This window comes from Ciconia boyciana, chromosome 2, assembly GCF_034638445.1.
Source record: "Ciconia boyciana chromosome 2, ASM3463844v1, whole genome shotgun sequence".
NCBI lineage: Eukaryota > Metazoa > Chordata > Aves > Ciconiiformes > Ciconiidae > Ciconia > Ciconia boyciana.
The window spans coordinates 159,433,277-159,707,058 of NC_132935.1; the positions used below are offsets into that span (position 1 = coordinate 159,433,277).

General features: G+C 42.2%; 3 protein-coding genes across 9 annotated transcripts; 2 read left to right on the forward strand and 1 right to left on the reverse strand.

Annotated features, from left to right (window-relative positions):
* The first annotated feature begins 22,398 nt into the window (after positions 1 to 22,398).
* SHH (sonic hedgehog signaling molecule) lies at positions 22,399 to 32,155 on the forward strand. The gene is made up of 3 exons (XM_072851534.1): positions 22,399 to 22,707; positions 27,509 to 27,770; positions 31,374 to 32,155. Exons 1-3 carry the CDS (start codon positions 22,399 to 22,401, stop codon positions 32,078 to 32,080), a joined length of 1,278 nt encoding a protein of 425 aa, XP_072707635.1. The 3' UTR covers positions 32,081 to 32,155.
* A 31,227-nt stretch (positions 32,156 to 63,382) lies between these two features.
* Positions 63,383 to 165,144, reverse strand: RBM33 (RNA binding motif protein 33). 7 transcript variants are annotated; one of them, XM_072854714.1, is made up of 20 exons: positions 164,892 to 165,144; positions 154,474 to 154,552; positions 149,280 to 149,328; positions 147,169 to 147,245; positions 144,765 to 145,065; positions 143,520 to 143,627; positions 139,211 to 139,279; positions 136,911 to 137,082; positions 129,510 to 129,718; positions 127,409 to 127,718; positions 122,846 to 122,904; positions 105,382 to 105,541; positions 104,185 to 104,516; positions 103,071 to 103,319; positions 101,954 to 102,241; positions 93,685 to 94,323; positions 80,080 to 80,289; positions 78,456 to 78,644; positions 64,806 to 64,894; positions 63,383 to 64,609 (listed from the first exon to the last, which is right to left on the reverse strand). In XM_072854714.1, the coding sequence occupies exons 1-20, from the start codon at positions 164,917 to 164,919 to the stop codon at positions 64,561 to 64,563; spliced, it is 3,666 nt and encodes a 1,221-aa protein (XP_072710815.1). In that variant the 5' UTR covers positions 164,920 to 165,144; the 3' UTR covers positions 63,383 to 64,560. The 7 variants fall into 7 exon arrangements, with proteins under 7 accessions (XP_072710815.1, XP_072710817.1, XP_072710814.1 ...); XM_072854716.1 differs by having other exon boundaries at positions 127,409 to 127,565; positions 154,474 to 154,567; XM_072854713.1 differs by having other exon boundaries at positions 80,080 to 80,286; positions 154,474 to 154,567.
* A 2,269-nt stretch (positions 165,145 to 167,413) lies between these two features.
* On the forward strand, positions 167,414 to 238,468 carry CNPY1 (canopy FGF signaling regulator 1). The gene is made up of 5 exons (XM_072851630.1): positions 167,414 to 167,431; positions 202,065 to 202,160; positions 236,129 to 236,205; positions 237,993 to 238,090; positions 238,437 to 238,468. Exons 1-5 carry the CDS (start codon positions 167,414 to 167,416, stop codon positions 238,466 to 238,468), a joined length of 321 nt encoding a protein of 106 aa, XP_072707731.1.
* Positions 238,469 to 273,782: the final 35,314 nt, after the last annotated feature.

Consider the following 273,782-nt stretch of genomic DNA (forward strand, 5'->3'; position numbering starts at 1 on the left):
TTGAACAGTATAGATTCATACAGCCTCATAGAAGCCACAGTGGTATGAAGATGTAACACATACGTATACCTATACGTATGTATGCAAACACACAGGTTTAAATGGCATTCCTGGACTGTCTGCACCTGCTTGCACTGCTTACACCTTGCAAACTCAACCCAAAGTTGTTTATATCTTGGCCAATGTAATCACATAACAACACACTGAGGAGTATTTTGGAGGTAATATTTTTTATGTGTAGACAGTAACATCTCAGACTAATGCCATACTGGGAAATACTATTAACTGATAGAAATGAAAATACAGTATTTGGGGAAACTAGCTTGGAGAACCCCAAAATGGAAGGAGACTTTTTCATTGTGATACCAAAGAAAGTTATTTTCCTCTTCATGAGGACCTAGCAGATTTACGTTACTTAAGCATGGAGCGCTCAAGAGTACCCCAGGTTGTTCTGTTGGTCCACAGTTCTTCTGACAAAACATGAGAAGAAGGTCTCTTTCTCTGGGCTGAGCACACACTGGGCATATAAATAATGAAAATAGAAACGTGCAGCTGTTCTAGAATGGTAGGGTAGCATACCATAAAATGCTCCTCCTGGAAAATCTGCAGAAAATACGGATTTCTAGAAGTTTCCTTTGCCTTGTGTATGAAAAGAGAAAAATAAACCCAACTATTTATTGATTTTTTTTTTCAAAATACCACATTTTAGTCCTTTATATCTTGCTGTGATAAACAGACACTGCCTTCAAGCTGAAAGTTTTCATTTAACTAGATTTTAATTGCAATCAAAAGTTTATAGTCCAACTATATATAACCCTGTAAATTATCATTAAAATGCCTCTAGTCATGAAACAATGACCAGAACAATAATCACTGTGTGTATATCAAAAGTGAGAGATTTACACTCCAACCGAGACAATAGCACAACAAAGCAAATGTTTGCAGTCTTCAAGAATATCAATGTCATTTATAAAGTATGAGTAATAAAATCAATACTGTTGATATTAATCAGTATCTGGGTGGACCTTGTTCTTGGACTTAAGACAGGCTTTCTGATAAGATAGTTAGCTATTCCTATTCCTTTTTAGTAAATAAAAATATATTTCCTTGAAGATATAACTTTCCAGCTATAATAACGTGCCAGCATGCTGATGATTTATAAACACATTATAAAACACAGCAATGCAACAGCTGTGGAAATAAAATAATCAGCCTTCCACCTCTCTGTTATATTAGGTCAAACCTCTTATTTGCTTGTAATGACAAGAAGGAATAAATAAGTATCCCAGTACCTGATGAGGGGGGTGAGGCTGGCTACTCTCAAGTATATGCTTTGCATAGCAATCAATGATGTGTACTGAGGGAGCCGAATGACACATTTAACCACTCACTACTTATAGGACATGTAGAGGATGTCTGCTGCAGAGACTCTTACCTAGGCTGAACTAGAAAGGCACTTATAAAATTGAATCTGCCTCTCAGAGCTCGGACCCTGCTGTAAATTACAATCTATAGTTCTGCCTGACTGCTGAGCCATGATGAGCTCACTGAGCTGCTCGAATCCTCGCTGAGGCCGCAGTTTCAGTTTGCATTTTATGCAACTATCCTTCTATGTCAGACGCACACAAGAAATAATGATCAGGAAGCAGAGAAACATGTCACCAGGAAAAAAACATTTTGCAAGAGCAGCTTCTAAAAGGATGTATTACTTCATCTTTATAACACGGTCCTGGCTCAACAGGCCTGCTGCAATCCCATAGTAACGTTGGTAGAATTAATCCAAACTTGTACCGGCGTTATGAAAAAAAAGAGAGGAACTGGTCCTTTGCAGGTCACAATCTTTCTCTGTTTTCCCTCTCATTTGTACCTCTTTTATGGGGCTCCGTCACACTGTGGTATTTGCAGGTCACAGTAGCATTCATTGGGTGTAACACTTATTTAAGCTTATCTGCAGAAAAGAACCTGGCAATGATCTACCTGGAGCTCTTTTACTGCTGGAGATGATCCAGGTTTTCCTTTCCTTCCTTACCCCTCCTTCTCATCGCACGAAGCAAATACTAAACCTACCTCGCTGAGCCTGTGTTTTGCAGGAAGGGGACTGAAGGTCCAAGGTCAACAGAACGTAACTTCCTTCAAAACAATGGAATTATTTGGGCTTTTACATTGAATTACAGAGAGCAGGCTTCGATCCCTCAACCAGCACTGGAAATAAATCAGAATTATTCAGCTGTACAGTCAGAGACACACAGGTAATTCAGCTGGCTAAGAAGCTGCAGCAAATAATACAAGTTTGCGTCCAAAATTAAATTTGCATTTTTGCTGTTAAAATCGATCAGAGAATGGTTTATTCAATTCAATTCAGTTAAAAGTCTCACAGTAGTGCTTGCATGCTTCCTACCTTTTGATTAAAGTCACTAAGAATTATCCCTGTTGTGCAGAGACTAGCAAAGTAAAACTAAAATATTAAAAACTGGTTTGTCTGCCAAACACAAATAAGCATTAAGCTGGCAGAGCTTGGAGCCTGCCAGAACCTCATGATTTCAGTATTTGCATTTGCCCAATAAAAATAATTCTGAACATTTTAGATCTCAACACAGCAACTCACAGCATAAAAATAGAATGCTTTGGGATATCAATTTTGCAGGCAGACATGCACTTTCAGGGAAACCAGCTAGATCCAGCAGAGCTGGGACTGCTCCTGTAAAAAGTTCATGCTCATCTGAGTTCAGCAGTCCAGAACACAGGCTGCTAAGGCAGTGATCTCAGCAGCAAGATTTTTGTCTTGTCTAACCCCCATTGAAATGGAAAATACTGTAGATCTGGAGAACTGCTGATTCAAAGTGTGAGTTGGCCTGGATGAGTTAGAAAAAAATGAGGCAGGTCAGCCTTTTTTACTGATGGACCCTCAGAAAAATAAATCTTGATATGGGGCATGTGTATCTCTACATACATACGTGCACACACATGTGTAATAGATTTATAACCCTATAGGTACGCTAGTGAGCATGTGTCCAAAGTCTTGCTGAGACAGAAATGTAGTCTTACAGCCAGATAGATTTATTGTTGTCGTTGTTGTTGTAGTTTCTCTGAAGACAAATACATGCTTATCTTATACCGCATTTTCCTCTGTACACAAGTCAAGTCTTATCCAGGAAAGGCACTCAAAAATAGTGCTTAAGATCGAAAGGACAAGAAGTTATAATCCAGCTGGAAAATTAGGTATGACAAATCCAGCACTATGTCCGTGAGCTGACAGAGAAGAGACCTCAGAGGACTCTCCACCACAATTACCTTCTCTTGAATAATTCTGCAGCAGGAACTCCATTATCACGATGAGACTAACAGGTTTCTTCCTAGCTCCCCCTAGTGAACCCATTGACTGGCTCCTGCTTCATCCCACTGAGATACCCTCAGCCTAGGCCAAGATTTACAACCAATTGATATTTTCCTTTAGTGTAGACACTCCTTGCATGAAGACATCGATATTATTGTTTTCCTGATGGAAGAAGCTGAGGCCTTTGGAAATTAAGGGTGGGATCCACTTATCTCTCTCTAACTATAGCCCATGAGAAGTTAGACATTTACGCTAAACCAGTTGTCTGGGCTATACTATAGTCAGTGTAGAGAGACATAAACACCTCCAGAAGGCTATTCATTGCACTCTATCTCTTTTCAGTGACAATAGGGGGACCCTAGACAACCCATTTAGATTAGATAACTAAGTGTCAAGGCAATAAATTTAGGTGAGATTAATCCCTTGTGACTGGATTTCTCAGCCTTGACAGTATCTTCAAGACCTCACCATACCTGCCTCTTTGAAAATTTATATATTTGACTTGGCATGTCAAAACCTGGCCCTTCTGTTACCCTTCTTGTTAAAGCATGATCTTCTTAAAGTTTGTTCCTAGTGTCAGTGCAAAATTGTGAATGATTTGATTGAACAAAGCAGAAGCAGAGAAGCCTTCTAAGAATGATGAGCCCAGCACCATCACAAAGCAGGTGGTAGGGTACCCACATCTCTCTCCCACAGAAAATAACTCTCAGGTGAAAGTATAGAACATTTGAGTCCATTGCAAGTTCAGACAACCTTTGAACCACTGTTGTGGAAGCGTGAATCTCCAAGAACTAAGCAAATAGTTGCTGGGATGAGTTCATCCTTTCTTCTTGTGTGAAGTATCCATAGGAAAACATTTTCTTGAATATCTTCTTACTTTCACAGATTGGGTTTCTACATGTACCTAATAGACTATTCATAAAAATTTCACTATGAGAATTGAAACAAACTGATTATTAAATGCTGCATTGCAGCAGCACCCAAAGGCACTGACCGAAACTGAGGTGCCATTGAGCGAGGGGGTGTGTAAGTACCTCGGGGCCAGACTCACGTACTTTTGCTCCCATTGGATAGTCCCAAATAGTCTCACAGAAGGCAGTGGGATTGCTCAAGGAGTATGTTACTCAATGGGAATAGATGTACCAAGATTTGGTTTACCCTGAGGATCTTGCAAGACTAAAGAATATGGGTGAAATATTTGGTCCCATTAAAGAGAGCGGCAAAGAAAACAAAACAAAACAATTAATTTCAAAGCGAAATATTTCACCCAAAGAATAGGCAAAGAGACAAGGACACATCATCTACACGATGCAGTCAGAATGGTAGCAAGCACTGCTTAGCTACCTGTTTTTCATTCCCAAGGAAAAAAACACGGAAACATATACAAAATTAGTGGAGAAACAAGCAATCAAAATGTCTACAAATGCACATATATATGCACACTTACATCTCCATTGTACACTTCTGCTTTAGTTTGCTTTCTAAGTTGAAAATATGAATTACACTGGTTGGTTAGATCACACAACATGGCATTATTCCTCTTTCCTGATGGCATAAACCCACCCATAGTCAGAAATGGGTTTGATCAAAATATTTTTCTGTTGCAAACCTCCAGTTAGGTGAAAACAGGGCTTGTAAAAAAAAAAAAATCACGCTCATTTAGTGATGGCACAAGCTCAGAGCAGAGGTTCTGATCAAAATCAAATGTGCATGTGTATATGAGAAAGAGAGACTAAAAGTCTTAGTAACCTACTGGCTAGGACATAATGAGGGATTATTAAAAAAAAAAAAAAAAGTGGGATATTGTCCCTATGGTGATGAATTATTTATACAAATGATCAAGTTCTCACAGGAAAGACTGAGAAAATCCACTCCCCAAACAGCTCAGTGGTCAGGACACACACTGGAAATATGGGAAACCCAATCCTCAGTCTCTGCTCTCCAGCAGGCAAAGCAAGGCCTTCCTGCGGTCTTCTGCATCCCAGGTGCAAACAGAGACTGCTGTCAAGCATGCTTTTCTGTCTTTTTTTGTGTGTGTGTGTGAAAAGTCTACTGGCTTTTGCTTTCATCCTGATGTGGAAAGGGGTTGAAGTTCTCATTATACTTTATGGTGGGAAAAATTCAGGCCAAGTTCTTCCACTGAGGATTCACAGCATTCAGACAATTGGGCTCACCTCTATTAGAGGACCCAGAAGAAAAGCAAAGTTAGTGAATTTTGGGAGGAAATTGGACCACTTTTAGTATCATTCGGTTTAGAAAAAACAGCTCTAAACTCAACCACGTAATGGCAATTTCCTCATTTAAACCTTCAGCAGGGCAGGTAGGAGCAGGGCCCAGGAGTGAGCAATACCCACTCTGGGTCATGGGGTGGGGAAAGGACAGAAGTGCACTACTCCAGGAAATACCTGGAAATGCTGGGGCTCCTTTGAATATGAGCACTGTCTGATTGCACCATCGCACCTACCAAAAACCACCCTGACTCTCAAAGAGAATGATGCAATTTTCTGTGCAAGTGCTACAAAGGTACCCTCTAATCCTTGCCTGGGTTAAGTGCCTTCATGTCAGGATTCTTAAAAGAAGTTTGCTGAATATTATCTTTCTAACTGCCTTCTGTCCCATATAAAATACACCACTCACAGTGGAAGTAGCCAGGTGTGGGGAAAACACAGCTTTCCACAAGGATTTCTATATGAAATGCCCTTCCTTGAAAATCAGCCAAATATTTGTGGATGAACATAAAGGGGACACATAGCATATGCTATACATAGCTGTTCTTATATTTTGAATCTTCATGCTTTTTGCAGCATTCACCCAATGTTCTGCAGGTCATGAAGAAGATAAAGGTACATGATCTCTGTTTTCCAAGCAGCTGGGGAGACGCTGGGACTGAGTTGCAAATTTTAACTCTGTGTGTGTGTGTGTGTGTGTATGTGTGCACTCACGCACGTGTTACACAGCAAAATCTTCTAGGGTTTGCAAAGTTCAGCTTTATTACAGAAAAAGATTTTCAGTTAATGGTGGTATAAAAATAATAACAGATTGCAGATATTGATTCATAAACTGGGAAGTTACTGGAAACATTAATCACGAACACAGTAGGGGAACACCTAGAAAGCTATTGTTTAATTAAAGATAGTTGACATAACTACAGAGAACTCATGTGTAAGCAAATCAGAATTCTTGACTTTCGGATATAGCACTGTGCAAAAGCATAACATCATACCTAAGTATTGGCTGAAGGGCAAGCCACTCTGTTGATAAAGAACTGGCCCATAGATTAAGTCCATGTGCAATCAGGTCAGGGTAGGAAGGCAAAACTCAAAAGGGCTAGTATGTGGATGACAGTTGCTCATATAGGTATCCAGTGACCTTAAAGAATCAATGAACTAGATGATTAAATTAGCCAGACTGTACCTGCTTGGAAAGATGGTCATTAAAGAGTGCTCCAGACCTAGGATTAACTTCTTGAATTAAGAACACGAGATGAATGTGACTGAATGCTATAGAGGATATACGCTATATAATAGAAGCTAATACTAAGGACAGGAAAGAAGTATTAAACAGAAGTGGAATTTTTTTGTGTTGGTCTAACTCTTCCTTTTCTATCTGGGTGAATTTTAGCACTGCCCTCAGTAGCAGCACCTGTTGGTGCAATGCCATGTTAGACAAAGAAGGACCAGGTTGCTATAGTGGTTGGTGGCTCCAGAGTGAAGTTTAGAGACTGAATTCTGCAGGAAACTGGACAATACGAAAATGAAAAATAAGAAATTTTAAAAATCCTCATAGCTCCAAGACTGCAAATCAAAGGAGACAGGTTTCAGACAGAACAAATGATCTACAACAGAGGTGGTAGAGATATAGAGATATATACAGCCCATAGAGGTCCATCAACCTGAGACATAGACAGAGCACTGACCACTAGAGTGGATGGTAAAGTCCCAAATCAAAGGGAACATTATCATCTCTACCACTGTGCAAATCACTTCTGAACTTGAGTTACAGTAACACCCTTTCCCTGTTGTATTTGTTTAAATAACAAGGTAGAGAGCTTGTGATTTCACATTTAAAGGTGTCTCAAAAACCTGGGACCATGACTTCATTGATGGTTTGTGGTTGTCATTATAATAGGTACAACAGTAATAATAATAAATGTTCATTTAGTTTTAAAAGAATGCAACAGAAAGAGAAGCAATCGGGGCACTAGGAGCAATACTTAGATTGTGGAAGTTCATCTGCATTAACGTGTTCAGAGAGGATTGTTCACATTCATTAGAAAGGAAAGTACACATATGCCACATGAGGGGCCTGATTCTGTGTCTTTTAAACTGGCAAAGTTCTTCTGATACTTTTATTGTAAGGTGTAGGTGATGAGAGAGAGTGTTAAAAAGGTCTAAGCGTACTAGGGATGACAGATGCCAAGAGATTGTCTCCATTATTGATAGACCTTTCCTGAAGACGAAAAACTTGAGAAGACAAGGCTGAAGATGACTACTGAAGGCATCCTCACCTAGACTTTTTTTTGCAGAGCTGTTGTAAACAGGAGCTATAACTCACAACTCAGACAGGACGGATCCAGATGGGCCCTTTGGCTTCCTTCCATAATAAAATCTTTAGTTTTCCTAAAGAAAATAGCAACTTCATGCACATGCTGCTTACTTCAGAGCAGAACTTGGTTTACAAACTCAAGTAGTTTAAGGATTAAAAAGTTTAGTCTATCTCTGCAAATGAACTTTATCAAAGTGCAGGTAAAATCGAGCCTTCAGGTAAACAGGAGCATTTGCCAAGTGGAAATCCCAGCTCTTTGTATATTTAGTAATGAGTGAAGATAAGATTTCTTTTTTTGACAGCATGATGGATACAATCATAAAAGGAATCATGCTGCTGTAACAGAGTATACTTGAAGAGTGAATTTGATGGCTACGGCTTTATTCCCAAACATGTCTTACCTTTCTTTTATTTAAAGTACATGAAAGCTAGTTTTTCTGGCATGTGAAAATGTTAAATTTTTTTTTGTTTTTTTTTCTTTACTTCCCCCCACCCCAATATGGACATGCTACGTTTAATTGTCTTACTTGGATCTGCTTCCCAGTTCAATAATCACTGACTCATTTAAGCATATTTATTTAATTTTTTTATAGATAGAAAGGTACGGTAAGCAAAGAAACACAAGCTCTTGGGAGAACACGAGCTCATAAATTGTTACATGTGATTCTGCTACTGTGGGTTAAAGGAGGGGGCAGCACCAAGAATGTGGTGAAACCAGCTGGTTTGAACCCTGGTATTTCAGTATAAAAGACATGTTCAAATCTGCCACAGATTAAAAATAAAATTAGTTTATTGGTCTCAGCCTGATACTTTTTGGATGTTTATCCATATCACAAAACCAATAAAATCTGACATGACTGACAGTCTTTGCTTAGAGAAAGACCTTGTAGCTGCTAGCCACTCGTGACTGAAACCTAATGACCCAGCTCTACCGGAAAGCTCATGCAAAGACTGATTCCACTGTACCTCACTCAAAAGATATAGCACCAAGATAACTATCTTCAATTAGTCTTAACATTCACCTGAAACTTGAAGGTGCTTCAAGCACTCACACAGAGGATGTAGCTAAGCATAGGTTCCAAAGACGTGGTGGGCATACATCAGAATGTATGCTTTACTAATTTGTGTGATATTCTCTTTTCCCTCAAAAATCTGCTGAAGAAAGCCCAGGACACCTTACTTTGTAACACTAAGCTCACAAATTGCACAAGTAACAGAAGTATCTTCCAGCACATCTCCTTGGATCCTGGATGCCTCAAGAGATCCCAGCAGAAAGAAGATGAAAGCATGAAAACAGGTTACCCACAAGGCATTCTCAGTGATAGCCTTTTAATCCACGACCAGCCTCAAAATGAGATTGTAAAGATGAAATTAAAATTTTAGCTGATGTCAGCAGGCCAAGAGGCTCCAACTTACCTACCTGGGAAAGATTCCATAGGTCACTGCCACCTGAGCCTTGTTCTCTGTCCACAGAGGGATAGGGGCCGCCTCTGAGCCAAGCCACATCCTTCCACAGCACTTAGATCATGCAACCGACATTTGCAAAGTTGAACTGCTCTGGTTTTAGCCACTGATCAAAAGTAGATACAGGACCCCAATCCAAAATAAGATCTACGCCTTTGTACCAAATGCAGTCCCAACTGAGGTCCTTCATGGTCTGGTAGTTGATGGTTTACAAATGAAGAAAATGTTTGTATATAGCAGGAGAAATGCTACTTTTCACTCTTCAACTGAGAGAGAGTAAGTAAAATTTACCATTCTGAAAGGAAAATCAGACATGCTATTTTTGATCGTATTACTTCTTTAAATGTCTTGAAGTTCAAATTCTGTGCATTTCTCAGCAAGGAAGAACGCAACAGAGTTCTCAGAAAAAATTAAGTTGAAAACATAGATTTCTATTCATGAATACATGACAAATCATCCACAAAGGTGTCTTGCAAAGGTTGTTACCTGCAGGCGTCTGTTGCTCCAGTGATGATCAGAGCTGGGACAACTGGTAGCAGCACCCCAAGCACTGGGTAGAAGTTGACCTCTGATTGGCACCTAATAGGTGCAAATTGTCTTGTCTAAAATGCAATGGGTTGGGAGATTTCAGTCACTCCGATAAAAAATTGAGAGAGGAAGGACTGGGGATTAAGTTATTAATTTTTTTTTCCCCTCAGAGCTATTTTAAACATTGCTTTTAAAAAATGATCAGAGAAAAATTGTTGGGATTTTATCTCAGGAAAAAGATTTGCAGATCTTGAGCAAAAATGTCTATGGCTTTGCTGCTTAGAAACAGATCTTTGGAGTTGAGGTCTACATTTTAGAAAAAGTATATATATGTTCTGGAAGCTCTTTTTCACATGTAAGAATAAATTAAGTTCATTGGAGAGGAAATATTTATGATCTCTCATAAACAATATTAGGCTCCAATAACCCTCACGGGGGCATTCTGTGGGCTGTGCACATATAGAAAATCTGGTCTAACAGACTCCTAATCAAACAGGTCTGTACAGAGAAGTGTCCCTAAGTTCAGCAGACATCCTTCCCACAAAGCGTTCTCCTCACAGTGCGGTGAGCAGCCTGAAGAAAACACTGTGTTTTCTCTCCATTCTGGAGAGAAACAGGTGGCCTGGTAGCTTTTACCTCCCTTGATCTCAGCACCTAACACTTTTTTTGTTTTGCAGGTATTCCATAGAAAATCAAGAGTAGGCATAACTTAACACATCTTAAATACTGCAGCATAGGTCTTTGACACTATGCATTGTTTTAAGAGGGCCTCTCCAAAGTCATTGTGATATGTTATGGAAATACATAGTACAAATGCTTCGTCAAGAAGAGATCTGCCTTCCTAGAACCTGTCAATGCGTTGCACTAACATAATCAGAGGAAAATTTTTGAAATTATATAGTATGTGAATATGCCAGGTTAGGATATTACTCTTATAATTATTGACAGTATATGAACTAAACATGACTTCTATGGAGTCATTCCAATGAATTCTGCCAATGCAGACCAGCGATAGTGTTCACAATACTTTCTTTTGAAAAATATATGAGCATATAATCCTCAACAGGAAGTTACGTATTTTCCTTAGGCGAAAAAAGATTGCATAAAAGGTCAAAGAGTTTGAGGAGGACTTAGAAGAATACTTCAGCCCTCCTCTAAGAAGAGTGCGTGGTCAGCACTTACCTATGAAGTACCTGCTGCTGGGGAACCTGCAAAAGGACTGAAAGGGGATGTTGCAGTTCTCTCTCCATGAAGCACAACAGAAGATGCACAGTGTTGTAGCCAGTGCCTCTAACATGCACTTTTTCCAAAAGCTGCATGTTTAGTAGTGAAGCCATCTATATGTGTAAATAGGTGATCCTGATCCGGCACAAGACATAAAGCTAGATAAACTTCTTGGGATCTTTTCTGATTCTACCCCATAATTGTGCTAACCAGAATCTAGGGGGGGGGTTAAATAGCAAATTTGAGGGTTCTAATATTTTTTAACTTTAGGGAAAAAAAACAGGAAAAAAGAGAGAAAAAAACCCTGTCCTTAAATTCAGGGTGTGAGAGTCATTTAATATATTAAAAGTACTACGATCAGAACTAGCAACACAGGGCTTTCTAGCATCCCAGCCAGCTGGACATGGCCTTGCAGGTCTCAGACTGCATGGATCCCAACAGAAGTACGTAGGTATAAACAAAGGCAGAATTTAATTACAAGTGCACATTTTATTGCACAATAGTCTCTCAAAAATGCCTACATGAAGTAGGAACTTGACGCTTAGTTTGACCATTTGTTCAAAGCTCTTCGTTAAACAAAATGAGTGCAGTGTAATACGCATAATTCGCTGACATCTTCTTATGGATCTGACATTTACTAAGGTAATAAATTCAAGTAATTATGTTAATGTATAATAAATGTATTCAACAGGAAATAAAAAGTGTACAGTGCAAGAACAAAAAAAAAAATCTTGTTTTTAAGTGGCTGTCATGTACAGAAGACTAAGATCTTAGCAGAGATTTTTTAGAGGCTGATAATATCTTATAAGCATAGCTTATAATCTTTATTTCTAGTGAAAATGTGATTTAATGTAATGAACTTCAAGACAACAGATTAGAAAATGGCAGTACAAATTAAAGATATCCATTCTCCATGTGGCGTTCGTGACTTGAAGAAAGAAAGGTGTGGGGTTCTTTTGCTTCTTTCCTCTGTAGAAGACTTGCCACCCACAGTCTGATTCTTGATTGACTGAACAACTTGGACAACATTTTCATACCTAAGTGACATTTTCAGAAGCCACTTATAGATTTGTAGGATTCAAAGGAGTACTGCGGTGACAAGGCTGAATTAGTTACCACGTTGCAGCTCACCTACCATAGCTAGCCACTCATGCTCTCCTAGCTTACTGCACCTGCCAAGCAACATGAGCTTGCTTAGACTGTCCCATAAACCTCTTCTCATCCTCACCACGAGTGAGGATGCCCCTCGGCGAGTCACCGTGAAGTGACTTGTGAAGCTGTTGCAATTCGACCTTGTGCCAGAGCTTGCAGATGCACAAGTGACTCCTTAAGAAGGGCCTCTGTGCTACCAAATCGCCAAAGATCTTTAAAACCTTCCCCCCTTGGCTCCAGCCAGGCCCAGTGACTACTGTTGGCTGACCCTCAAAATGGGTATTTACACGACAAGGTGTTTAAAGGGAGAGTTTCCTCCTGGCTCCAGATAATTAATGAAACTTTCTGTCAAAAATTGCCAAAGCTCACACGTCTTTTAACACTGTCTACTCAGCATAGATACTCCAATTATGTGAGTATCCAGTCCTTTTTGAAACACTCTGAATATAATTGCCTCGGCAATATCTAGAGATGAGGTTGGCCAGAAAGCTTTAAAACATATGGATAAGACCTTCAGCCAAGGTAAGTGAGGTATTTCTCATGCTACGTTCTATTAACAGCAGCTGAGGACCTTTATGAAGTTTCATTTTGCTACCTCAGATTGGAAATCTTAATATGCCTTATTCTGTAAATTGTTCCACTTACTTCAGTGGGTCTTCACACAGATAAGGTGAAGTACAAACAGCACAAATAAAAGGGTAGGTTCTTTGAAGAAGAGACCTTCTTGGATTTGTTTGGGTAGAGCCTGGTAAAATGGTGCTTAATTCTCTCTTGGCTTCTAAGTTTTGCCACAATAAACAGAAATAAATAAAAATAGCAATACCAGGCTGCGCCAATGTCTCCAGCCTACTTGACTTGCCCTGGGATTCAACTGGATACTAATAGCAAAAAAATACTGATTAAGGCTGAGTAATTTTACCCCAAATTGAATTCATTTTAACAGCATAGAGGAAGGGGAAATATCATCCTGCTCTTTGCTCAGCATATTTAGATATAATGACATAATATGAACGCATTCCAAAAATTGCCTGTCTTCAGATAGTGCATTTTGGAGTGATTTCAAAATTCCCTTAGGTTATATCAGCGAAACGCTTTCCCCTGTCTCAAAAATCACTAAGCTCTCAGTGCCCAATTGTCTGTGTCACTTACCTTGTTTACATGGTGGGTTATTTTCTAGCCTACCGTCTGGGCCTTATTTTGTCGGGCTGCCCTTATGCTGCTTTGTGACTATTTTGATTTTCAAGCCTCTATGCATAAATTATGATATATTTTGCTTTCTGAAAGGAAGGCTGAGTGAAGTAAGAGAGTGTGGGGTTTTTGGTTTGTTTTTTATTATGAATATTTCAAGAGTGTATTTTTTTCTTATGAAGAAAACTCTGCACTTCCAGAAAATTTAATTTTTTCTTCTACAGAGAAAAATAAACACTGAGAAGAGCTGAAATAAAAAGAAAAGCAGTATATTTTGTTTGACCCTTAAGAGATGCTAAGTTCTTACAACTCCAGCATTGGAGTGAGAGACACATCATACTCCTCAGAAGTGGCCTTCTTTGGTCATTAACATTATTTTACATATAGCTGGATACACTGTGTGCTACAGTATTGACAATGCATTGTTACTCCATGCCCAGAGGGAAGCCATGTGCAGAAAACATGGTTATGTGAATAAAATAAGCATCAACATCAACACTGTCTCATTTTGAGCATTAAAGTAGTGAGGCATATTACTCTTCAAAACTTACTTAGCTGTTTTTACGATAGCGAGAGCCAAAAGATGAGGGCATAATTGAACTATTGCCCAAAGGCAATTACTGATTGAAATTGATTAATTCTACAAACAAATTTGACCAATAGATTAGTTGTCACATTACAGCAGATTTGGGCAATACTGCCGCAGTTGTGAAGGAGACATAACCGTCTAGCATGAATAGTTAATACAGTTTGTTACCCTGTAGAGTTGCTTGTTGAGTTACCCAAGGAGATCTCACCAGGGAACTGAGCAGGGCATGCTACTTTGATGCTATAAAACCATTGTGTTACCTCTTTGCTTTTATGTATGAATCTGAGGAATTGTTAACAGCACCAAGAGCAGTTTGCTCTGAGCAACACAAATGTAACGGACTTAACATCAAAGTGATGCAAAATCCACTGAAAACAACAGAAAGGCTCTGACTGAATCCAGAGGACTTTGAATCAAGGCCTACCAGGGTCAAGTCTGCCATCCTAATGGGTTTTCTAAGGGGATCCTGTGGGAAATTGGAAAAAGGATTCCAATTTCTCGAATCCAGGGATTACTGAGGTTTCAAGCTACTGCTTTTGCAAAATCATTGGTTCAGCTTCAGCTTCTTTCCCCTTCCAGCCCGTGACACAACAGCACAGGAGCACAGAGCTTTGTGGTTGCAGAAAGGACCCTTTGCACCCAAGAACCCTCCCTCCCTCTGGTCCCCTGGGAAAGATGCTTCAGAAAGCCATTTGAGGTTAAAATGATCAATGCTGCTACTGCATGCCCAGAAAGAAGCTGCACTAAGGAGTTGCTTACATCATCATGCATCAGAGGATGGTGGGGTTTAGAGCCAAATCTTCCTGCAGTTACCCAGTCCTTCCATGCATGGAGATTAAGCTGCTGAAATGGGCATTTTGTTACATTATTTCTGAAAAAAACCCACAGACTGAAGATGGTGCTGAGTGTGGCAGCCTGCTTCTAGTTCTGGGCTTCACACTGATTTCACAACTGTTATTGGTGACTTGGTTTGCATGGGTTTCTACACAAATTTCAAGTCTTTGGTTTTAGCTTAGAAAGCCCCACATGGCTTGAGATGAGTGTCCAGAAGAGTTCCTGAGCTGTCACACAATCCAGCTGCAGATGTGATGGATGAAAGACATCCTTCTGAGGTTTTCTGATGTTAATGTAAGAAATTTCATTAGCTGACTGTGCAGAGGATCGGGCCCTTCGCCGTTCATGAGGATGTATTAGCTGATGGAGCATCCCACACGCAATTTCCTGAGCTCTGATATCTGCTTCTTCGCTTGGAAAGGACAGGGTTTTGTTAAGCTTTCAGGAACATTTCAGAGCCCTTTTTTCTACTATCAAGGTGTTTTAGAGGGAAAGGACATAAATGAGCAATGTGATAGATACGGGGAGCTCTTATTTTGGTTGGACAACAGATGAGGCATATGGGTAATTTATTGCACTATAATTGTGTTATGTGATATCGATGCTGCAGTATTAATGACTGCAAAGTGCCCAGATTGATTCAGATGGCCATTTACTGTCATTATTACAAATCTAAATAAATAAATAAGAGCAATTGAATTGATGTATCTAAGAAGTGTTTCAAAGTCACCCAGTGACATATATGTAGGCGCTTGTGAACAGAGAGGGACTCAAACAATATCAGGGACATTTTTTATTGGGGTCAGAAAGAAATAGAACAATTAAGTCATTTTCAGTCATATACAATATATTAGGAACTGTTTTAACAAGCACATTGCTAAACTGACTGGCATGAACAAAACATTTTAAAAGCTGGGGTGTAAATATGCCAGGAAAAAAGAAAGAAAACATGTAAACTATGCTCAAAAATAGTCTGCAAATGTGAGGAAACAAGAAAAACCAAGACAATCATGCACATACCTCTCCTGCTACCATGGTCCAGTGAATACAGTGGTTACCATGGCTGGATCTGGCTATGAGGTGGACTTTAGAGGGCAAGCTTTGTTTCTGATCTCTGCCCAAACAGAGAGCCTTGATCCAGTCTGTTGGTTTGTGTACTTTGGGCAAGCCAACCTCACACTGCAAGAGCCAGCAAGTTAAGTTTGAATTTATCTCATGCCTTCAGGTTTCTCTTAGCATCCCCTGTCTGGCTGTCATATCATAGGGATCAGGAGATGTATTATCACTCCATATTTGAAAATATGACTCTGCACTTTTCCCCTACAATGCAAGAACAGTGTAAGTCAGACAGCTAGTGTTACTTGCATTTCGAAATGCTATTTATGTATCCGCCTTTTTTTTTTTTTCTGAACAGAAAACAGTACCTTAAAATGTAGCTCTTGCTAAAAGGTAATTCTTCCATCAACCATTTGTGGAGAGTATTGATATATATCAAACATAGGCTCTTTTTTTTTATGTTAAACTTATACTCTTGTATTAGCTTCAATAATCCTTGGCAGTGAAAGCAATGAGAGCAAGCCTGTTAAAAGAAATAGCTTCCTCATACTCAGAGACACATTTGAGAATAGGTGGGACCCCGAGACAGCCAAGTAAGAAACGGCTAGTATTGGTCTGCATGGGAAAAAAATCTATTTATTTTGGTTCTTCATACACCCACAACCTCTAATGATCATTGACTCAGTTGCCCAGATAAACTCCTTAGATAAACAACCAAAACGCAAATTAATACACTAACCATTAATACTCCAGTTAACAATTTTTATAACAACAACAAAAAGAAAAAGATATGATTTCTTTTGAAGGTTTATTCTTAGCAATGTTTATATGATGCAAACATTGGATCTAAGTCACCTGCCAACAACCAGGAAACCAAGTCAACATTACAACTGGGACTAAACATTGGATATTCCCATACTCATGGCTGGTGCTTAAGCAGCTACATTTCAATATCTTTTAATTTTAAGGGTCATCAGAAACTTAAGAAATATGTGCCATGGTTACTTCTTGCCTCCCTGCACTTGGATAAGCTTGCACACATCACAATTCAATGTACAGAGGGACAAGAAAATAACTTTCAAATACTTGATTATAAAATTGCCTGCTATAAAAAAAAAAAAAAAAAGCTTCAAAACTTGTCCATTTGGTTTGTTGCTGTTTTTTTTTTAAACTTCACACCTGCTTTCAAACTTCCACTCTTGGGGACTGCAGAAAGCTGTGTAAGCTGTGAGGAAGATGCTCGGAGGTTACTCCCAACATCGAGCTCCCCTAGTGGCTGCTTCCCTCCCACCTTCCCTGTGTGGATAGAAACACCTCGGCTGGGATTTTACCCACTCATGACCAGAAGAAAGTGTCTGAAAAGAGATGCAGATCACAAACTGGGAAAGAAAGAAAAAAAAAAAAAGTTATAATCATTGCTACCTGCGGCTTCTGGTATGGGGGAATATTGGGTTATTCAAAGAGAAGAGAAAAGACCTAAAAGAGAAAGCTAAGGGTTTCTCTATAAAATCAGACACTATGTATTGCCCTGCTGAGGATACAGGGAATCCTGTGGGAAACTCTGCTTTAAAGTTTGGGTTAACAGCAAATATACACACAAAACATAGGTAACAATGTCTTATGAATCAGGCTGCCTACATTATTTTTTGCGTGTGTGATGGAAGGCTTTATTGACCATATTCAAGCCAATGATTAGCATTAATCCACAAGCAGATAAGATATGAAAACTGCAAAATCAATGCATGTAGATACAGCTATTCTGGAAAGCAACCATCTTCTGCCTCTCCATACGCACAGAATATTTTTTTCCTATAGCAGAAATACTTATAGACTATTGCCAGACTAAGGGCATATCGAAGCAGATACCAGGCTTCAGCTGCATCACTCCCTGAATTTTGCTGACAAACCAAAATGGGTGGAAAATTATGAGCTTCATTTTTCTTGTTGGTGCCAGGGTTTGGGGTTTTTTGGAAGAAAATTCCAAGGAATAAGACCTGTTCTGCTTGTCACTGTAAAGGTATAGTTGCCAGCTAGCCTGTAATTCTGAACTGAAATTTCTAAGTTGATTTTCAAGACAGATATTGCAATACCACCAGGCCAGGCAATGAGGGGTGTGTAACGATTCCTTTAAATAAAATAGTTTAACATCTTCATGAAGGAGGGTGGAGTATATAAAAGAAACAAACAAAGCTTCAGATGAAAAGCCCGTCTGAGTCTCCTTCCATTTACACTGGTTTTACTCTAGCATAACCTCTGGTTTCACTGAAATTAGTCATGATTTACTTCTCTATCAATGATCACTTTGGTCCCAAATTTCTTGGGAAACATCACAGGTGCAAAGAGGTTATGAGAATGAAGCTTTAACACTCTAAAAACAGATTATTTATTAAAAGATCATATATAAACGGTGAGCACAAATGGTGGCTGTTAAGGGTGATAAGTAATTAAGACCCAGTTAAAAGCTACACAAACATTTGCCTCTCTGGTTTTCTGAGGGAAACATCCTGTATTTTGGATTCATCAACCAGAATATATAGGCACAAGAAAACTCAGGGAGCTTAAAACAGCCAATGAGCAACCTCACTTGTGCTTCCCTGGCTTTATGCAGAGCAAACAGCAGGCAGCAAGTCCACATTTTTTTTAAAAAAAGAAGATAAAACATAACTGAGATTCTCAAATAGCTTGGCCTGGGCCTGGGTGCACCCACTGCTGCCCCTCCTCAGCCCGGGCAGCATGGGGATGGCCCAGGCCAGTGTGGCCACACGGCCCCATGCATGGACCCATAGGGCGAGGGAAGCCTTGGAGCTGCCTCTGGGTTTGGAAGAGCTGCTGGAAGAGCCTGTACATCAGTGAGGAAAGCTGGGCCATGGGGCTGTGGTGGATGCTTGCACAAGAGCAAGAAAAATAGGACTTAATGGGGTCAGTAGTAGATGCTCCTGGGACTGCGGTGCTTGCTGCACCCAGGAGGACCAGGGGTCCAGACGATCCAAGGGGCTCCCCACCACCCCACCAGGGCTTTGGGGCCTGACAGGGAGCCCTGTGGCAGCTCCATGAGGAACCCAGCTGGGAGAGCAAGGGTGGTGGAGCAAGTGAGTCTGCACTCAGGGACCTTCCCCAGTACCCTCACCCTGGGCAGCCCTGAAGGGACCCTGGGGGCCACTCCCCATGGCAGGCAGCAGCAGCTTTGGTTGGTGGTGGCATGGGCAGAGGGGTACAGAGCATCTCACTCCCCCCAGAAGACTGGGACAGCCGCAGCCTCCCTCCCCAGGGAGCAAAAGAACAGCCTGCAGGTTTGGGGGACAACTGGATGCAACACTGATTTTTATAATCCACGACTGAGGGATCAGTCCCTCTAAAGAAGGCATCAGCGCCCAACGAGTGGCTGTTGTTGTTGCTTGGTTTGGGGATTTTGCTGTTGTTGTTAAAATGGGAGTGCGGGCAGGGATGGGTGTGGGTCGGGCACTGATGCTCCCTGCGGCAGCACTGGGCTCGGGCTGGTGGGTGCGGGGGGCTGGTGGGTGCGTGGGGCTGGTGGGTGCGGGGGGCTGGCGGTGCCAGGGACAGGACAGGCGTCGGAGGGAAATGTGTTCCAGTGCCTTTACCCGCTGGTGTGAGTTTAGGGGTACTTGGGGGTTATTTTTCCCCAGAAGCTGTGGCATTTCAAGAAAAAAAAAAGCAAAAGAAAAGCTTAAGGTGGGTAGGAGAGGCAGGCGCATCCCGGAGGCCCGGGCAGCGGCGGGGCGGGCGGGCGGGCGGGAGCGGCGGCCCGGTTCCCCCCGGCTTCCCCGGCTCCCCCCGGCTCCCCTGGATCCCCCGGCTCCCCTGGATCCCCCGGCTGCCCCGGCTCCCCCCGCCCGGCTCCCGGCGGGGCCGCGGCCAGCTCCAGCCTGCGCTGAAACTGAGCAGACCCTCCCCGCACCCCCCAGCTCTGCTTTCTTTCACATCTAATTTGATAGGAGGGTGATTTCAAGCTTCCCACAGTTACAACTTTTCTTGATTTCTCCCTTTGCCCCCCCCCTCCCCGCGCATTTATTACTTGCATTTAATTAATTCCTTCTTTGCGTTTCCTTTCCTGTTAATCTTTGGGTGACTGCTTTGTACATATGGCAATCTGATAATGAGGGAGTTTATCCTTATTCTCTATACTTCTTCACTGCGATGTCCACCCGTCTAGTGCCTGGGATATCGATCACCTTTCCTTGGGGAGGGGGACAAGGTAAGAGGGGTGAGAAAAGATTCGCAGTATCCCACACCATTAAGAATAGCTTTTATTCCTTGGCACTGTTTAATCAACTGTTATATCAAGTCATGCTGTTTAAGCAACCACATCAAAAGAACATACCCTCTTTTGTATAAATTATATATTCCTTGTATCTGTCTTCTCCCATGCACGCAGACGGGGAGATAAAACTTAAGTTTGTTTTTTAATAGCATGAAGCAGGTATTTAGCTGTTATACAACTTGTTTCTGCAACTAAGTTGGTTGATAAAAACCTAGAAGCCAAGCTGCTGCCTTTCTAACTTTTTACCCATTCCCAAGTCAAAACTCGGGAATGTAAATGTAAAGCTCAGAAAGAGAAATCAATGATTCACTGAAACTCTACAGAGAAGTAGAAATAGCAGAAGAAAAGTGTAGGCTGAAAAAGAGGGAAGAGCTCCAGTCAGAGTCGGTGTGAGAGCTTCAGGTCACTTATTTCAGCTATTTTCTAAAGTTTACGTGAAAAGACCACTTTGCCCCTTGAAAAGTCCATGCTGTCCTGCTTGTTAGAGTTTACGGATATACAACTTTTTTACCACTTAAAAACTAATTTTAAAGTCCATTTTCACATGTTTTAAGTTGATTACGACTCAGATCGATGCCACAGACCGGAAAGCTCCCATATAATTGCTCACCCCAAAGAGCTTTCTTTAAAAAAAAAAAAAAAAAAACCTTAAATAAAGTTGATTTTTTTCGTTTTTCTGAGAGAGTGGACTTTGAATTACTTCAGCATGTCGTTCTGGCATTTTTAAGAACTCCTAAAAAACTCCTGAAAGTTCCTAGATCCTAGGACAAATTGTATTTTCTTAGGAGCAAAAGCATTTGAGCTCTTTACAGGCAGAGAAGTGTTTGTTCATATGGGACTCTGCTTTTCTGTCTAACCTGCTCTATCAGCCCCATCTCTGCAATTTTGCTCGTCTCTCAACACCTTTGTCTGATTAGTAGCTTTTGGAGATCGGGATAAAGACATCACTTGCCACGCTGCATGAGATAACAATTAATTTAACATTAAACTTATCCCCTTTCCATTCACTTTGCTTGGATCGATCTCTGTTAATTGTGTTTGCGGATGCTTTCAACACTATGCTTTTCTTAAAAACTTAATGATACCCCGCAAGGAGGTGTAAGAGTCTAAAACGCTCCTCTTCGACCAAAGAAACAAAGAATATAGCCCCAGCGTGCGCATGAGACCATCTATTTTTAATCAGTTGACTTTTCAGGCACTTCTGAAGATACAACATTATTTTAAACTGGGTAATAGTCCTAGTTTTATTTAAAAAAAAAAAAAAAGTGCCATTTAGCTCTCTCCACATTGCAGTTGTGGGATACACAAGTCAGACACGCTAACTCCATGTAACTGCCGCCTCGCATCAGACTTGTTTCTGCCTTGAAAGTAGTCATTTATCAGCTAAAAGGCGAGTGTGTTTAAAAATGCATGTCTTCAGGAGGGAGAGCAACCTCCCTTTTCAGGGGGAAGAAACCTGTTACAAAGCCACTGAGGTGGGTGCGCTCTTAAATGGCATTATTCCTTCTTCCCCCCCCCCCCCCCGGCGTTAATATTTCCCCAATACGTTTCTATTTGCACGGCTCCCCGATAATTCGGCATTTTATTTAACCGCAACTGCCCTTAGAAAGTTGACTTGCACTGAGGCAGCCTGCTAATCTTATTTATTATTTTCCCCTCTCTTTCACAGAGGCATCTGTTCCTCTTGCTGACAAACGTACCATTCTGCCAAGAAAAGTTTTTGAAAAAAAAAAAAAAAAAACCCCAACCAGCGTGTAATTGATGTTATCCCAAGAAAGCGCGATCTCCACCCCTCTCAGCTCCAAGCCCTTCAGGTAAAAGGGAAAAAAAAAAAAAAAATCTTTCAAGAATTTGTTGCCTTTTTGAGGGTTAAAACATCAGAAGACAAGCTTGTCTCGCCTTGGCCAATCAGCTCTCGGCCCTGGCAGCTATAATATAGAACTAAAGGCAGACTCCTCTCACAAGCGTCTTGCTTTGCTACCATTAAAATCAGACCCTTTTTTGTCTCTCGATTGCTGTCTCCCGACCAAACTCCGATGTGTTCCGTTATCAGCGACCTAAAGCCTGCCATTCCAGCACCTGTCTTGCTAGGGATCGGTGGATAGTATACGATTCAGAAAGCAGACAAGGACATAGGAGGAGAGAGAGCTCTAGAGAGCCAGCCAGGGATAGGCACAGAGAGCTTTGAAGTAATTGGATTCAATGGACGAAATGCTGCTGTTGACAAGAATTCTCTTGGTGGGCTTCATCTGCGCTCTTTTAGTCTCCTCTGGGCTGACTTGTGGACCAGGCAGGGGCATTGGAAAAAGGAGACACCCCAAAAAGCTGACCCCTTTAGCCTATAAGCAGTTTATTCCCAATGTGGCAGAGAAGACCCTAGGGGCCAGTGGAAGATATGAAGGGAAGATCACAAGAAACTCCGAGAGATTTAAAGAACTAACCCCAAATTACAATCCTGACATTATTTTTAAGGATGAAGAGAACACGGGAGCTGACAGACTGATGACTCAGGTAGAGCCACAGAGATACCTGTATTTGTGTTTGTTAACCTCTCTGAGCAATCCTAAAGGACGCATCTGTCTTAGTATTTTTGAAAGCCCCCCCTTTCCCTTTCCCCCTCCTCCCCCCGCCCCTCCAAACTCGGCTAGTTTCCCCCATTGAATGTAAATACCATCTATACCAGACAAGTTAGCAGGGGCTGGAGCTGGAGCTGTCTAGATATTTGGTGGGGGAATCTGTGTGATACTTACAGTCCTTACCGTGCCATGGCGTTCCCTGTAACTTGGTTAGAGATTGCTGTTTGCATTTGTCCCCAAGGATGCACTTTGATCAAACGAATTGCATACAGCTCAGAGGACCCCAAGTGTATAGTGACCGCCAGGCCACTCACTCATTATTACAAACGCAGTCCTCGGTTGCTACGCCTGCTGACTTGATTTTTTTCCCTATATTTTATTTCATTCCTTTTTTCTTTTTCTTTTTTTTTTTTTTTTTGCTTCATTTCATTTTAGCCTTCATTATTCTTTTTTTTTTTTCCTCGCGAGCATATTCTAAATTTAGTAGGCATGCAGTCGTGCACTCACAAAAGGCAGCTGAAGCCGGATCGACCATTCCTCTCCTGATTCCGTATTATATAGCTCGTATTGCAATACCATCATTTGCAATTGTGCCCATCAGAGCGTAAATATATTGATATTTCTTTAAGGATGCTCGCCACCAATGCTCTGGTACTTCCATAGGGGAGGGACTTGCAACTTATCGGCATTGCATCACCTTCTGTTTTAAAAAATCTGATGGCACAAGGTTTACAACTGGGTAAATATTGGATCTCGGGCGGAATCAGATTGCGGAACCATTTTATGCAAAAAGAGAGAGAGAGAGAACCTCTCCGAGAGTCACCTCATAATTATTATTCATGCTCAACAGAGAGCTCGGTGAAGTCAATTGCTCTGCCAATCCCGGAGTTTCTGAAACTACATGCAATCTAGACACTGGAAATGGGTTTCCTCCAAATATAGGTCAACAGCGCTTTTTTAATATTAATACATTTAAGCCCCACCTTCAGTGCTAGAACAGGACTCGCCTGGAAGGACTAGGCGGGGAGTGGACGCGGGGAAGGGGGGTGGGGGGCGGAATTTCCCAAACTCTCCCCGTTCCTCGGCCTGATTTTCCGCACGTTTGCCGGGTCTCCCGGGGCGAGGGACCGGCGGCCGCCACCATCTCCGCCCGACCACCTTAAATCGCACCGTACCTCGGAGCGCGGCGGCGCCTCTGCCCGGCCGCCGCCGCCCGCTGCCCGCCGCTGCCCCGCGCAGGGGTGCGGAGCGGAGCGGGGCGGAGCGGGGCGGAGCGGCTGTCGGTGCCCGCTCGGGCGCAGCGCGGTCCGCGCCCCTCCGCGCACCCGCGGCCCTCCGCCCCCGCTGCCGCCGGTGCGAGGCGTGCGGCGAGCCAGCCGCATCTCTCGCATTTTCAGCTCCACTTACTCCCCTCGCGTATCGATCGCGGCGGCTCGGGTTTCGCCCTTCCCTCCGCAGCCCGGCGGCGGCGGCGGCGGCTCCGCGGGGGACGGGCTCCCGCCGGGGCACGGCGCGTCCCTCCCTGCGCGGCTGCGCCGGTGCGTGTGCGCGGCGGAGCGGGGCGAGGGGGGAGCCGGGAGCCGGCCGGGAGAGGTGGGCCGCGGGCCGGGGGCGGCGTGCGGGCTGACCCCGGCCCCGCGGCTCTCCCGGGGCACGCCGCGCCGGCTACGCGGCTGGCCGCTCTCGCTGCATTAGCTGGCAGCATCTGAACTCCTGACCTTCTGTCAACTTCCCTCAGACGAACGAAACGAAAACAAATACTTGTGTTTTTTTCTCCTTCAGCGCCTATTCCCGTGCCTTAGACACAAAGGGGGGGAGGTGGGCTGAGGGCGGCGGGGACGGGGAGGCCGCAACGCCGGGTACCCGGCGGCAAGGAGGGGAGCGAGGTGGGGGACCGGGCCGGGCTCCGGCGCCCCTCGGCGAGGCAGGGAGCGGGGAAGCGGAGCGGGGCTGGGGAGGGGCTGCCCTTGCCCACCCTGCCCCGGGCACGGCCGGGTCCGCAGCGCCCCGAGGTGCCGTCCTGCCGCCGGCCTCCCTGCCTCGCTTTTCCCTCCTTCCCTCTCGCCCTCGGCCGGCAGCCTCTCGTTCAATCCCAGCCTGTAACCGCCTGCTTCGCGAGCCCTTCAACCATGGAGAGATCTTCCCTGAATAGACTCCTTAAACTTGCAGAATAGTTGCCGAATGCATTAGCCGCTAGTTAATATTAACTCCAGAAGGGGAGGAAAAAAAAACCGCAAACAGAGGTAGGTAAGCCAGGTTCTCAACTTTGCAGGTGACAACAGCAGTTTGCTGAAGGCTCCCCCTTTCCTCCCCTCCCTCCCCCCCACCCCGGCCATTGGCTGGATCCGGGGGAGAGATAAGGAGGCCAGGTCAGTATGATAAAGCTGGAATTTGTATGAAATAAAATAGCAATCTCGTGTAATGCAGGCACACAACCGGTGCGTGATGTGAGGAATTTAGAGATCAACTTGGCATTTAGGAAGCCCACCAGGTTGTTTACACTGACAGGTACCTGTTAAGTGTTTCCTTCAAGCAATTCATTTGTGAAGAGATTAGGAGCTGGCAGGAGAGGGCTTGTTGAACAACTTTGCCTCCACACAAAGCGTTAGTGGAGGCAGCCCTGCTGAGCTTCACGGTGGCTGAACAGAATTGGGCTTGATTTGTGGCACACGACCCAATGAATTAATAAATAGTCTGGGCTTCACGGCTTTTGACTCTGACAATCCAGCTCAGGCAGTATAAAAGGGAGGAAAGTCCTTTAGGAGGTCGTTTCTTCTTTTTTTCGCCTGAAGCCGGGAGCTGGTGCTGGCAGGGCCGGAGCGGCGAGAGCCCCTCTGCGCTGCCCGCCCGCTGCCCGCCCGCTGCCCGCACCGCTGCCCGCCCCTCCCGTGCGCAGCGGCGGGGCAAGACATCGCGTGTGGCGCAGGGCTGTCGCCTTATCAGTAGCTGAAAGGTTTGATCCTTCGGCCCTTTCCCCCTGTAAATCAGCGGAGGAGCGTATCCATCCTCTCAGGTGTGCGAGGGAGAGAGGAGGGAGAAATAAATCAAACTCAACTTCCTTGTGCTGCTGGGCTTTGCTGCCGGGAACGGTGCCGAAACCCAAACACCCGGCTCTTTCCATAAAACCGTAGGCCAGAAAGTCCAAAGTGAGCTCACGATTGCGTTTGATATCTCTCGGGGACCTGCATATTGCTGGAATTGCTTTTTATGGCTGCTGATAGATACACGGGAACTTTCTTCTTGAGCAATCTTGTCACTTCCCTAAGAGTAGCGTCGTCGGGATAATGGAGGGGCTTTGCCTTTCTGGGAGCTGTGAAGGGGGCCTTTGCGGGCTGGTACTGGGCATGCTGGGAGCACAGGGGGGAGAGTGGTCCTGCAGAAGGCCGAGCATCCCAGTCAGGCCAGCAAAAGTGAGGGAAGAGCAGTTTACTGCATCCCGCCGTGGCTTTAATCCACATCCATATTTGCATCAAACGAGCCACATCGTGTATATCCACGAGTTATTTTCCTCTCAAAAAGGAGGGGAAAAGTTGGCAACGTGTCTGTTTCCAACTCTGTACCTTTAGTCAAGTGCTTTTCACTGCTTTCGGTGCTGATTTTCTATTTCTGCGAGTCCTTTTCCCTACCGCTGGCATGGCTATTGCCCCCCTTGGCTATGATAGGACCCCCCCCCCCCAAACTTTCAGGTTTTCATGTAGAGCTCACCCCCCTCCACCGTTGCAGTCCCCCTTCCCCTCCCTCCCTCCCTCCCCACCATCCCGCCCCCTCCTTTGCTCGGTCCCCGCGGGCCCCCGGTGCTGCAGGGCCCGGCTCAGCCCCGGGGAAGGCCGGTGGCTCCGGAGGGGCGATGGAAAACCCTGTAGTGCTTCTCCACGGAGCTGGAAACGTTTCACTCCACACAAAGGGTCTCCTAGCTTGCATAGCATCCCTGCTTCGCTTAACTTCCCTCCTTGGCCCTCCCTGGCTTTTCATCTTCCCACTAAGAGCTATATTATTGTATGGATTTGCTCGGCTTTGTAGGCGAGCGCCGATGTATGTTTGAAGCGGAGTGAATGCTCCCAGCCCATGCTGCTTTGAGGGCTCTAATGAGTGATGGGCGAAGGGAGAGAAAAAAAACCCCACCCCTCCCTCCAGCACATAAAGGCTGTTAACATGTATTGAGACCCCTTTCAACACAGAATTAAGCTGAAAAGACCCGGAGAGACATTCCGGGGGGGAATCCGTGACTCCGAGTTATATGGCGAGTGTTTGTTCTCGGCAGAAACTTCGCTCTCGGGAAGGGGACAGGGCACTTAGCGGCAGGAATTTGCTCCGTGCAGGTGGCTTTGAACCGACACACTCCCCCTCCAGCGCCGGGGATGGGGCGGGGGGTCCCCCTGCCCCTGCGGCAGGTGCCGCGGGAGGGGGCGGCTCCGGCCCCGTGGGCCTTCGTGGTGTTTCACCCCCTCTTCCTCCCGTCTCCCCAAGTTTCCTCCTCCTCCTCACCTGCCTCCCCGTCCCTCCCTGGCAGCGGGGGAGAAGATGCTCGGCCCTGGCTCGGCCCATCCTGCGGCGCGTTTGGGGGGGGGGGGGAGGTGGGAGGGGGGGGAGGGACACTTGACTGCCGCCGATTTGGCTGGGGAGGGAGGGCAGGATGCGGCCCGGGGGGGGGATGGATGGTGAAGGGGGGTCTGCTCCTGGCTGCAGCAGTGGCCCCCCCTCAATGCGCCCTTCCCCGTGTGCCCGTATCCCCGCAGCGCTGCAAGGACAAGCTGAACGCCCTGGCCATCTCCGTGATGAACCAGTGGCCCGGGGTGAAGCTGCGGGTGACCGAGGGCTGGGACGAGGACGGCCACCACTCCGAGGAGTCCCTGCACTACGAGGGCCGCGCCGTGGACATCACCACCTCGGACCGGGACCGCAGCAAGTACGGCATGCTGGCCCGCCTGGCCGTCGAGGCCGGCTTCGACTGGGTCTACTACGAGTCCAAGGCGCATATCCACTGCTCCGTCAAAGCAGGTAAGGAGGGCAGCCTGCCCAGGGACACGTCGGGGTGGGGGGGACACCCCCGGGCCACGGCTCAGCCCCCCCCAGAACCTTCTCCGCCCTGCCCGGTGCTGCCCGGGCTCCCTCCTCCGTCCCCGCAGGGTCCCCATCAGCCCTGCCCGCCCCGTCGGGGCTGCTCCGGGGCTGGTGAGCGGAGCCCCCGAGGGCGCAGCCTACCTCCCCCCCGCCTCGCAGTGATCCCTCCGGCGCAGGGCTGGGGAAACGAAGGAGAGGGGGGGAAAAAGGGGGGAGGGGGGGGGGGAATAAAAAGAGCAGCCCAGCCAGCTGCAGCACTTTTTGACAGCATTTTTATTTGGGTGATTTGCTTGCCCAGCCTTCCCACGAGCGCTGCGCCGCAGCCACACACCCTTCTCCTCCCCCCGTGGGGTTTGATGCTTTCCCCATCCAAAGAGCTTGTTCAACACAAACACTAGTGGCCGTCTCCCGCCGCCCCGCTGGCTGCACGCCTTACTCGCGATCGCTAATCTCTGAGTGGGAGCCGGCCAGGAAAATAAATAAGTAACGTGGTCCCCTGCCTTCTTCAGCGGTAGCCGCTAGGAAATTCCCAGATAGGGATACGCATACATATAATTTTTTTCCCTCCCCTCCCCTGTGCTTACAACGCCACACGCTGTCTCAACCCGGGAACAGCTCGCAAGAAATCCCCGAGTCGCCGAGTTCATTTTCTTAACACTTGACACTTTTTTAGGGAGCAAAACAGTTGGCAAGTGCCAGGCCCACCCCCGCTGCCTCCCTCCACCCGGCTGCATGGCAGCTAAAGAGCTTTCTAATAGCATCCTCTAGCCCAGCAGCCCGCTAGAAGTGTCAAGAAACACTTGGTTGCAAAAGAAAATAATGGGCTTTCTTTAAATATAGACGTTTGCTTCGAAACCAGCAGCCCCACGGCAGGGAAACCAGCCTGGCCTCGCCATGCCTGTCTGCAAGAGGGGTTCATCCCCCCGCTCCAGCCCCAAGTTCCCCAGGGGCTGAGCTGAGGTAGCACCTCTCCTGACCCACTCGGGCTTTGTCCTGAGAGCCTGCTACCGCTTTTGTTCATCTCCCTGGTCCTTTCTAGCCAAAAAAAGGCCTGGCAAAGCTATCAGCCGTGCAGTGATATGAAACATCCCTTTCAATAGCGAAGATGGGCTTTACAGCACAAGGTGTCCGATTGCGGCGCAATGACCTTAGCCCAAGCGCACCCCTTAATCCACCCCCACGGATATTTCATAGGAGAGGAGTAACCCCAAGCTGCTCATTGAAATTCGGCACACACAGACTTGGGGGCAATATTTAGAGGGTGTCAGGCAGGGTCGTGTGACTGTACCACACGGGCTGCAAGGGAGCAGGCTTGAATTCCACCCGCTCAGCCTGATTTCAAACTGTCCAAACCTCGTTTCATGACAGAGCATCTTATGAGAAGATTAAACCCCATAATGCCAGGCAGGAAGATTCTTTATCTAGATCTCTGTTTGCAAAAAGTATGATCCCGGCGACTGGAATGCAAAGAAGAGTTCCCCCAAGGCCTGAATTATTGTCACCAGGACAGAGGAGGGAAAGGCAGGGGTGGTAAAAGGGACATTGATAATGCGCTACAGCAAGTATTTAGAGCAAGCTTCTGCATTTAAAATTCAAATACAGATCTTGAGTGCCTTGGAAAAGTGGCTCTGCTGTGCAAATAGTGCTTGGAAGGTCCTGGGTTTTTTGGAGAGTATGTGTGTGAATTGGCACATAGGGTTTCTGCACCTGAACAAATAGGGAGGGGGAGAAAAGGGGGAGAAAGAAGCTGGGAAAAAAATGGAAGTGTCCTCTCTTCCAAGAGTGTCTGCATTTATTACATGAATCAGAATGACAATGCTGATCCTTTATTGGATTTTAATTAGAGAACCCAAACAAGCACTGCTCAAAGAAGCAGATTTTCACACCTCTGCCAATTCACTGGCATGTTTGTAGAGCTGCTACACTACTAGATCTATTCATCAAGTCCCTGAATATGCAAACAAAGCTCTAGCCAGACCTTTACTGCCAGCTTGTAGGAAGGTGTAGTTTGCTAGCAGAGGGCTCCACATAAAGCACATAGCTTGTTTGTTGCCATGTCCTCCCTGAAGAGGCCTTGGAGATCTCGCTGCTTCATTTCTGAAGAAGTGATAAAGTCGTTAGCAAATCAATAACGGTCTAATTTTCACCCTTCCTGTCCTTCCTGAGAAAGTCATTAGGAGGAACTCCAAGGATTTATTTAAATCATAAGAGCTTCAGGACCAGCCACAGAGGCAAAATATAAAATCTGACCACCTTTAGGAAATAAATCACCAGGACTCTAAACTGGCATAGGGAGTAACTGGGAGAAACCAGGGGAAAGCAAGGGAGGGATGAGCAACGTCAACAGCTGTAGCAAAGACACTTGCTACCATGACATAGTGTGGGCTATTACCCAATATATATAGAAAATCATAGCTTTTAGGAACACTGCCGAGTCCCTCGGTTAAGTCACAGACCAGCCTGGAACAGGGCAGAGGTTCTCTCCCACTGCCCCACACGTGGCTGGGCTTCCAGAAGGAGATTTGCAAGAAAGACTTAAAGTCTTGTCGCTATTTCTGCTTTTTTAAAACCTGTGATTGTTCCTCTTGCTAACACTGGAAAGCAGCAGCAGTTGGCAACAGCATTTAGTATCTAAAGTCTGAGTAACTCCAAGAGCTGGAAGAGGTGAAGGAGGGATGTGCTTGGGCCTGGCACAGGCATGGGGCTGCCCAGGGACCACACGCCCTGGGACAGGGAACAGTGTCCTCCTTCCAGTGGGGTGGGAGAGGCGAGGGAGATGCTTTTTTTTGGGAAGAGGAGTGAACTAGAGTGCTGGGCATGCCAGGCAGAGGTGTTACGGGGGGTGGCATGTGCCCCAGCAGCTGCTGTGCAGAGCAGGAGGGCAGCGAGGGCTGGGGGCAGCGCAGGGCCATGCACAGGCTGACGGAGAGGGGCTCGGGCAATCCAGGCTGCTGCTTTCCTGTGGGGCGATGGGCAAATTCATGTGCTCCTTGGGGCAAAGCCTCCTCCTGCTCTCTGCTGTTTGTTGCCCTAGATGGGCTCCTTGAGTAAGAGCTGCATGGGGACCCCAAGCATGGCAAGCATGGACACTCGCCTAGAGGAGGAGAAACCTTATGCCAACAAAATTGGTCAGCTTTGAAAGCCTGAGAGTTATCCGACATCAGGTGTCAGGTGCAGGGCAAACAGTATCCAAGTGGGAAGCTCTTCCAGAAGAGATTTGTTCTGGAACAGCTTTTTCAGGGGAAGTATTTTGTCCCATTTCGTTAATGAGACAAACCACCCCTGTAACTCCTAACCCAGAGGGAGATGCGCTGGCTCAAATCTGGCAGGAACGGGACTCTCACTTGACTTTTTGAGTGCAAATGGGGCACGTTCGTAGATGAGGATGGAGGAATTTTGGAGGGGACTGAGGCTGCTCCCTGCGTCTGTGCCTCTCGGGTGGGTCGGGGTGGCTGGGGAAGCGGCGTGTCCCCTCGTGCCCCCATGCCCCGGCCTGGTGGGTGCCCCCTCTAACCCCGTTGTGCCTCTCTCCTTGCACAGAAAACTCGGTGGCGGCTAAATCGGGGGGCTGCTTCCCTGGCTCGGCCACGGTGCACCTGGAGCAAGGCGGCACCAAGCTGGTGAAGGACCTGAGCCCCGGGGACCGGGTGCTGGCGGCCGACGCGGAGGGCCGGCTGCTCTACAGCGACTTCCTTGCCTTCCTCGACCGGGAGGACGGCTCCCACAAGCTCTTCTACGTCATCGAGACACGGCAGCCCCAGGCCCGGCTGTTGCTGACGGCTGCCCACCTCCTCTTCGTGGCCCCCCAACACAACCAGTCGCAGGAGGGGACCCCCAGCAGCCGGGCGCTCTTCGCCAGCCGCGTACGGCCGGGCCAATGGGTCTACGTGTTGGGCGAGGGCGGGCGGCAGCTCCTGCCAGCGGCCGTGCACAGTGTCTCATTGCGGGAGGAGGCTTCGGGGGCGTACGCCCCACTCACTGCCCAGGGCACCATCCTCATCAACCGGGTGCTGGCCTCCTGCTACGCCGTCATCGAGGAGCACAGCTGGGCGCACTGGGCGTTCGCTCCCTTCCGCCTGCTCCAGGGGATGCTGGCCTCTCTCTGCCCCTCTGGCGGGGGGGCCCCAGTGGGTGCCCCTGCCGCCCCCGGCATCCACTGGTACTCTCGCCTCCTCTACCACATCGGCAGCTGGGTGCTGGGTAGTGACTCTCTGCACCCGCTGGGCATGGTGGTACCGTCCAGCTGAGAGCATCCCGCGCCGCCCTGGCCGCCTGCGAGCCTCCGAGGGAGAGACAGAGACGCAGAGGGAGAGAGAGAGAGAAAGGAGGAAAAAAGGAGAAAAAAAAAAACAGGAAAAAAGAAAATAAAAACCTAAAAGAAAAAAAAAGGAAAAAAAATCACATATTTTTAAAAGAGAGCACGGATTAAGACTTAAAAATAATAATAATAAAATAATAATAATTAAGTAGGACAGTCCAAAGTAGACTTTAAGGAAAACAAAGACCCCGGGAAGTTCTGTTCTGTTTAGTTTATAAATATATATATATTTTTATTTGTTCTTTTGTTTTGTTGTTTTGTTTGTCCTTTTTTTTTTTTTTTCCTCCTCTCCTGGATATTTATTTCTTTGGTATTTTGAATAGATGTTTTAAATGATATGAACCGGACCTTCAAGAGCCTTAAATAGTTTCTTTGATAATTTATTATCATGTGAACTGTACTCACAGGGGAAAAAATTATTTTGTGAGGCCAAGCAAAACTGCGCAGAGTCTATTTTTCTACATGTCACGTGTGTCCTGACTTTCAGAAAGCAAAATTCTGTACTTTCCCATCTCTCCATTACATTGCTCCTTCATTTCAGCAAGTCTAAAAAACAAGCAAACAAACACACAAAAAAAGACAAACTTCATGGGGGTCCGTAAATTATATTTTTATACACAGAATTGTAAATTAGATTTTTTTGAGAGATCAATACTTAACTGAATCACATTTCATTTTTTGAAATAGTGTAAAATATGAGAATATATTATTTTAATTTAAATAGTTTCAGATGTAACGTCATTTCCTGTATTGTTTTCCATGTTTTGCTTTGTAAAAACACCATTTGGCCACGTTCATGGAAGTCAAGACTGTTACACAAACTTTTTATTTGCAAAAACCGTAAGAAACTTTGTTATTTTTAACTTCAAAAAAAAATTTATTAGAAAATAATATTTTTTAAAAAGCGCACATGGCGGCAATTCTGTGACGATGGAAACGGTAGTTTGTACAGAGGGGAGAAAAGGATGTTTTGCATTAATAAATTGAGAAATAACTGCTGTAAATTTACTAAAATGTATTTTTGAATATTTTGTAATAGTTTTAATAGTTTTATAGAAATAAAATGTGCCATGCACAGTCTGGTTAGTATATAATAACTAAGAGTTCCTGGTGCATCCCATTTTTTTTTTTCCTTTTTGCTTGTTGGTTTAGGAAACATGATGCCTAAAGGAGTGCCCGTTATTTTATTTAGATGTGTTGCTTATAACTTTTAATTTTGGTACTTTAATTAAGGAAATTAATCCATCACATCTGCGCGTAACCTGGAATCTCTTGTACTAACAGTAGAACCTCACTTATTCGCATGAGCGACCGGGAGACGTGGTTTCCCTTCGCCGGAGCCCCGGCTCCCTGTCCGCACCCAGGCACGCTCCCCTCTTCCAGCTCCAGCCCCGGCTCCGTGTCCACGTCCTGGTCTGGCCCGGAGACCACAGACGGCTCTTAAAATTGATTTCTGAGGGTGTTAAATCAAGTTTGCCCTTTGAAGCATGTTAATCTGAAGGCAGGCAGCTGCCTTCACCTTGTGGCGGCACTAGGATTTTATCGGCTTTAATTTGGGTGCCCAGAAGATGGAAATCTGGGGCGAGACACTGACTTCGGTGAATTAACTGGGGTTCATGTGGCTGATGCTGGAAGAAGGAGATGGCCGCCAGATTTCACTGGCCACCTTGCCTTAGTGACAATGCGGGGCTTGGGGCCACCAAGAGAAGAATAAAACACCCTTTGCAAAACAAAAAAAAGGGATAAAAATTTTTTCATTTATTCGGAGAGATATTCCTTAGCTGTAACGCATCAGAGCCCGTCCTCAGCTATTGATGCGTGAATGTATCCGAGATGTGTTTCAGGAGCCGAGTGGTGGGGCCAGTGCTGCATCCCCTGCCTGGTCCCAGCCCCAAGCCCCGCCAAGGGGCTGGTCCTCAATGGGTGCCGATGAGTGAGGTTCTGCTGCACCACGTGCTCCTCCCCGGAGGGTTTCCAGGATCCCTTTAAAAATTTTGCAAAACATTGTGTGTGCGTGCGTGTGCACGTCTGCGACAGGACCGTGCCGGAAGGGAGCTTTCCTTGAATGTCTTCTCACCTGTTCTTCGGTTTCCATTACTCGCCGGTCTAGGACGTTCATCCATCAGGCAGCCTTTTGCTCCAGAGATGCAGCCACGTCCTCCGCTGGCATGGATGGCAGCTCCACGTGGCCTCCCGGGATGTTCCTGTCTGGGGCCACCTCCAGAGAGTGTAGACCATGCTCTTCCACGCCGAAAGCCTGGGAGCTTCCGGAGTGGTGCCAGGAGCTGGTGGCCAAGCCCCGGGCATGAGCACCCCCATGTCAAGCCCTAACAGATGGATGTGGTCTCTCCTTCCTGGCAGCTTCTAGTCCAGGGCCACTTCCACACTCTGGAGCTCGGACATGGCTGGGGTGGTGAGACTTCGGTGCGACCGCCGGCATGCTGCAGCGCCCGTGTGGACCGCTGGGATAGGAACCAAGCCACCCTAATGCCCACACGGTGTGGGGCATAGCGGGGGACTGTGGACTGCCTGGTGGGTGTCGGGGACCTGCTGCCTGCCCCAGCTCGGACTCAGCCGCCTCCGTGTCTTTGGGGTCTGCTGGTGTGTCAGGGGCTGCAAACACGGCTGGTTTGGGGCACGTAAAAATGTGATCGTGGAACAAATGAGTGTCTGCTGTAAAAGTCTGGCCTTCGTACAGCGGTGTCTGGGCATCTGAGCTCTCTTACCCCTGTCTCTGAATGGCAGCTGCCATTTTGTAAAACCTTCACACTCAAAAAATGACCGTGTTGGAGCGTACCTTCTCCAGAGGTCAGGCAATGGAGGTGTTTAGGGATGTCAGTGATAAAATTTAAAGCCATTGGCGTGGGGGCTTTGGTCTAAATCGTAACTGAGATGAAAAAGACCCATTAGCCCAGAGCCCACACTTGTGTCAGGGTAGGGTACATGCCCTGGTAGGGACCATATCAGACATTGCTGCATTTAATCTGCACCAAAAGGCCAAGACGAGCTAGAGCTTTGTGGTGTGAGAGAAGCTAAGATGCTGTCTTATACTAGGATCAACCTGTTTCGCCAAGCACAGAAATGCTGTGTCGTGTTCTCCATCGCACGTATTTCAAGTGACTGTATGCCTCCCTCTCACCATATATTTATTACATCTCTTCCTTCGGCGCCTCACGTCTGGATCACCCTTCCGTGGTATGCATTAGAAGTGCTTTGTTAGATGGACCGATCCAACCTATAGTTACAGCTCTCGTATGAAGGATGTACTGTCATAACATTGTGCAAAACGTCTAGGAGATGTCACCGTCCATTTTCAGGGTCCGAGTATGGCAATAGTTTGTATAAAATGTACACATAGTGGTGGCTACAGAATAGTTTATGACTAAATACATATCTATTACTGTTAAAATAATGTATAAGAATGTACTTGAAGCTATTATCCTTGTGCTCTGTTGTCTGAATAATTAAAGAAATTACAGAGACTTCCTGAAACGTCTGTTATGTGACGGCATTCCTATCGCACACTCTCAGCTCTGTGGTTTTTGCCCTGGTGAAAATGAAACGGGGCATGGGGACCTCGGCGCTCAGTCCTGTGGGATTTGGCGTGGGACCCTTCAAACACGGCAGGAATTGTGTCCGTCCCGCTTCATGTGATGGTGGCAACCTCCCTCTTCTCCCACCTAGAGCCACGTAGACAGTCTATCATTTACCTGCGAAATACCGCGTGGCTCTGCAAAGCCAACTCATTCGGCAGGGTTTTGTGGGGAGACAGAGTTGTCCCGAAGGTCAGCCCATCAGCAGCTGCCTGTACGCCCCAGCCTGCCCCATCCAAGCCAACATGAGAAGTGACCCTAATGAGACCGGGTCTATTTTGTGTTTATCTAACCGGTCTCTCACACAGTGCCCAGGCACCAGGTAAACCAACCAAAGGGAAGCTTGGATGCGCCAGTAAAAGAGGATCACATCCACAGTGCAATTAAAATCCAAGCCAAGCACTGGAGTAAACCAGGTCTTTCACATCCAGGTAGCCGTGCCGTGCCACAGCCAGCAGCTCCTTGTGCTCTCACATATGAAAATTTGCTTAGCTATATCTTTATATATATATATATGCACATGTATGTATACATATGTAATATTATTATCCCTATATTAAGAGCTCAGCATATCCTACCAGGCTATAAATGTGTTTATGTTGGCCCTCCCGAGCATTTCACATCACGCCGAGGTTGAGCAGGCGACGTAAATCAGCCCGGTTGGGTGATAATTGGGCAGCAGTTTTGCAACTCCAGTACGACATCTATTTCAATTACAGGGGGAAGGAAATCAGAAAGAGCATTTTATTTTACTCATTACTGCAAGCCATAAGGGACCACTAGATTTCCTAAGCTTTTGAAATTCTCTCTTCAGCAGTTTCTGCCTTAAAACTAGTGCAAACTTTACCCAAAAAAAAGGTCAATTTTCCATGTACAGAACATTTCAGAGCTTTCAATGGAGCAGTGTTAATGCGATCCTTGGCCTACGCAGGCTGAAAGGGAAAAAAACATGTTTAAAAGTGCATCTTTACAAGCGACAGGGTTGTCTCAGATTTTGACGGGAGCAGGATGAGGCCCACAGGCACTGTTTATGCCGAGATCATTAAATATAATTTTCAATACTTTGCATTAGGGGTGTTTAGGCTTACCTATTTAAATTATTTGGTTTTCAGGACTGAGAAGAAGTGAGCAGATTGAGGAAATATGAGTTTACTAATCCTGTCCTGGTTCCAGTAAAAACAAGACTGGCATCCAGAGCTGATCTGGGTGCACAGGGAATTGTGCTGTTACCTTAAAACCCAGTGCAGGATCCTATACAACTTTTTTTCCTTCCATTTTTAAGTGACAGCAAGCCAGCTCTTCAGACAAATATTACTGCAAATCAGGAGTGAAACCACAAGGTCAGGAAATCAGTTTGGGGTAAAAATATTTGTTTTGATGTCCTGTGACCTAAATGTGAAATAAAAGTTAGATTTGCTCAGTTTGGTGTAAACAAATGTCCGTTCATATTACCGAGGAGGAGAGGTGACAAGGGATGCTCTGTGTGGCGTGACTGTGGAGGGTCCCTTGGCCACCAAACTCACATCTGGCTGCTGCCCAAGGGAAGGAGGGCTTGGATGTGGGCAGGGGAGCAGGGATGCTGTGAGAGCACCGTGTGTTTTGTGCGGCTCTGCCCAGCTCGCTTGGCTCCGGGGATGGCACGGGGACCCCTTCCTCACCCCATTGCTGGGGCAACACTTGTGTGGACCAGCTCTCTGGGACACCACGATGTCTCCCTTGAAAAGGGGATGTGCTTACAGGAAAAATATACTTGAGAACACTGTAACATTCCAAGTCTTGAGTCTTTTGATGGCATTCGCTGCAAGGGAACGGATGATAAATCTGTATGCAATTACAGCGACATCCTTTTGGTATCATGACACACAGGCACTATGTCACAGACCTGTCATAGGGTTTCACTGGGTGGAGGATGCTTATTTTACAAGCAGGGTACAGCTCAGGATTTGGATAATTTAGAGCATTAAAATATTTAATGAGGTTTTCTCAAACAGTTTAGGCTGGAAGGGGCCTCTGGTGGTCCCGGGTCCAAGCCTGGCCCATACGGGGCCAGCTTACAGCAGGCTGCTGGAGGCCATCTTCTGCCAGGTCCCACGTGTCTCCAAGGATGGAGAGCCACCATCCCTCTCGGTAACTGGTATCGTTAAATAAGCTAACATTTTGCCTAAGTATTGCAGTATCGCATTCCATCTACCAAGAATCTTCCTTTATATTCTCTTTGTATTTCTTCTGGGGGGAAAGAGACTCAAGAGTTAAAATAGGAGTAGTTTTAAGAAATCCCAGGTTCAAAATCTGGGACGTTCAGAGTTCTGCTGAGCTCCACTTCTGCTCCTGTAGCCCGCACCAAGCAGAGACGGATGAAACATTACCCGCCCAGCTAGCCTATTCTCTGTAAGTCAGTCCCGTCCTGTTTTCTACAGCAGTAAGCACTGTTTTTAATTATTAGGCTGTGATGAGTGCAAATATTAGTCTCAGGATTGCTCATGAACAATTCTCTTGGGGTAGTCACCGGTTTGGTGTAAGCTTTGTTGGCTTTGCCAAATGATGCCCTTTCTACTCTGCAAAGTTTCTCTAGAAACAGGAGTGTAATAAATGTACAGTATCAAACAAGTCTGTTCTGGCACAGTATTTGTATGAATAACCATTTTGTGCTAACACTGGTGGAAGCTACAGGGTTCACAGGCATCAGAAAGTCCAACTGCCATTCAAATATTTGCAAATAATGAATCATGTGATCCCACAAATAACAACAAACCAACCTGGTTGCTTTCATTGAGGAAAATGATTATGAATCACTGTGTACTGTGGGCTCAATCCAACAACCACCAGCGTCAAAAGGAGTCTTTCCACAACTTCAAACAGGCAGGCAGCTGAGCTGTGTTTGCTCACCTTTACTCGGTGTATCCTTCGCTTTCATATTGCACGATTAAATAATAGAATTTATCAGGCAAGCAGGAATTTCCTAGAGCAGCCAAGAGTGGGCAAATGTCTTCTCCTGACTGCATATGTACAGCTCCCACTGATGTCAGTAGGGTTATGTATGGGCAAAATGAGGTCAGGCTGTGTTGTCCTACTTTATGTGCCCTGTGGTATTACACTCAATTAAGTTTTGTCTCCCAGGACGCAGCCTCCCTCCCACTTAAGTCACCAGGAACTTTGTCACTACACAACAGTGCAGGAGAAGGCATGAAATACTAGTCTTTGATCTAGAGTGCAATAAGGTTTAACTCATGTATTTAGGAGCATGCAGCTGCACTTTGAAAAAGGGGGGTTAAATTCAGTAAAAAAGAACCAAATCCTTGAAATCCCAATGTGGGGCATCTTCAGGAGAAGGTAACAGCTTTGCAAGCTCATGTACAGCCTTGCAGAGCATGGTGGCCTCCGCAAGACCTTCTTCCCAAGGCAGCGGGGCATCTTCCCTGCCCTCTGCCAACAGCTCCCCACAGTCCCTTGCAGAAAGATCCTGAATATCATGGGAAACACTTTTTAGGCAGCGCAGGAGATTCAGCCACATCTTCTGTGTGGGTGCCACATGCTAGACTACTTTGAAAACATTAACCACCGGTTATGAAGTGAAACTATAAATAGCCGTATGAATGCCAGCTGAAAAAAAATCCCTCATTACAGACAAACGAGTTGCCAGAACGATGCTGTGCTTTGAGTGAACTGGGTTTAGTCCTTGCCCCTTTGATGGGGTTTCTTCTGATTTTGAACAAGTAGCTTGTTGTCTCTCTGCCTTCATCAGAGATGTGCAGAAAAACATCTCTGAGGATAATTTTCTGTGGTCTATGCGGTCTACATGATGAGAAACACAGTGATTCAGATATCATCTACTGCCTGTGTGTCACTCTGAGGGATCTCCTCTGTGTGTACATAGTGAAACCTAAGGATGATCCAGAACCTTTACATGGCACCCTATTTGAAAGCCCTCTTATTTATATGTTGGTTAACAAATTGCATTTAATTTTTAAATCTCTCACAACTGCCAGTATTAGGCAGCTTTATATATAAAATAGTCATGTTTCCTATGGGATTTTTAAGTCCATTCTAAACACGTTTGGAAAAGAGGACAGCTGGTTTTTTACATGATGTTAAACTTTGCGCCACACACGTAAGTCACAAGGAGGACCCACCAGGCAGTAGCCAGCTCAAGGCTAAGACACGATTTGGGCTTCTGATTGTGTCTCCATGTGTCTCTTAGTGCAGTCAGTGGGGCCAGGAGGGCAGTTTGGTTGCCCCTGAAATAGGTACCTGCTGGCTCACTGGAGGGGTCAGGGTGGACAAGATCTCCATGGACTAATTGAGGGAGCTGAGACACCAAGAGCTCACACAGACACCTGCAATTATGTGTCTGAATGTAGGTGTCCTAACTTAGAGCCGAATCCTGCCCAAAATGTCATTTCAGCCCTCCATTTTCTGCAGACGCTCCCCGTGGGGTGCTAGGTTACATTTGGGGTGTCCTTGACTCATCCAGTAGTCCTGGTGTGGGGTGCATATAGACTTTCCATAGCTCTGCAGAGTGACAGAGCTCTGGGCATTGATGTGCCCGCCCCACCTCTTGTGTCCACACTGGGGTAAGTCCAGTGTAGTCCAAAGCCAGAGCTTTCTCTGGGGCTGGTCCTCCGCTGTGGGACAAGCTCAGGACTTCAGAGTGGCCACAAACCTCAGCGCCTCTCTTTCCAAGAGCAAGGCACACTTGTTCAGCCTTGCCTGCGTTGGTATAAACACTGTGCACGTACAGTGTAGTTAATTAAAACTATTCCCACTCAACTTTCCCCTGGGGGAAGGAAGGAAGAAGAGATAGATGCTCATGGGAGAGGTGCTCGTCACATTGCTTAACATGATCTGGAGGGGGACACACAGAGCCATGGGAATAAAAAGCTGTGGAGGGCTGAGGGAGCACCATGGGGCACATGGAGAGCTGTCCCTGGAAAGAAATTTCCCTTAATCTGTGCACTGTCGAAGGGAAAAAGCGGTGTGTTTCTAGGAGACAAAACAAGAGACCAAGACCATCTACTCTCCAAGGCGAGGAGTTGTGGATGGAGGCTTGCCCTGACACCACCCAACGCTGACTTCTTGCTTGAGACTTTTTGGGATCTCAGGAACCTCCTGTCCTCCAAAGCCCAGTTTTTGGGCAACTCATGGAAAGGAGAGGAGAAGTCACAAACGGCTGGGTGTGGGCATGGCACAGCTGGGTCTGCACACCAGCGCTCGGTCTCGGTGACTCAGCCCTGATGCCAGGAGCTGTCCTGGGCGTCAGACACAGGAGAAGAATAGCCTACAGCTCTCCCGCATGCTGCTCCCGACTTACTCATAGAGACACCGGGGAGTCTCTCAGGCCTTTATTTTGTGGTGTGTGGATGCGAAAGGACTCTTTCACGGAAAGTGAGTGCCCTGGTCCGTGCAACCAATGCTGTGATATGCAGGGCTGTTTTCCACCTCTGGGAGAGGCTTGGTTCCCAAGCACAAGGGCAGGTGTCCTCTGCATTGAGCACAGGACATGGGACAAGCACTTCTGAAGCATTTTCATTTCAAATGAGCTCTGGTGTCTTGCTTTTGTCAGTGCTGAGCAGTTTGGCACTGAGCTGGTGGTGCCGCCGTGGGAGGGATGCAGCTGGTGCATGGGGTCGTGCCACTTCATCGGGTGCCCTGGTGCTTTCCAGCAGGTGTTGAACAATACCGGGTGCAGAAGAAAAGGTGAAGCTTTGTGGGACCTCACTGGTGGGCCCTGGCAGACGCTGCAGTGGTTTGCAACAAAAGCGATGTATGCATAGCAAGAAGGACTTAAGCAGCACCAAGGGATTTCCACCTCCCTGGATAAGAACCTGGAGGTGCAAGAGGGCTTTGCTTTTCCCAAAACAGGAATAAACCAACTGCACTTAGTGATGGGCAGGATGCTGCTGCTCATCAGGGCAGGGTGGTTATCTCCACGCAGCCCCTGCCCTGTCAGGGATTGAGCGGGCAGGCGGCTGGGCGGCAGCAATGCCGTTTCGGAGGGAGCTGTGGCACGGGTTCCTCACCTGGGGCTCAGGCCCTTGTGACCCCACAACAAGAGGAGCCAGCAGGGTAGGGCCCAAGTGAGCCCGGATGTCCAGAATGAATGAAAAGTTGGATTTCATGCTATAGGTTCCCAAGGAGGCAAATTGTCACTTTACCAATGTAAAAGAAGTGAAGTTTGGGCTTCCCTTGGAGTTGCTCTTTGCAGCAGGAAAACGTTTTGCCTGATCACGAGGTGGTCAGGTTTAGGGGTTTTTTTCTCTCATCAAGGAAATGTCTGCACTTTGGTTATCGACCAAAGCTGAGAATGAAACACACCTAAATATTATTTCACCTTTGGGTATAACAGAATAAGCAGCAAAGTTAGAATATCTTCTTGCAGATTTATACATCGGAGCTATTCTTTTCCTATTTATAGGGATCCTGACAGGACAGAACTATTTATTGAGAGTTAAATAATGACATCTGTTATCATGAATATCAAATCCAGTGGAAGCTGTTTCATATTAAAAAAGAAACTCAGGGCCAAATTTCCTCTCAATGAATATAGTCACAGCTTCATAAACTTCTTTAAAGTTTCACTCTTTACACCAGAATAAAATTCAGCCCAAGGAGCTTCTATAAACAAGTACTATACACATGTGCAAAAAGAGTTTGCTTTTTAAAAAAAGTCTCACCGAAAAGAAGAAGCAGAAACAAAACCCCAGACCTTTTAGGATTTGTTCCTTTAGGTGGAATCAAAGTGACCTCTAGTGATTCCCCGTTAACCGTGCAGCTCGGCAGCCGCCAGCACAGAGCATGAGTGGTGCAATGGTACGATGCGCTCTCATCTGCTATAAATGCAATCGATACCTGATTAAAGCTAAATTATAGCAATTAATGACTGGTGCAATGACCATTCCTACAATTCAAGTATATAATATTTTCTCAAACTCTACCGTTTCTTTTCATGCAAGTCGCACACTGTTAAAAGAAGAGGATTGTTTTTATTAGCCCATTAAAAATAAGCAACACAATGAATTTATTAGTAACATCACCCATGTGTCTTCTGGCACTGCTGACGTGCTGTTCTTTGGGAATAGGCAGGATAGGAAGTGCAGTGGATTTGTGATTTAACTCGTTTGTTCCTACTTTTTGGAACAGTCACAGGCTGATCACAAAATTATTACCAGTTGTGTAGCGAGCGTGGAGTGCTCCTGTGGGGCTAAGCCATACACATCCCTGGGTTCAACCGCGTTGGACAACAGGAGAGAGATTTTCACCTCTACAAGGTCATCTTTTTCCTCCCAAACTATCAAGTTTTTTTAAAAAAGAGCGTAGAGAGAGGATGTTACAATTCATCAGTGGTGGGGGAAACTAAAAATATTGATATATATTTTTAGCCAAATTATGTCGGTTTACCATGAAAATCAATAGAGAAGGGGGTTAGAAATGGGATGTAATCCTTCAGAGGCAATGCAGGGGAAGCTCAGTCAGCAGCGAGACGGTTGCGTGCTCTGGCCTAATATTCCCCAGGGATATTTCAGGGTTGGGGAAGGCAGCAAAAATCATCAATTCCTTTGTCACGGAAGATAGGGATGGGCACGAAGGAGATGCTGAGCTCTGCTGAGACTCAGAATGTAGATATTTTTTAAAAATATATCTTCTGTAGGTTAGATGTGTCAATCTCTGAACCAGAACCGGATGAAAAACAGGACACTATTCCTGCCAGAAAAATGTCACCCAACTGCTTTAGTTTCATATGTGTTTCTAAGAAGTTCATCTCCAACCTCCTCTTTGATTATTTCCCTCCCCATCTCCATTAAAGACCATGAGGTTTGGCATCTGCAGGAAGAAGGACAAGAACATTGCTTCACTCTTGCTCTCTTTCCCTGTTGCTGGCTCTCCATGACGGTCATGCCGAGAGCAAATTGCTGTTTGAATCCTTTCCAGGACTGCTTTAGCATTCCCTGTAATTTTCACGGAGGCTCTGCCGCAGCCCCTGTAATGAAACGTGCTCCCTTGTTGTGGTCAGTGCTACTTTCATCACCCATTTGCAATAAAGCTCCGTTTTTTTGTCCGGATTTGTCAGCACCTTCCACTCCCACCAGCAGGTATTATTTAGGACATTCCTAAAACACATTTCAGAAAGACTTCTCATGGAAATGAAAAGTTTTGCAACTGGTGTCCTTTGACTTGCCAGCTCAGCCCGACGCTCTGCCCATCCCACCAGCCCTGCGAGGGATGCCAGGGGACCCTCCTGCCTCTCTGGGGGGTGTCCACAGTGTAAAACTGGGCTGTATTCCTGATAACCGCTGCTCTCTACCCCAACATGCCCAGGTCGGACCTGGATGCTGGGCTGTTATTAATTGTCAACCTATGGTTTCACCTGCCACCGCTCAGGAGCATCTTCTGGATTCAGCCTCCTCCATCCTGGGGCATGGAGCAACTTGTATGAGTGAAATTATGCACGCGTTTGTCCAGGGCTTAGACATTAGCCAGGGAAGATAGATTTGCCATCAAATAATGAATCCAGCTGGCAGAGAGACCAAGCCCCGGCTCTCTGCTCTGCCCAGGTAGGCCTTCTTCAGAGCCACAGCTGGGGGGACCAAGTAACAGGGCTTATTCATGTTTCTCTGTTAAGTCAAATATGACTTGACCTGTGTTTGCTTTTAAGGCTTAGAGACTGAAGGAAAACATTTTTATTTGTTGCGAGAAGCAAAGCCAATAAAAACAGGCAGGTAAGAAGAAGCAGGGTGCTCAATGCAGGATGATCTGGTGCTAACTCTGAATTATCTTTCAGACCTCGATATCTTTACTGGTGTTAAACCAAACCAGCATCTTTCTGTACTTTGGTTCATTTCTTTCCCAAAGAAACTTCCACATTTTATTAAGCTCCTTATTAATTTTATTTTCATCTTGGATAAAATGATATAATTTTAATGAAAGGCAGCAGCTAGAAAAATGCATTTTGTCTTGAAAAAGTCACTTTCTGGTAAAGTACCATTTCCTTATTTTTAAAGCCAGGGCTGTGATAATTTGAAATACTTTGCACAGCCTTTGAGTCCCAAACCTGAAAGCTGTAAAAATATAATTTATTTTATTTTATACATGCATGCTGTGGGTTTATTTTTCCAGCTAAGGAATGAGAATACAGAAGCTGGTTTCACTTTTGTGGTCTAATAGGTCAGTGCAGATTTACCATTTTAAACATGTGCAGCCATAAATGCACAACAAAACAAATTGTTGCTGCTGCTGTGATCCAAACCCCAAATTAAAAACAAATACAAATTAGAAATCCCCTTTAGAAGTCTCATCTGTCTAAAGCTGCTGAAATATCATCTTGATGACAGAACTTCTCAGATAACAACAGTGCATAATAGTTGGACTTTTTAGAGTATTTTTACTAAACCTCTTTTTTGTTTGTTTTGAATATCCTAATAGTTAGAGGCATTTTAAAATTTCTGACTCTGTGAGCCATGTGATTGCACGCAAATTTCAGATTACGTGGGTTTTTTCAAGTTAGCTTCCAGCCTTCATCATTTGCAGCAAAGATGTTAAGAAGGTGAACCTGAAATCTTGAAGACCTGGAGGCAAAAAAAAAAAAAAAAGAAGAAATTAAAATAAAACTTGAGTTTAAAATGATCTTGTATTTCTGTCATGGTAAAGTTTGCACAGTTGAAGTTGGCATCAGGAGACGAGTTAAAAGTAGCACAGTGGAACATTTAAATTCTTTGATGCTGGAAGCTATAGAAAAGCATAAACCAGCCAGCTGGAAACCAGCCCACCCAGCTCACCCTGTCTACAAGAGAGCAGGTCACCCTGGTCCTCCATGGGCACTCGTTTGAAGGAGGTGAAACATGATGGTGTTGCATATTTTATAAAAGGTTCGCCACTGCCTGAAGGGAAAGTTTTCCCAAGGAAAGTAGGTTTGACAACCTGTCCTTAGAAAAGGTCTCATTGGATTTGTTGGGAATGAAAGCAATGGTGGAGTGCAGAAACAGAGATTACTCAAACAGGCTGGAGAAATAAGTGGTGCATAATACGCTCCTGCAGACTCTTCACAGCTCTCTGTGGAGTTTTGTTTTTCCTGCCCTGGCACCCAAGAGTGGATTTAGAAACACCAGAGGAGGGAGCAAGTGAGAGGAGGGGCTAACATTGGGGCTGGGGAGGTCCCTTCTGCTCCCACCTCCCCAGCATCTCCTGACACGAGTTTCCAAATGGAGCCAACCTCCCCGACTTCCCTCGTACCAGAGGGGAGCGAGTCACAAAATGATAACAGCACAAGGCTCCCTGGCTCCGGCGGGGCTGCGCAAGCTGCCAAGTACATTTTGGGGCCAAAAGTAAAAAAAAAGTTTGCCAACAAAACCTTGTGTTAACTGACACGACAATGTCCTGATACGCTGCCCAAACACATTGTGAAGCCCTTTGGAGGTACTGAAACTAATGGCTATTCTCCCTGGGCTGTGTCTGTGTTTCAGCCAATTTTGTGATACCAATAAAGTATTGAAAACGCATTTCTAGTCCTTTCTAGGCACTCTTGCACAAAGCAGAACCAGACACTAACATAACTGCAGGCAGATCGCACTCCTGGAGACAAGTTGGCAAGCCACTGAGCAGCAAAGAAACCAATCTTTTTGACGGTTTACAAGGAAAATTGCCAAAAGTCAGGTTTTGTAGCTCAGCTTTGCATAGGAAAGAGCTAAAGGTTCTTGAAACATCCAGATGAAGATGAAGTTGTGCAAGGATAACTTAGTTCACCCTGCAGAGAGGAGGGAGTCAAACATAACTGAGGTATGGCTTAAAAAGTACCTTGCCATGGTTTGCAGGAGGATGCTGATATCGAGCATGGGAGCAACAGAAAAATGGCTCATGGTAACAAGGGCATGTATGGAAAATGACTGCATCCACCATGGAAATTAAACTTCTTTTATGCCTTTACAACAAGAAGCCTTGCTGCTCTCCATCCAAGAGCAGGAGGGAACCAACATGTGAGATGATGTGTCCAGGAAGGATGATGTTCAACACATCCCTCAAATTGGCTGTGATGGCAGGGGACTGGATAACGGTGAAGGTAGAAACTCTAATTTGTGGTAGGGAGGAGGGGGCCTGAGCAATCACAGCACAAATACCTTGACCCCAGCATTGCACAAGAAAGCAGAACAGGTTTTAGATGAAAGAAGGATCGAAGATAGAGAACCAAAGAGAAAATGGGATGTATAGTACCGGATTGATTGGGTCAGTTAATGTAGAACGGTTCTTTGATAAAGTCAGCAATTGTATTTTATTTTTAGGCAGAACAATTGATCTAAGAAGAATTTGCAATGGTCTTACATTAGCATATGCTACCTATGCCTGAGAAGATTGAAACAAGTGCGCAAGCTGAAGGCTTGGCAACGAGGGGCTGTGAAGGGCTCACCGTGAAAATGGAAGGAGGAGACAAATGGATTTCCTCAAGCATTGATCATTTCACTCATCTATTCTAATACCCCTGGCAGAAATTTAGGAGTATGCTATGGTGGGTGACAAGATGAGAGTTGCCATGGTCAATAAAAGTGACCAAAATGCTGGTCAGGAAGCACGAGACAACCTTGACTAGATAATAGAAATGATGTGAAAATGAATAATCAAAAATGCTCCTTGTGCACATAAGGAGTAAGAACAGTTATTCCTAATATGTCAGAACAGATTTTCAGGGATGACAAGCCTAACCTATAGGTGTAGGAGCAGTGGTTAAGGCATGGATCAATGCATCGGTCACACTGAAGATATCCAGCCAGATTCAAGCACTAGTAAATCAGGCACGTCAAATCCAGAGGTTAGCTGTTTGGAAGGCAAGAGCTCCAGACTCAGCTGCGGGGCGGGCATGCAGAGCCGCAGCTTGGATGGGATGCCTGGATGGGATGCCTGGTTGGGATACCTGGTTGGGATGCCTGGTTGGGATACCTGGATGGGATGCCTGGTTGGGATGCCTGGTTGGGATGCCTGGTTGGGATGCCTGGGAGGGCTTGCTTACGGCTGCTGTGAAAGGCCTGGGTGGCTGCAGTGAAAGGCCTGGTGTAACAGGGGTTAGGAAGTGAAGTTATGACCTCTGCGGTGTGGGCACAGGCCAGCTCTGCTCCTGTCCAGGAGCAGCACCCCACCACCGAAGGGTGCACAGGGCAGTGCCCGACGGAGGGTCCAATTTTGGGCTGTTCCTTCATGGAGAAACAGAGTGCGCTGGTCAGAGCAGAGCCCAGTTTCTCTCCAGCATGATGAAAGGACCTTTGCCTGGCCAAACCTTCAAGTGCAAAATACCCACCCCAAATACCTGTCCCCAGCCCTGAGCAGGTCTCAGTGCTCAGCAGCATCCCTGCCTGCCCTGCATCCTGCCCATGCCGCAGCCTGCTGTGGGACCTGCCAAGCCCGGGCAGTGCTCCGAGGCAGCTGATGGAGAGAGCTGAGACCGCAAACCCGTAATTATTTAAGATTAATTTGCATGTCTTGTTGACACTTCATTTTCTGTTAGATTTGCTGGATTAGTGCTTTGATCAGCGGACAGGGTGCTTCCAGGGCGAGCGCGGGCTCTGTATTTGAGCATATAGAGCCGGGCTCTGTGCTTGCTTTTCCCCTGCTCTGCATCCTTCCCAGGACCCATGTGCCTGGCAGCGGGTCCAAGCCCCATGTTAATGGGCTCTCCAACCCCTGCCTGGGAGGAACTGAGAGCTTCCAATCCAGCTACACAACAGGAGTCCATTTAAAGGCAGCCAAAAGGAAACACAGAGGGCAGGGGAGAGTCTGAGGCCCTTCCCTTGTCAGGAACGCGGGCGGCAGAGTCACGGCCCCGCTGCCCACCGGGGATGCCCGCTCCGTCCCCCCCAGCCCCGGAGCCCACGCTGCTGCCCGACTTTGCTCATGTCCGCTCCGCTTCTCAGTCCACCACTTCTCATAGTGAGTTTCCTGCTGTTCAAGAACCTGCTTGTCTTTAATATATAACTCTTATTGAATCAAAACCTTCCCTTTTTCAACTTCACTCCAGGTAAAGAAAATGACAATTAACCTGATTCGGTTGTGAGTTAATTCATTTAATCTCCAGGTGCCCTCAGTCTTGAAATTAATACCCCTAAAACACTGCTAAATAGCGTTCAAATCTGTTCCTTTAATTATGTGTATAATGAAGCTCATTTAGAAAGCAGCCAGCAGGATGGAGATGACACTGCATGTTTTACGCCTTTTTCCCACTATCATCCAAATCACTTTTTCCAGGTTAGGCTGACGCTCAGGACTACGCTCCCCTGCCCTGGATGCGGCCGTGCCAGCGGCCTGGGGATGCTCTGCCACCCAGCCCAGCCTCCCAGCACCACCTGCCGACACCGCTCCTAAAAACAGCCTCGCACAGCAGCAGGCAGGGCCTGGGAATTTTCAGCTCCGTCAAATACGGAGAAGAAACGGTCTCGGACTCAGTTTGTGGTGTGTTATGGTTTTCCCCGCCATCCACCAGCAGGTAAAGAGGTTTCACTGGCAGCAATTGCTTCCCATTCCTCCCACCTCTCCCTGTACTAACCTCCCCCTCTGCTGCGCATCAGCCAGGCTCCTGCATCCCTCAAACACTGTAACAGAGTAACAAAATTGAGTCAAACTATTGCTTTCTACCTGATCTCCTCCATAAATCTGCTATTTTGGCTTCCTACTTGGAGGAGGGCTGTGAGCCGGAGAGTGTTTCCACTGAGTCCTCCAGCAAAGTCCTTCCTTCCATCAGCAAGGATGACACTAGGGCTTGGGAAACCTTCTCCCCTGAGGCCAAAACCCAGTAAAAGGACTGAGGATGTACAAATCTTGCCCTGGCCTCCTGTGGCCACAGCAAGGACGGTGACAGAGAGGGCCAAACGCCTGCAACGGGCTGCAGCCCCGCAGTGGTGGGCAGTGAGGGCAGCATGGGGGACGAGGCTGAGCCTGGATGCCCCTGTGCTGGGGGGTTTGAGCTCCTCTGCCATTGCAGGGTGGCATGCACGGGGTACCTGGGCTTGTGTGCCCTGGTGCAATACTTAGTTTTTTACTTCCACTTAGTTTTTTGGCAAGTTAAATGTTTCCTTCCAGGGTTACTTTGGATGAGCATCTCATGTGGGCCATCTCTTACGCACAGGTCACCAAGGCGCCAGCTCACTGCCACCTCCACCGCTGGCACCAGGAGCTGGGTAACTGGCTTCCCTGGGTGTTTCACTTGGTTTCCACAGGTTGCAACTGCCCAGCTCCTGGAGATGTGTCCTGCAAGGAGCATTCCCCCTGCCACCCCGCGCTGCAGTGGGCTGCGTTTCCAGAGCTTGTTGCTTCCTTGCCTGTTTGTTATGCTTCTGTCTAAAGACTTTGCTGGGGATGCCAGGGTGGGGAAAAAAATACACCCAAACCCCTTGTAATTGGTTCCTGTAAATGGGTTTCAAGCCTGGTTACATCTCTGGCTCAGTTTGACCTAAGGTTTTTCATGCCCTTTCCAAAATCACATGTTAAAACTGGTTCTCTAAGAACATTCTGGGGCATTTGGTATAACCAATGCTGGTCTAAAACTGCGACAAGGGGCTCTTTGGTTGGTTTTTTTTACGTGTTTCCCCGGGGTGTTTCTAATAATGGCACAAGGACCATATTCCTGTGGGAAATGTGGTCTTGCTCTCCCCACTCGCTGCCAGCCCCCAGCTCCCGGGGAGCTTGGCAGCGCTCGTCTGGGCAGCCCGTCCACCCACCGCACACCTCTCGGCACACCAGCCACTGCCCAGACCCCTCTCCCAGCACCTCTGGGCCCGGCAGGAGCAGGCAAAACTCCGGCATGACCAACACTAAGTTCAGCATCACTCCTCCCTGGTGGCCCAGCATCGCTTCTGCCCACCTCATTGCTCCATGTGGGTCTACTTCCCTCCATCATGGAATCTTATTGTAGAGACAGGAGGAGGAAGGGGAAGGTAAGCACTTAAAATACAAAATGGATTAGAGACGGGCTTGGGCTCTTCCTGGGGTGGAGGGACCCCTTTCCAGGTGGGCTGGGGCTCCCCCCATCCCACCGCCTGTGCTGGGAGAAGCAGCACAAACAGGGCAGATGGTTCCAGAGGGGAGCGGGGAGGTGCCGTCCTGGGGGCGGCATTTGTCCCCGTGCCTGTGGGAATTGCATCGTGAATTGTTGGCCTGAGGATGGGCAAAGGTGTGGTTGAAGGACATATACCAGACTTAATTATTTAACTTTATGAGGTTGAGGAAGAAGAAAAGCCCTTGTACCATCATGCCCAGCATGAGTCCTTGAAACCAGGGTTCAAAAATCACTTTTCTTAATACCTTCTAGAGAGCCTGCAGCAGTCCTTCGCTCTGTTTCTCGCACCGGCACATACTCCCTTAAGATACACTCACCAACATAAGGCAACCTAAAAAATCCCCTGAAGACTTTTGTGAAGCTTGGCTTTTGTGTTTCTTGTTACGGGTAACTTCACACCTTCACTCAGGAAGCAAAACCAAATATCTTGTAACTAAATTTTACGGTTGGACTCGATGATCTTGCAGGTCTTTTCCAACCTATACGATTCTGTGATTCTGTGATTCTGTGATTCTGTAAATATCACCTTCATGGAGAAGATTCCCATCCCTTCTGTTGTCTGCTCCACACTTTTAAAACCCAGGGGATTTGAATAGAGTGTGTCGGGATTTTTTAATTTGCTTTCAGGTTTTTGATGTTTGAAAACGCTCGCCTTCAAGACCTTGACCCCATGGACAGGAGCCGGTAAGGAGGTGAGTGCTGATGACGTGGCTCCTGGAGATGGGGATTTAAGGACACTCTGGAGTATGATGAGAATGGGACCCATTTCTCCACCAGCTGAGCCTCCCTAGCGCACCATGGACCAAATCCCAGCCGGGGCTGTGTGCTGGGGGCTCCTGTCACCCCAGCCCTTCTTCTGCTTTGCAAAGAGACTTTTACAAAGGAAAAAGCCTGAAGGGGAATAAGCCCTGAACCACTCACTTTTTCCAGGAAGGAGGAAAACCCATTTTGTTCTGGTTGGCTCTGCACCAGAGCATTTGGTCACCCGGACCATGCTTTGGCATTGACGGTTTCTCCTTACCTTCCCTCAGGTCTCCTCCTGATCCCTGGGGTGAGCATCACCTTCGCCTGACTCCTCGCCCTACCACCAAGCCCCCTTGACTGGTGATCCTGGGTCTGATTCATCTCCTCAATGTTTATTTTTTAGCAGACACTAAAGCTGGGAGAGCCACAGGGCAACCACTGGTGACCAGGACCACATGCTCGCAGGGCACTGGTGGTGGATGGAAGGACAGAAGCCCCTTCCTGGTTGGGTTTTTTCATTTGGAGGATTGGCTGGTTGTGCAGGTGGGATGTTTGGGTTCTTTTGGGGTATTTTTAAGCTTTTTTGGGTATTTAGTTATGCTCTTTGGATAAAACAAGTATTTCTCTGCTCAGTAAATCGTCCTGCTTTGTTTAACCATACCCACAGGAGGAGAGGGAAAAGTGACGATGCGGCAGCTCCCAGATACATTTCTTAACCCTTCCCTTTCCCAGCAAAGAAAACTGAGTGGCTCCTTTCCTACTGAAACAGAGACACCGCCAGCGCAGCAGGGAGAGGGTGCTCAGAGGATGCTGAGGCTGCTCTCCCCCAGCTTGGTGGCGATGCACCCTCTGATGAAGACCACTGGGGTCTTCACTGGGGGGGGGCGTGAGGCTCGGCAGTCTTTAGCATGCTGCCTTGTCACTGGTGCCCACCCCATCTCCTTCCAAGACCAAACCGAGGGGGAAGAAGCTAAGAAGGCAGCAGCTCACATCAATGTGGGCTTGATGTTGGCTAAATGGCCTGTTACAACCCCTGAGACCTCTGCCATTTACTGAGATAGTCATGGGTGAAATTCTCATCTCAAAATGCAGAGTCTCGTCAGAAACAGCCGCTTAGAAGAGGAGTAAGGAAGCAGAGACCGATGCAGAGCCTCACTGAATTGTTCCTTCACTGCTGAGCTTCCACCAAGCCCTGTTTGCACCATGGTGGCTCACGGCAGCCCTCTGGTGACCATGGCCATCATCTTCTAAAGAAACGAGGTGAGTGATGGTGACAGAGCATTGCCAGGCTGTGGCCACAGCATCCTTCCACCCTCCTGAGCCAACCTGCGATGGTACCTGGTTTTGCTTGGGCAGTAAGCAGCACAACCCTGGATGGGCTCTTGAGTAATACTAATTAATTTAATCATCTGTTTCGCTGTATCCAAAGTGTTTGCATTCTCATCAATGCAGTAACTTAACTAATAAAGCCAGAGAAACATAGTGGCATTCAAGCCACCACCATCATGCTTATTTTTGTGTCTCATTTCATATTTCTCGCATGCTCAAAATATTTAGGGTTTGATTTGTGTTTAAAAAGAGAAAGGATCTGGCTTCAGTGTGATCTGCAAGGATGCAGGTTTTGCACTGGAGCACTGCAAGTCCTTTCCTTCCCAGATCTAAGTCAAGGTATTCACCATCTCCCACCTGCAAACAAATGTTCCCTGCAATTGACTGGAAAAGAAGAAAAAAAAAAAAAAAGTGCTTTTAGATCCTAATGCACATCTTTGCAATAAGAAACACCAGGTTCTTGCTTTGAAATAAAAAGGGCTAAGAGACTCTCGCCAGTTTTAATAAATAATGCAAGGAATATTTTGGCTCTGAGCTCATCCCTGCAAGAAGACGTTGTGTCAAGGTTTTGAACCTCCCTGGGACCAGAAAGACAGGAGAGATGTGCTGAGTCACTGAAGGACATCACCCTGTACAAGAAAAACCTTAGCGCAAAGATGCTTGCGAGGGGTTTAAGCAACCAAGACGCAGGCATAGAAACTGCCGGAAAGGATCCTGCCTTCTCCCAGGACGGCCCCTTCATCAGCAGCATTCACTGTGTGAGGACCCATTTCACCTCTCTGAGAGGGGGTAATTATTTCTTGTCAGTTAGACTCAATCACTGAACCCTAAACAGCTGGTGGTAGAGAACCATTTAGCCTCATTTACCACCGTGATAGCCTTTTAGCTCTTCCACATTTCACACGGTCTCTGCCATTTCGCCCATAAATTCTCCTTTAAAAAAAATCATAAAAATTTATGAGGGGAAAAAAAAAGCATAAAATGGAGGCGGCTAAGAGAAAAGGTACTAAAATTTTCAAATGAAGATGAGGTTACGTACCCCCAGCTGTTTGAAGTGCAGTGATTGAAGGTCTCGCTGATGAGGGATGATTACATTCCTCCTGCTCCTCACCCCCATTAAAGGCGACGTGCATCCTCCCTTTGGATATGGCTGATTAACAGTAACGCAGGAAAGACCTGGGAACAACCGCATCTTCCCTGCTTTGATGTGATCCATGAATTTTCCTGACCTTAGTGAATGAAAATAAGCCCTTTCCAATAAGCTAGCACCTTTAAACAGTCTGAAAGGTTTATAGCAATCAGAAGTGTAGGTATCACTTTGTGGAGAGGCCAGTTTGTGGCAGTCTTTAAGATGGAGAATATACAAAGAAATGATCTCCTCATTCAGTTAAACGGTGTTTGGCTTCCAGGACTGGTTTTGTCACGCAAAAATCCAGGCTAGAAATAGAAAAGGACATATTTACAGTGCAGGGCTTCTCAAACAGCACCCTGGGCTCTATCGACCAAATCCCAGTTATTTTCCTGGGACCCAGATTTTGCATCCAGCTACTGTTTACAGAAGTCTCAGTTTCAATAATAAGGTTAATAAAGATAATAATAATAATAAAAAGACAAATGATGGGAAGTGACAAAGGATAGACAGAAATCAGGGCCACTGAATATCTGCAGAGAAATCTTAAATCCATTGTGGAGCAAATTCACAGCAGCCCCTCTGTTTTATTAAAGACCTATCTAAGCACAAAGTAGTAAGGATTCAGATGACGAGTGTTCAAAGTGTTATTTGTGATTTGATTTGCTATCAATTTTTCTTAAAGTGTTAGATTTCAGAAAGGTATGATAATTTTTTAACAATTAGACCACGCTAGTGAACTATATTTTGCCTGCATGCAAAATACTTGATGCCAGCCATACTAACATACTAACATAAGTACTAACATAGTACATAACATACTAACATAACAGTACTAACATAAGTACTACCCAGAGAGCATCCTACGCTCATGAGTACCTGACCCAGGACCATTTTGTTGTGCGCAGTGCTAAACAGACACTTCATACTTGAGAAGGTGCCCAAACTCCCTGTGATCTACCTTGGAAAAAACAGCTTGAAGACCCCAGCCTCCTCTGCGATGAGGGCTGTAAGAGCAGTCAGGCATCCCAACCCCCCAAATACCTTTTGATCGCTATCAAAACAAGTGGAACCATTGCCTTTTACCTTTTTCTTTCAAGCTTTTAGCTATTTCCCCAGCCCTCAAGCCCTGCAGAGTGGGATCCATGTTAACTAAGGCTGTGGAAAGCACAGAGCACGGTGTCACACACCTGACTCACCGCATAGATGCATGAAGGAAAAACTTGCAGAACCGCTCTCCCTCTGTTCTTACTAGCTTTGCTGCAAGGAAAGATTGTGTGATGCTGCACAGGAATATTTAAGTTTTGGAAGACACAGCCTAATTTGTTAGTGACCCAAGAAAACAGGATTGGAAAAGGCTGCTGGGGCTATTTAGTCCATCCTCTCACTGTTGTCTTAAAATCCTTCATATGGAAGTAGAATCCTCTCATCAGTAATTTAATGAAAAGGGGTTGTTAACTAGCTAACAATTAGTGGAACACGGGACTAGAATCAGAAGAAATAGAAATGCTCAGCTCCTAAGTCCTTTCCGAAGCATCCCCAATGCCGACCGCATCTCCACAGAATGATTTTCCTGGGTTAGCATCTTTACTTTTTCACCAGTTGAAGGCGTTCCTTCCCCGGGATCTTTTCAAAACAGCACGGATGGGTGAAATATTTAATGTATATTCAGCAGTTACTAGAATTGACATTTGAAACCAAGGAGCAGTGGCACCGTGTGACCAGTCAATTCTCATTGAACCCATCTAAGGATGTTTTCTGCAGCTTAAGCCCTGATCTTTGAAAGGCTGAACATGTAGAGCAAAAGCAGAGAAAATCTTTGATAGCTGAAGCGTTCAAAAAAACCTCCCTAAAATAAATATTCACAAAGGGGTTTCTACTTAGGGCAGTAGGGAGGTGGTTGATTGGGTTGCTATTTTGAAGTCCGGCACTAAATCTTCATACTACACATACCAATAGTTCAATTCTGGAAGTGCCTGACCCATCCATGCTAAAAAGGCAGTCATCTTTTTTTCTCATAGTTCACCACATCTGTAGATCAGCTATCTGCAATTAATTCACTGCTCTTTCTCTTTTCCCAGTGACGCTTACAGCAAAAATCCTTATTTATTAATACCAGAGTGCATGCTCTTGCACTTTGCAAGATTAAATTTAATCTCACCTCTATTAGAATAATTCTCTAGCTCATCCAGTTCCTCTAAGGTGCTCCGATCCTCCTCCTCATCTGAGCCCTCCCTCGTGCATCTCCCAACACGCTTGGTGAGCACACTCCAACTCTTCCTGCCCAAATCATTACAAATTAATTAAGGTCAATCAAGACCAATTTCTGAAGCACTCCACTAGGCACCTCAAATTTTGATTTTAAAGGTTTATTTGTACCTCCCTTGGTCACTCCCTTTCCATCCCTTCATTAACTAGTTTTTAGCCCCATTGAGTTCCTCCATCACTTTGCAGTTGTCAGCCTTCTAATTCTCAAAAATCTAATTCTCTTAAATATTTTACCAGTTCATCAGCTGGAAATTTTAACTTCTAAAGACCACAGGGACTTTTACACCCGATCCTAACCTGTGCTCTCAAAAAGGGCGATTGTTTTTCCCCTGTGCTTTGCGATGGTTAACCTCTTCAGTTTATTGCAAGAGTGGACGTTGTGCTCAGTGGTGCATCAGCTTCGCTAAAACACAACTCGTGGCCCAGGACTGCAGATCAACAGAGGCAGGGAAAAAAGGTACACAGAAGCAAGGAGATATAACTCATCAGGTTTGGGTTTTGAAGGTTTTTGGTGAGGTTTACTTTTGCTTGGAGCTTTCTGTAGAGAAGACGTGGAAGAGGAGATGTGGAAGAGGTGATGCTGCAGTCAGATGGATTATCTACAGTGTGCTCCTATTGTTAATTCAAAACAAAATCACAAGTTGAAAACTAAGCTGGAACTGTGTAAGCGAAGATGGTTATTCTTACATTGCTCACTATAAAAATCGCTGAGGCGGTTTTTTTATCAGAGGCGGGTTTTTTTACCTCAATGAGCTTTCTAAGGTCACTGTGTTGCTGGTCACTAGTATGTCTTCTATCAGGGTACGAGCAGAAATGAACAACTTGGAGTATCATCAGTCTGCCCCAAGATAACGATGTTCTCTTGAGATCTACCCCAGTAATGATCTGACACGCTACTAATGCTTCACTGAAAATGTACATGCTGGATCACAGGTAGCCACTTCAAGTGATACCAGGGCACTAGTGGGATTTTTTACATTTAACTTTGTGAATAATTTTATCAAACTTTTAAAAAACCCTACGAAGTGCAAGGCAGCCGATTCTGACCTCTTTTCTTGATACATAATATGCCATTAGGAAGGAATTAGACTTCGTTTATGTTGATATAATTGTGTTCAGAATATAATTGATGGTGACCATACTGAGCTTGCCGAGAGCTCCTCTATGTCATAAATTAAGACAGGCAATATTTGAAAGTAGAGATATTTTATTAGATGTATCAGTACAGCTGAAAAGAAGCAGAAAAGCTTTTACATTCAGAAGTTTTCCTCCTATATCTACGTGATGAAATCCTTGTTAGCCTCCAGACCCTTTGAACTAGCCACACAAGCACAAGCCCTGTTTACCATCACCTATCCTCAGTCACTTGTTTTCCCATCTGGGGCACCTTTGCACAGCTCTGAAAGAACCCCACCCTACGATGCTGATGTAAGAGTAGGGGCCTAGAGATGCTACCATAATAAAAATGGTAAAATAATATGGTATGTGAAGCTTTTTCTGAGAAGTTCGATGTTCAGTTGTACATCAAGCGACAACAGAGGAAACGTGATGAAGATCAAGCTTTATTGACATATTTTAGGTACAATAAATATATTTACATGTTGACATTTTAAACATGGAATTACATGTAAAATGAACTTGTACATGAGATCATCTTTGTGTTTCCATTTTTACATTCCCTTAAATAGGTACGACAAAGATCTCTTACGCAAGCCAAGGATTTGGTATAGTTCAGTGTTACATTCAAGAAATTAGCAGTGAACACCTTGTGCAGACGAGGCTGTAGAAAACATGAGGCAGACGAACTCCCAGTGGAGTCAGTATGATATAGTCGGCTGTTGAATTTATATCCTGAACTGCTAATAAACAAACTCTGTAATCCAGATTAGAGCAATACATTTGAAGTGATTCTCAAAACACCCAAATACAGACATTGTTTAAGACTTTACAGGTTAGGAAGGATCACATTCAGTAATAGTAATAGGAGGTAGAATCGTGTCGACAGTGTTCATATTTCTACGTGGCGATAAATAAAAAGTACTATTACTATCACTGAATTCAAGAACAGAACTCCTGAAAAAGTGAAAAGGATAAAAGAGTTGTTAATCCTGTTATGCCTGGCTTGCCACAAATGCTAGAGCATGTAAACAAAACGTTTTAATTCTCCAACACGGGTAAAACTGCAAAGCAAAACTGTTAAGTGATGCTTCTCCAGTGCTTTGGGATGGGCAGCATCTCCTAAGGTGCGATACCTGTAAAAGCAACCTCAACTTTATGTACCAAAGTCTGCAAAGAAAAGTGCAGTATGATGTGCTTTCAGGGTGGGAGATCTAGGCTTCAGGTATCCTCAAAAGAGCTATAAGAACAGAAAACAGAGCAAAAGATTTAATGCAATGAACTCAGATAGGAAAAAGTCGGGAAAGATGAACAGAGAGTGAAAAGAGCAGGAACATAACAAGGATACAAATATCCTTGTGGGAATGGAAAAATGGGGGCAAATGAGATGGAAATGAAGTAAAGCATAAGGTAGAGGCAAAGGGTACCACAGGAAAAAAGAAAGTTGACTTATTTTAAGGCCACTTTGTGTCAATAAAAATTGTATGCAATGGTACGGAAGATCAGCTGTGAATAAATGAGTGTTAGCATCTTGTCTTTTCTGTATCTGTAAGTGAAAATGTGTATTAATTAGAAGTTAAACTGTTGAAAGACATTTCACCATCTGAAAAAGAAATCCTGCAAAAAAATGGTTTTGTTATTACATAAATAGAAATAAAACTGTAAGGTTCCAAAGTCAGCCTGACAGACACTAGGAAAAAATACAATGCATATTAAAAACCATTAGATGCACACAAAGAAAATCCTGAACCACTGAATGAACATAACATTAATAAAGCAGTGTTTTAAATTGTGATCTTCCAAGTGACTAAACACAACACTGCAATACAGCTACATTTAACTGTACACAGGTTCTTTTACAAAAATATTCTTAATCTGAAATACCGTTTAAAATTATTTAGATGGTAAAAAGCGCTTAACCTGAGTGGTGTTACATTAAATAAAAGCAGTGTAACCTGTTGAAAAACAGTGTGTATATATAAAGCCCATTTCCAGTTAGTTAGAATAATCAGTGCATCCAACCAAGAAATGAGAAAGCAACACAGGCACCTAAAAGACCCAGTAAGATTAACTCTCCCCTTGAGGTTTTCTTTAGCGCAATAAAGGACCACACTTTCCACCAAAATAAGCACAGAAGTAGAAAATGGAGGTGTTTTTTTAAATAAAAAAACCCAACCCTGCAAAAAGCAGTGTTATAAAGAACAAAATGATCCTTCCCAACCATATTATACCAGAAGATGGTATACGTAAGGATCCAATATGAATCAGTGTTTTTGTACACAAGACCCTGTGCTCATGTGGATAATAAGTCATCTCCATGATTAAAAATCAGGTTACAAAAAAAACCTTACACAAAATCCTTAGGATTTGATACTAATTGCAGATAAAATACTTTCAAGTATTATGTTTATGAATTAATTAGAGGTTAAGGCATGATTTAAGGTAACATTGAAACAAAAGCCCTATGTTACCCTAAATGACCTTTATAATATAGCTAACTTTCTGCAATCTGTTCAGTATTTGTTTCCTTCACATTTAATTTCTCATCCAACATGCTGCTAAAAAAAAAATAAAAGCACAAAAAATAATTAAAAAAAAGGTTCGTGTCTCTCTGAACAAAAATGCCTTTTTGATAGCGAACAGGTGAAGCCAGATTTCTACCTTCGAGTATCGCGACTCACATAAACACAGTACTACGCAAAGGACAAGAACAACACAATACTACGCCAGAGAACAAATCCAGGATATCTCCCGAGTTAGACAAAAAAACAGGCAAAAAACCCCTCCAAGGAATGAAACCCCACACCCTCCTGCCCACCCTCTCACCCCAGCTATAAGGGCAACGCACCCACACACACATACAGACACACAGTTACTGTGTGTAACTATAGGAAGCGCTTATAGCAGCTTCCGGGAAAATCACACAATTCCAAGCTAAACAGATAAAAGATACTATGTTTAAAAAAAAAAAAATCTAAAAAATTCAGCACCAAGTAAAAGGTTTTTTCTCAGTCCAAGTAGCTAGATAATGTTAAGAAAAAACGATGAAGACCCTCAAGGTTATTCTGAAATAACCCATAGTTTTATAAAAAAAATCTCTCATCTATATCCTTGCAGTGGAAACCTAACATCAAAGAACTAAAATGCTCAGTCTGCTTGGCATTTTAATGGCTAGAAGGACTTTTTTAACAGAAATTTGGAAGTCTGACGGGAATCTTCAGATTTAAACTTGGGAATAAACTAAGGATCTGAAGATACTTTACAGAAGGGGTGCCAGTATTTACTCTTCTTTCCTGAAGTCGTACTGGAGATGTATGTGGGCCAAGAACAATATCCCTGTCTAAATTTATTCTCTACCACTACTATAGAGAAAAACATTTGCATGGCAGCTCCTCCAGCTATGAAGATGCTATGGATCTGTCCTCCTCCTGCCTAGCACCAATTATACCAAGCTTTTCGAACACTGCACATCGTTCCCATCATACAGTATATGTGCCACATCAGTTGCTAACATTGTGATGAACCAACGTGTTACACGACCAACTTGAATTATGTGTAAAGCCAAAATATCCCCAACTTTTGAGAACAATATTACACGACAGACCTAATTTGTACTTGTACAGCACAACGGAACGAACCTAGGAACCCCATGCCTCGGTCTGACAGTGCACTGTATTTCCCCTCAAAAGTTGAAGAACAGAGATTTTTTTTTTTTTTTTTAATAAAAAAAAGTAGAACATTCTACTAAAATACCACAGATCACACGGCCAATCCAATCTTTTAGTCAAGGCAAAATATGATTAGTTATAAAGTGAATTCTCCAGTGCTCAAGATGAAAACAAAGTAATTTTGAAAAAAAAAAAGTTGGCTGCATATAATCACCTACTGAGTTGCCTATTAAAATCATTATAAAATTATGCTAATAAAAACTGAACAAATAATACACAGATCAGGATATATGTATTGACTTACTAGCATCTTTATAAAAATTTGAAGATATACACAAAAACACATCAACATTTATGGAACTGTATCCATTAAACTTAGGTAAGACAACACAAAAAACTAACAAATAGCTAAGATGTGGTTGACTGTAAGCACTTTGAGTAACATTTTAATTTTAAAAGGTCAGTATTTACATACTACATTAAATGCCTTTTTTTGTTTTGCATTTTGCATCATATTTTGAATGCATGATAAAGAAAGAACAAGATAATGGTTGCAACAGATCTTCCAAGAAAGTTAACTTAAGATGCTCAGATTTAACTATGTGCTGAAAGAGAACATGGCAAGAACACGTCTGTCTAGCTTTACCTCTACTTCCTTTGGGGTTTTTTGGGAGGAGACGACAAATGGATCTAAGAGAGCTGTATTGTCCAAACCGATCATTGCCAAGAGATCCACTTTTAAGTTGGGATTTGAGAACTAACAAAACACAAACATTTTAACAAATGACTCACCTAATTGCTACTTTTGCTACTGAGTTTTTTAAGATATTAGAGAGATATGGTGACAACACAGGGTGTGAGTATGTATGTATGTGTATAACAAAATGCATATAGACATACATACATATGGTAAGTTTACATATAGTAAGATACCCAGGTACTGCAATAAGCAGCTAAAATCACCACCAGCGATCTGCCCGTACTCTGTCTATGCACAAACAATAATCTACTGCAACCGCTTTTAAAGAGGATGCATCTAGTCATTAAACAGGCATTGCTTACGTTGCCTCCTACATTTAAATAGATCTGAGGTGATCTCATGTCTTTATTCCAAAGCCACACATTTGTCTCAAAAAAAATTTTTTTAAAAACCCAACTGAATAAAAATTGTTAAAACTTAAGCTGGCTGAACCTCAGCCTCTTTGGGATGGATTCAAAACCCAAAGCAGGAGCGTTTCTACAAACTTCTTTGACTTTTGAATCAAACCCATATTCTTAGGCTCCAAGAAACCCTCTAACCCCAATAACATTTGCTTCTGACAGGACAGCTGATCAACTGCAGATGTTCCTACTGCTGAACTCAGCTGCTGGCCTGTCTGGCATTTGCATCTAACCCAGATTTCCAGGCACGCACTATTATCGCTCTACTCCGAGATGTCTTCCCATCCTTCTCGTTACAGAGAAGCTGCTCCCTAACAGTGGGATGAATAACTGTTTAATGACTTGTTTTAAAGATAAGCATTTATTTCTTAAAAATAAAAATTACATAACCTGCGGAGGCAGCGTAGGGGTCCTAGTGCTCACAATGTGAGGAGTTAACAGCACGTGGCAGAGCCGGTCACCGCGATCAGCTCGCGTGAGTCTTCAGGGTCGGCTCCCACTGGGCGTTTCCTACCTGCGGCTCATTCTCTGTCCTGGGCTTGGGTCTACCCTGAAGCACTAACAGCACTGTATGTATAGTATTTGTGCTGGATGTTACTAAGTATTACGCATAAATGGGGAACTATACAGATGGGTGTAAAACTCACTTCCACGCAAAAATTCTCATGATGTTACTGAGTCTCATCACTAAGTTGTAAATGGGCTTAGAGTAGTCTTTAAATTTTTTTCCCAGTGCAGTATTTCCAGAGTACCACATTATTCTGTATTATTTCAATGAACAAAGAGATGTTTTATCTAGAAGACTTTTGACAGTATTTATTATTCAATCATTACTTTTAGTAACTTCTACTTAATTGAAAATCTGGACCAAAACTGTAAGAAAGCCAATTAGGTCTTTGTGACTTGGTTACCATCAAATCTTAAAAAAAAAAAAAAATCTAAGCTACTATAAACTTGCTTAGTTCATCCTTCCACGCTTGGCATGCCTATTTTGGACCCCATTCACAGCTGTTGCATTACATACCAATAGTGTTCTTCTGCGGTCATTCAGGTAACAAACCTACAAAGTTTCTGTAAGTCCCCCCATTCAAATCATACGTGGAGTGCTTAAGAGTACTCCTAAAATAAAGGATGAAGCAAAAGCTCACAGTCTAAAAACTAAGGAAATGTTCATAAAAACTGGAATCCAATATAAAGATGACATTTTAATAAGTTTATTCAAAAGTAACTGAAAAAAATTGTTCCTTTGGCAACACCATCTAGATGGTTCTAACCAAAAGGAAATATTACGGATTTTACTTTGAATAAAATATAAATTCCTTAATGTTTCCACGTAATTTTTGGGAACTGCAACGTTCACCAGCAGATTCACAATGTCCTTATAGTCCTGTATTTACCGGGAACAACACATCAAACCAAGTCCTTTCAGTTACGGGTTTCTTATGGTTCAGCATTAGTCACAAAATAAATCTCAAAGAAAAAAAACTAATCAAAATAAAGCATAAGGCAATCATGAAACGCTAGCCCAAAAGAACTATCAGGAATTCGCCACTCTTCCTGTGTAACATTTCTGAAGTGAGCCACCAAATATTTCTTTTTCCTTGTGTCTGGCAAGGTCATTTAAAACAACCTAGTTACAACTTGGAGTTCACTACCCCACAATGCTACTGAAGGGCAAAGATCCTTGTTTTTAAAAACCAAGGGAAAATACAGCAATGTTATTCCTAACGCAGGGTTTTATGGAATAAGTGGAGTTGGAAGGAGAAGATGGAAGTCTGTGTTGGAATAGAAAAATGCAAAGACAGACTTAACTTATTTACAGAGATCAAAACTACAATTTTCCAGTGTCACCTCCAAAGCTTCTCAGCATACTGCTATTCAGTGAAGTAGACCACGTTTAAATGTATGCAAGAATACCTTCTGTGCTCTCAGATACACAACGTAACTAGTGTGTTTTGTTTAGAAAAGTGAGTTTTCATTCAAATACCTCGCACTGAAGATAAGAGCAACCATTATCAAATATTCTTTGCTATGAAGAAAGTTTTTAAATCTTTCGATGTAAACGTTCTCTCTCAAGTCACTGTGGTCACACAGTAGGATCTTGAAGAACAGTGTCTACATGCATTGAAAGCATTTTGAAAAAAAATCTGTAGTTCCACGTGGTTACAACAGAATGCGAACAAACCAAACAGAAATTCCACCTTTGCAGATCCTCTCAAGTTCAGCTCTTCTGAAGGACACCTTGCTGCTTTCTGTAGTTCAACACAGCAATTAAAGACTAAGCTGAAAGGTTTCACAACCCGATGGTTTTGCCACTGTGTCTTGTGTAGCTCCACAGTACGCTTCTGTTAGTGTCAGGGTTTCTCACAGCAGACATCACTCAACTATCAGTGCCACGTTTATGTGGGACAGATCTATCATGTGCCTGTTAAAAGTTAAAAGAAATTTAAAGCTGGTACTCAAATTGATTCTAGGGGTGGAGAACAGACAAGGAGGTTCTAAGAAGGTCACTAATAAACAGACGCTTGATTGGCTTAAAAGAAACATTGAGCAGAGGAGACTGATTTAATCTTTTATAGGGAGGGAAGGAACTGAGGCAGCAGCAGCGCTCAATTATTTACCTGTGGAATTTCTGTTGAAATGCTAAAGCATGTGCTGGCTCCTTAAATTTTGCTATGGCTTTCCGTTGTTGAGGAAGCATCTGTAAACTCTGCAGAGACAAAAAAGCCAAAATATATTTTTAGTATTCACTTAAAGTTCCCTTTAAACTAATTTTCCATCAAACCCATTGAAATTTTGTCATTTCTTTTCTCAGAAACACTTATTGGTGTCCAGGGAATGGAAAGAGACCTCTCAAACTGCAGTCAGGGACCCAGCTGAAGAAGTTTGAGCTCATGCATTAAGCAACTGTACTAACCGGAAAATCCAGACCATCACTGGTTAAGCAAAGGCAACAGCTCTTCAGTTCAATCCATACAGGTGAATCAAACCCTGCAGTGAACCTCCCACCAACTGAATGAGAAACATTCAACTGGGCAGAGCTCAGCTTCACACACAAGCACCTCGGAGTCATTCACCTGATGTATATTAAAGGATTGGGGCTTTCCACAGGTTAAACAGGACAGGAATAGGGAAAAAAGTGTTAGGTTTTGACCTCTAGACTGTATATCCTCACACTGTTTTAACAAAAACAAGTGGCTAGCTTTTGACAGACACTAACCACCACATGACCCCAATGAGATGCCTTAGGTCACCACTTCCAAGTCCTCTTAGTAATAGGAAACCACACAACACACATCTACCCAGACAAGTCCATGGGGTATATGCTTCCCATACCATGAGAGCAGCATTTCACAATGCTGTAACTATCAAAAAAACCCTGTGTAGCATTGAGGTCTCCAAAACTATAGCATGCCTCAGCCAGGGCTTTGGAGAACTCATGTCCTTGCTTCCTGTTACAGCAGGAAAAGTCCAGGCAATGCCAAGATCCCGGAGAGTGGTCCTGTGATTCCACTATCTCACAGCAGGTTTTGGATGTTTAACGGCCTATGCTGCAGCACATTCAAGACAGAACTGTTCTGATTCAGCATCCAATTTCCAATTATTCTTATGCAAAATTAAAAAATTCCTAACACCTCTCTTTTCTGTGCGTAAGTTTCTACATAAAGCCAATCCAATTTTGTACTGAGCTTTATACATGTACGTACAGATATATGTACACACACACACGCACATATATAGGAACCTTAAACTTTCCTAGATTTCATTATAAACTCCTGGTGGTTATGTACAAACGTAATTCTCTGCTCCTGCATCTCTCCTGGAACTCAGCAGCTTCCCCCCACATTTGGATGACTCCAGCACTCTGATGGTCAGTCTCCAGGATTTTAAGTTCCACCTGCAAGAACTCTGTATCATCGTCTAGACTATTAAAAAAGGCACCACATATCTTTACACAAACAACTATTCCTTGGCAAACTGCATACAACCCCCCTCGTTGATACATTTTAAGGGTGACATACTTTGAAATCTTAGTGAAAGAATTTTTAATTCAACTAGTGTGTTCCCTGTTCATTCAATCTAATGCAGCATTTTAACCAAGATGTCAAATGCCTAGATGACATTTGCTATTAAAATTGCCTACTTATATCTTTTTTGAATAGGTAAGACTCTCATTGATACGATGCTTATTTAACAAGAGCCATGGCACCTGATAGTCATATTTTCTTGTTTCTAAGCCTGACAATTCAGCTCTAGGGTCTTTCTGTAACTTATCTATCTGTGATTTTGAAGTCATTAATTTTGGCAGTAGCTATGTTGCACCTTCTTGTAATTGACAGTAAACTTCCCTCTTGCCAGGAAAATCACAGAAGTTTAATATTTCCACCACTCCTGTGACTTCAAAGTGAAAGCTCAGGAAAAGTTAAAGGATTCAGCAAACCTGATAAGCTCCAGTGAGTTATTTGCACTGTATAGTTTTTGGAAAGCTGCTGTGAGGGAAAGGTTTAGCTAAGTCACTGCAACTTCTTAGTTTCTGAGCTGGTAGGAATGGGATTTATTTTTAAAAAACCAAAACACTTGGCAGATGATTTTGGGATTTTTTTAATCAGAAAGCTCTTGACAAGGTTAAGCACATTTTACCAACGAGAATACGATCATGCTACACAAAGCATCAATGAAAGACCTTGGACAAAGCTCAGTTCTCTTCTAGGTTAGCTGCTGGAGTGGGTAAAGGAGGTGCTGAAGTTTGTGTTCTCCTTGACTGATGTCTCTTTATTATGATTTATAGAACTGTATCTAATAGACATGCTCTTGACAACACTTTTCTGGCTAGGAAAGGACTAAGGAAGTCATAGTACTACGGACTAAGTAAGTCCTAGTGCTACGGACTAAGTTTTGAAGACTAAGAATTAATCACAGCCATTAAATAATGAGATTTAGAAACAAGAGACTTGTAAGAGTTAAAAAATCTCTGAACCGCAATTAAAAAAAAAAAAGGAAATCAAGAGAAGTAAATCTGGCTCTTTTGTTCCTGTCAAAGAACGTGAAACTTTTAATATGAGAAAAACCTGTTTGAATCACTGAAAGGACGAATATTCCAGGGAACAGTGGGACAAGAGGAGCTGGAAAAGAACCCAGAGACGCATCCCTTCAGCTCTACCCGGCACGTCCTGCTGTCACCTGCTTCTCTCCCCTCACCTGAACCATCTCCAGCCCTCCTGTGGACAACTGATCCTCACAACAACGTCAGGTCTCACTCAACTACCACAGGAGATTCTCCCAATGCTTTATGCTCCAGACCTCTGTTGTGATCAACTGAAGAAGAGAAGCTGCACTTAGTGACTTTTGCTACAATAATTGAGCTATTATTGTATTAATATTCTTGAGATGCACAAAAGCAAAATCTGATTTTGCAGTTTATACACCAATAATGATAAATTATTAAGAAGCTGCTTGGTAATTAAAAATTGACTAAAGGAAGACATTCTGGTATAGCGCAGACTTATTAGGGAAATTAGGCAAAGTATCTAAATCTTATTACAGACAACTTATTTATACTTTCGTATGAATTAAAGTTTATTGACTGACTGGTTTGGATATTATGTCACAGCCTGTTCTTACATTGTATTACTGCCTTATTTTCCAAAGCGCAAAAAAAAAAGGCAATCAAAACACTAAATACATTTTAATTTTAATACTCAATTGCTTTGGCAGCAAGGCATCAATTCTTGGATAAGTCTATGGAAAAGCATCTTTATCAGATTTCATTTCACTTGTCAGTACGAACTGTGGAAACAAAAAGCCAACCCATCTGCTCCTTCGCTGAACTGCCTAAACACCACCCATTACACAGCCCAGGGGTAAGGCAGTAACTTCTAGCATCAGGGTCTTCTCAACTACTGCAGTTACACGTGTCTATGCTTTAACAAGAGAGAGAAAGATTGCAAAACGAAAGAATAAACTAACACTACACAAACGATACTTCTCCAGTTGGAAACTGTCCAAAAATTTTTAATTCAAATGGTTTTAACACAAGTTCTCAGCCACAGCTGCGCTCAAACCATGGTAGTGAAAATGATGCAGAAGCACTTCATGTTTGCTTAGGTATATTAGGTATATGCAGCTTACTTAGGTATAAAAAAAGTTCTGGTTTTGTTTCAGTAAGAAAAAAGACAATTACTAAGCTAAGTTACTTCGACAATAGAACCACCAGGGCCTGAAGTACCACCATAAATATCTTTGCTGACAAAGATTTTTAATATCTCAACATAAATCGTGACCTACATTGTGTTTTCAAACAAATCCTCATCTATCATGACTTGCAAATATGACCGTTATTAATTCTGCTAACAAAGATCTCTTGAAAATTTATGTTCTGATTTTGGGACAATATCTACTTACTTGCATTACTATTTAAACCCCGAGTTTTATGCTTAACGACGTTGATTGTCAGGCACACAACAAGCAGGTATGATTTTGCCAGAGCGTGTAGGTCCTGAGCTGCTGCTATCCCACCCTGAGCAGGTAGGTTATCAGTTGGGCATACAAATTAGTGTTCCACTTCAGTAGAAACCTGAAGTAAAATAACTACATACTCATCCTACTGGACTACTTCTGTCTCCTTGAATTCAGGATGATATGCAGTTTAGAGCTGATCCTGCATTTGGATGATGTTAACAGTGATAGTCTGAAGAAAACACTTTTTTTGTGTAACCTGTGGAATTTCATTAGCTCAAAATGTTGTTCAAGGCATTATCTTAAAGACTTACTTCACCAGCTTCTGCTTTTGTTGATTCCAAATACACATGCTAGGGAAATACATACAAAATTAATTAGTTTTGTGTATCTTAATCATGCTACCTTGCTAGTTTAACACAATTTTTTTCACCTTTTTTGCATTATTTGGCAGCCTTTTTTCTCCAGTGATAACATTCAGTATTTCTAGCATCCATAACATTCTCGGATAGCTTGAGTGCTCACACATTCACTACAACACGATCTTGAAATAACCTCCTAGAAAGCTGTTAGTTTTGCTCTTTCACCAATCAGGCTATCTGTTGTATTAGCCAGCTTACTTGTAAAGAATGCTCTAATAAGTTTCCAAAATTATTGGTACCACTGTCTAATGTATTACATTAATGTAAAAACCCATACACGTGCAAGCATTCATCTTTCATTTTTAAAGTAAAACCTGAAGTACTGCATTAGCCATCATAGAGCTTGCACAAAAATAGATGCTCACCTATAACGTTTTCAGTATTATTTTTGTTTCCCCACAATATATCTAATTTGTATTTCCAAAACAATACTGTACATCCAGATAGATTTAAACTTTTGTGATTTCTTTTCATACTACCTAACTACTTCTGGAGAAGATGTTATAACAAGTTAAACAAAAGTTTCACTGAACAAAAGCTCTTCTTGCATGATTCTCTACGTAACTAAAATAACCAACCTAGTATTTGTACATTTTTATCTATTGACCTTGTTTGTTTACTTCTGAAGTTAATGACTTTGATTTGAAATTACTACATGTTCAGGGACAAGGGGTTTTTTTTAGTTAATATCTAATAACATGAACAGAAACTACATGACTTTAAAGGAAGCAGTTAAGTCTTATTTTTGGACTACCGACCTCGATGGCTGCTAAAACTTCCATGTGAAGCATGAATGGATGTCTCCTACAAATCACCATACGAGAAGCCTTGAAGCAAGAACTAACCATAACAGCAAGAGGCTGGGAAGATCACTGCCAAAATAAGGTGAGAAAAAATACAGATCTGAGAGGAAAATAAAAGAAATCCTCAGTGTGTGACAATTAGTAGGAAGCACTACAATTTTTAATCGTGAAAAAATATTTCTGCTTGACAATGTTTAATATGGGCAAGATTTACAAAATTCTAGTTTGCTCAGAAAAGGTTTTGTCCATCATTTGAACCAACAAAGCCAAATGGACCTACAGCAAGTTTCTGCAAAAATATCAGTCCTTCGTGAGAAGAGCTAGCCCTCCTGCAACACCACATTTCCAATCATACTACAAGGATCACTCCAGGGGACCATGCCAGTGATCTGTTCCAGGTTCAAGTCCTTAACAGCTGGTGCTACAGCTGATACCCAAGTGCCACAACACAAATGTCTTGCATACTATTGGTGGTAAGTTGTTTTTAGAAAATCTAGATGACTTCTGGTTTGTACTCTAAGGCTTGAGTAATGTCCTACTAAATGCATAACTATGTGTTACTTAGAAACAGATGCGTTCAAATCTCTATTAAATACTTCTTTCAAAAATGTTCAGATACAGTGAGCACCACAGATTAATGGCATTTTGTGATGGGTTGACCCTGGCTGGACGCCAGCTGCCCACCAAGCCGCTCTATCGCTCTCCTCTTCAGCTGGACAGGGGAGAGAAAATACAACAAAAGGCTTGTGGGTCAAGATAAGGACAGGGAGAGATCACTGAGCAATTACCATTATGGGCAAAGCAGACTCGACTTGGGGAAATTAACTTCATTTATTGCAAATCAAATCAGAGTAGGATAATGAGAAATAAAACCAAATCTTAAAACACCTTCCCCCCCGCTCCTCCCTTCTTCCTGGGCTCAACTTTACCCCCAAATTCTCTACATCCTCCCCCCGAGCAGCACAGGGGGACAGGGAATGGGGGTTGCGGTCAGTTCATCACATGTTGTCTCTGCCGCTCCTTCCTCCTCACGGGGAGGACTCCTCACACTCTTCCCCTGCTCCAGCGTGGGGTCCCTCCCATGAGAGACGGTCCTCCATGAACTTCTCCAACGTGGGTCCTTCCCACAGGCTACAGTTCTTCACAAACTGCTCCAGCGTGGGTCCCTTCCACAGGGTGCAGTCCTTCAGGAGCAGACTGCTCCAGCGTGGGTCCCCCATGGGGTCACAAGTCCTGCCAGCAAACCTGCTGCAGCGTGGGCTGCTCTCTCCACAGGTTCGCATGTCCTGCTAGGAGCCTGCTCCGGCATGGGCTTCCCACGGGGTCACAGCCTCCTTTGGGCATTCACCTGCTCTGGTGTGGGGTCCTCCACGGGCTGCAGGTGGATATCTGCTCCACCGTTAACCTCCATGGGCTGCAGGGGGACAGCCTGCCTCACCATGGTCTTCACCACGGGCTGCAGGGGAATCTCTGCTCTGGCGCCTGGAGCACCTCCTCCCCCTCCTTCTTCACTGACCTTGGTGTCTGCAGAGTTGTTTCTCTCTCATAGTCTCACTCCTCTCTCCGGCTGCTGTTCCGCAGCAGGTTTCCCGCCCCCTCCCCTTCTTACATATGTTATCCCAGAGGTGCTACCACTGTCACTGATGGGCTCGCCCTTGGCCAGCGGCAGGTCTGTCTTGGAGCCGGCTGGCACTGGCTCTATCGGACACAGGGGAAGCTTCTAGCAGCTTCTCACAGAAGCCACCTCTATAGCCCCCCCACTACCAAAACCTTACCATGCAAACCCAATACACATTTTTAAAAAAGTAATTCAGAGTGTTGGTTTTTAGACCTGAGATATTATCACAAAGAAGCTAAGAGCATCAGAGAGGTCTTCATATGGTACTGATGACAGCTGTTCTCTCATTTTCAAAGAACACATAATACTAAAGCAATCCTTAGTCTTATGATGTCTGTTATAATTATAAAAATATGAGTCTATCTTTCCCAAAGTATCACGTCTCATTAGGAATTTGATCTGAATTTAGTATTATTCCATAACCTACTGATTTTGAAAGGCCAGTTGGGGGAGGCAGGGAACAACCAGCCATGCAGCACTGCCTCTGGAGATGGACTGGTTCTACCAAGCATCACTTGACTTCACATTTAATGGTGGGACATTCATGTTTCCTCCAGAGGAGATTTCCCTGTTGCCACACTGTGCTCCACTGGAATCTACTTCCATCATGAATTCCTAAACTGAAATATCACAATCCTCCCAAACGTCACAGCTCTGAGAAAACAACTTAATTCACATCTTCTCTTTAAGTTGACCTAGTCAGATGCTCACCAGAGGATGAAAGCCCCTTCCCAGATCCACTCAGGTGTAAAGGATTGACAATACATACAATAACTTCCAAGGGATTTCAAATGACTGGTTACTTTACGTATTCGGGTGTACAGATCTACCACACAGCACTTCAAGACCAACCTGAGATCAGAGGTATTCTGGGCATGTTCCCCTTCGACTCTGGAGAACAGAGATTGCATTCTGACATATTCCCAGCATTAAAAATAAAAAACTGGTTTAGGCTAAGGAGGAGTATTTTATATGGAAAGGATTTAGGCAGCATAGAGCTCATACTGATCTTGATTATGTCCTTCTTCTGCTTCCTTAGGCACTGCCATGGGAAGATGCAGATCTTGTGTCGAATGGAAAATGCAACAAAACCAGTATTTCATCATCACTCATGCTTTTGATTGAGAGTTTGCCTACAAAGTGTTTTAAAACATACTATTTAATTCAACAGCTTAAAAAAACCAGCTTTTTCTGCAACTGAACTATTACCAGTGACTAAAGCATGAATATCATAAAAGGACCATTCCCTCTGCAGACCTACACTGCCCTCAAATTTCTCCTTTACACATGCTCTGTAATTAAATCTACACTTTTGCAATATCATCGAAAATAATATTGAAATAGCCTGTATGATAATAGAAGCACAATAATCTCTAGTTAAGCTTCACTGAAAAACAAAGACCTTGAGACAAGCAGCAGGACATCCATGAGTAGAAAGCAAGAGATCTCTTGCAGAAAGCAAACATCTTTGACACCAAAACTCTCAGAGGTTACACAGAGAGGAAGAAGTTAAAAGGGAGATAACAGAGCACTGGGAGATGGAAACCAAGCAGGCAAGAGTGAGACTGGAACAAGCACTCATTTCAATTATAGGAGACACACGGGAAATGAAAGTTTCCTCCTTTACTTAATTTCTTTCACTGAAGTGAATGGATTACCTAATAGACTGTACACTCAATTCATCGGTGAGTTTGGGACTAGGAGTGGCAGTCCATACGAAGCTGCTAAAAAAGCATCTATGCAAAAAGAAAGTGAGTGTAAACTTTCCTAACCAACATCATCTCCAGTGTGTGATCCAACCTGCTCTGCAACAAGTCGAACAGCAGCACGGCAGGCACTTTCTAAAAAGAAAGACTGGATTCTATTTATTCTTCCCTCCCATCAATAAATGCAGACAGATTTTTATTATCGTCACAGTCTCCTGACACCTGAAGCATCTTTCCTGGGAATGACACTTCCTAGCCATTACCAACAGGCACAGAGGCTGGGACAGAATGTATTTATTTCATCCTCAGCTGTTGCAACTGATCTCTTCCACCTTCTGTCCCTCCTTCCTGCTTTTCTGCCACCTTTGACTTCCTACTATCCACCTTTAAAAGTGCTCAGCTTTCCATCTCCCTATGCAAGATGACATGAGAAGAAAGGATCTTCTCCTGTCATTGAGATGAGCGTCTCTAGCTCACATACTGCTCTTACAGCAGGGCTGAACTGGACAGGCTCATTACAGAGCTGGTCTTCTCTTCCCCCAGCCCCAAGGACGGAGCAGGACTGCCCATGTCTTCTCCCACAGTCGATGGAGCTGGCAAAAACTCTTGGCTGTCAATGTTTTTACAGGTAGGAAGACCACACAGGTCACCACGCCAGCCCTGCGCACCTTGTGTGCCACGGCACACTGAGAACCGCCCTGCTGATCCTGGAGGAGCACTCATGTTCTGGGCACGCTCATCATTTCCACTGATGAGCCTTTAAACTAAAAATAAATTAATCGATTTTGAATACAGTGTCAGTGCAGATAGCTGCCTTTACCCTAACTGAGCACTAGGTAGCACTGTCACTCTAAGAAAGCAAAGAGAAGCACATCAACATGGCAATTGTTTCTCCCTTCTGAGACCAGAAAAGGACTGCGTTATCAGAGTAAAACGTGTATTTGTAAAACTACTCAAAATACACCTACAATCGCCGCATTCTCATCACCTCTGATATACAACAGTGGAGTCTGAGATTATTTCTTTTTTTTTTTTTTAACATTCAGAATTTATGATCTTAAGTCTTCACAAAGCAATACTGAGATTTTGCACTCATGTTTTATGTTTGCAACCATTTGATGTAAGAAAATATGATTAAAGATGATGATGGAACACTCCCACAGAACAATTATTCAAATTATCTAGAGAACTAGCAAGTGATCCCCTCTACCTACCACCACCTAAAAAACCCAAAAATAGTTACTGGCAATAACTAGCTGAACACAAGCTTCTTTAGACAATATAAACATTAAACCTGGACTCAAGAGCACCAAAAAAAAGCGCTGGGTTTTTCATAACCTTTGCAACTTGTTAGTAATGTACTTTAGGTTCTGGATGGATGTGTACTGAATGTCACTGCTCCAGCACAGTCCCCAGAAGCCTCTATTTTGGTGGTGTGCTCAGAAATCTTCTGTACTTTCCAGCACTTTGGAATGCATAATTTTATTTATAGTATCTAATTATTTTAGATTCAGCACTCAGGTTTTACTGTGGTACATTATTTGTATCTGAAAGCTTACCCTCTCCAGAAAGAGTCTGACAGCAAACTATGCTGAAAGGAAGTACTTTTCCTGCTAATTTAATCATGTTTGAGTTGTAAAATGCAGCTATGACTAAGGGGCTGTTCTCGGAGCCCCAAAGATTTTCTTCTATTCAGTATCTTGAGAATCTTAATGGTATTTTTTTCTCCTATGTTAATAACAGAGCAGCTTTAATGAAGCAAGGATAAGAATTAAAGAGTCTTCAGTGATTAGGCAATAGAGAGTATTTCAAAGCTCATATATGGGAAAAGATTATTTTCTCCATTTCTATTGTATGGAAGGGAAAAAATGCTGAATTTTCAACTTTAACTGTAAAAGTCTCCTTCATTTTCTCTTACGCATGCCCAGCTATTCCCAAACCCTGACTCACAGAACCATCACCTCAATGCAAGCTGACGGCAAAGCTAGGAGCATTGAACATCATAAACTGAGGGAAGTTTTCAACTTCCCTTCCCAAGGGTTGTGCAAGGTAGTTGTACCTTGATAATGATACTGACGTGAAAAAGCTAAAAATAAAAATCCAACCCTTTTGCACCCAGAAAAACAAAGTAATCTCTTCCTCCCCATTCACCCCATTGATAAATTATAGACCATTTCCATAAATACATTAAAACTTTGTTATGCCAGTGAAGATCCCCTTCCTGAGAAAACACATGCAGGATAAGCACACTGCAACAAAATCAGGAGACAAACTATATATTTGAAAATAGGAGCTGGTGCGGGACCAATTGCTCTACAGATGCACCAGTATGGAAGGTGCAGATTAAGCAGAGTTCCTGTATAAGGTGGGACAAGTACTTATGATCTATTCTTCTTGTCAGAGAGCAGAGAGATCATTGGGAAGTATCTCTTCCCATTCCCTGGGAGCTATGCCTCAGTGTGGCCATTCCCACATTCATGTCTTGACTGCATCAGAAATTGATACACAAGAGGCAATATTCAGATTTATCAGCTGCGTTTGCACATCACTTGGAAGCAAGATGCTTGCTTACCATTAGAGACACATGTCCTACAGTTTGGGAATCTTTAACCAGGAATTCGGGTGTTAGATAATCAGCACGTGTCATTTCAAGACACCATCCAGGCAGGAGAACTCCTTAAGTTTTGATTCAGATTTGAAGTTTCTTTTCCAATTGCAAAAAATAAGCATGAGTGACACACACATCCTCCCCCCACCTCACCAGATAAATAAAATTCAAGAAACTGATGTCTCAGAGTTCAGTTCACTAAGGAAAGTTTTGCTGAACACAGTCAACAGCTAAAGACAGGATATTCCACATCTTAAAGATGGAGTCAGCTACAACTGACTCCCCCTTTCCCTCCTCTCACCGTCTCTTGAGCTCCATCTGAACCAGCTAAAAACCTGGGCACCTTGCTTAATTTCCAAAAAAGCAGCTAGAATTTCTCACCTTGCTGTTTTCTCACAATAGCCGTCTCCCGAATCCCTATTTCAGTTCATCAAGCTGCAACACTTCATCTTAGAAGATGAGAGCTCTGCAGTACCTGAGATAGCTTTGTTCTGGTCATGGCCATGACCTGTCCTTGCCTCTCACATACTGTCCTCATGCATGAAACCTCCAAAACCCACCTGGCAAGGAACCCTTCTATTCACTACTCGGCTGTCTTCAGTGGCTCACTTCTGCACTCCTCATTGAAAATGCATTTCTTAGAAGTGACTTGCAAGGAAGAATGAGGAAATAACCAAGTAGAGTATCCCTTCACTATCAAGCCTATTGACCGTTTCCAGTTGCAGGGGATTTTGTACAGCACTGAGCACAAATATTATTGAAAACACTGATTTACAGCCACAAGAAAATCCGCTCGTGCACGCCGCGATATTGTTCTCTTTCAAAATCTTGCACCATCTGCATAGAAGTGATTACTGTGAACAGGGACAACGCAGATTTTCAAACATTCTGTTTTCAGTTCTTGTCTTACAAGGCACTTAAAACTGCTGCTGCCTCTTCCTCATTTGGGGTGTTAACACTTCTGTGGTACATCATGGTACCATGAAAAAAACCCAACCAAACAAAAAGAGCTAAATACTGCATACGATGGTCCCAATCTCATATTCTTCCTATAAAAGGATCACTTCTCCCCTGTATATCTTACTATCCACACTTGTGAAACATCATTCAGTCTCAAACAAGCCAGGAAATTTCTAGCCTTCTACAAGTCAGACTTGACTTGTACAGAATTAGCACAATAGCCTTCTGCATCGTTAGCTAAATTCAAGCATCTCTTTCAAGTACTACTTCTAGATCTCAGATAAAGTGAAAATAGATGATGATTCAGAAACCATCATTTCCAAAGGTACAGCTGATGCTGCTGCAGGAATGCAAGTTGTGTAGGGCACAGGCATGTATCAAATCCCACTGGGAAATCAGTTATCAATTTTTTCCTCTAAGCACATCCTTCTAAATTGGTCTGTGACACTGAACTGAGAGACCAGACTTTGGAGTCTGCTATGAAACAGCAAGTACTGAATAAATTTTTTAGCACATTCTCAATAACTTCTCTCAATTGTATTTCCTAGCAGGGTTTCTATTAATCTCCTCCTAATATTCTCATGCAAGATTTAGCAAGTAAACACTGAAAAAATGTGCTTTGGAACTGTATGAATAATTTCCTAGAGTACTACAGAACATGAAGGGACAAAGTATTTTGTGAGAGTATTTTTGCTTTCACAAACAAATTAAACCTCCCTGAATTGACGACGTAAATAATTCAGCATTATTCCATTTACTAAATCGGGAAGAAGTGAGGCAGAGTGTACATCTTTAGGAGAGCAGTGTGTTTTGCAACAGAGAGATGATCCCACTCATAAAGAAGACTCGTAGAACAGCTCCAATTCATGCATTGCATTTGTCTGAAAATGTTGATCCTGTCAAAAGGAGCACCCAAAACTGGAAAAAAATCAAGGAAAAAAAATTTTCCTCATCTGTATGTTTCATTATTCATTGACTGATATTTTCAAATGTACTAACAATAAGTCAGACAGGGCCTCCTAAGCCCTTCAGTGCTTTGAAAACCTCCTATCTTCCTGAAGTCAGTTTAACTGATATATCAGCTCCAGGAGGCAGTTTATGCAAAGAAGCTTCACAGTGTCTGTGTGTGTGTTATAAACTTGCTCACAGGCCCCTCCTAAAGAGAACCTTGTAAAAAAAAAAATAAAGCATAAAGAAAATCCTTCAAAGGAGACTGTGTTTTCACCTGAAAAAGTAGATGGTGCTACATGGTACAAAATCTCCACTGTGTAGTGGTCATTAAGTGTTCTTACCCCTGGACTGCAATGACAGGAATTGGTAAACATTCATGCAAGTCAACAATAAAAACAAGGACAGCAGCCAAAAATATATTCACTTTGATATGATCATCTGATCAACAGCCTCACTGAATGGACATGTTGGTATTGTCTAAGAAAAAAACAGATAGTACAAGAACTCCAAAATGAAGGAGACTCTTCTGCAGCAGGAATGTGATGGTTAGCAAAATCCTACCGTACCTCCCGTGTCGCAATATCATCACGTGCTTGTCTTTGCTACCAGGTGTAGCGTGTGTGGGTGGGGGTGCCTTCAAACATAAATTACCAATAAACACACATTGTATTTAGTGTCAGGGAATTAATTGAGCTTTCCGGAATGAAAGCCTTTTGGCACAAAAATGATAAACTGAGGTTGACCTACCTGAATGGGTCCCACTGACATCAGCAGGTTTTTCAGTTGGACATCAGTAGTTGATGAAGAAAGCCCTTCAACTGACACAATACAGGGCTGAGGTTTGCACTCCACCACTCGCAGGTTCTGTTTATTTGGCATCAAGCGTCCTCGGCCCATCTGGCCTGCTACTCCTCTGCCTCTCCCGTGCATAATGACCTGCCAACAACAAAAGTAACAGTATTTTGATTTACTTACCTAGTGCTTCTGCTTGCTGCATCTGACAGACAATACAAAAGTTGGCAATTTACTTAAAGACTTGATTAAAGTATGCATTGATTTAAAACAGCTTGTTGCTGTTTGCTGATTTGAAAGGCCACTTATTAACATATTCATCCACTGCTTATACAAACCTTTTTTAGAAGGACAGTGAGTTATATCTTGGGTTATATATACATACTGCATTGAGGCTAAAAGCCTCAGCATTAGCACAGATCAATCAAGCAATGGAGGGTCTCAGACCAAAATATATAACCTAGTTTTCAACACTGCTCACATTAGCAGGATGTGTTCAGCTCCCATACTTTGAGTCTGGCCAAAAAAACCCCAATCAGTGATCCCTCTCCCTTTTCTCTTCTCAACCCATGGGTAAATTTAATGTACCCACAAGACGAGCAAACTGCTTCAAGTGCCTCCAGTCTCTACTGCTACCAACTCTTGGGCTGTTATCAGGATGGAGTAGTCACATATGACAAATAACTTTAAAACAATTTTTGCCAAAGTTCCTTTCCCCCAAATCCTGTAGGATCTGGCACCACAGTACCCTCTGGAGCAGGAAATGTGTGGATTTAATTCTTGTAAATTAAAGGTCAAACAGCTGGAGAGGGGAAAGATAACAATGAAACAGTGTAACAAACATTAAACAGAGTTAACACTTAACATTGAGTTAACACTCAACATGGTTCTTTGATTTGTACTTGGAAAGCCTATGGAGGATAATGACTTTTCACACCCCTCTGCATCAGCAAGGAAACTTTATCCTTAGGAATAATCCAGGAAGGTTATGGCCAACAGTTCAAAACCAAGATATAATTTAAAAGCCAAAATACCAGCTATTTTCAGGGAGCATGCCAGTTTGCAAATGCAGAGAAGGCACACGCCAGTGCCACCCGAATCCTTTCCCTGCCTCCTCCCAGTGCACAATCAGTGCAAAAATCCAGTTACGAGACCACAAACTATTTCAACCAATACCAACTTTGAGGATCAAAGAGCATCCTGAAACAGTCGCTGTGTGCTCCTACGTATGCAGGAAACAGCCGGAATAAAAGCTTAAGCAGAACTTCAGAACAACTCTTGGTTTTAAAGCCAGAAAGCACGTTGGATACTGTCTCCTACAGTAGCTATCTTGGGACGCACGCATTTCCCCCAGGGAGTACTGTGCTGGCCAGAAAGTCAGCAGATGAAACAACCTGCAGGCATCTCCAGTCTGTGCTAGCTACAAACAGGCCTCTCTAGATTAAAAGTTTTATGTGCAGTTATGCATCTCCTGGGTCATGCAGCCCTGTGCTAGCAATTGACAAACAGAATGCTAGTTATTAAGAGCAACACAGCTAGACAGTAAAACTTCTAGCAGCAATATGCATCTAAAAATCACCTTTTTAGGTTGATGGATTCCCTGGATGTTTTTGACTCCTTGAGGAGCTGGTGAATGGATCTGTGCCTGCTGCTGCTGTTGGTGCTGCTGCTGTTGCATTCCCTTTGTCAATGTGACCTTCCGCACTGGCTGCTGTTTCTGCTCCGGGGGTTGTTGAGGCCGCTGGGGCTGGCCCTCTGGGTGAAAAAAGCCAGCATCCTCTCCCCCCTGCTGAAATCAACAACACAACAGGCGGCTCAATGTCCAGGCACCGCAAACCCTCGCCCTGAGCAGCCTCCTGCCACATCAGCACAGAGAACGCCCATCAGTTTGCCTGCTAAAGCAAACCAGCGGCCACAGCAGGCGTGTGCAAGGGCTCAGCCTGGAAACTGTGCTTCAGCCTAAAATAAATCCACAGTATCTGAAGAACAGTTTACTTTGTTCAGACTTTATTATAATTACAATATTCAATAATGTCTTTTCATATACAAAGCAGCAAGGTGTTTTCACTTCTTTCCAAATCATTCGTCCTTCCAGGGTTGCATGTGAACTATGGTGTGCCAGTTGGGGGTTTTTTTTGTTTGTTTTTGGTTTTGTTTTTGGGGTTTTTTTGTGGTTTTTGTTGTTGTTTTGGGGTTTTTTTGTTTTGGGGTTTTTTTAAAGAGATATACACATTGCAGAAGAAGGAGCAAAGAACTGTGAAGGCTGGAAGAACCAGGCAAGTACTCTGCTCATCTTTAAACATCCAACCTCTCTTTAGATAAAAACTGGTATTTATTTTGAAGTGCATACTTATTCTGCCAACTTCTATGCCAGAAGCCTTTTAATCAGTGTCCTTCCTCAAACACTGTCCATACTTGGAACAGTTCTCCCCCAGTTTTTTTGTTTGTTATAAAGCTCTTATTATGGATATTTATAATCACAAGCACAACAAAACACCACCTCAGTGCCTCTCTCATCCAATGTAGCTCTTTCCACTACATCTCTCAGTGCAATCAAGCACAGTAAAAGCATAAGCTGAAAGCACTAAGAGAGAAAGGATTCCCTTCTACTGTCTCTACCCAACCAGTTCAGGTTTTTTTCTACAGACAGACAGGTTATTCTTGAATTTGTGTCCCACTGTCCAGATCAGATCAATCACTGAAAAAAATCCCATGGAGCAAGAGACAGCAGAGCCCGACAAAAGATCAAGCACTTTTACATCTATAAAGCGCATCATGTTATTGCATGGTTTCAACAGCAGTATCTATACCTTGATTAGACTCCAACTTTAGAACTCAAATACTAGAGAACATTATATCTGCAGGCGGAAGGCTTTGTCTAAGTCCCTAACCAACCTCAGGTAACCCTGCAAAAGCTCTCAAATAGAAGGCATGTCGAAAGGGGGAAAAAAAATTTTTTTGAAAGCATCTTTATTTACATAGGGTTTTTTTTTCCTTTCCTTAAACATTCACAAGTTAAAAATCCTTTTGCATCTGTAACATGTCACAAACCAGAAAGTTTACTACTAACTGGCATGTTTCTTGTGGATAAGGAGACAAAATGCAAGGCTGCAGAAGGAATAGGTTTATGGTCTAAGAGTGAGATTATCTTGAGTGAGAACATATCATTACCTACAAATCATTACCTCTCTACCAGGATTAAACAAAAGCAAAAGAAACACCTACTGAGGACTGGTTACTAAGTCTCTTTGCTATCATTTGAAGAGCAATAGTCCGGTACAGGTGATATGTAGGATAGTCTCACGTTTGCAAGTTCACTAGTTCACAATTCATACCCCTAAATCAAGCCCTCTGTATTATCAAGTGTATGCAGGCAACAACTTCTCAAGAACCGAACTACTTAAATCCCAGACAAATCAGCTTCATCACCCCCTTGCACGGTCTACACTTCAAAAGCACAATCTGTCATAGGGAAAATCCTGGAGCTCTTCCCACTTAAGGGCTTTTGTCCACAGTGTCCAAAGCGAGAAAGCAACAGAAAACTGCATCTAGTTTTTCCCCTTCTAATCACATATCTTTTTTTCTCTGCTAAACTGAATGGCTCCATGGCTTCACAGAAAATTTTGTATACAAACCTTTGAGAGCAGTAACTAGTGAGAAATTATAAAGCTTTCCCTTCAGAGTCTCTCTCTTCAGTTACTGCTCAAAACTATAAAAGCCACAGCTTTCCTCTCCTCAAAACCCCAAATATATGCACACAAACAAAACCTTACCAGGAAAGCAGCATTAAATCCTCCTCATTTCAGTATTAGTTCCAATATCAGCATCACCATAAGCCCTATGCCCTGATCAGATAATTTCTTTTATTCAACCCTACAGCAGCTGGAAGATGATGAAACAAAAAGGAACAAAAAAATTCTAGGAGGAATTTAAACGCAATAATTAGGAGTTAAAATCTAATCTCTGCTAACTGCCTGCTGTGAAAAACAACCATAAATATTTGCAACCATTTCTTTCCAAACCAAAAAGCGATCCCAGGACATAGGAAGAGCATCTGACAGTGAAGCCCTCAGGTACAAAACACATCGAACATGCTCATTACTGAAACTTCAAAAGCAAACAATCGTTTCCCATAAAAGGCTAGGATGGCCAACAACCACCCAATATTTAACTACCAAGCCCAATTATCACCAAATAAAACTGTATAAAGTAAACGCACAACTGTAACAGTCAAAGGCATAAGCGCACACAACATTGGTTCACACTGATGAAAAATTTGACGGGGTTTGTTCCCTGCTGGGGTCTCAAATGCCACCTTTGGGCTTCACTGCTAGCACGATGCTCCTGCAAAAGTCTGAGAAGGCAGAAACATCTCTGGACTTTTTAATGAATTAATATATTTCAAGAATAAGAAAACCTATACAAAACAATAAGAAAAGTCCACAGGGTAAGAAAAGGGGATGGAGTGAGGTCTGCTTGTTCCTGCAACAAGAAGGAAGAAAGGGCAATTGGATCAAACCCTTTCTTTATACTACTGCTCTGAACATTTACTGCTTTTTGAGATGACTCGAAGAGGGGAAGCAGAGATGAACCTGCAGCACCACTTCTCAAGAGAGGTCCGTGAGTGAGCGACTTGTTGCTCAAGGACTAACAGTGCTCCCTGCAAGTCAGCAATACATTGTTTCCCGTTACAGGTAGCCCTGGCTTCAACTGAAGACAAAATCTGGTGGTTTTCTTAAGAAAATGAAAACCAAACGTGACTCCTAGGTCACTATATGCCTAAAAATCAAAATGACACAGCCTCAGATAACAAATTTTAGCAGCGATTCCTTTTTCACTGGTTAAAGACGTGACAGTGCAAGGACAAGCCCTGTCCGAGCCAAAATGAACAACCTGTATAGTAGTATTTAGTGGCAAATTAGACTCACCACCAACATCATCCTTTAAACTTCTTCTATACAGGACAATTAGTGGCTTCTTCAGGCATGTCAATGAAGAACTAAGTCAAGCAAAACACCCACAAAGAGCTTGTAACATCTGGACTTAAAGCTATAAAACCTCAGAACATTACTTACTGGTCACGTGCTCATAAGATAACATTAACATTTTGGAGGAAAAGATGTATGACTGTAAAGATGACTGTACATATGCTGACTCCTGATTTTCACTCATGAGATACGCAATAAGCTGGCAACCAGAAGGTAAATCAAAACACACGGCAAAGCTACACACAAGCAGGTAAGTGACCTGAAGCGATATTGCAGAAGCTGCCCAAAATGATGTCTAAATAGTTGAAGCTAAATTGCTAGCATCTCTTCTACTTAAAATGTCTCAGTTCTAGCTCATTTGAAATCAACTTTTGCTTTTCCTAAAGACAATTTCTGTATTGCTAATTTTTCATTACCTTACCTCACTGCCCTCTCCAAAAACATGTAGCACAGAAGGAGGTATTAAAACTTTTAAGTCTTCTCTTGTCAAAATACATTTTTATCTGATTTTTTTTCTAAAGCATTTTGGGATGTACAGAGCAACACTAAATTTTTCAGAGATGCATCTATTCATCATCACGGCCTGCCTCCTACAATTTGATGCACAAAGTGCTGAAACCAGGTACAATATTTCTTAGTCCACCACAGAGACCTGAAATTGATTGATTGATACAAGCTCTGATTTTATATTGCAAATTTCTTCTAAAGTCCTCTGCAGAAAAGTGAATTTCCATTCTTTGTCTGCAAACTAATAAAGGAAGAATGCTTTTCTGTTATTGTCTACTGCTTAATTTCTATATTACAAATCATTCTGACCTTCAAGCTCTGAATTTCCAAGTTTTATAAAGGTCTACCTTCCTAACATATAGCCAGGAAAGACTTCTCTTGAATGAAACTTTACCATTATTTGGTTAATTCTGGAGTAATGAAAACACCTTTTTTTAAAAGGCAGGAGTTCTGTTCAGGAGAAAGTATAAAAACTACCTTTCAGATTTCAAGTACTGCAAGATTGCTAGCAGTGCCAAAATGACAAGTTAGTTTCAAATACTGTGTGTAATTAAACAAAACTCAAAAGATCGAGGCAAACGGATCTGATCTACATGGTGAATGGTTTCCAAACTTCTACTGTGGAAGAGTCTGCACACTTTGATCTGAAACTGGACTAACAAAAAGAGAAATTACGCCATTTAATGGCCATGAACTTTAGAACAGATTCCCTGATACTTATCAAGGCTGTTTTTCAATAGTGAGACTCTCTCACTATATATATATATAGTCAGTGTTGTGTTTTGAGCATCATAAAGACCATTCTGTCAAATACGAGATCACAAATTCTAAAAGCAGAATTTTATGAGGGACTGCTTGAATTTAGCAAGCTGAAGCTCTCTATCATAATCATTATGACAGTTTTACAATGAAGATGAAGTTTATTTGCCACCAACATTAGCAGGACAAATTTATTTATAACAAATGCTTTAAAATGTACTGATAAAAATGCCTATTGATACTGTCAGAGCTGCTTGCAATTTGACAGATCAAATCTTATTTTCATTCTTAAACCCTATGAAGGAATGGTATCACCAACTTGCATTCTGTAGTGAGCAAATTGATTAATCCCCCTCTATAGAAATCTCAACTCTTGATTACACCTATCAGACGTTAAGCAGCATTATTCTAGAGTGACAACACTTGACAAATTCCCAAACCATTTTTCTCAGCCTTTGTGGCCCTGCTAGCTTGTATTAACCCTGATGAAAAATTAATTTTCCTTATCTTCTGCTAAACCCCAAAATCCAAATCCGCCAAACTGGCAACTCTTTCTGTAAAGGTATTATGAAAACCTCTAAAAGATTAATTGCATGTCTTCAGGTGACATTAAATTAATTTCTGTACTCGTGACAGACATTTGATACTCCATACTGAGAGGACAGATAACATTGTCAGGATACACAGAAGGACAGTGGTGCAGTGTCCCAGGGCAGCCTCTTATGAATTCTCCTTTCGATAAGGCCATACTTCACTGTCATTGGCACTGTTAGTGATCTTGCAGCCCATAGACCTCACTGCACAGGTTTCTATTAACTACGACAATGCTGTGTCTATCCATGTAATCTTTATAAAGCTAATTCAAAATCACCCAATAGTAAAGGGATGCGCATGCCGGATAAAGCACTTAAAGGAAATAAACTCTGGTTGATTTGTGTAATAATAACAGAGAGAAGCAAAATGTTTTCACCTTTTCTCAGATGTGCTATAACTCAAATTCTCTGTAACATGATGGAGGCTTAAATCTTGCAGGGAAATCTCAATCCAAAAATATCTTGTAATTGATTTCCTTTAAGAAACGAGACACCCCTCATCTGTTACCAGTTTAAGTCAATATTTCTAGAAATGAGTACTCTACAGTATCACAGTAGTTAAGGGGGGGGAAAAAACATCCTTTAGGTTACTAAATTCATCTTCGCTTCAAGGACAAGAGAAATTACTATTCGTCAGCTATATAGCTTTTCATATGTAAACTTACATTTTACCAATACTGTGATTATAGGAAAAAAGGCAGACATCTACACAGACAACTGTGATTCCATGTAACAGAGAAAAAAAAAAAAAAACAAAAAACCCCAGTAAAGCAAAAACCATGGAGAGCAAGAAAGACTATCATCTAATCCATACAAGTATTTTCTCACTACAATTATCAGAAACATATATTAAAGGCAAACCCCTAATAATTAGCTATTTCTCTTTGACTGGTGCTCCAAATGCTTTACCACTTTGATACAGCCAGTTGACAGACTGAGGACCTGGGAACAGGAAACCTAATCACTTGCCAAATATCCCACAACCAAGTGACATGACCAGGCACTGTTTCTGAACAGCTGAAGATCTGTTTTCAATCTGTCAGATGCCAATAAGAAACACCTGGAAATCTTTTTTGAAGGCCTTCTAAGACCTTTAAAAGTCTTTTTTTAAGTTCAAGAATAGCAGTACTTAAAAAAACTCCTGCTCTCCAGCCAGGCTAGAATACACTACTCTATCAACAGACAACTCATCATTAACACCTGGTTTAAGACATACTAATGGTCTAGTTTTGACTCGGAGTACACACAGAAATAAGCTACAACAGACCACAGAAGTGGTAGAACCACCAAAGCATTCCCTGTTCACAGGAGAAAAAAAAGACACTTCTGGTGCTGGCCAGTGAATTACGGGTTTCTTTTCCCAGCCTAAAACTTTTGCATGGGGCAAACTTATCTCAAACAAGAGCAACCAGACTAAGCAATAAATAAATAAAATGCAGAAACAGTTCCCCTCCTGTGATAAAAAGACACTGCTAAGCTGCTTCAGCGAGCCATGATGTGATGACTATCTTCTCTTCTGTGCCTAATGGTGTATGAAAAGTCAGAACAGCAAGAAGAAAATGTCTTGTAAAAAAGCAACTAATTCCATTTAATCCCATGTACTAATAGAATTCTTACCTTAAGTACCTCCTCATCTGCCCAAGAGGAGAACTAAGGCATGGAGAAGGACTGGTCAAACAGATGTTAGACAATCCTAGCCATACCCGTGCTACACTGAAGTTTCACCAGGAGTGACAGAAACACAGTTGATCAGATGTCGAATCATGACTACATGTTTTTCTAGTACAACCACCCACCAGTTCATTGTGAAAAAAATATAAATCCTGTGTCAAAGCTACAACAAAATCAAGGTTCTGGGCTGGATATGTGTAATACTCTCAGAAGTACCTTCCATTTTTACATTGCTGTCTGCAAAATACATAACGTAAATGTCAATAAACACATTTTTGAGCAAAGTTTCCTGGTTCCCTTTTCAGTTGCCAGTGTCCAGGATAACTTTTTGTACAGAGAATTTTAGTGAAGACTGGACACGCAGAGAAATCACCATGAGAAAAGGCTCCTGCTGGAAAAAATCAGTGATTCAAAACTTCTGACAGCCCAAAGCTCCTGAAGGAGCACTTCTCAGCCGGACACCAGCCATGGCACAGAAAGCCAGTACTGGATATCAGAAACCAGTACAACTGGAACTTCCCTTCTTGTGTCATATCTAGTTTTTCTAGTTCATGTTCCTTGAAGCTTAAAACTAATGGCAAAGTCAAATCCCTCTGGTGTGTTGCCCTAAGCTCCTTGTACAGTCTTGACATGAACAACACACATTACCTCCCTCCCCAGCCACTTACAGTGTCAGGATTCTCCCGACTCAGAGCCACACCTCTGTCCTAAAGGTCTATTCCAAGCGGTCAAACCTGAAATACCATTTAACAAAGGCATTTGAGACTTCTCGAAATACTAAATTTAAATTGGACAAATCTGCACATTTCCCTCCAAAGTTCAGATTGCCTTCAACTAATTTTCATTTGAAAACTAGCTCTTTCTCTTTGTAATGTACTTTAACAGTGTTACTGTTGCCTTTATTCATTTCCCATTAGGAAACTGGGCTACTAGACGCTGTGTAACACCGACATCGTATCAATATGAATTTTGCACTATAACACTTACAGTGGCAGAACAACTCTCCTTTGAGACTTAACAAGAGTGACAAGCAATACCAAACGCCTTGCTTTCAGGGTGTTCAGGAGGAAGCAGCACTCTTCAACATACAATTTAAAAGTCTCCTGAGGAAAAGGAGAAACCTGTTCTGCCATCTACAATACGAAATACTTTATTGCACTTTAGTTCCAAGTTATCCACAGCAAAGTTAAATTCAATTTAGGCAGATATCTCTTCCCCCTTTTGAGGATTTTATTACCAACCCATAAAAAGTACGGTCTGTGTGTGGTTTGGTTGTCACCTTAAGTCCCTCTAGTTGCTAAGTGTGTCCACACATGCCCATGTATTTCATTTTCCCAGTAATCAAATATGCCCCAAACAGCACAGCATAGCCTGCCTCACTACCCCCAAGCCATGAAATATTCTGTCTCTACAAGGACCATCCTCACTGGAGGTCTGGGAGGACGGGGTTTATTGCTCATTTTCAAATGTTTCATGAAAAGACTATGCCTTTTCATAACCAGAATACCACAGGGCTCCCTGAGTTCCATTTTTTTCTGGTTTTAGTTTTGGGGTGGAAGTGTGAAATTCATGTCCATTTGTGAAATATTTCCAGAGTGAAATCTTGCAGGTTGTGGCAGGCAGAGTGCTTTTTCAACAGCATTTACATTAGTACTGCTTCAAAGGTCTTGCCCATTTTGATACTCTCTAAATGACAAAGACGGTATCTGGGCATTCAGATAGCACGGTTTCTGCAGCTCCTTCAGTCTGCTCCTGACAGAATACAGACATTATTCATAACCTCCTTCAACTACTGGGATACGAATAAACTGCAATGCCATTCTGCCTCTTACAAACTAACAGTATGGCATGCAGCGAGAGCTCCTGTGGTGTTTCTTGCAGCTGGTAGTGCTGCAGAGCTGGGTGAAGGGCTCCCTCAAGAACTTGTCATGCAAATGCCAAAAAATCTCAGTGTTTGTAATTCCTGACATATTTAGATGAAAGGCGCTATAGAGCTTTCAAGTCAAATATTTTAATTAAACTTGAACATACACATGCAAGCAGAAACAAGTACAAACATTAAGCAAAGTTGGTTGATAAGGTTACATTATCAAACAAGAATCATCTCAATCAGTATCTTTTTCCATATTTAGAACTCCATATTCATCTCTTACAATTCTCAGTTACTCTAAATATGAATGAAGTTGTCTATCTTCCATTCCAATTCTCTCTTTCTTTTTACAATCCGAGGACAGTTTTTGTGACAGGCTTTTCAAACAAAAAGAACTTGCCAAATCTTTCTTCAAGCTTTTAGGATAAAGCATCATCTCAGGTTTTCAGGAATTATGATCACTAATAAGATACTGCTTCTAATCCAACAGGGAACACCGAGATTTTTATGTATTTTTATATATACGTATTTATGAAAAAAGCTCATTGTGTAGCTTTCCACAGAGACAAAGACTGGTGTGTTCTTGGTGCAGCATAAGAACCAGCATTTTCAGGCCTTTGGGACAGACACACATCTCTCTGAGCATGGCAGGCCATTTTCTGGCTAGAGAGAAATCACCCAACAACAATATAAGATGACTGAATGATACACAGATTTTAAGATATTACCATTTCCCAGAGAACCTCCAACTAAATGAAAAAACATGTTCACCATATATCTCTCATGAGGTTGTAGCTGGCACAAACCTGTTCTTCCAGGACTAAAGACACTTCTAATATACTGGCTTAAGGAATTCAATTGCACTTGGTACTGGAACTATTTACCAACAAACGGATCACAGAGAGCCCAAATGAGACCACCACAAACAGCCAAGGTGTTAGAAAACATGCCCCATCAAGAGAGAGTGAAGGACACGAGCACTCAGAAACAGTTAAAAGATCTTTAAAGAGAGAGACAGCCACAAAGAGGGATATAAATTCTTTCCCATGTGTCTTGAAGTACAATACAATTAGTCATAGATTCAAAATTGCAGCAAGAAAATGTGGTTTGGTCACTAAGAAAATTCTCCTAAATGTGGAAGGATGGAATAGATGGCCAAAGAAATCTCCAATAATGAGATCTCAGAAAAAGGTTGGTCAAATCTGTCAGGAATGCTGCAGAGTTCATCCCTCCTTCAAGACAGAATAAATTATTTCTACGGTCCTTTCACCCCTATTTTCTATAATTTTACGATCATGTTTTTAAGTGATTTATTAGGGTGTTTCTTCTCAACAAACAACACTCTACAATCTCACTGAGTTTATTCTTACACTTATCTTTAGAAGTGACTTCAGGCTCCTCACCAAGCCAGGCAAATCTCAGAAGTTTTCTTAGTAAAATATGCAAGTATGAATACTCAGCAAATATGCTGAACTCCTATATCTGGAAAGGGCAGTGCTGAAGAAACGCCACACAAACCATAAAGCACACTGGATCCATCAAAAGATATTTGGGCCTCCATGAAAAAAACCCAAAAAATCAAAGTTCATCTGCTAAACACTAAGCACTGCCTCATTTTCCAGGAACATAACATTTAAAAGAATAATTAAAATGGAAAACTATTCACTGTGCTGCCATTCCTGCATAAATTACAGGAGTATTAGAAAGGGATGGGCATACTAGTATTGGGGGGGAGGCGGGGAAGGGATTTGTTTAAAAAAAAAAGCATCAGACAAAATCATTAGTGACAGTACCTAAGGTGTCACCTTGATATGCAGACTTAGTCTGACATACAGAAAATGCTGAATCATTTTCTACTTCCCTTTTCTTTAAGTGTAAGAAGCCACAAATTAAAGCAACTTATGCATCAGATAAAGTGGACAAATTACAATATTTCTTGGAATGTAATTAGTAATTCTTCAATTCCATAAAAATACTTAAAAAGCAAAATCCTCTCAAGAGAGAATATTGTGGAAACACATGAAAGGCCATTTTACCTTCTTAAGTAACAAGGGATATTTCCACCTGGAGGTCAGAGATGCTCAGTAGTACTGCAGTGCCCAGCAACACAAATAAACATAGAAGCTTAGACTGGGAAAGATACTGCCCTCAAGAGAAGAAACCATTCTCTTCTGACAGTATTTGTATACCATAAATCTCACCAATGCACCAAGTACATCTCCTTAACTGTTAAACAAAAAAACATCACCAGCAATGCAACACCGTTTAATCCTGTTCTATGGATGGTCCTACTAAATCTAGAATGGTCCTTGCTACTAGCTCCTGTTTTAGGTCAATTTGCTCTAGATAGAGTTAGTATAGGTCTGGCCTCAATCAGCTTCTTCAACTGACAGCTCTACTATTGTACTGTACCATGGCTGGCAGGCTGAAAGAGAAGGGACTTTCCAAGTCTTTACAACATGCATCAAGAGAGCTTCGAAAAGGAACGTGCATTGTGTCTAATCGCAAGCCATCTCACTTGTACATGGGTATTCAAAACACCTCTGCACAAAAGAGCTCTAGAAAGGAAAAAGGGTACAAGCGATTAGACTGAGGCAGGGCTGCTTAACTGCAGGATCAAGTCAGAGCATATAGATAAGAGACACCAGCCATCCCTTTGGCCAAAGGCAGGGAATTAGAGGAAGCACTATTACATGCTAAGGAGAATGGCTAGGAAAAATGAGATTTGGATTTTGCTTTGTATTTAGGGTTGAGGCAAAAGTTGTGAAAATAAATAAAGCATGTGGCAGGACTAAACACTAGAAATGGAAACTAAATGTGATTTGTGATCTTTATAGTATTCAGAGTCCAAGCAGCTTTTAATTCTTCTTTAAAATCCTGTCAAAATAGACAACATTGGCCCCCCACTGCTCAATTTTTTCTTTTTCCTTGTGTGGTCAAAGAAACAAAGTCATAGATTCAGCTTGTCACTAACTGATTAAAAATTAATCAACTATCTCGATCAGTAGTAAACAGCTAATTGCAATGCTTGCTTTTATTCTTCCACAGTTGGAAGGAAAACTTAAAATGCCCATGGCAATATGGAAAAAGTAATGACGACTACATGTAAAGAACCTGCTTTACCTTGCTAAAACCTCAGTATCTGAAAGTTAAGAAGGACAGAGCAAATTTGCTTCTGCATACAGTGAAAGGGGGGTTACACATGCATTTAATGAAGCTAATTGCTCTTGCTTACCATGAGACTTATCTGAGACAAATCATTTATGGTTTTCTGAAATAGAGCATTATGACAAAAACTATTTCACTGCGATTGCTAGTTTGGGCACTGATAACCATTTGTTATGAAGAGCTGTATACAGTGGTGACTGGCATTGTTTTGTTTCACCACATAATAAAAAGTTGTGCATGACTGCTTTATTCAATTATTCATGAATAACAAACCTGTCATACCTCTTACAGGCCACTGGGATTCCTGCAGACATATTTATAAATAAATATTTTTAGCCCAGCAGAAGCAATTTCTTTCAACTTCTTGTATTTTATTCTTCTGTACTTAAGTTACCATGTCTGAGAAATTAGACATCCTCTAAGTCAGGTTGTTGTCAGCTCTATTTAGTCAATAACATCCTTTATGTTAATAATGTGAAAGACCACATGGTCATTACGCAATTCACAGTTTTAAGTGTATTTAAGTTTTATGAGCTGGAGAAAAGCATTTATAAAAAGTAGTTAAGACTTTGGCATTTCAACTTCCTCTCCATTTCTACAGAGTAAAGCCTAGTCTCCAAGGCCTTGTTCAGTCCCTGTTAACACACTGTTCACTTCATTACAGATTACAGCAGTTCTGCAAGTTTCCCTAATTAACATTCTGAATAATTTAAGAAGCATTCTTCCAAAAAACCACCTCCAATGTATCACAGCATTAAACCACATCACATCCTTCTTTCCTCAGCATAAACCCGAGGACAGATTTCACACTGACAACACCATCTTGCTATGTCCCTCATCTCAGTTTCTTTAGAGCCCTAACAAATTAACTTGTCTTTTCATTAAGACAGAAGAAATTTGGTCGAGATACTTTCTAACCAAAGCCCCAGATCTTAAATATGCACACTGCCATCAAGACCACCATTGTGAGCCCTCCACAACACTGGTGCTCAAGGGACACTCTGCAGATAATAGACCCCTCATCAAAAGATAAGGAAATCTCATTTAGATGCAGAAGTGAAATGGCAACATTTTAAACCCAGCCTCTAACAGAAACAACCCCCTCCAATATACTGCTTAAATTAGTTTCACAACACACTTCCAAGAAAATAAAAACAATCTTCCCTTGTGTATAGAAACCACACTAACACCAGCACCTGCACACAACTAAATTAGGTGGCTTCAACTACCAAATAAGCAGAGCCTAGCTTTTTAACCAAACCTTAAAAACAGCAATCCAAATCCTTTTCTCTGACCAACTATCAGAACTACCAACTGTAAGCAAAAGGAACTCAGTTGAGGAGTCTTTCAGACGCAAGTTACAACAAACTTAAAAGAAAGGAGAATCACTTCAATGTGATTTCAATGATAACTGCCTGGCAGCAAAGCATTACAGCAAACATAGATTTCTGAATAAATGCTAATAACTTACAATTCGGAAAATATAAAACATGGACTATTAGGTCTGCTAAACCTGCTACTTCCCTTGTCAACTTAGGCCCATTTTTTATTTTGGGATTACACAGAATGAAACACACAAAAACAAACCATGACAACACACACACATGAGATGAGCCTTGGAAACTTACCCCTCCTGACAACTTAATCACCCTGACTTTGCTGCCGACATGGGGCCCATCTCCACTACCACTGTTTGTCCGCTGCATGACAGTCCTTTTCACGCCAGGTTTCAGTTCCTGGGGCCTTGCTTGTGCTGAAGCCACTCGAGCAGTCTGTGTCGTGGGCAGCGATGCTGCAGCAGGTTTTGTCTGTAATACTTTCTGCGGTGCCTGAGGCTGACTCGGAGGTACTGTCCTAGTCTGCCTCAGCTGCTTCACTGGCTTCATCTGCTGTCCTTGATACTGCATGTTCGCCCCGACCTGTGGGAAATCTGTGGGTTTGGGTTGGATATTTGGAACTACCATATCTTGCTTTTTAACAAGGAGTCTGTTTTTCACATTTTGCCTGGTCTGTAAGCCAGAGTGGGGTATGTAAGGGTTGCCATTGGTGGGGAACTCAGAGGAGTCGTCCTCCTGCTGCATGTAGGACTGCTGCATAGAAGGTTGCTGCTGCTGCTGCTGCGCAAGTCTTTCAAGCAATTCTCTCTTTCTAGCACCAGCCTGCTGCTGCCGTCTCAGCTCCTTTTGTTTCAGAATTTCTTCTCTTAGACGCTTCTGCTCTTCTATCTTCAAACGATACAATCTAGTTTCTTCATCTTCGTCTGGATACTACAAAGGAAAATACAAATGAATTTATAAAATTCTCAACAAATGCCCAGCTTGGTCAAAACAACATTAAATTGTTGTTTCAGATGTCGTAAAGCTGTAACTCTCTGAAGAGCTGTTTAAGTTATCCCTGATACCAAACTAAGGCTATTAGTGGAGTATATCTGCTGGTAAGGTTTATTTGCTATTCATTACAGACAAACAGCTCATATATGGTTTAGGACTTAGATATACTACTTCCTAGACCGGGGGGGGAGAGGAAGGGGGGTAAAACAAAAAAACAGCTTTAATACCAGTTGAGAAATCTTATCAGAATACTAAAAAAAAAAAGTTTTACAAATTGAAACTAATTTAGAAGTCTCTAAAACCAATTAAACTATTAATATAATTCAAGATATCAAAATATGTTTCAAATGGAAAGTAACAATACGGAGGCAACCCACTGTCACACAGGTTTTATCTTGCTCTTTTCTGACAAAGTAACAAAAGGTAGGGTGGTAAATGACCTGAAAGGCCCTGATTAGAACTATTGATTTTTCTCACAGAATTTTCAGCCTGATCTCAAACTCATTTGTCACACAATAATTGGTTATAATGAACAGCACAAGTCAATCTCTCTGACCTTGAACTCATGCACTCTCTTCAGAATCAAAATGTTGCCAAATGCAGTGTTGGAATATTAATGGTATATAGAGAATGCCTTTAATATTCCAGCCCTGGGCCCTTCTGAAAGTATTACACACCATCAAATAACCTTTCTAAAGATTCTTCAACTTCGGCACAACGGGTTCTTATGAAACCTGTATGAAATGGGCAAAAGTCAAGGAAATGTAGATTGTCATCATCTTAGAAAAGAAACCACATTGCTCTTGTGATACAATCGCACGCATTTTTCAAAATTACAAAGCACACTTTTTCATTATATTATTTTTTCTTTTCAATTGTTTGCAATATTAAGTTAGAGACTTGTAGAGACTGCTTAGAGATGGTAATGAGCATAACATTCTACTTGAGCGATATTAATCACCCCTAAGAAAGACAGCTTCTCAAAGTAACAATACTTTGCATTTTGGTAAATTACAGAATAAAGAATGCTAAAGTGTTTCTCAAATACTGGGAATCCGTGATTAAGTTATTTACCTTGCAGTAACTGGGTGCAAGCTCTTGTCAACACAAATGCCTTTTTTGCACATATAGGACCCAAATGTGTAACAATTTTTATTTATTTTTTTTTTAAATTCAAGTGCTTTTATCCCTGGTACATCCCAGAATCCTCTCCAACCCAAGGAAAAAAAAAAAAGAGCAGAACAGATCCAACCATAAAGTTGGTTCACAGATACAAGTAGAGTAGTATTTGTAAGCATAGAATCCAGATGCACAAATCCTGAAGGCTTGTTTCCTTCAGATATAATTGCTTCTTCCCTGCACACCTACTGATAGGGATTATTCCCACAGTGACTAAGAAATAGCTGCATGTCTCACACTAGAATTCCAGCGTAAGCAATGGCTAAAATAAGACTTCAACAAAACTGGGGTTTTGTTTGTTTGTTTAATATGGACTATAGTTCTGAGATGAGGTCTGTCCTTTTTAGAATGCTTCATATACCAAAGTGTTCTGATCTTCCTCTATACTTTTCAGACTACAATGGTGGTGATTAATGGCTAATCACTGTAACAACTAGATTACAGGTCTTCATTGATAGATGGTAATAGGAATGTACTTCTACAAAGTAAAATGGGCAGTAGTGAGAAACTCATATATTTCATCTTAAATTGAAAACTGGAGATGCTGGATTGTAGTAAAAAAAAAAAGAATAAGGCCCTTACAAAATACAGTAAAAGGGTAAGACCTTAAATCTAGTTTGCATAGGATGACAAAATGGATAAACTCCAGATAGGAAGAGGATGTGCTGTTATGCAGATCCTGATGTAACAAATAAAATTTGCAGTCACTTTCAGAGACAATAAATATCTCAATTACTGAAATTGTCCAAACAGAAAACCTCTTCCACTTAACTTAATGAAGTTGCTTTGCTTTAGATCAGAATATTCTACATTTTATCTAAACAGGTTTGATGGATGCGAGTGAGCCAGCACCAGATTTACCTTTGGAGGTAGCGCTGTATTTTTTTTTTTTCTTTATTCAATTGAGGGTGTCAATACCAGCAATATTCTCCATCCAATATTCACCAGCTCTTCTGTCTTTATCAGCTGTCCTTTATTATCAGGGACCTGTCTGCTCATGGTATCATGTAAGCAGTTCTGAAGGCCTTGGAAGATGTAGATCACGATCTAGTAAGCACAAAACACTAACTCAAAGGCTACATATAGCAGCACAGAGATGTGTACTTTGTGGCACACTTAAATGAGTCTTGCCAGCAGACAAGGAATGAACATCCTGAGGGACTCTGACCAATATGTCTGTGCAGCACGCACAGAGACACCGATTTCAACTACACTGGCATTAAACACAGAAGACAACTGACAAACTAGATTACCAACACATATGAAGTTAGATGAATGCTTAGCAGAATCTTCAGGCAACTTGATCTCAAATATAATCTGAAATTTTCCTTTCAGGAACTCAACTCAATACTTAGGAAATCAGTATGGATCCTATGAAGTCAATTCCTTCTTAAAAGGGTAAGCTCTGAAATCAAAGTCCAAGAGCTCTGAGGTTATATGACAACTGCAGATCAGTCCATTAACAGGCTACAGATGGACCTAAATCCTTCATCTTCATAAGCAAGTTGCTACTACTGTTAAGTTCTCAGTAACATACCCTTGCAGCTAGAGTAAGACCAAACAATAGAATGACCCTGTGATCACTAACAAAATATTTGAATTAGGAGTCAGGTTTAATTGGAATTAGTTGTGCAATGACCCAACAGTACAGATTCAGAATGTACAACAAACTCCTCACTAGGCTGAAAACAAGGGCAGTTAAATCCTCTGCTGCTTAGCTTTAAGAGCACCTTATATATACTACACTATACTATACTGTGTATGTGTGTGTGTATATATATATAAAAAAAACCTATAGTACATATAAGTGACATATACTATGTAATAAGGAGCTTCATCATACAGAACAGGCAAGACAGTACATTGGGTCAAGATGGAAACAGTACGCAATGCCTATTGCTAATGATTTTCATCCCATTAGTTTAATAAGCCCAGTACAGATTTCTCCAACAAGCAGTAGCACTGCCAAAAACAAACAAAAAAAGAAAGCAACTGGGAGAAAGTAGACATCCTTCAAAGATGTCATAAAGTTCACAGCTTGTGTTTGGAAGTTTCCTGCCAAAAGCAACATTATCTGTAGGTGAAGAAGCAGAAGAACTTGAAGCAGCCTTTTTCCTAGATGAAATCTTGACACTTCACCTTTTTCTGTAGAAAACTCCACAACATGAAAAACAACGGTATACTGTATACAGCTCCTCCTTTTACAGGAGGCTACAGAGTACAAGGCTAGAGATGCAAAGCAGTTCCCTTGGTTTTGTGGAGGGTTCGGGTTTTTTTGTTAGGGTTTTATGGGGGTGGGGTGGTTGTTTTTGTTTGTTGTTGTTTAGGTTTGTGGGGGGTTTGTTTGGGTTTTTTTGTTGTTGTAGTTCTTGTTTGTTTGTTTTTAAGTGGAGATTCTCATCTGTCTTTGAACAATTCTTGAACACAACGTATTTAATTGCAGTTTGAAGGGAAGACCAAGCCTTAGCTATAGGTTTTCTTCTGCCTTAAGGTCCAAAGAGGCTTTCATGGAAAGTGCCAAAAGAAAATGTTACAGGCTGCTTTTCCGAGTCTACCTGAAGAGCAGCAGTAAGAGAAGCAGCAGTCCTACAGCATTCTCCAGGACAACTTAGAATGGCACTGTTGATTGAGGAAAAGACAACAAAGACATGCTCTAAAACCAGGATTTAAGTTTTCTACTGTAATTTAAGTCCTAGTATCAGCAGCTTGCTTCTCATATAGTGAATTAAAAAAAAATAAACCCACACCTTTTCAGAGGTCTGCAGGCTTTATTACTAGTTAGTAGAATTAAATGCAGAGTCATAAGAACAAGATATTATAAATGTTCTGGTTTGCTATCAAGGAACAAAAAAGGAATCATGCAACCCGGCTCACTTGTGTCCCTCAGTAGAACAGGTGCAAGGACAGAGCAATCAAAACAGTCTGATCTGTGGCATACACACAAATCTATTCAGCAGGTTTATCTTTATTTTAGCAGCTGTAACATTAGAAGCAAAAGAGGCTAGAATCATTTGTCCAAAAATTCATGACAAGTCTTCATAAAAGGTAAAGGCCAGATCCAAATTACATTGTTTGGCTGCTTGTGTTCAAACCCACGAAGTATCTTAAATAAAGGCACCTACATATACATCACACATTTCATGTTACTGATGATGTCAGGTCCTGAACCCCAGGAAGGTATGAGTCACCCTACAAAACACAGTTGCTGTGCACCTCGAAAAACAGGAAGAGAATTAAGAACAAGGTTACAAGTTACTTTGAGAAGCACACTGCCCTCTTGCGATCTTCCAACTGGAAAAAGACTGTGATAAGAAGAATCTTCTAAGCAGAAGACAGGAGACACCATTATCAAAATTTGGAAATCAAACCTATTTATACTGGAGAAAACGCAAATTTAGACACGTACAATGCTTCAGGTAGTTAATTTCCAAATATATGAAAAGGATTTAGATACATTTGCTCCAGCAGCAATGTAGCAACTATTTTCCATACTGCAAGTCTTTTTTAAAAAAAGACAGCAATGTAAAGCCCAACAGACCAACTTCAAAATTTACTGCATTTGGGAGATGGAATGTGAAGGTTTTCTATCAGTACATCAGGGACATTAACTGCTATATAAGTAGTAATATCAGTACACCTATGATTATGCAGCACTCTGATTTCTCTCCTGTTATGAGCTCCAATACCCATTTCTTCTAAAGATATTCACATCACCCTTCTACGCTCCCCCTCTTCTTCAAACTCAAAAATGCTTAATATTGCCTTAATTCCTCTGATCCTAAACTGACCTCAACATGAGCAGAATTAGGCCCACAGTCATCCCCTATACTTTCCAATTTCATCGACAAAATGATTTTTCAGGCTGAGGATGTGCAAGTTTAAATCTTGGAGAGTAACAGCTACTCTAAACAGACAAAAGCATTTAAAGTCAGTATTTTGCAGCCTCACAGGAACAGGAACACAAGCATACCATTAGTAAGGTAGAAATATGGTTTTTAATCTTCTAGTCACTCAGGTTGCAAACCTTTCAAATATCTATTTTGAAGGTGAGCAAAACCTTTAATAGCCAATACTGCTATTTTTTTGGTGCTTCCTGAATGATAGGACATTCATAAATATGACAACTGACTCTTCGGAAAGAAGGATGCAAAGAAAAGTCTTCATAATTTTCCAGTTGAAGACACTTGCAAAATAACCTGCCCAATTCAGTTATGAGCAATACAGCTAGAAAAGATGACAGAACTTAACTCTTTCTCTTCTTCATAGAAAGCAAAAGAACAGGACGAAGTTAGCTAATTACAAGAAAAACACACAAAAAAGACTGGAAAACATTACAATCTGCCTAAGGAGAGAAATGTAATAACGTACATTACAACAATAGTGAAGAATATGATTAAATGCTTGGAAATTAACATTACTAGTGCAGCAATGCTTTTTGTAGAAGTGACAGTAAGCGGCATCAGCGAACAAGACTACCGCAGCAGCACAGCTGAAAAGGGACAACTGCTACGAGACCGCTGTTTGCAGCACAAGGCTCTATTTCAAGTCCGCTTTGAAAGGAGAGGGGTCCTGTGTGCACACACATTCACACACTTTCCTAGTACTTGCTCAGTGTATCTACAAAGGCTTTACTTCTATGATTAATAATAGGAAACACTAGGAGACATCATTTTTTCCAAGGCAACTTTTTTTATCCTGTTTTGCAAAAACTTACATGAAACAGGTATCAAACTGTTTTCAAAGATAGCTTTGACTTAGAAATAAAAAGAAAGCTTTATTTGTAAAACCAAGAATTCACATGAGTAAGATTAGTTAGTCTTATAACTACAGGTTTGCTAGGATATGTTTAAAACTTAAAATGGAGAGAACAGGATGACTGCTTTGTTTGGGTTTTTTTTCTTTGGTTGGTTTTTTTTAATTCAGTTGATTAACAGGAGTGAAAAATATTCATTCATTTTTCTAAACGCTGCCAGAGATATTTCAGAACGAATGCCTTAATTTTCATATGACTAAACTATGAAAGAACTTTAAGATGTTTTAAATGGGAAGGCCTGTAGCTGATTTGCTTCAAAACTTACCTTACTAACGTCATGAAAGACAGAGGCTTCTCTAAGAGGCACTGCGTTTTCTGTGATTTAGATTATTCCAAGAGACTGAATTGAGGGGAAGAGGATTACTTAAGTCATTTTTTCAAAAAAGATCAAAATTAAAAGCCGAAATGCTGAAATAAGGAGTTTTTTTTTTTATATTACCATTGAAAAGCAAGTGCACAGGAGGTCAAACACTGCTAGCTATGGGTTTCTTTTGTGCCTCATTTGTGAAAATTAGTTATGACCATCCCTAATTCAAGAACAAGATGAAAAGCTAATCATGAGCAGCTTAAAGGGAAGACAGTATTATCACAATTAAAGCTTTCAACAGTTGTTGAAGAAAACCTGGTCCTTGAGACAAGATTCATGGTCAACTGAACTATAAAGATTTACAGTTCTGCTCAGAATAACCTGACACTCAGAAATTATACAGGGTGCATTTAGCCATCATGTTCCTCTGCTACCTCCTGATGTTCAGGATTAACAGCACCATCAGTGCAACCCTACCCACTCTCTCAAACTAACAGTGCTCATGGAGAGTCCTCTCTAGCTTCCAGGAGGATCTGTGCAGGAAAACGGTCATCTGTTCACCCTGCATGATCCAGTGGAGCCCAAAACACTGGCATCTCATTTTTTGATTGTGCAGAGTACTAGCAGAGCAACAGCATCATTTTCTCCAAAATGAAAAACTTGAAAGCATCTCCTATTTTCACTCACATCAAAAGGTTGCATAAAAGAGATTTTCTTCAAGAGCAAGAAGCTCCATGGACGATGCAGCTGCAACCTCCAGCATGAGTGCTCAAGACCCTAGAGGAGATTGGGCAGCCTAAAGAAAAACAGCATGAGGAAGACAGCTCTCAAATAGCCCTTTTTTTTGAGCCACAAAGCATCATAGGAAATAGAAGAGAAGAGGTTTGTTGACTTAGAAGCAAGTGATTACCTGAAAAAAAACCCAGGTCATAATCCTGGAAGACAAAAAATGGGCACAACAGGTATTTCAGAGGCTTGTATCACTGATGGCCTTTATACCATCTGTCTTTTCATAGTAGAAATGACGACTCCTCCCGCAAAACAGACTCACCACAGCCCTTCCAACCTTCCAGACTTCTTTTTTTATCAATGGAGACTGGTTTTGCTATCACATTAAAGAGGAAAGTGCAACTCAGAAGGGAGGCCTCTAGTGGCACCAAAAATATTGGGTGAATAATACATTAAGTGTGCTTACAGTTCACAAGTCAGACTAGAAAAGTTTTAAAAACGTGGCAGTTTTTTGTTTTGTTTTTTAAGAAAAGCCTTACCTCTGGTTCAGATTTCACTTCTGATTTTGCTTGGCCCACTGGTGTGATTGCTTTAGCTTTCATCTCAGGCCTTCCCTGTGAGTTTCCAACACCAGCTACAGACTTGGTGGCAGACATCGTGCTGGTAATGGGTTTGACCTGAGCAGCTGGGGTAGAGGTTCGCCTGTTGTTGCTCATTTCCATAGCATGTGATGGTGCTATCGGCAACTCACGCAAGTTACTATTTCTTGGAGCAGTTGACTGTAGCTGCTGATTTGGACGCTTGACAATATTTTGTGATGGTGTATTCTGAAAAGCAGAAAATTAAAAAACTGCAGACTTTCACTACAAACCAGACTAAAGTGTTTCCTGTTTCACATTTTCATGATTTAGTTAAGTTTGGGGGAAAAAACAAAGCTTTCTGAAGAGGCACAGTATTTTCAATGTGAAAAGAAAAATTATAGAAATGAGAACATTTTAACGATGGTTTTATTTTTATTTAATTAAAAGCAAAACTGAATCTCACTTGTTTAACGTCTTTCTCAGAAATTGGCTTCACTGTATGATTTATTTTCCTAATCAAAGCAATTATTCTGAACTACAGTCACATTGTCTTCAGCACTGTTGTGCTACCCCAACCTACTGAGCAACAGAATATGCTGCACTGGAGCAAACTCTCAAGACATGAGTGGCACTATCTGAACCAGAAAGCTTATTAGCAGTGGTACAGAGAGGCTTTCAAACTGAAAGCCAGAAATGAAATTGAAAGTCAGAGAACTGGGCTCCAACACAATGACAGGCTACCAGCAGTTTTAAAATCTTACTAAGCAAACCTATCCTCCAAAAACCCTTTATTGCCAGTTCTTGGGCAACTGCATCATCTCTTATTGGACCCAGATCAAGAAAAACACAGAAGACTGGAGGAGAAAAGAAAAAGGGAAAGATATATGTGCTGGTTTTGGATGTAGGTTATAAAATGACCAAGGCAGAAAAGGAGCAAGAAATGGTGAAAGAAGGTGACAGCAGGACAGAATAAATGGCACTGAAAAACCATGCTGGTGAGTTTTGAAACCTATGCTTACATGCTTGATACCCATGCAGAACTACGCAAGGCAACACTGATGTACGTGGTACTTACATGTCTTGGCTTCATTGGACCCTGTCGCGGCTGACACTGCATCCTGTTGTTATTTGGCTGCTGCTGCGTGGCCTGCATATGAGGCCTGAACTGTGGCTGGTTCATGGGCATCAAGGGCTGTGGTGGCCCTTGGAGATGATGATGGTGTTGCTGCTGCTGCTGCTGGTGATGGTGTTGCTGCTGCTGCTGGTGATGGTGCTGCTGAGGCTGAGGTTGTGGCTGAGGCTGTAGTGGAGGATGCAAGGGACCCTTCACAGGAAGAGAAAGATTATTTGTTTTTAGTGTCAAGGTAATAAACTCCTGAAAAGTAGCCCAAGCCTCCCAAGTCCTCAAAACATCTGTAAGCAGCTAGCTACAGACCAGGCTAAACCAAAAGTATACTGAGTAAAAAACAGACTAACAGAAACTGTGCAAGGTAGGTCTACACTTTAACCTATGTAAGTCAACAGCTGAAGTGGAAAAAGACAAATGCAAGGGCTCCTGCCCTCTGCCCCCTTTTCTAATGACTTTCCAACTGTTTGGGTTTTGGCAGGTTTTTTTTCCCCCCAACATCACCAGACTTCAGGATTTCCCCATGTTCAAAACACAGACACCACGAAAAGATCCCGCACAAAGCCCACCAAACGTGCAGGGCGGCCCTCCCTGCACATCACCAAAACATTAGCCCACTTCCAGCTGCGATTCAGCTTCCCCCCGGTTTGCGGGAGGCCCCCGCTTCCCGCCGGGCCTCGCAGCTGAGCGGCAGAGGGCGCTCCCACCCCGCCGCTGACCCGCCGGCCGGGGCCGGGGCCGGGGCCGGGGCCGGGGCCGGGGCCGGGGCCGGGGCCGGGGCCGGGGCCGGGGCCGGGGCCGGGGCCGGGGCCGGGGCCGGGCTCCCTCCCCTCCGCGGAGCTGAAGCAACCGAAGGAGCCAGGACCGGGCGGCAGGCTCGCTATCGGAAATACATTAGTGCCGGCAACTGGGGAGAAAATGAATCACTTTTTCAGGCACATCTGCCTCATACCTGTAATCTCAAATAATTCCACTTTAGCTACATTAGTCCTATAAGCCTACAAGGCAGCACTGGGCCACTTCCCACATTGCGTGTAAGCCCCTTCCTGCTGCAGACCCGTACCTGCATGCTGGGCTGCGTGTGCGCGGCGAGGAAGGGCTGTCCCGGAGCCTGCAGGAACTGCTGCCTCGGAGGGATGAACGGCCGCGGATTTGCTGAACCCGGCTGGTTGAAGTGGAGAATCCCCACAGGACCTTGAGGCTGCATGTTTGGCCGCACTGGCCGCTCTCTGGGAAACACCGGTTGTTGTCCCTGCTGATTAAATGCTGGCCCAGGCTGGCTGAACGGCATCGGATTTTGGGTAGGGACAGGATGCGCGCTATTGAGAAGCGGTGGAGGTGGCGGTGGCGGGGGGCTCCGCTGCTCGAACAAGTGATGGCTTGGAAACCTCGGATCTGTGGGAATCAGGTAAGTACTTAAATGACAACCTCCTTGGGACACAAACACACTTTCAAAGCACACAGCTGTATTTTGATTTGGAAAAGTAACCTGAAATTTGTAGAAAGCAAAATCGTATGAGATGTTTTAACTTTAAGAGCTACATTTCTCTTGCTTCTGCCACCAGTGTATAAAAGGAATTGATGCTTGAAAGATCAGCACAACTGGGAATTCGCTGGAATTAGGAATACCTTTTAGAAATTCTACTCTAATGAAATCAATGAAGGATTCCAGGAATTAGAGTTCAAAACATGCAAGAACTCACAAAATTTTGATGCCGTTTGCTGACCAGATATTTAGCAAATTTTTATATATATATAGTGTGTAAAATAGGTATAAAATATACATTTTATATATGCACATTACATATATATGCGTAACTATATATACACACACTACCTATTTTGTTTGCTATGCTGTATCATTTTAGCAAACCTTAACATTTCTTACAGTACACATAGTCCAGACAGTTTGAAGAGTTACTAGTGGAAACCAGAGTGTATGGAGAGTCCTAGTTATCTAAAATGTAACAAATCACAAGAACTTTATTGCAACAATCACTTTAGATACTAATTTTATTTTGTATCTGTATAAATACATAGATTGATGGTAGTTACAGATGGAGACACAAGATTACATCAGGGAAGGAAAAAGATACTAGACCACCGGAATTTTTGGCATGTACTAGTCTGGCTACATCAAACAGGATCTTCTGGCCTTCAGTCTCTTCCAAACACTTCATGTTGTATGATACACACTTACACTGCATAGCGACTTTACGGAAAGTGGATTTTGTAAGTTAATGGAAGTGAAAATGCTTACCTGCTATGAAGAAAGGATCTCTTTCCTGAGGAGGCGGAGGAGGGAGCGGTGGTGGCGGTGGTGGTGGCCCTCTCCACTGGTCCTGGATTGGCAGCCTTGGGGCTTGGGAGAAGTTGGTAGGAACTGGTCCAGGCGTATGCTGCTGAAAGTCTGGAGGGCCCTATTTAATAAGACAGAACTGAGATTAAGACTACCATCCAGGAATTTATCTATTGCCTGCTATAACTTTTTTCTCTTAAAAATACAGTTGCTTTATGAGTTATCTCCTATCATCTGTACAAATTGGCAGCCCTTACCGAGTCTTTCTTTCACAATGGAAGATATATTAAACCCCAGTACGGTATCTTGAAATGAATTCACAATGTTTTAATAATCACTAGCACCACAGGAATGCCATTTCTTCTCAAGCTTATTAAAATCCACGCAATTATTGACCTTCTTTCCCATTAATCCAAAAAAATCTGAATGTCTACTTTAGAAGACATTCCTGACATTTATCTTCTTAAACCGTGCTATTCTTCACCATCAATTTAGTACAATGTAAGCTACAGCAGTGAAGCAGCTTTACTTAAAAAAAAAAAAAGGGGGGGGGGGGGGGAGGACAATTTATGGCATCCAGAAAATTAAAGAAATCATCTTTCAAAAGAAATAACAGGAGAGTTACACTTCTGTCTATTCACAACTTAGCATCTGAAGCATTATGTGAAAGAGTGCAAAATTACCTTCTCTCCAGTTAAGTTTTTTTAAAATGTAAAGTGAGTCTTTACATATTGCAGAAAGCAGGTTGTTAATCCAAAAGCAGAACTTCGCAGAAGCCACACTTGAGTAATTCACACTATTACAATTTTTTATTTTATATCACAAGTTGACAAAATATGTTGGCAACCTCTGATAACTGGAAGAAGCTATGCCTCACATAAATCATATTAACAAACATTTCCTTATTATGTGTGCGTAAATCAAAAAAGTAATGAAAATATTCTAAGAACATGCTTGTTTTCCTCTTTATACAGATCCTGAAATCAGTGGTGACACCTGTTCTGTCTACATTTGATGCTCACCTTAAAGCTTAAAGCTTACAATTGCTGAAGACAAGCTTCCCAAAACAGATTTCAGACCAAACATTCCCTGCTAGACTGAAATATGGTCATCAGCAAAGGACCAAACAAGTAAGTTGCAGTGGCTTATCGTTTATCTATGGAGCTTCCCTCACCAACAGTATGCACAGTCTCACTCTATCCTATTTGTACTGCAAAAATACTAGCCTTTTAGGAAAATAATTTCTCACACAGCAAAAAATGTGTATTTGCCCTGGAAACTGAAGTCCACTCACTGCCAACGTAGCACAAAACAAAGCTGCTTCACATCCTTCTACCAGCACGATACAACTGGGATTGGCAAGGCCCAAACAAGTAGATGAGAAAGGCACTGAGGATCACAGCCATTAGTACATCTGTGGCCTTCTTGAAAACACCTAAATGGGGATATGTAAGACACTAAGATCTCTCATTTGGAAGCGAGACTCTGACTACTTATTTTATGCCATTAACCAGCCATCAACTGTAAATAGTTTATCATTCCTAGAGATTAAAGGGTCTATATCCTGCTGCCAGTGCTCCTAGTCAGCCAGTCTCCTGTGGGTATTTCATTTAGTGGAAAGACATTATATTACACTCAAGCATGACAGTCCTCATAACATACATACTGTTTGTAGGAGGAGCTGCTGCACTTCTGCAAGTGAACAGTTACCAACGCAAAATATTCCTGCCACCTCAGAAGAGACTAACACCTTTGAATTTCACAGGCTATCTGCAAACAACAGCAGCTGGAGAAAGAGGGAGCTACTTGGGATGGAGAAAGTGACATTTATTTGTCCCATCAAAATCCGTTCAGGTTTAGCTGACCAAGGCTGTTCAACTGCACTGCCCTTCCCTCGTGTTGAGCAGGACAGCACTGGCTGCCTGCCAAAAGAGCAACTGAACACAAACCTTGAGGACCCTGACCCTTCACTCCCAAAACGCACCTCTACCATCACCGCACGTAGAAGCTGCCAGAGGTACTTTCAAACTAAGGTTAAATGTATTCCCTCATCTTGGAAGCCTTGGTGATAAAAGCCTATTTCTCAAAGCATTGCTCTTACAGCCATCCTAGGGAATACACAGCATTTCTGCAGGCCACACGGCCTCGAGGGAGGCACCCAGCAAACCAACTGATATTTAGCTATTTAGGTATTAGTTTATCACCCCATAATGTATAAGGTCATTGCAACAGAGGCAGGGGAGAAACCAGTCCATCAGGGCAGTTTTCACACAAGATGGTTTTTATCTTGTATCTTATTTACCGCACGTAGTCACATTAACATATTGCATCTGGGGAGAGAAAGCAGTCTCGACAGACAACCTGCTTTTTCCTATTTTCTGAGAGCTTGACTTGGAAGCTCTGAAATTCTCCCTGTATTTTTCTCTAGACACAATATATGCCTACATATATCTTAGTTGTTTCTAAAATAGCCAGCAAAAGATAAATTATGTGGAAACTTACTGAAACCTGGACTAATAAAGCGTAAGTATCACATATTTGCCACCCAAGCTGAAGAACTGGCAGCAGTAATGATCTGACTGGGCTTGTTTCCAAGCACCAAATGGCATTGCAGTGATCACAGTCTCCTCTACCTGCTTCTTCCAAACTTGACGTATTCTGCCCTGGTCAAGGTAACAGATCCTTATCAGTCTCTTCCCTCACTCCCAAACTTCAGTTTTAGTGCTAGGCTACAAAATACAGGCTGAGGCTACAAAACAAGCAGGCATCTCTGCTTCTGTTACCAAATTTGTAACCCAGTCTCAAGCATCTTCCCCAATATTAATTCTTTGTCCAAATTAGCCTTACTGTTCTCCTGGTCCTGCTTGCCCTTCAGATACATTCTCTCATCCCCATCATGTCTTTCACTCTGCCCGCTGGTTCCACTTAGTCCCACCATGGATCCAGCTTCTCAGCTCCCTGACTCCAAGCTGGTGGTCTTGTCTTGTGCCAGCTGGTCAGGAACTCTTATTTGCCCCACCCAGACCCTGCCTTTCTTGCCTGTACACTTAGTCCAGGCAATTTCCCCTCTTTCCTGCCAGGGAAGAAGTAAATGAGAGCACAGGTTGAAAAAGATCCTTGACTTGTATTTTAAATAAACACTTCTTCGTACCAGAATACGTTCCCTCTCCTGCCAACCCACACCTTTGTTATTATGCCCAGATCTACCTCATCCCAAAGCGGCCCTGAATTGCAAATGCATGGGAAGTCCAGTTGAATTTCACACAGCTCTTACATACCGAAACATCCTCAGTGCAGCCAAACTCAATTTTCTTCCTTGAAAAATTGAGCAATAATAAAACATTTCTAAATAACTCACTTGGGCATAACAATATTTTTCCACCGTTTCAATCTCGGAATGAAAGTATTTGGAAAATTTCAACCAAAACAATTCAAAATGAGGCAGACAACCAGCACATCGTCTTGGTTCAAACCACAGAAGTCTGTTAGTAGTACACACGCTGAGAGCAGCTTTATATTTCCCATCATAAGGAAACTTTAAAGTCTTATGAAATAAGCTTTAGTGAAGTTTTAGAACTGAGTAATACAAGGTTATTTTAGATCTAAGAAAGGTCACACAAAAAAAGATTATAGTTTATTTACAAAAAAATTACAGAAACCAATAACCAGCAAGATATTTTACTGTTAAAAATATAAGCAATACTGATTTCAAGCTCCCTTCAGTACCAAAGGTGTCCATCCAGCTTCATTTAAGAAGCAAATATTTACTGTCCTCTAGATACTTCCACTGATTTTTAAGACAAACTAACAGTTATCCAACTGTTATCCAAAAGCTGGTATCCAAAAATCCCAACAAATGCCCACCAAAATACATTGAGAAAGTATTTTTTTTGCTCTAGTTTTATTAGTGGTGTATTTCATACAAGTGTATCCCACAACACAAGTTTGGGTCAAAATAACTCCAAAACATTCCATCAAAATCAGAGCAAGAAGTATTTGAAGTTTGGAATTCTTCCTATTGGCCTCTCCCTTTTTTTCCATCCCTCACAGTTAAGAATTCTGGGGGTTTTTTTTCACTTCTTAAGTAAGATTCCAGTTAAGCTTTGAGGCTGAGAAATTTTTAAAGATAACAAATATTTTCCAATCCTAAAGCCAACCCTCCTTCTCCATTTTGTGTTTAAAGTAACACAAAGATCCTTTTTATATCATGCAACAAACATGAGTTGTCCCTCAATGTCAGGATTCATGAGTGCTGCAACAATGACCCTTCCCTGCCAGAGCACCTACGCCATGCACAATGGAACAGAGGGTTCAGCTTTTTGAAACCTGAAAGTTTCAAAAATGGCAAAACTACAGAAGTACGTCTGATACAAATCACACCACAGTAAAGCTGCATGCTATACAGATAATTGAGTATCACTAAGAAATACCTACTTATTTGATTACTGAGCAGATTTTAACTTTATGTATATGACATTTTGAAGTACTACTAAAATATGACTGATCACATTTCTTGGCTGATAACCAAAGGCAAATCATGCAAAATTAATTGCAAAGACATTTGTTATTTGAAAAAAAAAAAAAACTAATTACCAATATTTGCTGCTTAAAAAAAAAAGAAATTAGTTTGATTCTCTTCCTTCCAATATCCATGAAAAAGACTGACCTTCACGTTTTTCCTAAACCAGCTTTGCTTCTAGAATCCCTGAAGAGAGAAATAAAATTCTGCCCCCAAATTACAGTAACATGGGTGGGGGGAAGCTTGTATTTTCAGATTTTACATTGCTGAGATTTTTCTTCTGAAAAAGCTTTCAGGACAATTCCAACAGGAATTTGTGTGATGGATTAATTTCACATACTATATGTGAAATTAAAACTCTAAGGTTCAACCAGAGCTACTACTTCCAGAGACAAATGAACTTTTTTTTTTTTAAAGAAAATATGTAAACTATGGTGGATATTATTCTAAGTTATGAGGTGTTTGTCTATTATTCTGAAATACCATTACAGTTTTTTTCTTCCAATTTAGGAATACACTAATACTACATCTTCAACTTTTACTTATGCCAAATTCTAATTGTCCTAAAAATAGTACAAAGTAATATAACAGTTCTCCATTAAAGTTTGAGGGTGGTGGGTTTTTTTTTGGTTGTTTTTTTTTTTTTTGCTTAACAGTAGTTAAACTACAATTCTAGGAGTGGATTATTTTACCATTAGTGTTAAACTCTACATTCAGCAAGTATTTGCTGCTAATAGCCCCCAAGTGCCCTCTGATATTTTGTAGAAAAGACCACGCAGAGCTATTTAACTTCAAAAATTAATGAAGAGCAGGTGCAAAAGCCAGATTTCATAATGGTCTAGTTTTTATAAAATAAGCATACTGTAACATAGATGCATAATAAATCTTTATATGCACAGTAGTTACTCCCATTTTTCATGGTTTTGCTATCCGGACAGTTTCAAATTACAACCAACTATTCAGTACACACATCAACTAAGACTCCCTACAAAAAATAATTTTAACTATTAGTTCACCATTATTATGCCTTTTAGGAAACTTCCCTACTTAAATCTCACAGTCTTCAAAATACCTATTTTCAGGTTAATGGGTTTCAACTGAACAAAAGGGAGAATTGCAAATTCATATGATCAGCCAAGGCTGCAAGGTTCTACATTTCAGTCCAAGACTGGGGCCAACTGTGACACTGGGGGGAAGGACAAAATATTTACATGCCCTTCCAGTGAGACCCCACAAGGCTGGATCACATTCATACAGACAACAGTTCCAAAGACCGAGTTACCAAACGCCCATATGAGAAAGACCCGGCAGAATGCATACGTAACTTTTTGGAAGAGTCTTGTCCCCTTCTCGTTGTTATCAGATTGATTATTTAGTATCATTATTACTGACTTAGTATCATTATCGCTATTTAGTATAATTACCAGACTGATTATTTAGTAGAAGTGCACCAAATGGCAAGGAAAGACTCCTAAAATGAAGCTTTTAGCTAGATTTAAAGCTAGTCGCAAAAAGAGCACAGACTCGGAAACAGCACACGATCTGAAGCAGACATACCCACCACGTCACAGTCTGGCCTAGAAGTCCTTAACCAACCCACACATACCCCTTCACAAAACTGCAACCACTTCAGCACTGTAGTTCCTTCTAAACCAGTACCTGCAGCCCTGGTGTTAACAAGTATTTCAAAGACCTGAGAGAGAAATTGTAATTTTTGAAAGCTGGAGGGCTCTTGAACTGTCTTCTCAGTAAGGCTTTGTGGGCTACGAGCGGTAACAGCTCTGGCCCTTCTTTCTTATCTTCTGGGAAAACTAAAACATACCAATGCCTCAACACTGAAAGCAAGGTACTAAATGTCAAGATTTTTCTTAAACTACCAAAGAAAGTAATTTTTAGTCTGTACTTCTTCCTGTTTTTAAAGAATGTGATAAACTCATTTAATTTATACTCTTATAATTTTAATTTGAAAATTCTTATGCGTAATCTTTTTTAGGGTTTTTGTCTGTTTGTTTTTAATACAAGAACTGAGGTCTAGAAGGAATTTACATAAGAAATCGGGTTCTGTGTGGATTTCTAAAGAGACCGCAATCACAGACATTTTAGAAATACTTAAAAGGAGAAGATAACTGCACAGTGAAGTGCTGCTGACAGGTATTTTACTGTCTTAAATCTTTAATTTTGTGAAGTTCACTCTGACAAAAAAAAATCTACCCACTCTTCCTCCCACACACTATAATTTACAGCACTTCAGACTGACATTTTCATACAATTCTGCATGCCTGCAGGTTGCACAATTTCCTCTTTTACTAACTTCCATTATTCAATACAGCTAAGGCATAATTTACACCTTATCAATCACTTTTGGGAAAAAAAATGCAATGCAAACTTGTGTCTACAATTCATTAGAGTTGTGAATAGCTCATTGAACATGACTTTCACACACTCAGGCAATCCCACCTTCTGAAAGAACACGAGATAAGGTTACTTTAATCCTTTCAAAGAACTGCACTATTTTGCCTTCCTTTTATCCCTCTAAATATCCTTCCTAGTTAAGAAATTAACATTCTCTCTCATACAATTCTTACACAAATTGTACTTTTACTTTTCTGCATCTCTTGTTAATTACATGATGTTATCTCCAATAATCTATTCATGAAGCACAGATAACTTTGGTTACCAATAAAAGGGAAAACTTAGCATAAATTGCTTAGCACAAAGTTAATCTTATAAAGCAAGGAATAAAGAGGATCTAACAGCTATTATATGACTTATCAGCTTCTCTAAAAGGGTCACTCTACTTTTTTTCATGAGACTAATTAAATACCTTAACAATGTCATTGAAACTTCATGAATCTTTCAATAAATTACACCCTGCCTCTACAACATGTTTTCATTTATTAATCTCACTTAAAATGCAAAGAGCTAGGAGAACCCCATTGACAGTTAAGCAGGGCCACTCAGTTAATTCTTCTTATATGGTTTAAATGCAAAGAATAATGACCACTATAACCTATGACAATTAAAACTATAGCCATCTGTCACACGATGTTAATCCTCTTATTTTAGCAGCTACTAGACTTTTTGAAAAGCTTTCCTAAAACGCCTACCTTCCAGTGCAAGGAACTGACTTTCCATCCTCTTGTGTAAGAAGCCCTGCTTCATATGTCTTGGATATGGTTCAAAAATGTTGAAGTAGGAATGTATACATCCCACAAACCATGGCTCTTCACATTCAAGTTTCATAGTATTCTCATTTACTGTGCACAGCATACAGAAAGGGAATGATTCACTGAAATTTTATAATAAAATGTATTTTGATATTTCCTTAAATATAGTTTGAATGACTCATTAGTGTCCCTGTGATGTCTACGACAATCATGTAATTCCATCACGGTGAACTAAAACCTAGCAAGTACCATGATTTTCCAAACGGATTTAGTATTATAAGACAACCTTATATAAAATTTCATGCCTTAAATACATTACAATCAAGAAGGACAAAAATTAAAGTTCAGAGCAATCATAAAACTCAAGACAATGTATGCTACCCATACATGAGTCTTTTCAAAGTTTCTGGAATATTTTTTCTGAGGGGAAAATGCAAGGAGATAGCAAGTGCTGGTTCAAGTACATGGACTGCTCTGATCCTAGTATTACAGGCAGATTGAGACAGAGAGAATGGGTTGGTATTTTCCTCAACTGAGCCGAAAATAATTTTTAATATTAAGAAGTTCCACATAACTTGGACAAGCTTCTCTTTGATACTACACAACTCCAAGAGATAAGAAAGTGTGTTGGGACGTTTAGGTACAAGTCCAGATCATCCGTAAGAGAAATCACCAATGCCTGATTTCACTGTTTAAGGTCCCAGAATGGCATTTAGTCATCATGGAAAACCAGTACAAGCAAGGAGAAAAAGGCATGGAATCCCTTGTTATTTAAGCCAACTCATGATCAAGTAGCTAAAATAAAGACACAGGTGATACAGAAAAAGGATATTCCTAGCACACTAAGACAATCCCAAACAGTTCAGCAGACTAAAGCTAAAATTTAGATCCACTGTATATTAAAAGTATCCCTTTTCAGCAAGTTTCAGGGCATCCCCCCCAATGCATCAAGCAGGGACATATTCATATTGCAAATCGAGACAAAAATACTCACAACTTCAGTGTGTTTTTGTAAGAGAAGCAACAAAGCAGAACAGCCCACAAGCAATCACTGCTACACAGAAGGAATGCTTCAGATAGGTTCCTTGGACCTCCATCTGCTCTACCATCAAGGTACGTACATTAGAAAAGGAAAATCTGCAGGACAAGTGGTCCATTCAAGAACAATTCTCAGAAAATACTCCTAAATGAAATGCAGGCATAGGAAAGATATTGTTAACTAAATCCCAGCTCTAGCTTTAAACTCCTAACAGTGCTGATGTACAGAAAAACCATGCTGCCATCTGTTTTGTATGGATGAAGGAAGAGTGTTGCCAGCAAGGAGAGACAGGCCATAATAAGAAATAGCATGACAGACAAGTAGCAGCCTGCACTGCCTGAAGGAAGAGTAAACCCAAATCTCTTAGATTAGAGCACAAACCAAAGTAATTTCTTAAACGGGTGTTTTAAACTAATTCATTTGGAAGAGTCAGTTTCACTTTAGTTTGTAATCTTCTTCAGGGGTGTGGTGTAGAAGAGTGTGTGATTATTTTTGTTTGGTGCCCTCTAACTTTTTAAGTACAATATAGAAATATCACAAATAGAAGCTGGAGAAGAGACATTAGTGCCATTCAGAATGATGATCTCTCCCTTGAAATAAGAGAATTTCATAATCATTTTATTTAAAGACAATAAAATCCTTCTGCATATTTTTGTACTGGAAGCTAACAGTTTTAAGGATGTGTAAAAAGTTAGGGACCCAAAAGTTTTGGACCTCCTCTGCTTTTAGAACTATTGAGATAAAACATCTAACAAAATTCATACCTTATCCTTAGACTTACCAGAGACTACTCCAAGGAAATATTATTACAGTGTTTATTGACCTAGTGTATCTTGGTGACCTGCAAGTCACCAACAATTAGAAACAACTCTGAGGTCAGAGCTAAACTGGCTCATGAACATAAAATTCAGGATTTCTACATCACACTCCAAGCTTGAAGGTGCAGCTATAGCTCATTTAAAAACCATCTGAGAACCTCAAAGATGAATACATGTGACTTGGGGATGATGCTTCTCCCTTCAATGAAAAAATGCTCAGACTGATACCAAAAAAAAAGTCAAGAACCAGCCAATTTTATAGAAGACAGATATTAGAATTGCTGCTAACCTGGACTTTGATCTTTATTAGAAAACGCCATTTCAGACCTGACTATTTAGCAGTTAAATTACCTGATTCCTGATTTTTAATTCTGTAAGGAAATCTCATTTTGGAGATGTTTTGCACATCTCTGACCTTGCAAACACTTTGATGCGATAACTTTACATATCCAGAGCTCCCAATGTGCCTTCAAGTACTACTCACGTGTTGTGTATGAAGGACTGAACATTTTTTCCTTTGTGGGTATCCTACCATAAACCCATAATATTCCTGTAAATTAACTCATTTTACTGTAAACAGTAGTATGACTTACTTGTTTATAATGAATGAAGCGGTTTTTCATTCACATTCTAAAGAAATGGCAAGAAATGAAGGTGCAGAAAGTTAATAAATACCAGTTTCTAGATTTATTTTTTTTTTATTGGTACGACACAAATATACTGAATTATCTTTTAAAAGGACATTTTCTCAGCTCCATGAAAATACCTTAAGAGAACTATACTATCATCTAAGACTTTATATTGTTATACCAAAAATATATTCTAGTACTTAAACACTGAATAGAGAACTAAATTACCCTTACTACATTGTAGTAAGAAGTCAATTGTATGTTTTAATTGGATTTCATTATGAGTCTTGACTTCTGCAAAAATATCTCTTTAACAGTATCTAATTAATGACTATGTAGCTACATGCATAATACTTTTTCCTCTTTGCCTCAATAAAAATATGTGCTTTGCTCACAAGTCTTTAGAAAATTCAAACTTCGTTCATATGAATGTATCAAAATCACAATATATAGCTATATATATATAAATATATATCTATATCAAAACTTTTTCACTGTGAGGGTGACTGAGTGCTGGCACAGGTTGCCCAGCAAGGTTGTGGAGTCTCCATCCTTGGAGATATTCAAAAGCCATGTGAACACGGTCCTAGGCAACTGGCTCTAGGTGTCCCTGCTTGAGCATGGGGTGGGACAAGATGACCTCCAAAGACCCCTGCCAACCTCAACCATGCTGTGATTCTGCATTTAGCAGGTACTAAATAAAGCTGAGACTGAAGAAAATCTAGCATCATTAACACGGGGGGGGGGGAATATCTACAACTCTGGTTTCCTTGGCAGTGTTAAATAGTGATTACTTAAAAGAAAGGTAAATGACAGTTACTATGAAATATAAATGCACATGTTTTCCATTTGATTTTAATATCTACAGAGCATGTGCACACTGGAGCTAGCATGACAAGTTAAAGGGTTACTGCATTTAGAAACCATCTATTTCTTTCTTATTTAATAGCTGTTACCATCATGTTTAGCTGCTGCTGCTCCTCCTGCAAATGGGAATTCATTGATATGATTAAATTTGATGGTATGATAATGTATGGTAATCGTGATTAATCAGAAGCCCACTAGCAAATGGAGGATGTTGGGTATTATGTCACCTGCATTTTAAACTGCATTCCCTCTATGCCAGCCTGACAATATTTGACAGCTGGAGGGATCTCATGCTGCATCTGCATGCTACTACTTATAGATCTGATAAGAGAAAGTGCCCATCATTCCTTCACTATCTTAAGTGCTGTAATTATAGGGCTTTGCAGTCAAGTTGTGAAAACAGTTAAGTATTAAAAACGAAAGCTTTTTGCTAGCTGCTGAACAAGCTCTGTCTCACATCTGCAAGGGCTATAATCTGAAAGAAATGTAATTTGATGCAGCAGTCTCATTCAAACATGATTTGCATGAAATGCTGTATAAAGCACTATCCAAGAAATGTCAATCAACACCACCTGATACCATGTATCCTGTTAAATGAAAACAAAATGCTTTCTACACTACCTGTGATCTGCCACTGCTGCACAGTAATAGAGTGAAAATTTCATTTACTGTTACTCATTATAGTAAAGCCATAGATGAAGCAGAATAATTGTAAGGAAGTAGGAGAATCATTTTCACAAGTGGCTTATTTCCATTAACAGTTTGTCTACATACTGTTGCAAACATGTACTAGTTACTAAATATCATTACTTACTAAATATCAGTTTAAAACAACTGCCTGTGCTCAGATGCAGGACTGTTTAAGTTGTCCTTACTGTGAGTACTGGAGAATATGAACCACGACCTTAGTAACAGTTGCTAAAACCCTTATTCACTCATAGCAACTCACAATCGAATTTGAAATGATGGAAAATATTTTACTCCCCATTTGCATTTCCCATAACAAACAGCAAACACCATTGCAAGGAGTTTTACTTTCAAAAGCACTGCAAATTTCTGCTTCTACATACTGCAAGAGGTGTTTACATAAAAGCACACCCACAGACCCAGGTACCTTGTAATATCCATTAAAATGACCAAAGTTTGCTAAAATGGCATTGTAGGCTGATCCAAGTTAGTCCAAGGGCCACTTTGGGGAAAAAGCAGTAAACTGTATCCTAATGTACCTTTTATAATTAATTTGTATAACACTAATACATTGTTTGTCTAAAAGAAATGTTTCAAGCAAGTGGCAATGAAGGACAGCAACCTCTGTTCAGAGCAACAACTGGGCACCTGTTTAAAAACCTCTTACAGATTAAAGCCTAAAGAAGTGTTTAAAAGCAGTGTATGAATTTCAAACAACACTTCAAAGCTCAGAATTCATCAAACTAGAGCTTTCAGAAATGGTGAAAAAACTGAATCAAGACTAATCAACTGCCTTTCACAGCATCCGTTTAAGACAACACCTGATGTCCTGGAGATCAAGAGGAAGCATGTTGAATGGGAATATAAAAAAAGTTTACTAAGGTTTTTGCAGTTTAAGGGGGGTGGGGGGGGAAATCAAGTAGTCTTTTGGGATAAAGATGATTTTGAAAGGAAATTGCAAGGTAAGTTCCAAAACCAAATCACATCAAAATCCCCCGGGAACTGAAAAGACATGCGATGTAGAATATTCACAAGGGCCTGAGGACAAGTTTCTCTATTAAAGTCTTATTTTTATACTGAATAAAACATAATTTATGTTATACAATTCAACTTTTTCAGACTTGAATTCAACAGTTACCTGAAAGGTACCCAGTGCACTAAGGTGTCCTATCAGAGGAGAAAAGCTTTGTGCATTAAAAAGTATTAAAGCCTTCCTGGTATAAATTAGGCAGACACTAGTGCCAGTTCATCTTGTGCTTTGTGCCATTTCAGACTATTCCTAACTGCAGCACTGAAACTCAAGTTGACTAAAGTCAATAAAATTTGTCTGTGGCATGGACACCTGCCCAGCTCACACCACACTCAGGGTGTCAGGTTAAGGACAGGAGCTAAAGCAGAATTTATTCCAGTTTCCTGAAAATTCTCCTGGATAAAGATGCACAGCTGCGTTAACAGGCTCTGCTCTCTCTGCAGCAGTTTCACAGGAGGATCCAGGGCAGAGACAGAGGGGGAATGGCCTCAGATCCGAGGAATTCCTCTCTTCTGCCTTGAGCAGTGTGAGGCAGGTTCTTCCCAACTTCCTCTTCACTCCAAATGCCCCACTCTAGCCCCAAATTTGAATGTTAGGGATACCTCACAATTTCTGGCTGAAGAATGTTGACAGCGAAAACACTTTCCCTCTGCCACATTCTATCCCAAAGTGGGCGTGACAACACTCATTCTGCTTTTATATGTCCTTAAAAAATTGCACACATGCCACATATGAGTAACTTCAGTGTTTATTAAGATAAATAAATGACGTCTGAAGCAAAAAGTCTTTATAAATTTTTCTTCAGGCAAACACTGAAATATTTCAGACACAAAATGTGCTGGTGGACTCACATACGGGATGAAAAGATCTGGACCATCAACTTAGCTCCTAGGTTCATATTAAGTAATGATCTGGCCTCTGTAATAGTCAGCAGCAGCCTAGATACAAAGTGTTTAAAAAACACCTCTTCCACTTTCTATTTATTTTCTTCTTCCCTTGTTTTAACCCATCCTTCTTCACAGAAAGCAGGAGTTGAAAGAGAAATTAGCCCAGATAACAAACACCAGAGGACAGGAACCACAACAGTCCCTCTTGTGTAACAAGAAAAACCACAGGCTCCGTACCTGCACTGGGGCATCTGCAAGAATTAATAATTTGGTCAGAAAACATGTGAAAAGTTCAGAAGATCCATACAACTAGTTTCTGAATAAAGTCTTCTGTCATCTTCCTTCAGTCCCCAAAGCAGACTTATTTGTGAAATACCAACTGTGACATTGAGACAGGAACTCAGAAAAAGGCATCTTAACCACTTTAAAACAAAGGCAGATGATAAAGCAAGACCTTCAGAAGGACTCTGCCAAAGAGGTTAGCTTAATCTGCTCTTTAAACAGTTTAAAGAAAACATGCAGTTGGCACTTGCACAGTTCCAGGTTAATTCAAATACCTGGAAAAATATTAGCATCGACTATGCTTGAAGATTGGATTACTGTCAGCTACAGCCACCTGAAGAGTACTGTGCAATTTAGACAAGCATGGAAGACTTTGCAGAACTCGGGTCTTGAACTGCCAGGTATAACAAGTTCACTATGTTTCTCAGCTGTAACATGCCTCAGATCCACCATTTATTCAGTCCTAATCAGTTGAATATAGCTCTCAAACATCACACTAAGTCACACTGAATGCTTACAGAGTAAGAGACAGACAACCTCCTTGATTCAAGATTACTGTAAATGTTAAAATAACTCTAAGTAGGGAATACAGATTCATTCCATTATGTCCTTTCCAGTACTTCCTCTCTAAATATTTCAGGAGTTCAGCTTTAAGTAAGAAATAATTGAACAATGAGCCCTATCCTGAATTATTAAAATTTAGATACAAGGTTAAGTTAATTTAATCAGTCCCAACTCCAAGCAGATTCAATCCTGATCAACATTACCCTGATTTAGTACTACATTATTTCTTATAATTTAGAACTCACACCAATATGCTAACATGCTCATTACAACTTTGTTCAACTCTTCAATTATATCCTTCTGCAAAAGGCTGTAAGAATTAACCATTACATGGTTACAAGTCACTTCATTAGCCCTAAATTAATAACACCTGGTTTCCAATGGATTTCCGACTTGCAATTGATTAGCTCTGATTGAAGCTCTTCCCATGTTCAGAGCACACACAGGCTCTCTGTGCTGAGAGGTTTCTCTCCTAGATAAGACAGGAACTCAGAGGCAATTTTTCCTTCAGTTAGGGCACTAGCCATTTTTAGGTCTCTCCCTTGCAAGAACATCATTACTTTTAATGTTTCTACCTCTGCCACATTCAATCAAAATAAACCATCCAGTTCAAAGTTAAAGTGGAAAGCAGGCTACAAATATTTAATTCTAACCTCACAGTTTTTTAGAAACAAAGCAATCTGAAAAATCAGTTGACTATTATCCTTTGATTAGGCAATCCTAAAAACAAGAGCAAGTTCAAGTTATGACATATCCAGAGATTCTTTCTACAATGAGGAAAAGGATGAATGAACTATAGTCTGGAATATTTCTTTGATCTTTTTCAAATGGCTTGTCAAAGTTGTCTAACCATTGCTATATTGCTATAAGTCAACAGTTATACATAAACAAGTGAATTATAATGGCACAAAAGCATTTGACATGTAACAGAGCAAAAAAGGTAGTTCTGCAAGATGAAACGTTCAAGTCAGAAAGTAAATTTGTCTTCAGCTCAAGAGCTAACACACTACATCTAATAAAACAAACATGAGATATGTACACAGTGACACTTAATTCCTAATCTTAATATGACTGATAACCTATGCAAAATTTATAAAGTACTTCATAAGGGAAGTCCATATTATACCCATTTGATAACTCAGTGAGTCATGGAAAGATTAAGTAACTTTCTCAGGGTCACAGAGCAGGTTACTAGCTGAAGTATGAAAAAAAAAAAAAAAACCAAACCGCAAAACCACCACTCAGGTCAACCAAATCACAATACTGGATTCTCTTAGTTAAGCTAGCCTTCCTCCTCTTTTTAAATAAAGAACTACACTGACTTTTTGCTAGTGCATTTCTTACATAAAAAAGCAGCGAGCAGTCAAGTATTTTCCTTCAGGCAAAAGGAGCAAGAGTCCTACCAAAAATGTTCCATCTATTTTATTCCCTTTTAAAAACAGCTGCATGCAAGATTAGCTAGGTTTGCAGTACTTCTCAACTTGCAAAACCAAAAGTGAACAGAATTAAAATCTAATTTCACAGTTAATTTAAAAAAAATTAATTTCCAATTTTTCTACACTGATGTAAACACACAAATATGTCAATTACAATGCCTTTACAGATATTCTTTGTCCTCCAATTTCTTTTCCATCCCAAATTGTGTTTATTGGCAAAGCAACTTAGTGTCAAAGGAAAACAAATGCAAGATCCTTGTTTTCATAAAAACCAATTAGAATTACTTTTAAAATGTTAATAAGGTCTCCACATAATAATACTAAAGGCTGCTAAAGAAAACTATTTCCTCTGAAAACCGCAGTATTTTTTAATAGAAAAATATCTCCGTTTAAAGTGTTGACAATGAAATTATATAACATGAATTTACTTAATGAAACTGGGGTTTTACTGCTTCACTTTTTTATACTTCGCAGAAGAAACATGGCAATTTAAAAACTCAGTTATTGTAGAAAATACAGATATCAATTCCTCAGATAGATGTCCTGCATGAAAAATATTCTGTGTTAAAAACAAACAAGTATGCACATGGCAATCAAAAGTCACAGCAGGTTTCTGAAACCTGCTTCTTTCAAATACATCTGATCTCTATGCAGGTAATTTACTGTGTGATACTACACAGATGTTCACAAACAGCTACTTTCCTCCTTCAACACTGCACACATTAACAGAGGATAATTTTTGTGTGTTTCACATATTTGGGAAACATAATATATGGGTCTTTATTTGAAAATATTTAAGGCAACATTGCACAAACTATTTATTCTTTTGCTTATTTTGATACACTGCAAACCACTTGAACTAAAAATTCAGGACAACAAAATTGTGAAATTATGAGAAAAGGTCTAGAAGCATGCACTCTCTCCATTCACAGAACTAAAAAAAAAAATTACCAAGTGAAATTAGCCTAGTGAAGCAGCTAGGCGCCTTGTTTGTTTTGGAAGTTAGAAACATATGGGAAAGCAAGGTCATGCAATGCCATTCCCATTTTTTATATAAAAATACGAGGGCGTTTAAATGCCTGAAGTAATGATAAAAAAGAAATTTTGCTGAATTTTACAATAAGATATATATACTGCTTTTTAAACTTAGGGATTATTTCAAATAGCCTTTTATTATATCAAATAAAATAAGGATTCTATTTATACAGAAAGAGTCAGGTAATAAAATGAAGCCCATATTCCTTAAGACAAGATGTATTCATGCCTCTCCCACTGGAGAGACTGGTTCAACAATTTTACAGTTAAACAGAATTAATTCTACTCTCAAAAATCCATTGACCTTAAGCTTTTAACAAACATTTTCAACTGCAGAGTGTATTGTCAATATTTACAAATCCTTAAAATTATATTTCACTAGAACAGCTTTTATTTGCTATATTAATATTTCCTTGCAAATGTATGCTTATCCATATCAGAGAAGAAGAAACAGCTGCTACTCACAGGAAATCTCTGGGGTCCTACAGCAGGTCTTGGCTGGGCTGGAACTGGCAGCAAGGGCACTGAAACAAGAAGCACCTTTTAACACCATTTGTTTTACCTAACAGTTGTTGCTGTTATTTCCAAAAGCAGTTGCAATAAGAAGCCATGATTAAAATCTGCTACATTTACCCTCACATGTCACAGTTCCTACAATTAACTGTAAAGCAACCATTCCCTCCCCCGCAACATGCAACAGGGCAATTAGGATTCTCCTAGTTAATTTACATAATTTAATTCTGCATTTTCCAGAATTAAATTGCTCCTTGTTGCAGGAAGGAAAACTAGAATACTTTTTCAGCCAAAGACGTCTCTTAGACAAAGCTGACAGAGACACTAACAATAATTTCATGTCTCAAATAGAAGGATACATGATTAATTTGCCTTCTCAACTTCATGCCCCTCAAGATTTCCTAGGTATCTCCCAGCCTCACCACCAACCTCCCACAACAAGCATGGGCATGAGGGGCTCTATCTGGTATAAATCACTGTTCATAGGAGGGTAAAATGAAGCAGGAAGTGGCAAATAACAGCAAGCAAAAACTACTTAATCTGGCCTTGCCACGGTAATGGTATATGCAACTATGATCACTGTGCTGATCTCAGATGAAAGACTGCTATTTCATAAAGAGACACCAAGAAGAATTAGAAGACCCTCTTCCTGAAAAATAACCTCCAAAATTGGGATTTCAGGGGCATTAACCTGGATGACTTTTCCATATAACTGCATTTCAAAAGAGGAGTTAAAAAAAAAAAATTCCCAAAACATTCACTTAGTAGTATGGCATAACACACAAAGTGTCTACTGCTGGATCACCTTGGGGACTGAATCTTTACTTGAATCCCCAGTACAAAGTGTAATGACATATTTCCCATTTTCCAGTGCAGTTTTTTCCTCGTTGAGTTGTCTAAGTGTTAAAAGTACAAATGTCCAGTGTTAAACAGAAGACCTAGAGAAGTTAAATAATGCATTTCAATCAAACACTATTGCTCATTTACTAAAAACTTTTAGTAAGTTTATTTTTCTTCAATTTGTTTTTAGCATTTCTGAAAGTGACAGTAAACATCGACTTTGTAGACAACTACTGTATTACACTTCAGAGCAGGAAAGATGTTAAGAAACACGCTCAACTCCTCCTTTAAACTAGCTGCATTTCCCAACATAGAGTTTGATAAGACGCCTCAAAAATCCCTTTTTCCTTGGTAACTGAGGCACAAGAACTAATGCATTAGTGGTTATTTTTAGTTCACATCCATGTCTGGCTTCTATCCACTTTTGTTAAGTACTTGTGGTTTACTAGTTCAGGGACTGACGGGGTAAACTAATTGCAGCAGTCTTTCAGCACCGAAGGACTGTGTGCAAACTTTGTATCAGGTTACACACGAAAATTAGTTGAATAGTCTCATCTTGGCTTTTAATGAACATCTGTCGATATCAAACAGCCATGGACACCTGGAAAAAATTGACAGGGCACTCTTGACAGACCTAGGACTAAAATAGCTCAGGTATTACAGGTCAGAGGCACTGAGAAAAATCACATAAGGTGGGAAATATAGAGAAATGTCAACTGAACGGAGCACTCGTGTCTATTTCAGTATCCTGCCTCTGGCAGTAGCATACAGAGAGAGATATAGATATATTTTTATATTTTAAGCAAATGAATTTAATACTCATGAAAGACAGTAGTTCAAACTCTGTGCCCTTTCAATCCCTGCACACTTGCTGAAGCAGCAAAGAAGTCTCAAATAAGCATTAATTTTCCTGACGTCAAATCTTCCACAGGTTTGAAAAAGTAGGTTTCAAAAATAATACACAGCATGTTGTTAGACACTATTTTAAGCAGATTAAATTGCTTTTGGCCATAAATTCCAATGCTATACCTGAAAAGATGAAGAAGCAATTCCCATATTGATTATTTAGGAGAATTATAATGCAATTTTTCCCAAGACACCAAACAGTTTTTAAAAAGTAAATGGCATACTAATCTACTGAGCTGCCATAAACTGCTCATTAGTTCATGTCAATTTTGGCAGCACCATAGTATCCTTGAAATAGCTATTTGTGGCATAAACATTAAGGGGAAAACACTCAATACCTATTATCACAGGTTGAATTAATATTTCATAGTACATCTATGTACAGTCCTCCAGCATTTGTAAATTGATCATATTCAAATTTGGACATGCATTCAGCCAAAAATTACTACTTACAACTCAAAACTAATTTACAGAATTAATTTACAGAATAGGACACAAAGAAAAAACTATATGACAAGCAAGCAACTAAAAAGACATGGGATTCAAATGCCACAAAAGGCACAGCTGAACACCAGCTGCACAGTACCTGCAGCAGGTATGCGCAGAGGCTCACATAACCGTTTTAGGGGTTTTGATAGACTGAGTCCTTCTTAATCATTTATGAAGCTTCAGGGACTAAAAATAGTAGAAATTTGTTTGAAACAAAACTGACTTGAAAGTAACTATTTTTTTGAACCAAGATTCGAGGCTGGGCAGGGACATGGTGGCCGCTGTAACAGATTTGTCTTTGAGAGATCAAAGGAATAAGCCAATGACAGGATTCTTCAAGAGTGCTTCAACTCACTTTCAGGCTGAAGCAGCGGGCTACTAGAGCTATTTTATTATTTTATAATAGCTATTATACATGCTATTTTATTCACATGAAAATTTCATAACAATTTACAGGAGGTTTGAGTCTATTTTAGAAAATACTGATATACTCGATGCATTTCAAGACTAACTCAAACCAAAAAGATGTTGAGAAACTATATTTAGTATATTAAAGATTGGATTTAATAGTATGCTGCACACCTATTAGCAGAAATATTCAGTAGTCTTGCCGAGGATTCCTTCAGTAAAATGGACAGCCCAAAGGTATTTCATATGAACCAGCTGCTATCAGTACACATAGCAGAGATCTTCCTCACTGAAATAAAAGTCTTACACCATTCAAAAATGGATCACTCGTTTTCCAGGGCTGCTCATTCTGAGAGGACGACTAGACTTTTACCAGTCAAGAAATGAATGTGTACACAAAGTCAGCAGGTATAAAATCTAAAAAAAAAAAAAAAGACTACAAATCCAATACTGAAGATCTCCTAACATGCAGGAGGTACACAACTTTGTTAAAATGAGGATCTGCAAGTAAAGACAGAAAGACTATGCTCAAGATAAAGCAAGGCCCCTGGAATACCCACAGTGCCACAGATGTAGTGGTGAGGCTGAGACAAGCCTGAAGCCACCTGATAATGTGAAAAACACTCAGACAAAAGAAAGAAGATACACTGGTATACTTCTGACATCAGGCAAAAGCAAAAATCCTCAGTAGCCACTGCTGGCATTAGCAGGAAACTTGTTTATCTAGATGCAGAAGATTTGTTGACTGTTTCACAGGGGAGAGAGGAGAGGCATCTAGAATAGTCTAAAAACAATTTTTGCTTTTCCGAGGCAACAGTTCTTGTTTTGTGAAATGTTAGGGAAATGCACAGAAGGCATGAATCCAAGACTAAAGGACCTTCTGGACTGCTTCCAGATAATCTGTCCTGATGCATAATTTGGTGGGAAGCACTGATTTTATTAGACAGGAAAAAGTGAAATAATCTCTACAACACAGCTACTATGAAGCCATCTGTGAGAAGCCTAATAGATCTCTATCAACTGGCAATATCCTACCCTGACAAATTCCTGCCTTTCATTGGTCAAATAAATGATGCAAAGATAGCACTGGCTTGGGAGTTCTGCTGATTTGAAGGGGAAAAAAATACAGAAAACCTAATGGTAAATATGTATTAATATATATGTATTTCTTTACTTTGTCTAGTCCCAACAGAATCACAAATCAGAGCTATGTAAGTGTCTTTTTTTTTTTAATCCTCTTAGGGATTAAACACTTTCCAAATAAGAAGTAATGTTAACAGCTCTGCTGAGAGCTGCCCTAAAAAGTGTAGCCCAAAGAGTGCTTGTGTTAAGTTACAGAAAGTGTACTTGCAGGCTGCGAATCAAACAATACAAATGTGGCACTGAAAGGAGAACTGAGGGCATGTATCTTGTCAGGTAAGAATAGCAGCTGGTACCTTTCACAGAGCAATTACAGTACAAGGAGTGCCTCAGTGTACCCTCACCGAAATAGGTGGGTGGTCATTCTGTGAATGCTTGGCTGAAGCTGGAATTATGTGGGAAATGATAAACTGCAGTACTTACCTAGTTTTGAAAATTGACATTTGCTACTTTTAAAAAGCACATTCTCTTTTCAGTTTCCATTTTTACTGCTCTTTGCAGGCTTTACAGTAGAGTAACAAAGACAATAAAGAAGTTGAAAAGGCTTTACTATTTCAGCTGGCCACAGTCCAACAACATTATGTCTTACTTTAGGCAAAACATTTGTTTCAAGCTTAAGGAAAAAAATATCAGCCTCAAGCACATTTCCATTAAGTGATAAATTGTTGCATCCCTGGCAAAGAAGAAGATGAGTCACGCTCACATGACTGGGAAGGCGTTCAGAAAGCTCACCTTGTACAGGCGTCACTACTGTCCCCTTGAAATGTGGATTTATGTGTATGTTCTTCGGTTGCTGAGGTGTCACTGGAGGTGGAGTCATCATTATTCTAGGTGTTTCTATCTGAGGGGGCATATGTAGCCCTGGAGGAGGAGAAGAATGATGCTGATGCTGTAAAGGAAGCAGAGATTGTAACTGTTGCTGCTGCTGCTGCTGCTGTTGTTGTTGTTGCTGTTGCTGCTGTTGTTGCTGCTGCTGTTGGTGCTGCTGGAACAGACTCCTAACAGGTTGCTGGTGTGTTGGAATTAACCTCTGTGAATGAGTCTAAAGTCAGACAAAAGAATAAAGTCAATAGGCTTTAAAGTTAAAATATCCTGACATAAACCAGCACAAAACCAAGACACCTTTGGAGAACAATTAAGGCCAAATATGAACAGAAAAACTTTTTTCCCATATCATCAACTGGAACTGATAAGAACCATCAGCACAGGAAAGCAAAGGAACAATCAAAGACATTCATGTGAAGGAGAGGACAGCAGAGAGCAAGGAAGCAGGGAATGCAGACATTCATTCACTTATTTTTAACAGTGAAACTGTCTAGTTTCATATGTAGGGTTCTGCACATTTCACTGGAAACTGTCATCAACTGCAATAAGGTGTATGTGATGATTACTAGAAATCCAAGTCCTAGTATCAAAACAAATAAACTAACTTTTGTCTTGTATATCGAAGAGCCTCTCTGAGAAAACAGACCTAACAGTAGCAACAAAAGTCAAAATACTAACTAAGCTAAATTCTTAAGATATCAGTGCAGTCCACCTATCCATACTGCTTAAAGAAAAAACTACTTTAAAGATACCTTTCAAGGGTACCTTTTGTAACATAGAAGAAAGTCTCTTGCTGCTCAACACTCAAACACAAATCGCCAAAATCAGTTATAATTAAAAAAAAAATATTATCATGTTTCTCTTCAGAGACATTCTTCTGCTTCTGAACTCACTGATACTAAATACCAGTCCTAGCCCAGTAACTTCCAAATGACAGTGCAAGACGACTCCCAAACAGGCAACCTTTTAGTAACAAAGATGTGACACATTTTTTTCAGCAGCCATATACATAAAGCAAAGCAGCTACAAAGTATGCACAAGAAGAAGATACTGTGATGAGCACAATATGTTCACAACATTTAAGATCAAAATAACTAGCAAAGACTGCAGCAATACAGAAAAAAAATTATTCCACCTTCACTGTTTTAAAAGCACGAAATACTCTACTGCAGGGCTCTCAACCGCTGAGATATCCACCAACTCCTGCTAGTGATCAGCACCTAGAGTTACTGCTGTTGGAAAAAATCCCCTTTGTTTAATACAGATGACCTTGTCCTGCAAAGACATACACAGGCTTTGTTCTACAATCTCAGCGTCCAGTACATTTTGTGACAGTTAACAAAAAATAAGTGTGGGCTACCTCTTGATCACACATGTGCTGGGGTGGTTTTTTTTGATGGAAAAAGTAACATCTTATAGTTTGAGATAAAAAGCAGGGGGGGAAAGAGTAACAAAGCTAAATTCCATATGAAACCCCAAGACAGTAATTTTTCTAGTGGTGATTACCTTCCTAGGGTTTTATTTGCCTCCATAGTAGCATGGTAGGTATACAAATAGATTTTTTTTTTTTTTTAGAAGTATCAGCAAAAATACTAGTTTGACAAAAAACAAGAAATATTTCACAGAATCATATGTTTTTAAACTAAATTACTATTGATAACGTGGGACTGAACATGTTTCCATGTTGCACGTAGAGGACTTCTCAGAGGAATTAACTTATCCATCCTTATGCAAACCAATAGGTAAGCCTGATTGTATTGTATGAGTCGAAATCCACTTTTCATTTGGAGGCCCTGAGATTCCTCAAATTGAGGCTGGTAACAGGACTAAGCACATACTTTCACAATCACTATTTACACAAAGCCCATCTTGTCTAACAGTGCCCTGAAAGAGCAAAAAGTATACGTTGGAATATATATTCCACCTTCGTAAAGATTCACAATTTATAATACATTTCTCCATAATTTCCTGAAAGTATGTTCAAAGAATACTAAGGATTAAAAGGTACCATTGTCGATGGCTGGTTTGGCAGCAGTGCAGGCCTGTGATCCTTCATTCTTCCCCTATCATTATTGTCTCTCCTTTGTTCTCCCATTCCGTGGCACATAACCGAGCCTCCTCTTCGCCCTCCTCTCCTTGAGCCATACCGTCCCTGTTTAAGCTGCCTTTCCCTCTCTTCAAATTCAAGTAATGCTGCTTTGGCTTCTGCAGAAAGTTCTGTTAAAAGAGAGAGATGAGGAAAAAATATTTTGGCTTCATGCTGAAAAGATGGAAAATATCATGAAAAAAACATTGCTAGAACTATATAGAAGCATCCCTGCAACTGACAAAATTTGCAGGCACTTTGATCTCCTTTAGGTGGCATGTTAACATTTCATTAAAGACATCTTTAAAAGGAAAAAGCACACAGACACTTGTGTCTGTTGCACAGTCAAAAAGCAGCAGGTAAATGAAACAAACATGAACAAAAAGGTTTCAGGTTTTTTTTAAATGCTATTGAAGTTTGCCTTATGCTGCAAGAGAAGGCTGTAGCTCCTCTCACATTTGTGTTATCCTAAACAACATCTCTCTGCAGAAGTGTCAGGCAGCACAATGAAATCCCCAGTAAACTTTACAGTAAAGGATATGTAGAGTCTTCCATATAAACAGATTTTATCCGCCAGACTCTTTTACACATTGGCCTGTTCCAAAGAAGGACTTTCTGGTCGCTGAAGTGTTTTTGCAGTATGTAAGTACTTAATATTTTATCTACTGTATGTGGCTGAAGAGCCAACTGTACTTTACAAGTGATAATTCCACTGAGAGAGAGCACACTTCAAAATCTGTGCTCAGCTCAAATCAAATACATGGCCACTGATAACACCCACTGAACTCACATCACAGGTAAACACCGGAGAACAGACAGTACTCAACGAAGACTGCCAAATTTGCTTGAAACCTGGGACAATGCTGATAACATTAAGAGAAAACCATGCAGTAACAGGCCCAGGTAATCAAATTACTTGGAAATATAGAGAAAGTCTACAACAAACTTCAGGAAACACACCGTGACAGTACGAGCAGTGCCACTCACCAGGTTTCAGTTGCTTAAAGGGGATAAACTTTAACCCAAACATGCAGCTGAGGATTTTGCCATGTGCCAGGCAGATTCCTTGTTACCTCTAAAATTGACTTCTGCCTCTAACAGGGCAGAATGAAACTTACTCTACAAGAAACACATTCCTGACAAATAAAAACATATTTTGAATTCATATAAATGGCAATTAGTGCAAGAATTCCATTTTTCCATTTTAAAGGCTGCTCTTAAAGGAGACTGGGTACAGGGACCACTTATCAGGACAAAGTGGTTTTACTTGCTAATACTACACAAAATGGCTATAATAACTGAAGATCAGAACACAAACAGTTTGTATGTGGCAGCTGATACACTACTACAATGTCTCCACATCACTACATATCCTCCATCAAGAATACATACTCAAGCAATTAGAAAACTATTAAAATTTCTTGCAAGTCTAATAGCCAAAGCTACTTAAACCACCATCTTAAACATCTTCATAAGTAATCTCAATCAGTCTTTGAAGTTGAGGATTGACAGAAGGGCAGAAAAGGGCGAGTGTTGCGCATTCCCACTGCAACAGTTGTTCTTACATGGCTAAAAAAAAACCTACCTGCATGACTGAGCTGCAAAGACTGTAAATTTGCCTGTCCCAATTTTCAGAGGTATTCAGCACCTCCAGAAAGCAGGGACTTTTTGATCTTTTAAAAAAAAGTTTAGAACTTCCTGACTGTCATGTTTGCTGTATTCTTAGACAGATTCCTAAAAGCCCAGGATCTGCCATCATACAGTTTCCTATTTAATTTCTGCATGTTGGTGATGAGACAAGTTTCTCTACCTCCTTTTCTCTCCCCTCTCTGACACCGCAATTAAGTGGCATAAAGCCTTAATTTACAATCACACCAGATATTCTTATGAAATGCTGCCTTTGCCCTAACACCTGCCTCGAGAGATTGGCAGAGCCCAAGACAATCAGGCTTTATCAGGAAAATCTCATAGCATGCTTAGAAAGGGGCAAGGAATCACACTCCCTCAAGTCTTAGTATGGTATTAAATGTGCACACTATGGATTTCTGAGGAAAATTAAGACAAATGTACTTTTGTCCAAAGCAATCAAAAGCATTAGACTAAAACAACCACCTTATCCATCTTTAGCTGTCAGGGACGAAAAAAGCTGGTTTAATGGGAAAAATAGAGCTCTGATTTCAAGCCTCCTTCCTGTCCACACCTGAAGCAAGTTCAGTTTCTTCACAGGCTTGCAAGTGTGAAAGGGCTAACATGGGCTTTTAGTTGGTCTGCAGGAAAGACAGACCACTATCTCCCATATACTTATAGGAAGAAATGGTGGCATTACATTGCAAAGCAACAGCTCTCCTCCCTTTAACCAGAGAGGATCCAAATCCCACAGGGCATCCTGGGCATGCTGCTAGTTGGAAAGTTTTGGTTTTTTTTTTTTCCAAGAATAGGACAGGCAGGGCAATTTTTCTGCCATCTTCCACACTACAACCCTGAACTCAGCAAGGTAGTTTGGAAAGCAAAGTTCAGTCATTGCAACAAGTACCTACCACTGATATTCATTCAAGATGATAAGAAGCTATTTTCTATTAAACAGATTAGAAGTCACATACGAAGAAAGCAATTCTTAATGAACCTGGGAATAGAGCTAGGCTTCCTACAAAGCCAGATCATGTCCGAGTCTCTCAGCCTCCTGAGCACATATCAAAGGACACCGAATAGAAACAACTTCAGAAGAAAGAATGGGCTGTTCCAAACAAAATTACTTCAGAGGGCTGTGCTGATTAAGCTTGGGGAAGGGATGACAGCATCCAGGGCAAAGTCAGTCCTGATATTCTTCGATGTGCAGGTACTTTTCACTCTCTTTAAAAAGAAAACTAAAAAATTGTTTTCCTACTCACTTTACACAAAAGTTCTCAAACTTTAAAGGCTGTGTCTTTAAAGGCACAGTCCATGTATTCAGTTTTTCAGTCAGAAAAGTGAAACTGTGTGTAACACTGACCTTGGAAAAAAATATTCCAACCAAAACAAAAAACCCCATGAATTCACTGCAGCAAGCACCATTACATTCATACCACTTCTATGACCACAGAATTACAATATAACCATTTGATTTAAAGAAAAAAATAAGAAAGTAAGATTACATTAACATCAAGCATACTTCTCTTACAACATACCACTGAAAGCAAGTGCCCTACCTGTGAATAATTTTGCTTACACACAAAACTGCAGGTTCAGAGCCTCGGAGACAGACTGCAAAAGTGAAGACCCATGCAGTGACCATGACTCATGAATACCTCTAGTACTTTATATTGTTATCAGTCACCATGCAGCAAAATATACAGTCAGCTCAATTATTAGGTGGGCTGTTTATAAAATTTGAGCGCATTGTGCCACACATACAGAGATCAAGGAGAGGAGATAGTGTGGAAGATGGTTTTGCAGGGAGGGGAGCAAGGAAAATAGTCCTGGTCTTCCCTGAAAGCAAAATCAGCCTGCTAACTAGAAAAGAGGTGATGAGCAGAGGAGAAAGAGATCCTCTTTCCCTCCCTAGACTCTTCCAAAGCACAGCCAGGTATTCACGTGAAAAGGCCCACTGCTTCTCCCTGGCTAAGAGCTTGTGTGCACTGTGACTAAAACACACTGAGCCAGGCTGGATGCTGCCATGCCCCCTGGACAGTGTGTGCAGGCTGCTGCAGCACACGGCCACTGGCTCCTGCCTACACCAACCCTGAGCACAGGTCTGTGGCTGCATCTGCCTTGGGTGGCTCCCCGAGAGCAATGGCATTTCAAATCCCCAGCTCTGACAATCCCAGAATCCCTATTATCCTGGATAATGCAGAGATTTACAACACAAATCACATTCCAGAACCCCTATTAAAAAAAACAAATCATATGCATTTACATATATATGCAATCTAAATTGAGAGAGATAGCAAATGTTCTCCTTTGTTTTAACTTTTCTTCTCCCCATCACCCAGACTTGAAACCTGATTACACTATGTGCTTCTGCACACAGTGCAACAGGAGAACAGTGAATTTCAATTTTGTAGTCTTGCCCGAAATCTCAACCACTAGTTATCAGCGTGAACATAAGCCAACTAAGCAGGACATAACAAAAAGTACTACCACATCCAATAACCTTTATTATCACTTTGCAAATGGCTCTGCATAAGTGTAGGGTTTTGTTTTGTTTTTTAAATTAGATACAGAGAGAATACTTTAGTTTGGTGATGCCAAACAAAGCCATTTTTCTTCACATTCCTTAACGGGTAACTAAATCCAGAGCATAATGACAATTCCAACTCTGGGAAGACTTCAACTATGTGCACTGAAAGAAGTCAAATATTTCTCACCAAAGATGATAAACTCAGTATCTCCAGAAATCAATTGCATAGTTGTCCTACAACACCTCTCCTTTAAACTCTTCAAAGCCACTACTTACATTATCTTGGATAAAGAAATGTTTAGAAAAGATCTCAGCTAACATTAATGAGAATACTCTGTATTTTTCCATAATTTTTACCAGCACACACTTATTTTCATCTTGACTGTACAGTTCTCACACACACAGTTAATGCAGTGAATCAGCAATTATTTTTCTAGTGTCTCTAAGTGTCAAGATTAATTTCACTATCGCTGGTAATAAAATGGTTTCAAATGACATCTTTAATCAGCAAGTAAAAATGCACTCCTCCAATAGAGACAAGCTGTCACAAAAGGTCACCAAAATGTGACAGGATGGAAATTACGTTTGTAACTTCAACTGAAATGTTAATTCCTCTTTAAGTGTTTTCTCAACTATGTTCAGGTTTTAAAGTAAGGAGATAAAGATCTGCAATGAAGTTTCATTTTTAAACCACTAGCATCTGTAAAAATTTTCTCTATAATCTCAAAAGCAAGCAGATATTTGTATGCAAACAAGAAGTATTTTTTGCTGTTTAACTTTCCACCACATGGTCAATCATTTGGCCTCTTTATCAAGAAACTAACATGAAAACTAGTATGAATAGAAACCATTTCATAACAGCAAGATTGTATTTTTGCCAAAGATTAGTTTCAAAAAAAAGCTCTTTAGTTCATAGATTCATCCACATCTGCATCATCTTTTCCTTATATCTCAGAGCCACATCCCAAATCACTTAAAATTACACTTAAAAATAAGTCTAATTCGAATCACTATTCCTTTAACAGTCAAGCTCCGCTACAGGTTTTCTCCTCATTGGCTGGTCTTATCTTTACATTAAACTACAGAGTAAATCCACAGATATTCGAAAATGTATGCAGTTGTCATTTACCTTGCAATTACGTGCAGAGATTTAGCTATTCCAGTGCACTCTTATTCTGAAAATATTCTGTTTTGTAAAGCCACCAGCACCTTTTGTATAAATAAGATATGGTCTGTATGTGGTATGTAGAAATATGGTCTTATGGATGAAAACACATTTGGAATGCACCTCAGCTAAAATATCCCTTGCCCATATAGACTACTCTGTGCCTCTAGAGGGTTCCCCTTCAGTCTTACTCTGATCAGAATCAATTCCTGATTATTAAAACAATGCTGAACAAAGGCCCTTAATACACACTTTGCCTGAAATTGCAAGTAAGAAGAGCCATTTGCTAAAAACGGACAACAGATGAGAAAGATCTTGATTCAAAATCATGCACTGACATCTCACTCACAGCACATGGCCTACATGAATACCACTGTATTCCACATGAATATTACCACTGAAAGTCTGGCTCAGCCTTTGCAGCTGACTCCTTGCTGCTCACAAACAAGTCCTCTTAGCCACAACACCTTTGTTATAGAACTAAGGCTTCTGGTTTTGCAGACATAGTAAAAGCCCAAATTCCTTGCAACTGAATTAAAGAATTAGGAGGCTATGCAACTCACAAGAAAAATCCTTAGAACTAACATCCTTTGCAAAGCAAGGCTTTTAAGGTAAGAGGAAAATTTCATGAGGATGAGTTCCGGCAATCTAGGTATGTGCTCTGGGAACATAATTCCAAAATGCCCTGTTGTCCCAAACATACTGACTTATCTGGAAAGAAACTAGAAGCACCCAGCTACCAAGCTCACACTGCATGGCACCCATCTTAAAGCAATCCTCTGTAAAGAATTCAACCCTACAGTCTGGCAAAACTTGAAGTATCATCAAAAAAATACATCTTCCCCCAGTGGTATCTGACAATTAACCAATAGTATCTGACAATTTGCCTTCTTTACCCGTTCACCTCTCTTGCATATCTTGATTCTCTTCAAAAGATCAGGGCTTTTTCTCCATAGTTTGAATTGGTATTTTGGTTCAGTAGCAAAACTATGAGAATGGTACACCTTTCTGAAAGCAAAACTTAATTTCTGCCTGTCTCCCGATTATCACCTTTTTAATTTGACTTTTTATTATTTATTGTTATTACCACCACCGTAAGGCCAACATGAAGAGGCAATATAGTTATCCCCAGTGGGGCAGGTACAACATCAGTATTAGATACTTGAGTACCCAAGGCACATGAGGGGTCTTGAAGTTAACTCTCAAAACCATAACCCAATGTGATTTTATTTACAGACTAGAACAGAGTGGCTGCAAGAACGTTGCAAATCTACTGCTGCTTCTGAACTAGCAGTGGCAAATTCATTAGCTACATGGAGCAGTGTTCCTAGAAACAAACACACTTGTGCTATGCTACTCAAATACAAAGAAAATATACCTTTTAGACACTGCCTAAAGAACCAAGGTGGTATAAGAGATCCAGACTGTTCCATGTTAGAAAAGCTGAACCCAGAAAACAGGGGTTTCCATATTTTTCTAACACACTCCCCAGCAAGTTACAATTTCTCCAGGCCAAGCCAACAGTAGGCACACAACAGGTTCACAGCATGCTCATGTTCCCAGGGGCAAACAGCAAACATGCAGGTATTTCACAGCAGAATACAAGTAACAAGATTTGTGTTATCAACTGAAAATCTTCTAAGGATGGAACTCCAAAGGAATTCCTTAAAATGTATTCCACCACAATATGTAGTGAAGCACAGATCAGATAGAAGCTTTCCTGTTTTCAGGCAGCAGCTAAAGACACCACAAAAGTCTCAATGAACAATCATTGCGCTGGTTTTCAAGACATGATATGCTTAAACATTATTTCCAAGGAGACAGACACTACACATACTACAACAGACTACATATACTTTGGACAACTTGGATACAGGCCAGGCTAAGTTAGGAGGCGACTGTTCTATCTTTTGCCATTAAACGCTTTTCTAAAATTTTGGGCAAGCCTGTCTTTTACTTTTATTATAGCTCTTCAAAATAGTCAATTGCCACAAAACCTCACCCAAAGTTTCTGGAATGTTTCTCCTTTCTCTTGTCACATCTGACAGCCTAATTATCGTTCCTTCTTTCCGTTCAGTTTTGAAACGTAATCGTCCAGACTCTTCATCATCATCCTCCTCTTCATCAGATTCTTCTTTTGTTTCTTCTTGAAGTTCCAGAGATTCAATAGCTGCCTGAATCACAAAATACAGAGGACACGCAAACTGAAAAATCTACTTTCTTGTGATTAGTGAGTGTCAAAAGACAAAGCTTCATTTAAAGGTCCCACTGTACAAATTTTGCTTGCATTATACATTATTCTCATACATAACTCGGTGAACATTTAAGAGCTTGGTGAATTTTTTTAAAATATAAATATATTAATTATATAATAAATTATATAGTAAAATCCATTGAGAAAACACATTTTGCTGCAATATTTAAGGGAATATGGAAACTCCAGTTAGAACCACCATCTGATTAGTAGCTACTTTTGCAGACAGAGCAACGTTTTATCACTGAATTGACTAAGATGCAAACCTGGGATACTACCAGACTCAAGTAATACAAACATTAAATCATTAGGGTTTTTTTCCTTTGTTAACAACTGTCAGTAGCATGTGGTTAAAAAACAACAAAAACCAGATAACCTTACATCTCAATTTTATTCCTCTAGGTATGTATAACTGTACTTGTCTTTACTTTTTCTAGTCCTTGAATACTTCCCAGTTTTAATTCAGCAATTGACAAAGAGAATGGAGAACAGGATTGGATAAAATTTGAAAATACTAAATTTGTATATTGGAATGCTACTCCCTTGTCCTCATTTACTTTCCAGTTCTCTCTATAACTGTAGATGAAACAACATCCCAAATGAAAATGGATCAATCTCCTTCAAATTAAAAAAAAAAAAAAAAAATTTCATTTTCCTGTGCTGGCATGATAAAATTAATGTTCAAAATGTTACAAAAGTTATATTTGATGTATAGAGTTGAAAATTAGAAGTGTTCTAATATAGTACGATTTTCCATAAAATATTTGGTTACTGCATATTTGGTTATTTCTTGTACAAGCCTACTTGCTCATTTCTTAGAGCCTGCACATGCATTTTAATTCTTTGCAAAGCCACTAAATACATCATAACTTTTATGTTGCTTGAGGGCAGTTAAAAAATGAGTGAAATATAACATGCAAAAAATGCTTCTAATTAACCAGATTGGTGCAGTAATTTATATGAAAAAGGCACGGCAAGTGTGTCTGTCAGGTGGACAGATACTAAGTCACAAATCAAGAAAAAGAATTAATGGCAGAATGCTGCAAGAAATTGCAAATTTCCTTATCCAGGAGCCCGACTTCATCCAAAACCAAAAAGAAACATGGGAAGCAAGATCAGAGACAGGATCTGGCAAGGCAGTTTCTACTTTAAAAGACAGCATACCCTATGAACTCAAGCTCAAAGCTTCTCCAGCTTTGGTCTGGTGAATAAATGATGTGTATACTTAGTTACTGGGCTTTAATGGGCTACTGGTCCCAAGTTATTTTCATTTTATCATCTCCTTATCTCAGAATGCTTTATCCATTCCAGGCAAACATTCAAGCACTACATTTCCCGACCTCACAAAAATGCTTTAAGATATAGCTAAGACAATAGCCAAAGTTTACAAAAAGCTTTAAGGCTTATATTTTAAAAATATATTTACTTTTATATAACAACTTTATCATAACAAAAAAGGCAGCTAAAAACAACAGACAGGATAGCAGGCAAAAAAAAAATTCCTTCAAGACTGAAAGCAAGCCAAACCTCAAAAGGAAACCCAAATTGAGCACAACTGGTCTGATTAACATAACCATGTATAATCAAAGCACCTCTGAGGACAGGCAGTTGAGACTCATGGAACAGAGGAGGGATGTTAGCAAGGAAAGAGATGCTAACGTGGCTTAATAAAAACAAACAAAAACAAGGGAGAAAGACAGGGTTAGCATTTTACTTTCAAAAGAGGGACTCCCAGAAGAGAAAGGATTAGCAGCATCTCTATCAAATCTATGTTTTTAAATATCACAAACCCCATCATTTTACTGTCCCAATGTTGTCTTTAAAAACTTTCCCTTCAGGATCAGGATGTGGAAGTTGGAACTGGAGTGGCTGTTTTGTGAGACATGCTCTCTCACTACACTGAGCTCCTGCTTTACTTCAGAGCATAAACCCCAGACAACATCCACTCTCTATGTCCATGCCCCTTAAAAGCCACGTTGGAATTCCAGTTTTTATTCATCAAAGACTGGTCTCAGTCATGTCATCTCATCTGTGAGTGCAAAACTTACTAGTGCAAGGCTCTGTGTGGCTCCGACTGCAGAATCAGGACTAGAATGGTTAATGCAGTCTGCATTGTCCTGAAAAATTTTGCAATGCTTTAATGAAATGCTACAGAAAATACCTGTGGAAACTCTGTTGGCTTTTGATAATTATTCATTCTGGAAAAAAAATATATTTTTTTTAAAAAAGGCAAGTTGTAACAGAATACAAGACGACTACTTTCGTATGCAACAATAAAAAAACATTTCTCAAACTTTTCTAGACCAGTACTATTCTATTCTTAGCCACTTAAACCATTCTGTAGTCTTCTGGGTCTAACTCACTTTATTCATCAGTATAATGCTCATGCCACCTATTAAGAAACAACAGCCATACAAGCATTAAATATCAAAGACAATAAAAATCAAAGGAGCTAATGAATAAGCAGGCACCAAGGAAAGGCAGTGCTCAAGAATGCTAACTGACCCATGTCCAAGTCTGATTACACGTATTATTGAGGGATTTATATTAGTTGCAATGGAGACACAAACATGTCTGACAGCCAACCATATGTTCTCTACATATATCTCGAGGAAAGGTTATCTGAGCTGTGTAGGAGCATACACCCTTACCCCGCAATTCGTTCAATAGTTGTAGTATGCAAGACTTCTTTAGATCATCTTTTCCAACTTCCAGCTTAACAGGATGAGTTGTTTTGCCAAGACTACATTATATGAATGGATTCTATGTTTCAAAAGAAACTTATACAGGAAAAGACACAAGTGCAGACATAGAATTAATACATACTAGTACTTACACGATTCTATTTAATAGTTGCTAATCATGTATATCTCTGAATATACATAAACAGTCCTTGAACAGCCATTTGAGGTCACTTGACTGGACTAGCCAGCCAAGGCTTCTCAGCAGCTCTCCTCAAAGGGAGCTTAACATTTCCCATTATGACACCTTGCACAAAGCTATCAAAGAGCTTTGCTGACTCTTCCTTATGAAGAAAAATAATAACCTTTCTTCTATCACAAGGTCAGAGCTTTCTGCCATCCTCATTAAATAATTATGCCATAAATCCCAGTCACTGACCAGAACTCCCCATGGTGGGTTATGATCTGCTATGGAGCAAGAGTGAGTGCTCCTGCTCCAAACAGCTTGCCACACAGTTGCAGGACTGATAACAGAGAGAGTCCAAGGAAAGCAGGAGAAAACACTAGTCAGCATGATAAATGCTGATCTTGGCACAGGATCCTCCTAGACATGGGATTGTCAAGTGTTCTGGAGAGCTTTGTGCCAGAGAGCGCTAAGATGTACAGAACAGGTAAGCATTGTAAAGGCTAAATCAGATCCCTTCCACGTGAAACACTATGAAGGTGAAACAAAGAACTTTTATTAACTAGCTAGAAAATAAGCAGTGGAAGCTTCAACCAGAGGTTAACACTGAAGCAGCACCAATTGCTCAATCCCAAGGGATCAAGGAATAACAGAGAGCAGATAAGAGGATGTTAAACTTATTCCAAGGGCACCTCCACTTCACAGATGAAAAACAGGAATAAAAAACAAACCTAAAAGCTTCTACATATGTTTCAAACTTGGCTGTTTTGATTTGCACTCTTTTCATAATTTTCCTCCAGGCTAACAGGTAGTGTCCTCAAACTTGAGAAGAACTAAAATGCATAAGTTTTGGCTAAACACAGATGGAACAATTCAACAGACACATTGACCTTTTTTTTCCAAGTCTGTATTCTATCAAAAGAAAAGCAGTATGCAGCAGTTCTTCATGAAATGTTTTCTTGATTAAAGTCCTCATCATTTCTTATCAGCATAACCCAAGACGGTTTAAATATATGCAATGAGAAACCCCCTATCATAGACTTCACAGGAGATTAGTTCCAATATAAAACAAAGAAATTATGAATTCTAATTTTAGGAGGTTACATTTTTATGAACATTTTGTAGAAATAATTAGTGATATTATTACTCTAAAAATATTTAGGACATGATAACTCATGTAACTGACAGTTTTACCACACCTATTTGCTGCTGAAGCTTCTGGGTATTGGGTTTTGCTTTGTACCTCAGGAAGGCAAAAATATTTTCTGAAGCATTGCTACATTTTTCAAGGAAGCTCCACAAAGAGTGTTATTTATTCAAAATCCAAGTTCTAAGCACTGTTTCAAATTAAGTATCAAGTGAAAAAAGCATGCCTTGAACCTGATCTGGCCAAGGACACAAACTTTTCCTGCCTCTTCCTCACATCTCCCACCTGAGTGCCACTCTTAACAGGTCTCTCACTTCCCTTATTCACCAGTTTCCCCCTATCATGTTCCAATTCCCCAGCCAGTCAGCTTTTCTCTTGGTTTACAAAATTTCTTCATGCAATATAATAAGAGGCTTTATGTGGTTTTAATGTGGAAACTGCTTAAAATACAACACTACCAAACCCTTTTCTCCATCAGCTTACTCTCAGTTATTCAGATGCCAAGTTTCAATCAAGAAATAATAATGCTATTTATTTGTACCGCATCTATTACAGCTCCATTCTTGTGTTGCATTTTCTACAGAAGAATGCCAACAACTACCCTTGTTTACAAGCAGTGAATGTTATGAGATTTAAATATAACACTCAAATGAAGAACAAAACTATTCAGAGCTGGAGTAATAAACAGATATGCATGTAATAAACAGAAATGCATACTCTAAAGGTTCTCTCTCTTGGTGGTATTCTCATTTGGAGAGTGCAATTGTGAGCCTACAGACAAATGTAAATAACCTACATATGAAATAATAAAGGAATAAAAAGATGGTACTATTTTGGAAACAAGAAACCTGTGGCAATCTGCAAACCATCAGAATAAAGCCAGAATGTAGATTAACTCAAAGATGTGGCCAAAACATTCACATTACATAATGAACAAATTCGTTAAAAGCTCTATTAACAATTATAAATTATTAACAATTATTAATCAATTAAAAACTTGCATTAATGTTATCTTTTGAATGAAAGGAATTAAATTCTGAATTGGACAAATTTAGACAACATGATTATTACAGAATTCTCACTAGTTCATACTCTAAAAATGAAGCTGGGCTTTTTTAAAGCAGCTTGTTGACAGTGAATCCCAGCTATGTACTTAATTTTACATGATGTGCAGTGCTTTCATCATCTCATACAGACTGGCTGCAGATAGCACAAATGCATCAGGTTGCTTTTAAAACACCAGAAGGAAAGTGTATGTAATCCAGTGAATGAACAATAAGTGTTCAAGTGTTTCACAGTTCTTTGGAAGGGTAGATTTAATACTTAGGAAATAGGAAATTAACTACGTTTAAGGTATATTTGGTGTAAGATGTCATGCTTGCAACAGCAAAGACTGAACAATGCAGGTGGCCCCTTTCAATGCCTCTCTCTTCACCTACCAAAGAATGTTGCTTTGTTACAATAAGTTTGATACAACTAGAGAGTATTACAGCACACCCATTTGTTAGAACTTCATAGAAGAACACTGCTGTGTCTTTGAGGAATTAATTTCCTGATGAGTTAAAGCTCCAAAGAGGGAACACACTCTGACTACACTTCTCAGCAGGTAATCCATTCAATCCTATTTAATTAAGAACCGGAATAAAAGTAAAATGAAAGCAGATTCCTGGTGGGGAAATGAAAAAAAATCCCACATCAAAAACTTGCTGCAAATTAATAACAGGTATGCTACCACTGTTCCAGGCTATAACCAGCAAACGTATACTTGACAGTTTTTGGCACAAGCTTTCTTCTTGCAAATGAAGGAACTCATCCTTTTTCCTAATCGAAGAATTCAGATAAAATTCACAGAAATCTCAGTCCCAATACCACTTCTTTCAAAACAACAAGCAATCTGACCTTTGTTTTTTCTAACATACAGAACCTTCCATGCTCGCGCTCCTCCTCAAAGTGGGATACCCCAGAACTGTATCCACACTCCCAAGAGCAGCACATTATCCATCTGGAAAGTGAGGCACCATAGCTGTTGAGATTTAGCAGAAAGCATGCAGTATTGCTATCATTCTCCTACCCGAAATGGTCCCAAAGTTTCTAATGTTGAAGCCAAGATTAAATATGGGCATTTTGAGCTCTCCCTTATGATTTTCATCCCATGGGGCAGAGGGGATCTGATGTATCTGACAATATAGATGCTATCACAATTCATCTTATACACAGAGTAATATCACCAGCAATTCAACACTGGCAAAGTTGCATCAGTGCTTATCCAGCAATATGGACAATTCTACAAATTCAAATTCTGAAACAACTAGTTATTTTAAGTTTCCGTTAAATTCACAACATACCTCTTCTGATTCATTTGTTATTGTCTGGGATTCTTCCAGCTCATCAGCTGTATATTCTTCCTGTTCTTCCATTCCTTGCTCATTATATGATTGCATGTAATCTTCATCCTAGGGCAATAACACAAGAAGGTGCAAAGACATAGGCCAACTTTACAGAATCGCAAACCCGCTAAGAGATGGGGTCTGTGTACATTGTTACTGTTTCCAGAACTGCAAGAGAAGTATTGTATCTATCAGAACTGTCAATTAGAAGTGACATATCATATAAAAGTATAATTAGCAGGGCTTTTAACTAGACAGTAATTTCAATATTACCAAAACCATAACCAAAAGCGTTTTCATTCAGATCCCAGCAATGTCATAATAAAGATCCCATCTACTACTGTTTGCCCCATCTACTTCTGTACTTCTATATCCTTTGACTACAAATTCACGAAGCAAACACTGCAGTACTTTCTTACCAAAGGAAACATACACCTATAGCACATATACACTAACATCAGATTTTACCCCATCAAAAATGTAAACATTCTTAAAACATTCTGCAAGTGCTTACAATTGAACAGGTTTGATTCTGAACAATTATGAACAAAAAATGAGAGCAAAACCTTTCCTAAGTAAGTTTGCTTGTATTTTAAAACATCTCATTGATCACCTACAGTTTTAATTAAGATTAAATCATTTCACTAGCAATTAAAGCCAGTGCATGTTCTCTAATACACTGCTTAGATTATATTGAATTATGCAGGTGACATTTTCTGAACTAACCTCCAATCTCTTTATTCAGGTTTAGACAGTTCTCAGTTACAAAAAGGATGAACGAGCAGGACATCAATCACTTTGGGATATTAGCACCTTAAAGATGTCTTTAGCAGGTCAATAATCTTTTCACCTTCGAAGGACTTTATCAGATCTTGTCTAAAGCCTGGATAAAAGCTTTTGCATTAAGTACTTCTAACAATTGGCAGTGTATCTCCACCACACAAAGCTGTTTTCTTCCTTAAGGATACAATCCTCAAGGTCATGATTCTCAACTGCCTTCCAGCATGACAAAGGAGCATTACCTACCGCCAAACAAGCTGTCAACACAAACTTTGTCACAGCCTAGATAAAGAAACTGGCAGACAGTGATAATAGGTCTAATTTCCCTTCCTCCCCAGGGAGGTAAACAGATTTCAAATCAGTCTAAAACCCTATGCACGTGAAACAATGTTATCTTTGAAGATACAACAGAAAGAAACTCACTGGAAATTCATCTAGGGGTTCATTGATTTCAAGGTCTAGCACTTCATCTTCTTCTCCAGGCTCTTCCCCATATTCTATTTGGTCTTCGGTCAGTTCAGGATCATTGCCTTCGTAATGTCCTTCCTCTGCATACTCTGAGGCATATACTTCAGGTGCTTCAGATCTGTCATAACCAATTTCATCTTCCCCTTGGTCATACTCAGACTCATGTTCTATCGATTGATCGTTGATGGTCTCAGAGAGTTCGTATGACGTAAGTATGCCAGATGTAGCATTGAGGCTAACTGTGACACCTTGAGAGCTATGGTACACAGGGAAAAAAATTCAGACATTGAAGCACAACAGTCAACTACTCACAAAGATTTAGCAAAACAAAGCCAACAAATACAAATTCTCTAAGTTAGTGGACAAAATCATACCTCACATACTATTTGATTCCATGCCATATTCTCATAATGCACACTGTACTGCAGCTTATCACCAGCTGCAGGCTATTTGACCAGGGGAATCAAACCAACCAGATGATTTAGCAAGTCAAACTGGCAAAAGTCCTGCTTGGTAACCAAAGCAGACTGGATTCAATTTTAATTCAAAGACTAACAAAAAATACACAAAATTACTATAACTGCATCTTTCAGAATAAGCTAGTAAATTATATTTTATTAAATGTATTGATATTGTTCTTTCGTGATTATCTTGAATTCAAACTTACATTTTTATGACAGATTTATTGTTCTACTTAAAATAATGTAAAATAGATAGTCAAGAACTGTCATTTAAATGCCTAAGATTTATTCTAACAGCACTGTCACAGACACTGAAAAAAACCCAATCAATACAAAAACTGGCAAGTTTATAATCTGGAGGAAAAGCAAAACTCAGAATTTACTGTTTACAATAGCTAGTGCCATCAACACATAAAAGAGCGACTAACCAACTACAGACTAGTTAGAAAAGCAAGGGGGAAAAAAACTCTTGATTTGAGGGCTCCAGGTACAAGGAAAACAAAGATTTTATTATTATTATTATTATTATTATTACATTCCTATTATTCACTATTTTCATAAGTTTGGGGGAACAAGATCCAGGCAGCTTTGAGCTATTTGCACCTATAAGATGGAGAAGGTTTAACACAAAAATTAAGACATTATGCAGGATTATCATTATCCTCCCAACTACAGAGGTATAAATGAGTTTGAATGGAAATAGGGGAAAGGAAAGAGGGGAAAGGAGTGGAGCAACGCTTTCACTCCCTGGCAATAAAACTGCTTTAAAAATGCAAGACTTGTCTACAGAAACCTGCTGCCACTGAGCAATATTATCACACTTTAAATACTTTCTCATCACTTGTGCAGTCACACAGCCATCCCTGCTGCTCAGGGCTCACAAGGAGGAAATCCAGAGAAGAAACAGCAAGGACTGTAACTGGGATTCCCCATTTTGAAGGGAACAGTCCAGTCCCCACTCCTGCAGGGAGGAAAACAGCAGCCAATGGAGAGACTGATGGTCTGAACTATTTCACCACACCCTCATCAATCCAACACAGGGACAGGACTCCTTATCCTAATTCCAGCCAAGGATAGAATGGAGATCTCCAAGCAACATATGTATGTGTGTATATATATATGTTATACATATATATACATATATTCATACCCCTTCAGACAACATGCCTGCATAGCATGCAACAAGTAAAGGAAAAGCTCACAAAACACACAGGCCATTAAAAGCAGCTGTGGTACTGCATCACTTCTGCATCACAAGCATCCTCCTTCCCACTTCAGTCCAGCATGAAAAGTAAACAGGTCAAGACACTCATTTTGACTCGTAATGCCCGTAATTCAGTTGTGGAGCTGTATCACCACAGGGTATTCACAGGGCAGGACCCTCAGAAAACTCCCATGGAAGTATCTGCTCAACCCTATAAATTCTGTACAAAATTTTCTGCTATGTAATTGTATACAAATACTTAAGCCACAAATCAAGCCTTACAAACTATGAAGCTTCCCTCCCCTCCGGTCTTGGGAGTTAAGATATATTTTTTAAAAGAAAGATGGCAGAAAAGGAAGCCTACAATGATACCAAGAAGGCACACAACAAGAGCTCTGTAAGTATTTATAAATAATTCCAAATGCACAGGAGATGACGCAGTTTCTTCTTTATAAATTCAACTCAAATCTATAAAAAAAGCTTATTAGATTCAAATTAAAAAAATCATTTTACTGAAATGCTAACAATGCTATTGACCACATTATATATACATGATTAAATAGCTGGCTAGGTAAAAAGCAGAACTATTTTAAGTATATACCAATAACCTCAGTTTAGTAGTTACCAGTTATCAGCAGTAGTAGTCATTAAGAGCTTAGAGTTATTCAAAACACAAGACTTAGAAAAAAGATACCGAAATTCTTGTTCCTCTTCATTGTCACTTTGCAGAAGATCATCATTCAGCTCTTCATCTGACAAGTCTGACTGATTCTAGGTTTCAGAAAAAGTCAATCATGAACATAAAAAAGGATATAAACTTTTAACTAACTAGGTACTGAAACTACTGAAACTTCTGAACACTAAGTATTTTTTATGAAGAATGCATCCCAGACTAAGACCATGTCTTCAATGAAATTACCTAATTCAATGAGAAAAAAATACACTACACAAGACAACAAAACTGAAAATAAATGTTTGACAGTCTTATGGAAATTTACAAAACTCAAATTTGCCTAGCTATCAACACTTTTCACTGATCCATTCCCAAATATAGCCAAAGACAACAACCCACTTAAATACAAGGAAGAAAGGTGAACTTTAGTGCTCTTATTTAACTGCCTTGTGACTCTGATGCATTAGGCAAATCAAGAAAAACCACTAAGTTACTGCAGTTTCTAGAAAGCAGAGATACTTAGGAGACTGGAGGAAAGGATATGATGATGTGAAGAAAATTGAAAAACCATAATTAGTTTGTAAGTGAAGAAAAAAAATAGAAGAAAATATCATGCCTTTCTGAACTCTTCCCAATTGGTCTATCATACTTTCAGTTGTTTCATTTTTTATTTTTTTTTTTAAAGAATTACCCACTAGGAAGAGATAACTGCAGTTTTGCTCAGCAGCATTATTTCGATCCTCTAAAGTAATAGGGGCAGAAAGGTTGTACAACAGTAGATTTATCTAAAAGTACGGGGATGAGATTACGTAGAAACAAGTTTAGCCTGAATAGCACAGGGGAAATTTCCTGAAAAATCTATTATTACTCCACCATATGAGTCGATACCCACAGATACTGCTCAGAGCCCTGTAACATGGCAAACTGAAAACAAGAATAGAAAAAGCACAAGAACACATAATACATTGGAGAAATCTTGTATTGGTTAGTATTCATACAGATAATTATTTATTTTTTTTTTAAGATAAGTAAGTAGCTTTATCAACCCACGTTTCAACTACAAAGATGTATGCAACGTTAACTGCTTATGTTTTTGATAACTGCGTAACATCTGCAATCCCTATCCTCCTGGAATTTTATTTTATTTTTTCAACCAGTACATGAGACAAAGGAACTTCCTATCTTTAATAGGGATTGCTTACAGAGTAATTTCAAGAAGCTACCTTCCAACATTTAGAGTGTAATTATAAAAAACATCAATTAAAACAATTTTACCAGATCTAGGTTTAACAAACCTGTTCATCTCCAACTAAAAGTTTAAAAACCATTTTCTAAATTAATTCATTTAGCAGATGAAGTGGAGAAAGAGGTCACTAGCCAGTTTTGATTTCCCAAACAGAAGCCCTGTCTTCTCCTGCAGATATCTGGCAAATCCAAACATACATTTAGTTCTCTTCATAGAGTTCAATTTTGGAAATAGGTATCAGAGTGAGGAGTCCATAGCAGACATGGGGGAACTAATTTATATTCTCCAATGCTAGCTGCTCCCATATTCTTCCTTCACTGTAGAAGGGGAAATCCTCTGCCTATTCAGTAGACAAAGTAGTAGTGGATTGTGTGCAGTGAGTGGATCTTTAATAGATGCCACTGATTGCTTTTTTATTTACTCTCTGGTAAATACTGATGGTATTTTGATGGGTAACTTTTAATAGCCAGGAAACTGGCAGTTGAAGTGAATTCTCCAGAATGCTAATCAGCACTCAGAAGGCATAATTGGGTATTTTTGTTTTGTTTTTTTAAATGTTAAGTCAATATGAGCTACAGAGAAACTGATTTTGAGAACCACCTCCTTTTTGAACTGTGTGTTATGAGAAGAAATACTATCTCAGAAAAAAAATTTTCTTCTAGAAGTTTTATTTTAAAAAGCCACACTTGGAGGTATTTCACAAAAGGAAACAGAGCTCTGGGTGCAGAGCACTCTGGCAACAGGGCAGATCTCAGGTACCTATGGCTGTCAGGCTTTGGGGAAGTGACTGTAAAATACATAAAAGGCCACACCAAGCAACCAAAGTGGGTAAGTTGAACAACATTCACATTCTAGTATCTTTAACAATTCAATGCACATCTCTTACCTTTTTGCCAGTTAGCAAATCCTCTCCAAGCAAGTCATCATCAAGTTCACTGGAAAACATTAACAAATTTAAGAAGTTGAACCTCAGAAGACAGAAACAAACACCATATAGGGTATAAACCTTAAAAAAAATAACGTGAGGAGAATTGTTGCTGAGTCTGCACAAAGCTTTCCTTTTAGCAAAGCATTCAGCAAGTTGAAAAAGGAGATATATATTTTAAATGAAACAATAGACTATACATATTAAATAAGACTACTGTTGCACAGTCATTTCATTTCCATATGCTCTCCTTTCCGTATCCCTCCAACTATAACACAGCACATAAACCTAAACAAAGTGCAGGCATTTAAAACATGAGTCATAGAATGCTTTGGATTGGAAGGTACCTTTAAAGGTCATCTAGTCCAACCCCTCTGCAAGAGCAGGGACATCTTTAACTAGATCAGGTTGCTCAGAGCCCCATCCAGCCTGACCTTGAATGTTTCCAGGGATGGGGCTTCCACTACCTCTCTGGGCAACCTGTTAGCTAGGTCCCCACTCTAGATCCTTCACTTCAAAGCCATTTGGGCATATTGTCCAAAATGCTGTTTCCCACCTCTCAAGGGAAGAAGCAAGCGAGACAGTAGCGTCCTGTGGGCACAACTCAGTCTACAAGCCACCAGATGGCCCAAGCTGCACTTCAGCAAGGAGGCACTGGGAGGCCAGCTGGCTTGGCAGCCACTTAGCCCTAGATCTTTCATAAATACTTTATCCCCTCCTCCTCAGGTTGAGGGTAAGGTCAAACAGACATTTGTAGGATGACAAAATCAAATGCATGTTTCACCATCTTTGTAAGTGTGGCTAAGAATTCAGGAAGCACAGAAATACCTGGCTTACAAAACTTTTCCCATAACATAGCATCTGTCCCATAAATAGGATACAACAAGAAGAACTACAGATTAGTTAAGCTTTAGGACAACTGCTTAATCCCGTTCTTCCTTCAGTCAAAGAATTATCTAGTGACAGGAATAAACAGATTCCCCCTTCTATAATAAACACTTATTACTGACAAATGCCCATATTAGAACATGCATGTCCTAATACTAAAATGAGATGCCAGTGACTTGAAATACAAGCTGTATTTCAAGAATGTGAACCTATTTCTACCTGCATACCTTAAAAAACAAAAAAAAACCCAAACAAACAAACAAAACCTCATGCCTTAGATACTACATAAAAATTAAATACCCTGAAGTGAGAATGGGCTATATGAACAGAATGGAAATATGTGTAAGAGTTCCTTAGGACTATATAGGAAATACTTGAAAATGGGGAAGCCAATCCCAAGACATAAATCAGTGCTAAAAGTTGTTTTTGCAGATGGATACATCTCTTTCAGAGATGGTTACTGTACAGATAACACAGGAGGGGAATAAAAATCTTGTGGGCTAGAATAGAACAGATGATATTCCAAATCAGCACTAAATAGGACATTATCATCAGTACACGGTATTTGTCCATAGTTACTGATCTCAAATAGTTCCAGGAATGACTGAACATCAACAAATAGCAATTGTTTTGTGCTCACTGCAATATTAAACAAAAATTGGGACATAAGACATAACATACATCCCAAAGAGCAAACTGACTAGAATTTAAGCCCTTTATTTCAGAGACAGAAAACTCTATGTAACAGAAATGGTTTCAGAAGAATTTAGAGCCAAAACTGAAGTAGGAAAAAAGTCACTAATCTCTTCAGCTGCCAGTAATCTGACAAATGCATCAAAAGGTTTGAAAATATTTCCCAGCACTACGGTCCACCACTGACAGCTTTTAATAAAGCTGCACTAGAGAAATTCCAAAAGACAGCAAGAGCATGTGTTATAGCAGCATTCAAAGATGAAAAGCAAGTTCACATAGTAAGAAATCCAGACCAAGAAGGAATGGAAAAGAAAGCAAAAGATTAAATTAATTATCTAAACATAGTTAGGGCTATTTAACACATTACTAAAAAACATCCTTGATGTGATTTTTTAAAATAAGACAAAACATTTGGTCAATAGAAGTAATTGCATACATATTCTAGATTTTTAAAAGCTTTGGCTCATTACTTGACAGTCAAAAAAATTCACACTAGCACATAAATGAAGCTCATAACAGAAACAAGCGTTTCGCAGAATGCCCCTCAAAACTTATTAAAATAGTCAATGTCATTCAGTATTTTCATTGATAAATTAAAAAGAAAAATCATCATTGGTAAGTTTTTGAATAAACAAAGTAACAGTGAAAAGCCTGCACAGTAAAGCAGACCTATCTCAAGCTTCTTTTAAAATAGCCAGTTCTTAAGTTATCTATCAGAAAGAAGGACCAGAGTTACCAGATCTGTCTATTAAAACAAGCAAAAAAAAAAACCACCCAAAAAAGAAAAAAACCACAGATACTAAAAGATCTTAGGTTAGATGAGAAAAACAGACAAAAACGAACGGTTGTAATCTGATACCACACAAAGCCACACAAAATAAATTAAACTGGAATAAAAAAGTACACATCTGTGATAGTTCCAAAGGCAACTCACCCTCACTATCATCAAGACACAAAGGTCTTTCCAAAATCACAATTCTAGGAAATTAGCGTTAAAATAATCTAAGAGTTCACTGCTCTCAGAAGAGACAGACCCATTTCCTCCCCTTCCTCAACTCCCAATACTCAACATTCCCCTCACTGAATAAATTCAGCTCACCAAATGAGGAAGAGAAAATAATAATAAAAAAGACAGACAACAAAAAGTGGAAAGTTTTCTGCCAGTGTAGAGAAACAAATAATCTCAGAGAAGGGTCAGAACAAGTGAATTTCAGCAAAAGTCAACTACTAAATCAGCCCTGTCATCTCACAGGGCAGCACCAGAACTGCATGTTTTTCCCAAACCCAAGCTTTGGGCTACTTAGAGGTAAATTTATAAATTAACAGCCCATCATAAATAATTGGCAAGTAAGTATAACTGGCCTCCAATTTCATAAGCATACCTCATTAAACATGAGCAGTAGCAAGGGCACAAGTGTTTCAGGAAAAGAATTTGTAAAAAAAATGTAATGGGAAAAATTCTCCAAGAACAATGTTATATTTGTACTTCCAAATAACAGGGCCTTTCCCACTCTCGGTTATCACCCTCCAGTGTTTCAGAAAGAAAAGTGATCTGGAAATTCAAAATTATTTAAATGACTGGGGACTCAGTTAAGTAGCAACACAGTAAGAGTTGATGGTTCATCAAGATGTATGACTAACAGCATAACTCCTTCACCCTCCCCCACAATAAAGTGATTTAGGTTGCAAAACAAAGCATGAAGGATTAAAAAACCCCAAGTCTAATGTGTTCATTCAGCCTTTTTCCCATCTTCAAGAAACTGTGTCCTACACTGAATTAGGCCAGTAGTTAAAAAAATTCAAGCAATTACATCAGGCAACGACACATCCGTGTACAACATTTGTAATTGCCCAGACAACCACAGAACTTAACACTTCCAAAGATAGCTTGGCAATCTAGAAAGAATTAATAATAATAAAATAATAAAAATTCCAACACATGCAAATAAAATATTCTATTAGATACAGTTGTAAAAAAATTTTCTGAAGTGATCAGCAAGATGAAACACACCAATCTCCAGCACTGCACCTGAAACCACTTCCCTTACAATTTCACTAAAGAATAAACAATATGATTTTTTGATCATCTATCTTAAATTATATGCAGCTAATAATAAACACATAAATGAAAACTTTTTTCTAAAGCTGAATCCTTGTGTGCTTCAAAGTCTCAGCTCAGTGAAAATACTCTATAACATTTCTCAAGTCCTATAAAAATAGCTTTGCCACAGGGAGTTTACCATAGGCAATAAGCTTACAACTTCCGATACAATGGCTGTTTAACTCTTCCAAATTTTCTGAAGTGATAATAGGACAGCCAAAAACAAATGAGACCAGCCAGCATCTAAGAGCCCACCTATTCGTATCATGAAGTCAGCAAAGGCAAAAAAAATCAGAAAATATTCTCATACAAAGCATTTTGCCTGTAATATTGGCTTCAGTATTTCTGAATACCCAGAGCTGGGGCTGGGAGGCAGCACAGTACAGTGACCCAGCCTGAACAAGTTATTTTAATTACACACTCAAACTAGATCAATTCCTTGATGCAGTTCAGCACCCAACCCACAAACAGCTGTGCTGGCATGACAGGGAGCAGACACCCCTCACCAGCATACAGCGGAACACCCTGTATACTGAAGCTATTGCCCAAATTCCTTAGTCACTCCTACCTCCTAGAGCAATAAAAACTACCCACTTAGCCTAGCAGAAAAGCACAGAAGAGGAAACTAATCCCTCTGGAATGAGGATGAACAGAGTAGCTGATTCACTCCAAGGGCTCAGCTCAGTGGAAAACTACTTAGGGTAAAATCTGTTTACGACAATCACCTGAATGATTACTAGAAAAGACAAAAATCTATTTGGAATGTTTTTTTTCTCCTTTTTACAGTGAAAACCACCAGCAAAGTCTGAACAAGTCTCTCTGTTACTAAAAAGGTATAATAAAAAAAAAACAACCCCACAAAAAAAGTGAGAAGTTTTCTCCCAGAAAGAATAGACAAGTCTAGCCAGCAGCTTGATTAAAGTCTTTCGCAGCTAGAGTGCCTTTGCGTAAAAGAACATGCTCTTATTCTCTCCCCAAATAACCAAATTCATACATATTTCTAAATCTTTGTAACAGTCATATTTTTTCAATAGACGCCCATACCTAAGCTCCATTACTCTCCCCTAATATAAAACTGAAGTAGGACTTTGAGGACAAGAATTTAAACATCTAGTTAAAGAAAAAAAACTTGGGCAAATTCAAGTACTAGTAAAATCTAATTATTTAAACCATTGAGATCTACTAAATATTTAAAAGGAAAACCAGGACATTAATTGCAAAGTTAATTACACACCACAAATACTTGTATTTATCCAATTTTAAATAGTATCTCTTCATAGCATGCTCTATATCCTTAAGGCAAGTACATGTTTGGCACAATCTAGCATCAGCTGACACAAGCATAACAACCAACATCTTCATTAGTATCTAAACATGCGCTACTCTAAACGTTAGAACACAAAACGCCAGAATGGGAAAACAGAGCAATGTAATTCAGCACACAGAAACTGAACATGAAGATATGCTACCTACCTGTCCCAGTCGTCATCTCCAGCTCTTCTTCTCCAAGACCTTTCTGCACCAGGCTTATCAAACTGATCAAAGTCATCATCTGTAAAGAAGGTGACTACATTAAATAATTCTTACTGAAATGAAAGGTTTCTGAAGCAATCACTTAGATGGGGTTTGAGGGGGGGGTGGTTTTTTTTAGAATATGCAAAAATAGCTTTTTCTACTTTCCATTTTAACATGAGGAAAATAAATACCAACATGTTTCAATAATAAAAAACCATAATGTATTATATAGCTTTCCCAGGTGAGGATGACCCGAGGAAAACAGATAGAGCATGAGATAAATCACTGGAAAATGTTGCCAATGAAGGTCATTCCAGAGACAGGAGCTCCCCAGAAATGCATGAAACTGAGGTGCAATGGAGTTGAAGGGAACCACGTCTGCCACGTCTCTGCTTGTCTTGGGGGCCACAAGCTCATCTACCCACACTGAGTCTGCAAAGGCACTTTGAAAACAGGAGTAAACCTCAGGTCAGCACAAGGCAAGATGGTACCAGCAACCAGAAACAGAAGAGGGAAGTCAGGTGTAATACACCACCAACTACCTCAACTGGGGCATTAAAAACACTAGAAGTCATTGAAGCAGGGTTACACTGGGTACCTAAGCATGCACATGCCTTCCAAGGTAAAAGTGGTGCTCCATGTATTTTCTCTCAACAAGTACCCTCACTTCAGCCTATCAAATCACAAATTATTCTTGCATAGCTTAGTTTGCAAATGACAATTTTGCTACTTAAAAATATGAAAACTTCCATTTATCTGCAAAAGAAATGCAAAGCTCATCTGCTCTGTTCAGACATCCAGATGTCTTCTCACCTATAAACTGGAAGCATGTATCTTCAGAAACACTCAACCCTCACCCTGTGGCTACAGGCCAACAGAGAATGCACATCTGGAATTAGTGTCTTTTCACACATTTTAATGACTTTTGTAAGGTCAAACAAGTGGGCAAATAAAAGTTATGCTCAACACATGGGGTAACTGGCTGCAGTCTAATGGCCTGGAAAATATAGGAGGTTGAGCAATCCAGTCCTTCCAGCCTTACAGTCTGAATTGGTGAACACTTAAGATGCCATAATACATCCAGTCATTCTCCTGATTCTATTTGCACTCAACTCTTTGACCAAGTACAATGCCAAGGATCAACTGGTTTTTGTGTTTTCTTGGGGTTTTTTTAATGAACCTTCAAAACCAAACCTGTCGTCAGCTCTTTAAACTCAACCCAGTATCCTTTAGTGAATATTCCCCACATGCAATGACACACCTATTCACTTCTTACTTCATATAATCAAAATACAGGTGTTAATGACCAATAGAAGTTTAAAAGGAGGTAAAAAACATTAAACGGAGAAAATTCAGTTCTCGCAACGTCACTAAATTAAGAGCTTTTAAGCCAGAAATTTCAATCATAAATAGCTATGAAAATAAGACTGCTCAGTATGAATTACAATGCAACACAAGTCAAGTGTGGCAACTCTTTTGTTTTGAAACAGTAGGTAAAAACAATTCCCCTTGATCATGTTCACCACTTTACTCCCTACAGATACTTTTATATTTTAATTAATCTTTTATATTTAAACTAATTTACATGGGCCAACACGACTGAAACAAACAGTTGTTTTACATTTCTCTGCTCGAACATCTACATATTGCAACCTCCTTCAATTCCAATTCCTATTTCACCCCCAGGGGAAAGCCAGACAGATATCCAAGTATTTACTATCTTCCTCTTGAACACCAAATTATCCGATTTTGTGGTCTCAGAAAAAAATGCCACCTTGCACTCCTTATGGTCATTTAAAACCATGCTGCAGTGATTATCTTGGTGCACTGCCATTTTAAGGGCACAAATATCCTGCACTGCTATTGTTCTTACAGCTGGATTGCAGTAATGCACTGACTTGATGTAACCACCTCCTAAGATTTTTTTTTTTTTTTAAGGTAATGCGACTGGTTTTGCAGCAACCCAAATTACGAGTGTCCACATATTGACTAACACAGCTCAAGACAATGACCACCACCAGGAAGACAGTAACTTATTTTTAAGCTATGCCTGCTTGCTTGCAAGATATGATATTTTTTCATGCCAGGCACCACTTTTAGAACTAGAGAGCACTGTATTAGACCAACACCAGTTGAAAACAAGATCTTAGCTCTTCAGCACACAATTCTTACACAGATGGACTTTCACATCTGCCAGGTTTAAATCTAGACAACACAAAGTTACATGCCAAACCCTTTTTCTCTGTTGAGATCTCTCTACAGCAAAAAGAAACACTCTTCAGTATAATTCATAGTACTTTTCCAGGCCAGATAGTTAAGTTTCACGGCCATAGAAGTGCTTCAACCTAGTATTGCTGCTAGTGAAGAAACAATACCAACCAAAAGAGGGTCCAAGTTCCTGCCAAGTTTCTAGTGTAGACCTGGCCCCCCACTCAGCCAACATCACAAACCTCCACCCTCCAAATTTCTCACATCCTTCCTCGTTTATGAGCAACTCCTACCAAAATCCAAAGTGGAATTACATCCATGCAAAGCCCTTTTCACAAGTCCCCCTCTAGCAGGATGCATACAAAAGCCTCAAAAACAACTGGTCATTCTGTGTGTGGTGACCGCAGCTTATAAGAACTGTTCCACATATGTCCCCACCACCTCCCTGTTCTCATCTCCTCTCCCCCTGTCTCATCACACATTTATGATGTAAAGATCTTTGGGACAGAGGGAGCCAGCTCTTCTTTTTTATGCTTATTTGTTCTGTGACAGCTGACACCGAGTGTTACAAATTATGCCATTTTGACATTAAGTGTTGTCAGAGCCCAAAGCAGGTTCTAGCTCTCCTTTAGAAAAGGAGGTCACAACAGTCATGCATCTAAAATAGCATTAATTGCCAGCTTCATCATTTGTGAGATAGCAAGCATTGAAATGGACACAGGCCTTACACCTGCAGTGCAATGTGATACCTAGCAAACCTCAGTGAGGCATCATTTTTTTCCCCATTTCTGAAACTACACATACTTTCATTTTTCTTCTACCTGTCTAGGCAATAACACTGGAAAACACCAGTAAACAACAATCAGCATAACTTTTATGGATATTTGTCCTTGAGAAACTCTTATAAGTCAATGTTTGTGTCATGCGTGGTTAAGTGCCTGTAAAACATTAACTTGTACAGAAAGAGGAACACTCGGCATCAGCAGAGCACAAAACCAGAGAGCAACAGCCAAAGATTTTTTTTTTTTTTATAATTGTCAGTACTACTGTGTGGGCGGTGAGGAGAGAAGAAAAAAAAAGGGGGGGGGAATCCATGAACATAAGCTTTTTAAGCAGGAAAATGTCCATTGTAGGAGTTGGAAGAGGTTTTGTATTTCTTCCAGTGCTATCAGTGCAGCCCAGAAAGGTAGTTGTACATAGCAACTGGTGCTAAGACAAGCCATACAATGGCTATGGCTCATTTCAGTTCAAGGCTTTCGTGGCAAAGCTCACCAAGATATGTGTGCATTAGCTGGTATCAACTGGAAGACCCTGACAGGTGATCACTAAACACACTAAGCCCCCTCTCTAACTTGCAGGCAGCACTAGAAGGAAAAAAAAAAAACAAAACCAAAACACAAGACCTATCAAATACCAAAAAAGCACTAACTGAATAAGTAAACAGGACAGACCAGTTATACAGGAAAACAAAAGAAATAATCCACCATTTGGCTCTTCCTACTGCAGCTCTAAGACAACTGCCATTATCAAAGTGACAGAGAAGTTGCAGGATGCTGCAGAGACTGACTAACGTTGGCTGTTTTGTTAGACCAGCCTGCCTCACAAGGCTCTGGCCGGCTGTGAACCAGAATAAGCACAAAGGCAGCCAAGCACACTTGGTTCCCCACACTAAAAGGTTGCTATTTGCTTTATACTTTACCCTGGTGTAGCATCAGCAGTGCTATAAGCTGTTCCATACAGCTTATTTTTCAGTTTTATGATATATGCCCAGAACTGTTATCTTTTTTCCTGCTTAATAAAAACAGATCATCCACACTAGAAATCCACAAAATACAAGCCTCATTTCCTCTTTGGCTATGCTGATGGTAGTTTCTAACTCTGTGGACACCCTTTCAATAAAACCCTCACTAATCATTTTTCTATGTAAAATGGAAGTCCTAAGCTACACAGTCAAGTCTCACAAGTGTAGCAGGTGAATCAGCAGGAACACTGCAGGGCTCTTAACATCTTAAAATGGTACCAACATAGCCTAAAAAGGTAGTCCTACATAGCAACTGTTGCTAAGATGGAGTATTTTACTGCAATGAGATGGCCAAGACTTCTAGATGAGGAAAAACATTTCATGACTGCATCATTTGTTGTCCTAGAAATATACCTGCATGCTTTCTGGAACACTAACCACATGCCGTCTCATGAACCTCCTTAACAGTTCAAAAGTTTGTATTTTGGTTCCCGTCAATATTACACTATCATGAATATCAAACATATGATTAGTTTTAGGCATTGAAAAAGCATCAAAGACTTCTCCTTATCCAAAAGGAGATGGAGATGCCACAATGATCCAATAGTTCAATGGATAAAAAAGTATTATGCACTGTTTACCCAACAGGTCTTTTAATAAAGTAACTAAGCTGCACTGCTTGGGGGGGGGGGGGGGAAGAGACAAGCAGATGAAAAAAGTCATTTACCACATGAAAAAATGCCACTTCTCTATGCTTTGATTTAATGCTGACCATAACAAGCCCATCTTGATCTATCCCATTCCCTGGTATCATATTTAAAACATTCAACACGACAACTTGATAGCAGTTCAAGCACAAGTCTTCAGATTAAAAACATCTTACCAGGTTATCTTTATGTAATAGTTTACATCTACAGAATATTTTTCTTCATATTTCATTGCAAAAGGTTACACAACACACAGGTATTGTAAAGCCTTGATTTTCAGGAACTGAGCATACCATTTAAAAACAGACCTATGTTTCTGCCCAACAGTGAACTGAATTTTGGTATCTCTTGCTATGCAATACAGAATAACAACAGGTTTCATGAGGAACAGCTGTGTCTGAAACACAGACTGGCAATGTAACTGTACTATCAACACCAGCTGAATGAAAACTTCTGGTAACAAATCGTGACAACATCTAGCAGTAAAAGCACAAGGTCAACAGTAACTCCTGAACCTGAGTCCGTGATGTAAACCGAACACGTCATGAAGCACACTACAAATCCAGTCTCATTCATTATAGACAGTCAAGCTCTCTACCCCATCATAAAAGTCACATTCACTCCTGCTACCGCATTAGGCACAAGAACACACATGCACAAATACACCACACTCAAACACAAACAGTTTAGTTTATCTTTTCAGGGATAGACATCATGGAGTCTTTATATTGGTAAACAATTACTCATAGATGCCTTAAGTGTTCACTGACTAAGTATTTATAACAATGTAACAATTGCATAACATGTTCCTCAACTAGTATTTCATGTTTTCTTTCCAAATTACTCCTATAGGATAGAGTTTAGCTTCCTCAAAGAAATAAAGTAGAAAAATTAATTTCTACAGGAGACACGTTCTTTCTACTTTCTGAAAACCAACTTCTTTTAGGGAGTTTGTCATGATGCAAAGCAAGTCACTAGCAATAAGCAAGAATAGAACTAATTATGATACACTGCCTGGAACAGAAGTTCTCTAACTGCTTGAAAGAAATACTTTAAAAAAAAAAAAAAACGAACGACATCTAAACCCAGAACCACCAAGCCAGAAAAAAACATTTCCAAAGTCTGCTTGGATTTTAAAATATATTTGCTTTGGAAAAACATTTTAAAAGTGTCATAGTCCTTGCCTCACAAACACTGAACAGTGAATGAAGGCCAAGAGTTTAAATGAAATCCACATGAACTCGGTTCCCAAATGGCTTTGGACACTGATGAGAAACTGCAATTCTCCAGAAACTCTCCAGCATCTTTCACAGCCACCAAAAGTTATAGTTAAAACTGAAACTGCATTACAGCAGCATATAACACAGGACCAATCACACTACTTACTTGGAGGTTTTTTGGTGAAGTCAGTGACAACCATCATCTTAAATTATTCTGGACAACAAGTTCTACGTGACCTAAAATCTGAGGTTTAGTATTTGATGCAATAAAGCATGGTTTGGCTTTTGTAAAAACAAGTGATACTAAGGCTATGTTTAATTTAGATGACCTGAAATGAGAGAACATTCAGAAGAATGTGACTTTCAGTGAAAGCTTGTCGAAGAAGCATAACGAGATTAAAAACTGCTATGCTTTAAAGCAAATCTGCCTGTCACAAGCTCATTCAAATAGTACCAGTTTTTGGCACTAGTCCTTAGCTGGTACAATAGCCCATGATCACATATTTGTACTTCATGAATTGTAAACTCTATAGGCCTTTGACACCTGGAGGAGTTTTAGTGTGTGAATACTGCAATATAACTCTAAGTTATAGTGACCAGTTGCATCAGCCCACCTAATAAAGTAGGATGCAATACCCACAGAGACCAAAACACGGGCAACACTCCATCCACTTTCTTCTAGGCACAAATGCAGAATCTACTTCCAGTCCCTGTATGCTGCTGCCGAATAGCCTGAAGCACAACAAATTCAATTGAATTCGTCACACTGGAGAATTTTTACTACATCTTTGAATTGGATAGTGACCCACAACACAGAGAAAGGTGCTTGCTGTGCTAGCAGTATAAGCTTTTCTTCCGACTTTTAACAACAGCTTCACAAGAGGTTTCTAAAGCCACTACGTTGCTGAGAGCACAATAGCAGCCCTCAGATTAGTTAAAGTGAAATTAAACTGATGACAGCTTAAGTTCAAGCTGGAGGAATAAAGTAATAGGCTCAGAGGTAGAGAAACACCCATTCAGCTACTCTTGGTACAGGAGTTCCAGCAGGAATATGGGGTAGACACGTAGAGATGGGGCCCTCTTCAGCTCCTCCTCTGCCCCATCCCCTGTCACGATTCACACCCCAAGGATATCTACACTCAAAGTCTTCTAAGACCACTGAAGTTCATCAGAAGTGAATTAATCTGAAAGGAAGAAAACTTACAATAGTTTTCCCTTACTTCAGTATGGCAGACAATGGAGATAAGAAGTGGTCCTTGCTTTGTTTTAGTCATGGTTTGTTGTTTACCCTGTAACCATCACTCCCTAAGTGAGATTAAAATCTAGCTGTAAACTGATTGCAGTAAGTACCAAGAAAAAATTTCAGCTTCAATACAACACAGTTGTTACGTTACACTACAAGGAGATGATCACTAAATCATAGAACAGCCCAGGTTGGAAGGGACTTCGAAAGATCACCTGGTCCAACCTTTCATGGGAAAGGAAGCCTAGATGAGATAAATTATCTAGCACCCTATTCAATCACATCTTGAAAACCTCCAGTGATGGAGACTCTATTATGTCCCTGGGGAGGTTTTTCCAGCGATTGATTGTTCTCACTGTAAAAAAAAGAAAACCCGTCTTTCTTATATCGAGTGAAGCCTCTCCTGGTGCAACTTGTAGCTGTTGCCCTTTGTCTTCTCCATGTGGCTCCTTCTGAAGAGAGGCCTTCATCCTCTTCGTAGCCACTCTTTAAGTAAGATTATGTTACTCAACATTCAACATGTTTGCTCTGGTTCTGTTTTTATATGAAAGTTTGATTCAAAGTTTGGGAACCATTGACTTAACCATATCAATGGACTAATGAGCAGCTATAAGTCCTCAAAGTCCCTCATCATCGCTAGCGCACCCACCTTGAACTTCTATGTTTCAATACAGCCATTCTAGAATTAGAAGCAAGTTGAATCAGGCTGCACAGCAAAGGAATTTGTGAAGTAATATGAAGCTGTGAATCACTCCCAGAGACCTCACAGACCACCACTTGAAAACTTTCAAGTTTATGTTTGTGAAACCTACCACCAAAAGAGCCTTTACCTTCATCCTTAGAAAGCTTAGCAGCACCAACACAAGTATCCAGTCACAAAACTACATATGAATACTTTATTCTTACGAATCAAGCCAGTATTTCCCAAGAGCATAAAAAATTCTAAGTGACCAGTGAGTCCACACATACTGTCCAACAGACAAATCACCTTCCTTCCATCAAATATATTTAAATGTTCAGCCAATATAGCAGTTTCACATTTCATTTTTCAGCCCTGCAACGTATCCTTACAGAAGACTTAAACTTTAATCTGCATCTTCAAAGCCAAAACTATCTCACTTTGTCAGCTGTTATCCTGCAATGTCATCAAATTAACACTCCTTTTATTTTTCCAGGACCTATTTCGTACTACTTTACCAATCATTAGAGACTTTTTTTTTTAATGAAAACAATGGGGTGCTGTTATCTCCATATTTTAAAGTCTTTACCTCCCCCCAAGAAGTCCAAAAACTAAATCCAAAACATTAGTTCCTACAGTTAAAACTTTAACTGACCAAAAACATTTAAGCCAAATAACCACTTAGTCCTGGGTTTCCTTCCCATTTGTTACCATTATTGACTTTGGATAGTAGGCCTTTTCCAAAAAGAGTTGCAGAGATCATTCTTGTAAGTTCTAGGCTTTTCTACTGGGTTTTAAAAGTGTATTTAAGAACATCAACCATGAATTTTCCTTGACAAGTCATACAGACATAAGCATGTGACACCTCTGGGTTTCTTCTTTCAGTCAAGTGCTGCACAGTGATCATCCAGACTAAACAAACACTGTTTATATGGGGTAAGGATGGTATTTAATTGGCCACCATTTATTGATGAGCATAGTGTTAATGCTGAACAAACAACTGCTTGTGCCCATGTAGTACAAAGGGATCCTAATTCATGGTTAGACACAAATGGTACTCCACAACAAAAAAAAACTGGTCTCGAAACTGCAGTTTCACCACTTAGTTGAAGGTTGTCTGCTGCATACAACTTTGTACATGAAAGCATGATCATTCAACTTGCAGCAGAGTTTTAAACAGAAGAACCAAAACGTTTCAAGGGTGACACTTTCTTTAAATTACTCTGTCCTCATAATACTACAAAAAAACTTCCAGAGGTAGAACATGCATGCAAAGTTTACTTCCACATTACATATAACTGATCTGAACCACAGAAACTAGCACAAAGATTTCTGTAAAATAATGTAAACATTGCAATATATTTAACACTATTAAAACAATGCCAAAGATATTCAAATATTTACTGTTTTACCAATCAGTGCTGTCCTTCCTAGCCTTCTTCCCAAACTCAAGTCCTAAATTTAGGAATTTCTTTGTAACATTTACCTTTAGTAGGAAATTTAGTTGTTTTTATGTACTTTGTTACCAGTGAAGCTAACAACAGCAAACCGTCTGACCACTGAGATGAGTGATCACGCCGACAAGCCACACTCTTCTCCGTGACACCTACTTACAGAAAAAAATGACTAGAATCATCACAAACTTTTGTACAGGCAAGGACAAGTGGGTCAACTGACAAGTCTGACCAGTCTTTATCAAAACTGTTATTCCTAGCAAAACCAAGGCCCACAGCACCAGAAACAGACATGTTCTCTTAACTGTATCTCTCTTGAACACCCCAGTGTGACCCCTGCAAGTCTTTCTTTTAATCACTCAAACAAATGTTCTCATTTTAAAATTTTCTTAATATACCAATTGGAACCACAGAAGGTTTTGAATTGTCATTTAAAATGCTGTAAGAAGTGTCCTTAGTCAAGAAAAAGAGCAGTGGCATGCCTGAGAGTCCTGGGGTCAAGCACTGACTTCATTTTACACTTTCCAAGTGCAAAAGAGACCTTCTGCTTCTGGACAGCCTGTAAAATAAATTATAACTACTCCCCAGATGAGAGATAAGTTATTCAAACAGGTCACATATTGTAGCCGTAAAAACTATGAGAATTAATGTCTCTAAATAAACACATCCATCTCATCCGGAGGTCCAGCACCTGCGGTGAGCGATGAAGCTGCTGCCCCTTCCCGGCCCTGCCTCGGCCAAGGGGAGACAACAGTTCCCCTCACCGCACGACGCCGACTCCCATTAGCAAGAGGGGAGCCCCTGGGGCCTTGCGGTGCCAGGGGAGCTCCTGCTCCGCCCCGGGAGCGCGGGGCCCACCCGCTCCGCGCCCCGCCGGCACCCCCGAGCACGCAAAACCTGCCGCCCCCGCCCAGGCAGGAGGCAGAGAGGCGGCGGGGGACGGCGGCGCCACCGCCCCAGGAAGGCCCCGCAGCCCACGGCTCCCCTCAGCCCCGCTGGCCGCTCCGCCCCCAGCCAGGCCCTGCGCTACGGCTGCAGCCGGCCCCGCTCCCCTAAGCGAGGCCCCGGCGCCCCGAGCTCCCCGCCCGCCCCCAGGCGAAGCCCTTCGGGGCCGCGGCACCCACCTGCGCCTCCTCCCAAGGCGGCAGCCATGGCTCTTCGCCTCACCAAGGCGGCGGCGGCTCCCGGCAGCGACCCCGTGCCGCCCCCGGGAGCGGCGGGGAGCGGGGGGACGGGGAAGGGCTCGGATTCAGCGCCCGGCGGTTCGCCCTCCCGCCGCCCCTCCGCACGCACCCACCGCAGGAGAACAACAAACTACCACAACATGGCGGCCGCCGCCGCCACCACCGTCGCTGTCGCCGCCGCCCCCGCGCTGCATCATGGGACGGCGGAGGACCGGTCCCTCCCTCGCAGGGAGGGCGGGCAGCGGGCCCGCTGGTTGGTTAGCCAGGGCCCAGGCGCTCCGCACGCCGGCCATCGTCAGCGCCCTCTGCGCATGCGCTGAACTGCCTCCTCCCGGCGGCGCCGGTCGGCGGGCTGGGCAGGAGTGCGCATGTGCTATGGGGCGTCACGTGCCTCGGCGGAGGGGTGGGGATGCGCATGCGCGCGGGGCATGTGGCGGGGGTGCAGTGCGGGCGTAATGGCGGCCGCAGTCGTACCGCGTTGCGGCGCCTTCGGGCCTTGGGTCTGTGCGGCTCAGGGGAAGGGCCGTGGAGGCGCGCCCGAGCGGTTCCGCACTCTGCCTGGGGTCCTTGCGGGCAGTCCGTGGTGCCTGGGCCTAGCCTGCCCCTCACAAGGGAGCAGGCCCGTCGACATCCGGCCCTGAGGGAGGCTGCTGTCCGCAGCCGGCCGAGCCGGCTGCGGTGCCTTTACCTGACCGGGACAAATAGTGGGGAGTGGGAACGGGACAAGGAAGCGCTGCTTTTCAGCGGCCCCACGCCTCCCTGACGAGGATCTGTAGCTGTCTCTTGCCAAAGTGGGAGGCTACTCGCAACGCCTCCGAAATGCCCAGCTCACATAGGGCTGCACCGAGGTTCCAGTAGGTTGTAGGTCCAGCTGCCCCCCTCCCAAGTTCACCTGCCTCGTGTGGAAAAAAAACCCATGAGTTAATGGGATTAAAATACACCATGAAAGGGACAGTTTGGGCTATGTTAGGTCTATGGTCCTCCATCTTTTAAGGCTTGAGCATGCGTGAGCGTTAATGCTTGCATAAACTAAACTAAAATAGTTCAGGCCATATAGTTCTTGCTTTTCCACTCAAGCCTCACCTGAGTACATACTTTACAGGCTCAGTGTCATAACATGCTAAATCCAGTTTCACTGCAAGCTAAAAGTCCTTTTCTGCTAGCCCTTTGTCTAAGCGCTTCCCCCCTGACTGCTTAGCTACGTGCTCCCCCTGTCCAAACGACCTAGTGATCGTGTGGCTGCAGAGTAGATCAGTTTGGATCACTGATCCCACAGAAGAGTAATTCACCAAAAAGAGTTTTCCTTTTGAGTTTCCTTCCTGCCTTTCCCTAGTTTCCTTTTAACAGGGGAATCAGGATTTGTGGCATTCTGCACAGACCTGGTTAAACACAGTATAAAATTGTTCCTTGATGTAAAACAAACTTTTGGGTTACACTACTTGTGAAGAAGCCCAATCTGATCTAAAACATTTTAATGGAGTGTACTATAACACGACTAGTTCAAGTAAACGGCAAAACTTTCCCAGGTGGACAAGTCCTCATGGAAATAATTAACAGTGTTAGTATTTAAATTATCAGCGTTATCTGATTAAACCCTCGCTATGAGAATAGGGAAGTTCTCATGTCACTTTGTTCTGGGCTCCCTGCGGACTTATCTCTGCATTGCATTTGGTCTCATTTCTTAGGTTTTCTTCACAACTGTACAGCTAGAGATTTATTCTCTACATATTCCTACAAACTCACAGCCAAATTCTGACTTTAATTTAGGAAACAGATCATCAGTAGGCGATGCTTGCTGATAATTTAATACATAGTCCATCAGTCCAGCTCTGATTGCCTGACGTGGAGGCAGTGAAATGTGAACACTACTACTATCAACGGTAAAAAACCATGGTGATTTCAGTGGGGCTAGGATTTCAGCCATTGCTCCTCGGTATCGACCTTTCTTTTAGGTAGCTGGTTTGCAACACAGAAGGATTTCCTGGCAAGGGAGGGAGTTTTCCTGACCCTTTAAAGGCTGGATGGAGGAGAAGTGTGTGGGGCGAGACTCGGCCGGTCTCAGCAGCAGCCTGTTACAATTCCTAGCTCTCTTGTCATAATTCTCTGTATGTCTTCTGTTTGAGGCTGGGAAATGAAGTGTTAAAACATAAGCAATATTCACAACGAGCATCTTTTTGGCATTCAGGTATGTAAAGAGTGTATTTTATAGGTATTTTATGTCCTATATTTTTGTTCATTTTAATAGCTGATTTGTTTTCCACGAGTGACAGTCCAAACACAAATCAAGTTACCATTTGCTTAACACACCAATCCAATATTAAATAGGAATAGCAGGATAGTTCACTATTACTCTGTTTGTTAATATACAGACCCTTCAGCCATTTTGCACAGCTCTGGTACAAAAACGTGGCCATTCCCAGATGTCTGAACTTCCGCAGGTGTGGAACAGGGACCTAACTACGATGACAAATAGAAGTATGGTGAGTCTACTCGCCTTCAGTCAGGACTTTCTGTGAGTTTTCAAATTCCAGGAACTAGAGTTGCTCTGGATTCTGTATAAAAAACTCCAACTTTTTCTCAACACTGCCTAACCTTTGCTATAAAATGCAAGTGTGCTTGTGTCTTTTCTGTAAATGGGGGCTAACATATTTGCTGCTTCTGCAATCTATGAATTAAAATGACTTTATATGAACTAATAATAATCAATTTATTTAAATGCTTTTGGAAGTTCTGCATAAATAATGTATTTGCCTGTGTGTCTTCCAAAGCAAATACAGCTGAAGTTGGGAATGCAACAGATTATCTTGCAAGGAGATTAAGTAAATAACCGAGCCAGAACTCAAGAAACCCGTAATCCTGGTTCTGCACTCGCTTGCTGCATTACTGGGGCAGGTTGCCTTGCATCTGCTGCCTCAGATTTCCCTCTCTTAGCTGGGGAGAATAATGCTAAACTTGGTTTTTTATGATTATTTGAAACCTATTGGTAAAAATTGTTGTGTCCTAACTTCTCCACATTAAGCTGTTTCCACTGCAATAGTCACTATCAGTTCCATTTATGCTGGTTTTTTATTTTAACATTTTTTTCCGAAATACTTAGTAGCTTATTTTTTGAGCACACATATTCATTTTTAATGTTTTTTTAAAAATTTATTTAAATTATTACTTATTTTTGCACGCACACTGAAATGGTTAAAAATCACCAGTCAGAAATCCAGTAAAGCAGACTTCCAAATTTAATTCCATTAAACACTTTAAATTAATACGAGGGTAGTAAGAACAGTGTTATCAACAGCAAATGGCTCCTAATTCCCTAGAGAAAATGTGCTCCTGACTTATTTTTTGACCACAGTTACCTCTTCATGAGCTTTAATTCTAGTCCCACTCAGTCTGGCAAAACCAGCCTGAGTTTTGGTAGCATGGCAGGCTGGCTGAGGTAGGTGGTCCGGTCATGGGCTTGGCTCATAACCTTCTTGTGATGAACCTCTCAAAGTGACATCTAGCTCCAAGGCACCGTCTTCCATTCGAAGTTAAGCCTGTCTTTGGACGAGTTCCTCCAAATCAGACACTAAACAGGTCTTTGGTTATTGCAGCAACATCCTGTGATGCAGCAAATGTTCTGTCACACCTGACAGGAAATTCTGGATTTAAAGTGTACAAATGAGGGGTGTGAAAGCAAATTCACTCTCTTGTAAGTGCCACTGGGCCTGATCTATGACCTACTGACAGTGGCAGCAATCTTAGGAGGCAGCAGTACCTCTGAAAAGATACACACAGGTGAAAGATGCTTTCTCTTTGAGCGTATTCCCCAGAAGGGCAAAGGCAGAGTAGGAAATGGGAAAGACTTTAAAAACTAATAAACATCTTAATTAAGGAAAGAGAACAGTATGAGGACTGAAACAATTAAAGTGTATCAAAAACACTGGTGTGATAAACTTAGAACAGAAAACATTCTGAGTGTGTTACAGCCTTTGGACTAACTGTAGTTTCAGAGCTGCGGGCAGTGTTAATGTCTATCAGCTTTTATTGCTGTAACATTTCTTTCCCTTTCCTCCTCTATTTTTGTTACTTATTTATCCACTTGTTGCAGCTTATCTGCCTTGTTGTCTGCAATACACTTGATGCATCTTATTTCAGCTGTAATTTCTTCAGAGCAATGTGACCTATGGACCCCTGAAACAGCTGCTAGGGTGGAGAATAGGAGAGCTTGTGTGCTGAGAAATGGTCTAAACAAGCAATGTGTCTGTCAAGTGTGTTATTAATGTGTCACGTGTGGAGTCCCTAGAAAGCTGGTCACCCACCAAAGATCAAAATCTCAACAGAATGCATATATTGTTGAAGTATAGTGTGAAATATATAAATTATTACCAGCTTCAACTGGCTGCAGGGAGGTTTGGGCTGTAGCTTTGGCTTCTGAACTGAGAGCAGCATGCAGAAGCCTAGCTGTTGCTCTGGACCCCAGTGTTTGCAATATGTTTTAGGTATCTAGAGAAAAGACATCAAGAAACGCGAGAGGAATCCAAGTGTTAAACATATTACAGCATTTAATTTGTAATTTTTTTTTTTCTGGATGCTGGAAGTCTTACTGACTAAGCTTTGCTTTGTTTCACCAGGAAGCCCATCTGGTGTCAGGGACAGCAGGGGAATCAGAGTGAAGCTGACAAATGTAAGGTAGCCCTTCCTTTCAAGAATGACTGAGAATTAAGTGGAAAATGTCTAAGGTGCCCCATTGTTAGGCAAAGGGAGTGGTACCCCATGATAAACATGTCAGAATAAGTAAAGGTTGAGTGTTTCCCAAGGTTTCCTGACAAGGAGCCAACGTACGGCATCATTTCCCTTGCCCAAATGCTGAGGTTTGGAAAGGGCTTGCTTTCTCTGGACACTGACCAGGCTGGCCCCTTCCACTCTGTAAAGAGCAGAAAGACATGTGGTGGCTCTAGGCAAACCTCAGTTCATCACAGGCAACTTCTGTGGCCCAAATTCTTGTGGGCCATACCTGTGAGCAAAGCCCCGTGCTCTGTGGAGCCCCACTGAACGTAGAGACATTGTGCACAGGTACAGATGTCAGCTATCGTACATGAACTTCCAGATCAGAGCTTACATTCCTAAAAACTCCTCGTACCAGAAGGCTATAATCCTGTTAAAAGCCTCTGGGAACTACTGCAATGCAAATAATAGTAGCAATAATTAGCTCTGCTTTAATTGATACTGTGTATTCCTCAAATGTCAGTGAAAATTTACTTTGCTAAGCCAACAACTTCTCCCCTGGAACTCTGCTGGCTTTACCAGAATTACACAAGGGGTGAATTTGGATCATTGTAGGTTCCTGGCATAAATTATCAGCTGTTGATTCCTTGCCCTTTAAAACTTGGCAAGCGTACAGGAAGAGTTTGCCAGACATGCGAGAACTAGGTCTATGCATTTATGGGGAAATCCTTCGGGACTATGCACAGAAAGGAGTACAATTTGCTAGAAGTACCCAGCTGTGAAATCCAAGAACTCCTGCACACAGCTCTAGCAACTTAGAGCATATTTAGCCTGGCCTCGATACCGTGGTTCCTGGAAGCAGTTTTTGTGCCCTCAGCTTTATGAAAGCGTGAACGTGATTGTAACAAACCCTGGAAATGTGTGGAGATGCTAAGTTTACATAATAGCCCTAACAGGGATGATTTTGGTTGGCATAATCTAGTTTTATGGTTACTCCTGTTTATCACGGTGGCCAGGGGTTGTCTCTGCTTAATATTGACAGTGCAGTTCTGAGCATATCATTGGCATAAATAAGTAAAGATAACACACTTCAAAGCAGTCACCATTTTCAGTATGAACAAGATCCACATCTGGACCTTTTTGTCTTACTGAGCACCCAAGAATTTTGATGCCCCATCCTTCATGGACAGACATCTCTGTCATAGCACTGCTACAGCTGCGTGCTCAGACACTCTCTGGGGATTCTTTCTAAGGGAAGAATAAATGTAAGGGAAGAATAAATGTCTCTAGCTCTAGTTGGCTAAAAGTTAGATGCCTAATCTAAGCTTGTTGTGTGAACCTCCTCCTTTTAGTTACATTAGATGGGCTGAATGGTGGCTCTTAGCTGTGGGAGACCTGTCTTGATAAAAGTGAAGGGAAATAAATCCCAACCATAGAGTCTCTATTTTGATAGTGCTGAGCAAGATTAGAGCCAGTAGCAAATCTCAAGTCTAAAATTTTCCACATTTCACCAGGAAAAGCCTCCTGGATTGTACAGCCATTTCTATGTTTGCTGGGCCTACTGGGTAATAGGTTTAGGCTATAATGGAGTCTTTCAGAGCCTCAGAGATACAGTGCACCTGATTTTATGGATTATCCATATGTACAAAAGTGTTGTTGCCAAACAAACTCAGGAACAGATCACTCTAGCACATTACCAATAAGCCAATTAGTGAAGCATTGCAATTATTAGACTTCTTTATGCAAATATGTTTGTCTGTGTGGAAAAGAGAATCATTTGGACTGGGTTTAGTATTCAGGAAGACCTTGCCAGTACGATATCTGGTGATAGATGCTATAGCTATTATTGACCAGTTTCTTTTTTCGCCCTGATATGTGTGGATGTAAATGCATTGAGTGACATGAACCTTAATGAGTAAAAGGATGATCAGGATTTAGACTTTATCATGTGTTCTTTTCAGTAGCTGTGTTTGTTCCATGTGTTTCACAAAATCTTCTAACGTTAACTTTGGTTATACTATTTTTCCGTTACGGTGATCGACAGCATCAGTATTTTATTTGGGCCAAAATCCACAAATCTTTCACATTCAACTAATTTCCTTACAAGGAAGACTGACAGAATTAGGCCCTACATATCAAATCAGTTTCATCCAGGGACCTTAGTTTATCTAGTCGATCCAACAGATTTATTTATCACAGGCTGTCCACATTAAGCTGGGCACCTTTCCTATAATGAGTTCCTTGCAGCCCAGGAGCAGGTTATGGAACATGACCCATTACAGCGTGCTGTGGTACAGGGAACCAATAGAGATGCATTATCCAATGCAGCCACAGTTCAAAGTGCTATCTTGTATAACAAATTATTGACTTCATTGTACATAGTACTAGGATTTAATTAAGCGATAAGGCCCATCATAGTGGTCCTTTATCTAGCAGATAAGGATTTACCAAGCTTACCCAAGAGGTCTTTATCTGAAAGATAAGAAAAAGGTACATAAGGTGCCTTCCCCTGATTTTAAATCGTTAATTGAAAAGACCTTATTCTTTAAGTTCTAGGTTGTTGTCTTTTCTTCATGGCGTAGTATTAAAGATTCAGATGGACTTTTATAAGGGAGTTTGTAACAGGGAAGAATGTTACCAGTAGCCTTCACTGGGTGAAATTAGTAGAATTTATAGAGTTTTTATTCACAATGCACCAGCTCGCAGCTCAAGCAGAAATTCAGCCTCTGATCTGCAGGAGATTTTCCAGTGACTCCATGATGCCATGGCCATAAAAGAGATTCATTCATTGCTGATTTCAGAGGGCTACAGTTGTGATTATGTTGTAAAGTTTAGAAAAAATTGGGATTACACAATAGAAAAAAATGGGGGATACAGATAATTTAAGACAGTTCTTTTAATGATTGTGTTGTCAGCTAAGCTAAATGATGCCAAAATCTCTAGTCCTTTACCTGTGTGATGGAAAGACATTTAAGCAGAAAACATATAAAGAAATTAAGGCTAATACAAAGCACTGGCACTTAAGATGAGATGAATACACCGGAAAACACAAAATAATACTACTGCTAATGCTCAGTGGAGAAGAACACAGAGGAAATTCCAGAGAAAGGAGAGAAGTTCATATGTTTTTTGTGAGAAAGGCACATAAGAGCTACTGTGTGGTTGAAAACTGGGCAGGATCTTCGGACTTAGCAGATGTAATCCCTAATGTTACAAGCACTTTTTTAATAGAATCCTTTCATAAAGGTTCAAGGTTTTTTTGGAAGTAGCTAGGCTGTTGCCTCCTCCTCCTCCTCCCTTAGAGGAAGGCTGTTGTGCAACATCCTTATACTAATAGTTACCTGAGATCTTCCAGTTTACAGTGTGACTGTATCCCTGGCCAATCCATACTTATTTGTTCTTATGTGCTGACATTATCTTTTAGCATAAGTGGCATTTCCTCCTTGCCAGTGTTTTTCCTTCCCATCCCCATGTAAGCCCAGACAGCAGTCAGCCTTTACTACACTACGTAAACCGAGCCCCCCTTGGACCGTTCTGCCCTTGCAGGTCTGGAAGTGACAACCACGAATTGACTCGGTACCCCTTTGGGGACCACGGACGTATGAGACTCGCTGTTCGTTCCACCTCAAGTTGCTTTGTGTGGGCTCTGTGAAATTCTCCTGAATTTCCAGGCATCCAAGAACCTAAGCTGCCAGATACTGGAAATCCAGTAGGTTACTGCCCAAAGCAGTTGTCTACCACATAAATTGATAGTGTTGGCAGCTCTGCTTGTGAAAGACTCCCTGTTCCCCAGATTGTATTAATCATCCTGCTCTGCACCTGTTCCAGCTTGAATTCTTCAGGGGTCTGAAGGGATCAGATCGTATTAGAAGTGCTTGGAGCAATTCAAGCCAGGACCGAGTAGCAATTATAATGAGAGATACCCTCCAGGTTACACGAGAGGCAAATTGCCTTGGCGGTGAGTGGAAGTTTATAGTGCTGCTCCGAGCCTGTTTTTTCAGTAACCAGGGGATTCCATTTCCAATCTGACACCTTTTATGGGCAATTGATTCACTTTTTAAAAAAGTATCTGGCATGGAAGCAATAAGTGAGTGGAAAGGTGTGAATTAAAATGTGTACACAGCTAAAGACGATTACTCAGATATTTGCTTAGACCTTCACAGCTGGGATTATTCTCTCTTGCTCCAACTACCCTTTGGTAATTGCCTCATGAGCAATTTTTCTGCTGTGTCTTTTTACTTATTTATTTGCAACTTTGAAAACTGATTGAGCTTTCTGCCTCAGAGAAAGCTATAAGCAAGGTCCCTCACCTTAATATACCCCATGTAGAGTTCCCTCACCTTGGTGTAGCCTTTCATGCCTGCAAGCCTTTGAAACAGGTCTCCAATGGCTCTTACTCCAGAGAAGCCAACAGAGCTTCGTCCACTGACTTCAGCAGAATAACTTTCCCACCACATACTTCATGCTTATTTCACTCAGAAAAGGATTTTATCTGAGTGCTGCTAGCAGGCACTCTGCTGTCCTCTTCTTCCCTGACAACCAGGGAACAAAATCAACCCCCTTTGCTTACATGTATTTCAGCATGAAATTACTTTGCTTCATACATCTGAATGGTATCTTATAAAAAGGGATTTTTCTTCCTTCAAATCACACTCCAGTGGGACTGCCCCAGTCAGCAATGTTTGGTGTCTCGCTCTCTCTGTGTAGTTGTAGTTGTTCCATTAAAGTAGTGTGAAAGCTACAGCTGTGTGTCCACTGTCAGTCTGTATTAGAAGTCAGGGGTAAGGTAATGATATGCAAGCTTGATCCTTCTGTAATACTTTCCTTGGAAGTACAGTTCTGCCGTTTCTGCTGTCAGCCTGCATTTAGAGAGTGGAGACTGCTGCATGACTTGAAAGCAGCAGTAGGCAATTCCCAGTCTAAGCCTTAGACATTTACATATTTATGCTCACTTCAGTGGAGTAAATATGCTATGAATAAATCCTATTATGTTTGAGACTGTACTTACAGTATAATAAAAACACAGTACGGTGGTGCAATCTCAGGTTTTCTTTCAGTGTCAATATGGGCATATGTTTACTAAATTATGTATTGTTGACATGGTATTCAGCTTCCAGCAGCTGTTAGAATTACTTTGTATAATATGAGAAAATAATGAGGGAAAAGTCCTCTAGCCTTTAAACAAGAATTTAAGAAAAAACACTGGCTGCAGGTAAAACAGTTCTGCAGGAAATGGCCAGTCTGTAAGGGCTGACTCTACAGCTGTTACTTTTGTTACTATTGCTTTTGAAATTGTGTGCATCTGAATGTGCCATCTAATGCAAGTGAATTTTTCAAAGAACATTGCCAGGTATTGCTGATACAATGCCGCGACGTTGCACATGTCACAACCATATGTTGGTGCTGTGTTCTGGGGAAGAGATTGTTTGACACCATAGTAGGTGCCTGCCAAAATTTCTAGGAGTTTCCTTACTGGATAAGGTGGCTGGCTGATGCTTGTGTTTACACGGTCCCCTCAGCGGTTACTTCAGCGTTATGCTAAGATGACGTATCCCTAGGAGAAGAGTGACAGCATTTTCTTGTTACGAAAGCCCCAGCCAGAACACCTGGTTTCTGTTCTTGAGTCGTGCTTGCACCTTTCTCTGCTTCCATTTCCTTCCCATCCTTCTCCATGTGTGTTGTGAACTCTTCATGATGTTATTATCCAAAGGAATTTTAAACACTTTCATTATGTTGTGGTTTAACCCCAGCTGGCAACTAAGCCCCACCCAGCCACTCGCTCACTCCCCGCTGGTGGGATGGGGGAGAGAATCGGGAGGGTAAAAGGAGAAAACTCGTGGGCTGAGATAAAGACAGTTTAATAGGTAAAGCAAAAGCTGCACATGCCAGCAAAGCAAAACAAGGAATTCCTTCACTGCTTCCCATGGGCAGGCAGGTGTTCAGCCATCTCCAGGAAAGCAGGGCTCCATCAAGTGTAACGGTTACTTGGGAAGACAAACGCCATCACTCTGAACGTCCCCTCTTCCTTGTTCTTCCCCAGCTGTATATGCTGAGCATGACGCCATATGGTATGGAATAGCCCTTTGGTCAGTAGGGGTCAGCTGTCCCAGCCGTGTCCCCTCCCAGCCTCCTCACTGGTGGGGTGGGGTGAGGAGCAGCAAAGGCCTTGACTCTGTGTAAGCACTGCTCAGCAGTAATGAAAACATCCCTGTGTGATCAACACTGTTTTCAGCAGAAATCCAAACCATAGCCCCATACTAGCTACTGTGAAGAAAATTAGTTCTATCCCAGCCAAAACCAGCACACATTATTTCAAAGCAATGATTTTTTTGTGTGCAAATCTTTAGCACCAGCCATACAACATATCACTCAGAGGAGTCCCACAGAAACCAATGGGCTGTTCACTGTAGGAAGCTCTATATTAGGCTCCACATCACTGTGGAGATACCCTTGCTTTTACAGCTTGACCCTAAATCCGCTGAAATAGAAGAGTTTTACATTACCTCAGTGCAGGCAAGCCCCTAATGCTTGCAAAGAGCCTTTCAGTAAAGCCAAAGATCAAGTCTTACTCCATCTGCTAGATGGTGTATGAAGACTACCCCTCTTAATTGGAATAGTCGTAGGATTTTCTGTGGAGTATTTTACAGTGTCCGTCTGGGCTCAAGCTTTCACTTCTTCAGAGATGACCTGTACTGCAGAGGGAACTTCCAGGCTGAGAAGCAGACTCAGAGGAGCTGAAAGTATAACAGTTTTGTGTATGTCCTCCCACTACGGGGTATGAGGAGTCTCTTATGGAGAACCTAAACAAAAGAAAAGATGCTTGCAAGACTTCTGGAGTAAGGAGAGTTGAAAAATAAAAAAAGGTAAAGAACTATAAGAACTGTAAAAAGAAGATGACAGATCTCCAGCTAAGCACAACAGAACTCAAACCATAAATAGTCATGTCAGGTTGTTGATGATAATTCAGGCTTTGCTGGACACAGGGATTTGGGCTGAATCCAGTAACGTCTACTTGGCAGAGAAAAGATAAGAATATCAATTAAACGCTTTGATATTTGCCATTGAGACCAAAATGTTCTTAACTTTGAGGGAAGAATGAAAAAACCCCTCCAAAAGGCATTTGATGCTCGTTTTTCAGACAAAATATTATCTGTGAAATTTCCAGATGGAATACTTTCTAAGAAAGACCAATTTTAATAAGCAGTTGCAGGAAGAAGCTTGTGCTAATGCAGTCTGCAGCCTTGAACATGCCGAGGACTCTGTGTTGAGTGTGTGATGGGTAGAAGAAGAGTTGCTGTGACCTGTGCTTACCTCAGAAGAACACCTTTACGCAATGCTGAAGTGGCTGTGCTTACTTTAGGACATAAAACATGCAACTTGTTTTATGTGGAGTTGGCATGCTGTGACAGTGGCCGTTTCACTTCTCATAATTACCCCTGTGTTCCTCGGGACTGTTTTTTAAATATATTGGTTGTCTTGCTTTGTACGTTTACTTTGTGAGGTCTTTGAGGTAGGGACAGTCACAAAAGCTAGGAAAAGGCAGATCCCATTCTCAGTAAGAGTCTCCAGGTGTAATGAAACACAAAGGCCTCATAAGAGCATCACTTTGGTCAAAGCTTGAAGAAGATTAAGAATCAGTATGCAGTTATACTCTGAGCAGCTACTGGAAAAAGTAGCTCAAGAAACAGAAGAAATATCTTGTTTACTGCCTTTCACTGAAGTCTGGATCAAATTTGCTTATATTTCATTGCAGTTTTAGTTTAGGGAAAACAGAGATTTCCTTCTGTTAGGTGCCAGTACTGTCAGGAAGTGTTGAGATTGTGATACATTCACAGGCCATTTATTCAGCCAGCTGAACTATTCAATCTCACTTCACACCATTTACCATAGGATCATTATTTAAAAAGCAAAGAGAATGGCTACACCTGTATCAGTAAAGAGAAGACATCAGATTACCCTGTGGCCCTGGGGATGAGTGGCCCAGCTCGCTGAACTCTGTTACCCCCAAAACAGGGTGGCCAGGCTCACCTCACCAGTCAACACTATCATCCCCATTTTAAAATGAAGAATAAAATGATACAGGAGGACTAATGGTCTATAGAGATATGTGAGCTACCTCAGCTATTGCTAAAGTTTAGTATCACAGGACTCAATGTTGGCTAATTTTCCAGTCTTCTCAGGTCTTTGACTACAGATATACCCTCAGGGTTACAGTGCAGATCAGTGTAAAGATACCAGCATGAACTCCTTTGGACCTGGCTCAGGACCCAGAAATAGGCCAGTCACAACAGTATGAGGCTCCAGATGCACCAATTCATCACAGTCAGCCTGCTTCCCAGACAGTGCAGTGTACACCTTCACAGGGGTGTTGTCCAATATCACACAAGAAGTTTGACCTTATGGCAAAACTGAATTCCTCTCCCCTAAATCTCAGCCTTATACAGGACTGTTGACTCACTGTTCCTCTCTTTAGGAGATTAGATTTCATTTCTGTGGCAAATCAAACAAGAGTCTCCTGAAGACTGTTGTTCCACAGAACACAGACTGCTGGCAGTTGTTCCCAGACTTGAAGGCCCATAAAATAAATTATGTGGTTATCTGTTGGGGGTACAGCAAGATACTTTTACATCTGTAACAAATATATTTCTAGATTGAGTCTGTTAAGATTGTAGTTGGTAGGAATTTTGCCACTGTTTTCAGTGAGTATAGCCCTGAGAAATTTGAAAGCACAAAGACCTCAGGTGAGTTTTCATTTTAGAAAACATGAGAAATGGTATGCGGAGAAAACTTTTGTACAAACTACAATAACTTGACAGATCTTCTGCTGAGTATAGAGCGCACCAGAGCAAACCAATATGTCTTAATTAATAATCCTGTCTACTCAGTACAACTGCAGTAATACTAATCATTGCCTGAGAAGCTGTGGAAGAGCCTTGGCTGAATACAAAGGCTTTTTAGACTTCTGTTTGATTTGCTCTTTTAGAACTGTAGTGTTTTGAAGATAAATAAAAAGTGCTAATGAATATGTATATGTTTCCTGATGTAGAGTATGTCAGTGAATATTCTAGGACGGTTTTGTAGTCTTCAATGAACATGCTCCTTTGAAGTTTTTACTGATTTAAAAATGCAATCATTATGTTTGGGTCACACATCAGTTTACTGATTTAGTTAAGCAAAGAAACTGAGCTTAGACAAAATATTTCAAGACAAGAACACTTTTCAACCTCAAATGGCAAAATACCTTGAAAATTCTTTTCGGTGGCTGCAAGACAGTTAAAATTTCTTTTGACAATATGGAACATGCTTGATTTTTACCTGTTAGAAAAAACAACAAACCCCACCATTTTCTCATCTGCTTAAACAAGAAAAGTGATTGAGTTAGGAGACATCGGAGGACTAGAGATGTCCATATGAAGGTCATATGGAGACTATACTGTGCAGTGCCTGCTGTCCAGCATGCTGACTTCGTGCCCTGCCATCCAGGGAGAGTGGTGGCAGCTGGGGCCTAGCAGGGCAAGCACCCATGCTCCACACCCCTGGGCAATCCCAGGGACAAGAGCAGAACTGGCTGCATGGCCATTTGCTCAGTGACTGCTCATGTCGTCTGATTTCAGAATCGCAGCTGCAGGAACATCCTTTGACTTGACTTTGATGGGAAGCCAAGGCGGGTGAAGTTAAGTCTTCAGTTTTACTTCAGAAGTAGGGGAAAAATGAAGCACTCGGTACTTAACATTAGATTTCCATTTTATCTTTGTGATTTTTAACATTCCAATGTCAATCAAAAGACTTCAGTGAGAGCATCATCCTGTTGCATAAGGTACTGCACAAGCTCAGGATAAGGTAGTTCCTGTCCCAACAAAATGTCAGTCTAAAAGATAAAACAGAGAAGATGGGAAAAGGAATAAGGCCTTGAAGAGGCAAAGTTGCTTACACCAGATTATAAGAAGTGAAGAATGTGATGTCCCCTCCAGCCTGATTCACAGACTGGCAATAGATTTGTGGGCAGCAGCCTCACAGAATCATAGAATAGTTGAAGTTGGCACAGACCTCTGGAGAGGCCATTTGGTCCAACTCCCCTGATCAAGCAGGGCCACCCAGAGTCAGCTACCCTGGACCATGACCAGACAGCTTTTGAATAACTCCAAGGATGGAGACTTCACATCCTCTGTGGGCAACCTCCTCCAGTGCTGTTACACTCACAGTAAAAAAGTGTTTCCTCATGATGACAGAGCCTCCTGTAGTTTTAGTTAGTGCCCGTTGCCTCTGGGCCTGTCACTGGGCACCACTGAAAAGAGCCCGGCTCTGTCCTCTTTGCACCCTCCCTGCAGGTGAGATACATTGATAAGATCCCCCCTGAGCCTGCTCTCCTCCAGGCTAAGCAGTCCCAGCTCTCTCAGCCTTTCCTTGTGGGAGAGATGCTCCAGTCCCTTCATCACCTTCGTGGCCCTTCATTGGACTCTCTCCAGTATGTCCATGTTTCTCTTGTACTGGGGAGCCACAACTAGACACAGTACTCCAGGTGTGGCCTCACCAGTGCTGAGTAGTCTCCTAGATATTACAGGTGAAACACTCAGGGAACAAGCAATTAGGGCTACCTGATGCTAGCATCTATGACAAAATGTAAGCCAGATTTATCCAGCGATCTCCTTGCATTTCACTGTGTGGAACATCTGGAGGTGGTTTGTTCTGAGCCAGTAGAGCTCTTCCATCTATGACAAAATGTAAGCCAGATTTATCCAGCGATCTCCTTGCATTTCACTGTGTGGAACATCTGGAGGTGGTTTGTTCTGAGCCAGTAGAGCTCTTCCATTTTGTACCAAACTGACACCTAAAATTGGATGACAGGGAAGGTGTCTTACAGCCTGAAATCAGCATTCCCCTGGTGTCAAAAGGAGAAAGATGTCTTACCAATGTGTACTTGAGATTTGAGCCATGTCCTGTTGAAATATGCTCTTGGAGTCCTGAAGAGTGGCCTGCTAGCGCAGGTCATAGTGCTGAGAAATATGGTAACTGGCTTCCTTTGCAAAGACCATCCTGCAAACAGTGTGTGGAGCTGTCCGGAGACTCTTGCTCTGTCCCTTGCCATGATGAGCTGCAGCTCTGCAACGTCCTGCTGGGCAAGGTAACCACGGAGGGACGCAAGCACGAGAGAAGCAGCAGGTCTGGAGAGTGATGTGGATGAGCCGAGGGAGGAGCAAGTGGTAAAAGTGCCTTAGAGTGGATTGTATGAGGATTTGTGGGAAAAGTTGAAGGTGCCCTAGGCACCGTATGGTCATGTTTGCAGATACTCTGAGGGTGCTTTAAGGATCTGCTGTGTGGATCTAAATGTCCTCATGAATAAGCCAAGAGTAATGTAAACGTGGACAATGTGAACCTTGAAGTTAACAGAGGTCTCAACCTAATTGCATGAACTCAAGATTTTCTAGAAGCCAAAATGCATAATATTTTCCCAGCCAAATCCACCTTGCTAGATTAAGCTTTATTTTATCAAATAAATGCTATAGTTAGTGGATCCATCCAATTTGGTAGTTGAAATTAACTGTATAGAATAGATAGCATTGCATGCCCACTTAGATACTACATCCAGCCTCTCCCTACAACCAAATGTTTTCAGGTATTATAAACACCATGCCAGAGTTACAGAGATGTTCATTTGAACTTTTGATAGTCTGGGATAAACAAAGCTGAGCTGTTTAGATCTTTTAGGTGACACTTTCGTCATCATTTTAGCTTCCTTAATTGGTTGCTTGGCCTTCTCTCCAAACCTGGGTGTGTCTGTAAAAACAGAGCATGAGCATAGCTCATCTTCTGTATGTGAGTGTTCATTTAACCTTCCCATAGATGCTCGTGATTTACTTTTCAAGTAAAAATAGCTTTGCCATCTTTGCATATCTCATGGATGTTGTTCTTGGTACCAGGAACAAGATTCCTAGATAATCTATATTACTAGATTATGTCTAGTAAATTAGATAGATGAAACCTTTCCTTGCTCCTCTGTACCTCTCCAAATTGTTCTGGGCAACATAGCTCATTTGAATTGAGTTGGTTTTTCCATGATGGGAAACAGTTCTGCATCCACCTTTGGAGAAAAAGGGATGGCATTGGATTTAGGAGCACTGCTGATAGCTGTGTGCCAAACAGACCTCTCAGATCAATCTGCAGTCATTAAAAAATGGGACCCCACTCCCTCACTCCACCCATTACTTAATGAGCGAGATCAGAAGTGGACTTTCAATACATATTCCATATATTTATTTCAGTTAGCTATAGAAGCTTATCTCACAGTTCCTTCCTAGACTGGACCTTCTTGGGTCATTCCTGTTGGAAAATCTGTAAATGCTGTAATCTCTAAAAGAAATGTACAGATGTGCCATTTAAGCCACATTTAAGCCACCTTAAAAATGTGGTGGCTTCCTCATGAGTAGAAGTCTTTTAATCAGGAGTAGAATGTTTACTTAACGATATCTCCTAGCTCAGCCAGAAATCATAGACTCAGCAGAGGTCTTGATGAAACTCTGTTGCCTGTTCAGTGCAGGAGATGAGACAAAATAATTGCCACCATCCCTTCCAATCTTGGAGACCTATGGAAAGAGAAGCTGAGAAATAACCAATGTAAGAGAGGGTAGACAAGAAAACTTAAAGCAGATAAATGCTACTGAGTGTCATACAGATCTTTTAAGCAAAACTTACACTGGATTTGAGTGAAATGAGAACAATTTTCCTGGATATGTAAGTGCCCTGAGACTGCCCGCAGATGTGGGAGCAGCTGCCTCCCCTCTGACTCCATAGAGCTTTCATAGAGCTTGAACCCTTGGTCCTGTGCAAGTGTGGTGCCTCTTAGTTGCAAGGCTGTGTGCTTTAGGAGAGCTTGCAGGACTGCCTGAGACCAGGAATCAGCACAACCAGGTTCCAGGAGGTGTGCCTGCCTTGGACTCAAGGTATGTTTAAGCACAATGAGGAGATTGGAGGAAGTCAAATCATGAACAGGATTGATGCACAGTAAGGTCGTGGATGGGACATCATTCAGTCCCCAAACATCTTGGTGCAGCTCTTGGTACAATAGCACAAATCCCAACCTTAGTTACCCCTTGAGGTGCATCAGTGAATCTTGAAGTGGAGGCAGAGATTTCCAATATATGTCTATGTCAGGATGTGCCATATACATCCCTACACACACACCCACACACACCCACACACACACACCCACCCACACCCACACCCACACACACACCCACCCACACACCCCCCCCGCTTTCCAAAACTGCTGTCCTAGCAGACCAGCCATGTCCAACCATTTGGGTTACACGTAAGATTATTTTAGAAGCAGTGTTCACCTCTGCCATGGGATGAGGGGACACTGCTTAATATGAGAGCATTTATAAGACTAAAAGCACAGAGAATTAACTTCAGCCACTGTGCTGAAGCCATTGGAAGCTGCAGCCCAAACCTTACAGCCCTGAAGTCCTCGCTCTGTATCTCTCTGGAGCAGACGCTGCTCTGGGGGGGGTGTGTGATACTCCTGTGATGCAACCAACTGGGGATTAGTGAAACCCTATTTTTACTGATGACTTAAAGCAGGATTCCCAGTCCCTGAGGGGGAGGGGACCGCTCCCACAACCAGCAATGCTCAGCATCTGACATAAGCACAGCACTGCAGTCCTGTAAGAAAATTAGCATGACAATCAGCTTTACCGCATCCCCCAGAAATCCTGTAAGGAGGAAGTCTCCAATGAGGTCATTTCACGCTGGGTGGTTCGCCTTGGTAACTCCAATTCCAGCCTCGCGCTGGTGCTACCTGGCTGCAGACCCGTGACATGCTGGCAAGCGCTGTTTCTCTCCACCGTAGGCACCAGATTGCAGATGCCAATGGGAGGAAGGACACTTATCGATCGGCATCGGGCTCTGAATGCGTCCTGGCTGAGCTCAGGTTGGGCTGCCGGCTGCCAGGCGAAGCCGGAGGGTTTGGGAAAGGTTTCAATTCCAGCTGATGAAGCTGACAGGTGTCAGGCTGCAGCTGCAGAGTGAAGGCTGCTCTTTGATGGGAGCTGCTGACCTTCTTGCTAATCTGGGGGAGAGCCGTGGCCGAGTGCTCTCTGTAGTTAGAGATTTGCAGGGAAAACTGCAGCGTCTTTTGCCTGCTTGATGTTTCATCTACGTAAGGTTTGGCAACCACTTAGAGAAAAGATTAATTTTGTTGGGTTTTTTTCTTGACAAGCATTTTGTGTTTAGTTATTCAGAAGCCAGGGATTAACAGTTGCATTCCTCTCTTTCCAGCAGGAGCTATGCCAAAATGCACGTTTACTTGCAGTGAGGAACCAATGCTGCCTGCTCCAGTACTGACGACGCTGACTTTGCATTGTGCTTCCCAAAACCTGCTCAATTTACGTTGTCAACGTGAATCAACTCAAGAGCAAATGTCTTGGTCAGTGATTGCACAAGTACCAGCTCGTGTTCAGTCCTTAAATTTACACAGCAGCTGTGGAGTTGTCTTAAACAGATTATTTCAGAAAGTGCTTTTCAGACCATGCTAGGTATCCTGTAAACAGAACAGGTTAGCAATGCTGCTTAGTGCCTGAGTTTAGCAAAAGAGATCTTCTGCAGCAAGCTAAGGGAGCGCTGTTACGAAACGTTTCTGGCTTGAAAGCCAGGCTTTGTTGGACTAAACATCCTGCCTACCAATTTGATCTTGTTCCAGCAGTTATTCCAAAGAGCTGACGTGTATCCAGTCTGCTATCATTCTGACTATAAGAAAAGAGCGATCTCTGAGACACATTGGACCAGTTCTGCAAATGCATGTAGGGTGGCTGTCTCTGCGAGTTTTGGGTGTGGAAGCTCTGGCCGATAGAGATCAAGAAGAATGTCAACGCCAGGTTTTGTCCTGTGCCTCCCAGGAGGCTCAACACAAGACAAGGGAGGAAAACGGCTTCGTGATGTCTTTGCGTTTCTGGGCCTCGGGACCGATCCAAGGGCTGGCACAGCTGCCAGCCATCACCCCAAGCGTTGCTATAGCTTATAGATGCTGCCCACAGTTACCCACCAGCTGCTATGCAACCCAAAATAGCCTCAGCACAAAGCACTCCAGGAAGCCCCGTCTTCTTTTCCCTCCATGTCCCCTTCATCCGGCGCTCTGATGTGGAGGGGTTAGACTGAAATGAAGAGGTTACCTCATGAATGAATTGAATTAATTTAATTCATTTTTAATGAAGTAAAAAAAAAAAGAAGCAGATTTTCTCTTGCAGATTTGAAATGAAACAGCATTTTGTTCTTCTAATTGTTCTTAGCATTTATTTTCACTTCTTAAGATAATTTTAATACTTGCTTCATTTCTTTTTGCCTTGTAGGAAATAACAAGAGATATTAGGGATTTTTCTTTTCCCTTTTCCATCAGCTTTTCCTCTTGCCACTCTGTAGCTATTTAATACTTGTCTGATTATTACAAAAGGTGTGGGGAAGAATGGTAAAAAAAAAACATTTAAAAATGTTACTAGATTGATGGCATTTTTTTTTCTTTTCTTTTTTTCCCTTTGAAACACTCCCAAACCTGGGAAATGTAGAAAAGCTAGGTCTTGATCCTACAACCGTGTAAGAAGTTGTGTACCAGGTCAGAACAAAAGTCCATCTGGCACAGTATTTATCTCCAAGAATGACCAGTAAGAGGTATGTAGAGCCAAGACTGAAAAAGGCAGCAAGAACAGTTATATGCATTCAAAATATTTTCCAGACATTTATGGCTGGGGAACTAGAAATGATACCTTGGCGTGTAATACTGTTTCACTCTTGTCATTGCCATATTCCTTTTCACTTGGTATGGGACCAAGGTTCAAAGGCAAGGTTAGATCCTTTGATCCTGCTGCAAAATTGAAGTAATGAACGACCACAGGTGACCATTGAATTTGGGGGGGCGTCCCCGAAATTTCAGGTCATGCACAGTGAAATATTTATCAACATTCTTGGTTTCTGCATTGTGGCCATGCAGCACAGACTGGCTATGAAAGACCTGAGTACAGCCATGGTGTGGGATGAAAATATTTGCTAAATAGGCAATACTAGTCAAGGAGGTTGCTGGAATGCTTGGATGAGAAATTAATCTTATCAGAGCCAGTAGAAAATGGAGAGGATATATATTGAGAAAAATTGGAAATTAACTGAAAAATATGTTTAGAAATTTTCACTTAAGCCTCTTAAAAATGGTGGAGAAAAGCAAGAGCTGTTTGTTCACTTGTTCTTTTTGTATTCCTCTTTCCCCTGGGTGCTGTATTTCTTCTTGAATAAAGGAATTTCTTTCTAAAAGGTTTTACACAATTTTCCTCTTTATACAGCACTGCTGTATATTACGGCATAGCTTAAACATCCCATCTCAATATCGCCTGCGTTTCACTGCGGAGGAGGTAGTCCCTGATCACCCACACACCGATGTCTCACAAGCATACCTGATGGATGCTGCTCGGGTGCTTTGTTATGAGAAACCATTACTGTTCAACTGATCAACATGAAAAATCTTACGGGGGTGCTGATGGGGGTACTGAGAGGACAACAAGGTCCCCTGGCCTCCCAGCCTTGATCATGTTATGTTACAATCATGGAGATGCTCTGCTCACGGGGAGGGCTTCTCACTCTCCTTTGCCTGTTCAGCTTTTAACAGTTTTTCTTTCTCATTGAACAAGACATCCTGCATTCTACAAAAGAGATTATTTTTGTGACGTCTTTGAGGTGTGCAAATTGTAAGCAGGTTTTGCTGCTTTGAGTTAGTATTTCATTCCCTGCCATGAAGACAAGCACAGGACAGCTCCTGAGGGTTACCCTGCCATGCCTGCTGCTAACACGCATTTGGCACAGCTTTAAACTTACCTCTGAGATAGGAGATGAGCTGTGGGAGAGCCTGGATTTTTTCTTCTCCTTTTCCCTCGGGTGCATGGCTCTAATTTGGTCATCCTCACCAGGATGTTTATAGCTTTGCCATGAACCAAAGGTTTTGCTGTTGACCCTGTGAAGCCACGTGAGGTTTTCACCCCTTGCTCTGGAGCAGAGGGCTGGGAAATGCAACATCATGGTTGTACTCTCCTAGCAAAAGAGGCTGTCGGGGAGAAGATGGGGAGGAAGAAGAATGATCCAAGGGAGCTTTCCAGGGGTATCTGGTCAGCCTTAAGGGAGAACAGAGCTGCCTTAACACTTGGGTTCGTTGCTGACTTTTAGGCTTGGAAAATTGCCCATTCGGCTGCTGAAGCAGCAGCCTGAATTGTTGTGCAACTTGGCTGTGAAGGGAATGCAAAGGGATTTCTTCCCCTCCAGGTTCACGCATCACTAACCATGCCAGGCATGTTGCTCCGTACTGTACACCCTGAATGAATAAACTGCTTCTAATAAAGAACCGATGTTGCTAATATCTTCGTGTAATTTAAACCAAGGCTTTTTGAATTTAGCTCATTTGGGGAAGAAAAAAAAAACCACTGATGTTGCAAACGCTTATGCATCTGATTAACTTTGCCGCTTAGCTTAATTTGCAGGATCAGGGCCTTAGCTATCAAGAGGCTACATGGCATTACAGCCCTTCTATACATCTTCATTAGAGTATCTTTCTTACGAATTTGCTTTCATGCGTGTTTTTACAACCTCGGTCATAAACTGGATTGTAACCGCCAGCAGCAGTGTTTAACTATGTCAGCTCCTCGGTGCCTGAGCTAATCCCTTGTCCTTCTTGACAGGAGTCGGGGGGAGTGCTGTTTCCTAAGGATCGATGCACAAAAGTTGCCATGTTGCTGGTCATTTGCCTAAAAAATGGAGGGGATCATGATTTTTTATTTGGGCCAGCATTTTTGCCCATTCAGGGTTTTTTGTTTGGGTTTTTTTGCAATTTCATGTAAGAGCAGAATTGTTATTTCTTTCCAAATTTACTCATTTTCAGGATTGCAGGTGGCTGTTTTTTCCTGCTAAGCTTTCTCTTCCTTCTATTCCTCTCCTTTCCATTCTGGCCTCCCCGCAGTTTTTACTCTTCCTTTTCTATTTTTTTCTGTTTCTAGTCCATCTTCTCTTCCATTTCCAATTTTTTTTTTCCAGTGACATGATGGAAAAATAGTTCCTCACAGCTTCCTCCAGCTGCTGTGGCTGCTGCATCTCATATTTTCAAATTTTAAATCTGGCAACCCTAGTGGGTGTCCATCTGGGGAATTATACAGGTGCAGAAAGGAGCAAGTGTTTGTCCTCTCGAAGGTCTGTGTTGTTGCTGCCCTTTCTGGCGTTGAAGGACGTGCTCCCTCAACCGGCAGCTCCCTCCGAGGTGCCATGACTCTTGGCTGCCCCCCACCCAAAGCACTGTGTGAAAAGCTTGACAGAGGCTGAGATATGAATGCGGATATTAAAACACAAAGACTTCATTTTTTTTAAGGGTTGAGCCTAATCCTTTCTCTCCTGGGGCCCTATTTTTTGGAGTCCAAATATTTGTTACAGGACTCGTAACTTGTAGAGGCAGATGTAGCACTGGCAGCCTCCCAGTTGTAAGTGACGTGGAGGAAAATTTCGGCTACGTGGGGCTCCACATAAGGGCTGATGAACTTGGTCCGTGGCTGAAGCATCCCCAAACCGGGGGATCCTGCCAGCTGTCTCCTTGCCATGCCATCAGAGATGCAGGTGCAATATGTGGGTACTCAAAATAAATGTGCGCCGGCAGTCCCTGCTGAGAGTTCATGGCAGGCAGAGCTCTGCTGGAGGTTCCTTTAGATACAGGGCTTTACCTGCCTCAAAGATGCATATGTGTAATATAAGATACCTGTTATATTTGACAATTGTTTTATGAGTTGTTGGGTTTTTTTTCCATGGGCATGTGGAAACTTAAATTATGGCAGAAGTAGAGAAGATATCTGTAAATTAAGATACCCTTTCCATTAGTCACGGTATTATATTAAAGTGCTTTAACTTTTTCATTTGGTTACATCACTTGGTAAATTAAGCCCCAGTCCTGCAGTGTGAGACAGGAGGAAGGAGCCCAAATTCCACACAGAGCACCAGTAAAAACTTTGCGTAGAGCATCTGTCTTCTTGCTGCACGAACTGGACATCAGTCAAAAGTTGCATTTGGTTACAAAAATCCAAGGTGGGCAAGTGTTGGTCATTTGGTGCCTCAGAACTGCTCAGTGGCACCTCTAGGTCCCCCACTGTCCCCAGTGGCTTCTGGGGCTGCCGCCTGGTTGCCCTGGAGCTGGGGCCACCTCGCCTGCCTCTGTTGGTCCATGGAGCCCAGCCAGAGTGCGCACAGGGAGCAGGAGCCTGCAGAGCTTTGTGGAGGTGAGGGACTCGGTTGGGGGACTGTGTTCGCTGAGGCCAGCCGAGCTTTTATAAGAAGCGATGGGCGCAAACGTCTGCTGGTACCCCGAAATGCTGCCTCCCAAGGCAGCATCCCAGGTCTGAGCTTTGAAAGCAGATTTGCAGAAGGGCTGAGCACCGCCCGTGGCTGGGACCAGGGCTGGGGGCAGAGGGGGGAGATCTTTCTAACACTGGTGGAAAAAAAAGTTGTATTTTTTTGGTTCAGTTTTCAGACAGACTTTCTGGCACGCCCACCAGCCTCAGAAGTGCTTCCTCATCCCCAGGGAGCTGCTTTGCCACTCCTGCTGCTGACTTGGGTCTTCCCAGAGGACAGCAGCACTGCTTGCACTGGGGAATGCTGCCGGGCGCTGCCACCTGTATGATGGGAGTAGTGCCATGCGAGCAGGGCAACCATTTGCTTTCCAGTGAAAATAAATCTGATACCAGCTCTTATTCTGCTTGGGTGAAATACCTGCCCCAAAGAGACCAGTGAGTGGAAGGTGATCAGAATGGGCTGGCTTTGCAGTCCCCTTTCTGTAAAACTTTCCTTCCTAATGAAATCCCCTTTCTGTAAAACTTCCCTTCCTAACCAATGTCCCCTTTCTCGAAAACTTCCAGTTTTCAATAAAACTTCCAGTTACAGTCCCCTTTCTGTAAAACCTCCCTTTAAAACTTCCAGCCCACAGGCTCAGGAATGGACCCCGTCACACTGGAAAAGTGTCAGCTCAATATTAAAAGGTGCGATAATGACCCCTGAAAAAAAGGAGCGTTATTGATGCTTAAGTCAATAGCTGCTTGTAGCCGTTGGGGGACTTGCTGCTCGCTTCATGTTTGCTTTTTCCCCTGCAGGACTCAGTCGGTCAGTCAGCAGAGCATGGTTTCCTTCGCAGTCTGGAGTGCTGGAGACGCGGTGTTTAGTTAAGCGCACACCAAGCCTTCATTGAGAGCTGCAGCGTCTCCACAGAGGCAGCAGTTGAGGCATCGGATTTTTTTCTCCATCTGAGATTCATCGTGCTCTTGCCAGACGGTGATTTGGGGCAAGCACCATCCACAGCCAGCCAACAGGAGGGTCAAATCTGCAACCGGGGCCACATGCCGTGTTGCACGAAGCCATGCGACCTCCTCCTTGAGCTCCGCTGCTGGAGTCATCGCTCACAGCTCGCCAAGCCGGAGGAATCTTGGGGACCTGACCTCGCTGGTGTAGGCTGGCTTTGTTTGTTAAGCTCGTCTGCACACCATGAGCCAAAGTGCTCGGGAAGACCCGTGCAGCACCCTTCTTCCCAGGCACGCTCGTCGTGGTGGTGATTCCACCTGGCTCCAGCTAAGAAGGCTTTGGCATATATTGACAGTAATGCACGCAGGGGGAAGAACTCCCCATCTGTGGTCGTGTAGCGGAGAGATGAGTGGCTGCATTTCTTAACAGATGGCATAACAAACTACACGAAACGCACATCCCCCTGAGACATATAACCTGACATCAGATAGTTTCAACAACATATTGAAATAAGTCCTCCCTGATGAACGCTGTGGCTTCAGATGCAGCCATACCTCTCTCCCCGAATCCCTTGACAAAGCCGTGGGTGATGGAGGCACAGCAGTTTTGAGGGGTCCCACCCTGCTGCCTCCGCCAGCAGCAGGATTTGGGGCGGCAGGCTGAGCAGTGACTGAGACGGCCCCCAGATGCCAGGGACTGGAGAAGCGGGGAGCTGAGGCATTAGTACTTCTCCGTAGGTAGTAAGTCTTTTCAAGCTGAATAAGCTCTTTGTTCTGAGAAATGCTTACTTTAAACATCTGCGGTAGGAGTTTTAGCGATTTACTTTAGGGATAATAGACTTGGACTTGTTTAAATGGAAGGGGAGTAGAACCACCTTGAGAAACAAGCACGTTCAGAAGTTGCTTTTGCTGTTGGGAAGCTCTACATAGTGGAGCACTGCCCTAAAGCTGGGCAGTAAGCAGGTCATCCTGGCCTTCACAATACTCTGGACACGTGGAACAACGTTCAAATATGACTACATCTGAGAATTTGGGAGCTGGAAATCATAGTGCTCAGCAGCCCAGATGGACCCGTCAGCACCGGAGGTGCCTGGTGGGGCTGTAGGGGTCAGGGTAGGGCTCCCGTTCCATGTCTGCCCGGGGCTGGGGACGCTCCATACTGGTACAGCAGCGATCCACGCCTTGACTGTGTCCTCGGTGATTGCAGTGAGTGAGGAAGAGACAGAAACAGCCCGCTTGACATGCAAATAGCATCAGCATCAGATGGAGCGGGAGCTAGTGGGGAAACAAACATTAAATTAATTTAGTTCACAACTCTCCTGTAGGGTATGGGATCTCCCTGTTTTCCCAGGAAGAAGTCTAGAGAGATTAATGTCAAAAAGATCCACTAATTTTGATGACCCAATTTGCATGCCTAATGACCTGATTTTTCTGAACACTTCATGTTCTCTAGCACTTTATGAGCTGGAAGGACAGTGCCCTTGTTTTCTTTCACAGCAACGAGTGCTCAGCAGTTTTGTGAATCACAACTTGGGGCATTAATTTATGCATTCAAAAAACAAAACCCCACACAATTACCGAGACAAAGCTTTCAAGGTATGGTTTGGATGACTTGGCAGTATCTCAGAGAAACTCTTCAACAGGGACAGAGCAGCCAGTTCCCCAGGACACCATTCAGCTGCCTTCACCATGTCATCTTCCTCCTCCTCAAATTTCCTGCCTCGTTCACTGGGCAGCTTCCAGTTTCAGCAACAAATGAGAGGGGAATTCAGTGGACACAGGGCTCTTTCCCAGCTGACGCTAAAGCAGGCATTTTCTGACTTCTGAGATCCTTATCTGCAACCTTAATATATTTGTGTAATTACTTCTGTATAGCACAGAATCTTTTTTTAGCTCTTTTATGGTTTGGTACATCAGATCCCATCTCCGAAGAACTTGCACTCTGTTTTAACATATGAAGTATCTCTGTAGGTTCCTTCTTGGGCTCTGCAGTTATGCGTGTGGTTTTGAACCCAAGGAGGTCCCCAAAGACCACCACTGTAGTCCCACAAGGAGCACCGCCATCAAAAGGGGAAGCTCTGCCCTTCCCACCTCCTCCACTGCTGCTTTCCACAGTGCCACCATCCAGGTATGTGCTGCAGTCACGCGGGGGGCTAGACCAGAGGACTGACCCAGGCTAAAACCAGGGCTGAGACTTCATCCATGGAGCTGAAATATAAAATACATTGCAGTGTGGGCTGGCTGGTGAAAAGGAGCAATATTACTTCACTTCAGCCTCCCACTGCTGCACCCACTGGGTGCTGGTCTGGCCCCACCACGAACCAGTGCAGGGGGACAAGCTGGCCAAAACTTCTTCCCTGCTATTTGTGGGGCTTTTGCTGTGTTGCTTATCCCAGTGTAACTTGTTCCTCATATGAGGAAAGCCTGCCTCGTGTCAGGAGGTTTACACTCCTTGCACGTACGTACGTGCTGAATGCATACTGTGCTACCTGCACAGCGCCCTGCTGCATTATATAGAAATCCAGATCTTCAGGGGGAGATGTTTAAGTGGCTGATTTCTACCTAGGCTGATCTGTATGACCCACAGAGAAGCTAAAATATAGCAGCCTTCAGGAGGAGCAGGGTAGACTTTTGGCTGTAACATGTTACACACAGATTCGAGACAGACAGTGAAGGAGAAACACTGGCGATTCTCTTGAAATCAAATGTCAAATAAAATCAACACGATTTAATTAAAAGGAAAAAAATCTTTCCAAAAAATCTTTGAATTAGATTGAAGACTCTATCTCTTAAGAACATACTGCAAGCTTAATTTTTGATGTTACAGTTAAATAAAGACATACTTATCTGATTAGCTGTAATCCTCTCATGTTTATTCCTTGAGTCAGAGGCCTTACAAAAATGTATCTGAGATTTAGAAGTGGGACCCAAGGACAGCCTGCACCTGGTCCCTGCATCTGATTGCAGGGAGATATCTCTGCGGCTTTAACAACAGAAAATTACTCAGCTGTTTTGGTAATCTCCATTGTGCGCAGAACCGAAATGTAAAACAAACGTATTTATCCGTCTCCTTTCACAGATACCAGTTCTCACCTGAGATTTTTGGATTTTCCCCCTCCTTGTAACAGAACTGGAGCATAGACCTGACCAAAATCTAAAGACCCCACGTGAAGGGGGTTGAAGCTCTCCTCAACCATAAACAAGAGCCTCCATCCCATGGCACTGATCCCCCCATTTGTGCTCCCTAAAGGGGAGTCCTACATAACGTCCTCGTTCCAACCACCATCATCCTCGCTGGCTGAGCACAAGGGCTTTGTTTTCTCTGTGGTGTCTCCTTGCAGTCACGCCGGGGCAACCTCCACCATGCGTCTGAACCGGTCACCCCAGCTCCACGTACAGGCAAGGCAGAAGTTGGCAGCAAAATCGAGATCATGATTCATCCCATGCCTGAAATAGGTCAGACCATCAATGGGAATCACACCCTGGATCTCGCTCCCCTGGCTAGAATGAGGATGTAGCTCTAGAAGTCTACGTTGCAGATGTCTGAAGGTGAGATAAAACCCATCCAAGGAGACTAATATTCAGATTATTTTCTGTTAAACTCATATTCTGACTGTGGAAACGATTCAGGAAAATCTATTCGGTAACTGTATTTTTAGACATTTAAAAACCAAACACCAAAAATGGGGCGAAGAACATTTTGCAGAGTTTTTTCTGCTCTCTCTGCTCTGTTGGGAGTGACCGAGCTTTCCCTTGCTGCCATTAGTGGGAGCCATAGCACAGGGCAGGGCAGGACCCTGTTCTGCTTGGGTTCTCGTTCCACTTCTGCACTGGCTGGGATTTTCTGCTGCAAGAATTACAGAAGCCAAAGTCTCAGAGGATGTCTCAGGTGATTTTTTTCCTAACAATTAGTTCATTCATTTGGGAAAAAATGCCATTTCTGAGGACCAAATTTTCAAAAAACTGTTTGATGAAGAGTTTCACTGTTCCTCTGCCCACTCCATAGTAAATCTTTAACATCTTTCAAATAAATGAGTTTGAATTTTCAGTTTAAAGTGGTCTTTTGAGCCAGAAAATTGTCAATGTCTGCCATTGACCATTATTTCCCTTTACACCTGTGTGTTCACAGCTCCTTTGCCTGTGAGCGAATGTTACGTACTACTACTGAAAAATTATTAGATTTATAAATCATAAGAAATGGCATGCTGAATGGCTCTTGTCTGGACTTCAGTCTTTCCATCAGCTAGCCATTTTTTCTCAAGTTTTATATTTCTCTCACAGTAAAAATCCCATAATACATTATGTACATGAGACATTGCACTCTCGCAGGATTGCACTGATAGCAATGCTGTTTCTGAAGCATCCATGGTAGGAGTTGAAACTGAGTTTGCAGGCCACTGGAAAAATGTTTAAAGACTACAGAGCTGGAGGTCTTTCAATAATCCTTCCCATTGACAATATAATGGCATGTACAAAGAAACAGCTCTCCTCCATGGGGAAATGGGTCTGGTTGTGTTTCTTGCCCCTGCAAGCTGCTCCACTGTGATGCAGAGATGCTGTTCCTCCTTGGGAAGACCTTTCCTTCCCCAGGGACTTGCGGAACAGTCTGACTTCCACTGAAGTTGGTGACAGTGCCGTTGCTTTCGGAGGGGGTAGGATCAGGTCCTCCATGCTTAGCAGAACTTCATTACAAAACCTCTGCCTGTGCTTTGTAAGCCATACAGATAAACAATCAAAAAAAGCTTTTCTGACTGATTTGAGAGCACAGTTGTGATAGAGGTGTGATAAAAGGACCGTCTCCAAAACCTGTGTGATCATGGTGGTCCTAGTGTGAGTTACAGCAACATTTCAGATATCTGTTTATTTTAGTTAAAGAAGAAAAGTTTCAGTTACTGTAGACTTAACAGATTTTTATCTCGTATGAAATATGCTTAGCAGAGGACATGCTTCAGTATGGTTTCATTGTGAGCAGACCTTCGGCAGGTCGTGTCAAATATCACTGTAATGGACTTACACACGCTATTGATTTAATGACAACTATCACTGCTAGGAATTGATCTAATGTTTTCATTAGACTTAAAAAATGTTTTAACAACAAGTTCATTCAGAACTGGATAATTGCAAAGCCCTACATGGCCAAAGATCACATTCCCTATAGAAGTGTAGTTTAGATGATCTTTCTAGAAGATAAGTAGATTAATAATAATAGAGGCACAGTTGAGGGAAATTAAAGCTAGTCTTCATGCCTTAAAACATAAATAAATTGAATTATCACCCATTATATTACTGGAGGGAATTTTCTGAACTTTTGAACAAATCTTAATGAATATGCAATGATATTTTGCTTGCTCTGATAGGCACAACGTAACTGTTTTTGTTAGCCCTCTGTCTTTTTGTCTCTCCTTTTTGCTCCTTGCCCAGTGGACATTAGCAGAGATGGGTCCCTTCTGCTTGGGTTAGATATAAAATTTTGTGTGTTTTTAGCAGCGATAGCATCTTTTGCTCTTGTATGTGAGCAGGCCAGGGAGGGGCATTTTGTGGGAGATTTCAGGAGATGCTGTCGTCATGGGTATATCAATGACGTTGGACTGTCCTCCAAGGAGAGCTCCATGTTACTGGCTGTGATTGAAGCTACGCTGGACTGATTAGTGGCTCTGCATGAGGGCATTGCCTAAATACGGGTGGAGAAAGAGGTTTCCTGTTCTGATGTGGAAGCTGCAGACACATTTCCTCTATGACTCCAGGTGACAGTGATTTTCTTGCCAGACTGTCTTCAGCTTCTGCTCTGCCTTATACAAAGGCTTCTCCCTTTCAAGTACCATGGTCGATATTTCAGTTTTTTGCTGACACTGGACCCAAAGGCCACACTGCATGTGCTCACTCTGATGGGTCACGGCTTGCACGTGCTGCTGGATCTTCCTTGGCATTGCGGGTTGCTTGCTGCTCTTTGTAAGGGACTGCAGTTTTCAAGATGTTTCTTGAGAGCCCGTCCTCAGCCCAGTCGAATGGGCATTTTTAGTGTCTCTGTGCACCTTGTGCTCTGATTGCCTGCAGAGTCCGCGGTGCTCAGATGTTTAAGCCAGATCTCAGATATCTTATGGTGGATGTTTGAAAATAAGAGTAGACAATAATAGGGTCACTTTGAACATGATGGTCTCAGCCTTAACTGGAATAAAGCCTGGGTCTTCTCTCTTTCCTCCCACCTATGGAAAGACTTACTTGTCCCTAAATTACAGATGTCTTTTCCTACCAGCTTTACTTTAGACCACATTCTGGGGGGTGTAATAATCCAGGAAAGTCTAGAATACAGAGTATGCCAGGTTATCTAGGCTGGCTATTAAATGGAGCAACTCTGAACCAACATGCCTGTGTACTACCTCAGAAAAGGCTGAAGCTCCTCTTTCAGGGAAAATCCTGAAGCTCCTCTTTCAGGGAAAATCCTGCCCTTTCATATATGTCATGTAGCTTTACCGAACTCAGGGCTCTGGCTAACTGAATACATTTCCAGTATAACCATTAATATCTGATTGGGGCAAACATTGGACCTACATGGAGTCCTACCACAGAACGAATCTGGGAAGTAATGTAGACCCACAAAAAAATCCTAACCCCACCCAAACTACCAAAGTATGAGATATATTATTAGGTGTACTCTTGTAGCATTATGTTTTGTAAGAAATGCAATAGTGGGTCATTCTCATGGTCAGAAGATGCTCAAAGTGAGTAAGAACAATCGAATGAATCCACCCAATCTCTTGCAGCGAAAGTACGACCTACAGCAGCTACTCTATTTCTGCCATCAAAAAGCTGCTTGCAGGCAAACAAACTCCGGGGTTAAACTACTGAGGAGCGCAGGCATCCCAGCACGGCCACACAACCAAAACCTTTTGGCTGCAGAGCTGCAGTCTGTGACACTGTGGCAGGAGGAGAAGTCCCTTCCCAAAAGCACGGTGATCTGCAGTGCAGCAGACAAACCTCACATGCTATGTGGAGCGGTGAGACCAGAGGCACATCATGGGTGTCCACGGGATTGCCCTGGAACAAGGCTTGGGCTTCTGAACAACATGACATTTGCTTTAAATAACTTCCACAGAAATTCAGCCACTGTGGGAACTAAATGTCTCCGTGTGTCCTTAGGGGCCAGGATTTTGTATGCTTCAAGGTATAACGAAGATTAAAGGCAATATTCTTAAATGAACAGGGAGATGCTTATGCCAAAATATACATGAGTAATCTAGAGCATGATACAAAAATGCAAATGCAAGAATAGAAGGAAATCAGGACACTGTAATGCATATTGCTTTAATTTGAGGAGCAAAGGGATTTGAGTGGATTTCTAGGGTATAATGCAATACAGAGTAATACAGTGTTTATGTCAGATATAGCTGATGAAAGCTCCCAACAGATCAATGCAGGAAAAGGGTATAAATCGGTAGTATTGGAAGATGTCACTTGAGAGCAAATCTATTCTCAAGCTAAGGTAATATTTTCTGATACTCCCTGTAGTTGAATACAGTTAATGTGAAACAACATGGGAGAGAGAAAAAATAAATCCAAATGGCACTTGAGGGGAAAATGGAAGTTTAAAATATCATCTCCAGCATCCATCTTCTGCGCAGAGGGATTTGGGTGAGAGAGAGCACCCGTCCCGACAGCAGTCACGAAGATAAGGTTGCAATGGCCAACTTTGCGGCTGGGACAGAGGAGAACTTCTGTTTGCCCAGGGCAGGGGACAGCACCCTTTGCTGAAGCATTGCCTCAAGGTGTTGCCCAGCTCTTGGCTCTGTGGACAAACCTCTCCTCTAAGAGACAGGCAGACACAGCCCTGCTGAAATGACAGGGCTCCCTGCAGGCGTGTAGGCAGGCGTTGCTCATGAAAGAAGCAAAAGATGTTGCCACACATTTCCTTTGCATTACATTATCTCATTCATTTTGACTGTGTTAAATCCCTTTAAGTTAATGTGCTGTATACTAGCGTATGATAGTGTAAAACACCACTTACAAATGTATCTGAAACAATCAGCTTTCCATTAAGCATAGACTTTACTGAGCAAAAAGAAAAGGAATAAACATAACTAAGAAAACTACTATTCCTGTCTCCAGTAATTGCTTCTCCTTCATCATCTGTTGAGTTTTAATATGTAAATGAATGGAGAGAGCCTTCTGGCTTTGCAGTCTCTGTGATTGAAGGTTCTTGATGACAAATACAATTCTGAAGAAAGAGGAAATTCACTGCATGGTGAGGCCAAGCTAGGACTCATTTATACTGCTTTTAAAATGCTGGACTGATTTCTGATCATCGCTAGCATGAAATCAGACCAAGGGAGCACTGACAGAGCACCTGGGCTTCTGCTTGGGCTGGGTTCCTCCCGTCTGTTCTGCTCACCTTCCTACCCCGTTTTTCCCTGGGTTGTTGTAATATTCTTCCTACAGTAAAAGAAAAGAGAAAGATGAGTAGGTCGTTGTAGGTAGAACAAGAGCTGGCTGCAGCGGAGACATGTGCCATCCCAGTCCCCTGGGGCACGCTTGGCTGTCTCAGCTGAGCGCATCGCTTCGCTCCCGAGGTCGTGCATGTGAGGGCAGGAGACACAGGCTGGGTAATTGCCACTTTTCTCTCCACAACTCGGTTCAGCAGTACTTGTAGGGACATCCTCTTCTTTTCTGCCTGCAGAAATCATTTTACATGTGTCCGCCTGCTTTAGCTTCCACTTGATTTCTCTATCTACCTAGAGCTCAGAGTTAAATAGATAGGTAGATAGGTTAGAAGTTATCCTCTTGTGCATGAATGCCTGTTTTTTTCAGATAAAATTCTCTGACATTTCAAACTTCTATCTTGAACATATATTAGACAAGCTGCTTTGTGTATATATATATATATTTGCAGTGCTCATGAAGTGATAGCTCCATTTAAGTTTTGTTAGAAAAACGCTTTTTTCCTGCACAGACTGGAGGCGAGGGGAGGGGTCAGGTTTGTAAACCAGCCTCACAAGCTCACTTTGACCTGGAATTCAATTCACTCTGGGGTGAATTCTCAAATGCAGAGAGATAGAGAAGATAGTTTTGTCCTTGGGCCACCAACTTGGATTTGAGGCGTGTGGTTTCCACTGCCTCGTCATGTGCCTGAGCCCTCCTGTGCCTCCAGTGTCCCTTTTTGGGGGGAGAAAGAACAAGCTGTCCCTCCACCCACCCCATGCCGTGACTCCTGGTCTCTTTGTGGAGCTTCTCTGAGCCAATCCTTCTCCATCACCTGATGGTAGCACTGGGCTGCTGTCCTGGAGGCGGTTGTGCAGCAGGGACCGTAGCAGACCCGCAGTGGGAGGTGACGTGACCTTCCTCCAGTCTGCCACTCGCAGGTTTTCCCTAGGTTTTGCATTAGCCGTTTTGCACGCTGGCTTTCCACTGGTTCCAGTGCAGCCTGCATGGAAGCTTGTCTGGCATTCCTCGTCTGTTGAGGAATTACTTTGTGTCTGACCTCACCGACTGCCCCTGCACAGCTCACCAGGTGATGCACATCCATGATTTATCCTTTTGCTATTAATCACACAACCAATGCTGTGCCTTCTGACAATGATCTTATTTTTTTCCTCAAATGGTGCATAATAAGAAAGACTGAGGACTTAGAACTGGGACTCTTTTAGAATTATATTCATCTAATTATAATTTTCTTTCATAGTTACCTTTAAAGGACTGTTGTTTAAACATTTTCCTTTCACTTATGATGTGCCAGGTTAATTTTGGTTTCAGTTCAGTACCTAAGCTGTCACAGAGTACAGAGTAAATTATTTTATAGAAGTCTGTTACACGTTAGAGTATGATATCAAGTTAACAAACAGTTACCTTCATGAACTCACACTGCGTTGCATTAAGTACATTATTTTTTATATCTGGATTATGATATTGAACTCTGAACCAGCACATCATCCTTCCCAGGAGCTGAGCCAGCCTAGAGTTTGGCCTGGTCATTTTTCTTTTGAAAATTAGTATAATGTTGACAGTCCTCCAGCCCCTTGCAACTTCCAAGATGTATTGGAAATTCATATTAACGTTTCAGTGCTAAGGTTTCTGGGTAGCTTTGCTTACTTTTATGCAAATAAAAGTTTAACATAGCTGAAACTGAGATGAGCTCTGAGGTGGAAAGGAAGCAAAGCATGAGCAGGGTAGGTGGGACTGCTCAGAGCTCGGTAGGAATCGCTAACCAAGAGCCTTGCGGTGGCTTTGAGAAGGCATCAGGCCCTCCAGGTTCAGGGTGAAAGAGCTGCTAAAACTAGAAGGAAGACTAACTCGGGAACTTTGCTCCTCCGTCCCTTACAGCAGTGCAAACTGGGAAGAGGCGTGCTGAAGGAAACCCTGAAGGAAACCCCGGGAAAGGAAATGGGGATCGAACGTGAAGTTGAGGACCATGTCGTGGTCTGACTGGGGAGCTCAGAAAGCCATGCACTAACTCCCCAGCCCTCAGACAGGGGCTGCAACTCCATGTTCCTCTGTTGGGGGGAGTTGGATCGTATGTGCACAAGCCCCTGGGGGATTTCGGGATTAAATGTCGCTCTCAGGAATGCAGTAACTTCACTTCTTTTAAATACATTTTCAGCCCTTTGCTGATGATTAAACTTCAAGGTCGAGATGCATCTTTCCTTGTGGACATTTGCTTTGATTCCTGATATGCTTTACTGAAAAATCTCAAACATACAGCGAAGGAGGTGACAGCATGTCAGAGAACTACATATTTAGTTCTAGCAGCGAGTCAATCAGACATCTAGGCAATTACCCTCTGCTCAGGATGACAACTGAGAGATGTGTTTATTCTGTCTCCAGGAATCTCTGTTATTTTAGGATCCTTTCCAGAGTGCAACCAGTGCTAACTCGTCAGTATGTGGAGACTCTTGTTTATGCTTTGGTTTCCTATCTGGGTGGGATTATTCAGTTGTTGACTTGCTGGCCCCCACTCAACCTTTTACATTCATTTCTACCGTCCACACAATTTCTTGGCAGGAGCTACAGGCTGTCTAAGCCCAAGCCCTCATATCTTCATCTGTGCTGATGAATCTTTTATCTGCTTTTCAAAGGGTATTAGCTCTTCCGTGAGCTGTTAGGTGGCACCTCGCTATCACTGCTAAGACTCCTGCGTTCAGCTGCGGTTTGGCATCTCCCACAGCCTGACACAGCAGTTTGCCCATCCTTCCCAGAGCATCTCACCATGATGGCCCTTGCAGAGACAGGACTCACTCTGCTTGTGCGGTGGGATCCCCGTGTAAAACCCTGCTCTCCTTTACATCCCTATAAAGTCATTGACCTCGGAGGCATCGCTGCAGGTCAGTACCAGCATACCTGAAAGCCAGCTATTGCCTGTCCTCTCTAGTTATACCGTAGGCACACTGCAGACAGCGGCAGTTACCACTCCTGCCTGAATCTGATTAGCAAGCCAAATATTTTCTGCTCCATGGGAGCACCCAGTGCCATATAAGCTGGAGGCTTCCCTCAGGCAACGAACAGATGAGTTTAGCTGGAACAGACTTTGTTATCTTTTGACACTTTATTGGGGAATCAGTTACTTCTGTGAGAGAAAAGCTGTTTCTGATGGCGTTCGCCTTTCTGAGTGGTGCAAACCGTCTGACAAGCTACAGAAGTGAGCCCTGCTGCTCAGCCTAAGGGTGGGCCACCATTACCCCCCAAAATGTCCCCAGCTGGGGCAGGAGTTACAAGCAGCCTACATACAGTGAACTCAAGCTCCCCCTTTTCATTTGAAGAGGATTCAATATAGTAACCTGTACTGCCCCAACTAAGCAATCCTCGGGGCCCCAGCTCCCACCGAGACCCCACAGTGGGACCTGGAGCCCGGTGCTGCAGCATCACGGGCAGGATGGCACCTGAACCACGCACAGAGACAACCCTCTCCTACCCCACTGCAAACCTCTCCCTGCTAAAACTCTCCCCCCACACCCACTTCTCCCCCTGCATGGCTGGAGGACAAAGAGGGTTTTTGCAGGTTCAGGAGGCCTTTCTTTGTTTCTCTTCCTGGAAGCCTGGTTATTATAGCAGTAGCCTCTAGCTACAGCTGTGAAGAGGAGCACCTCCACCAGGCATCTCCTGTAATAATGACTTCTTTTTTCTTTGAACTTGCGAGGCACTGTTGTATGACATTAAGAAGGTGAATCCAAAGAGGACCATAGATGTAGGGTCATTCCAAGTAAACCCTGACGGGACACAAGAGAGGAGTAAGGTAACAGAAAAATGATATGACAGCACATAATTGCTGATATGTGCAATTACCAACCACTTATCCAAACAGCAGTTGGTCTTAATCTTACAACCTTTTTTCTTGCTAAGGGTATCAGCCACTAAATTGCTTCTGCTTCCTCTGGGACCCAAAGTAATCTTTAGGCTTGAAATTGAGGTATTTTCCTTCCTTTTCAGTACCTACATTTCTTTGCCTTTTTATTATTTGAAGCAGTATTGTTCCATTGTTAATCTTGATAAAAAATAAATCAGAGCTACATGTATTATTAAGACAGGGAAAGAAAAAGGGAGAATGAGAGGGAAAGAATATACATTCTACCTAGAGACAGACCGTTATCTAATCAGGCATTGCAGATAAGGTCCAAATAGTGTCCATTGCCATCCATGGGCTTCTTGTGGGTGCTGAATACCTTCAACTTCCATTGCCCATGGTGGGAAATGAGGGTGGTGGACCAAGCCCTCACATTGCCAACTTCCAGGGGCAGAGCTTGGCTTACTTTATGTGTTTTGCAGCATGGAGAATACAGATCATACTAGATACATGTAAATAGAAAAGCCTCTGGAAATGCTTGGTGAGCTAGGTCATTTAGCAAATATTTCAGAGGATTGTTGTTGACTCAGGTAATGCACTTTTCCATCATTGCTGTCTGTAAATTAAGAGGCTTAAGGGACTATTTAAGGCATGATGAAGATGAAAGCTTCTTCTTTGTAAATGTCAGGGGCCTTCTCAAGATGTTGCTTCCCAGGCCTGGCTTTACGTGTCTATTCCCAAGCTATCACTGAGAAGGACTGAGGACCAAGCTGTCCAAGGATATGTCTGGAAAGAGGCCACAGCTTTCCAAGGCAGCAGGAGGTAAGACGAACCGGAAGCTGTCCAAGATGTTTGAGTCTTCTGAAGTCCAACTCCAAGAAGTTTATCTTTACTGCCAGTGGGAATTTCAGGCTCAGGGTACCATTGTGGCCAACTGTGTGGTCAACAGCAATGGTCAAATAAGATTAACAACTAAGAGAAAGTGAGAGGAGGGCGCAGTGCCTTGCCTGACATTGCACAGTTAGTCTGTAGCAGAACAAGTGATAGCTCTTGGGGTGCTCCTGGAGTGGTCCCAGGTCAGCACCCCAATCCCTGGGCCTTGCTGCCTCTAACAGTGTGGGTCAGTAGTGGTCTGATATGTGTGCGTCTTCCTTGCTTTGAGCAAGAAAGTCACTTCAGCGCACAAGTGATGTCTCAATGTGGGCAAGGGTATGAATGGGTGCCCACACCTGCCAGTGGACACACAGACACATGGGAGATGACTGCAGTAGGTCTTGGTGCAAGAAGTAAAGCAATACAGATAACTAAGCATACGTTAATAAAGTCTGACTCTAGTGCATACTGCCATTCTTGTTTATTCATATGTTGACCCCAATATTAGCAGTACACATTTCTTAAACAAAATCCATGTCCTGCACTGCTAATTGTTAACATAACAGAGGGTTCATGAACCCGTCTTTCATCACATCACTTAAACATTATTTAAACAGTATTTTATTACATTTATTTCTTCAGAGGTAAAAACATTTCCTTGCTATGCCTGTCAACTGATTTGAAAACTAAATATCTAAATTGCTGTAGTTTATTTTTCACAATGATTTCTATATTGTTTCAGTATTAGCCTTTGAGAATAAAACAAAAAATGTAGCCCTCTGTTGTCTTAATTTTGAGGTATCAGAAGAATGCTTTCCCAGGAAAGAAGTATTGGCCTCCTTGTTAACAGAATGAGTTTTAGACCCTGGTTTGGATCTTCAAAACTGAGCAAGGGAGTTAGATGCCCAAACCCAGTGACTTTCAATGAGAATTGGTTACTTAAAATTCAGAGGCCTCTTTCAAAAGCTCATCCCTAATCTCTTCAGAACAATTTCTGCTTCATTGTAAGGGAGAAAAGGATCTTTGCACAGGAGTTAGCAGGGCTCATTGAAAGAGCTTTAAACTAGATTTGAAGGGGGAAAGGGATAAAACTAGGCTGCTAGAGATAAGCCTGAGGGCGGCACGCCAATGTTTGAGGGACGGTGTGCTAACGAGGTCCTTCAGTCTGTCGTCTCAGTGGAAGTAGGGGATGGAAATCCACGTGGCAGCAAAGACGCAAGGGTTATGGATGTGTTAGAAACCATGGAGGCACCTGAGAATGGTCACATAGGAATGAGGGCTTCTTCCCCCAAAAAGGTGACGGGATGAATAGCCCAACTGAATTGCATCTACACCAACACACGCAGCATGGGCAACAAACAGGAGGAGCTGGAAGCCATTGTGCAGCAGGAAAACTATGATATGGTTGCCATCACAGAAACATGGTGGGATGACTAGCACAACTGGAGTGCGGCGATGGATGGCTATAAACTCTTCAGGAGGGATAGGCAAGGCAGGAGAGGCGGTGGGGTAGCCCTGTATGTTAGGGAGTGTTTTGATTGTCTAGAGCTTAATGATGGTGACGATAAGGTTGAGTGTTTATGGGTAAGAATCAGAGGGAAGGCCAACAAGGCAGATATCACGGTGGGAGTCTGTTACAGACTACCCAACCAGGATGAAGAGGCAGATGAAGTATTCTATAAGCAGCTGGGAGAAATCTCACAATCGCTAGCCCTTGTTCTCATGGGGGACTTCAACTTACCAGATGTCTGCTGGAAATACAATACAGCAGAGAGGAAACAGTCTAGGAGGTTCCTGGAGTGTGTGGAAGATAACTTCCTGACACAGCTGGTGAGTGAGCCAACTGGGGAAGGTGCCCTGCTGGACCTCTTGTTTGTGAACAGAGAAGGACTTGTGGGTGATGTGATGGTTGGAGGCTGTCTTGGGCAGAGTGATCATGAAATGATAGAGTTTTTGATTCTTGGAGAAGTAAGGAGGGGGGTCAGCAGGACTGCTACCTTGGACTTCTGGAGAGCAGACTCTGGCCTATTTAGGAGACTGGTTGACAGTCCCTTGGGAGGCAGCCCTAAAGGGCGAAGGAGTCCAGGAAGTCTGGACATTGTTCAAGAAGGAAATCTTAAAGGTGCAGGAGCAGGACGTCCCCAAGTGCTGAAAGACGAGATAGCAGGGATGAAGACTGGCCTGGGTGAACAGAGGGCTTTGGCTGAAACTCAGGAAAAAAAGGAGAGTTTATGACCTTTGGAAGAAGGGGCAGGCAACTCAGGAGGACTACAAAGATATTGTGAGAAAATGAGAAGGCCCAACTAGAACTTAATCTGGCTACAGCTGTAAAAGACAATAAAAAATGTTTCTGTGAATACATTAACAACAAAAGGAGGGCTAAGGAGAATCTCCATCCTTTATTGGATGCAGGGGGAAACATAGTGACAAAGGATGAGGAAAAGGCTGAGGTACTTAATGCTTTCTTTGCCTCAGTCTTTAATAGTAAGACCAGTTGTTCTCCGGCTACCCAGCCCCCTGAGCTGGAAGACAGGGATGGGAAGCAGAATGAAACCCCCATAATCCAAGGGGAAATGGTTAATGACCTGCTACACCACTTAGACACACACATCGATGGGGCTGGATGGGATCCACCCAAGGGTATGGAGGGAGCTGGCAGAAGTGATCACCAAGCCCCTTCCAATCCTTTATCAGCAGTCCTGGCTAATCGGGGAGGTCCCAGTTGACTGGAGGTTAGCAAATGTGATGCCTATCTACAAGAAGGGCCGGAAGGAGGACCCAGGGAACTACAGGCCTGTCAGTCTGACCTTGGTGCCAGGGAAGGTTATGGAGCACATCATCCTGAGTGCCATCACGCAGCATGTATGGGACAACGAGGTGATCAGGCCCAGTCAGCATGGGTTGATGAAAGGCAGGTCCTGCTTGACTAACCTGGTCTCCTTCTCTGACAAGGTGACCCGCTTAGTGGATGAGGGAAAGGACGTGGATGTTGTCTACCTACACTTTAGTAAAGCCTTTGACACCATTTCCCACAGCATTCTCCTGGATAAAATGGCTGCTTATGGCTTGGACAGATGTACGTTTTGCTAGGTAAAAAACTGGCTGGATGGCCGGGCCCAAAGAGTTGTGGTGAATGGAGTTAAATCCAGTTGGTGGCTGATCACAAGTGGTGTTCCTCGGGGCTCAGTATTGGGGCCAGTTCTGTTTAATATTTTTATCAATGATCTGGACGAGGGGATCAAGTGCACCCTCAGTAAGTTGCAGATGACACCAAGTTGTGTGGGAGTGTTGATCTGCTTGAGGGTAGGAAGGCTCTGCAGAGGGATCTGGACAGGCTGGGTTGATGGGTTGGGGCCAATTGTATGAGATTCAACAAGGCCAAGTGCAAGGTCCTGCCCTTGGGTCACAACAACCCCATGTAACAGGCTTGGGGAAGAGTGTCTGGAAAGCTGCCTGGCGGAAAAGGATCTCGGGGTGTCAGTCAACAGCCAGCTGAATATGAGCCAGCAGTGTGCCCAAGTGGCCAAGAAGGCCAATAGCATCCTGGCTTGTGTCAGGAATGGTGTGGCCAGCAGGACTAGGGAAGTGATTGCCCCCCTGTGCTCAGCACTGGTGAGGCCGCACCTTGAATACTGTGTTCAGTGTTGGGCCCCTCACTACAAGAGAGACATTGAGGTGCTGGAGCGTGTCCAGAGAAGGGCAACGAAGCTGGTGAAGGGTCTAGAGCACAAGTCTTACGGGGAGTGGCTGCGGGAACTGGGGTTGTTCAGCGTGGAGAAAAGGAGGCTGAGGGGAGACCTCATCACTCTCTACAACTACCTGGAAGGAGGCTGTAGAGAGGTGAGTGTTGTTCTCTTCTCCCAAGTAACAAGCGATAGGACAAGAGGAAATGGCCTCAAGCTGTGCCAGGGGAGGTTTAGATTGGATATTAGGAAATTTTACTTCACTGAAAGGGTTATCAAGCATTGGAACAGGCTGCCCAGGGAAGTGGTGGAGTCACCACCCCCAGAGATATTGAAAAGATGTGTAGATGTGGTGCTTAGGGCTATGGTTTAGTGGTGGACTTGGCAGTGCTAGGTTAACGGTTGGACTTGATGATCTTAAAGGTCTTCTCCAACCTAAACGATTTTATGATTCTATGATTCTATGGTTCTATTATTCTAACTGTGGATTTAGACTTCAGTATAAATTCACCTTAACTAAAATTTACAAAAGCATCCTGAAGTCCTATTTTCAGAATGGCTCAGGCCCCAAAGAGCCCAAGCTCTACTGGAAGTCCCCAAAGTTACTAATGCCGTATCTAAAGTGTGGCACTAGAGACCTTTCCTGAGCTCCAGAGTTCAGATATTTGCATCTGCCACATCCAATTTCCATCCCACAGTAAGGTCTGTGCACCCATCGCCTTCCCTCCCACCAAGAGCTGGGTGTCTGTAGGCTAGAGAAGGGCTGCAGTTGCTCCGGCTCATCATGGACCTGGCAAAGGTGACCAGGATGGTGAGATGTGCAGTGAAGCATACCTGCCCACACTCTGTATGTAACCCATGTCTCCCATGGCCGTAAGGTTTAGGAAGCTCAAGCTACTTCAGTGTTTTAAAACATTAGGTCCTTTGTCTTTCTAGGGTTTTTGGCCATGATCTGTTTTGGCGTGATGGGTTGAACAATTAAAGGAATGCATTCTATTAGGATATTGCTGTTCAAGAAGGAAAGGTTTGGCTTGGTATGAGTGAGTAGGGGTTCATAATGTACCTTGAAGTGGACATAGAGAATGGATAGATGTGGACATGGGATTTCTCTTCTCAGCTGAGCTGCTAACTGTGTAACATGTAGAGTAGGTTTTAAAAGAGTGGCATAATTGTCTCCTGTCTATTGATTGCTCTTCCACTTTGGCAAAGAAGAGGGGCAGTGAAACCCAATATTGAAAGCAGTGCCAGAAGAGCAAATGAAAAAACCTTTGCTGGAACTTTAAGATTCCCACTTTTGGTGTGATTGTAGAAGTTTCAATTCTAGGCTGTGTTTCTGCAGAACTCTGAATGTTTTTATGCACGAATTATTCTGTAGACCTCTTTGTTATCATGATCCCAGCGTGCTCCTATGCGTTCTCGAAATCAGAGCTGCAATCTGAGGGTTGGCTCTCACTGCTTCACTGCAAATTGCAATTGGGTGGCAAATGGTTTCCTGCCCCAGGAAAGAAAAAAGGAAGTCTTTAAAAGATTCCCCATCCTACATTGGAACGAAACAAAAAAAAGGAAGCTAAGAAACGCCAGTACTTTGTGTTTTCCAGTAGGCCATTACTGGAGGCTCCTATTGTATGGGAAGCCCTGGATTAAGATTTCCCATCTACTGATTCACACAAGAGCCTTGAATTTTTTAGGGTTTGTTGTTGGTTTTGTTTGGTTTTTTCTTAATTCAGAAAACGCTGATTTGCTGATGGTGACACTTTTTGGAAGAATCACATGAACCAGCTCTGACAATGATTTCATAAGGGCAAGTTTTTTAGTTCTATGAGGACATTCATGTCTAGCACTGGATTTCCACCTAGACAGAGCAGTTATTTAGAAAAAGGAGGTTAGGTGGGTGGGTCTGTGCTGGTAACCAACAAGGCTAGGACCAGTTCCCTGCCCTGTAGTCAAAAGGTATGAGTTGTGTCTGTATCCATGCTAAACCCTCTTCACTCTAAAGTGCTCACTGCATCCTGCACTGTCCCCATACAATATCTTAAGACTCTTAAATAGTGATATCTGGGATGAGATCAATAGTATGGATAATATGAGACCAGTGTCTGAGCCCATGTGTGACACTTGGCAGCCAGAGCCCTGCCTGACTCCGGCTCTCCCTTATGGGTACCACAGGCATCAGCAGCATCAGTGCCTCTGCCACTGGGGGTGTTGGACATTTTTTGGCACCCCACTCTCTGGTTTTCCCCAGCAGAGTATCGATTATTCTGGGATTCATCTTTTTTCTTGTTTTTGAACAGAAAATTCATCCTAAAGCTGAGAAACTTTTTTTGATTAAGCTTTTGTGAGCCTTGTTATATTCTGTAATCAGTTTTGGTTCCAGCAAATCAGGCTGGATGCGAGTGCGTGGACAGAATAAAATACACCTCAGAGCAACCTCCCTACAAACAGCCCTCCCAGTCAGAGTCTCGTCCTACATTTCTGCCTCTGATTTTGCATCGCTTGTCTAATTATGTTGGCTGCTGTGTAATTATTTTCATGGAACAATAATTTTAACAGCATGCAGTTTATCAGAGGTGCAAATTATACATAATAACATACAGCAATTTTCAGTTAAAACTTTCATAACGTTCAAAAGTCCTTGCCTTTTTTAAGAAATTGAAGAGGAAATAAATATTCTCCATTTTGTATCCTTCTTTTCCTTTTTTCATAGAGAAAACAACCTACTGATTTTCTTGGAGTCAATTAAACTCATTTGAAATAAAGCACTTTTATTTTGGAACAAGACTGTCCACATGGGGAGTTAATCAAGAATAATTATTCCTCTCTAAATTCACATCCTCGAATAATTTGAATTAAATCCCCAGTATAGGCAAGCCCTAAATGTCAGAGGAGGTTAAAAAAAAAGTCAGCTAGAGGAGATCTATCATAGCAGAAAGCAATGAGAATAAAAACCTTGTCTAGGCACTCAGGCCAGGCCAGCGAGGAAAGCCATGTCAAGACTGATTCAGACTCATTCACCACACTTGATTACACATGCACTTGCTCAGTGCTTTGAAGTCAATCACATACGCATTTCAGTAGCATCATCTGTACGTACGTACTGTGGCAGTGATAGCAGTGTTGGGGACGGAGATACTGCGATCGTCAGAAGAGAGCAAGTTTAAATGTATTTCAGGAAAAGAATTTTGCTCAGAGATGCCTTTTTCTCTTGCTTTTCCAGCAGGCTGAAGGCAACACAACTCGCACACCTTTCAAAGAGGGAGAGCTATGGGGAATTTAGGCATATTTGCACTTCCATCTTAGGTTTGCCAAACACGGGTTTTATTAAACCTCAAGTTTTGCTTTCAGATTGCAACTGAGCAACAAGGATTGTAGCCATTATTTCTCTAAAACAACGTTAACGCTGCCATGCCTTTGCTGTGCCAAGAGCCAGCGGCTGCAGCAGCCTCCAGAGAGTCTAGAGGCAGGACCATGTCCCCTTGTCCTCTGCAACCCCCCTACAGTAAAAGAATACTTTCACTGTATTTACCTGCATGACACTGCACCCTTCAAGCAAACCACTGGCTGCCGGCAAGCAAAGCCTGAGGGCAAATCCTGTAGCCACCGTACAAACCCTCACAGTGGTGGGTCCTTGGCCAGGATTTCCATCTGCAGAACTTCAAGGTGCCATGAACATCCAACAGGCTCAAACTTTTATCAAACATGAGGCATTACTTATATTTTGAGGTGATTCTCTGTTCAGCAGAGCTTTTCCACCAAAATGTACACCAAGACTGGCTCCCCTGCAGGTTTCACAAAGAAAATTGGGCTATCAGGCAGAGATAAAAGGAAGCGTCTTTATATATAGCTTGATGCTCTCCGTATGGGAGGCAAGCCAAGCTAGCCCGCTGGGCTCAGTCCCATAGCACAGCATGGGCTGGGATTTTTGGGTTTGCTTTTTCTGGGTGGAAAAAAAGCCCTCAACAAATCAGCTCCCGAGGCAAACAGCCCCTTGGCTGCCATTTCGGGGAGAGAAAATGTGCCCAAGGCAGCACTGCATCCCCACAGCCAGGGTTCTGCCTCATCTTTCCCCCTCCCCAAAGGCTGGAGAGCAGCTGGCATTTGCAGCGCAGGTGAGTGCAGACCCCCCCCTCTCTTCCCCACCGTCCTGTCCCAGCTTCACTGTCCCCTCCTGTCCCTTCCCTGAATGCCCAAACCCCCAGGGAAACCCCAAGTCCTTTCCTGAACCTGAGTGCTTTCCTTGAGAGCCCCAGGGAGGGTCTGCATGTGTTGGGGAGGGAGAACAAGCTCAGTCTTTTGGAGATGAGGGACACAAGTAGCCACTGGAACTATTTTTGCGAGGATTTCAGTGTTTCCCTCCTGAGGTGGGCTAATGGGGACAGATCCCAGGGGTGGCATCCATCCAGAAGGAAGAGCATCACCATCAGTACACAGGGTGGCAGCGCAATGAAGAAGAGGGGAGATTGCTGGCTGCCACCAGTGCCTCTGACTGGGCACTAGTGCCAGCACACGGAGGGAATTCCTTTGGAGGCAGAAAGTCATAGAGCAAAAGCTCATATTAATCAGACATCAGAAAAAAAATCAAGTTATAGTACTTGGCAGGAGTACAAACCATATGGAAATGGCTAGAGTCCTTGATCGGCGAGAGGATAAAGCACCACTTGGCAGTTGGTGACTAGAACAAGCGCAGGGTGCGATGTAAGACGCAGCGCTTGGTCCCCAACACCTCGGCTCTGCCCTGCATCAGACCCAAGGACTAGGACAAGGTTTTTTTCCAGTTTGGGGGGCAATGGCTACTCATAAGTTTATTCAGAAGAATGTCATTGGATGTTGTCCAGAAAGTTTATTCTCTGGAGTTATGCAACACCACTTTGTCATTCCTGTGCTCAAGCGACCCATGGAAATGGCAGGGTGTGAATGAAACCCTTTTTCAGCTGCTTCGGGTCGACGCAGTACAATCCTTCTTCTGTCCAATTTCCAGCCGTGTCGATGAGGAACCAGCAGAGCAGGGCTCCGCGTCCGACTCTGTTCCCAAAGGAAGGTGGTTTTCACATTCCCATTACGCCGTCCTGCAGACAGCTCTTCCACGCTGCATCTGGAGGGCGGCTTTCCCCATTCCCCTAGCGTCTGGTTGTTACTGTTTGATCTGATAAATGCTTCTCTTTCTGGGTCATGGTAATATTAACATCAGTTTTAAGGAAGAGGAATTCATCAGACAGTTATTGTGTTTTTTAATTGGGGTTTTTCACTCAAAGCACTGCTGGAGCCAGCGCCAAGATACTTGTTTCTGGAGGATCCCGTATTCACTGTAAATGCAGGAAGATGGAGCCAAGGAAGTGAATCTGGGCTGAAGAAGAACAGCATTGGATGCAAAGTGTCTCCTCAGAAGAAAGTTGACAGAAGATTGCAATGACCATACAGGAAAATCAGTGGCCTCACAGAAACAGAAATACAGTTTTCATCAAAACCTATGGTGGATGCTGATCTCCTGTTCACATGAGAGCTGTGCAGTAATTCCTGTCACCTCTTCCTCTTCTTGCTCTTCACCAGCAGATGTGGTTGGGAAAGGTTTCCTTGTCTATTCCCCCTACTGTGAAGTTCGAGTGGAGAATTGCACTTGTTGATGGGGCCCACATGCCTCTGGTATTGATGCCAGCTGTGGTTATCATTTCAAGTCCCAGTTCAAACACAGAGTTTATCTCCAGAATAATGAGAAGGTTCCATGAATCCATGAATGATGGCTCCAGCAGCCAGAGCAGTGTTTTATGAAGATCCTGAGGCACATCTGAGGGCGACAGGCTCTCCTGGGCCGTTAGCGTCAGCAGGTCTGATAGGGAGTGCATAAGCAAACTAAGAGGAACAAGGTCAGCTCAGCCCAGCTCAGATATATCATCTTATCAGTTTTAGGTGGAGAAATGTTTCCCCTTTCAGGTGCTCTACCAGTATGCACTGCTGCCAAGGGCCGATATCACTGAGGCTTCCATTAAAATAAATTACATTAGGGAGCTATCCCATCTCATATAAGTCACTTTGGTGTGCTGGTGGCAGACTTCCTCTGCATGTATCAAGACCTAAGATGAATGAGAATAAATGAGCTCTCATAAGCTTGGGGCATTTGTTAGATAAATGCCTTGCCACTTTTTCACTGCTCTCCAGAAATGTACAGCAGATAGGAAGACCAGAAACCTCTGGTACTGTTCATCCCTTTCTGTCATATGGGTTTTCTGATGATTTCTCTCCAGCCAGTTGTCTTTGCTCTGGATCTTTGGCTTCTTGTTTTTTTCCCAACAAAGGTTTTCTGTTGAAAAAATTCATTGAGGCAAGTGTCTGTCAAGACCAAAGTATGGAGATGGACAAACTTCTTAATGCTGTCCTGGACACTCGAAGAAGTCAATAAACAGGATTTTATTCTAGTGTGACATGAAAGGTTGTTCTTCAGCTAATACTCTGGGCAGGTTAAATGTAACCGTAGGGTCAGATCTTGCAGCAGGAGCAAAATATTTAAGCAAAATGTGAGTTCTGTGTGCCACAATGTTACCATATTGTTTGGGGGAAAGCTCCAAGTATTAAAACTGTTCTTATGTAAATAGTTCTTGTTCCACCTTCACAAAGGTCCAGACCATGACTTTGCAACAGTGTTCTGCATCTTACATTACCGTACTGGCTGACCTCTGCTTTCTGTTCATCATGTCTAAGTAGAGTCTCCAGACATATGAATTTCAAGTCAGGGACTTTCTCTGAATTGAATTCTTTGACAAGTTCTGTTATTGGATTTTTAAGCCAGATACAGAGTCCTCATAACTCTCAAAATATAAAATCGTAGAAGTTCTTTAAGATCAAGAAATTGTTGAAAATCCTTCAACTAATTATCAAATTCCAACCTTCAGTAGTAAGGCAGGAGAAATTCCTAGCTAAGCCAGAGTACTCACATGAAGACTGGTATGGATCTGTAGGCTGCTTTACACAAATGAAGTGTTTCAGGAAAGCACAAGTACATTTTCCTGACTGTCCAAAATGTCAGTCTCAAATCCCATTTCTTCCTTGAGCACTGAGTGCATGAAGCATTTTGTGGGTAACAGTGTCTGTGGATATCTAAGTTTTTGTGACCACCCTGGCTTCTGCCATAGCTACAATATAAGATATGTTGCACTCGTCTCCTCATCTTTGCTACGCATGTTGGATAGGCAAGTACAGAAAATCCACTCTCCAACTCAGTTAAGCAGATCTGAACATCTTTATTGGATACCTTTTCAGCCAGGGACTTTTCTACTGAGTGGATTAAACTCAGTCTATACACAACAATATTTCTCACTTTGAACATAAACAGGGATTTACTTTTTTTCCCCACAGCTGTTTTCCATTCTCATTAAAAACAGCATATCAACAACATGAGAGACCAACGCTAGCAGCTTTCCTGCAGAATCAAGCACCTATGTTTGTATTTCCTAGCACCCATCCATACGGCCACGCACCCTTCCTGGAAGGGAGCATCGTAAGGGGTGCAAAGGGAATAATATGTCTGTGACCCGTTTGTCTCCTTTGTGCTGAGATTACCCGCTACGACACTGACTGCAGTCGCTTTTGTGATTTATACCGTTGTTCCTTAATGGCACGAAGCAGTTTTAAAACCATGGGAGATAAGTATGCTCAGTGTGTATGGATACTGCTCAGTGAAGCAGCTACCAAATTGCATTTTGAATAATGTCCCTGAATTTACTAATCTCTGCTTATAAAGGCAAAATATTTACACTACTAAGTCAAAGGCTGGGATCTTCAGTTTGCTCAGCGCTGTCTCAAGTCTGTTCCTCTTGGATACAATGGCAGATTTACCATCAGCTTCTCTGGGAGTCATCGTCAGGCCAAAAACAAGGGCTTATGGAAATACCATCCATAGTTCCTAATCCTCTGCTGGAAGACTTTCCAGAAAGACTGTACTGTTAAACCCTCCTTCTCCTTCCTCAAAAAGTTCTATTTGCATTTTATGTAGTGCCCCCATTTACTAGATCTTTTAGTGAAAAATCTGAAGCAAGCAGAGATATTTAACTTCCATACAGCTAGCACTGTATTCCCCTATTCGAGAATGGAAAGATTTTGCTTTCAATGTAGATAGACCGATCTGTTCAGGGCAAGGATATATACTTTATGAGATGATGAAACTGGCTATTACAAGAAAAATTATATTTCTAGGCTTCCAACTTCTAGTACTTCCTTTGCACACTACAACTTTATTTGTTCCAAAGCCAAAGTAAACTGTAGCATAAAATTAATTCCCTAATCCATAGGCATAGCACAAGTCTTCCTTGTAATTCTCCATTTGTTGTTCCAGTCCATAGCTTGTAATTCCTGTGCAATGCACAGCTCTCCATAAGGACTGCTGCCTATAGGTCATCGACTCAATGGCAGTACAGCAGCTGCTTTATGGCCCCATTTCTGCCATGGACTGGATACTGTGCTACCGCAGGCAGAATCAAAGAATATGGAGAGAAACATAATAAAAATAAAGTCTTCATCCATAATAGTCCTGACTACTTCTCAGTGTGATGAGACCTGTAATGTAATATGTTTGGATCTCTTTATTAGTTCCTTTATATATATGGCTTCCTTATTTCTAGCATTTGCTGTCAAGATATCCAAGATTTATCTATAGACTTTAAACAGAAGAGAGTGTGGACTGCCTGAATCTCGGTGCTCACTGAAGGTATTTACTGCTTCATGCAGCATTGCTATAAGCTCTCTGCACTGCCTTCTCTGTTTCTCCTGGCTACCTTTCAGTCCCTAGCTTTCCATATTTCTTAGCCTGAGCTCCCCTGAAGGACTAAATCAAAGTTTGGTGTTTAAGAAACTCGACAGACATCACCTTCTGTGTCATCAGGTGTAGTGCTGTTTGCTCACTGGAGCTGTAAAATGCTCTTACAGCCTTGGCATGTGAAACCTGGCTCTGCAGCAATGAAGTTCGTGCTTTCTGTCTTCCACAGCAGAAATCCGCGGGCTGACTTCTGAGGTGGATTTTTTTTTTTTAACCCTACAATGGGACTTAACATTTTGGAGAGGTTTCAGTTTGCATTCAACAAATGAGCCGATTCTGCTTTCATCTGTCAGAAGTCCTAGGCACTTTAGAGCCTTTAAAGTGAAATGATCCAGGAGGCTTGGCAGGCATTAAAGACCTCTCATTTACTTGCCCATCAGTTATGTTGCTTACAGTCTTCCACAAACAGATCTTAACTGGGCTGTGGCAGCAAAGAGGGAAAAACTTTGCTCTTGACATTTTCCTGAACACTTCTCAGCAGTGCTATAACCAGCCAGTGATCGCATCCCTCTCTTGCGTTTTTCTTTAATGAGTATCACTTCCAGTTATTTTCTGCCCAATGCTGCACCCTTACCTTTTTTCAGAGAAAAATACTATTCAACTTCTTGCACAGGCATGTTTTCCAGGAATATTGGGATGTTTTATCACATAGACCATATACTGATTGCTTTTCTTTGTTACCTGTCCCTGAAGTCCTCTGTCAGGGAAGCTCAGGTTTTCTGCTTTGTGTTTCTTTGAGCTTTTTTGTCTAACCTCAGGGCATTGAAACTTAGGCCCTTTGATATTCTGTGAGGGCTTTGCAGTGAAATACTCATCAACTAAGTGCTCTGACTTAAATGTTGGTCTCATCTGGAGTTTAGTCTGACAAATTTCGCAGCTGACCCATCTCATGTCTTACTCAGCCTGGACTAGCCACAAGACTGACTCCACTGCACTGGGATGATGGGCCTGTGTGAATCAGGCTGGAAAAGACCCTCACAGAGCACTGGGGAAGGCAGCTCAGGCTCAGGTGTCTCCCTCTGCAGTGTGTCTGGTCCAGCCCATTCCAGCTACTTTCACAGCAGTATCACGTAACCAGGGTTTTGGCAGCCCCAGATGCAAGCCATGAACGGCCAAGCAGCAGCAGTGGAGGACACGCTAACCTGTGTCAGAAAAGCTCTTGGCTTAAGTCAGCTCTGAAATCTGCAGAGATGTAGCACATGCTAGCCTTTGTTTGATCTTTTCTTAACACCACCACCAGTCCGATCCTCGTCAAGATGCCCTATCACATGCAGCCCTATCTTCTCCCTCCCTGCGTCCTAGGTGAGAGGAGACTGAGTTGGACTTCAGTGCCCCAAATGACAAGCTCTGGTACAACAAGAAATTGCTAGAAGCAGTAAGTCTGGCTAAGCTATGCTAGTGTCTCCACAAGCTTTTGGAGGCATTTCAGGAAATATTATTGTCATGAATTTTGAAAGAAACTTCCACTCCTGTGCAGAGCATCCCCTTCTGCTGGTGGCATGGGGAGAGCAAGGTGGGTTCCTCCCTCTGCTCTGTCATCTCCTTGCCCCCAAAATCAGACATACATTGGTGTCTCCTTTGGGACTCTCAACTCCTATGCACAGAGGTCCCATCAGCTGTGTTACACTAGCTCTAGCCTGTGACAGCTCCCTGAATGCCTTTAATCCAGTTGACCCTGGATCAGTGAGCCCTCCCTGTGGAAGATGACGTGGCAGGGCCGGTTACCTTTCGCAGAGGTGGGTGACACCAATTTTCCCCGGTGCCCATCCTTAACGTGGCTGGCCAAGGTGTTGTCTCACAGAGTTCGTTACCCGGTGTGCAACACCCAGTATGCATACAGAGCTGAGATATCAGTGTATTTCAAGTTTTGCACAAGACCAGGTGCTAGGGGGTAATTCCACAAAGCTAGCACACTGCTCGTTCATGCAGGTACAATATTTATACAGTCTAGTTATACATATGCGTAAGTAATTACGCAAAGCGGTTTTCTATTGGTCTACATTTTCTTGTCTGAATCTTAGAGCTACAGTACCACTTTAATATTCTTCGCATGCTCAAAGGTGAGGGGTCTCTGCTTGGGATGGCGTCTCCAGCTCAAGGGGTGTGATTTTTAGTATTATAATGAGGATAGTTCGCGTAAGGGTGCTCCTTATCATACTTCTGCTAGCAGTTTCAGATTGTCCAAAACCATCTTAATTAGCTTACGTATTTCTTCAGGATGTGCTTTACTCCCAAGGACAGTAATTCTTGATTAGACGTTCCACATTCCAGTATGAATATCCCTTATCAACTTTACGTATGTCTTGGCCTTCCATTATCTTTAGAGCACTCATCATAGCTAAGTGCTTAGGTCAGACTGATCTTTCATACGTACTTGTATAACACTGAATCTGATTGATTACAAAGGCTCAGCTGACCTAAAGTCTGGAGAGAACTCCTCCTCCGTGAGATGGGAAGCTGAGAGCCAGGAATGGTAGACTCCAATGCAGTTTTCAGGAGAGAAGTATTGAATTATTGAATTATTCCCATCTGCTGCTCCTGTACTTTCAGCACAGCTTTTTTCTCCCACTGTGCTTCAGTGATGATGTCTGTCTTCTTGTCTGTTTTAAGAGAGTCCTCATCATTACATAAACTCTTGTTACAGCTCTTCGTTGTCTGTTCTTGGTGATACTAAGCTTACTCTGCTTACAACTCCCCACCGTTGCTTCCACCCTGGTGGCCCTTCTCTTCCAGTCCCTCTGCCCTGTGGGAAGGCAGATCCCTACCCCATGGTGGAACAGGCAGGAGGGCTGCCAAGTCACCTTTCCCCAGGGCTGGTGCACCCCACTGTCTCCCACCCACTCGCAGAAGAAGCAACACCCAGATTCACTGCACTGATTGCTGTAGAGACAACTGCAAGTCTACCAGGTCAGCTCATCTCCTCTGGTTCCTGCTGGTCTTCCCCTGCCAGACCATGCTCACTTCTTTCCTGTTCCTACTTTAAATTCCCTGTATAGCTCTGAAGAGCTGTTTGTATGTCTCCCTGCCACCAAACTGGCTTCTTTGCTCTTCCTCTGGTTACCAGCTGCAGTTGCTCTCCATGGGAAGGAGGTATGGGAAGCCACCCCAGCTGAGCTGCTTAGGCTGTTGGAAGAGAAACACCTTCTCTGCCAGGTTATATACACAAAAATATAGCTGTTTCCTATCTCCATAGTCTATCAAAACTCATTAGTCATACATTTGTGGTTTCTTTGCACCCTCACGTTCTCAGTGACAGCTGAGGCTGGGAGGGGATGGAGGAAAGCGTGACACCTTTTGGGTCAGAAGCATTAGTCTATGGCTAATTGTCAAGTTAGACAATTCAATAAATTGCTTAAGGCATTGCAGAGGGCACAGCAAAGAGCAGCTTTGGTGCAATGTGTCCTACAGGCTTGCCTCGTTACCTGCCTACCTTCTGGCGCTCACAGGGGGTGTATGCCACCAGACACCACCCATCTCCCAGGCAAATGAACCACCCACTGTCCTCCCTATTGCTGCCAGGATTTGGATCCTGGGAGTCCTCATCTCTGTCTCCTTGTGGCGCTGCTAAGCGTCCTAAATTGATGAAGACTGGTATTGGCTATTACCTGGAGATTTTGATACAGAAATACTGTATCAAAATGACTTCCCGTTTCTTCAGAGGCTCTTTGGGATTTTCATTTCCTGTGTCTAAAATGGCATGTGATTTGAAGTGTCATCTCTCTGGCATCAAGTCCTTATTTCCTATATGCTGCATCTGCCTGATTTGATTGCGGTGGTCTTTCAGCCGCAAAAATATCCGGCAGGGCAGCTCTTGCTCTTGCAGTCAAATAAAGGCATTACTGTGTTATAAAAGACTGGAAAAATGACTTGTGCAGCCATCGAAGCGTCTCATAACAGCAGCGGGAAACGCCTAGACAGCACGTTGCGAGCGCAAGAGACAATAAGGGATGAAACAGCAGCACATTGTGCTGTGATCAATGAAAGCTTTTCACAGTCCCTGCTGCGGAGTGTCAGCCCTGGGATTTGCCCGGGCTGCGGGCTCCCAGACCTGCCGAGGAGCTCATTGGTTTTCCATTCCTGGATGGTGAAACAAGCGGGGATGTGATTTGGAGATGCTGTAGCAGAGCATCTCATGGGCTCGTTCGGTACACCTGTGATAAGTGAGCTCTGAAAATTAAAAAGGGAAGGAGTTTTGCTTCCAGTTGCAGCATGGAGCTGTAAAATGAACAGCAAGTGTTCTCTTGAAAAAAATAAAGGCATGTGGTGGGTTGACTGTGGCTGGATGCCAGGTGCCCACCAAGCTGCTCTAGCACTCTCCTCCTCAACCGGGCAGAGGAGAGAAAAAATAACAAAAAGCTCGTGGGTCAAGATAAGGACAAGGAGAGATCACTGAGCAGTTACCATCATGGGCAAAACAGGCTCGACTTGGGGAAATCAGTTTAACTTATTACCAATCAAATCAGAGTAGGATAATGAGAAATAAAACCAAATCTTAAAACACCTTCCCCCCACTCCTCCCTTCTTCCTGGGCTCAGCTTTACCCCCAAATTCTCTACATCCTCCCCCCGAGCAGCACAGGGGGACAGGGAATGGGGGTTGCGGTCAGTTCATCACACGTTGTCTCTGCCGCTCCTTCCTCCTCAGGGGGAGGACTCCTCACACTCTTCCCCTGCTCCAGCGTGGGATCCCTCCCATGGAAGGCAGTCTCTACAAACTTCTCCAACATGAGTCCTTCCCGCAGGCTGCCATTCTTCACTAACTGCTCCAGCGTGGGTCCTTTCCACGGGGTGCAGTCCTTCAGCAGACTGCTCCAGCGTGGGTCCCCCATGGGGTCACAAGTCCTGCCAGCAAACCTGCTCCAGCATGGGCTCCTCTCCATGGGGTCACAGGTCCTGCCAGGAGCCTGCTCCAGCACAGGCTTCCCACGGGGTCACAGCCTCCTTCAGGCATCCACCCGCTCCAGCGTGGGGTCCTCCATGGGCTGCAGGTGGATATCTGCTCCACCATTAACCTCCATGGGCTGCAGGGGAATCTCTGCTCCAGTGCCTGGAGCACCTTCTCCCCCTCCTTCTTCGCTGACCTTGGTGTCTGCAGAGTTGTTTCTCTCTCATAGTCTCACTCCTCTCTCCGGCTGCAGTTGAGTGGGGTTTTTTCCTTCCTTCTTAAATATGTTATCCCAGAGGCACTACCACCATTCCTGATGGACTCGCCCTTGGCCAGCGGCAGGTCCATCTTGGAGATGGCTGGCACTGGCTCTATCAGACATAGGGGAAGCTTCTAGCAGCTTCTCACAGAAGCCACCTCTATAGCCCCCCCCCTACCAAAACCTTACCACGCAAAACTATATTTAAATATTTCACACATAGGAGCTTAAAGTCTTAAGCATACATTCCCATTCTCTTGCGGTTTATAAAAAGATAAATGAGAGGAGCTTTCGGGCTTCTCCTAGGAGCCTGCTCCGGACAACAAAACCGGCTCTATTTATGCGATGGCGATGTGTCTTCATACAGAGAAACGTGAAGGATCACCCAAAACCTAAAAAGACTCATTAAGGCACCCCAAGGTCTGCCCGCAGCCCTGCAGAGCTGGGCTGTGCTGGGGCTGGACTGCACTACTGCCGTTACACCTCTGGGCTGCAGGGCAGGCACTCTTTCAGGGCAATGCTTTCCCAAAAGGATGCCCCCAAAGATGGCCTGACCTGTACTAAAAGACAGAGGGAAGCAGGGATATTGGTTTTTTAGCCTGGCAGTACCCATTTCCTAAACGTGGATCTTTTTGCTCAATTTTTTTCCACAAAACATAATCAAGGAAAAATTTGCGCTTGGGTTAGGTGAATTGCGGGAGGAGTTGTGGAGTTAAGGCATTAAAAAATTTAGCTTCTGTTTAAAGAGGAGCTGTTCTGCCATGTATTTCTTTAGCTTAGATAAAATAATTAGGCTTTCTGACCTTTAGTTGCTCATTATCCTGATCTTGAAAAAAGTTGTTCAAAGAGGATAATGGTCCTATAAGCATCACCAAAATTATTTGATCCTGTAAAGTATGATTTTTTCACTCAAAAAATAAGCTGATAAAGGAGTGGCTGTTTCTCTCTTATTTTCTACAGGAGTTTCCTGCAATTCAGATTCGATACTCTCGAAACAGACCCATCCTGATTATTTTCAGAGTAGCTATGTATGACTATAGTTCTCAGAGCTTTCTTTCTTTACATGACCAGTCTTACAGTTTCTGTGAAGCATTGGTAATGTTATAAGGCAAAGCAGTAACTATAGCTTTTCAATTCCTGAGATTCCTGTGAGGCCTTCTGGGTCTGTATGATTTATTGACAACCAAGATCAGATGGGCTTTGGTTGCCTTAATCCAGACTGTAAAACATGGCTCCACATATATGGATTACGAACAGTAGCTGATACTTAGTGCAACTGTTGTGTTAGAAGCTTTGCAGCAGAGTATCAGGAAAAGGAGAATTGTTTATTTCTCTCCTTTTTGATAATTTGGGATAATTTTCCTTTTTTTTTCCTTTTTTTTTATCTTCTTGATCAAAATATTGTACAAAAAGCAGTTTTCTACAAAACTTTTCCTGGAAAGAAGAAAACACTGGGCCAAACCTAGGTTCTGATAATGCCATATACATCGCCCAAGAGATGCGGCAGTGGCTGAGCTCCCTGCTGAGGCTATGAGACCTTGATGTCTTTTGGCAGGGAGAATATAGCCTACTCGATGCTGCCAAGGGCAAACAATAGCAAGGCCGGGGCAGCCCCGTACTCCCGGTCCAATCTGGGACGCTCAGTTCATCAGGTGAAGATGTAATGTACATTCCACACTCAATGGGGTGAGTTGCAGATGAAAGATTTACAGTCATTTTCGTGGCTTGGTACCCCTCAGGCCCTATACAGTGCATTATTTTAAACAGCATTCTTAATGTTAATTTATATGTCAGTGTCCAATAAATATCCATATCTTTAATGCTCTGCAGTGTAATGGAAGTGGAGGCTGTGGGTGCTTTTAGCGGTGTTCTACAACAGCCCTGAGGACAGCCTCGAAGGCACTGCTGCATCCCTGAGAGATCCCGCTGAGATCCTGGAGCGCATTGGAAGCAAGGCAACATAGACCTGCGAGGAGAAAATTAACCCAGAGACAAAACTAAGGTTGACTGCAGTTGGAGAAAAGCAAACCCTGGGTGGCTCTGCTGAAAAACAAACCAAGGAAAAAGAAATCTGGCCAAAACCCAACATCTGCTATTGAAGATACAGGTCACTTATAAAATGCCACTCTCTACCTACCTGCCAGCCTCGGTGGCTTTCATTATTCAACAGAGACAGGAATATCCTTTGGCAACGTGTGCACACACAGCATCCAGCACAGTTGCTGTGCAGTCCCAGAGGGAGAATTGCTTGTGTATGTACACACACAGATATACATATATATATATATATATATATATATATTTAATGTGCAGCCTGTATTTGAAATCTCACCTACGTCCACACCAAGCCAATTTATGGGTAGATGATGGAAGGTCATAATTAGAATTAATTAATCCAGTGGGAAATCCATTCCCAGGCAGCTCTCAGCAAAAGGCAGATTGGCAATGTAAGGAGGATAAGCTGTACTTCTAAAGCTCTTCTTAGATATTCTTGTCACTTCCAATATCCCCCAGGGTGTGAACAGGTCTAATCTCCCACCCTGGGAGCCACCCATTTTTCTGGTGTGCACTTTCTTGCAAGGAGAAGCTAAAGGCATAGTCCAACACCTTAAAGATGGTGGTGAAATATAGACACAGAGCATCCTAACAGTCTGCTTCCCCAAATCCCTCCAAACTATCCAAATGGAAATAAAAATCTCTGTCCGAGCCCAGCTCAGCCCCTGGCATGTATATAGAAGCAGGGTTGCTGTTTCTGAACATTTTGGTGGGCAAACAGGGGCATAAATGACTATGTGGCTCACCTGGTCGACAGTGGAGCTAGCACCTAGAACCTGGTGCTGCCGTCTACTGGACTGCACTGTCTCCTATACGGAGAACTGGTGCCTGGCTTTTTGGAGAAGGAAGCAGATGCTTCCCCACTCCCAGATGTTTCCAAGATTTTCTTTTGAGGAAGCTAAACAGAAATTTTCACAAGAACTGGATTTTTTGTTTTGTTACAAAACAAATTGATTTTTCCTCAATAATCCCATTCGGCAGTGTTTGCACCATTTCTCCTGCAGCGAGACGCACTAAGGATGCACTAAGAAGTTACTACAATTTAGTGCTTGCACCTCGGTAGTACCAAGAATCTTAATCGTGGAACAACCAACTCTACACCACCCAGTATAAAGACATGACAGAAAATCAGCTTTTGCCCAAAGGTGTTTCTAATCCAAATAATTTTAATAATAAAAATAGGTATTTTTTAAATAGGTGAAATCAGAGTTTGCCCTGAAAATTTGGAAACTGGAGGATAAAAGGAAAAACCATTCCATCAGAGAAGATAAAATTAGCTGTGGTCTAAATTTCACTGCAGTATCTCATGAGCCTTTGGTGCTCTTCAAATGTCCCACATGTATATTACTTTTATACCCACTTGAGAATGAAGTCATTTTCACATAGGATTTTTAATGCTTAATTATTCTTCTTTTGTTCTTATCTCTGTCACTATCCAAGTTTTAAGTTGTTTAGTTGCTCAGTGATTCGAGTTTTTCAGTTTCCTGAAGAGAGAGCGCAAAGGTGGTGAGGGAGAAGGTCCCACCGACACAAATGGGATTTCCAAGAGAGGGCACTGCAGCCACCGGACAGACCCAGCCTTCCAGGGAGAACATCAGCACCCAGTAAATGCCAAATTCAAACTCACAGGGATTAAAACCTGTGGGTGTCCTCACCCAGTTGCATCTCTACTGGCACCAGCCTCATACCTGTGCAGGCACAGGGACATTAACATCCTATTTTTAACAGGCAGCCACCATGCAAGCTTCCCTCTGAAATGCAATGTTGGTGATAAGAAAGTCCAGACTGACTGCATTTATCTCCATTAAGTTTCTCTAGAAACTACATGTGCTTTATCCTCATTCGTCTCAAGCTTGTAAAAATGTTTACATCCCATAAAATCCTTGGGAAAGCCCACAAATCCATGAACATTTCAGCAATGCATACCTACCCAAAACTGTTGTATTTCTTAACCTGGCTCCCATGCATAGACATTTTAAAATATTTTTTTTTTAAAAGAGAGAAAAATCCCAGAGAAAACATCTGTATAAAAGGAAGATTGGAGTTGAGAATGTATTTATAGAACTTAAGGGCATTTTCCTAACGGGTTGCAATTATCCTTATAAAGAGCATAAAACCCCCAGGAAGTCCAGATATAAATATACACTACCAAAGAATTAAAAGCACGTTAAGGTAATAAACACAGAAGTATCCAATGACCTGATCTGGTTCCCATCAGATAAAATGGAGAGTACTGTTGCTGTCAATGGGACACGGATCCTGAATTAGCCATAGGGTGTCAGGGGTGGAGGGACAGTTGTTTGAATCATTGATCATGGGAAGTCGATAGTAGCTCACCGCAGATGTTAAAAGTTGATATCAGTTTTGTTTGTGTGTTCTGCACTGCCTTTTCCTGTGGTTTTTTGGTATCTGATTGTTTTACACAGCTTTATAATAGCACACTTTTTTTTCTTGAAGTATTTAATTTATTTGTGTTTTTTAACATATTGAGCTAGTTTTTAAGGAAATTATTTGCACTCAACCAAGATGTTCTCAATGGGTGATTGCAGTTATGTTCCCCAACAACTGTTTCTTCACTGAAAGAGGCAAGACAATCTTTTAAAACCACTGACCATCCAGCATCTCCCATCAAAATGCATTTGAAAATGGTACTACCAGTTTCGGAGACAAGTCCAGGAACCCACCAAAGAAATGCGAGATATTAGCCTGCAAGTGACTCATGGGGCACCGTGGCCAAGGGGGCTGGGCAACCCCTTCTTCCCAAACGGATGTTGAAGAGGGCCAGGAGCTGGGCTGGCTCTCAGTCAGGGGATGCCAAAATCCTTCAGGAACCTCCTGCTTGTCAAACTGGGCGAAGGAAGGGCATCTCTTGATAGGTCTAAGTTAGCAGAATTGGGATGGAAAAGGTGATTTCCAAGAAAAAGCTCCCAGACATCACTGAAACACCCTGAGCTGAAGTCTTAAGTCATGGTCAGACTTCTGATTAATAGTTCGGGTGTTTTACCGCTGAACTACAAGCCCAGGAATGGCAATTTTTTGCCAATTCTTTTTTTTTTTAAGTTTTTTTTTTTAAGTTGCATGTTAAAAATTAAATCTAGCCAGGATCCTGTCCTCATAGCTCTGGGGAAACATCATCTCATGGGTTGTGTGAGTACCTGCTACTCCTGCTGCAATGGCTTTGGTAAAAAGAGGCGATTTGGAAAGGAAACGCTCCGGAGAAATTAAGCCCTTTTATACAGGTAATCAACTGAAGTGAGTGAAAGGGCTTTCCCTCCCGAGAGCTCCTCGCCCTAGTGGAAGCGGTTCTATAGATGCTATTTTGAAAGCATGTCATATCCATTGTGTTTTGAAACATTTAATTATTTGTGACTCCCTTCAGCGTGGGAGCTTTTCTTCAGCAGTGCTAGGTGGGGTAATACTCTCATAATCATCTCTTGAATATCGCGTGGAGTCTGTTGCTGTTGGATGGGGAATTGGTGACGGCCAGATATTTGGGGGTTGGGTTCCTGGGGTTCAACACAGATTTATGCCCATGGTATTTAGCTCATGGCATGCAGGTATGCCTGGTTTTATACTGGTTTTGTGTATGCAGTCATCCCCATTAATTTGTGTTTGCCTTGAAAACAGATGACTTCGGTATTTGTAGATTTGTACGCACTTTTGCTGTAGAAAAACACCCACGAATGCTTACCATAATCTGGAAAACTTGTACAGCTGTATCTAAGGCATTATCAAATGTAACCGTAAAGCAGATGGCTCATAAAAATATGCATGTGCTTGGAATATTTGGATCTACCATCCCTAGAAACATTCTAGACAACAATCTAGAAATTAGAAAGGCTTCATTGCAGAAAATTAGGTTTAAGTCAAGAAATTAACTTCTCTCAACTTTTTCTTTTAACTAAAATAAAATCCTATTGTATCGAGTACCTTCATGCACTGAACAGAAAAGCAGCCAGGCTTGGGTTTTGTTCTACCAACTGTACACAAGGGATGCTTCAGTGACAACCATCCCCTTAAGATAAAAAACAGAAAGTACTTCTTACTGTTAATTTCCCTACGTATATAAACATGTCTCAGTGTTTAAGTAAAATCAGCTCTTAGTTTTCTGCAGAATGGGGGTTAACTCCCTGGAGAAACGCGGGGAGTCCCAGCAAGCCGCTGGAAGAAGCTGACCTTTGGTACCTGTAAGTGCAGCAGAGAGGCGGCTGCTCCTGCCAGCTGGGGTGATAATCCCCTTTGCCTCTCTTAAGTGATAGCTGATAAGTCTGCACAGAATTAGTTGGTGATGTTTATTTATCAACTGGGCCTCTTTTCACCGCTAAGTTACTCAGAGTCAATTTTTTGGATAGGGAAGCTGAGTTTAGATTGCTCATAGGTGAGGTTATGAATTTCAACTGGCTTCCCCTGGGCGGGTATGCAGGTAGATGTGTTGGAGGGGAGCTCTAAAAATTTGCAATAGATTTTTTGAGAAGAAAAAGCAAAAACCACTGAAACTTCAACATTCCTGGAATACCTTTCGCAAAGGCTAAATGCCCTTGTTTTTGTTCAGACTGAATGAAGGAAGAGGCAGTACCTGGCTTTCTCGCAGCTGCTGAGATGCTGGTGATGCTCATTGAGGCTCACCGAGCAGCACTGGGGAGGCCTACGGCTTTTGCGCTCCCTTTCCATGTCCCAAACATCCCAGTTTTGTGAGTTACAGCTGTCCCTAGTAGGAGGGAGGAGCAGAGCCCTGAAGCTGGGGCAAGCGTTCTGCTGTCCCTAGTTTTGAGCAGGATTTATACCGTACAAGACATAGGCTGGGACTGTGCATTGCCATAGAAAATCTAGTGTAAAATAGGTAAATCTCTAGGCGGCTGATTGCCCATCTCTGTACAGAGCTCACCTGGATCCCATCTGCTCTTGATCCATCGTTCAGGTAGCCTTAAACTACACTTGGACGTCCTTTCTCAGGATGGGCACACTCACAGCAATTTTGTGCTGAGAAACTGGAGTGAGGCTGTTCTGGACCTTCTGGATCCAATGTGCTTAGATACCCTCTTTAAGCTTGACACATATTTAAGCATGTATATATGACACATATATTTAAGCATATGGGTATATGCTTATGTTCCACGAAAGTCAAAGGATCAGTGCACTGAAGTGCTTCACTGTATGTGGGGAATAACACAATGCTGTGCAGTGTTTTAAAATACACCTCAAATGGACAATTTGCCATGGCTTTATATTACTTTGTGACCCAGCAATATCTTTGAACAAAATCTCCTGCTCACTTCTTGTTTCCTGGACACTCAAATACCAATGCAGCATGCAACTGAAAGCTCTATTAAGAAATAAAAAAGAAATTATGTGATAAAATCACATGGCAGCCCAGCCAGGACTGCGTTTTGTTGGTAAGCCATAGTCTTTTTGTCTGCTAATTTATGGTCCTCTCCTCAAAAGGCTTTGTGTCACTGGGCTGGGGTGGCTTAACAGAGGTGGAAAGAGCTTTCTCAGGCAATGAAAGGGTGTATTACTTTCTGTCCAGGAATAGGAAAGGAAAAATGAAAATAAATCACTTGCTGTTGACTGAGGACAGGCAATGTCACCCCAAGCTGATATCAGTGAGGACTGTATGATGTATTTCATCGTTCCTTGTACAAGTGGGGATGTACATATGGGACCTTGAGGACAGAAATGGCCCTGTCATTGTAAGTGGAGCCATGAGAAGTGGCCCTGTGCCAGGGGTTGGGGGTATGTAAGTAGCTTCAGACACACATGGAGTGAGTGGGGCTGGAGTAGGCAGAGGAGACACAAAATCGGGCCCCTAAGGAAAAATTGAGAGCTATCACAGCTCTAGCTTAGGCAGCATCCATGCTACTAACATCACGTTAGAGGTTATTTTCAGTGAAAATTAAACTGCTTTAACTGCATCCCCAAGCAAAGGGAAAAGCCAAGATAAAAGTGTGTAGGAACCGTCATTTATGTGGAGACCTGTTTTTCCAACCCTTTGTACTCATGAAGGGGAAGAGTGTGGGCGCTGGAGAACAGTCAGAGGATGAGCAATGTGCCGGTATCCTCACTGTAAAGTTGGCAGAGTTGGTGGCTTTGGGTAAGCTGGGATGGGGTTCACCAACCCATATCCCTACTGATGCTGCAGAGACATAGCCCAGCTTAAACATGTCCCAGCTTCAGTCAGTGTTTTTGCAATGTGGGAAAAAAAAAAGGGGATTTCAGCTAAAACCTAGGCAGGAGCCTAGGTTAACTGCAACATGAAGTCATGGCCAGATGGTTACCATCCAGCAGAGGAATAATGAAGGCATTAAGGTTAATTTAACAGGCTTAAGTCTATAGGTGGTCTTAGAAGGCTGCAGTCAAGTAGCTGAAACCTGCCACCCTTTACTTGTCCTGGAAGCGTGGAAGAAGCAGCGGTGGATGGAAGCTCGTGTGATACTCCCGGTGCAGGTTTAGTGCTGCGGAGGATGTGCTGGATTTCCCCGGGGAGCATGGGGGAAGGCTGCAGACCTGCCTTTCTAAGCGGAGGTTGCTGGGGGAGGAGGACAGAGGAGTTTAAGAAATTCTGAGCTTTTAGCAAGGAAATCTATGAAGCATAGAAATGTCCACAGATTAGAAAATTTTATCTACTGTCATGTATAAGACATGTATAGTTAAAAATTTCCAGCGGGGTTTCCCTTTATCAGTGTTATTTCCTGTGCTGTAGTCACAGTCTGTCCCCTGACAGACGCGTTGCTGCTTTAAAATTACGACTTTAATAGAGCAGTGAGAAGAATCTGCTGTTTTATTTTGAACACCAGGGAGTAGCAACCTTTTCGACTCACCTGCTCATGGGTATGAAAAAAAGAGGTTCAGGAGGTCACCCCTGAGGAGGGTGTCACCCCTGAGGAGGAGGTGGCACAGCTGGCATCAGCGGGGAGTGTCACCCCCCAGCTGGGAACTGATGGCTCCGGGGATGCACCGTTACTCAGCTCAGATCTGGATCCCATTGGAATCCAAGCAGGCCAGCACTTCATTTTAGCTTGCTTTCCCTAAATGAAACTCCAAGACGTGCTCTCCAGCACCAAGGCCTCCCAACGAGGGGTGACGTCCATCCATGCACTCCAAGATGGGGTGTTCACCTCCAGCCTGACCTCCTCAGCCCTTCACCCCGCAGACCTCCCCAGCTGTCTCCACCAAGGAACTGGCCCAAGCCCAAGCCCAACAGCACAAACAGTTGCGTTTCAATGCCTGTGATGGTACCTGTTGAGTCCTTTAGCCCAGATGTGGCCCATGGGACTTCTCCAGCACAGCAGACTATCAAACTTAATTTTTTTTTTCATATTTTCTCTCCTTTGCTGCGGACTCGGTCATGTACATGAGTTGTTCCCAGTTTCTCTGCCTAGTCAGCCTTTCCTAATGGCATCCAGCATCCCTCGCAGGCAGCCCTTCGTTAGGAGAGCTTGTTTCGCCTGGGGAAGAGGTGGGAAAGTCTGATCAAAGCACATGGGTTCCTCCTCAGCCTCTTTTTGCTTTCTGAGTTTATCCAGTCAGTGTTTGAGCTCATTTGAGTCCATTCTGCAGAGCAAAGGGAGGAATAGGGCCCTTTGTTTGCTTGTTGCTAAAGCACCTTACTTCTAATTAACAGAGTGATTTAATTAACATTAGGCAGAATCCGCCTGGTTTTGTTCCCTTAGGGGATAAGGGGAGGATAGCACGCAAGGCAAACAGGTAACATCCTCTTCTGACACTAATTCTCCAGGGCATGGGCCTGATTTCTGAAGGCTGCTCCAGGCTATCTTCTCCAGACGCTTTGAATCTAAGGAAGAAATAAAAAAATGGAGCATGAATAAAGTTCACGTTCGGAGAGAAAGGTTGGCTTTGACTGACTATTTGTTTCTTCAAGTGGTGGTGGGGAGGGGGGGAGTTTTTGAGAGATCGCAAACAACTTCTAAACGGCTTAGAGCAGAACTTGGGAAAATAAACCCAGTGATTTTTTTTTCAGCTCAAAATGATGTGTACAATGTCATCTGTTTCTGCCGTGCTGAGATCCTCATTATTCAGAGGAACAAGCGCTTGCTGCTGCTGATTTTAAGTGTATGGATCAGAGCAGTGTTGATGGATGGCTACTTGTACCAGCTAGGTCTCCACCCAGACCTAGGTACAACAGTTTTATAATATACTTTATGAGGCATGCTAAGTTTATAATATATTCACAATATTGCCTTTATTAAGTATGGGTTTATTGGATTTTTGGCATTGCAGAGAGCATCTCTGTGAAGCGTAGGATGAGATATTTGGGTAGGGCAAATATCTAGGCGGCTGCAGCCTGGCTGCATGGATGCCTCGCCTGGCTGTAGTTTGGGTCATCTTCTGCCTCTCCTCCCCAATGGGGCTGGCAGAGCACTTGCCGTGATAATGCGGGGTTTTTGGTTTGGTTAAATCTGCTGCTTTAATCAGGGCTTCTGGTTCTTTCTTAACGTGTTGCTGCTGATTATTGTCGACGGGGGGAAAAAAATGCCCTTCTCTGAATGCTACGCTAACACAAAGTATCCTGTCTTTATTATTTTCAATTAATATTAAGACTGAATAGTGCAGCTTTGGCACAGTCTAAAGTGTGAACAAGGCGAATTAGATGAGAGATTACACATTTTTGGCATTCTGGCATTAGCTAAAATAGTTTAAGCTTTGTCTTTGGTGGTGGTCTTAAAGCAAGTGGAATGTGAGGGTGGAATTCGGGACCGGCTCTGGAATACCCTGGTGTGAATTTCTTCCTTTAGAAGAGAGTGCTTAATTCCACATATTAACATGTTGGGCTATCTTACTAAAAGTGAAGTTACGCTGATTAGTTACACTACAGAAGCTAAAGTATGTACATCTGCTTGAAGCAGGCATTTAATGGCAGGAATAATGGCTAACTTTGCTCATGTAACGTTTCACTTTAAGCGTCTCGAGATGCACATAACTGACGCTACAGCTGGGAGAGGTTTTTTTTAATTTATTTTTATTTTCTTTTAAATAAGCAGAATTCGAATCGTTTATTTTTGAAGTTATTTCCTCCCCTCAGATTACAAGAATTTCACCTCCTTCCTTATTACAAGAATTTCACCTCCTTCCTTGCTAAAATGAACTCTCCTTCTTCTAAAATAAAACTATGATGAGTGGAACTAGAAGGTAAAGTCTTAAACTTTCTTTAAAATATGCTGTTACACAATAAAGTTCCCGGTATTGATTAAGCCCAGGTGGTCTGCTCACCCAGCAAACAGATATTTTACAAAGCTTTATTATGCCTCATTAGAATTCACTCCTTTAGAAGATTTCTAATTATATTGTCTAATAAAACTAAACCTTCGAAGCTATTTGCATATTATATGAAGAAATCTCATACAACAAACTCACAGTGGATTCAATTAACATAATAGCTAATTATATATCCCATCAGCCTTTAGAGTAGCTCAGCATTCATGTTGCTCCTGTTTTAGCCTAGAGCAAAGGAGGTTTGAATTTTCACTTCTAAATATTGACTTTTAACTAATATCAAAAATGATTTGAACACTTTTGTGGATGAAAAGATAATGATTAAACTACATGAAACATTTTAAAAGACTTATTTTCAAGTCTTTGAAACAATTCCTATTTAAACCTAAAGCTTCACATATTAGCCAGTCTGAGTCTGTCTATATTTTATTAAAAAAATGACCAGATATGTCTAATTGTTTTGACAAATGTTTGATTGACAGCTCAGTTATTTTGAAACTGCCTACTTCCTGCAGTTACATTTTGTATATTTTTCATTGCACTTTGTAATGCAATTGTATTCTTGGCTGGTTGTGGTATCTATCAAGCAAGAAATTCAGGACTAGATTAACAGAGACATAGTAATGAACAGGCATTTGAGCACCCTATAATTGACTGTTATTAGGGTGTCGTCACAGTAGTCCGTAATGAATTCTCTTGTTTTGTTTTGAAATTGGATGAGATATTCTGGAAAAAAAACCACAAAAATAAATGTGAAAGTTTCCTTCAACCTTAAAAAAAAGCCCCAAAGAAACAAAGCCCCCTTTTTTTTCCTTTTTAAAGATTTCAAATCATTTGAAGGTGCTTCCACTTTTGAAATGCTCAGTAGAAAAAGCAGGGAGGGAAGGATCAGATTTTGTGACTTATTTGAAAACTTTAAAAAAAAAAAAAAACGTGTTCATCAACATCCTCATCAAATGTAATGAAAAATCTGCTGGATATCATATTTATATTTTTACAAAAGATAGCAGATAAAGTTTGTTGCCGAGTAAATGGTTTTCTCCCATTACAATGATGGCTGCCTTTTCATTCATATTTTAATGAGGTTAGTATCTCTGAGACAGCTTTTTCGGGGTGGAGGCCCATGTCTCCGGTACAATTACAATAGGAGTTGCTTTATTGACAAGTACTATTCAAAATCTTCACAGTATAGAAAGAAAGGCTTTAGTTTTCCACCACTTGTCCAAATACTTATTCCTCTCTTACTATTAAAACACTTTCAGAAAGAGCACTCTCAACTGCCTAGAGCCCTGTACACCCAGGCAGAGCACAGCTCAGCCAAAAATACTTTGCTTAAATTCAAGTTGCATTTATTTCTGCAAAAATTTCCCAAGGCAAAACCCAACAAATGGACAACAGAGATTAATAGATTATCTTGGCAGCTTCTGCATCCACGGGTTTACAAGAAACATGCTCATATAATAATAGTTGCTACCTAAAGTGTGAGGCTGACTCCAAACAAATGAGGGAAAAGAAAGTTATTCAGAGATTGTGCATCTAATGTGTTATTTATTAAAAAGAAACAAAAAATGAGTAAATCCAACTGTTGGCAAGTTATGCTCTTATGTTTTTATTCCTCTTCTTTATGTATATGCTATCTCTAAAATACTTTTCATTACTTGTAGCAAGGGAATACAGCCCAAATCTAAATATGATACTAAATACAAGCTATGCTCAGCCTGAACCACATCACATAGGTGCCAGTAGACATACAAAAACTTTCTCGTGCATCCATAAGAAAGCACACGCAGCAAAACCTTTTCTGTAAATTTGTGGGGTTTGTCAAATGAATTTTGAGGGTTCATTATTTTTTTCGGATGTTGGATGCATTTTCTCCCAGGTCGGTGCTTGGCTTTGCTGCATGTGGTAATGTGCAGGAGATGTGAGTGCCCTGTCTTTGGGCAGGGTACCCTGTGGCATCTGTGGGCTTTGGCTCAGCCACACTCAGTGTGTTCCCGACCAGCCAAGAAGCCACGGGAAGGGGCTGCAGAAGGGCAATAGGGCATATGACTACACACCTGAATATTGCTTGGAATATAGACATGGAAAAATCTTTTTTTCCAGAATTTACAGAGTAAAACCCTTCTGCTTACGATACTGAATATCTCTGTGTAAAGAAATACAACCATGAAAAGTAGCTTTCCCCATCAGCTGACTTAAGTTACTGTCCTGGAAGTAGCTTAGAAGGAGAATGAAATTTAGTGCAATTTATTGCTATAGCAATCAGATTGCAAAAAAAATCCCTCCCGGAGCAACACTGACCTCAATAGAAGTGATGCCAGGGCTGAAATTAGATTGTGAGGTTGAATCTCACCTTCTGTCGTAAGGGCTGTAAAACCTTCCTCCCGCATTCGCAGGTTATTTTGTTTTCTACCTTCGGAAACTGCCACGTATTTCTTATTTTTTGGAGGGGGGAAAAGCCCTTGCTGTGTGTCTGAGCGCTGCCTGAGCCTCTGCACTCCCTGCCCCGGCGGGAGGAAGAAGCAGCAGAGTTTGGAGCACAAGTTTCAAAAACACAACTTCGGCCACTGCCTTCTGCCGCCACCAGCTTTTTTTTTTTTTTCAGCTTGTGGGACATTGTGTTTTCCTGAAAAAAAATATTTGCATCCCAGTGGATGAGACTGACTTTTGATAGCAAAATGTGGGTTTGTATGAGCCTGTCTTTACTGTAAAACAGGTTATGCTGCCCTACAAACAGGGTTGGGAGTGAAAGACTGCAGCCTTTTTTTTTTGTCCTTTTTTTTTTTTTTAGGCATTTATTTGCTTTTCCCAGACTTTTTTTCTTCTTTTTCTTTTTGTCTTTTTTTTTCTTCTTTTTTAGGCACTTTTTTGCTTTTCCCAGGTTTCATAAAAAGTAGTCTCCCCATCCAGAATGCGACTGAGGGAGGGAGGGATTTCATAATGGGCCCTGGTGCAAGAAGAAGACGAAGGGGGAGAGAGAGAAAAAAAACCTTCTAAGCTTTAATTTTAATTCTCCTGCCTTTATTTATCTGATTTGTGGCCAGATGGTGGTGAAGCAAGGCAACCCCTTTGTGCAAATGAAGCCCACATGTGAAAGTCCTTCTGTAATGTAATCATTGAGACCGGAAGGGTTCATACTGTGTCTGAAAAGAGACAATGGAGCCGGGATATATCAACATCGCCGAAATCGAGTTCATTTGCGATGCAGGCCCTTTGACTATGGTTGTCATGAAAACTTCCTACTTTGATCAGCAGAGGGTGGAGAGAAAAAGAAGAAGACGAAAAAAAAAGAAGTCTTCTAAAGGGGCAGGGATGCGGCGCGGGTGTTTGCTGTGCACTTGGCTCCGGTTCACGCCCCTTTCCGGAAGACGCAACAGGGAGAGGAGCATCTTGCACCTTGACCTGTCTAGACGGGGCGCGAAGTTTGGGGTTTTTTTTTTTTTGTCCCCGTTTCCAAGGGCGAGGGTTGCTCTTTGACCCCCACCGCCAGCGGTGGTGGCTCTCGGGGCGTAGGTAGCGGCCGGAGGTTTCCTGCCGAATTCTCGCCGCGGCCGGGAGGGAAGGGGATGGACAAAGACACGGACCAGCTGTTCGGAAATAAAGCTGAAATAGTAGAACCTGGGAGAAGCTAGGTTTTGTGAGCTATTATTTTCCGCACAAAACCCCTGGGAGGTATTAAACAGCTGCATCTGAGCTGGCGAGCAGCGGCTAAAAGACAGAGCAACAACTGAAAGCCCGGGACTTTTGCAAACTCCGCTTCAACTAGAGAAACAAGTGGCTGGAGCACCAAGGGCTTTCATGGCCTGAGACATCCGCCGCCGCCGGCTGTCTCCCTTCGCCGCGGTCTCTTCGGGCTGCCGGGAGGTTTCAAACTGGGCGGCTGGCTTCTGGAGGAGGGCGAGGGGCGCGAGGGGCGCGTTGGGTGTGAGCAGGAAGGGTCTGCGCAGGTTCTCCAGGGCCACCTTAGCTGGAGCTGACGTTTTTAATTACGTGTGTAATGTAATGTGTCAACAGTTCTACATAGCGAGAGGGATGCTCTTTTTCTTTTTCCGCGCTCTAACTAGGCATTATCTGTATGAAGTGGGGGTTTTTGGTGATATAATAAGCAAAAAAAATCAATTTTTGTCTCCATGAGGTTCCTTTAGCAAAGTCAGAGAGCAACTTAACGGAGTTGTTGGGACAGAAAAGGAGATGGGAGAGATTTGCTCCCAGGCGAGAAGAGAAAAATCTATGCAGACTTTAAAAAAAAATTCGGGCTTTAATCTGATGCTTACAAACCTTTGAAATTTGCGGTAAGCCAACACAACGAATGAGTAACCTTTTATTTTCCAGCAAAAGCTGTGTCAGTGTGCCCACTCTTTCTCATCACTAGGAAATTCATGCAGATCGTGCCTTGTTTTAAGATTCTTGCCATATTTTAACATACTCCGTACTGGGTCCTCGCAGAAACTGGCTGAGTATTTGGAGATAACACTGTGTTTTGTCAGATGCTTTATAACGTTATTTAGAAACGTATTCAGATCTATTTAGGGCTTCATAAATATGAATAAAGCATTTACAAAAGGCACGTCACTTGCAGAAGTAACCCATAGATTATACCAGATGCTTTATATGTTACAAATTTCCTAAACTCCAACAGTTCAAAACTACATTTTACTTGGGGAATTTTTTTCTAAGTGATTAAATATAAATCAGCATTTCCCAGAAAAATATCTTGGTTGATTTATGTGCAGGAAATAAGGGAATTGTACTACTGGCTAAAAATCCAGATTGCTACTAAAGTAGTTTCAAATATTTATGGACAAATTAGGGGAGGAGGGGAGGGTTGTCATCTTTTTTTTCTTAGGCCTCGTGGCGTAGGGATGGATTTTTCTCAGCTAATTCTGCTAAAAAAGCTGAGGTGCTCTGCCTGGCTTCATGCCAGCGCCTTCTTCAAATATATGTATTTATTTTTTTTAATGCTTTGGGGGGTGTTTTTTTTTTTTTTTTTTTTTTAGCTCTCATGGAAAGCGTGCCAAAAAAAAACCAACCCAAAAACAAAGACCCAAAAAAAAGCCATGGGCTTGTGCTGGCCGTGGCCTTTCGAGCAGTTGGGGACTTGAAAGAGGCAGGCGAGCGAGCCGGCGTGCATGCTCGGAGGGCCAGAGCTCCAGGCAAGGAGCGCAGGCAGCAGCTCTGCCTCGGTCACCGGCAGCTTGGGTTTATTGCATGTCCTGGCAGATACCAGTTTGATTTTTTTAGCAAAGCACAGCAAAGAGCCTTTTTTTGTGTGTGTGTGTACTGAGCGTGACTTTCAGCAAGCAGATTTTATTTCAGTATGTTTTATCTCCACCCATGTTGAAGGGCTTCCCCTTGTTTATGGGTTGAAGTCTGGATTTTGGGGACGGGAATTCCCTCTTAATACTCACCCAGGCTTCCTAAAAGGTGCCAAACACCAGGCTGGATGGTGCACCCTCTCGGCCGAGCTCCTCCACCCTTCCCAGAGGGTCAGCGACCCATTTTGTGGCTTCGAGGTGAATTACCAGCAGCTCCCTAAATACAGAGGGGGGGCTCGGCAGCTCATTGCTGTCGACTGCTCTATCTGTAGTGAAATCAGAGCTGCATCTGCATGGCCAGGGAGCTGTATTTATTGCACATCGTGACCACTAATATCAGAATACAAAATGGGCTTGTTTTATTTAAATTTTGAGTGCCTCCTCCTTGAGTCCATGTTGAAAGAGGAGGGGGGGGAGTCCCTAACCGAGTGAAATGCCTTTTGGAGGTGTTTCCTCCCCCCAAATGTGGTTTTGAAACAACAGTGAGGCTGGGCATAAAGTTTAAGTAATATTTGGTAGCATTAATTCTCGGGCAGCCCCCATTCATCCCCGCGCTGCACAGGACAGGGAGAGCGGAGCGAGCCGGGGGCTCCTCGCCGCAGCATCGCAACCACCTTGTTTATTTCTAGCTAACAAAAAAACCCAAGCACAGTACGAGTATCCTCCTCTTTTTCACCTTTACAGTGGGGAAAGTATCGTAGAAGAGTATGAAGATGAAATATTCTCACTTATCGCCCAAGAGGCAGACTATCTAGCTGACAAGCTGTGCAGTGAAAAATCAGGTACTGTGTCTGATGTAACATGTGCTCTCTCTGCAGCGGTGTGGGGTTGGGTTTTTTTTCAAACCCAGCGTACTGCTTTGGAGGAGAAGTGGGCTGTTGTTGAATAAGCAACGACAGTACATGACTTTTTAAAAAACATCCCTTTCTTTAAAGGCTTTTAATTCTTTTCTTTCGTGCATATTAATGCAGCATAATTTGAGCATCCCAGCTAACGCGGTGTGTTTTCCTCCTGGTGTTACACGATTTTTTGCTCCTTACGTGTCTGCGCTGTCATTTCTTAGTCAGAAATGAAACTAACCCTCTTGCAACAAAATACAGGCGTTTGTTTCTCCCCTTTAATCGCTAGTTGCAGCCACTAAGCTGAACTATGAGCCATGAGAGCGCAGGTTTAGAAATGCGCTGTTCATTTTTAGATGAGCTCTTCGTTGCCATCAGACAAGAGTTGTCCTTAGAAGGGCTGGCCAGCCCACTGCCATCACCTATTAGGGAGGATGTATTTTATAAATGTTTTGTTTCTCTGTAAAATATATCATTTCAAATAAGTAAGGCCTCTTTCCAAACCTGACAAAGTAAGAAAATGCTTCCATAAATTAATTATAGTTTATTTAAAATCTTCCTCCATTCCTCTATTTGTTGCCCTCATTTTCAGTGTTGTTTTTTTTTAACTTGTATATTCATTTCTGAATCTAAAAAGCACATCACTTAAGGCACTAAGTACTATGAGATTATAAATGAAGTTGGATTATCCTTCCACAACGTGCTGCCTTTAGTGATAGAATATGCATGAAAATATTGATCTCAGAATCAACGCTTGTAAATATTGGTGTGTGTTTTTGAGATTTAAAGGCTGTAAGCATTATCTGGGATGTAAGAAACAGAGCCCATAAAAAGTCATAGAAGTTGGCGAAAGCTGACTCACTAGAAGTTCATAGAAATACGTTTGTGTACTTTAAAGCATCAGTGTATTTTTAATACTTATTGAAAAAGCATAGCCCAGAGCACTGGAGAACTCCATCTGTAATGACACAAAGTTCTCTCTATAATCTGTGCAGACAAATAATTTCCAAAAAATAAACTTTCCAGAACAGGTTTGATTTTTTTTACAAATATTTCTTATTTGTCATATCTGCCATGACGGAGCTATTCTCTGTCGTGCCGGAAGAGCAGACACACCGAGTAACGAATTATTTTGGAAACAACGTACTGCCTCCAAAATGGACGGCAGGATTTCTGGTAGCGACACTTGTACAGAAAAACTTTCTGGGCATTTCAGAAACAAAACCCAGAAGGGTCCATGGGATAATGTAGAAAAATAATCCTTTTCCAGAGAGATTTTCTCAGAGAAGAGGAGATTGGGATAAATCCCCTCTCCTTCTTGGCTCCCTCATAGCAGCCTCTAACCCTTTTGGAGAACAAGTTGCAGTTTTGTGCATCTTCAGTAATACTACAAAAATATTTGCCAACGGTGCGTGCAAAATACTGGTATCAAAGCCCACGCTGTTAAAAATCTTTTTTTTTTTCACGGATCTGCTCAAAAGCTTTTTTTTCCCCCCCTTTGAAATCACATTTTGGGTTTAAAACCCAGGCTGTGTGCTCATCCAGCCTTCTTACATCAACAAAATAATTTCCTCACTTCTGGCAGAAGAGATTGCTGTAACCGCACATTAGCCTCATCCACACAAACACCCCCCTGCATATGTGCAGGGCTGCTCTTCCTAACTATAAATAGTGGTCCGCAGAGAGGAAAGAAGTTTAGTTTTCTTCCTGGCAATTAGCACAGATAAACAAGTGGCCGTTTAATAAGCAGAAGTATAAGCCCTCATCGTTGCAAATAGAAGATGCTTGCAAAAGTGGCAGGAACACTACAGAGTGATGCTGAGCTACCCTGGCATAAATATAAAGGCAAGAAATTAATCTGCCATTCCCCGTATCGCCCCATTGCTCATTTAAAAAATGTCAATATGTTAAAGAATAAAGACTAAAAAAAGCCACAGAGACTTGTTTTAAGCTAATTCACTCTACGTATAAAGTGGGATGAAAATAAATGTATTAAATTGCATTAAAAATAATGAAAAGATGTTTCCATGAACTCTGCAGCAGGCAGGAGCTGGCAGAGGAGCAGAGTAATACCTGACAGAGCAGAAAAGTTCCTGCCTGGGTTTTTCCAGGGAAAATAAATTCAGGCTCTGGTGGCATTGGAAACGGCGAGTCTTCAAAATTGTGTCAGGATTCACGCCAGCCACGGAACACTAACATATAACTTACCAAAGCCTCCAACACAATGAGGGTTATATTATTAAGTCTTATCTATCTTACAATGGCAATTTTCATTAATAAGTTATATTAAAGCAATATTACACTCTTATCGTCTTACTGTAAATTATTGGCTCTTTTTATTCAGAGCTCCATGTGTTCATTCAGAATGGCATTTTTAACTTTTTTTTTTTTTTGGGCAAATTATCATACTAAGCGACAGAAATAGTATAGAAAACCTCTCCACGGGCCAGTTGCAGATTTTGACACTGTGGATTTCACCATAAAGCAGGAGAAAAAAACCCCAAGTCAGTGGTGTATTCATTTCATTATTACGCTTTTAATTCTGTTTTAAAAGGCTGCGTATGTGAACATGGCTTATTTCTTGTAGCCTGTTGCGGACTTATTAACATTGGTGTAATCAAACCCTTTTTCTACTGTGCTATGGTAAAACTATAAGGGTTGCGGTTTCCTCTCAGCCTACAAACATGACATTAATGGAAGTGCCATATTATAGGAAGAAAACCCCTTATCTGTAAGTCATGTTTAGTACTTTTTTTAATTCTAATATCATACTAGCCCTTTTTCTATGGGTAGTGGAGGTGGATGTTTCATGTTTGATTAAAAAGTGGGAAACTTCAAGAAAGTCTTTTGGCACGATCAAACCGTTTGATATTTACAAGCATAGATCCGTTCACTGTCATGTATTCTTTGATCACGCAAAAAGTCTCGGCGCTAGACAGGCAGGCAAAACCTGCTGAGACACACCTTCAGATCCTCTACTATTTTTACAAGCTTAAAAAACATCTAAAAGTTAGTTTTCAAGGAGATTACCTTTTTTTTTTATCCCCCCCAAACAGGAGGTGCGGTTGCCGGTCAGACCAATGGAATAATAGAGGGTTTTTTAATTGCAGAACCCTTTAATTTTCTTTGCTGATTGCAATCATCTTCCGCGTGCTCTTTCTGGGTTTATATATATTTTTAGTTGTGATAGTTGGGGTTCAGTGCCATGCCAGCAGCATTTCATTCAGGGTTAGATGGAGTTATGCAAAGACCAGTAAGAGGCCAGGAACCAGCTAAAGCTTGTGCTAATGTATAGACCAGGGCCAGTTGATTTATAAGTGGAAAATAATTTAATACCGCATCTTTTATGAGTGCTGAAAGCTACTGTTTAAGTAACACCAGGACTTCTCCTACATCTTTTTTTTTTTTAATGTGTTCACAGCTATAAAAATGTTCTGTTTGGCTAAAAACTTCCAGTTGCCATTTTATCTTAAAAGTGACTTAAGCCATGTATTTCTTTATTCAGCTGTTTGGAAAGTTTGACTATAATTTAGGCACCCGATGTTGAGTTATACAAAAGTGAAACAAAATGCTCTTATTCAACTGCAAAGAAATCCAGAAGTCTCTTTCTGCACAATTATCGCTCAAACTATTGTGTTTTTGCAAACTGATACTTTCTAGGAGGCTCGTTCCCAGTGAGAACTACTCTCCTGGAGAGTTTAACAAAGCTAGCAGCTACATCAATTAAAAACAACTAAAATGTCTGTTATGGGTATGTGCAGAATATTAAACTGCCATTAAACCATTTACCATTTACCTTAATACCCTCTGCAAGATTATGGTTAATAAAGGCAATATATGAGGTACGAAGGTGTGGTTTAATGCTGCCACAGTACCCTGGAATTACATATTTTCTCACATTTTTCTCCCCATGCAAGTAGGAAAAAGGACAGTATATAGAGAGATTAGCCTTTGAGTCCCCTGCCCTGCCATAGGATCTGTGAGCACAGATTTCCCTGAACGCTACAAGGGATTGAAGGATCCATATCAATGGAGTTTACTGAAGAACTGGGCCGTGACACTCCTTGTTTTAAAATACCAAGTTTGATTAAAAAAAAAAAACAACCCAGATTTTAGCTGCAGCAATAAGATTATACTGGGAAGGCAAGGGAAAGTGAATTTAAACACTAATGTGAGCCCCTCCGGAGAGAGAGACGGCATATTTTCTATGTTTACTGGTGTAGGTACATTTTTCTTAGCGTGCAATATGCTGGGGTCTGTTCTCCAAGGCCGGTCCATGGCCAACCCCATCCATGGGAGCACCAGCAAGTGCCCAAAGCCAGATGTGGAACCCACCTGGGCAGCAGTAGGTTCACCACGAGAGCTTGGGTGCTTCCTGACTTAGGTTTCTAGCAACTATTTCTCCGTAAACCGTGTTTATGTGATATGAAAATCATTAGAGACCCCGGTGTCATGGGATAATTTTTCAATTAAAATGAGCGAGAGTTTTCAGGGCTTAGCAAAAATGCCACCTCGCGTGGGGATGCATGGGTCGTGTCCGTGCCCTTTAAGGGAAGAGTCAGACCCTGAGTTATTTAACACGTTTGAGGACAGGAATTGAGAACAGATTGCTTTACTCTATTTTTTAAAAATCCTTCTTGCTCTGTTTAAAAAAGTATATCTAAAAAAGCCTGACTCACTTTCAGTGTGTCATGGTTATGCCTCATGCTGTTCCTCCTTTCCGATTTGTTACGCAAAAGTAGTTTAATGTGCTTCAATTTTCACCTTAACACTTTCAGTGGTGAAAGTGCTTCAAGAAGAAAACCTGTCTTTTTCTAGTTTGAAAAATATTTATTTTTTATTAAAGAAACAGGTACTTTTAGCAAAGTGTTACTGTTCAGGACTTCAGTAAATCACGGGGAACTTTTCCTTCTTTAGGCGCCTGTGCAGAGGCTGCTGCTCACACAGGGTCAGAGAAGAGATCAGCTCCTCATTTCAGAGTGAAGTAAGATGAAAACACCATTTTTTTTTCTTGTGTAATCAATTCTTGCCATAGTAATATCTCCCGTATTTTCTACTTTTAATCTTTAAATGTGCCCACGTTCCCTAGTCTTTTTTTTTTTCATTTTAACTGGTTTTCTATTTCTGATATTTTGAAATGAAACGTGCAGAGTTTTTGGTGAGAATGTGGAGTTTAACAGGGAATTGGCTATTTGACTTTATTTCTGTGTTCAGGTTTTTATTTACCCCGAGGTATTCATCTCAGTTGGGCCGATTTTCACAAAATCAACATCTGATTGTAACAGAATTAAAGTCTGTAAAAACTGAGCCTCCTGCTCCAGCAGAAAAAGATAACTAAGATAATTTCAATAAACCTGGGTTTTTTTCACGTTCATGTGTTTGTTTTAACAGATTATCAATTCATCTGTAGTTCTGCACTAGAAAAGAGTTTATAGGTGAGAGCTGCTAAGTTTCTATTGCTGCTGTTGAGATGGCGACGGGAAACTTTCCAAATATTTCTCCTTTTAAAGGTGAAATAACTTAGTGGAATGTATGTAGTTTCCTTAAAACAAGCCATTCCTTTAAAATTTCCATATCAAAGTCCTACTGATCCCAATATAAATGTTCACTCAACCTGAGCACCACTAGTGTAATAACTTTTTTAGATTAAGGCTTTCTTGCTGAAGAAATGGCAAAAAAACATCAAAATATTCCTGACAGGGGTTATGCCTTTCATCATTGGAGGGTTTTTTTGGTCCAAAATATTTATTAATCAGTATAAAATATTCGGTCATAAATCTCACCCAGAGCTGGGACTCAGTTCAGGTTGTCGTTGTGTCCCCAGAAGACAAAGTGGGAGAATATCTGCTTCAGGCTCCAATACTCTATGAAAGCACTGTTTAAAAAGACTTTAACTACTTAACTGTGGTTTTAAGGTAACAATAATAGTTCATTCAAAGCAGTAAAATATTTAGAGGAAAAAGTAAGCTTTATAACAACAACAAAAAAAATCCTAAAACTATATATGTCACCTTTACTGCAGATTGAGTAACCACTGAAGAATATAAAATGATGAATCATATTGTGGAAAAAAAACCCCACTCTGATTAAAAATCTGTTAATGTGTGTCACATAATTTTAAAGTTTATTTATAGATTTTTACAATATTTGTAAAGTTAAATATTTCAACAATAACACAGTCCATCCCTCAGTGAGTGTAAATTGTTGGAGCTTCACAGAAGCCATTAGAGCAATACTGATTTACAACAGTTTAACATCTGGTCCCCTAAATCTGTTACACAAGGATTTATTGTCTGGTTTAATGTTTTGAAAAAGACTCTTAAGTTTATTCTTGGGGTGGAATATTTTCTGCCATAGCCTACTGACAGACCAATTTTGCAGAATACTTCGTCAAAGTTATAATTTGAGTATCGTGGAGCAGCTATGCTATATAAAATAGAAATGCCTTCAGTATTTAAGGAAGACTTTCTTCACACTTAATCCAATTCAACACCTTCTTTCATGTGTATGTAAACACCGATTTTTAAAGAAACTTTCAAATATTTGAACTCTCTTTCTACTTCCTTCTGCTTCCAAATGGCCAATTTACGCTGAGATGGGGTCTTCACTGTGGATCCTGAGCTCACCTCATGTGCAAAACCTAAGTCAGCTGGCTCTGTTTAGAGTCCGAGAGCACGAAAATGTTTCTTATACATTACATATAAAACTAATACAAATACATATCAAACTAATGGGAAAGGTTTGGATTCCCCTCCTATTTCCATTCTGTGAAATCTGTTGATTTTTGAGTGGACAGAAAAGACAGATTTGGCCCAAAGTGTGTTTAAAAAACATGTATTACTAGGTCACATAAAAGGAACACAGGTGCTGGGAATCTGTGCAGCTATTTCAAAGTCTAGCTGATTTTCACCTTATTTTTAATAATATCTTTTTTTCCCCTGAATTTAAAAATATTTTCCCTGTCTCCAGCATCCTCTTTTTATCATTCAACATGAAAACCCCATAAAAGCAACAAAGAAAATTGATTATCCAGGAGAACAGCATAGTGTAAGTGGCCGACCATTATCAAATGATCAAAATAAATAAACCAAGATGGCAATAGAGAGTAATTTGTGGGGTTTTTTCCTTTTTTTTTTTTTAAGAATTAGAAGGAACTTCTGTGCTTTCTGTAACAGTGACTGGTAAATTATTTCAGGCAGGTATGTTAGAGTTTTCTTCTCTGTCTTTTTAAAATTTTAGTGCTGTCTTGTACTTTATTTGATAAGCCCTCAAAATTGATCACAATCATGATATAAAAGAGCTCCTGACTACCTGGCCGGGTTGTTTTACCGAGCATCAAGTCCTCTAGTGCTGTGCTCGATGCATGTATTCAGCCACTGAGGTTACTGTGGTTTATGCTAAGAAAATACTACTAGATGATGGTATTGATATACGGCCCTCAGAAGGAAAGTCTTTCTTTAAGCTGTAATTTGCACATTTACATTCTGTCTTTGAATTTCGCAGTGAAAAACTACCAGAGGATTTTTGTATCTGTTCCTTTTTGCATCAATGATAAGATACGGGCCAGATTCATCCCTGCATCACCCCAGGCTTATCCTGGTGTAACTTGGGTACAATTGGAGCAATGCTGTAGTGGACCACATCTGATACATACTGTCACCAGCCTGCAGTATTTATCTTTGGGGTAAATGCTCAGATTGTTTCACTGTCGCTTTAGTGAAGCAGCTACTGAGAAGCAAACTTAAAATTTGTGAGGCCCTTGTGAAGCCAAACTCATCTTGGGTTCAGTAAGAGGTGCTCTGTCTAAAAAAGAATTCATGCATTTTATCTTCTGTGAGTTAGCAGATTAGGTAAAAATGATATGATATGATATGATATGATATGATATGATATGATATGATATGATACGAACAGCAGATATTTATATAGCTGTCCTCAGCTGGTCTCCTCAGTTCCCTCCAAGAGATGAGCATCTCAAAACCTATCTGGAAAATCAGATAAATATGTCCTGACTTCAGACCCTGTCTTTTCTCCCTTCTTTATCTCACCCTACTCTGACAAAGTCAGAGATGTATCCAAAGGCATGATCGAGCCTTTTATCAATGCAACAGAAATGTAAAGGTCGTTTCTAAGAAAGGAGGAACAGATCCTTGCCCAGAGCAAGTAGCTTTAGTGTGTTGACTTGGGATAAAGCTGTTATGTTTAACCTGGGCAGACTGGGGGTCCCCAGTTCATGAGGACTGTTAATACATTTGGTTTAAACTGGTTTATTTCATTTTCCATGCCAAATATACCAAGCAAAGAGCACTTTCCTGGTGACAGATTTTATTTCAAATGTGGCTTACGCTGCATGAGTTGAGGTGACTAAATTCATTTTGCTGAGGAACCAAAAATGGATGAAGCAAGATCCTGAACGGGCAAGATCAATGCTTTATTTACTAAGATAAGCCCTAAAACAAGGTTGTTCGCTAACTAGTCATATTTTTAATTCATATTTGTCTTTGTGGTCTGACATTTGCTCACACTGTGATAGCTTCATCAAAATACAGTTTTTAGAAAATGCATATTGCTTGTCGCTGTTTCATTGACACAAAGAACAAACATGTTAGAATTTTATGAGCAAAATATTAACTTGTATGGTGTTCCTAATGTATATTAAGTTTACCAGAAATGAGGAGAGCCAGATACATATTAAATGAAATACTATTAATGGGTCTTACGGCAGGAGCGGTGAGGAATACCTCGTAATTATAGCATACACATCCAAGTACAGCATACTTTGTTCTGGAGGCTTAAGTAGGTAATTAGTATTGTGGTTATGGAGTTGTGACTGATCTTAAATTACGTCGGTCTCTGAAAATTGTCCTTACTTTTAGCGCTGGGATGGATACGGTTACTCTGAGAACAAGTCTCTTGGAACTACCCACTGGGCAGGAGCACTGCTGCCACCGGAGGGGTGGAGGTGGCAATAGGAGACCAGCCAGGGGTAGGGAAGGGAGTGAGGGGAGAAATGCTCTTGATGTGTTACTGTGGGCACGGTGACATGTAAAACCAGCACCTACACCTTATTTTGTCTGAGCAGGGGATTTCTGAGGCTGGATGAAAAGAAGGAAAACTTTTAGTAAGGGAAGAGCACAAAAGGTTAGCAAATAAATGCAAGGTGGAGTTGCTACGGTCGGCAACTTCCACGCAGCTGTGTCTATGCCTGAGCAGCGCTGTAGCAGCGTATTATCACTGTAAGAGCGTTGATTAACAGCAGAACTGTGCTTAATGCAATATAGGTTAATACAGAGTCTTTCTTTAGGAGCACCTCAACAAGGCTGCGTGCGAAAGAGTAAGAGAAAGAGAGAGACCAATTCACAAAGCTCATTTAAACTGAGCAAGAAGCTTTGGAAAACAAGGATGTCTTCGTGCCTTTAACCATATTTACAGACCTGGCTGGTTTAATGGCATTCAGCAATAAATTCCATCGCCTTCGGGAGCAATTGATAAAGGTTCTGGTAACCGCCTGCTCCAATCTACTTTGGGGAATGTTAATAAACCAGTACCCAAGGACTCCTAGGTGTGTGCCGTGGAATAGAGGGAGCTAAATGTCAGCTAATTAAGCAGAGCTGAGACCATGAAAGATCTTGTGAGTTAAAAGTTAAATATTAATATCAGTTTCAAACTTTATGAAAAGCTGACTTAGTGGCAGGGAAGCAGAAGGGATATATATCCAGCATGTTCATGACATTTTCTATTTCTAGTTAACCTTGCAGCCGCATTCAAAACTAGCTGAAGTTTTCTTAAAGCAAATTCTGGAAAAGCAGCCAATAAGGAATTATAACAACCCTGGAGGTGACACAGACATTAATGAAGGAAGAAAGAAAAAGATTTTGATATGGCAATGTTTCTCAAATGGTAAAAAAAAAAATCTTCCCTGTCATATTAAATGTGACATGAGCAAAAGGTGAGAGTTCAGAAAGCCTTGGTGCTTGACAGGGCTGTATTTATCTGACTGTGCGTGTTGATCGGTTCTACTAATTCCTGCGATCGGGGCTGAGCTCCAGCCGGCGTCGGCGTCAGCGTTGCAGAAGCACAGGAGCAGCACTGGGTTGCTGCTGCTCAGACCTGTGCAAGGGCCAAATACACTGAAAATAAGGTCAGTGCCAGTCATTTGCTGTTGAGCAGGACCAAGGGTTGGGATGTAATTTTCAGCATGACACTGGTGCTCGTAAAGAATGGGAAATGAAGGTTAAGCACTGTGCAAAGTGTGTCACACAGTGACCAGGGTATCTTCAGCTGATCTGCTTTGTCTTTGAATTTCATTATTATTGTTGTACGTTATGAGCTGTCTAGAGGCGTGGCTCCCAGCCCTGGTTGGGATCAGGATCCCATGCGCTTGGCCTTGTACGAGCAGCAGAGTTAATTCACCCAGAGCTCTTACTCCTGTCACCGCACACCAGATGATGCAGGAGTGTTGCTCCTTCACTTTCACAGGTTGAGAATGGGCAGAGATTAAACAACCTGCCTACCTTTGGCCTTGCTGTGGCCAGGTCTTAACCACGCAGCTGTGTTTTCTGGCCTCCATGGGGACGGAAAATTATTAGATAGTATTATTTGGGGGGACAAAAGAGTGATTCAATGCCTGTTTGCTGATACCAAAGGAGATGGAGACTTGTCTCAACTTCTTTCACTGTGTAAGCTATATCCTGGTGACTAATGAATACTTCTCCATTGCATTTAGTTGAGTTAGGGGTTTTCTGCCATGCTCAGCTGCACTGGCCGGCAGCAGGACGGCATGGTTGTGTCACCAGCCCACTGCACGCTGCTCTGGCTGTTGCGGCACACAAAGTGAACTGCAGAATATACCCCATTTCATCCAGCAAGACACTCCTGACTCTTCTGGAAGAAGAAGAAGAAGGAGACTCATTCCTAATCTGTGAAATTTATGACTGATGGATGCAAAGAGAGCACCTGAGCACCCTGTATGAGCCTCCAGGTGCTGTGTGCCTCCACGGCTAAAGATAGGGGGGGAGCTGGAGCTGTGCCTCCTATGAGGCTTTGGTTATCAATATACCCCATGTGTGTTCTTCCCTCCTAATTCCCCCATTACCACTGAATTTCAGAATATAAAACTGAGCTGTCTAGGTTTGGTAGATCTTATGGTTTTAAATATCTTCCGTCCTTCCCGTCCCCTGGGCTTAATTCCAGTGCAGGCGGTGTTGCCAGCCCTCAGCCCCCAGCCTGTGATGCTGCCTTTCCTAAAGAAGCTTCCTATACATAATTAAACCCTAACCCTCAGCTTGTTCTTTAACACTCACCTACCTGGAATGGGCTTTGACTTAAGCCACCGTGTCTTCCAGAGCCCTCCTGTCCATGACTTACACCCACCTGGGAGCAGAGAGACTCCTGGTCACCTGGGGATGGTGCAGCCTGGGAAGACAGCGATGATGCCTGAATCCCAGGCAGTGGGAATATGTGAGGTTGGTTTTCTCGGGGTAATTTTGCTTTGACTTTCAAAGGCTTCACTTTGCATGACCAGGTAAGACCATAAAAGGAATTTCAAGGTATTTGTTGTTTTCTGAGCCTGAGTCATCTTTCCTACAGCCTTTGACTGCGATTTTCATCAGAGCAACCTGAACATGCCAAAGCACTTTACCAGAGTGCATAAGTATCTTTACCCACAACTTAAAATAACAAGAGTAGAGACAAAATTGGCAGAAACGGGACTAGAAATCACACATTGTCATTCCTTGTCCAACTCCTGATTTGCTGCACTACATTACTTAACCTGACATAGGTACTGGGTTACAGACATACATTGCTTTTATTGTTAGTTATTATAATGATCTTTATATTTCCATGGTACAGGCTATCATAAAACTTTGCATTGAAAGGTTGTCTGTGGCATACTGCACCAAAATCAAGAATTTCTTTCTCCTTTTCAAAGCCCTCGATTACACTGGCCCAGGTGAGAGGAGGACTGCAGCACAGCGGGTGGTTACAGTTTACCTGGATTACTGGCCTTCATTCCCACCAGACACAGTTTTCCCAGTTGTGCTTGCTTTCCAGGGTGACTAGCGGCATCTCTTCGCTCATGGGCTTTTTCGTATAATGAATGTCAGGGCTCTAGTAGCTGCTTGAAACTACGCTGAAAAATAACCTGGTGGTGCTGAGCACAGCCAGGACATTTCAGGGCACGTTGAAGGATGACGGCCGAGGTCCTTCTGGGCTGAGCCACCCTTGTGCTAGGGACACTCAGGAGCAGTGGGAACGGTTGGGAAAGATGTGAACTCGGGGGGGATTGCGAGGCTTTCTCGTACGATAGCATAGCATGGTGCACAGGGTAGATCCTGGTTTTAGATTGCCTCATCTCCCCAAAATGAGTGACTCTCCTGTTTTCCCCATATTTTTGCTTCTCCTGTACATCAGTCTTAAGCTCTCAGGAAACCCGTCTACTGTCTTCCAGGTTCAAAAGAGGGACCGACATGAAGATCTATCTACCTGCAGCCCTTTCCCACCCAGAGCCTGTAAGGAATGAGAAAGTTGCATCTTCTCTCCATGGAGGAGTCTTTTTAGGTTAAGTCTGCTTCTCTTTAAGGGGGATTTTGTCAGTCTGTTTCTTTCTGCCCAGAGCTGCTGCACTGTGGAGGGTTGTAAAAGTACTGGAGAAGAGCCTTGGAGTATCACATGTGGAATAAGAGAGAGTTGCTCTCTCCTTAGTGGGATCCAGAGGCTGAGACACCAGGAGGGACGCACTGTAGGCACGAGCAGTCACTCACCTCTCACTGACTTTGAAAAGTCTCCGTGGTGGGAAACGTTCCCCAGCCTCTAGGAACAAGCATGTGTTTCGTGGCTTAACTTCAAGTGTGTTTCTGCTCCGGGCGGAGACGCAGACCTGGCAGCCACAGCACTGGTGGGGTGGCCATGGCCATTGCTACGTGTTCTTGTGCATCCTCCGTGTTTCTCCACAGCTCCTCCATCAAGTGCAATGCTCCTGTGGAGCTCCTTGGGGCTGGCCATCATTTGACCCAAAGTTCCCAGGGTGGAACTCAGGATTTACTCCAGAATTTTGTATTTGAGAGATTCCTGGCTTATCTTCTCTGATGGGTGTGCAAGGCTCAGTCTGTCGCTCTGTTTTATATTTAGAGACTGCATCTTCTTTAGTCGCTGTGGACTTTACTTCCCTTTTGCTTTTCATCTTTTTTCCTTTTTCTCCTCCCACATCCTTCAGTCTGATCTGCTTATTTTATCCACCTGTTGTCTTTCTTCGAATAGTAAGGGCAGAGCTCATGTATTGTATTGCATGTTGGTACAAAACTTAACGTCATGGGCCGTCTAATTTCAGAGGCTTCCTGAAATATTGCTGTAATAGAAATAACAAAGAATAACACAGGCTCTGGCTGTTTCTCTTCAGGAAGGGTCTTCCATCTCTCCTGAAAAGCCTGTAAACAACCCCGGATATGTTTAAGAAAGCCCTGCCCTCATGAAACTGAATGAACAGCTCCTTGATTCATTTGAAGATGATGATAGAAAGACAAAACACAAATAGCTGAGATCAGCCATCTGATCTTTCACCTTTGTGTCCAGATGAAAACACAGATTCTTAACCTTTGAGCCCTTCAAATGATTTCCTGATGAGCTTCAGCAATGGCAACAAGACTTAAGCTGCCACAGTTCAAGGAAAGTCAGCTTGAAAGCCTCTTTTATACTTCACAGCTTCAGGATTTAGTTCTATATGACAACTGTTTTTAATAAAATACTCGTTTACCTTGACAGGAAGCTGATTTTTCATGGCTGTATTCAGGAAGGCAGGTAGGTTACACTCCCTTAGTAGGGCTCTCAGCAATAAGTTAGTGTCTGCATGGACAGTACTGCTACCTGCCCCATAGAGATCAAGATCTTGTCTTGACTGTGCAAGAAATTAGGAAGAATGACCTCTAAGCACATGAAACACACAGGAGGAATTGTTTCCCATACACTTCCAGTTGTCCAAAGCTGTAAGTGAGGAGTGATTGTATGATCTTGTGGCAGACCTGTCCTGCTGGTGGTTTATTTACTGGATGACTTAAGGAAGAAAAGCACCTAGCTAAAGTTTGGTGGTACCTGGGATATAACTTGTGTATAGCTAGAGCATTGCATACAGCAATGTGGTCTGGAGCCACTGGAGTTGTTCGGAGATGCTCTTCAAATCCTCACAATAAGTTACCATTTACAGCAATCCTTTCAGGCTTTTTAGACTCTGTATAAGCCACAGGTTTGTATGGAAGGTCCTGTTTGGATAACATCTATGGGAACATCTCCAGAAGGTATCCAGAACACCTTTCAGGTAGTGTATACTCTCTTACAGTTCCACGGACACTGCAGGGAAAGGTGGCATGCATTGTGACATTCATATCACTCTCCTAAATGCTGTGAGTGCCCGATTCTCTTCTCGCTGAGACTTGTTTTATACCAGGAAAATTTCAGGGATTTGACTGAACTTACTCTTGATGCTCCCAAAGGAAAAATGAACCCAACATCTTGACATGGTTACAAGAAAGAGTTTTTCTCATTGACTAATTGTCCAAATAAGATTTCTGACTACAACAGTTTCTTCTGCAAGAGCCTTACTATTTGCCATGGTTTAAATTTGACTTCCATAAACCTGGATATAAGAAATGCATCAACCTCAGTGGGACACATGGAGTTTGTTTAAAACACACCTCAAAAAATCTAAGCTCTTCTATTTTGACAGGCTCTTTCATGGTCCTCTACTACTGAAGGCAATTCTAAGGGATGCTTCAGACAGAAAGTAGGAGTTTTCTTAGATTTTTCAAGAATGGATGATTCCTGGAAAAGCTAGGTTGTATAGAAATATATAAAGAGCTGAGTTCTGAAAGAAGTTCTAAAGAAAACTTTATTACCAAATCAAGGCAACTCAGCTCATATTTGGAGCTTTTCTTGTTCAAGTGAAGAACAAATCAGCAGAATTTTTTAACTGACACTTCATGGACATTGTCCATATTAACATGAACAGCTTTCTCTTTGTCTGCAAGTGCCTACAACAGTCTCTTCAGCACCAGGTCCCATCTCCAGCAGCTCTTGTTCAGGATTACATCTTGGATGATGAATGAATTATACCTAGAATACAGAGGTTAAGTTCTCTCTTTTTTTAGCGTGTTTTCCCACTTCTTTCTCCTACAGAGGGGAAAGATCTGAAAAAAAAGTACTTTTGTGAAGGAAAACACAAAGTCCCTCCAGCTCTGCTCCAGGATAGGAGGGCTCCAAGCTTCCTGATGGACACGATCATTCTGGATGGAAGTCCTTTCTTGACACCTCACAGAAATCAATAAGGATGGGATTTCTCAACTTTAGTTCTGTTTTTTGTGCCTCTGAGACCTGGCGTCACAACCTCCATCTCAACAGCCAGCTCTTCTGCTTCTTCTGTAGCAAACCCAAGATCATTCAGATCAGAAGCAGCTTGACCACAGAGACATTTTTAGCTTCAGAAGACATGGTTCCTTCCACAAAGAAAAACTGTGGGTCCTAAAGATTGAATGGTGTCAGACTGAGGTGTCTGACAATGGAAGCAGCAAGTTTCTGCATCCTCTTACCTAGACCCTAGGCTGTGATTGATGTTGATGGACATATGTTAAATCACTGTACCACTACCCAGCAGTAATATTTAGGTAGGGCTAATTTCTATCTACCCATTCCTTATTACTTTCTCAGGGCTTGAACACAATAGTTCCAGAAACTGATATCAACTTTTTAAGGAAATGTGTCTCATGTTCTGTATAGATGTAGACTACTTATACGTGCATAAAACAGCTATCAAATCTGTAAGATCCTATCTTATTGGTTGATATAATCTTATTTGGTATTCTGACAGGAAAAATAACTTTATATTCATATCACAAATTTCTGGATAAGACAATTTCTTACTTGCATTTAACCTCATCAGCTTCCCACTATTTTTCATCTTGCGCTTGTCCTACTGTCAGGAGGATACGTGTTTTGGAGTACTTTATACAAATCCTCCAGACAAGTGCTTTCCTATCCTTCCATGACAAGAATTTGTTTGCGCGTGTGCATTTGGAGAAGTTGTCAGTCTCACTTTTAACCTGAAGAGCCCAGTTTCAGTCTGGCTGCTGCTCTTTGAATCTGCCTGGGTGAGTTTCCTCTGGCCCAGTTTCCTCACTCCTGGGGACGAACAGGCACAACCCCTTACTTCAGACAAGGTACCAGCCTCTTTAGATAGATATGTCACCAGAAATAGCAACTTTTCCTGGTCAAAACATGAATAAACTGAAAGAGGGCAGGATAGGACTGACTGGCAGAGACCCACCTCTCTCTTGTGCAGCTGATGGTGCAAGGAGTGGCTTGGATTCACGGTCATTCAGTCCAAGTCTTCCAGAGTTTGTGGCACGGATGAGCCCATGTGGGAAAGAAGACTGAGAAGCAGAGATCTGTGCATATCTTGCTGTGGGGATCTTCTAGTTTCTAATCCTGCCTGTATCACAGGAAGGGCTCCCACCTCATCTTCAGCCCGACGCAAGGACCTCTTCTGCAGGTCTCTGGTCTAGCAAACCTGGAGTCCCAGCCATGCTTCTGCGCAGCATTGTCCATGTGTCATGGCAAGAGGACGTGATGGTCACTCTGGCAGAGCAATTTTGCAGTAGCTGTTTCACTGACAGGTTGCAGACTTGCTTCTTTTGGGGTTAGTTACCTCCAAGAAATCTCCATCAGGTCATGATCAGAAGGACAATTTTGAAGTTATCAAAGTGTAATCCTTGAAGCAAATTAACGTTTTTCACCATATGAAGGCTTCTGAATTAAGGCAAAGAACAGAAAAATAACTAAGGCTGAGCTGGGGCACAGTCTTACACTACGTAGCCTGCTCAGTAATGTGTACTCCAAGGCTAACGGATGTCTAAAGGGCTCAAGCTTGGTCCCTGCCCTTTCTAGAAGTGAAGACTCTGTGCCGCTGTGCCTTCCGAGTTGGTCGTGTCTTGCTGAGTGCTTGTGTCTTTTCCAGGGAAGGGTCAGAAACTCCAGGGAGAAGCAAAGATGGAAAGTCTAGGGAGGAGCCAGGCTGTAGAAGAGAAGGGAAGGGCTGGGGCAGAGTCAAGAAGGCTGAATAAAACCTAAGGAGTGAGGAAATATGAGAAGAATAAATTAGAGAGAAGAGGCCTGGTGTGGATCAGGCGCTAGAGTAGGGCTGCACGAGGCACAAAGGGTACCAGGAATTGGAGGGGGTAAAACCCAAACCAGTTGAGCACATGAGCAGAGAGGAGCTGTAGGTGTACCAGGGAAAATTAAGTACTGTTGGGTTTTTTTTGTCAAGAATTACCTTTTTAAGGGGTTGAGGTTTTTTTTCATAAAAACAACTGGCACTAGCAAAATTGCTAAAAACTAAGAATGTGTTGACTGTCCCTCCCCCAAAACAACCATGTCGGTAGTGCAGGTGGCAGTGTAGCATCTTCTGAGGGATGCAGGAAACACTGGGCTGCACATCTTTTCCCCTAAAATGTGAGAAAAGTTATTTACAAAACTGAAAAGAAACCAAAGTCCCCAAAGGAAATTAAATAAAAGGTAAGTTTAAACCAACTAACAGGGAGAGAAGAGGAAAAACTCAGGTTATTGGAAAAGAACAGGCTAAAATGCAAACTCAAACAGTGATACCAGGCATCTGTTTTACAATGGTCCCGTGATGAAGCTGATGGCGAATGTGCAGACCTGAGTGGTGCTTTGGGAGCATTTTGTGCTGCATCAACCTGCCGCAAGGTGCAGACCTTGCTCCAAAGGCGACATTGTCCAAAATGGAGAAACCTCTGCAGAGACTCCAGCTGGTCCCACAAAGCCTGGCTAGGGAAATGGGTGAAGATTCGGGGAGCCTAATTTTGGCCCCTTCCCTCCGTAGCAGTGAGCACACAGGTGTGTGTAGACCCTTCTTGCTGCCCATGCCCAGCCATCCCCACTCTGTTTTATGTATTGGAAATACATTTAGGAGGCATCCCAGGCATGCTCTGGAAAAGGATGGCTTTTATGCTGACCCATTTTCCCAAAGCGCCTACTGAGAGCCCCATGTGCCAAGCAGTGGTCCCGGGCATTGGGTATCCCCAGCATGGCAGCCTACATGACGGGAGGATCTTTAGTGCTGGGGATTAGAGCCCCCTCCTTTCTTAAGGCTTGCACCAATGTTTCTGAGGAAATGAGTGTGCCCTGAGTCCTGCCAGGAGTGGGACAGGACAAGCAGGTGGCCTGGGGTGGGAGACGGGAGGAGAGCCAGCTGTGGAGGGAGCCAGGAGCCCCGTGGGGACACAGGTGACAGCTTGCTTCACCCTTGGGGTCCTGCCTGGAGGTTCACGTTCTGCCTGCCCTCTACCTGCAAGGCTGGGGGAGAGGAAGGCCTTTATCCTCCTCTTCTCTCGAAGACTGACATGCTAAAATCAATGGCACCGTCTGAAGCACAGCGAAGTTTCCTAGGGGTGCTCAAAATCCCGAGTCCCACGGCTTGTGTTACAGCCCCAGCCTGGCATGCCGGGTCCCCTCCTCCAGCAGAGCTGGCAGGGCCAAAGCCTTGCCTCTCGGTGACACCCAGCACAGCAGTTTTCTGGAGTCTTTTGAAGTGATGGCTGCAAGAAACCCACTGTCAGTCACATGCTGCATGCGTGCACTGCAGGTCTGGAGGTCTCATACTTATTCATTCTTGCCACAGCTCCAAGTCTTCATTTTCTTGCCCTGGGAAATGTGCTTAATTATTTATTTGTATTGGACCCAGGCTTGTAATACTTGGGTGCACACTACAAAGCGGCGTGTGAAGAACTATTCCTGGCTGCCGTCACCCGTCAGCCTCCCGCTTACCCCAGGCCCCTGACAAGATAACTAGCCCCATCGACTGCACATTAATATACACATTAAGAAAAAAGAAAGGTGAGGTCCTCCATGCTTGTAGCCCTGTTGAAAGCAATGGAGCTGACATGCCTGGAAAAGCTAACCTGCAGTGAGCCAGTTCCTCCTCCGGTGCACCCTAAAATGGCTTCAGCAAGGACATCCCCTGGGAGCTGGCTGGGGCTGGGACAAGAGGACAAAGCCGTCTTTGCTGTGGGCTCTGCTGTCACCAGCAGCTACACTGGCACCCAGCCAGGTCATGCCCAGGTACCCAAGCAGCCACGGTGCCACCTCCATCAGCTGGTGGTCCTCCTAGTGCTGGGGGTAAGAGGTGCTACTGGGCACCGGGAAAGCATAAAAGTTAATTAAAGCTGGTGCTTTTGGAATTTAATTAATGCTGTTTGCCTGTTTGCTGTAGGAGTTCAGCCTGGCAAGCCTGCAATTTCGGTGGTGTCACCTGCCAGAGCTGAGCTCTGCTGTCACCTGCCTTTGTCCGGGCAACAGCTCTGCGGGCAGACTGGTGGCCCTGCCCCGGGCTCAGTGCTCTGGCCTTGTGTCCGCCTTTACCGATAGCCACAAAAATGTCCTTTCCACTGACCTTGGGATGCCTGAGAGTTTGCCAGATGGCCTCTCTCGTGGTGTGCTTCTGGTGGGATCACCACGAAGCCAGGTCCTGTCCGGAGCAGGTCAGAGCTGCACTCCAGCAGTTCGGGGATGGACAAGCAGGACAGGAGGCATCAGGGATGGCCAGTGTCTGGGTCACCCCTAGGTACTATGGGGAGTCTGGATTCAAGCTGTGATTTGGAGTGGGGCAAGAAGCCTAGGTTCCCCTGGATGTTCAGCGGACCACACATTGTGTGGTGTCCCTCACCCTGGAGCTGCTTTCTGTTGGTTCACCTTGGAAGATGGATGATATTGCATGTCTTCGGGGAAAGCCCTCAGTGCTGGCAGGGAATCATGCCCACGAATGTTGAAATACTCATGCAAAAACCTTGTGTCAAGGGTAGTTACCACAAGGGCTTTCCACACAGCATGGCCAGGACTGGATTGCTTTCCAGACACTGGAGACACCACCATTCTTCAGCTCCCTGTGTGCCAGGCTGGGGCCACCATTGGGCCAAGTGGCGGGAACACCCAGCAGGTCCATCAGCATGCTTCTCCCAGCTGGCCCCTCATGTATTCACCCATCCAAAGGAGATCCCAGCCCATGGCGTGGCCGCTCTGCCCATGCCACGCTCATAGCTGGGGTCCCTCCGAGGAGCCCCCTGTGCTCACCTTCTCCCCTGCTGCTCATGCCTAACTAGAGCGCCGCACCACAGGGGATCACAGGGGGAACCTCAAGTGATGTCTACTTTTTATCCTAGCTTTGACGGTGATATTTTTCTTATTCTTAAAGGATGAGAGAAGCTGCTCCTTTCTTCCAGCCACCATGCAGCTCCCTTGTCAGGGGATGTGTGTTTTGCAGCTCTCTGCTCAAGTAGCAGTGCAGGAAACGAGTCGTGCTGGACCATAGCGAGGTTTTGCTCCTCCACGAACAGGAGCTGGGATTTGAGCAGCAGGTTTTATTAATCCTTTTCAGAGGATCTAAAAAGCAGTCCGGATGGCACTGGGATTATGGCATGGGTCTGGGAGTCCAGAAAGCTCTTTGCACTGCCTGGCTCTGCCACCAACTTCTTACATGACCTCAGGCATATCCCTTTGCTGCTTCCTACCTTGATCTCCCCATCTGGCAAGTGGAGATAATACCACCCTGCCTCTTACGGCTATTGGGAAGATAAGTTCATCATCATTTTTTAAGGTACTGAGATGCTACAGGAGATGGATAATGAGACAGACAGAAAGATAGCTAGATAAATCAATCTCTTCTCATTCAAGTGAAAACAGGCACTGCAGGTGCAGTGTTTGAGATTAATCATCAGAAAAATTAGTTCCCTCAGTATCTTTTGAGGAGAAAGAAACAGCCGTAGGGCCCAGTCCTGAAGAGAGTTACGCACATGAGTAACCTTAACTTGAATTCAAAGGGAGTGCGCAAGTAAAACTACTCATGTGAGCAAGTGCACACTCCGGTTGCAACTTCTGAAAATGCCTAAATAAATGATGTGTCCCAACTGACACACGTCCTTAAGTCACCGGGACGCTTTTAAATATTTCCCTCAGACATTTATTTCTGCCCTTTATTAGCCAGCTGCTTTATGAGCAGCTGGCTTTCTGAGAAGCAGTGGGTTCCAGCTTTCTTTGCAAATAAAATGAAACAAAAATAAACACAAATATGCTGCTGATGAGCCTTACACATACTGTGACTTTATATATACTATCATTGTATTATTAATTCAAATGCTGTTTTCTGTTATGCTTTCAACATCATATATATGTTTGCCCTATGTGAAACCTTGTCAAATATATTTAACTTTTTTTTTTCTGTTTGTCGTATCAGAAAAGGGAAACTTTAAAGGCAGCTAAGTGTTATTTGAACTTCTCTACCACTATGTCCTATAGGAATCACTTTTTTTTCTCCAGACCAGAGCATGGAGCCCTTTAATAGGCCAGACTGGAGTCAGAAACTGAATAGGGTTATGTATTCAGTTGCCATAGTTGCCATATGGTGCCAACATTGAATGAAATAAAATAAAAGTCCAGAAGGACTGGGAGTCAATATTGGGGCAGCCCGCACAACGCTGACTCTGGGACAAAACCCCCAGCCCCGGCAGAGGATGGCAAAAAAAAAACCAACCCCAAATGGCCGAAAATCTGCGGCAAAGGCAGAGGAAAAGTCTCACCGAAGGGGAAGCCAAAGCAGCGCCGTGTTGGGATGTGTCTGCGCCCAGGAGGAGCGGGAGAGCCAACCGAGGCGGTACGGGCAGCGGAGAGAGAAAAACGCATCCGAGCGTGAAGTGGCGAACAGTCCGAACAATTGTCACGACAAGAGGAAACGCGTCTCAGCCCGGCTCAACCTCGCCTATCCCGGATGAACAATTAACCGGCCAGAGTCTGCTGGCATGAAAGGCAGCTCAAAGGAAACCGGGGGGCGAAGGCTCTACGGAGAAAAAGAGCGAGGAACTAAAACCAAGTGGATGTAAACAAATATGACAGGACTGTAAGGCATCCGATGTGGGCTTAGGGATGGGGAAGATACTATAAACCTGCTGGGTTTCAACGCGTGTTGTGAAAAGGGTGGCTGGGAATGTGGTATTTTACAGATGCGAGAACAAAAGATTTTAGGCGGTAATAGTAGGTGATGGGGAAAAAAAAGGGGGGGGGGAAGAGAACAAAAAATAGAAAAAAAAACATAAAATAAAAAGAGGGGAAAAAAGTAAACCCCCCCAACTGTATTTAAAATTTCTTATGGTTCGTCATTCACAAAGAGTTACAAGATGCTCGCTAGGCTGAGCACAATTCAGAGCATCCTTGTACCGATATTTCTTCCACTTTTAGTTAACAGAGCCCTCCCATTCTAATTAAAATAGCTTCATGAGGACTGAGAGTTGATTCCAGAAACTCAAGCTATCAACATTTGCAGGTTTATATATAGGGGGAAAAAAAAAAATTAAGCTACCAGGAAGCTAGCACCCAGGAGTGCCAATATTATCAGGAAAATTAGAAGGGCTTTGAAATCACTCCCAAGTGTCTTGAGGAACTTTGAGCCGCATCTGCCGCCTGCAGAAAGCAGGTCCAAGGGAGTAAAAGGCTGCAAAGATTTACCCCTGCGCAGGATCTGGCCCTGGTTTCAGCTATATTCAGGTGAAATATATAAAATGTGCCAAAACATAGGCCATGGATGGACTGCGACCTCGTAGCTGCGTTTGCTGGAAAACAATTTAAAAATATCAGTGCTGAAGCTAACAAAAGGAGCAGCATGCCCTGGTCCTTCTGGAAGCGGATTTAATGCCAGAAACAAGGCAAGGGGCAGCAAAAAGCCCACCTGGATGTAAATCCATAGGCAGGTATTTTTATATATGAACGGAGGAGAAATCTGGTAGATCTAAAAGGTTGTTACGTGCCGTGCATACTGTATTTAACAAAAGTCTGCGGAGGAGGAGGAATACTGTACAGCCACCAGCGTGAGGGGAAGCAGGGGGACTCCTGCAAGAAACCATAATTAAGCTGCAAGAGACTCCTGCTCCTCTCAAAATGAAGAACGGAGAGAACAAGAAGCGGCCAACGTGGCTTCATAAGGGACTGTGCAAAGATCTGAGGCTTTAATTTTTTTTAATTAAAAAAAAAAAAAAAAACCTGTAGTCAAAATTAGAAAGCAAGAGGGGGCAGGGGAAGGAATCAAACAAGCATACTCAAATTCAGTTAGGGATTATAGGGGAAATAATAAGGATAAGGGGAAAAAAGAATTCAAAGCTAACCAAAGAACTTTAAAAGGGCTTTAAAACCTATATCAAAGGGGAAATACATTCTGGAGAGACAGTAGGCCCATTAATTAATTAGAAGGGGATTAAATTAAGGGTGAATCAAAAATGGCTGGACTGCTGAACTTTTTTTTAAAAAAATCTATCCTTAATAATAAGAATAAAAGAAGTTGGGGCTATTTTTGTAGGAAGGTCAGAAAACTTAGTAAAATAAACAAGCAAGCAAAGGTAACAGTGGAAAAATGTATAGCAAATTATCTGTTCAATTTTTTCCTGCTTTCTGGTCACAAGCTGTCTGGGAGGGTAGTATAGGTTTCTGAGATGTCCGTCATTAAATATTCTTGCACGGTGTTTTCTGGAAATCATTTGTGAAGCGTGTGTTGGTGCTGAGTTGTTCACTATGAGCATTTGTTCCTCAAACCTGAGGCTGTGCGGGTTTGTCTGAGTGGACAGACAGGCCAGGGTTTGTATTGCTCTCTCCTGAGCAAGTGGATGGAAGCCTCCCCATCAGGAGCCAGCTTGCCATCAGCCAGCCTTCTTCGTCATCACAGTTTATTTTCCAAAAATATGCTTACATACATGATTAAAACTGGCCTTTCACAAATAGTCCAACAACAAACCTGTTTACCCAAATATCTACAGGATCTGAACTGGAATTTCTGAAGGACAAGTAGAATAAATAAGGCAATTCACTTTGATTCTACAAATTACGACCATATATAAACTACCTAACCTGAATTTCTTCACTGCTAAGGGAATTAGCTAACAAATTTCCTAAAGCACTGCCAATTTCTTTTCTTTCCTTAATGAAAAGCTGAAGAGCTGTAGGAAAATTAGGAAGAATATGTTAATGATGCCAGAAGAAAGCTGGTCCTGCTTGTTTTCTAGTAAAGGTAACAGATCTACTATACCAATTCCAGTAAAGGAACAAATATTACAAGAGAAACATCAGTCAGGGCTTGTCTTTGTAGGGAAATTGGCCAAAATAAGCCATTCTGCCAAAAAAAAGCAGGGGGGGGAGACTGAGAAATAGCTGCTCTGAAGCACCTCCTCATGTGGGCAATATCCCCAGATAAATGAGGTTTTCATTCTGAATAATCACTGTATCTTCTGAGTGGAGTTAGCCAGAACCAAATGCGTTTTACTTTAGAACAGGTTATCCAAAGAATGTATTTCAGATGTTGGGACTGATTTTATTTCACTGTAGATATTCCAGACATTTTTCTCCAGGTAGATAAATCCTTGCAGCCAGATCTGAAGATGTTGGGAGCAAAAGGGTGGCTTTCCATTGGTTTCAGTGGGATCAGGCACTGAAGAGGTTAACAAAGCAAACAAGTAGCATGGATTTATGAAAAGCAAATCTTGACCAACAAACACTGAGTTCCTTGTTATAGAAATAGAAAATTTGTGAATTAAGGTCTGACGCTCAAAATATGTGGGATTATCCATGTGAGCACGGTTCAGGATTGCTCAGTTGGGTCCTTGGATTTTAATAAAACAGTCACTGCTGTCTCCCGGCATCTTACTCCCAACATTAATTCAGATTGACATGGTTTCGAACATCGCTTAGCAGAAAGAACTGAGGAATGGCAACGAGGTGATCTGGGGGAGCCTCTGGTGGCATCTCAACAGGGCAAGACCCTGACACAAGCCCCAGCCATGTAGACGAGGATGTGCGGATGCACTTGGCAGCCCGTGATGGGTTTGCTTCACCAGTGATATTCAGTGCCTCCTTTCCTCTGCCCTATATCACCCTGTCCCTCCCCACTACAGCCCCACGACAAATACCTGCTGCTCTTCAAACGTGAAGGATGCTCTCTTTATTAAAACCAAACTAACGAGCATGCCCACATGCCCTTCATCCCATACCTGAGCCCTGTTGAGTCCTAAAGGTTATAAGCATGTGCTTAAATGATTTGCTGAATGGGGAGCTTATTTACCAGTTGTTTTAATGATCTAAAAGAAGTAGTGAACAGTTTGTTGATGTAATGTGCAAACTAAACTAAGCTGGGTGGATTTGGAAATCCTAAAGATGAGAGCAAAATAATGTAAAGGAATCTGAAAAGGCTGGAAAAATGAGTTGAGAATAAAATGAGATTCAACATAGAAAATAGAAGCTACTACATTTGAGGAAAAATAATCTAAACCCCAGATATTCAATCAGCGATAAAAACCCGAGAAGCAGTAATGCTGCAAGAGATCTAGAGATGATAGTGTGGAGTAAATTAGACATGAGTTTGCCTTGAGATATGGCAGCAAAAAAAGGCCAATTTGATTTGGGGCTGAAGACATCACATCACAGTGCAAGAAGGTAATAGTCCGTCTGCATATGGCTCTGGTGCGGTAGCGCCTGCAGTATTTAATTATGGGCACCACATTACCTGAAAGATAGTGACAGATTGAAAATTATTCAGAGGAGAGCAATAAAAATAGTTCAGAGGCTGGCAGGATTGAGTTATGAACAAAGGCAGAGTAATACGGATGCAGAGCCCACGCCGGCAAGGTGCTTGTGCCCGCAAGCAGGAGCGGGTGGTGGCAAAGCTGGGTCTGTCTTTCACCGTTTCTCTCTTGTTTGAACGCAGAATCGGTGTGTTCAGGGGCCCCAATGCCGGCAGCATCTGGTGAGGGAGCGGGTGTGCAGCAAAGTGGCTGCAGGACCCACTTGAGATGTGCGTTGAGAAACGGGAGCAGAAAAGAGAAGAAATGAGAAAAATTCAAATACTGGAACTGAAGTTTGCGTTGCTCTCTCCTCTGAAGCCTCTGTTTTGGGGTGCTAAGTCAGGTGGTGATAGATACCCCGGGTGCAGGGGGATTGAAACCCAGGTCATGGCTTGGTGGACACCCCTCAAATGTAGCACCTGCTCTGCCTCCAGCCCAGGGAAAGAAGGAGGCAGCAGAGCCACGGGCTGAACACACAGCTTGGGGCAGCCAAACCTGTCTCCATGTGGCTGATCAGCCTGTGAGATACCATGGAGGGGTGGGGGGAAGCTCCTGAGCAACAGCAAGTTGAAGAAACAGATGGGAATGGGAACGGGACCATGCAAACAGCAGGACAGAGGGATGCTCGGGGAATAGCAAGAGAGCAGAGGAAAGGTTGAGGATAGAGGGATGCAAGAGCAGAGTATTTGCAACTCCAATACCCAACCCAACTGAAAATCTGGAAAATTGATGGGTTTGTACTGATTCTGAATTTCTTTTTTCTTTTTCTTTTTTTTTTTTTTTTTTTTGTAGGATGCATGCATATTTGTTGAGATGGGAGAAAATGGAGAAGAGGTGCTTCACAGAAGCTGGAGAACAGGAAGAGGAGCCAGGCCAGGGAGCCCAGGTATATGGAAGAGGCTTAGGAGTTGATGAAAAGGTTTATGGAGGAGAAGAGAAGCCTTGTTTTGCTTTCTTTCTAAAAAAGGAATTTGTTGGGGAGAAATAGTAAGTAAGAAAGGGCCACGATAAGAGCTCTTTGTTACAGTGAGGGAAAATCTGGTACAGAAAATTTTGCAAATATTGGCGACATCAGGGACTGACAACATAATGTAAAGGGGTGCAATTCTGAACAGAGGCTTTCTGCTACCAGGGGCAAATGTGGATGCTCCTTTCCAAAATCTTCCTAATATTCTAAATCATCCTTTGATGCACCTTGTAAACAGAAATGGTGAAAAGCACAATTTAAAGCTATGAGTAGTGGGCAAATAACTTGCAAACAGACAGAAAGAAGCTATTCTGTGCCGGTGAGTGACCTGACAGTGTTGTGTATCTTGAGATGACCTGACTGTGAGCTGACAGCACATCACTTAAACACAGCGCCCTCGGTTCCCAATAGCACCTAAGGATGTTTTTTTCAGTATAACTCAGTTCTTGCTGATCTATGTTCCATTTTTACTGTGTAAGAGAAGTGTTTGGTTTAATGGAGAGGATACAGTCAGGGTCTGTTTGGCACACAGACTCTGGCAAGCAACTTTTCTATCAGATGCAGTTTTATTCTATGTCTGAAAGTACAATGGCATCAGTGCTTGAGAGCAGATTCATGCTGTATCTTTAAGATTTCCCTGGATTTGGGGCATGTAGATGCCACTTTAAAAGCACTGTCATTTCCCGTATTTGAAAGTGACTCTTTTCTGAATAGTATTTCACTGGGGATTTTCTTTGAGAAGAGAACAGAGCTGGATGAAAAGAGTGCAGATTTACACACTTCTTCTCAAGTTGAACCACTGTGCAAATGTGCTCCATTCACATCCCCCCTCCTTTTTTTTAATCTCATAAATTTAAAGCATATTTAAAATTTGTACAGGTTTTCAGCAGTCCTGATAAAGACAAAGGCGTTTGTCTCTGTAACTGGAAAACTGGGTACAATATTGAGCGAGAAGCTGAGCCTGCACCGCTCAGTGTGCAGCCAGCACCCTGCATCCCCCAGAAAGGAGCCTCACCAAGCCCAGTGGCCTGGTCACTGGCCAAGGCGAAGAGCTGCTTCTAGCCTTTCCATATTTTACCCAGTGATGGTTTAATATAAAATATAGATTCAATGCAAGGACCGGGATCCTTTCTCCCAAGTGACTGCTCTATGCCATCATGAGCATCCCTCCCATAGTGACCTTGCTCTCCCGCTCCAGCCACCCACAGAGCCTGCTGCTCATTGCTCCGACCTATACAACAAATACCCCCATCATCTCCGGCTCTGCCCCACAAGCAGAGAAGATGGGGATACGTGTGGCAGGACACATGCCTCGGTGCAAACCCAGGCACGGGAGCGAGCAGCGGTCGCGGCAGAGAGGGAAGAGCATGGCAGCTACTGTCTGCAGGGACAGGCTAAGCCTGGAAGTGGAACTCTCATTCTTGATATCTTATAGTCCTTGATTGATATTAGTGCTTAAAGCCTTCGTGGTGTACATTAATAAATACTTCTGTTGTCCATATGTGGTTTAATTGTTTTTATGCATCCCTAAGAAAGAGAAAACTTTCCTTTCCTTTCCTTTCCTTTCCTTTCCTTTCCTTTCCTTTCCTTTCCTTTCCTTTCCTTTCCTTTCCTTTCCTTTCCTTTCCTTTCCTTTCCTTTCCTTTCCTTTCCTTTCCTTTCCTTTCCTTTCCTTTCCTTTCCTTTCCTTTCCTTTCCTTTCCTTTCCTTTCCTTTCCTTTCCTTTCCTTTCCTTTCCTTTCCTTTCCTTTCCTTTCCTTTCCTTTCCTTTCCTTTCCTTTCCTTTCCTTTCCTTTCCTTTCCTTTCCTTTCCTTTCCTTTCCTTTCCTTTCCTTTCCTTTCCTTTCCTTTCCTTTCCTTTTCTCTTCTCTTCTCTTCTCTTCTCTTCTCTTCTCTTCTCTTCTCTTCTCTTCTCTTCTCTTCTCTTCTCTTCTCCTCTCTTCTCTTCTCTTCTCTTCTCTTCTCTTCTCTTCTCTTCTCTTCTCTTCTCTTCTCTTCTCTTCTCTTCTCTTCTCTTCTCCTCTCCTCTCCTCTCTTCTCCTCTCTTTTCCTCTCTTCTCTTTTCTCTCCTCTCCTTCCCTTCCCTTTCCTCTCCTTCCCTTCCCTTTCCTCTCCTTCCCTTCTCTTCCCTTCCCTTCCCTTCCCTTCCCTTCCCTTCCCTTCCCTTCCCTTCCCTTCCCTGTTCTCAGTTTACATCAGAAAAAATAAGATTTCACTCCTTTTTGCTGCAAAACCCCGGGTGTGGTGGGATTCTGGGGGCTCCGTAGCTCCTACGGGAGCATGGTACGTGGCACCATCTCAAACAGGTCTCTGAGAAAGCTCCCTTCTGAGCAAGGAAGTTTTACCATAATAACAAAAAGTTACATTTTGCCCGCAGGAGGAAGGCATTATTGACCAATATCCAGTATCTCCTTGTCTGAGAGCATGAAATGACCTTGGGGATACACTAGACTTCAGTGCTGAGGACCAAGACATTTATTAGCCATCCCACAGGGAAAGGCAAGCTTGGTTTAGTTGCTGGGCTCCAAGGGACGCATACGGCAGGTGATGCTTGCAGGAGTCGCCGGCAGTGAAAAAACAAGTGGCCTTTTGCTTTTGCACATATATCATGTAAATTCTCTTCGATTAAGGTTATCAATCGATTTTCCTATTTAAAAGCTCTATATATGTGTGTGTGTGTATATATATCTATGTATATATATGTCAGTATAAAATAGGGAGTAACCTGAGAGGGGAGATGTCAAAAAAGTGTGCGGCAAATGCTGAAAGAAAAGTATTTTTCCTGATGCTGATAACTGAAAAATGGGCTATTTCAAACAAAGTGGCATGGTCTGAAAATCCCAACCTGACCGGACTAGTCTGCAATGAAATAATGTGATTTCTAAGGGGCCGAACGGGCAGCGCTGTGGGGCTGGGAGCCCTGAAGGACACACGCTGTGTCCCGTGCCCGAGGCAGCTCCCCATACCAGGAGCATCCCCTACTGCTCCTCTAACCCAGCCTCAAAAACCTCCAGTGCCAGATTTTTTACAATATTCCCAGGTAACCTCTCCCAGTGCTTAACTCTCTTTATAGTTTGACATTTTAGCTAATATCTAACCTACATTTTTTTTTTTTTTTGCTGCAAATTAAGCTGATTATTTCTCGTTCTACCCCCAGTGGATCTGGAGAACAACTGATGGTGTTTTTCTCTGCAACAGCCTTTTACATCTTGGAAAACCATTACCCGTCCTCTCTTTCCTAAATTAAACAAACCCAGTTTCATTAGTCTTTTCTCACAGGTCAAGTTTTCTAAACTTTTTCATCGTTCTTGCTCTTCTTTCAACTTTTTCAATCCTTTTTAAAGTCTGGCATCCAAAAACAGACACGGTCCTTGAAATCCAGCTGCTGCTTAGTCCGATACTAACATTAACACATTGCAGGAAGGGCTGTGTCCTGGTTTTTCCCCATTTTTCCAGTTTTTTCCCATTGTTGGCTATTCAGTTTGTGGTTCAGCACAAGCCCCAGGTCCTTTTCTGGAATATCCCATTTTGGTAATGAAACTCCGAGGGATTTTAAATGCATTTCTCGGTCGTGATACCACTGAGGTTTGTGATACAGTTGAAACGAAGGTGAAAAAGCTCTACCTGGTGCAACACAAAGGAACGTATGTAATCTTTTTCATTTCAGTAAACTCGCTTTTAAACGTCTAGGTTTTAGCATCAGAGACCTAATCCTCTTCAGAAATATATATTACAACATAATAAGTATTCTTTAGGGCTTTGGAAATCATCCCTTAATAAAGTCATAGCACAACTTGTAACGTTACAGCCGATGTCAGATGTTAAGAACTCTGCGGTATAAATTACCATACAAAGTCTTAGCGTATGGATCAGGTTTTCCAGGTAAGTGGAAGGGCTTGCTATGGTTAATTTGAAATACAGGTGATACCTTTTGTGCATTCATACCCTGTTGGCTTGTTAAAACTGAGCAAATTTTTTAAAAACTGAATATAGTTATTATTTGGCACTTTGCACTTCACTCCCTGTGGACAATTTCTCCCCAAACTTCCTCCACATACATCTTTATAATAAAAATAATAGGATCTAAGTACATTTTCCTCTTACATTGTGTGTTAAAATTAATTCAGAACAATCCTTTAAGGCATTTCAGATTTGTTCAAGTCTTTTATTTTTGTTGCTGACTTTAATTTTGAAAATACTTATGCTTCGAGACTCTCATACTATTAAAATAAAGTTAACACAATCTTTTTTAATGAATCCAGCAATTGTAATAAGGACTGAAATCATGTGCAGGTCAGATACTTTATGTTATCTTGGTGAAACGATAAATCCAACCACGAAATTAAAAGCAAAGCATATCTCTTTTATTGCTTTGTTTTCTTTTTCAGTTCTTAATATCATTATTTTCCAGATTTTCAGTAATCCTAAAGGAATTTTACATTTACTTTTTATAGCTTTACATCACTAGATGGATTCAACTAAAACAAAACATTTGAGGGGAAAAAAAGGTACAAAATGATGGGGTTTATTGTCTCAGAATAAATAATTATACAGGCTCTATTTTTGGTTGAACTGTGTCAGGATTTCCCTTTAAAGGGAAAATAAAAGTTGCTATTTTTCAAGTTGTAGGACCTCAAAAATAAAAAAGATACTTGGGCACTGACTAGCAATTCCTTTGCAAACTGTAAGATGAGAGCAAGGGAGAGGAGCGATTTCTCGCCCTCCGTGGGGTCCGGAGGGGCTGCGCGGGGCCGGGGGCAGCCCCGCCAGCAGCACCCAGCTCTGGGTGGCTTTGCCCTCTCGGAGGAGAGCCTTCCTGCTCCCGCAGCCTTCTCGCACGCGTGTACATACGCATATGTAATACGGATCATACATGGGAAACCATCAGTGTAGCTTCTTGAAATGTTTTCACCCGATCAGGATTTATTGCCTGTGTTTTTCCAGTGAATCATCCCCCCTTCCATTATCCAGTCAGTGCCTATCATGTATTGGCACAATCTGAAATACGTTTTCTTTTTCCCTCACAGAGAATAAATATCAAAAAGTGGTCTCTCTTTTTCCAAATGTAGTTTTCCTTCCTCTTTTTAATTATATTTTTTAAATTCACAGAGGCAATAAACAAATACCAAGGAGACTGTACAACTTCAGTAGCTCTGTAGACACAATGATATTTTCACAAAGCATTTTATAATTACTGTAACAGAGGCATGTCTATCATGATCGGAGTGTATCAGCTCTCGTGAATACTAGAAATGCGGCTGGTAAGACGCAAGTAAGAGCTTTCCAAGTAATGGGGGTAATTTATGCACCCTTATTATGGAAACATTTTCGAGCCATTGTTCGATTTGGGTGTAGTTTGCTTATTTAAGCATAGAATGTCACTCTGTCATTTCACACTTCTCCACCATCCTCTCTGTTGATTACACTTTGTCTGAGACACACAAAACAATTAGTTATTGATAGAGTTTAAGGCTTATGCATAGGAAAAATAAGGCAAATTTACGCATTAGGAAACGTTGCTGTCTCAGCCAAAAAAATGTTGCAAAACCATACAAGAATATTCATCCTGGGAATATTCATCCCGGGAATCTTCATCCTGGGAATCTAGTGAGCATTTAGAGCAAATGCAAGGAGAAGGACAGCCTCATATCTCTGCCAGCAGTGTAAATACAGAGTATCACCGCTCACTCTGTGCGAGAGAGAGCGGTCCATCTAAATCCATGGGCGTGCGATAGTGTTTTGTTTGATGGGGACAAGTGCTCCTCCCGGAGAAAAAGGGGACAGGCAGGAACCTGTCCAGCTGAGCCAGTTGTGTTGGGTGTTTTTCATACTTAGGATTGCAAAGGCATCGCCAAACTGAAGACTGAGTAAATCTCAAAGGGTATTAGCTCTGTTGGCAAGCCAAGGGGTGGCCCAGGCTGATGCCGGTGTAGCAGCTCTGCAGGAGGGTAGCACCGAGCAGGATGAAGCCCAAGGACACAAACCCCACTGTCTCCTCAGCCCTGTGGCCTCTCTCCATCCACCTTGTCGTGCACTGGCCTTTTTGTCCCTTGCACAGCCACGGTAGCTGGTTCACACCCTGGGGAGCTGGCATACAAGCGACACCATGGTAGTAATGACGACGGCGTAAGTACTTGGCTTCCCATCTGCCAGCCCTGCAAACCTCCCAGGGATAGAAGACGCAAGCTCAAGCCTACCCTGCTTCTATTACCTGCCTGCATTTTTAGGCTGCTCTAATTTGCCAGCATCGTGTCAAGCGGGTACCGCACAGCTCACAAAATTAGGGATGCGCAGGTGAGGGCACAGCATCTCTAGCAGATCCCTTCCCAGGACTGGCTAGCCAGCATCGGTCGGCAGTAATTCCCAGACAGGTCCAAGGGGGTCTGGAGCATTGGTTGGGAGACGGAGATTAGGATGCGGCCCCTCTGCGTTTGCAGTATCACCTTCCTTTTTCCCCAGGCAACATGATCAGATATAACTATAATTATAGGTATGTTGTCATCTGAGCTGTTTGTCAAGAGGGTTATGTATTAACTATGACTTTCCTGGACTGCAGCAATTTCAGGCAAGCCTAAATCCCGCTTGCAGTTAGCGTTCTTACATGTGAGCGGTATTTTTAGCATTTATGATTACAAAAATCTCATGTTTGAGCAAGATCTGAGATAAGATTTTAAGACCCTATTTGTCTAATAGTCTCACTGGGATGTATTACCGCATGCAAAACTGTGTGGGATAAGATTATAAAAAGTGATCTTTTCAATCAGAAGATGCTCCGATTTCTGAATGCGGAGCCATGAACTGAGGCACAGCCATTGCCAGGCAGACGATCGCTGATATCACTATTTAATAAAGTGACAGTTGTCCTTCACGTGGGACAAATCCTGCACCTACTGACGTACGTAATGTAACTCCCTCGACTGGAGTGCTGCAAGAACAGACCCCTGGGGAGCAGTTAACGTCTGCGGGGACCAGAGTGTCCCCTCCAAATCCCAAACTAGAGGGGACCCTGTGTGGGAAAGGTCCTCCTGGGTGTATGTACTAGTAGGTCAACTGCTTTGCTGGTTTATTCCCCCATGGGATGAGAGAGAATAATTGGGGCTACAATTAGCAACAGAAATACGTGTGTGCTTCTGAGGAAGAAAAGACATCACCATGACGAACGCTTCAAAGTTGGATAATCAATTCAAACTCGGATTCAACCTGCCAGTTTGGGGTTCAGGTAAGAATTTATCCAGGGCAGGGTAAATTCTTACGCCACAGGTAAGAAGGGCAGTTCCCCTCCCCTCATATTTTCTTTCTTACTGATTCTGTAAGTGCTTAAATGCATCCCCTTGCTCACGTGCAGATGTTTGCAGATGCTGGACTGCAGCATTTCAGTTAAAGATGCTAAGAACGGTCCTTAGAGCGTTTTTTTGGTCTTAAGAATTTGACGATGCTGCAACCCCTGATTACTCAGCTCAGGCAAGGAACATTGAAACAGACAGTTTGAATGCATCTGAAATCCAGAGAACAAAAGTTTGAAAAATCACTAGATTAAAAAATTCCAACAAAGCTTTTTTAGCCAAAATCGTGTCCTTTTTTTCAGCTGTTCCCAAATATGGTGGAGTCTGGGCCTGAGGTCAGACCTGACGCCATCAAGGGGACCGCAGACTGGCTGTCACAGTGATGCCAGGACTTGATGTTGGATCTGATTCACATTTACGGAGGGTCCCATCATGGCAGAATTTAAAGTACATGTTGAATGACTTTAATGATTTTTTATAGTGCTGGAGAGGTGCGAAGGAACTTGAGTTCATTTGGCATCTAGTGAACACAAATGAGATCACACACAAATATCTCCCAATTTCCATGCCATAGAAAGAGGATAACAGTTCTTGTCTCCTTCACTGGATTGCTAAGAAACTTTATTCATTAGTACTTGTAAAATTGTTTGAAAAGCACAGATGAAGAATGTCATATAAAATGCAAGGCACTTTTAGCCTGCAGAGTTGCAGTTCAAGTAAGTTACTCTGCATGTTTAATGGCTACTTATCCAAACAAGATAATTGATATTTTAAATATCTCTTCGATGTTCTAAATATTAAAAATATCTTGGAACAAAGCCTGTCAGATCCCTGTGAGCAAAGAAAACGCTGTCGAATACCAAGGACTCATAAAGGAATTTAAAAATGTAAATTGATTTCTGAAAGTTCAGGCTACGGGGTTAGTCTGAAAGGAGGAGACAGGGGATTTTTACACTCAGTAAATAAATAATAGCTCTCGCTGTTTGTAGATTTGAATCCTGGACTGTCATGGCATTTTATAGGCACTGGGGAACAGAGACTCACCAAAAGCTTTTGAAGTGGGTGGTTAATTTGTCTGATGTGACATGAAAGGTGCTGTCCGCAGCGCTCCTCGCCTCTTTGCTACACCACGGAAGCTGGCCTGATAGTAACATTGGAAGGAATTAGGAAAAGCTTGAATTGGAGAGAAATGAAACCAGGCAGGGGCTGCCGCTGGTTTTTCCCCACCACTAGGCAAGACGTTGCTTGGCTTTTTGCCTTCGGTAAAACACAGCTCGGGTGAAGCAGCCCTGAGTCAGGCTGAGGTTTGTAGGCATAGCTACAAGCCCCCCAAAATTGGAGAAATAGCAGAAAAAGTTATTAGAGAGGCACAGGGCAGCTCCAGGACTATCAGGCATCGCTCTGGCCATCGGAGGGTGATGCACTGGCACTTTGCTCCTCACCAGTTGGTTTTGCATGTGCTTTGGGAAGAGCTTTCCTCGGGCTGGTTTAGCAGGAGAACCCCTGGTTTTGGGAAGGAGAGTAAGAGAAAGGGTGGTACTTACACCTGGGGGGGCCCAACTATATCTCGTTAATACTGAGGAGGGAAGAAAGCATTTCTCTGACACTAGATACAATGAAGGAGTTTACATCCAGCAGACTTTACCTCCAGATTTGCACCGTGTTACCGCTTTTTCCCCAGTTCCCACCGGTCTGATTGAAACTTCTCCATTTTCATCCCTGCGAGGTTCTGC

Bases quoted from the DNA above. Each gene is read 5' to 3' on its own strand.
- SHH (XM_072851534.1), top strand. From the start codon at position 22,399: ATGGACGAAATGCTGCTGTTGACAAGAATTCTCTTGGTGGGCTTCATC. The intron at 22,708-27,508 runs GTAGAGCCACAG...GTATCCCCGCAG, and splicing joins CTGACAGACTGATGACTCAG to CGCTGCAAGGACAAGCTGAA. The intron at 27,771-31,373 runs GTAAGGAGGGCA...CTCCTTGCACAG, and splicing joins CCACTGCTCCGTCAAAGCAG to AAAACTCGGTGGCGGCTAAA.
- RBM33 (XM_072854712.1), bottom strand. From the start codon at position 164,919: ATGGCTGCCGCCTTGGGAGGAGGCGCAG. The intron at 149,329-154,473 runs GTAGGTAGCATA...AATGTTTTCCAG, and splicing joins GGAGATGACGACTGGGACAG to TGAACTTGATGATGACTTGC. The intron at 103,320-104,184 runs GTACGGGTCTGC...CTTCCTGTGAAG, and splicing joins ACACGCAGCCCAGCATGCAG to GGTCCCTTGCATCCTCCACT.
- CNPY1 (XM_072851630.1), top strand. The intron at 202,161-236,128 runs GTAACAGAAAAA...TGTCTCCATGAG, and splicing joins GGACACAAGAGAGGAGTAAG to GTTCCTTTAGCAAAGTCAGA. The intron at 238,091-238,436 runs GTACTGTGTCTG...TTTAATCGCTAG, and splicing joins GCTGTGCAGTGAAAAATCAG to TTGCAGCCACTAAGCTGAAC.